This window comes from Xiphophorus couchianus, chromosome 18, assembly GCF_001444195.1.
Source record: "Xiphophorus couchianus chromosome 18, X_couchianus-1.0, whole genome shotgun sequence".
Lineage (NCBI taxonomy): Eukaryota > Metazoa > Chordata > Actinopteri > Cyprinodontiformes > Poeciliidae > Xiphophorus > Xiphophorus couchianus.
Window position 1 is genome coordinate 27,364,153 of NC_040245.1, and position 286,011 is coordinate 27,650,163.

At 40.4% G+C, this 286,011-nt stretch overlaps 12 protein-coding genes and 1 long non-coding RNA gene across 36 annotated transcripts in view; 10 read left to right on the forward strand and 3 right to left on the reverse strand.

Annotated features, from left to right (window-relative positions):
• Window positions 1-342: 342 nt before the first annotated feature.
• kiaa0753 (KIAA0753 ortholog) lies at window positions 343-26,876 on the reverse strand. Of its 7 annotated transcripts, none has more exons than XR_003593158.1 (19): window positions 26,454-26,876; window positions 25,734-26,027; window positions 25,379-25,640; window positions 25,043-25,164; window positions 24,903-24,965; window positions 23,994-24,215; window positions 22,164-22,344; window positions 19,964-20,124; window positions 19,728-19,849; window positions 18,837-18,977; window positions 18,170-18,238; window positions 15,145-15,232; window positions 14,938-15,006; window positions 14,221-14,385; window positions 12,916-12,997; window positions 12,276-12,396; window positions 4,565-4,789; window positions 978-2,137; window positions 343-884 (listed from the first exon to the last, which is right to left on the reverse strand). XR_003593158.1 is itself a non-coding variant. In XM_027999111.1 (19 exons), exons 3-19 carry the CDS (start codon window positions 25,923-25,925, stop codon window positions 1,978-1,980), a joined length of 2,445 nt encoding a protein of 814 aa, XP_027854912.1. In that variant the 5' UTR covers window positions 25,926-26,027; window positions 26,454-26,557; window positions 26,672-26,876; the 3' UTR covers window positions 343-1,977. The 7 variants fall into 7 exon arrangements, 6 of the variants coding, with proteins under 6 accessions (XP_027854912.1, XP_027854913.1, XP_027854911.1 ...); XM_027999111.1 differs by having other exon boundaries at window positions 343-2,137; window positions 26,454-26,557; window positions 26,672-26,876; XM_027999112.1 differs by having other exon boundaries at window positions 343-2,137; window positions 25,734-26,097; window positions 26,454-26,557; window positions 26,672-26,876.
• Window positions 26,877-27,855: 979 nt separating this feature from the next.
• On the forward strand, window positions 27,856-29,640 carry txndc17 (thioredoxin domain containing 17). Its single transcript, XM_028045517.1, has 4 exons — window positions 27,856-28,100; window positions 28,251-28,332; window positions 28,949-29,024; window positions 29,209-29,640. Exons 1-4 carry the CDS (start codon window positions 27,956-27,958, stop codon window positions 29,275-29,277), a joined length of 372 nt encoding a protein of 123 aa, XP_027901318.1. The 5' UTR covers window positions 27,856-27,955; the 3' UTR covers window positions 29,278-29,640.
• Window positions 29,641-30,750: 1,110 nt separating this feature from the next.
• Window positions 30,751-100,146, forward strand: nxn (nucleoredoxin). The gene is made up of 8 exons (XM_028045516.1): window positions 30,751-31,408; window positions 84,587-84,704; window positions 88,572-88,705; window positions 90,993-91,093; window positions 91,213-91,319; window positions 93,093-93,272; window positions 94,079-94,203; window positions 98,761-100,146. The coding sequence occupies exons 1-8, from the start codon at window positions 31,100-31,102 to the stop codon at window positions 98,941-98,943; spliced, it is 1,257 nt and encodes a 418-aa protein (XP_027901317.1). The 5' UTR covers window positions 30,751-31,099; the 3' UTR covers window positions 98,944-100,146.
• Window positions 100,147-101,028: 882 nt separating this feature from the next.
• mrm3a (mitochondrial rRNA methyltransferase 3a) lies at window positions 101,029-106,594 on the reverse strand. The gene is made up of 4 exons (XM_028045515.1): window positions 106,198-106,594; window positions 102,736-102,980; window positions 102,495-102,656; window positions 101,029-101,727 (listed from the first exon to the last, which is right to left on the reverse strand). The coding sequence occupies exons 1-4, from the start codon at window positions 106,563-106,565 to the stop codon at window positions 101,159-101,161; spliced, it is 1,344 nt and encodes a 447-aa protein (XP_027901316.1). The 5' UTR covers window positions 106,566-106,594; the 3' UTR covers window positions 101,029-101,158.
• A 934-nt stretch (window positions 106,595-107,528) lies between these two features.
• Window positions 107,529-110,482, forward strand: glod4 (glyoxalase domain containing 4). Its single transcript, XM_028045111.1, has 9 exons — window positions 107,529-107,690; window positions 107,893-107,942; window positions 108,016-108,136; window positions 108,225-108,369; window positions 109,388-109,524; window positions 109,603-109,689; window positions 109,766-109,879; window positions 110,013-110,099; window positions 110,199-110,482. The coding sequence occupies exons 1-9, from the start codon at window positions 107,601-107,603 to the stop codon at window positions 110,262-110,264; spliced, it is 897 nt and encodes a 298-aa protein (XP_027900912.1). The 5' UTR covers window positions 107,529-107,600; the 3' UTR covers window positions 110,265-110,482.
• A 479-nt stretch (window positions 110,483-110,961) lies between these two features.
• On the forward strand, window positions 110,962-136,342 carry LOC114161654 (protein KIAA0100). 8 transcript variants are annotated; one of them, XM_028045102.1, is made up of 41 exons: window positions 110,962-111,095; window positions 111,607-111,732; window positions 111,813-111,939; window positions 113,041-113,090; window positions 113,198-113,339; window positions 113,445-113,563; window positions 113,661-113,721; window positions 113,803-113,998; window positions 114,653-114,776; window positions 114,883-115,007; window positions 115,102-115,169; window positions 115,248-115,384; window positions 115,549-115,703; window positions 116,219-116,412; window positions 117,522-117,822; window positions 118,977-119,182; window positions 119,736-120,765; window positions 120,843-121,034; window positions 122,267-122,469; window positions 122,612-122,730; window positions 122,815-123,038; window positions 123,114-123,304; window positions 124,569-124,668; window positions 124,799-124,998; window positions 125,533-125,830; window positions 125,920-126,077; window positions 126,548-126,754; window positions 126,913-127,012; window positions 127,626-127,808; window positions 128,390-128,511; window positions 128,602-128,757; window positions 129,528-129,649; window positions 129,730-129,910; window positions 129,985-130,071; window positions 131,280-131,288; window positions 131,535-131,645; window positions 131,733-131,868; window positions 132,678-132,802; window positions 132,883-132,984; window positions 134,381-134,515; window positions 134,800-136,342. In XM_028045102.1, the coding sequence occupies exons 2-41, from the start codon at window positions 111,662-111,664 to the stop codon at window positions 134,983-134,985; spliced, it is 6,753 nt and encodes a 2,250-aa protein (XP_027900903.1). In that variant the 5' UTR covers window positions 110,962-111,095; window positions 111,607-111,661; the 3' UTR covers window positions 134,986-136,342. The 8 variants fall into 8 exon arrangements, with proteins under 8 accessions (XP_027900903.1, XP_027900909.1, XP_027900908.1 ...); XM_028045108.1 differs by having other exon boundaries at window positions 115,585-115,703; XM_028045107.1 differs by having other exon boundaries at window positions 113,803-113,989.
• Window positions 136,343-137,948: 1,606 nt separating this feature from the next.
• rskra (ribosomal protein S6 kinase related a) lies at window positions 137,949-143,750 on the forward strand. The gene is made up of 12 exons (XM_028044717.1): window positions 137,949-138,120; window positions 138,953-139,195; window positions 139,263-139,346; window positions 140,069-140,137; window positions 140,349-140,418; window positions 140,774-140,881; window positions 141,233-141,273; window positions 141,357-141,384; window positions 142,158-142,247; window positions 142,524-142,612; window positions 142,680-142,790; window positions 142,887-143,750. The coding sequence occupies exons 1-12, from the start codon at window positions 138,091-138,093 to the stop codon at window positions 143,175-143,177; spliced, it is 1,254 nt and encodes a 417-aa protein (XP_027900518.1). The 5' UTR covers window positions 137,949-138,090; the 3' UTR covers window positions 143,178-143,750.
• Window positions 143,751-150,968: 7,218 nt separating this feature from the next.
• Window positions 150,969-155,437, forward strand: aldoca (aldolase C, fructose-bisphosphate, a). The gene is made up of 9 exons (XM_028044889.1): window positions 150,969-151,096; window positions 152,108-152,261; window positions 152,363-152,574; window positions 152,647-152,701; window positions 152,781-152,941; window positions 153,026-153,109; window positions 154,154-154,328; window positions 154,482-154,681; window positions 154,783-155,437. Exons 2-9 carry the CDS (start codon window positions 152,150-152,152, stop codon window positions 154,873-154,875), a joined length of 1,092 nt encoding a protein of 363 aa, XP_027900690.1. The 5' UTR covers window positions 150,969-151,096; window positions 152,108-152,149; the 3' UTR covers window positions 154,876-155,437.
• Window positions 155,438-158,261: 2,824 nt separating this feature from the next.
• Window positions 158,262-164,816, forward strand: srsf1a (serine and arginine rich splicing factor 1a). 2 transcript variants are annotated; one of them, XM_028044891.1, is made up of 4 exons: window positions 158,264-158,700; window positions 159,176-159,354; window positions 164,077-164,249; window positions 164,438-164,816. In XM_028044891.1, the coding sequence occupies exons 1-4, from the start codon at window positions 158,513-158,515 to the stop codon at window positions 164,633-164,635; spliced, it is 738 nt and encodes a 245-aa protein (XP_027900692.1). In that variant the 5' UTR covers window positions 158,264-158,512; the 3' UTR covers window positions 164,636-164,816. The 2 variants fall into 2 exon arrangements, with proteins under 2 accessions (XP_027900691.1, XP_027900692.1); XM_028044890.1 differs by having other exon boundaries at window positions 158,262-158,700; window positions 164,077-164,636.
• Window positions 164,817-167,971: 3,155 nt separating this feature from the next.
• Window positions 167,972-174,076, forward strand: dynll2a (dynein, light chain, LC8-type 2a). Of its 2 annotated transcripts, none has more exons than XM_028044892.1 (3): window positions 167,972-168,165; window positions 168,708-168,854; window positions 172,209-174,076. In XM_028044892.1, exons 2-3 carry the CDS (start codon window positions 168,723-168,725, stop codon window positions 172,344-172,346), a joined length of 270 nt encoding a protein of 89 aa, XP_027900693.1. In that variant the 5' UTR covers window positions 167,972-168,165; window positions 168,708-168,722; the 3' UTR covers window positions 172,347-174,076. The 2 variants fall into 2 exon arrangements, with proteins under 2 accessions (XP_027900693.1, XP_027900694.1); XM_028044893.1 differs by having other exon boundaries at window positions 167,975-168,209.
• A 33,850-nt stretch (window positions 174,077-207,926) lies between these two features.
• hnf1ba (HNF1 homeobox Ba) lies at window positions 207,927-235,060 on the forward strand. Of its 2 annotated transcripts, XM_027999696.1 has the most exons (10): window positions 207,928-208,600; window positions 210,547-210,746; window positions 214,645-214,912; window positions 214,985-215,208; window positions 224,806-224,948; window positions 226,913-227,039; window positions 227,113-227,295; window positions 228,435-228,550; window positions 228,789-228,833; window positions 233,656-235,060. In XM_027999696.1, exons 1-10 carry the CDS (start codon window positions 208,230-208,232, stop codon window positions 233,674-233,676), a joined length of 1,698 nt encoding a protein of 565 aa, XP_027855497.1. In that variant the 5' UTR covers window positions 207,928-208,229; the 3' UTR covers window positions 233,677-235,060. The 2 variants fall into 2 exon arrangements, with proteins under 2 accessions (XP_027855498.1, XP_027855497.1); XM_027999697.1 differs by lacking the exon at window positions 228,789-228,833 and having other exon boundaries at window positions 207,927-208,600.
• Window positions 230,709-233,749, reverse strand: LOC114133647 (uncharacterized). 2 transcript variants are annotated; one of them, XR_003593225.1, is made up of 2 exons: window positions 233,622-233,749; window positions 230,709-231,007 (listed from the first exon to the last, which is right to left on the reverse strand). It is a non-coding gene; the product is annotated as an uncharacterized LOC114133647 (long non-coding RNA). The 2 variants fall into 2 exon arrangements; XR_003593224.1 differs by lacking the exon at window positions 233,622-233,749 and adding an exon at window positions 232,921-233,080.
• Window positions 235,061-245,650: 10,590 nt separating the features above from the next.
• Window positions 245,651-286,011, forward strand: part of synrg (synergin, gamma) — a 53,893-nt gene continuing 13,532 nt past the window's right edge. For 2 of the 7 annotated variants that reach the window (XM_028044881.1, XM_028044882.1), the window contains exons 1-16: window positions 245,651-245,758; window positions 250,470-250,510; window positions 251,489-251,625; window positions 252,435-252,562; window positions 253,305-253,410; window positions 253,501-253,612; window positions 254,859-255,263; window positions 256,850-257,119; window positions 259,249-259,326; window positions 260,030-260,226; window positions 261,271-261,537; window positions 267,680-267,834; window positions 269,387-269,511; window positions 270,818-270,880; window positions 272,761-273,684; window positions 283,580-284,125. In XM_028044881.1, coding sequence (XP_027900682.1) covers window positions 245,724-245,758; window positions 250,470-250,510; window positions 251,489-251,625; window positions 252,435-252,562; window positions 253,305-253,410; window positions 253,501-253,612; window positions 254,859-255,263; window positions 256,850-257,119; window positions 259,249-259,326; window positions 260,030-260,226; window positions 261,271-261,537; window positions 267,680-267,834; window positions 269,387-269,511; window positions 270,818-270,880; window positions 272,761-273,684; window positions 283,580-284,125 — 3,589 coding nt within the window. In that variant the 5' untranslated portion in view covers window positions 245,651-245,723. Of the gene's footprint in view, window positions 245,759-250,469; window positions 250,511-251,488; window positions 251,626-252,434; window positions 252,563-253,304; window positions 253,411-253,500; window positions 253,613-254,858; window positions 255,264-256,849; window positions 257,120-259,245; window positions 259,327-260,029; window positions 260,227-261,270; window positions 261,538-267,679; window positions 267,835-269,386; window positions 269,512-270,817; window positions 270,881-272,760; window positions 273,685-283,579; window positions 284,126-286,011 lie in introns of all 7 variants that reach the window. The other 5 variants (XM_028044883.1, XM_028044885.1, XM_028044886.1 and 2 more) reach the window with 5 other exon arrangements.

The following is a 286,011-nucleotide window of genomic DNA, read 5'->3' on the forward strand; positions in this document are numbered from 1 at the left end:
CCTGAGTATTAACAAAATTATTCAAAGAAGTCAGAAGTTTAGTGGTACATCAAACTTGAATAACAAAAAAATATCGGTAGAAGTATCGGCGATACTTCCCCTGTATTTACTTGGTGTCAGATCGATACAAAAATATGAAGTACCGCACACCTCTAATTACAACAACATTCAATTTTCCTCTGGGATTAATAAAGTTTTCTTGAATTGAACCGAACTGTATAGCCAATTCTTTTGGAGTATGCCTCTACCAGCTTAGTTTATTTAAAAACAAGCTCTAGTGATTATTTTAGTAATTAATTATTCTGATGATTAATCGATTTATCAGGTGAGGAAAAAATTGGGCACGTTCTACACTTAAGCCTTTATTATTCAATAGTAAAAACACATAAAAAGATCAAAATAATTCAATTCCATTTTTAAATTACAAAATAAAAATGTTATTGAATAAGATGCAATAACAAAGCATTCCTTTAGTGTACGTTTCTGTTTTATTAAATCTTAAAATCCAAACTGCGTATGTTTTTTGCACAGTTTTGGCTTTATTAGTGCTCCAAGTATGTTGTTTTAATCATCAAATGTTTTTTTGTTTTTTTCAGTCTTTATACTCCAGTTAACGATTAAGCAAATGCTAAATTAGTTGACGATTATTTCAATAATCGATTCATTACGATTAATCGTTTCAGCCCTAATATAAAGCAAAACGTTATATTAGTTTATCACCTGATGGAATGCGTTACATCACATTAGCTGCATATTCCGATTTGTCCTCTACGTTTCTGACCCGTAGCAGTGAAGCACAATTAGCTTCTGTCATCAGAGAACCGGCATTATTTCCTGACGATTCCAGCTGACTGGCCTCCATTTGTCGAAGCTCATGACGAAGCCTGTGTGGAACAATCAAATCCAGCCAAGATAAAAGACGGAGCTTACTAATTTTGCTGTCTAATATATAAATAATGCTGCAAGCCGGTCCCCACCGTCCAGAGCAACATCTGCATGTGTTCCTCCCCCGTTCCGGATGGATGACTTTCATGTTTCCGTCCATGGACTCAGGCGTTTTCTAAATTTGCCAATCATGTCTTGTTTTCTTTGATGTCAAAATTGACACTTTTCTCTATAATTACGGTTTGTTCAAGTCGTAATTATCTGTAGTGTACTTTATAATCTACTGGTTGCATTTTGCACAGCTAAAATGCACCATGGGAAGTGGAATTACATCAATTTACATGTCCCCACAAGGAAAGCTTTTATGACAAAAAAAAACAAAACATATATATATATATATATCAATTTCCCTCTGCTGAAACATACTGTCATATTGTAGTAAACTTTGATAGAAAGCAAAAAAGAAAAACAGAAAACAAAAAACCTAACTCTGAAGCATTTATTTAGAGAATAAAGCAAAAGGAGAGTCTGAGCGGCCGTGGAAATAAACAGAAGATGCAATTTGGCTTTCAGACATTTCTAAGTGGAGGCCATATGGAATAATTCATTTCTGTATTCCACTGTGAAAATAGAACGTGTGAGTAATCCTCGGGGAGATTTAAACCAAGTGCAAAGGGAGGGCAGTAATCTTCTAATCCTCTGTAATGTTGTAATGGTCTCTCCAAGCTTATCTACCCTAAACTAACTTTCCCCGAGGAATACTTCCACAGATACAAATGGACCGGAAAGAGCGATGAGACCATTGCTTCCCTGTGTAATTCACTCATTATCTGCAGCAGCTTCTTAAAAAAAAAAAGAGGAAGAAGAATCTAAAATCTCAGTAAAGAAAAACGTGATTTCACTCGAAATAATAATATATATTTTTTAAAAACGTCGAAAAAATAAAAACATCCATTTTCAAAATGTACAAAATGCTTTAAAAAAATAAATATTTGTGTCTGAAATTGCAGATTTAATCCAACTCGAACACGTAACGCGTTTGTACGGTACAGTTTTTAAGGAAGCCGGAGCAGACGCAGCGCTGGGGACTCCCTACTGGTTTCTCCCGGCTACAGCCTCAGCTGATGCAGGAACTGAGTGGACGGGCCGCAGGAACTCGGAGGTGAACACGGCCTCGGCGTACTCCTCCACCACGTCCTGGAACTCCTTCGCCACGTCCGCCAGCGCCTCCGACAGCAACTCCGCCGCCACGCTGCAGCAACGGAAACAAGCACGAACGTCAGACCAAGCAGTCGAATACATGTCAATAACGCTATTAGTAATAATAATCGTTTATTGCAGAAGTAATGGAGGACGTCTATTACTTCTGGAATTGTTAGCAACCCTTTGAATATCTCAGAGTTAAGGTAAAGATCTACATCTTAAAGGGAATGCACACAGATTGCTAAGTAATGCTAACTCCGCTAGCTGCTAATAGAAGATACGAAAGAGTTTTAATGTCATATAGGACTGCACCTAACAACTATTTTCAACATTAATTATTCTCACAATTAATCAATTAATATGATAAAAATAAATTTGGCACATTTTGCAGATTTTTAAATAAACCACGTAAGCCTTTTTTGAACCAGAGTTTGCTCTTTTTGTACGCGTCAGAATTTGACTGCACATTCGCTCTTCCCCACACAAACTGGACTTTCTAGACCAGTGGTGCCCAAAGTGGGTCCTTGAGGGCCGGCATCCTGCACGTTTTAGTTCTCTCCCTGGTGGTAGTAACAACCTTTTCATCATGTCAATGTTCTTCTTAGGCCTTCTAACGAGTTGTCATTGGATCCAGGTGCGTTAAACCAGGGAGAGAACTAAAACATGCAGGATGCCGGTCCTCGAGGACCCACTTTGTACACCCCTGTTCTAGACACACAAACTAGATTCGGTTAAAGCGGAGCAAACAGGGCTGGTGTGAAAGCATCCTAATCCTTGGAGAACCCGAAGTCTCATTCATGGTTCCATGATCCAGTCACAGTTGAGTCCAACAAGCTCAACCTTATGCTGAGAATGCACACAGCTTTTGCTCTGGTTACTATTGACTACATGTTTTTTTATTAAATTTTTTGCTCCCGTCAAGAACAAAGTACACCAACTGGGCGCAATATATATATGATGCAACACAGAATCTATTGGGGGAATCCTCTGTAAATTTTACACTTATAAAATGCGCTTTCATTGGGTCTAGAAGACGACTCCCGCAGGCCAAAGTTAGAACATTATCTGGGTCAACACACATATAAACATCACAGCAGGGACGGGTGAGACTGCACTCGAGAAGTCCAAAACACCCCCACCAAATCTTTCAGATGTCACAGAATCCAAAAAGTAGAGTCAGAGTAATTGTGTGTTGGTGAAGATTTAAAGGCTAAAAACAAGAACTAATGATTCTCCGCCGCAGATGCAGACCAAGAGAAAAGACTGAACTGTTATGGATTGGACTCGCCATGATGAGGCATCACAGTTAATACGCTTTGAGCCGTGCTGAACAAGTCCCTGCGCTTTTACATATTTACCGCACCACTAATCGAGTTGGCCGATATTAATGTAATTTGGGCCTCAAAATGAGGAAGTTCGTCTAAACACTGAGTTATTATCCACCTCGGGTTTAGCCAAGTGTTGGAAGCGGGGCTTAAAATAGCTCCGAGGATGTATGTTTTCTCTGTTCTGGCAGTGCTTAAGATTCTATGTAGCAATCAGTCTGTCAGCAGACAGATTAAATGAGATCCTCCAGGTGGTGTGGCTGCACACCAGCACACGGCTGCTCATTACCATCTCGTCACTCAGGAAGGATGCTGCTGCTGCTGCTGCACTGTGTCAGGGTTGAGGGAGGGGGTGTAAAACAAACGTGTGCCAGGTATCGCTCTTCAAAAAAAAAAAAAAAAAGGATATCCTAACAAAATATTCTTTGTCTAGCTAGTTAGTTCACTGATGTTTGTGCCTCTGCTGTTTTCATTTTGGTTGTGTGGTTTCTCAAACTGAACCACTTTTTAATGTTTTGTATTTTTGGATATTGGAGTTTTATTATTCTTTTTTTCCCCTCATCATTTGGGCTAACAAAAGAAAACCTTGCCTGGCCTGTATGCCAGAAGACCTGGGAGTGCGTCTCGTGAGTAGCGGACTAAACACATTTAGTTTTGTTGTTGTTTTTGTCTTTTATTGGGCACTTCCTTATATGACACCAGATTATTTACTGCCACGAGCCTGACCCTGCGCATGTGTGGGTGTGTGGTTTGGGAACATGAAGTGTGCAGTTTTACCTGAAGTGTGTTTGCATGTTAAACTTTACTGTTTTTATTGGACTGCAGTTATTGTCCACTCATTTATCTCACCGTCTCCCTTGACTTACAAGTTTAGATGAGTATGGGAGCAGTGCTGGCTACTCATATTTACCCATTAATATGTTTTCTATGAATGGAGTGACATGATTTTTGTCGAACTTGCTGGCAACAGCAGAATGGGACACTGGCTTCAAACTAGAGGCTGAAACATGCCCCAATTAATCCTATACTTTACCACATAGGTATGTGGTAAAGTATTGCAGAAATGGCATCGAACTTGTGGATTTAGACGGTTTACAAAGATGAGAGGGTCTCTGCCAACCTGTCGGAAAAAAGTCCGCACTTTTGTTTACCTGTCCGCAGCGGCCCAGGGGTTGAAGCTGTCGATGGCCCCTCGAGACACAGCACCAAGATAGGCGTTGTAGTCTTCCTTATAATGGCGGATGTTCTTCAGCGTGCTGCCTGGCACCGAGAGAACGGTCCTGCTTCTCTCTGCCCTGTCATTGGGTAAAACTTTGTTTGTGGGTAGGTGTTGGTCCTGGGTTTGGTCCTCCGTTGGGCTGCTCTCAAACAGGAAACTGTGACAGGGGGATCAGAAGAAGAGGCCCATGAAGTTAGTTGTACCATAACTTATATTAGTGTATAAATTTTGTTTTTGTAATCTAAACAAACACCCATTTACAGACTGAGGGTGCTTTCACATAAGCCCTGTTTGGTCCGCTTCAATCGAACTCTAGTTTGTTTGCCCAGAAAGTCAGGTTTGCTTAGGGAGGTGTGAAAGCTCAATTGAACTCTGGTGCAGTCCACCTAAAAGCACTAAATCTCGGTTCGGTTGACGTGAAATCTGATGCCATTTCAATGCAAATGTGATTGGAAGCAGGCCAGAGACCGCTCCAAATGCAGGAAGCGAAGTGTAGTGCAAGGTATTCTGGGTAAATACAATCAAAACCAATGTGTGTGTCAAGCGAGAAATGGCTCCTGGTCTTCTACCAAAGACAAAAGACAAATCCTACAACCGGTAAAATCTGACACCACTCCATATTTGTTTACAGTTTGTGAAGAAGGAAGTCGCGCTCAGTGTCTTCTTCAAATGTTTTTGTGCCGTTTTCTTAAGAAATGTAACAAATGTTGCAACTTTGGTTCCCAATCAAACTGAGTCTACTGGACTAAGAGGTGTGGAAACACTCTAAAATTCTTCCTTTGCCTCATGGAAAGTTGAGGATGATTATGATTATTTTTTAGGAAAGGTATTGCGTGCAGGCCAACTCTCGCGTCTGAACCTCGTTTTGGACGAGGATGGCCTCAGCTGCGCATCTCTGAGTCCTGGCCTTATAATCCTCTCAGTTCAGACGAGTCCGCCTGCCTCTCGAAACATCCCTCGCTGAGCTATATTTAGTGTTGCAGCAGCTCTCAAGCAAACGACTTCTTTCTATTGTGCTCCCCGGACCTCGGCTGAACTTGCCTCAGTATTGACCGGAGGGGCCACGAGCAACACAACAGCCATAAATATGAAAGCGGTGGCACAGTCAACTTTGTTTCCTCTCTCAAGCTGGTTGATCTGCAGTCTTGACAGGCATCAGAGGACCGACGGTACAGCCCACCGCCGGCTCACATATTATTTATAAGAGTCAAGGAGGCACCCAAGCTTTTTCTGACATGGTGGCAAATAAACAAGACCGACCAGCGTTTTTACATTTTGGTCTGACTGCAAAAGCAAAAAGGACATTGTGAGCTGAAGGTGAAAGTAAATAGAGGAATGATGACAGAAAGTTGCAGGAATATGATAAGCTTTGCCTGGCCATTGCCTTGATACACAATTTTGTTCCAATTTTCATCTCCCTTCGGTGCTCTGTTGGGGCTTTCTACCATTGAGCTTGATGTTTCTGGTAGAATTTCAACAGGGCCAATCAGCACACAGGAGAAGACATTGGGAACGATGACATTGATTTTCTGCGCTGTTTTGTTTGTAGTCCAGCCTGTAGTTTAGCAATGGCAGCGGTGGAGGTGAACGAAGCCTTTCAGTCCGCTTTGGCCACGCTTCCAAATATTGAAATAACATTAACCGTCTCGTTTGCATGGCTGAAAAACCTATCATGATATAAGCATCTCCATCCATCCATCCATCCATTTTCTAACACCCTTGTCCCTAGTGGGGTCAGGAGGTGCTGGTGTCTGTCTCCATCTAACGTTCCGGGTGAGAGGCGGGGTCACCCTGGACAGGTCTCCAGTCTGTCGCAGGGCAACACAGAGACAGACGGGACACACAACCATCCACACACACACTCACACCTAGGGAGACTTTAGAGAGACCAATTAACCTGACAGTCATGTTTTTGGACTGAGGGAGGAAGGAGAAAATCTGCTATAAAATACATCTTCCAAACAGGGAAACATTTGAAAGGATTCCAGTATTGCTGAGTGGGGCTCTCATCTCTCTTATTGATTTGTTTGACCTGATGACGGAGCAGCAGCGAGTTGGTCCATATTATCCAGGTTCTGGATCTGGGCCGCTCACCACGGATACGTACAGTAAATCTTATCTTCCTCTTTGCTCGTGAGTGAAAAGATGAAATTGCATGCTGCACTGTCTCAGTGGTCGCTCAGAAGAATTCACACAAAAGCGACGAGAAAGGCGGCCAGAGCGAGAATACTGTAGATGTTTTGGAAAAGAAAAGTAGTCATGAGGGACTAAGTCGGCGCCGGCGCCGGTAAGAGCTGATGGTGGTGAAAAACAGACGCGTAACGTAAACAGCTGCTGGGTCTCTGTTGTTGTTTCACATCAAAATCTAGAAGCAACAGCACTCCGAGGAGAACAAAACTGTCGCTACACCTGTTAAAAAAAACAAACACTTTACATCAATTTTTCATTTTCAACTCCAATTTATTTTTTAAAACACGTTCAGCATTCATATTTCTCCAACAACCATAAAGCATCAAATCAGGAAAAAGCATTCCGAATAGCAGCCTGAGAGCGTCTGTTATCAGACAAGGGAATCGCAAACGCCTCCAGTGATAGGCAAAGCGACAAAAATCTGCGGCTTCGTCTCTCTGTCACATGAACGTCGTCTCGGAACGAGCACGTGTTTCACAAAGCCCGAGGAAGGGGCTGAATGCTTCCTTTCTCTGGGCTGAAGAATGTGAGCTATAAAACAACAAACATGACGATCTCTTCACACACTGTTCTGCTCCAAATCCCAAACATTCAACTTCCTGCGACATACAGTCAACAATGGGAGAGGATTAATTTTCGCAACAAAATTGATGCAAAAATAAACGGCTTTTTTATTGTTGTTGTTGTTGTTGTTGTTGTTGCTGTTCGTTTTACCCCAGGAAGTCGGGAAGAGGGGGCAGAGCTCCTCTAATCAGCTGCTGTATATAAAACAGGAAGTGAGACTTTTTATCAACGCTGTCTCTCCATCCTGTCTTAAATGGGTTTTCTCTCTTGAAACTGTGTTCAGACTCAAACGTTTTAATTAAATGGGCTTTTTTTTTTTGAAGATGTCTGGAAAATCAGTGGCATAAAACCTAAGAAAATGTTCGGGTACAGTCAAGGCTTTTAAAACCTAAAAAGAAAAATGTTGCATAAAAGGATTAAGGAGACTAACTGCTCTGTCAAAGTAAAACATTATGTACTAATCAGAATTTTCTCGACAGTTTCCGTTCAACGGACTTGCAAAGCCGACAGCAAATTTAGCCCAATCGGATTTTCCTTAAGAAAATATTGAAAGTAGCAATAGGAATAGCATTCAAAATATATTCCTTTAGCCTTTCTGCCATGGGCAGTTATTAATTATTCATTTTGAGAGCAGAGGTGCAGCCTGACTGCGTGTCTGAGAGTCAGAGGGGTTTCATTCTTTAGCAATTTATAGGAGCGATTTACACACTTCACACAGCAGCAACGCATCACTAAAACAGACGGCTCTGTGTGTATTACCAAAAACATGGAATTTACGACTTTAACTCCGAGAATTTTAAAAGGAAGAAACAGCCATTTGACTATACTCTGTTCAGCTATTGTCTTATCTTCCTCACTCTCTCTTTCTCTCTTTTGTGGCACATGGAATAAGTTGCCCCGTTCAGCTCATAATAAATTACACACTATTTTGATAAATTGTGGAGAAGTGAGCAGATAATGGAAAAAGAGTTTCTGTTCCTCATCCTCATCCGGTTCCTACACGAGAGAAAAAGAAACATTGGGCCTTAAGCACCACTGACCAATCAAACTGAAGTTTACATCGTCTATTGAGGCTCATTATATTTAAACACGTTCAATAAAAGTTTAGCACCTAAAGTTAGATTCTTCAGGGCAGTATCCGACAAAGATAGCTTATTATGGTTGTAATTTCTCTCTACTTGACTCACGCCATTAAACACGAGCAAATGGATTTTTGTTACACAGACGCTTCTGTGCAAAGTCGAGCTGACCTCTGAGAAATAAGATGTCAACATTGCGTCATTTCATATTTTTAGACATTATCATGAACAATGACGCGTTTAACGATGTGACAAGTGATCTTGACATTTTGACAGTGAAATTAAACAAAACTAATTAGTAGTAACTTGAGTTAATCTTCAAGTGATGTTCTCTAAAAGTGACGGCCCACCTCCAGCTAGTGAATAGTAAACACAGCCTGATAAGAGCTCTTATTTCAGTTGGCGTTTTACTGTTTGAATGGGGTGGCTATTCATTGTGAGCAATCCATTTAAAGAATTAAAATCAATCAGACGTTTTGTTCGTGTTAATGTGAACCATCACTGCACTGCAATCAGGCTTAAAGATGTAAAATATCAGGCAGTCAAGCTCACAAGCTGTGGGTTTGCTATTCTGTAAAAGGGAACATTTGCAAAAAAGCAAATGAATGAAAAATGTTCTCTATGATGGGATGTGTGAGACTGAAGAGATAAAACCTATTATTCACTAGTAAGTAAGAGCTTTTGTTTTTTTACCACTCCAAAAAATATCTGGTTAGTCACGTGTTTCTAGACTCCAAAGTGTTCTGGAGCTCCTGGTGACTGATGAAACGGACCAGCGTAACGGACATAATGCGACCTCAATGGAGATGATCAGGACCAAAACCTGGGAGCACTGATGGACTCAAACCTGAACTTCTACAGACACATAAAGACGATTACAAAGTCAGTCTTCTATCGCCTGAAGAGATGCTGCTCGCGTTCTGACTAAAACCAGAAAGACGGAGCACATCACCCCAGTTCTAAAGTCCTAAAGAAACCTGAATGATATTATAAACATCAAAGTGGGGAATAAGGATTGGGTGATAATCTGTTCATTAAAAAACAACAAAAAACATACACACAAAACCACAATCATAGTTTGTAACTAAAACAAGCATCACCCAATACTCATATTAAGTTAATGATGTTTTAAAAGTACAGCTGACAAGCTACGAGTCTTTGAAGCAGCTGACTCCAGACTGGCTGCCAGAGCAGATAGCCTGACTAATTGCCAAGTTAACATTAATTTATCTATGAAAAGTGAAATTACAAAAACCCTTTTCATACTGTGACTTCTTTGCGTAGACTTTTTGCCAACTTGCATAAGAAGCCAAATTCGAGTTTCTTGCCTTTCATTGTTTAGCATTTTACATGTAAGATCATATTGAATTGTGCGTCCTTAAATCTGATCTGACTATTTGATTGTAATGTTTTGGATGAATTTGGTTGATTGTCCAGTTCTCCAGAGCTGGAACTGAGTTGGACTTATTTGTCCTGTACAGAACCTCATCGTGACATTTGATGTAAATTGTCATTATATACAATAACACACTGCACAACAATATGTTAAACAACCAAAAAATGTGGCTGGAGTTATCAATGTTGCAATATTTTTCTAGGAATACATGAAATTCTTGTACTTATCTATAAATAAAAGCAGTCAGCTAATGGTACACACGTAAAAAAAAAAGGATAACATTTTCTTGTAAACAACATGCATCTGTTGTATTTTTTACTGAAGGTTGTCATAGCATGATAGTCTCATTCCAACTCACATCCTAGTTGGTTTACAAATGTTTTTTTTTAAAATTGCAATTATTTTACATTTCCACCTTTTGGCAATTCATAATTCAGAAAATGTCTTACAGAGTTAAACGTTTAGGTTGGTGGTGGAGACATCTCTACTGTAATAACTTAAACACCAAAATTTAAAGTTCTGCTACAGCTTTGTTAAGATTATCATCAGAAATAAGTTTCACTGTTGGTCCAACATTTCCGTCGCACCGAGATCAAAGAAAACTGTTGATTCTGAGAGTAACTTCTGCACAAAGTCTCATTAAAAAGCAAAACTTATCCTTTTGGAACAAGTCAAAAGAAACAAATTCCCATGTCTGGACATCGTGCATGTTCAGAGAGGAGCTGGTTCTTTTAAAATGCTGCCTTAAATTGAACAGAGGATGCAGGAGGTGAGTATATTTAATGCCACAGGGATTCCAAGGAGTTACAGAACAAATGAGCAGAAATCACCATGTTCTTGTGAAGAGGCTGCAAAGCCAGATACCGCTGAAAACAAATTACGCACATCAAGTACTTGACTTTTTCAAGCAGCTGGGGCATGTTTGGCAAAAAAATAAATACATAAATAAAACCCGACAAATCTATTACTTTATGACTCCTAGAAGATGAGTCACTTTCTCGGCGGAGGTAAGAGCAAAGTCTCCGTAGAGAAATCTGAATCTTAGGCAAGGTATAATTTGCAAATGCTCGCGGCTCAAATTTGTCGGAATTAGCCGATTCAAGGGGTCTGTCTTTGTCGACGGTTTTCATCTCACCCTTTCTCTTTTCCCCGTTCCTCCGAGCTTTTTATTAATTAAAGCAGCCGAGCAGCCAGAGCTCTGGGCCGTGCCAGGGACAGGAATAGACTCTGCCCTGGGTACGGCACCCACCAAGTGAGCTTGGGAGAGGAGCGCGGCCTCCCTGTGGAAATGCGACTGAAAAACATTGGCACACGATGTGGAAAACAACCCCGCACACCGACTGTGCATCGATAGGAAAACGTTAACCGATTCCCGTCCAATCAGAAGTGAATGAGTTCCTGTAAGAGAGATTGCTGCTGCATCCTACAGTCATATACAACCAGAACAATTTTACTACAGACGAGAAAACACTTTCCAAGTAACCGGATCCATTATGTATTTAGATTACTTAGAATCTATGTTCTCTCTTTTTTCTTTTTCACATTTTTTATGTTATTTTATTATTATTATTTATTTTTGCTCCATTATATCAAAGTTTACTGGCAACGGCAATAAAGTGATTCTGATGTCACTTTAATGCAAACAGCTCAACTGCATTGAGTTAGGGCTGAAACAGTTAATCGTGATTGATCCGATTGATTGCAATTAATCTAGATTACTCAACTACTGAAATAATCGTTAACTAATTTGTTAATCGATTTATCGCTAACTTGGAGTATACAGATTGCCCAAAAAGAGACCAACTGCTAAAATAACAACAAACTCTGATCAGTAATTAAGCCAGAACTGTACAAAAAATATATGTAATTTATATATATATAAGTATATATATAAAACCGTTCTTTGTCTTTAAATATTTCCTACACAGAATTCCTCAAGTGGCATTTTCTGGGGGAAAAAAAATCACCTATTACACATCTTATGTTATCCATTTATTAATCGGTTAATCCAAAGAATTATCTTCAGTTTTTCTTGTATTTTATGCAATAATTTATTTCCCATTTAAAAATAAAAGAGTTAAATTACTTACTGCATTTTATTCCCGTGTTTCCAATATTGCATAAAAACACTTACATGACAAATCTGTAGAATGTGGCAATTTGTTTTTTAGATGATTAATCCCTTAATTGTCAGAATAATTTAGCTATTAATCGATAGCTAAAATAGTAGTTAGTTGCAGCCCTATACTGAATCCAAGAGAAAAAATAATGAAAGCTGAGAAGCACAGCCCCAGCTGAAAACATATGCAGCAAAGTTAAATGGGTCAACCCTTCATACAGGCCTCCAGGTGATACTCTTAGAAAAAGACGAGAGATGAATAAAGTTACGGACGAAGAAAGAAAGCACAACCCACCCTGCCTCTATGGGTTTCTCCAGAATAATATCGGCTGCGGCAGTCTGTTTCAGCGCCGGCCTGGTGAGCCTAATGGGTTGAGGAGAGGCCGGCCTGGAGCCTGGAGCGTGAGGCTGGGATCCTGGGAGGAGCAGAGAGACGGGATGAGGAAAATGGTAGAGTGTGACAGAGGTGACAGAGGGACAGACGGATGGAGAGGAAAGTCAAGCACACAGTCTGAGTGACAAATATTCCCGTTCCCATGTCAGCACCAGCTCTGTCTCCATCTACAGGAAGAACCTGGGTCGTGACTCTCTCAGCAACAAGGCTACAGTGCTTTGGAAGAAAATTGTTCAGCTCGTTTTTTTACCTTTAGCGAGTCACAACCACAAACTTTAACCTGCTTCACTGGGATTTTACGTGTGTGGAATGCATGTCACTCTAAAGATTCTTTTTTTTTTTTTGTAGCAAAATTTTTGACACCATCTAACCTTCTCCTTCAGTTTCAAAAATATTCACTTTTTTTGTTGGCCTGTCTCATGAAATCCTGTTAAACTAAATAGAAGATTGTGTTCTTAATGTGATGAAGAGGTATCTGTTATTCCCTGTACAGATAAATATAAATGGAGTACTTTTGTTGGGTCTCTTTTGTTCTTATTACCTGTTGTTTTTGAGCGGTCCCAGTAAAGAGGGTCTGAATAGGCGATGGACGCGAACCGTCTCCTCACTACTTCTTCTTCTCTCTGACCAAACACATAAAAACAGAAGCTTTAAACGCTAAATTTTAAGAGTTTTACGTTCATACCAGAAACTCTCTAAGTCAGGGGCGCCCAAAGTCGGCCCTCGAGGGCCAGCATCCTGCACGTTTTAGTTCTCTCCCTGGTGGTACCAACAACCTTTTCAGCATGTAAATGTTCTTCTTAGGCCTTCTAATGAGCCATCATTTGATCCAGGTGCGTTAAACCAGGGAGAGAACTAAAACATGCAGGATGCCAGACCTCGAGGACCCACTTTGGGCTCTAAGTAACCAAAAATAATCAGTAATTGCAGTTTGAATGTCATTACAATTACACTTCATTTTTCTTAACCTTAAAGCTGCAATATGTAACTTTATAAAAAAATATATATCTTTTTTAAACATATTTAGTCAAATATTCACTAAGTCAGGACAGTATAACATAAGACAGCCAATCAAGATCGTCAGCCTCCTCCCTGTGGTCCCACTGCCATTCCCGATCACAAACAACCAATCAGAGACAGGAGAAGGGTCTTGGCGCTGTCAGTCATGCCTGATTATACGCTGCTCAAAGTACAAATGGCGAAAAAGCAACTTATGATTACGGGACAACTGTTTATCCGCCGTCATTGGTGGCTATGCTAACTAGCCTGAGAAGTCACGACTGGCTCAAATGTAGGGAACTAGCTGTAGCCTAGCATGGAGCAAGGTGTGTACACTGGGTTGATCGACAGCGATAAGCCCCTTCTTCTAGCTCTGATTGCTTGTATCTGACCAAGTGGTGGAGTAGGACCACAAGGAGGATGAAGAGCTCAATTTTTTCACATATTATTTTGTCAGGACATAGTAATACTTTTAACAAATATGGAGAAAAAAAACAAACATATTTTTATAAAAGTTACATAATGCAGCTTTAAGGGGAAATATCAATAATTAAGTACCAAATGCACCATAAATAAAGGTTAATACAAATTTCACTTGAAGTGTTTAAAAAATAACAGTCGAATCCTGGATCCGTTTATTTTTTCCGCCCCACATTACCCAGAAAATCAAAGTCTAATATGCTGATAGCCGGCCTCTAGATGGCAAATCAGTAAGCAGCAACTGTCCCCAACTGTCACAACAGCTCACTATAAATAACAAGCCGATTACAGGTAACCTTTGAGGTTGCACCGTGACCTTTAAATGGTTCCCTCAGCTCCCCTCCCTCCCCGGCAACGCAACTCTCACCTGTATTTCCTCCATCCGAAGCAGCATGCTCTCCAGGGTAGAGGCCTGCAGCCCACGCCAGGTCATGTCCCCCATGCCCGTGTTTACGGCCCACGCATTGGGAGCGGTGTCCTTTAGCAGATCTTCTTCCTGATGCTCAACGATTCGCACGTGATCGCCTGCTGCCTACAAACAACAATTCACGGCAAGGTGACAAAAAGCTGGCAAAATGTCATCATGAGTTCCTGTCGTTTTTGATGCGATACTGACTGGTAACTAAAAAAGAATATCCAAAAGGTCTGTCACGATAACAAATTTTGCTGGATGATAAATTGTCCTTGAAGTTATATCGCTATAAACAATAATACTGTGGTTCTGAGACCATTTTCATGGCATAGTAACGCAAGAACACATCCTCAAAGATCAATAAACTTTACATTCAAGTGAACATTTAACACTGGAACTGGAAAACATCTTAAATATTCAAATTAAATAAACAATGCAACAGAAATAGCAAATAAAATGAATTCTTAAGTCTCTGTAAACAAAATTGTTCTTAAAAGAAAAAGGAGGCTAGTTGAGACAAAAGCAGCAGACTAAAGATTTTTGTCATCAAGTTTTTTGTAGAAAGAGAGAAAAATGATAAAACATGCAAATAGGAATTGAGCTCGTTTTAATTTATAATGCGATTGATTGATTTATTGCGGCAGACCTAATATTCAGCTCTGTGTAACATACCAGCTCATCAGCATGCTCAGGGAGCCGTATCCTCCTAGATCTGTCAGGATTGTTCTTTACCACACCTTCCTGCCAAAAAACCCGAAACAAACAGGATCATTATATACTCTGCAGGATAAGAAGGTGAATGTCTTTCAAAAATGTACATGCAACAGAATGACTGGAAATGTTTGACACCACAGAGGTAACGGATAAAATCCTCCCCACCTGTGTTTCACCAGAGAGCCGATGGCTGCCCTCTCTGGCGCCTTGCTCAGCTTCCTCAGTCCACTGATTCTGGAAAACGACTTCAGACCTGTGAACCAAAACATGCCTACCTCACAAGCTGCTCTGCAGTGGATGAATTACATTCCCTTTAATCAATAAGATAAGGCATATTCTCCAGAAAACGACAAAAAAAATGGCATCAAGAAACTAGGTCGACCTTGGATTCTAAGTAGAAAATTTGTTAGTTTCTTTTCAGAAATACTTGTTCATTTTCCACAGTGGTCTTGTTGTAGGTTAGAATGCCCTAAAGGAATCAAACAACAGTGTTTTGAATGGCTACCGATGTACATATGAAGACGAGGAATAACGGTCAGTTGTAACTCAGATGGTGAAGAAATTTAAAAGGGATATGGGAGCTCAAGTTCGAATTTTAGATTCGTATCTTTGTGTGCAAAGACACATATTATACTCCAAAGGGTTAGCACTATCTGTTAAATGCTAATATAGGTTGCTGAAAACAGCTTAGAGGTTTCACCAACTCAAATTTAAGACTTTTTAAGAGCATTACGAAAAGAATTTAAGAGTTAAATCTCCACAGAAACGTACAAACGTCTTCCAGCCAACTGGTGATAAATTTTCACCAGCCAACTGGTGATAAATTTTCACCAGTGAAAATTTATCACCAGTTGGCTGGAAGACGTTTGTAGACTCAAAAAAAAAAGCTAGCGAGGTAGCTAGCTATCGGTAGCCTCAAATGTCTCGAGTTGCTGAACGCAATGAATATGTTTGAGTGCGACACAAACGTTTACCTAACAGAAAAGTCACAAAAGAAAAAAAATGGAATAAGATTAAATAGTTCTGTTCTAAGATTAAATATTTCTGTCAATACAAAATTTAAGATCCCAGAATAACATGTTAACGGCCAACTTACTTTTTAAAATGAATTTAAGACGTTTTAAGGCCTTAATTTTAGCTACATAAATTTAAGACATTTTAAATATGCATGGGCACCTTTTGCGACAATGCCTCCAGTCTTAATATAAAAATTTAGTCTTTCTTTACTACAGAAAGGCTGCTTATCACCAATTTAATTATCCAACACAGAGCAGTAACTAAGAGCTTGTAGAACAAAAATGAATCATTTACTATGTGAAGCACATTACATGTTTAGGACTAAATAAACAACGAAAAAAAGAGTTTTTAAAGAGAAATTGTATTTGACTGAAAAAATGGTGATCAGACATCGGCGGCAAAATGAAACATTTGCACGCAGCAGGTTTTTAAAACACAAAACCAGCAGCTTCAACTGTTGAGTTGAGTTTAAGTGATATCAACGTTTCCTTCTATGAAATCACAAATTTAGCTGTGACGAAAAAGAAAATTCACTGCGATGACAATTAACACTGTTTGGACAAAGCGCTGACTTCAACTTGTCCTCGGCTCTTGTCAAACTCCCAAGTGACTAATTAGAAATTCTTTATTGGTCAACGAGGCTAAAAACGCTGCTTTCCCTCGTTTCCCTTGTACTTACCACATCGACAGCTTGCTTTAATTTCTAGTCTTTTGTCTGGGGGATAGTTTCGCCGCCGGCATAACTCTCGTTGTAGCCACACATATGATTGCGATGATTAGCTGTTTTTTAGTTGCTCTGGCTGATTGCTGTGTGGATTCCTGCCACGGACTGGCACCGGCGCAGAGATTTAGCAGCAGGATTGTTCCCGAGTGATGTGAGATAATTATTTTTTCTTAATTAATACAATGGTGAATGTTTACAAGAGATAAACCCCCCCCCAAAAAAACACATTGTATTACTTTAATTATTGCGTTTACATATTATATTTGCAATTAGCGTCAAGTAATTATCCTCTCAGACCTTAACCTGTTTTGTTATGTGTGTTGAATTCGAACATTCTGGTTTGAAACGCTGCAGATGATTACATTCACCCTGCATTAACTTTCTCATATTTCAGTCAATATATATATATATATATATATATATATATATATACAGTACAGACCAAAATACAGTACAGACCAAAAGTTTGGACACACCTTTTAATTCAATGAGTTTCCTTTATTTTCATGACTATTGACATTGTAGATTCACACTGAAGGCATCAAAACTATGAATAACACATGTGGAAATATGCACTAAACAAAAAAGTGTAAAACAACTGAAAATAGCCCTTATATTCTAGTTTCTTCAAAGTAGCAACCTTTTGCTGTGATTACTGCTTTGCACACACTCTGCATTTTCTTGATGAGCTTCAAGAGGTCGTCACCTGAAATGGTTTTCACTTCATAGGTCAACCTGCCCTGTCAGGTTAATAAGTGGGATTTCTTGCCTTATGAATAGTCATGAAAATAAAGAAAACCCATTGAATTAGAAAGGTGTGTCCAAACCTTTGGTCTGTACTGTATATTCACATACAGAGAACATATTTAACATCACAGCCACGTAATGTCAAATATGTTGAGTTTAATCTGGATTTTATGCGATACAACACAAAGGAGTGTGTAATTGTGAAAATTACACAACTTTATTTTGTTTTACAAATAAAATTCTACAGTGTGTGAATTCCAAAGTAAAATTTCTTTTAAAGTCATATTTTAATATACGCAGCATTTTTATGACGCCTGAAGGTAACATAGTTACTTGCTATGTGCACTATATGCCTGGAAAATACACAATACTGCCCCTTTAAAACTGCGACTCACACTTTTCATCCACTCTGACTGAATTTGAACTTCACTGCAGAATCGTAGGGACGGCGGTTTCAGTCTGGATGTCCAAAGACGGTACAGACACACCCAAAAATATTTGGATGCAACTGCAGCAGCAGGTGATTCTACAAAGTATTAATGCTGAATTTTATCTGTGAAACTTTTTTTGAAAACCATGTTTCATTTTTCTTCTACTTCACAATTATGATGCCCTTTGTGTTCGTCTGTTAAACGAAATCCCAATAACACACCATGGTGGCTGTAACACAACATGAATAATTTGTGCGTATCAGTGGCATACCTTAATCTCTGAATGAGTGGCACCTCTTCCTCACTGAGCTGCGTAGTCATCTTCTCTTGATAAGACGTCCTGTAAAAAAGTAGCCGGCAATTTTTACATGACGCCAAACAGAAGTTTGATTAAGCCTTCCACATGAATAACTTATAATCCCCATCCTTGAGACCAGCCTGCTAGCTACTGATTAATAGGAATCCACCACTGTAGTAATTAACAGTTGATTAAAAGAGCGCATATGTGCAATACTCTATCAATGCGACGCTTATAAGCACCGGAAACGCACCAATCACTAATCACTCAAAAAGAGGAATGGCCTCAATTGTATCTAGATTAATTTATAGGCAAAAAAAATAATAACTTTGAATCACAATCAGGAGTGTTGCCTGTGGCTTTGCAGCAAGTGGGGTCTGGCATGAAGGTTAGAAATGACTCGGTGAATACCGAGTGAGGGGCTCATTAAAATTCATTTCCACTCCATTTCATCCACTTGGCATTTTTCTCTTCTTGCAGGGTCAGATCTTTTACTGAATGAAGCCGAGATGAGCAGAAATCTTTATTTTTTATCACAAAACAACTAATCTGGGAAATGGCACTGATTCACTCTGAAGCAAATTGCAAAGTGGAAGATGTTAAAAAAAATAATAAATAAAATAAATGAGGTGGTTCTCGCCTCGTTGCTTCTTTTGGAGCGCCACTCACTCTTCGCTCGGCTTCTGACTGATGTCCAGCCTGCTGCTCACCCGGAGGGCTCGGCGGAGGCTTCACCGGGGAGAAGAGGCAGCGGGGCTCAGGCCTCCACCTCTGAGGCGCTCTGTTGGGACGTCAGCACGGGATTAAAAGGCACACGAGCAGAGACGGATGTAAACAAGTGAAATAATCCCGCCAGACAATCAGATGAAGCAATCATGGAAAGGTTTTGATTTATTTTTACTTGATTTCATAGTGTGATGTTGGGCTGAAACGATTAATTGAGTTAATCGTGATTAATCGATCACTGAAATAATCGTGTAATTTAGTAACCGATTAATTGTTCATTTCAGTATACAGACTCAAAAAAAGAAAAACAAACTCCAAACAGTGATTAAACCAAAACTGTACAAAAAAATCTATACTTAAAATAAACACTTCTTTGTCTGTTTCTACTAGTTTTAGTTTTACCTTGTTCAAATTCTGGGGGAAAAAAAATCCTATTAAGCATCTTTTGCTATCCAATTATTATTAAACAGTTAATCCAAAAATATTATCATCAAATTTTCTTGCAATTTAGCCAAGAATGTTTTTTCTTTTCTCATTTAAAAAAAGGAAATTGTTTGTTTTTGTCACCTTTTATTTATGCATTTTAAATTTTTTTTTAAGTCTTGCCTACTTATGGAGAGATAGAAAAGTATTCTGTAGGAAAATAGGCCTTTTGTCATTTTTACAACTACAAATGATTACTTTTTTTGTTGTTTTTTTCTGATACCTGTTAACTTAAAATCAAACATGTTACCAATTTAGCACAGTTACAGTTCTTTTCTTTTTTAAAAAAAAAAAAAAAAAAATCGTTTCCATGAAGATTTACTGCTGTTGAGGAGGAGAGCGGGGCGACGTCGGCATCCAGGGAACAGACTTCTCCCGCTGAGGAAGCTGACTGACTCGGAGCTGCGAGGAAACTGTCGGCTGCCGGAAACCTGCGTCTCTAATCTGGTCGGGATGAGACGCATTTTCAATAAATCAATCAATATTGACCGTGACATATTTTTTACAAATGCAGATGTTTTGAATGTAAATAACTGGCCCAATAAATACGTCAAGCACCTTCATTACGTCAGCTTTTCTCCCCGGGTGCCGCCTGCTCTGGTGGTTCGTGTTTGGCTGAGGAAGTCTCTGCAGCTCCCTCTGCTGGCCGACGTTGTGCACACCGGCCACCAGGGGCAGGTGGGAGGCCGGTTTCAGCTTTTGTAACACAGCTTTTCGCCCTGCGGGGCACAAATGGAAGACAGAAACTTTGATTTGTTCACATCTGAACAGAAACAACAGAAGCAGAAATCAGCAGAGTTCGTATATTTTCCCCCTCCACATTAAAATTCAAGAACTTTTCAAGCATTTTCAAGGCAAGTTTTCAAACTTTTCCAGCGTCACACGTTGGAGATAAAAACAATTCAGTTCACTATTAAATCATGTAATTTATTACAGCCATTAATAATGTCCCGTGATGGTATTTTACATTCTACAGCAGGGAAAAGGCACATTAAAATATAGCAAAATTTTATGTTTTGCCATGTTTTGCTCTCTCTCTCACACACAATAACAATAAAAGTGGCAATAAGAATTATTTATTGCATCATTTTTAGGTAAGTGTTTGACTATGAATGTGTGTCACAGCGAAAAGAGCCCCACAAGCACAAACACAGATCTTTTTTTTTTTTTTCAATTTTTTTCTCCGAAGAGTTTTTGCGGCGCCAGTGGCTCGTATTTTTTAGACAGTAGGCAGACAGGAAGGAGGGTGAGGAGAGGGGGAAGACATGCGGCAAAGGTCGTCGGGACCGGGAGTCGAACCCGCGACGTCCGCGTCGAGGACTAAGGCCTCCAAACGTGGGGCGTGCTAAACCCCTGTGCCACCACAGCACGCCCCTCAACAAACACAGATCTTTAAAAACATTCCCGTTTGTTATATGCTTCTTTAAGACATCAGTCACAGAAAGAAGTGTGTGATTTGTATCGCTGAACTGCACATGGTAACTGTACTTGAAAATGAATTGATGTTTCCACTGAACAAACAGTGGAGGAGATAATAAAAGTATCAATCCTGGCAATAAAGTCAGTGTCAGGGGGTTTTACGTGTCAATAATTGGAATTTATTGTGATAACAAATCAAGATTCTTATAGTAATAAGAAATGTATCATGATAAATGATAAATAGGATAGATGCTCACCCCTACGCCCTCTACACCCGACTGGTTCGAGAACAAAACACTGATTTAACAAAAATAAAAAATACAAATCTGCAAATTTTAATAATATTAATTTTATTAACATTAAAAATATACCAAAAAAAAATCTCAAACAAAATGTTCTCGCTACGTTTTCTGGCATTTAGAAAATGTAAAAAAAAAAATGGGGCCATTTGTTCCTGACCTAAAATGTGAAAAGCATCGTTTGATTTAACTTCACACAGCAAGAAAAAAAAAAAAATCTTTTTTTTATTGGATGCATGACAATATGTGGTTTCAACGGTAATTAACGCTCTCCAAATAAAGGTTTTTAATCAAACATTAGATTACTCTCTATTGCACATCTGTGCAGTTTGAATATCAAACACTTTCCAAACATTGGAAACACCTAAATGGAACTAAAGGATTTCAAGCACCTGTATAAACTCTGAATTAAAGAACGGGCTAAGATTTAAACGGATAATTGTTTGAAACCGTAACAAACAAGAGTTTGCTCTCAACATTTTGGCGACTGCATTACGGCAAAATGTATTAATGGATTCAACGCAATCCTCCCCGACTGCAGGAGTTGCAGATAAAGCTCATTGTGGGCGTTCATGTCATCTCTTGCAGAGGATAGTTTTCAGCTCAATAAAAGCCAGCGGGAGTTAACTGCTCATAAAGCTGAGCAGCAGGGGGGAGCAAAGGCCACCGCTTTGCACTTCAGTTGCTGTTTTCTATCTCTAAATCGAGGCTCCACGTCAATTTTCAGCCTGGGTGCAGCCATTTAACCGCAGAGGGAGGCCAAACACTATCACGCACCAAAAAAACAAACCAAAAAAAAGCTGTATGAGCTGGTGACTTCCACAAACTGAGGGGGGACAACATGTGCTTCATATCAGAGTGACTCTAAGAGCAAAAAAGTAAATAAAAAAAGCTCAGAAACGAAGATAAGAAACCTAAAATACATGTAGCAGATGTAGAAAATAACACAGTTTGATTTGAATCTGTAGTGACTCGCTGAGCATAAATATAAATCCTGAAATGCACTGAGGTGAAAGAAAAAAAAAAAAAAACATGTTTACCACCACGAACAAATCCGCTGGGATTTGCAGGTCTGTGAAGGCCCGGAGCAGCTAGCATGCTGAGACTGTGGGGCCCGGTGGTGGGGGACGCGCAGCGATGAGGAGACCTCCTGCGTGGAGGACGGGTCTGGGCCTGCAGCTTCTCCAGCGTCTCATGTTTGCTGAGGGCTGAGTCTAAAATCTGTAGGGAGTCGGGCAGAGAGGCTTAGGTGCTGGATTAAAGAACCGAAAAACAAAATAACCAACCCTCGTACTATATCATCACCTTCCTAAAAAAACGGCTTACATCATTTTTTTTGCCAATGTTTTTTTTCTTTTTTTGCCTAAATTATTTTTTGCAAAGAGAGAGGTTGGTTTTTATTTTTCGGGCCAAAATTACTTTTGGCAAAAAAAAAGACTTAAGCCATTGTTTTAGGAAGATGAGGATACCCAAATAACTCTCAACTTGTATATATTTTAGCAATAAACTTCTATATGTAATCTCAACTTCTAAAACTAATTATTATAAAATGATGAATATTTATATTAAACTGATACTGTATAAAGTTTGGATCCATTTTTGTGACTATATAAAACATTTTAATCTAGTTAATTGCAGTTATTAACTGTAATTAATCGTATTTCATTTTAATTGTGGAGTAAATAGACATGTGAGCTCAACAACAGAGATATTTGTTGCTCTTAATAATGTTATTTACATGATTCTGCCATCAGATTGGTGCAAAGTGCTATTATACCAATTCAGCTTTTAAGTGTTTCAGGAACATACTGATTGGAGCCAATCAGTTCATTGCTAATAAATCAATAGGCAGAAGTTGACACCACCCCTCCTCATTTGCATAATGAGGCTTATTATTGTGTGTTTGCTTATTTATACTGTATATATTTGACCTTTTGCACGGGAGCTGCAATGGAAATTTCGTTGAATTCTGTTCAATGACAATAAATGCTATCTATCTATCCATCTATCTAAAAATGACCATAAAGTGAAGAGAGGAGACAGGAAAACGTAAAAACGATACATGGAAATAAAGGAAGTTAATCAAATCTAATTCATTATTGATCCCAACAGGGAAATTAAATAATATACAAATAATAATACAAATAATATACAAAAGAATAAACTCTATTCTATAAGTAAAAGAAAAAACAAAAATATATCTATTTTTAAAAGCAGTCAAATTGAAATTATGTGCAAATATAACTTGTTGAAGCGAGGCTGAAAAAAAACATGAACAATGAATGTCAGCTCAATTCTAAAACATGATTTAAAATTCTCAATTTTTTAAAGCAATTGGTACATTTTAAGTGTATTGACTCATTCACTGGGCCATTTGTATATTTATTTTATTTATTTATTTTTCTCCGAAGAGTTTTTGCGGCGCTAGTGGCTCGTTGTTTTTTTTTTTTGACAGTAGGCAGACAGGAAGGAGGGTGAGGAGAGGGGGGAAGACATGCGGCAAAGGTCGCCAGGACCGGGAGTCGAACCCACGACGTCCGCGTCGAGGACTAAGGCCTCCAAACGTGGGGCGTGCTAACCCCCTGCGCCACCACAGCACGCCCCATTTATTTTTTAATTATATCAGAGTTGGTCCTCCATGTCAGCATACACTGAAGTTGTGATGTAATAAACAAAGCTTTTCATCAGGAACTATATTCACTTTACATCTCCGCTGTCATAACAGTTCGTTTTATTATCTGTTCTTCATGAACCTACAATTATTATTCCTCCCCAACCCCCTTATTTTCAAAGCAATTTCAACACTAATTGAGATTTATGGAGTCCATAATGAGCAGCTGTAACATAAAACAACAACATTCATTCCTCACCTCCAGTTTCTGCAGGATATCCAGGGCCGCCTCAGGTACAGCCGACCCCTGGTCCACTTCCAGCTTAGCCGAGCACAGAGACAGCTGCCGGATCAGCTGGCCCAGCGCTTTGTAATGAGGGGGCACCTTGCCGTGAGGTTGATCCGAGAGCTGGTGGATGACGATCTGCAGGGCCCTGAGCGCGCCCCGGTGGGCAGCCGCCAGCCTGCCGACCGCCACGGACTGAAAAGGGAAGAGGAAAGTTCGCTGAGTTTATCGCCGAGACCGACTGGAGCAGCAGAGTGTAGGCTGCTGCTTTAGCAGACTGAAACGTGGAAGTGTGCTTTCAGAATTGTGGGTTTATGACACTTTTGTTTGTGAGGGACAAACGAGTAAAAATAAAAACACAAATTCCTTCAAGGTTGATCACGTTCAGTTATTTAAAATGATGTAGTTCTAAACCTCGTGCAGATAACTACAAAGTGAATATTGTTTGTGTAATATTGTCGTGAATATCGTTGCTCATTATGGACTTGTCGGGGAAAAAACTAATCTCAATTAGTGTTGAGGTTTCTTTGAAAATATTAGAATTGTAGATTCATGAGTAGTAGGGCCAGGCTGAGACGTTTTTCTTTTATTGTGAGAGAGAAATGATAATATTATGACAGCAAAAGTCATAAATTAGAAATAAAAACACCAGATTAAAGTCATAAAATTACAGGAAAAAGTTAGTCTCCTTTATTGTGATGTGACTCTTTTTCTTGTAATATGACTTTATTCTCACACTATTTCAAATTTATTGTCTTACAACATTTTTCAGATTTTGCTACGACTTTATTCCTGCATTATAACTTTATTCTCAGATTATTTTGACTTGCTATGACTTTTTCTAACACTCCGTCATTTAAAAAAAAAAAACAACCCACCTACCTTTTTTGTTTCCCACATTTTCTCTCCTTTGAGTTTTTCAATATCATATTGTATCTCTTTAACCTGAAAGAACAGTATTTACAGCTGAAGGCACATAAAACACACTTCATCACATCACCTGCTATCTAAAACATAAATACCTGTCGCTGCAGAACATAAATGATGCGTGCTGAGCGCAAGGCCTGTTTCTGTCTGCGTACCTCCAGCTTGATTTGCTCCTCCGGTTCCAAAGACTCCTCCAGTATTTCACCTGCAGAAAGCCCTGATCATGATCAACATACAGTAAAAAAATAAAATAAAATCACTGAATGTGGAGGTGACTTTGCCAACTGGGTCTATTTTTTAAAATGCACTGATCTGGTTATTCTTTAATGGAGTAGTCAGTATGAATTAATCGTCTGAAAAAAAATCAACAGGTTAATCGATAACTGTTGTTAGTTCAAAATCAGCTTAATGACAGCCTGCAAAAAAATTACCTCGATTCGCTAGCTCCTCCACTTTCCTAATGTACGTTTCCAGCTCATTCTGCAGTTTGCGGATCTCGTTGCTTAAATGTCCTGGTTTGCCTCCTTCCACCTGCCTTAAACCGGGGTCTCTTGTTGGAGGAGACTGGCCCACACCAGGCATTAAAGAAGAAGGATTTTTTTGGGATACTCGCTGTTTAGCACCGATCGGAGCCTTCCTTTCCTTTGACTTGGCCATGTTAGACTCTTGCTTACCTGGAGCCGCTACTAGCTCCTACAGAGACAAGAAAATAGTTATTTCAGTTTTGTTTGAATAACTATTCAGGAAGTTCTTTTTTTTTTTTTTTTTTAGTTAAGACTAGTTTACCTGAAGCAGCTCCGCATCGCTTGTTTCAAAGACAGAGGCCTCCTGCAAATGTTTCGGTGAGGTCTTTGCAAGTGACCCGAGGTGCCTTCGCCTTAGGTCTCGCCTGGCCAGTCTGACAGCGGCCTGCAGCCTCTCCTCGGAGAGCACGGTGAAGCTGCGGGAGCTGTGGAGGCTGTCCGCATTCTCGCACATCTCCGGACGTGGAAGCAGTCTCTCTATCACAATGGGAGCCGGAGGGCCTGCACGAGTGGCACGGTTGACCACACTCACGGGAATGGCTTCATTAAACAACAGCTGTCAAAGAAATGAGAATCCCAGAAATCCATGTTATATCAGACTAGTGTCTGACAAATGTTTTCGGTGTCTGTAAAACAAGTGAAATTGCTTTGTTATTTCACAAGACACCAAGTGAAGGTAAGCTACAAGTTTACCTTGTAGCTTACAAGTTTATCTTGTAAGCTACAAGGTACAAGTTTACCTTGTAGCTTACAAGGTAAGCTACCTTACCTTCACTTGTAAACTTAAACTTCTTTTCTGTTTAGCTTAGCTGTTTGACATGCTTCCTGGATTTAGGCTATATATAGGTGCCTTGAATAGAACTATATGCAATTCTACATTATTAAGCATCTCTAAAAGGTCTTGGTGGCATAATTAATTTATTAGCTTCAGTGGAATACGAAAGCGGAGCTAAATAACTTGAAAACTTAAACATTTGTTTACCTTAGTTTGGGACGTCCTAGTTGTTGAATTGTTGCTGTTTACGTTTCGGGCTGAGCCTACATAAACCCAGTTTCTTTCCTGGTTTTGACGTCCTGGTAACAGTGCTGGCATTGCGTCGACAGTCGTCACAAAAACAATGTTAACGAATGTTAATAATAATTTAAACCTAATGCTAACACCTATTAGCGCGAGCAAGCTAACGCAACCTTTCAATGTACCGCCGTTTACTTCAGGTTAAACCCAAAACTGACGATTCCACCATTTCGTCGTCGTTTATAGCCAACTGTTTAAGTCTGGAATTAAAGAATATACAGACGGGCAGAATACCAAACTAAAACACACACCGTGAACAAGGTTTTAAAATCCCGTGAAGTCTGGACAACAGTTTGAAACGGCGCCATGACAACAACAAGCGGAAGTAGCTCTTTTTAAAAAAAATAAAAAATAAAAATAACGATATCCTAAGCAATAAATAAATTTGTATTTTTATTATTTAAGCATTTTGTTACTTAAGTAAAAAGTATAATACATATATTAACAATTATATTTAAAAAATTAAATAAAACAAAGACTACGCGACGGGCGAAATGTTATGGCAGGCCGTTTTAACATAAAATCGACTTCGTCTCCCTGTCCGTAATTACATTCTAGATATCTAAAAATGCAATTTCATTATCCCTAATGGTAACTTAAGATATCTGCTATTACATTTTGACTAGTATGAATAATAATTCAAGATATTCTAAAGAACATTTTGATTAGTCTTTTTTTTTTTTTTTTTACAATATATCTCAAAGGCATCTAGAATAAAAAAATCAAAATATCTATTTCAATTTGAGATATTTTTAGAATTTTATAAGGAATTTTGACTTGTCAAAAATATTTAAAAGTTTTGACCTGTCATTATTTGCTTTCAAGATATTTGCAATTTAATTCGGATTAATTTAATCTAATTACCTGATACTTAAAAATACATGTAAGATATTATGAATAATGAGTACAACTAAGACATCTTTAACTGGAAATATAACTAGTCAGAACAAAAAGGCACATATCTAAAACTTACTTAATGGCTAGTGACAATTCTTGCTGATATCTGAAATATATGTTTCAGATAGTCAGCAATTTATTGTAGATATATTCCTACAACTTTATGGTACATTTTATGTCATTTCTACCAGTTAGAATGTAATTCGACATATCGCAAATATATATTTTGTCAAGTCAGAATATAATTAGAGTCCTCTTAATTAACAAACACATCTAGTCATGAACCAATGTCAGATTTTACAAAAAAAAAGTAAGTGTTGTGAAACCGATTTTATGTTAAAACGTCCCGCTACGCATGGCCGAACTCTCGTGCGCGATCGCTTTAAGAACCGCTGCTCAACCCGGAAGTAATTCTTCAGCTTCTGATTCCTTATTTTTGTCGCAACTTCAGTGTTCGAGCGTGTGCTTGTAGCGGCTCAGACTTGAGATTTCACATCTGCTTAGTGGAAAGCATGGCCGGTTATGAGGAAGTGGTCGTGCACGGATACGAGGAGTTCTGTAAGGCGGTGTCTGCGAGAAAAGGGAAGGATATTTTCGCGTATTTTTCAGGTAACAAAGACGCCGAGGGAAAGAGCTGGTGTCCAGATTGTGTGAAAGGTAACTTAAATATAGCTTATGTCGTTGAGCAAGACTGGCTGCATTATGTTTATCATTTGTTGCTCTAAAATATTTTTGATTTTTATTATTTATTTATTTTTGCATTAAAAAAAATGTTCTTGTTTTATTTTTGTTTGTTTGTTTTTTCAGCTGAGCCGATTGTAAGAGGGGAGCTGACTCATCTTCCTGAGGGCTCCGTCTTCATTTATTGTCAAGTTGGAGATAGACCATAGTAAGTTTCTTCTTCTTCATTGTTTTTTTTTTTGTTTGTTTGTTTTCGACCTCATTATGTAACAGTTCATTGTTAAATTATTGCACAATAAATGTTTTGTTAAAAATAAATTTTAAAAAAAACCTTTCTTCTTCTTTTTCCTTCTTTCTTCTTCTCATTTTTAAGAGAAATATTGATGAAATAATAATTATTACCCAACTGAATTACTGACTAGTATGACAAAAGGGCACTAGGTATTAAACATAATAACTACATCAATAAAGTATTTAAATTATGTTGTAGTGAGATTTACTTGATGAGGGTTTATCGTTTCATTTGGAAAAAATGTGATTTCTTTTTTTTTTTCCTTTTTCATACATGTTCATACATTTAGACAATGTCTCTTCAAGTTCATAGTCTACGACTTGTGATAGATCCAGCTTGGTCAGTGCAGAGCTATTTATCTTCAGTTAAAAGTTTATATATATATATATATATACAATTGAGTGAATAATACATCTCCTCCCCAAATTGCATTATTTTTTAGTTTATTTCATAGCCACAGAGCTGATATTGCTGCTGGTTTTGAATACTGTAGAAACCAGTTTGTTGCAGTAATGTCTACCTTGTGCTTTAGTTGGAAGGATCTGAACAATGACTTCAAGAAGACCCTGAAGTTGACTGGAGTTCCCACTCTGCTGCGATACGGCACAGTAAGCAGTTAATCGTTTAATGTTTGAATCTGCAATAATGAGTCCATAGAGCCTGGATGTGAAAGTCGACAGAGATGTTTTGAAAACCCAAATGTTGTTAAAAGCTCTCTTAAATAAATAATTAAAAAAAACCCATCTACCATCAGAGCAGTGCTACAAGCTAACTGTGATCTTTGTGCTGCAGCCTCAGAAGCTGGTGGAGGAAGAGTGCTTCAAGCCAGATCTGGTGAAGATGATGTTCACTGAAGACTGAACGGTCCCCGGCTCATAAAGAGCCAACATTTCTTCACTAATCGACCGTTTACATTGCTTCATTCAAGCACTTAGTAATCACCCAGTTCTGATCTCAATACAAATTGGTGCAACTGAATTGCTAGCTGCGCTTTTACAAAAACAACCAGTCTGTCACATGCAGCTCCATCATTCGTTGTTTAGTGGGGTTGTTTAGAAGGATCTATTTCTCCTTTGATGATGCTGTGCAATCAGTCAATAAATACACACACACACACTAATTGTTGATTCAAAAAACAACTAGAGATTTTTATATTGTGATCATTTTTTCCATTGCCTTGCAATTGAACGTAAATAAAAATAAAAATAAACATTTGATGTTGAATAGTTAAACAATGCGTTATTTGCGATTTGCTACATCTTCCGCTTGTCAACTGTTCTTACAGAGGTCACCAAAAAGTTTCATCTGCCTCTTGCAAAACTTGATGCGTAAAGAACATGTAAAAAGCATCTGCAGTCGTCATGAGATGTTCAGTTATTTCTAAGGATTCTTGTCTCTGATGTTTGGGTTTTCACAAATATTCATCCTCCTCAGACTTTGTCATTTGTCATGTTGCAACCACAAGGCACGCTGCATTTTATTGAGGTTTCTATATGATAGACCAAACATAAAATAAAGCAAATATATGTTTAAAATACATTTGAATAACACAAACTAAATGCTATTGCACATGGGAAACCATTTTTATTATTCTTACAGTGTTGCACAAGTAACAGGTCAATCTATTCCTCATGTTGCCTGCTGCCACTCATGGGGAAATGTAACATGAAATTATTTACTGTAAATTTAGGGTTTTATCAACTGATGTTACTTTCAAGTAATTCAAATAATGTGGAATACTTAAATATCACTCTGCATTTCAAAATCCAAATATATTTCCTTGTTTGCTACTCCTGTAGGGTTAAAATCATTAGCAATAACAACACTGCTATGATGTAAGCTAATTACAGACAGCGCCAATGAGAGCAGACATGTTACATAGAGTAGCTTAGGAACGATAAAGCATTTGGTGTTGGTATGATGGGCCCTAAATGAAAATCTGCATAAGGTCCCAAAAAGTCTCGGACCGGCCCTGAAACACAGCGTAAACCTTTTTTTTTAAAATGTTCTCCAAAAGTATGGACTGAATAAAGAAGGCACGCCCACATGTTGTTTTCTTGTTCTGACCGCTAGGTGGCGGCAGACTCTCAGAAGTTGCTGGGTCGCTCCAGCGTTTACAAAAATCTTGATGAAATTCACTCAGTATATAAAATAAAACTTATTAGATCGATACAGTAATTACCTGTAACAAATATGTGTGTGTTTGTGACGAAACGGAGCAGTCGCGGAAGTGGAAATATCAAAATAAGAGAGTTGAGAATAAAAACAAAATAAAAATCTAATTCAGCCTCGTTTTGAGGCGTTACTGCATTAAAACCCTCGTATGACATGCAGGAGAAGTGAACTCTCATTTAGCAACAGCTGGTGTAAATGAGCGACTCCGTGCTAAATGGGAGTCATCGCGGTTGCAGACAGGGAGATTTAAGCGACGCGCATTCCTGCACAGCGCTCAGAGCGGAGGGACGAGCAAGAGCCGCGGCGAAGCCCTCACCACCGCAACGCCTCTCTCCTTACCTCCGGGGCTCGGAGCTCCCCTCACAAACCCCTCGGTGGAGGCGAAAGGAAGTGCTGGGTGTCGCCCCGAACACACGCCGCGGTTACATGTGCAGCAGCCTCGGCTGAAGAGGGAGCGGGAGGGGGGTTACGGCTGTGGCTGCGTGTTCTCGGACCGTGTCGAGCCGCGATGTCGGAGTTTCTGGTGAGTCTGCTCGGGGAGCGGCTCGTGAACAGCGAGAAAGCCGAGGTGGACGTGCAGTCTCTGGGCGCGAGGCTCTCCCTGGTCGGGCTCTTCTTCGGGTGCAGCCTGAACGCCCCGTGCAAGCAGTTCAACGGAAGCCTGTGCGAGTTTTACAGCCGCTTCAAAAAGGCGTCCGAGCATAAGGACAAGCTGGAAGTCGTCTTCGTGTCGTCCGACCAGGACCAGAAACACTGGCAGGACTTTTTGCAGGAGATGCCGTGGCCTGCGCTACCTTTCAAAGACAGACACAAAAAGGTAAGAGAGAGAGGCCAGGCGGTGATGGAGGGCAGCCCAGTCTGGCGGATCAGTCCCTGGTTACAAGTGACCTGAGAGCCACTGGAAACAAAACACATATATATCTATATATAGATATATATATATATATATATATATATATATATATATATATATTCTCTCTCGTTGTTTTTATGCACTTCTGGAGTTTAGTTTCATTCTTCTAAACAAGTCAATCTGCTTTTAATTAGCCCATAATCTGTCATGATAACTGCAGATTATCAGTAGTAGAGAAGATGAACTGAAATGAGTTAAAAACACCCGAGTCTATTCTGGGTTGAGACTAATTCATTTCACAGGATCTAATCAGGGAATTAAAGTATGATGCCATTGTTAATAACTTTATCTGGATTATGCTCAACGAATCAGTCTGTTGATAATTGCGTCTGCTGAAATAAGCCAGACTTTAATTCGTCCAGTTCTATCTGGACGTAAATGTGCTGCTGCTGACATTCCTGAGTTATTATTAGGAGGGGAAACACATTTGACTTCCTTCTGGCTTTCCGCTTTCCAAACACACTAATGATTTTTACCCAGAGACAGACTGGAGAAACGGCGAATTAGAGAACGATTATGGCAATTTAATGCCTGTTTTTGTTATTTGTCCATTCAGTTTAGGTTGCTGTACAGTCAAAGGCCTAAAATGCTGCCAGTGTAGTATTTTCAGCTTTTTGTGTGTTTCCACAAAAAAACAAAACGTTTGGAGGATTTGAATCAATTTGAAAGCACTTTTTTCTTTTTTAAAAATATGTTTTTTATATATAGATGTTTTTTTTTTTTTTTTTTTAAATACACCAATTTATTTTCCTGGCAGGAAGTCTTTTGTCTGGCTTTATGTGGGGGTGTGACCCACTGATGTCCATTTTGACAAACTCTGATTGTATTATTTATTTCTAATTCCAGGGACAAAAACTTATACAAGCCAAATGTGCTGCATGTTAGAGAGCCGTTTATAGAAATAGAAAATCAGAGTTTATGCATCAAAGCGTATGTTGCTAGCCTTTGTTACTTTTATTAAATTCCCAGAAAACATGCATCATGCTACATGCTGTTTTTAGATGGGAAAAATATTGGAGGAAGTTTCTAGTTATGACCCATGTGAGACAGGAAATGCAGTATTTTATTTTTTATTTTCAGTATTGGACCTGCAGCTCATTAATCTGAGTCGATCAGTTGAAAATCAGATTCTAGCTGATTGCTTGCTGCATCTCTAATCTTGCTTTTATGTATGTATATATATATATATATATATATATATATGTACATTTTATTTTTGTTCAACAACTGGAATTTACAAACTTGCTACAGCTTCTGAAAATGAGCTTAAATTTAGTGGAAATAAGGTTTTGGTTTTCCTCCTTAGCCAAATAATTTCGAACGCAGCTGAATATTTCTTTTTTTTTTTAGATTTGTGTGCATAAATCGTTGTTTTAAAAAAAATAATAATTTCAGCTGTAACAATCCAATGGAAATTTTTTTTTCCCTCCCCTGTCACACATCATGCTGGTGGATTTTTAAGTTTCTGTACAAATGCATTTTTCTGTGTCACTATATCCCGGCCATGTTGGCAGTCTTTGCAAACAATGGAGCGGAGGATTATGTTGCAGGAATTGCGTGTGTGTGCTCCTGGAGGCCAGGCCAGCGTCCTGATTACAGCGTTGGTCTATTGCAATTCTATATGACTAAAAAAAAAAAAAAATCCAGAGTCAGCTGTAATGCATCAGTGTGTGAATTCTGACATTGGCAGAGATTTTCATTGTGATTTATTGCATTTTTCTGCAACGAAATAAACTTCAAAAATGTCTTTCGGATTTGATTACATTAAAATATGAGCTTGAGAGACTGAAAGCCTTCAATATGACTTCCTGTCTCCATTACTTTCCCATAATGGAATCGCCCTCTTGAGTCAAACCAGAGCAGCCTTCCTGACCCTTTGCTATGTTGGCAGGATTTGGATTGAAATGTTGTCCTGTAAATTCTTTCTGATCACCGGTGATTGTTTCCGTTGCACCTTATAATGAACTCCAGGTCTGAATGAGGTTCAGATGATGGAGGAGGAAGCGGGGAGGGGTTGTCCTGGGGAACTGAGCACGTCCACCGTCGCACTGCAGCCTCATTATGTTTTCTGACCCAGAGCGGAAAATATCTGTGGCATCGACATGGGCATTGTTCGTGCTCTTCTTGGTGGTCCGCCTGTCTGTCTGTCTGGGCCTCGTGTTGCAGTGTGCAGCTGTCCAGCTCTGTTTGGCTCCATGTCACGTTTTGAAATATTCCTACTATGTGCTGGGCGACATGGGCTTAAAAGTTTTATCGCAATATTTTGTGGTGCTACGATAAAAGTAAGGATAAAAACTACTTATTGCTACTTTTTCTAGGTAACTGTATGACTCTGTGACCGTGTGTCACGGCAATCAGAGCCCCACGAACACAAATGATGCTCTTGGTGGGGTAAAAAAAAAAAGAAAACATTCCCATTTGTAATGAGTTTCTTTAGGACACCGGCCACGTAAAGAAGGGACTGGTGACCGAGTGCATCGCTAAGCTGCACACGGTGACTGTATTTTCACATTTATTGGGTATTTATTAATGCTTTTATTGAACAAACAGTGGAGAGGGGGGCAAAAGGTAAAACTAACAACCTGAACAGTAAGGACAGTTCTGAGGGAATTTAAACTGCATTCAAATTTATCATACTGTTGCATGAGAAATTTATCCCGATGAATGATAAACGTTACAATAAATACTGCATGTACAGTATCAGTCTAAAATGTGGCGTTACTAACACTCATTTCATCTGCTCGCTAGATTACAAAATTGTAATGTTGAGACTTATGTTTGCTAATTTTATATTGCTCCATCCAGTTGGTTTGCTTGAATATCTAAAAGTGGTGACACTGAATTTATTTTTGTTATTCTCAGCTGGTTGTTGCTCAAAATGAACTCCTCTTTTAGCACTTTCACACGTTCCTCAAACCCAATCTCCAATGTGTTTTATACGACGGACTGCGTTTTCAGCTTCTGTGTCCCAAATGAAAATTTTAAAAGTGGCATGTATTTTTATCCAATACATTTTTATCTTTTAGACCTTGCACCAGCAAAAAAGCCTCCGCTTTTTATCTTTGTTGGTCCGTCGCATGAAACCCCAAATAAATAAAAAAAAAAAGCACACTGAGGCTTGTGGTCGTAACGTGACAAAATGTTGGAAAGCTCCGCAATTAGTTTTAAACTGTTGCTAGTTTTCAACCATTTCTATTTTACTGCGTTTCTTTTTGGCGTAAATGAAATGCGCCGTCCTTCCGAGCTCCAGTCTGAGTAACAGATTTTGTTAATTGTTTCTTGCCAAAACAATTAGCTGACTTACGGGAAAAATAAGCAGCCAATAATTAGCAGACTGAATGATAATGAATGGCGTTATTGGTTGCAGGCGTAATTAGCTGCCTATTGTTTTCGGATTTGTTTGTCTTGAAGACACAGGAAGTGGCTAACTGGGACCAGAGGGGAATTAATTGTTTTGTCGTTGGATTAGTGTGTGCAGTACTCGTCCTGGCAGACCAGGGACTTTAAGTTTAGAGGTAGAGAAAAGCAGAAGCAGCTCTAAAGTTGCTGCTTTTTTTTAAAAAAAATTTATTTTATTTTATTTGACTTAATTTTTTTCTTGGATCAGGGAGAGTTCACCTCTTGGTGAAGGATGCACTTTTTTTTTTTGCTCCACTCTCCTTTGTCCAGAGCTCCAACGCCTCACCGCCCACGTCAGATACTCTGACTTCACTTCCTCCCCTCGCTCTGCTTGCCCACCCATATCCTACAATGACTTACCGAGCCGTCTCACTCTCACTTCATCCTTTTTAGTTTTCACTCTTCTACAGGAGGTATTAATTCAACAAGAAAATAAATCATTGGGTTAAGCAATGGAGTTTGTCGGGTAGGGATGACCGGTGACCAGAAGCAGACCAAGGTTTAGTTTTGATCCAAAACCCAACGTCTTTCCAGTCACGCATCATACCGAGTGCTACCAAGATGTGGTGTCTGTATTCACTGTCAGTAGCCGCGTTAACATTACAAAAGTGCGTAAATCGATTCGGATATTGTGCCAAAAAAAAACACAAATTATGCAATTGTGTTTCCATTGAATAAGAAATGAAATTAAAATCCCATGTAAATAAGTTTGTTCACGTGATGAGCCATTAAAAATCACGGCAGCGATGGATGTAAACATTTACAGGATGTACAGTATATTCACATTCCTGCCACGGTGCTAGCGTGTTAGCCATCAAAGGAGATGGCGACATCTTGTCAAGGCGTTGGAGTGATGATCTTGGTACGTGGGAGCGACTACGCATGCGGTGTCTTGGCAATTTATAGGTCTATGATTTAACAGGAAAGCTTTGGATTCAACACGTTCGAATTACAAACTTTTGATGCTAATAAGTGCGTTGTTGTTGCATACAACCTGCCGTGATACAAAAAAAGTGTTTCTATTGCAGTGCTGTGTGTTTTAATTCAGACTGCATAACGGTGAGAGAGAGCAAGACTTGGAGTACATAAACAGAAGGCTAAAGGAAGCACACTTAATTTCTCTGCTGTTGATTCCAGCGTGTCATGAAACATGCTCAATTTGTAAATGTTGGCCCTCATCACAGATGAAGATGAGGGCTAATCATGCTAACGATGCTACTTGCTTGTATTAGATGCTAAAGGTTTAAATTTCTCATTTTGTCTTAAAATATTAATAAAACCCCGTTTTAAAGCGACTGCTCTCTCACACAGGACTCGACGTCTCCTCAGCCCCCGATGTAAATAATTTATGACCGCTCTTGGCAGGAAGGCCATTTTAATGCTCATTTGTCGTATTAAATGGTGTCGGCAGGTTAAAGCTTCACAAAAATCTGAAATCTGCTCCAACATTCTGAACAGTGCTAGTTATCGGGTCGAAGCTAACCTGGAATCTGTCCAAGTCTGTTGTCGTTTTTTTTTTCTTCATTTGTTTGTTTTGTTTTTCAGAGATACTCGGGTCGGTAACAGAATACATTTTACTTAGAAGCCAGAAAAGACCATGAGATCATATTTCCGTGAAGCACAGAACCCATTTTGTTTGAATATATTACTGCCGACTGGAAGTAGGTGTCCAGATGTCGCCTTGCCGACAATTGCTGGAGTTGTGCAAAACTGAAATCTTGCAAATCTACATCGCATAGAGATTTTTCTGACTGCATTATAATAACGGGGGATCACATCACAAGTAAAAACCCTGTCGGATCCTGCAGCTCGCTCGACTCCCCGCCAGGTGATGACGGTTCTTAGCAGCCTCAGAGCGAGGTTAAGGACGCCTTTCATCAGCACGGCCCTCGTCTGCTGAAATCGTTATTGCGTCGCGCTCATCGGGTGTCGCAGACCTCCTTGTCCTGCGAACACAAGAATAAGTGGCTTCAAAGGAGGCGCTAAATGTTTTATCTGGGGCTTCTTGATCCAGCTGTTGGCTTTTACTAAGGTGTTTTAGGTTTTGTAGAAACCTTAGATTGGGGGGGGAAATGCAGCAAACAAAACATCTTCACCAATTAGTGTTGATATGTTGTGTTGAGGAGAATATAAAGTTTGATTTAAACCTTGAACTGATCGTGGGGCCCACACCGATTTCCTGTGTTTTGGTCAGATTGGCCAATTTAGCTTTAGCAATTCCTCATTGCTTTTGAAGAATTAAATGTGCTAAATATTGACACGGGAGTCAATTTTGTTTTTATCTTTACTCCAATAGCTAAAACAAGTGTGATGTAAAAAATCTTGCATTAAACAAAAACCATGAAAGCCATTGCTAACAGAAGGAAAAATGCTAAATTACGGCATAACGGTGTTTCAGCCAAAGGTGTGAAATAGCACTTTTTTATTTATTTATTTTTTTAGATTTATAGCACGGATTCCTTAACGCCGGTGTCTAATGCCAGGAAATGTGAGCTCTGCAGTCTGAACAGGGAAACCGATCCTCACTGAAAGACATTTGACCCTGAGCAGTAAATCATGGGAACACGTGTTAAGATTTTGCTGGTCATTAAATTGGCCTAAATGTTTTTGGTTAAACTGCTTATGAAATTTTTTTTTTAAACTTTTTTTTGTTTGTTTGTTTTTAGACTTTCAAGAGTAAATGAGATGGTGGAACTGTGGGGGGAAAAAACAACACAATTTTCATTACCCTTTCTTCTAACATTGTATTTGCAATATTTAGAAGATTTTTGAACGTGTCAGACATCTCGACTTAAGTGGAGAAATTTTTTGTTGCAAGACACAAAATTTCCCCAAGTATTTTCTATCTAGTTTCTAATGCAAATATCTTTGTACACTAGAAATAATACAAAAACTATTGGTTCCCATGTTATTTCACTTGTAACATGGGAAAAACACCTTGCATCTGCTCATAAATTCACTCATAACAGACTTTTTTTTTATTAAAGACATTAAAGTTGTCTTTAATGTTGACTTTCATCAATTTAAAGATTTAATTACTTAAAAGAAGCTCCTATATCTTGCTGAAGCGTTTTTTTCTTTTTTCGTCTTATTTCAAGCGTACTAAGATATTTAAACTAGAAAGAGACACTTTAAGATTTTGTGCTTCCAGTTAAATCCATTGCTTTTATTACAGTCCAGAGTCGGGGCATGACGTTTTTTGCACAAGCAAAAAAACAAACATAAAAAAAACAAAACTTTTAAATACCTGTAATTAGTTATTGTGTGCATGCATTCTCCTTTGCAGTTCAGACTTGTGTAGCTGAAATGATAAAATTTGAACAAATAAAAACTTACAAGTGTTTCTCTGTATGTGCAGCTGGTGCTTTCATAACCTATCCTGTGTTAATTAAAATGACCCTATGGGGCTTTAACAGCTGTAAAGTAAAGTGTGCTTGTATCCTGTCACCTCACGATGATCTTGAGACGGCAAATCACAATGTCCATTCACTTTAACTTCTCTAAATCGCTTTTTATAAACTCCGTTTGCTCCGTCTGCTTTCATGTTGAACTAGTTTTGCCTCTGACCTTCCGGGAACCGTTACCTTGACTCTGGCTGCCATAGTTTGACTCCCATTGTTGTGCAGCTGGGATGGCCCCTGCGTCCTACTCGCCATGTTTGACAAGAGCTCCTGTAAAGAATGCGCGGCGCAGACACCTGCTGCAATGAGAGCGCTAGAGGCTGCGGCCGGGACGCTAATGTCCAATCTCGCACCACAGAGCTCAAGTTGCCTTCTGCTCCCACCGGCCACTGTTGCCACTTTACAAGGTGATGTGTAATGTTTCAAGAGGCTGTCATCACAACTGCAGCTTCGGGGGTTTACCCTTTGAGAGTTAACAAGTTCTGTTAACATTTCCCCCTAAAATCAACGGAAACCATTTGCCTTCAGAAGTCACTAATTTGTATGTAACTTAGGCTACGTCCACATAGCAGGTGTTTATGCTCGATTCCAGTATTTATTTTATTGTTTAGCTTGGTTGCTCATATTACTACGACATGAACGCGACCCGCGATGCGCAGGAGAATAACGTTACATCCACCATTTATGGAGCGATGTGTTGTCATAAAATCATTACAAGGAGGCGGCTAATGACAGAAAGCAAAACTAATAGCAACACCTTTTTTGTGTCGCATTATCTGCAATGTCTGTAGGTTAGTCTGGATGCATAGTCAGAGCCAACAGTGGTGGGATTGTGATGTGCTTCACTGACTCAAACTTTTTATAATTTCATGATTTATGATCATTGTGTTTTGTGACTCAAGACAATTGAGGCTTCTGCTAAATAGCTGCTTATTTACCCTTGTTGGCAAGCTAACTTGTTTTTGTTATTATTTGGGTAAATGCAATTTTGTCGCCACTTGGCTAGTCAGTGTTTGTACATTTCTGTGGAGATATAGATCTTAAATTCCTTTCATAATCGTCTTTAAAAGGTCTTTAAAGAGTCTTAAGTTTGAGTTGGTGAAGCCTTTCCTCAGCCCTGGTGCAGGAAAACCGTTTGAAGACGATGAGTGGAGCTAAACACAGGGAATACAACAGATGCACTTGAAGCTTATCTGTCTTTCTGAAAAGTTATTTTTGTCTTAATTCAGGTTTTATAAAATATTTGCACTAGAAACTTGAAAAACCATTTTGGTGGATTGTGGTTTTACAGTGTAGTAGAGGCTTGAAGCCATTATACCTGAGGTGAAAATTAGACTTTGCATTGTCCTGACTAGTGGGGACAAATTGCTAATGAATAGTGCACTTTTTACCATTTTCACTTGTAAAATAACCCACGAAGCTATCCGCTACTGCTTTTGATCACCCAAAATCAGACCAGAATACGTCAAAGTTTTTGTAGCCTCGATACGGACAGAAATGGGGAAACATCCAAGGACTGCGAGTACTTTTTCTAAGACTCCGAGAGTCTCTGTGTGCCTCGTAAAATACTCTCTGCTCCCGTTATCTTGTTGTTAACGCGATATCCGTAAGGCTACAGCCTCCATCTGACTTTACTCCCCGGCCCCAACCTTCCTCCCCTAGTTGGACCGCCGCTGGACGCCGTGTGGTTTCCAGGCAGGACTTTCCACAGCAGAGTGACGTTAAGGATAACGGACACGGCTGATGTATTCGCCACGGTGTCTGCTGGAGCTCGGGATGAGAACAACAGATGATTCATTCGCTTGTCGTCCAACAACCAGACTAACGCATCTGCCAGTGAAAGCATCCAAAACCAGCGCAGAATAAAGTTCAGCGTTACAATAATTTGACATTCTGGTGATGACATACAGGCGGTTTGTTCAGACGAGGTTTCCATGAGGATAAGCGCATGGCGGTCAGTGGACGAAGCAAACCTCGTCCGGCTGAGCTTCATGTTTTTTAATGCTGCCGTGTCTCGATTCGCCTCTACTGCCCCCCCATCCCACCCGTCAGCCGACTCTTTCAGTCTGTAATTGCCCCATACAACAGCTCAGCTGCCCTTCCCACCATAATAACCTCACAGTCGCCCCCAGAGGCATCCTGCCATCCGTAGCCGTCTTTCGTTTGCCCCTTTATCTTTCCTAGATTGAATGTTGCCTCTCGGCGGTTTCCCCAGTTTTCCTCCTCCTCATCATCGCCACTGATCGTGTTTCTTAAGCAAAATGACAACTGACACAATGACGGATGGATGTGCACTCCTCGTGTTGTTTGAGCTCGCTTCATGTTTATTAACCCTGTCGCTAAGGCGGGAGAAAATGCGTGTCGTCCATCGGCGAGTGATGCGACTGATTTTTAAGATGTATTTGTACTTTTATCTTTTTGCTTGTTTTCCATTGAGTCCATCCATGTGACTGAGTGGAAGCAGAGTGGTATATGTGCCAACGGCAACCTCTGCTCCTCCTCCTCAAGCCTCTGTGCCATATTCACCCAAGTGTAAGTGCTCCTGCAGCTCCTGCTTGAAATGGGTTCGCCGTACAAAGAGACCCAGTGTCTCAGCGTGCGGCATGGCACCCTGGCACCAGCCCTGCTGTTTGTGGCACCGGGAGATTAAGCAGGCAACTGACAAGAGCAGGTTTTCACAGAAAAAGGATGGCTTGATGTGGTTGTAAAACAACAAAAATGGGTCGCCATATAAATGTTTCATCTTAGTCGATTGGCTTTTTTTTATGGGTTACCTAGTTAAAATAAGGACCAGATGGGGGGAAAAAAACAGGTTGAATTTAAATATTTGTTTTAATTTTAAATGTAACCTTTTAACCTTTCATAAGAGGTCAGCCATGTTGTCCACACATCCTTAAAAAGTCTTATGAAATCTTAAATTCATGTATTTAAAATTAAGGCCTTAAGTGTCTTAAATTCATTTGAAAAATGTAAGTTGTCCTTGTATACATTAATAACGGGTCATATTTTGTTGCGGCAGGACTATTTAATAAAAAAAATATACGCGTGTGTGTTTCTGTTGAGGAAAGGTTTCAGTGGTATTCTGTTACCCGATGCAGTCGCTTTTTTGTGTGTCTATCATGGTTACGTGAAAATGTCTCACTAGTTGGCTGGATGACGTTCTGTTGTTTTGCCACAAGCTCACTTCTGTTGCCAGCAGCATCCCCTGATAGCCCCCCATAATATTTTTGGCCTTAAATTTAATTCAAATCGGCATTAAAAAGTCTTAAATTTGTCTTGCTGAAATCAATAATGCTCGTGTATGTGCAAACAGCAGAGAAACAACTTACCATTACAGGACATCCTCTGTTGATGGTGGCCTTGCTAACTAGCATTAGCATTCATGGCAGGCTTTGTTGTGTCAGAGTTGCAACATTTAGAAATGATATTTCCCCAACATTCCCAGAAACACAAGCAGGTCCTGCTCACAGCAAACAACTTGAACAGAACTTCACAGGACAGATTGAAGACATTTGCTATGCTGTTGAAATGTCTCACAACCTCTAAAAGGGTCAAAATACAGTTCAAAATTCATCTGCGTTTGTACAGTTTCTTGGCTTTTGTGATCTACACACACAGTTGGGTTCTCCGACAGCAGTCTGTCAGCATGAGTCTCTGCTCAGGCGCTTGTCGGCCCCCCTGCCAGTCAAGAAACTAAACACTATTAAACCCACAGAAACGGCCTGGCCGTGGTGTAAAGATGCCTGTGCTCCTGTGTTCCTCATCCACTGCGACATTAGATCCAGTCTCCCTCTTAATTCTCAACAGCTGCTTCACATGCGACTCATGCTCCGTCATCTGTGTTTCTAGCAGCTTGTGTTCATGTCACGTTTTGATGTGGATCCCTCCATAATGCGGATTAATGGCTCTTTACTGATGGCTGATCCTCGGTTTGCTGTTGGACAGGCGGCACATTTACAGCTAGCCGCTAATTCTCCTGCGGGGACGATGAGGCCGGCCCGCGCATGGCATCCTGGGTTTCTAATGAGGTCGGACGTCACCGCATTTGGCTTCCCCACAAAAACGTGAATCGGCACTTTAAGTCAGTTCTCGTGGAGCGGCTAAAACATTATTTCGTTTTTTGCTTTTTAAAAGCTTCAGCGAGAGCTAAGCGTGTAAGAATTAGTAAATGTAGTTTTTTTGTTGTTGTTGCTGCTCAGCAACTCGACTTGCGTTCTAGCACTAGGAGGATTATTTAAATGCTGGCCTTGCTAAATTGGCACATTGCATTAAGAGAGAGAGTGGAGGAAAATGCAGGGGAGTCCAGTTGAAGCGGAGTTCCTGGCCTGTAGGTGGCTCATTATTTTTCTAATAACCAGAGAGTCAATTGGGATAATTTGCAGGTGCACACGGCTCCCGCTCCTCCAGGAGACGGCGTTCACAAACAAGCACTGTTGAATTTGGCTCATTTAGTGTGTTTTGTTTTCAGTTCTGAATCAAAATGTGCAGAAACATCTGCAGCTGGGTTTGCTGATTTCATTTTAACAATATAGTAGTTTGACATTAAATATAGCAAAGTTAATTATGTTTTATATACTGTGTGTATTTGAGTCACATGACTGTTGGGGTCAAATGTGTGAACTAATAGTCAGGATCGGTGGTGGGCAAGCTAATTAGGACAGTAAACAACAGTGGGGGCCTTGGAATCATTCATAGGGCTTAATTATCAGTTCTGTGGTGGATTTATTTATTTTATTACAGAATATTTGGGTTGTATTTATCAGCTGAGTTTACCTGCCACTACAGAAACCCTAAGGTGTGCGCTATTCTAAATGCTCATTACTACATACATGCGACTTGTGGATAATTTTTAACGTCATCACATGACGGGTCTTGGTTTCAGTGCTACTAGATACACACAAACTGATTTTGTTAAATGTATGTGCTCACGGCACAGAGCCTTTAGAGTAAAAAGGCAATGCAAAAGTTGGCTTGTTACATCAGTTAGCTTCCGCAGTCGCCATCTTGGAGGAGGCCGGTCATTTTACACACTAAGGCTATGTTCACGCAGCCGGTATTGATGCTCAGTTAGGATTTTCTTTTGTTTGCTGAAAAAATTAAGCTAGCTAGCTTAATATAGCTTTTACAAACACATCTGGAGAGCTACTTATTATTTATCCATTTATCTCTCTAGTTCTCTCAATCAAATTGGTAAACTTTTAAGCTGCAGAGGTCTGCTGAAAAAGCCACTTTTTCAAAATCCATTTTACTGGAAGCTAGAAGGACGGCTAAGATTGCGTCTCAAGTTTGAGACTTCAATTCGATTTGCCAAAAGTAAAACTTCAAACTTCACCCACACATGTCCCCTCATGACATAAAATTTGACTTGGACTCCTGGACTGAGACTCGAGTTTGATGAACACAATGGAAGAGCAATAGGAAGCCAGCATGCGAGCTCGAGCCTGTAGCTTCCGCGCAGATTTTACCGAGATAGAATGTGCTTATTTCTTTGCTTGCAACATTAGTGGATTCATAATATTGATATGTCAATATTGGCTGTAGCTATTATAACCATGACTGTCTCTAATTGATTCTCTATGGAAACCAAATAAACATAACTTGCATTTAACATTCTCTGCCAAGCTAGCTGCGGTATGCTAACATACAGCAATCAAGTTCTAGAGTTGTACTTCTTGTCTTTGAGAAGTTGTTTAATTCAGTTGTTAGAAATTTGGCAAAAGACTTGGGGTTTGGCTTGAAACTGGAAAAATCATTTGTAAACATTTCTGAAAAACTGAGAATTTCTCTGCCTAATGTTGGCCCTGTGCATTTGATTCTGAGCATTTAAAGAAAGAGTTAACTGCCAAATTTGCGCAAGATGACGATGTTTTTAGATAGATTGAATTCTGGTTTGTATCCTTCAGCACAGCGAGGAGATGGGTGTTGAATTAGTTTTTTCCATGTTGTGCACACGGTGCAGCTGAGTACGAAGCGCAGAGCCTGACCTTGCTGCCGAGACACCCGTGTATTGTGAAGTATAGCAACAGCAGGTCTGATGGAGGCATCGCCAGAGGATCTGGCTGTAACTGGAAATTAAGAGGAAGACTCATGAGATGAACTAAGAAATGAAATAATTTGTCTTTAAAAGTGGTTGAAGACTGTAACGAGCCTGGAGACCACGATACTCGCTGGTCTATTCCCCTCCTGCTATGTCTTTGTTGGGTAAATTGCGCCACACCACATGCATTCCACACATCTCCCAGCTTATGTTGCTGCACTTCGGGAGACATTTATCAGAAAACTCTCTCTGTTTGGAGTTTAGACCTCCTGCCGAGGCTGCACCGTGGCTTAGCTCTGACTCCACGTTGGAGGCTAATCACTGTTTTGATTAGTCTTTTTTTTTTTTTTTTTTTCTTTGCCCAATCTATTTGCTGGCAGTGCCGATCCCACGGCCATGTTGAATAAGAGGGTTTATCAGCTTAAGCCTGTTGTAGGAGCAGAAGAGGTCTCGTCTTTTCACCGAGGAACGAAAGCAGCCTCTTTGGACACGAGTGTCCAGGCAATTAAAGATGCAGAGGGGCCTCGAAAGAGATTACAGACACATGGAGATGGGGCTGGATTCTTTTTCCTCTGGAAAAATGTTGAGTCTGATCAGAGAACCATTTTCATTTTCTTTTTTTAAAGATTGAGCCTATTGCTTTGGACAAAATCTAAAATGTGTTTTTCTTGTTGTGTGAACATGGATACAGTTTTCTTTTTTTTTTTTTTTTTTTTTTTCTTTACTTTGTTAATCTACTGTAGATGTCTACTAGTGTCTAATCAGGGTTCTTTTTAAAATCAAAGTCCTATCATATATAGAAACACTCAACCATCATACCCCAGAAAGGCTAACACTGACAGCAGTCGCCCTCTCACACTGTCTGTGTTTTGAAGGCCATATGAGTTTTTAATACGCAACATCATCACTGTCAAGTAAGCTACCCGCAATGTACAAGAGATCCAAAATCAATGACAATATTGTGGGTAGATCTGTCTTTAGCAGGAGTTTCGTTTTATCCCAAACACAGATGGAGGTCGTTTACAACATATACATTTGCGAACATCGAATCCAACTCTTCATTATGTCATTAAAATTAATGCCATAAATATGCCTGAAAAATCTGTAGCTTTGCAGTGAATTACATTTTATTGGTACTCCACGGTCTGCGTTGGTATTTTCGCTAACTCGCTAAGAGGACATTCATAATCCTGGAGTCTCCAGTTTTTCTGACAGCAACCGATATTTTGTCTCGACCTGGGCTTCAAAATGGGTCAGCTGTTGGCAGGGTGATGTAGCGCTGTAAGGAGGTCAAAGTTATAAAGATATTTCGATTTGGCCAAAATACGACTTGGGCAATTATGCTATGAGGCATTTTTACGAAACGTTGGCCTCAAGCAAAAATAGAGTGGTGTCAAACTGCAGCAAATTGGTTAAAAACCAGAGGCTTCTTCTCCGCTTCTTCTCTAGACTCTTGGGTTTGTTTTAATTTAATTTACCCACAATACCCTACAGTATTATTCATTTCAACAAAGCCGAGACTTGGGTTTTAGGTGGACCAGGATTTGATTTTTTTTTTTGGTCTTTTATCAGCGTTTGATTGCGCAATCACACCTCCCCAAACCAACCGGACTCTCTAGAGTTCCATTAAAGCGAACTAAACAGAGTTCTGGTGCGAATGCGTCCTAAGATGCTTTGTTTGGGGGATGGGGGGAGCTTATCGCAGCATGGTGCTAATCTCAATCAGGAGAGGGGAGTGCATAAATGTGGACGAAATACTTCTCTCCTACACCTCTCACCTCCATGTCACTCACCACCTGCTCATTTCAGAGCCAGCAGGTGTGCTCTGAAGGTACCTCGTTCCGCTCCAACAGCCCAGCCAACTTGCCTTTTTTTATTTTTTTTTAAAGTTGAAGCACAATACACTGACATCATTAAATATCTTTAGGTGCGGCAGTAATGCATGTGTTTGTGTGCGTAAAATAATTGCCCTCCCCACCCCTCCAACAAAAAGCTGATGAAGTGAAGCAGAAAGAAACCAAATGCTGGTTTCGTTTCAGGAATGTCTTGCCAAAGCCCTATACCTATTCATCTTGTCTTTCTTTTCTATAATTATGTGCTCGCCGAGAGCCAGAGGTATGTACAGCAACCAACGAGGGACAATAAAACTGAAGAATTATTGCATCTGACGAACATTTTGTAAAGTAAATCGGACCTAAACGAAAGAGGTGAAACTGTAGCCTCAAAAACAGCAAAAGGATGTTCGTCGTGGCTGAAAACGAAACGCGTGGGAACGATCCCTCGTCCGTCCACTTCGCCGTGTGGTCGGGGCCCAAAGTGTGGGCGTTTCTCCCCCGGCCGCTGTGTTTCTCCAGGTTCTGGAACCTGGAGAAACACAGCGGCAACGGCACAGCGGCAACAGAGAGAAAACAGAGAAACTTTCTGTAGAGATTAATCTACAACCGAAGGATTTCAGCTGTAATGTCCAAGCTTCAAGTTGTTTTTTTTTTTCGTTTTTTTATCAGAGCAAGTGTGAGGAATCCTCTTGAATTTATTGTGGTGAGAGAAAATCAGCCTGAGGGGTGGAGATACGTTCATATTGTAAGCTGTAATTATTCTTGGAAATGACTGACATCAAAGCGTAATTAGCAGACCTTTGGCATCACTTTCTAGCTTGCGGGCTGTTGTTGGTGACCGTTCTCAGAGCTGTGCGCAGGGCAGAACAATGAGAATGGAGATGGAGGGGGTGAAAGGAGGAAATGGACATAGTCTTGGTTTGTTTTAACAAGTTCTTCCTTTGTCCATTCGCAGCGTCAGAAAGCAGAGCCAAGACAAACATCTGGCATGGCTTCAAAGCTTTGGATATTTCCGTGCAAAACACAGCAGCAGTCTGTGTAGGTTTATGGAAAGAGATAACAAACTGGGAGCCTGTCATGGCGATAGACGTTCCTCTGTGCACAGGGAAGGGCGGAGTATACACTGTAGTCAATTCTCTGACTTTTGTTTAGCTTTTTTTTGTTGTTGGTTTTTGTTTTTTGGCAATTGCTGAACTTCAAACGCGTAAAAAAATCTGATCGCTAACAGCCGACTGCCATAATTACTTAGGTTAGCAGAGGTGATGTCACACTGTGTGTGTGAGAGAATGCCATAGTTGTGACATGGGAATTGACGGTATCATTGTTGCTATCATTACTTTTGAAGTTTAACTTGGTGGACATACAGTAAATCACTTTTGGCGATCTGTGCAAATAGCATAGCCATTGGCTTATTCACAACTCCAGTTCCTAATGGGACTTTTAGATATAAATAAAGAAACAGACAATATAGCAGTAAGAGCATTTCAGTAGTGAATAATGTATATAGCACATGTTCTAGGGCTACACAAGAGCATTCAGCTTCTAGGCACCACAAATCTGGAACAAAGTTTCAGAAAATTGCAAAGATGCAGAAACACAGAGTTTCTTCAAATGGAGGCTAAGATCCCACTTGTTTACAGTTGCTTCGATTAGTAGTAAATAGAACATTGATCAACTCATTTGATTTCTATTTGCTTGAGGATTTTAATGATGGCATTTGAAAAATAATACTTATTGTTTTGTAATTGAAACAAGCAATTACACAATAAAAACACTGTTTTTATGGTGTAAAGCCCTTTGCCTTTTGCTGAACGCTCTACACAAATAAACTTGACAAGATGGCAAAAAAAAAATCTTATGGCAATAACAGTCAAATGCTGCTATGAATAACTTAGTTCTGATGTATTATTTTGTTTTTCCCCCTCTATCTTTTTTTCTTTAGCATTTTGAGGAATGTCGTGTGTTTGCTGAAAGACTCTGTCCTACTGACTAAATATTACGTTAGCATAAAAAATGTAAGTCCCACTTATAATAAACATTTATTGCAAGAGTTGTCCTTTGAATATTGCATATAATAATATTGTAGTGATGATGTATTTGGGATAGTGTGCAGCCGTAACATCAACCTAACATACTCAATAAAATGTGGACATGCATGCATTTATGATCACATTGAAAAAGTCCATCCTTGCTAAAAATGGCTAAAACTTTAAAGTGGGTGTAATTTTGTTTCACTTTCAAACCATTCTTTACTTCAGAGTAAAATTCTTTCCTTCAAAGGTTTTGAAGTCTGTTATCAGTTCTGGGCTTTAAGGATTCCTTTGGAGAATACTGACTTTTAAAAGTGGCTTTGCTTTGCGACAGGCTGTTTTAACAAAGACACAGTAACTACCCTCTGCATTTTACATTTGTGGAAGGTTTGTGCTAGCATTACTATTTGTACCTTCAACTCTAAGATTTATAAACATTTTCAAACCATTAAAGATCCAGTATGCTCCATTCAGCCTTTCTGTTATCTGGTGAAGTTTTGCTCTTACTCGCCCTGTCACAGCCCTCATGGACTGAAAACTGAAAACCGGGTGTCTTGAGTCCTCTTTACGATGTTGCAACTTCCATATCAGTGTTTTGTCAGCGTAGCCTTATAGTGTCAGCTCACAGTGTGCTAATTAGATTAGAGAAAGATCAAAGTTTTTGACCAGCTGGTCACTGCATCAGACAACTTCTCGCTGCAACGCCATACTCGTACTGCACTTATTTTGCGCAGTTTTGTTTTGTTTGTTTTTTTGTCGTCGAACCTTCTCTTGTTTAGTCTGCCTTTGTTTTGTCCCCCTCTGAGAAGAATAATGCAGGCAAGCAAAAACTCCTGCAAGCTGAAATTTGGAGATGAAACAAGCGGAAATAGCCGGTGTGTTTCCAGTGCCATCTTTGATCCTCAAATCGAAGCCATTATGCGTCTCAATACTCCATCTAAAACATCTCGGGTGACTTTTCTCTTCATGTTCAGACTCGTCTTTGAAATCACTCTGCTAATTATAAACGCGACCCCAGCTTTCTTCTACGTAATAACGCCACCACTCATTATAAAAAGACACTAATAACAAGTCTTTAGCTGCGTGATGGAAACCTCTTCCAGCCTGCTTGTTTATATGGAAGCTAGAGGGAAACTTGCCGGTGGTTTCTGGGGGTTTAGCGGTGCAGGCGACGGCTTGTGCGATGTGTGTACTTGGCATCGAGCGAACTGAACGAGAGACGGGGAAACCAGCGGGATCGCATGCCCCCTCCTTTTTTTCTGTGTGTGTGCACAAGTTTGCCAGTGGTGAAGTGTGAGCAGCTGAATGCCAGCTGAATACGGACTGAAATAATTACTGCAGTATGCCTGCACAGTCAACAACGCACAACTGCAGCTGCTTCTCGTTGCTGTTGAAAGAATTTCCCGAAGGGTCTAATGAAGCTCCAAGTTTTTTTTTTTTTTTCTCTTTCTTTTCTTTGTGGGAGTGGATCACAGATTTGGTGGAGTAGGGTGCCAGTTTTTGCATGGAAGAGCTGTAACGTTTTCATGGCCGTGTCCTGTGATACTTGGGAAGGGAACAATTGGTTAAGTGTGGACAGAACTTCACTGAAGATGAAGTAACGGAGGGTTTGGACAGAGTCCATCTCTGCAGCTGGTGATTTGTCAGGTGCTTGATTACCCGCCATGTGTGCGTGCGTGTGACGAGGGATCCGCTAAAACATGCTTTATTATTAGCTGATCTGGCCTAAAAAAAAAAAGAAGAATAAACAAAGATACAGCTCGATCTTTTATAATGAGAATTTCTCTGTTTTTTTTTTGTTTGTTTGTTTTTTTCAAATGTGTAACTGTTGCCTAAATAGTAGTGGCAGAAACAGAAATGGCTTTTAACAGAAATTGCACTGCTAGGTGACTGAAAACTAGGTTTGTCACTTGTTACAATGTTATGTGCCTCGGCAACACTGACTTGTGCAACTTTATTACCAGTAAAGATTTTCCACCAACTTTTAAAATGTTGCAAAAAAGGAAGAAAAGAATGGAGAATGTGAACTAAGTGCATTTACGTCTACTAGTTTGGAGTCGAGGTGTCCCGTATGGTCTCGTTTTCGGTAACACCGGGGGATTTTTTTGACACGGGTGAAAAAATGTGTATTGTCATATCAAATTATGACGTCGTTCAACAACCTGAACTGTTTAGCGTGAGGCGCTATGTGGTAATGCTTCCAATAATTGTTTGCCATCCGCTTTTTAAACAAAGGAGAAGCTTGCCTCCATTGCGGCGCATTTTGAGCGTCTACCACGGCATAATTTGAACCGTTTGGAGCGATTTGGTCGTTTGAAGCGTCTGATTGACTCACCGCCATATAGACTTTGAATGTAAACCAAATGTGCGAAACGCTAGGTGCAGAGCAAAAATGTCCAGCGTCTGCATTCAAAGTGCACACGCGTCGAACTTGAAGCGTCGGACACGTTTTTTTGACCAAATTATTGGTTTGGTGTGAACGCACCATTAGCGCAAGGTTCACCCAGTTACATGAAACAGAACATTGGTATATCATTAGATGTAAGGCATGTTCCTGTAAATTGCGTTATTATGCCAGCATTGCGTTTTTTTGGTACATTTTCAAGTTGCCCAGCAACACACACTTAGCATCCTGTTGAGGTTGTTTCCCTACATGTAGCTCCATTTTGATTATAGCAAATTATTTCACCATTTTCCAGCTGAGCTCAAATGGCAAAATAAACAAATAAATAAAAATCTATTTGGAAGCAACTTCCCCTCTTGTTGCAGGTTTTTAATGTTTGGCAAGCTGAAAGCTCAACGGACAAGTCCTGCACGGTGACAGAAGTGGAGACGGTTCTGTCTCGTCTCTAGTGCGTCGAGAGCAGGACACGCTCATCTGTCATGCCTCCAATTCAAGGTCTTTTTTTTTTTCTTTCTGATTGCGTTTACAGACGTGGTGGGTTTTGTCTCTCAGCAGCATCCTCCTGCTCGCTTATTTCACCGATGAGTAGCACTCCGTCATCTCAGCCTGCCAAGTACAGCTGCCTGGGGATGAAAAAAAGAAAAAAATACTGGATGGACTCCAGCAGGCTTTGGTCCGATTTATGCTAAGCAGGCAGTTCAGTCGAATACTGCATTGCTCAAATATGCATATTTTTATGAGCTTTGAGAGCGCTTTCCTGCGCAGAGTAGTATCTAAGGTTTCTGTTAAGTGTCACACAAAGGTGTGCTCAGAGTTTTGCTTCAGGAGTGTGTGTGTGTGTGTGTCTCACTGGTCCTGCACACATTCTCAGGCTCCAACAAAAGCACCCCTCAATGCTGGCCCCCATAATCCTCTTTACGGCCCCCTGCACAGCCCCGCCAGCCAGCTGTGCAGTCAACATCCGCCAGGCAGAGCCGACTTTAATGATTGCTTTTCTTAAAGCTGCAGTAGGTAACTTATATCATTTTTATTATTATTATTTGTTCAAACTATTACTACGTCCTGACGGTTTAATATGAAATGCGCAATCTGAAAAATTGACCATTGGCTTTTTCCTTTGGTCCTACTGCCATCTGCAGAAATGCATTGCTCAGTGAGAAGCAGCCAATCAGAGACAGGAGGAGGGTCTTGGTTCTCTCCAATTAGTGGATTTTATTGATTAAATTATTGGTTTACGAAGATTTACTTTTTGGAAAATCAAGATTGTTTTTTGCTAAGTCTAGGTATACAGCTAATGGTTGCCACGGGCGATTAAAGGATTTCTCAAACATGCATGAAAGCATCATGGCAATACTCCAGATATGTTCTTGATGAATAAATAACATTATGACATGATGTGTCTGCCTTTCTAGTACATTAAGGAGAAAATTAAATACGGTAGAAATTATTTCATTATGTTGCTCGTTTTCATTTGTTGTTGTAAAAAATTATATCCGTTAAGGTTTATATTTGACTCTTTCTTGTTTTTATGACGTTTCAGTCGAGGTTTCTCTGTTGCGAGTGTTTTTTTTGTTGTTTTGTTTTCAGCTCTAAGGCACTTAAGGTTAAACGTCTCTCTGCAGTCGAAGCTCCTTATCCCACAGGGGGGTCTGCGGCTCTTTTCTTTTCCTTTCAAACATGACGATCCCACTTCCCGTTGTAGCTCTGCCCCATTTCATTGTTTAGGAGATTCTTTCAGCTTGATCAAAAATGTAATTATTCACCCATTTACCCCTTCATGCATTAAAGCACTCCCCCTTTTTTTTCCCTCTTGCTTCAGTGAAATGGCAAGTGACGTGTGGTAATTGCAGATCAAGGCACGAGTGCCGGGGAGCCGGCCGACTCGGGGGAGGCCCCCGGAGCTTTTGGCGACCGCTGATCTGCGAGTGCTGAGAGCTTAAAAGGACGCAGTTTAGAAAGTTGACCCTTGCTTGAGGGCGCTGCAGCGTAGCCCCTCGTGCCAACCGTGCAGCGGCCGGGCTTTGCATTTGAGCCCCGTGGGGGGTGATTCCTGCCCTCTGGCCAGCGTCTGTCACTCAGGCCGAGCGCGCCGGAGCAGTACGCAGGCCTGAAAGGCCCCACCATGCCGGAATCTACTTAAAATGAACAACCAGAGCATGCAGGAAGCCTCCCTTTCGTTGTCAGATGGTCATTAGGTTGGGGGGGTTTGAGCTCATTAATGGGTTCTGATGGAGCGCGGGAGGGATGTTCTGTGTTTTGGATAAAGCGCCGGAACGCAAACCTCAGGGCTGAAGCGAAGCTGCTCAATGTATGCAAAGCCATCTCTTGACGGGGCTTGTTAAGCATCAATGCTACACAGCCGCTCCGGAGATTTATTTCCCTGGGGGTTGTTGGCGTCCATAAAGTGCCCATTTAGCCCTCCGCTTACTCCTTTTTTGACTTTGCTGTCTTTTTAATCTTGCTGACAACTTTCACAGTTCTCTTTATTTTGCAACTTAAAAATCTTCTTTCCCACACGTTTTGTTGCTATGTGAACAGCTTTAGTAAGATTGATGTAATTCAGAATATTCATATTTATCCTATGTTAGAAATATTTTGGGGTTTTTTAGCGCTGTCAATCAACTTCTATATGCGCTGCTCATTGTACTAATGATGGAGAAACAACTTGCAGTTGCAGGAACACTGTTTACCCCCCGTCACCCGTTCCCATGCGAACTAGCCTTAGCAGTCACAGCAGGCTTCAGTGTGGGGGGGAGAGCTGTAGCTAACTTACATGAGCATGATTGACAGCGATTAAGACCCTCCTCCTGGCTCTGATTGGTTGTTTCTGACTGAGCTGTGTATTTCTGCAGATGGCAGTAGGACCACAGGGATATCTGTTTCACATTATACTGTCAGGACAAAGTGACTGTTTTCTATTTAAATTGATACTCATGTCTCAATGAGTTTAGCTGCTAGTGTGTAAAAAGCTTGATCATGTTTTCTATGAAGGTTTTTCTAAACCAGTTTTAGGAAGATAATTAAACTTCTGCCTAATTGCTGATCGTTTTGACATCATTCCTTGATGACTTTTTAATTTAGACATTACATGATTTGACATTTACTTTCATTTATTAAGTCGGTCCAGAATGTTTCCCCTGTAATGAAGCCAACAGGTATGCTTACCCTCAGTCAGACACTGGGCCCTTTAGGCTGAGGTAACATCTTAAAGGAGGGAGCTCCAACAGCAGGATATGTGCTTTATTTTGGATTCTCATCTTAACCTAATGGAATACAGCACTACAGCAATTAAGCAGATGCTTGGGATTAATTCAATAAAGCACCTCCTCTTTGTGACTGTGAGGTATTCTCAGGGAGACGATGAAGAATTTAGTGCACAGTGTACTTTTTAAGATTATTTATTTGAGGGGGAAAGGCAGTGTTCTTTTGGGGGTTTTTTTGGGGTTTTTTTGTTTTAAATTTATGTTTACTGGATGGAAGCTACCAATCTGTTTCTTCTTTCAAATGTATTTGTTCTCCATCCATCCATCCATCCATCCATTTGTTCTCTAACCATCCATCCATCCTCTATCATTCATCTACTTGTTCTCTATCATCTACCCATCCATCCATCCGTCATCTATCCTTCCATCATCCATCCATCCATTTGTTCTCTGTCCATCCATCCATGACGCACCTCATTTCAGATCTGCGTAGCACTATTGAGTAGCCGACATTGAAGACGGCCATGGCCTTAGAGCAGTGGTACCCAAAGTGGGTCTTCGAGAACCAACAACCTGCATGTTTTAGTTCTCTCCCTGGTTTAACGCACCTGGATCCAATGACGGCTCCTTAGAAGGCCTAGAAGACATGTTGAATAGGTTGTTGGTACCACCAGGGAGAGAACTAAAACGTGCAGGATGCCGGCCCTCGAGGACCGACTTTGGGCGCCCTGCCTTAGATGATGGCTGCTCTTTCATTTCCAAATAAATGTCCTTGATGGCACTCTGTCGCAGAAAATCATCCCCAGGCTGCAGATTTCTGTTGCTAAGGGACCAAACTGGTGGGCTTGTGACAACAGAGTGGACTCTGAGCAATCTTAGGTAATTACTTCACTTATCCAAAGATCTAAAGGGAGGGGTGCTGCGCTCTGAATTCATTAAAAGGGTTGAAGTAGTGGTTTTCTAAAGACATACGAAAAAAATGACAAGTGCGTGAAAGACACGGAGCCATTACGAGCCAAGAGCTCATATTTCCAGGAGCAATTAGCATTTATTGTTTTTTTTTTTTGTGGGCCATTAGGGAACGTACTGTGGAATAAAAGAAGAATTGCGTCAAGACCTTTTTTTTTTTTTTCTTCTTTTGTCTTTGTGTTCCGTCGCCGTTCCGTAATGGCCCAAATGTTTTTTTTATGTTGTTTAAAAACTGCTGACCGAGTCTCCTTGTTGAAACGGCGAGGCAGGTTTGTGTTTCGAGCTCATTAGAAATGAAAAGAAGAAACGGCGGCATTGTCCGTTCTGTCTTTTCACTTACTGGGAGAAATGAGTTGGAGGCGGAGGGAAGGGAAATGTCCCACACAAAAAGTCCAGTCTCTGCTGAGCGGGTCCATGGCGGACCGTTTTCTGCTCACTTTCGCCAGACCACCCAGATCCGCCGGGCTGCACAAGTGGACATTGTAGTCCTGCGGGACAGAAAAAGCCCTTTATCCGAACAGCTCGTCAGGTTAATTCCTGGCAACGGACAGCAGGACTGATCAAAGGAAGCTGAATACAAAAGGACTGTACCTCCAGATATGAGCATCAGTTAACGGCCACAAAGTTCTGTAAACCGGGTCCGAAGGCTTCCCGTTTCTCAGTGAGAATATTATCGTTCCCTGATGACTGATTGATTGCTCTCTTGTGCGGCACTGCTGACAAATCACATTTTCCAGATATCCCAAACAAGGAGGCTTTGTTTCCTTGACGTTGGCTGACCAACAGATCTGCCAAAAAGCAGAGTTGATTGTTGCTCAAAGTCTTGCACTTCAAAAATGTAAATCTCCAAGCTTTTTGTCTTATGAAAATGCAGATTTAATTTTGTTGACTCTGTTTTGAGAAGAATTTTAGGATGCAGATAAAATGTAAGACAGAATTTTTCTTAATTTAAATGGTGTTATATGCTCGAACCAAGTCCTTTAAGGCATTTATCTCATGATAATTAATTAAGCTGACTACAATAAGTTTGCAGTTTGGATGGGATACTTTCCATCCTTGTCCATTTATTTAGTTGAAAGCCACCAGCTCCTGATGTATGAAGATGAGCTTTATCAATCGTGCTGATAGGAAAATTGTATAGTTTGTTGAACAGTAAAAGTATGGGAGCGTCACTTTGGGCTCGTTCTGGTCTTACTTAACTATTGTAATATTTTTTTTTGTTTAATAGGGTGATGTAGTAAGTGTTTCAACCAGAAGTGTAACTGTATTGAAAACTCGCAAGATGAGACAAGTTAAGAAGGTCACGAGAACGAGACGGAGCGAAATTTGATATTACTTACAAGAAAACTTCAAAGATCAAATGTATCCTACAGAAACACGGTTCGTCACGCGTGAAGAGGTTTGTCCACGCAATAAGTCATTCAAAAGCATCCTGCGCCATCATCCTCGGACTACTTCCTGTCACCATCTTCTTTGTGGTTTGTGCCAGTGGCAGCATCCGGTTTGTTGATCGTGTGACTCATGTGATGTGGAAAAAAAAAGTGTTTCAATTGCTGTTTTTGTGACATGACCCAATTTTGATACGGCCAAAACCTCTTCCTACGCCAAAACGCCACAGCTTTTTAACGAAAAGAGTTTGTTCAAAATTGTCATGTTTCCATGAAGCGAATTTAGTCAAATTGCCCAATCATGTAGTCAGTGGAAACACAGCTAATGTGATTACTTTAATATCGTGAGATCTTGTCCGGTGAGATCTTATTACACACCCAGCTGAAACTGACCTACTTTCCTCTCAATTATCACTCCACTCTGTGGGATTTAGCAGACCCACTCTGTGGGTTTTTCAACTGGTCTAAGTCAATTGAAAAACCCATGTAATTTCCCCATTAATGGTGTCACACTTGCATGGAGAGTGCATTTGTGGGAGGAGCAGAAGAGGAATTATGTTGGTTGAATCCATGAAATTGTCACCAATTCTTCTTCACGAGACGAGATAGTTCAACCAGTATTTATGCAATTCCTCCACAATCTGGAACCAAACTCTATCCTCAATGCTTGCTTCATAGAGTTGGATTTATCTTGGACTTTTGCCACCAAAAGAACTCTGGATCTCAAACTGATTTGGTTCAGGTGCCTTTGAACTTCAGGGCTTTTTTTTTTTTTTGAGAGAGAGAGCAACACCCGTTTCCACCAGTTTGGGGAACCAAGCATGCTTCCTTAGTCACAACATGGTAGGAGAGGGTAGTAGCAAGATGGCAGAGCTGTGCGTGTTACTAATTTGCTTACATATCTTCTTTGGATTTAACAAGCCACAAGCCCTTCAACTGAGCACCAGAACTGCGTTCAGTCTTACAGCACAAAACGGAGACTAATGACATAAAACGGAGCTGTTGATAACTTCGTACCAGACAATAATTTCTGGAGTTGTCTCTACTTTTCCAGTCCTGAAATAAAGTCAGCTGCTGGCTTTCCTAATCAGACCTCTGCAGATTCTTCAGTGCCATGCTTGTTTGTTGTTTCGTTGTACAGTCGACCGGCCTTTTTGTCCAGCTGTTGACCGGCCCATGGGTGATGTCATGGTTTGCTCAAGAAAAAAACCCTAAAACTTTTCTGCGGTGCCAGAGCTAAACCAGAGTTCGTACTGTGGAGCCTATATTTTATTTTTATTTTTCTGGATGCTTTCTATTTTAATGTGCTAATTTTCGTGACTGTATACCTATTTGAGAACATGTTCTGTTACTATTTGAATGCATAAAAAGCAGAGAAATGTGTTTTTCTAGGCTTGTTTTGTTAACATGACTCGGCCTGGCCTTACAGGTTTTATGGCTTGCAACTGAAACATGCTCAACTGGGGCTTGTCATCTTTCCCATTTTCCAACTTCCAAGGCAAACTGAATGCACCATTATTCACAAAGACTGAATAATTTATCATTAAGCATCACTACATACTGGCAGACCCGAATTTTTTATTTTTTTACTTTGGCTGCATTTTCACGGTTAAAGTCCTGAGGAAAGACCTCAGGGGCCTGGAGAACCATTGATCACACACAATAATAATGTATGCAAAAAATCTGACGGCTTGAAGGGAAATCTTTTTAAAAAATTAGAGGTGGCTTTACATGTAGTTTTCTATAATGCAATGCGTTATGGTAAATCTAATGGGTTTGCTGCTGGATATGAACTTGGAGACATGTTTTACAAGTACATGTTTACCTTTAATTGCATGTTGGTTATTGTAGTACATGTGTAAAGTTTATTTATGTTGGGAGTTGGATAAGTTTTCCCTACATGCCTTTGTTTTATTCCTCCTGCAGGAAAGGCAGTCTGGCCTCATGCTGTTTTTAAAGTGGTGTGTTACAGTGTGGGAGTTAATGAAATGGGAGGAATGTTTTAGCTCCATAAAGCTGCTAGTGAGAGGGGCTGGATGGGTGCGGGGGGCATGGAGCTGAACAGTCTGTTCGTGGTATTTATAAGACATGTTAAACATCGTCTGTTTAAACCCGATTCAGTCGCTACGTTGAAGGTCTTGAGCAGTTGTTCATTTCTCTCAACAAATGTGAGTGCACACATAAACAGAAAGCAAGCAGGGTCTGTTGTCCAGCTGACTCCTCCTCCTCCTCTGTTTCTGAGAACACTGGCCTACTGTTTGGATCTCACAGCTCGGATATAATCATATTTCATGTTTTAGTCACTCAGGCTGTTTAACCCAGCACAGGACGTAAAATCATGGTTGAAAGTGATGCGGTTGGAGTGAGGTCATGTGTGACATACGGCGCCTGATGTTGAGTTCGCAGCTCGCTGAGGCTTCTTTCATTCACAATGAGCAAATCCACCACCGGTGTTCAGATTTAGCTTGTAGCTTCAGAGAGTTTTCACTTCTGATAGTCTGGTAGACTCGGTTCCATTGGGGATCAAAGTATCAACATTTGTTGCATTTTCAGCTGGTGCAGCTCGCTCTCAAGACTGCACTGTTAAACTAACCAAACCCTTTTGAAAAACCTGTTTCCATCCTCACCTGAGGTGGCGCTGCACCAAGAACCATTGAAGGAAACAACAAAAACTTCTGAAGAAGACACTGAGCTCAGCCTCCATCTTCACAAATTGCAAACAAAGATGGAGTGGCGTCAGATTTGAGCAGGTTGTTTAAACCAGTGTTTCCCAACCCTGGTCCTCAAGGCTCACTGCCCTGCTGCATGTTCTAGGTATTTTCTTGCTTCAGTCCAGTTGATTTCAATTGATGACTGATCAACAGGCGTTTGTTGAACTGCAATTAGTGGAATCAGGCACATTAAAGCAGGGAAACCTCTAAAACATGTAGGACAGTGAGCCTTGAGGACCAGGGTTGGGAAACACTGGTTTAAAAGACCATAAGCTATTCCTCCAACAAGCGCTAGACAGCTGTGTTTGTTTTGGTTGTATTTACCCAGAATGCCCTGCGTTTTCCGCTTGCTGCTTTTGGAGTGGTCTCCGGTCCACTTGCTGTTCATATATGCATTTGAACAGCACCAGAGTTCACTTGAGCTGAACAGAGATCTACGCTTATAAGCAGACCAGAGTTTGCTTTTTTTGGTCCGCATCAGAGTTTGGTTGCGCATTCATACCTCCCCAAAAGAAACAGACTTTCTTGGCAAACCTAGAAACCTACAACAAGTGTATTATTAAAGCAGACTAAACAAGTCTGGTGTGAAAGCAACTTTTGTTGAGACAAACCGGCAAGATAGAAAACAATGCAGCCTTTAAGATGCTACTTGTTTCACTGACCAGGTTTCCTGGTTGGAACTTGGCTGCATGTGCAACACAACTGCAGAGTCTTGGGAGGTTTTATGTGTTTTTCTGAATGCATGAAGTCGCATGGAGGACCCCTGTAATTGGACTGAGAGTGACAGGAGAGGCTACACCTCCAGCAATCGCCCACAGCCACATGAACACTCAAGAGTATCACTGTGAAAATCTGCCCACTCGCCCCATTGTAACACCTCGTCGATGTTTCTCCACCCTAAGACACAAAGCGCCCGGGTCTGGCCAAGTGCACGGATGTCGGTTTCGCTTGCGTCTTCGGTGGGATCTGCGCGCATTCTGGGAAGCTCGTCGCCTGCTTGTATGCATTACCGCGAATGCCACTCACAGGCGGAAGGGAGCAGACAGAAATCCGTAGGTTCACTCAATCCTGTTAATGTGGAACAGCATTTAATTAGATCCGCTCGGCGCCGGGCCCGCGGCGTCCGCAACTCGACAACACTCCGTCTGACTTCGAATGCTGCGATTGCTTTGAAAGGTCTTGTACTCGTGAATAAACTCACCTGAAAAATGCAGATGCGCAACAAGCGAACATGAGGAATCTTTGTTTGCTGCTTTGGATGAGATTTCTGCATTCTTCCCACACATGCCTCCCGTTTGACCGTATTTTCTGCACATGACTTTTACTTGGCTCATGAAATCTACAAAATGGCTTTTGACAAGCGTTTTCTGTACTTGGAGGTTGATTCATTTGTTAGTCTCACAATTATGTATCTATGGTTTAGCATATTTCTGTAATTTCTAGTTGTGAAAATGTGAGACTTTAGCAGCTTGATAAGCAGGAGTTAGTTTACATTTTTAGGTCATTTACGCAAGATGTTTATGTAAGAAGGCAATATTTTCACTGCTGCTGCCCAAGTTACATAATAGTTATAGTAATGTTTTTAAGGGTGTGATGGTACACAGAGGAGTACTGAAAACGTCCAGCACAGTGGACACCTGGTTGGGGGAAGCGGCTGCAAATACTTGAGACGTTTTCTACTTTGGAGATATTTGCCAAGTAGTTTTGCGATATGTTATCCTCGTCAAACTCTTTCCATAATCTACACTTGGAAGAAAAAAAATAACGGGCAGATTGGGCACAGATATTTTTATTCTATGGAGAACTTGGTTTTGTTTCCCCGACGTATCGATCGCTGCCCAAAAACTGGACGTCAAGTAAGACTGAGGCAGCAGTGTAGTAGAAATGAGAAATTCTGCCACTTGCAGGCGACCATTATTTTCTGAAAATATGTGGTACAATTATGCATCAGCATGAAAAAAAAAAGGATTAGTTTTTTTGCTCCTTTTTGTATAAATTCTTGTGACCACAGAATCACAAAGAAGCGGATTGGCCAGCTAACAAAAATAAATGTCGCCCCTGGATTGGTTGCTTTATGAACGCTAGCCAACAGTTTCGCTTGGCAATGCACAAATTGCTTGTGAAACTTGATATTTCAGCTTCACAAGCTGCATTTTTACATTATTTGATTTTTAGAATATGAATCTGTAAATACTGAATTATTTGGTCCTGATACCAAAAAAAGCATAAACTGTTCCCCTCCCCCCCATCTTCTCTTTGACAAATGGGGGGAAAAAAGTGAATATTTTTATGAAACATCTACTAATGAACATCTTTGGATATTTCACAACCTTCTCTAAAATTAAACATTTATACTCAATTCAAAAATAAGGTAAATACACAACATCCCCTTCTTTAAATTCTAATCCTACAGGGTTACCTTTAACTTTTTTGCCAAACCTCCATGAACAGAGGCTCTGCTCTGGGGGGGAATATTCTCTCTGATATTTCTAGACACCTACTCTGTTGGGGCGTTAGCAGACATGATAAATTTGACACAGACGTTATTTTTGGACTTGTTCTTTTTCTTCCGTGGTGATGTCTCGGCTCTCTAAAGAGAAAAAGCTTACTCTGTCTAGACATGCTCTTTAACAAATACTCGTGTTTCTGACAAATCACACCGGAGAGCAGAATCGGCTTCGCAGTCCTATTTTCTACCACATAACAAAACAGGACCTACACAAGAATATATCATCCAGCCCTCCTCACTTTCCATTTCCTCTGTGCGTTTGGGAGGGGGGGGCATTTAAATGTGGTGTGACTGCCTATTGTGCTGCCCATCATCTTTTCACACCCCCTCCTCATTCCCTGCCTCTCCAGTCTACTCAGTGCATGCCATTAGCCTTGATTTGGGGAGAAAAGGGAGGCATGGAGGGCTGGAGAGGTGAGGAGAGAGCTGACGGCAAAACACCGGCCTGATTTCTATCTCTGCGAGCTCAGGCGGCGGTGGCGGTGGCAGACTCCTGCTCTCCTGCAGCCAGCAGGGAAAAGGATGAAGGCTGTAATGTGGCAGCACAGACCCGATGCGCGTCATAATCCTCTCCCTATCTGCACAGCTTTGGGGCTTTTCAGACAGAATACCTGCCACTTTTCATTCCGTTACTCCACACGCCCACACGGCCACAGCCACGCTGTCTCATTATTTCCCAGAGTGCCTTGATTCCGTTCGAGCCGATAAGCCGTCCCGGTGATGAGGCCTAAGCAGATGAGGGGCCCGGGGGGAGCCGTATCGCTGCAGTCACCTGTGAATGAGACTGCCATAGTAATGTATGTAGGACAGGTGGAAATGGAGTAGTTACTCTCGGTACCACAGTTTGCAGAGGTTGGTAATGACTTTTTCTTTGTCAAACTTTGTTAATGTGTGCATTCTCTAATCGAAAATTGACTTTGTATGTTTGCGTTTGTATGGTTTGTGGCAGAAAAAATGTAAAGAGCACGCACTGCTTACTAAAGCAACAGTCATGTATTAACCAAAAGTGAAGACGCAAGCAAGATTTCATAACATTTGCCTGTACTCGGTTTGCATTCAGAGTAAACATTTATTTTCTCAAAGTTATGACAAGATGCTTTTTTTTCTCTTACAACTAGTTTTAAAAAAACGTTTTCACAGCAGGAAATCCATTAAAAAAAAGTTTATGAAGGAGTGGGAAGGTCTGTTGAAATTTTTAATGTTTTCTTGGATTTAGTTACGTATCTAATCTTGTTTTCACTCCCGGAAGTCTGGTAGATTTGGTTCGATTGAGCACACCAGCATTTTCGTCTGGTGAGCTTCTCTTTCACTTCCTCTGTGTCAAACAAACTAAATCCTCGGAAAAAAACGTATTCCCCTCCTTGCCTGTGGCACTGCGCCGAGAACCACCGAAGGAAACGACAAAAACCTCTGAGAAAAGGTGATGTGCGCAACTTCCTCCTTCATGAAATGTAAACAAAACACATGGATTCGAACAGCACCAGAGTCCACTTCACCCAAACCGAGACCTAGGTTTTCAGGCGGACCAGAGTTTATTTTTTTTAATTAATTTTTGGTCTGCATCAGAGTTTCACTACACATTCACACCTCCGCAAACCAACCGGACTTTGTAGGCAAGCGGACCAGAGTTCCAATAAACTCTATGACTCACCTGCATTTTCCCCACTAACTCTTTATTTCTCAGTATTCTAAGCTTTCCACCACTTTCCCCCGAGCCTTCTGATGTTTGGCACACAAACTCTGTCATACGGGACAATAAAAGTCCGTTGAAGTGGCCAAATGTATGATTGGAGGCAGAGTTTTAACATTGTGACTGCGCAAATCTTAAATTCTATCGGTTGTTTTCAATAACTGTTGCAGGTTTTGATATTACTATGGGTTTAGATTTTTGCAATCACTGAAAGGTGCAAGACTCTGGCAGGAAAGAAACGAGGAACACCATTCCCAATCGTACGGCAAGGCGTGCAGCAGGGGTGGCAGAGTCCGGTCCCAGAGAGCCACCATCCTGAAACGTTTACGTTCATCTCATCTCCTACATACCTGAATCAAACGACTGGCTTGTTACCAGGCATCTTCAGAGCTGCACGACTCACTGAGGATTCAGGTGTATTGGAGGGAAGATGCAGCTAAACGTTGCAGGTGTCGTAGCTCTACAGATCCGGACTCGGTCACCCCGGCTGTACAGAAGCATCCCTGGAGAATACGGATTTGAGGGAGTTGGGATTGAGGTGGTGGAAAGTAACCGAGCAAAGATCCTGTGGGACTTCCAGATAGACGAAGAGAAAACAGTCGTGGCCAATCAACCGGACATTTTGATTGTTGATGAGCAGCAGAAAGTGAAACACGAGAAAGTGGAGACAGATCGAGGACTCTGAAGAGTCATAGAAAATTCAAAAAGTTAAGTGTTAAAGGTTTATCTAGAAATTTTAGATAGTTTTTTGTCTTTAAACTATTAAACACATTGTATAAAATTGGCTTTAGCAACTTATTTGCTAGATGTCATCAAGCTGGTTGGCTAAAGTTGTCTCACTAATGAGGCAAAGACTGAAGACTAACGAATAAAGTTTTATTTTGGGGTAAAAAGCCATAAGTTAGATTTTTTTTTTTTCTTTTTGTAACCACATCGTTTCCTTTTCGCCTCGGCACTCAGTCTACATAAACACTGGTACCTTGTACAGCCTCAAAGGTTGCTTTGACTGCTCTATTCTACATTCAGACCCTAACCTAACAAATGATTCAGGAGCAGCACGGGTAGTTGGCAGCAGACAGGCTGAGTGGGTCAAGGTCTCCAGTGAGACGCTTGTAGTAATTTTGATGGAGCGATGGGCCTCGGTACAGCAGCACCTTTTGTGTCTGTTTGACAGTAAAGGCACTTTGGACTTCAAGTTTCTCCAGACACAACATCAGCTTGACCTCACTCATTTTTCCCCTTTGAGTTTGATTTTTGCCGTTACTTCCAGGACACATATTGGTCTGTGTTTGCCTACTAAGGACTACTGCAAAAAATAAAATAAAATAGTGATAATAATAATTGAGAGAATAAAAAGGTGGATTTATTGCTGATTAAGCTTCTTTTCATGTCCTAAACCTCCTTTTCTTTTGACTTCAGCCGATCATTTCTTCTGGTTTTTCCATTAATTTTGGCCATTGGTTGTGGTCTTCCATGAGTCATATTGATGCAAGTGTTCAGTTCAGCGTTGGCCTTTTACTGAACTTCACTCTAATAGCACAACCCTTTTTTAGTCCAAATATCTTGGGACTGTGGGGAAAAGGAAAAAAAGATTTCTTCCTGGACATTTTCTTTTTTCAGAACTTGTTTTGTTTAAAAATAATGCTCCAAGGTTTTCTCATCACATTACTTTCTTTTATTTTTTTTCTTGAACTTTCGCAGAGTTCAGAAAAATTGGAAGCAGTTTTTTTTTTTTTTTTTTACCTTCATATTTTTCTTTTTTTATTGACGAGACTTTCAAAAGCTGCCTCGTCGCTGACAGCATTTTATTCTAAATACAAGCACATCTGGGAAGTTGTTTGAAAAAGTCTTAAATCTCAGTTCGTTTCTGCTATATAACCTCTAAGGGAAGCCCAAGTGCTAAACGACTCCAGTCTCTGAAGTGTCGGACTCCGTCCTTCTGAGACTATTAATGTCGCATAAAATATTGGGTCTAAATGTGCAGAACTCAAACAGAAGTCCTACCCTTACAGTCTGCTTTAATGGTTTGATGCACTCAAACAAAAATGCCCTAAAAGATTCGATTGATGTCGACTACAAAGAAATCCGTGGCAGAAAACGACTCTGCTCGTATCAAAGAGCTGAACGGATCATTGGAAGCAAAAGCTGCACAGTGTTCTTTTTTGTCATCCAACTTTCCGACTTCTGGCGAGCTTCAAAAGGGGTTTTTTGCGCTCTCACAAATGTTTGACTTGATTTGTAAATCATTGTAAGGCCCCTTGAAGCAAAAGATCTGCTTTGCTGTGTTGTGTGCAACACTAAATGTGAACTGAAGTGCACCGTACTGAGCCTTTCTTATCCAAATCTTCCCAGTCAAATCAGTCAAGTCTTTTCAAAACTCTAGACATCTAGGCGTTTGTTCCTTGGATTTTGGGCCTGTCCCAATGATCAATAAATCAATTAATCGCATGATAAATTAAAACAAACTAAATCATTTTCACGTGCATTATTTATCGTTTTCCTCTTTCTACCAAAAACTGGATGATGGAAGTCTTCAGTCCAGCCCTTATTTTGAAGGAGACTTTTGTTTACAGAGACTTCATGGTTCATTTTATTTTTTGTTTTTGTTTTGTTTATCTATAGTGGATATTTAAAATATCTTCCAGTTCCAGTGTTAAATGTTAATCAGATTTTAAAGTTTATTGATCTGTAAGAATGTATTGGTCTCAACACAACAATATTATCGTTCATCGCAATAACTTCTAGGACAATTTATCATGCAGAAAAATGTGTAGTGGTCACTGGCCTAATTGTGTTAATAGTTGAGATTGTAACACTGTAACTTCCTGGAGGAACTGGCTCCATATTGCCCAGTGGTGTTCATCGTCTTCCTCTAAATGTTGTTTTAAGCTCCTGTTTCCGATGAGATCAGATGGAGATCATGAAACTTTCACAAATGGTTTTTGTTGCAGATATACCGAGATAAATACTTTGTAGTTAAACCACGTCCACGCACTGTCATCTTCCACAAAGATCCGTAATTCAACATGACCCAATGTCCCAATGGCTCAAACACCAACTAAGGCTTAGCACTGAAACTTCTGTGGTGGCCTCCATATTGTATCCAGGTGATGAGTTGCATCATATCCCCCACTTTATGCTAAATCTGAGCAGTGTTTGAAGTGAGCCGCGTCGCTGATGCAACGTGCTGCAGCCAATACAATTGCTGAGGGGTACATGGGTTCACCTTTCAGCCCTTTGCTGCATCAACCTAAACCAGGCTCATAATTCTCTCACCTTTCGTTTCCGTCTGCAAGGTAGGTTTCACTTTCGCATATAGATAAGATATATTAATTATCATTGTCTTTATGTGTTTTTTTTTTTTTTTTTTTTTTTTTTTGATAAGTGTGCACAAGTAACGAAGAGCTGTTTGACTGATTGGAACGGTTGTGACTGGTCCTTTTATGTTCTTGCCCATAAAAGCTCTAGAATAGCTGAAATAAGATATGAGAGGAGTCTGCTGGAAGCCGGGGCTTGGTGAGGTCCCCTGACCTCTGCCTGCATCAGTGGGTGGCCTCAGATCTGTGCTGTCAGGCATGTGGAGCTGGAATAAAAACGCATCAGAGCGGGATCTTTTCTCTCATCCTGAGACTGTCAGATCTCTATGTACAGAAATACCCAATTCCCTTCTATACTCAGCTTCTATAGTATTTGTATGGATAAGAAGGTAATTCCCACTCAAAGTAGTGAAGTGTAAAAAAAACCCCAAAAAACTAACGGTTGGAAATTGGGCTGTTTTTTTAATGGAAGCACTTAGCTTCCATTAAAATAAAATTAATTTAATGGAAGTTAAGTACATCATATGTTTACAAAGTTAGCAAAAGCGTCAACATTGAAAACGGCTGGAATTTAGCTATGCTAATTTTTTAGCATAGCTAAATTCAAGACAAACCTTAAATTTATCTTGACTAGCGTATTTAGGGGAAGCTACGCGGACTAAATGTTTTCATAGTTAGCGAAAGCTTTGAAAGAAAAATTAGCTCCACTGTTAGCACATTAGCGTACACATTAGCACATTTCTTTTTTTAGCTGCTAAAAAACCCCCAAGAAAATCAGGATATGTTTTCTCGCAGAGGTTTAGTTTGAAAGCTTAGACGGTGGTGTCAGGCCGGATCAGGAGCCGTGTGGAAGTGAGGCGTGAACGGCTGACATCGAGGTCATGCTGTTCCAGCTGAGCTATTAAAGGCTTGAACTCTGAACCAGAGCAGTGCCCTGTCAGTCAGCCCCTCCACCAGAGTGACATGACCCTGAAAATTGACTCTCATGTCTCTGGGCCTTCTGTGTCTGCATGTCTGTTTTACCACCCTTTGATCTTCTCAGCTGTTTTGCTGACTCTCACTGTTGCAGGTTTCTTTAAAAAAAAAAAAAAAAAATTGTCATAGTATAGTTCTTTGCTATATCTCTACAAAGCGGCACAGGCGATTTCAGACGCTGGATGTCTTTCGTCGGTTCAACAGTCCAACCAAAGCATCTCAGAATTGTGAAGTGGAAGGAAAGTTGTGCATGGTTTACAAAAACATTTCTTTTAAAAAATGAAGTTTTAAATGGATTTCTATTGAACTCCTTTTGGTCGATACTTTGGTGGAACCACATTTTACAGCTGCAGGTGTTTTCGGGTGCGTCTCTGAACTTTGTACTTCTACAAATGGACATCTCTGGCCATTCTTCTAACACACTCTGTTGTAGATGGATGTTTTTGGTTGCTGTTCCAGTGTCTGTTGTTGCATCCAACACGTTTTCTTCCAGTCTATTCTGTCCATCTTATCAACTCTAACACCATGTTTCATATTGGGGATGGTTTAATGTGCAGTGTTTAAGCTCTTTTACACCGGGATAGCCTTGGGGACTCAATTGGATTTGGTAGTCAGTCGTTCATTTAGCCGGCCTCAGTTTTTTGCCAAATACTTTTGAAAGAAACAGTGATGCAAAGCCGATCTTATGCAGGTTTGACGTTTTCTATTTTTACCGTAGTGCTCAAACTAGCCAGTCCAGTTTGAACAACAGATACAGTGGTTCCTTTTATATTTATGAGGTGACTGAACCTATTCTGGAAAAAAAGCTGGAGAAAGCACCGAACCATGACGTCCTTTAGTTATACTCTTACACAAATGCCTCCTTTCTTTTGTTCATTGGATAGTTCGTTCTGATTTCCCGTTTAAAATGAAGCTCACCTTTCTTCAGAAGCGAACAGAGTCCCAGGTTTTTCGAATGAGCGCAGAGTTGACTTGTCTCTAAATTTCAGCCTATTTTATTAATACATTCTCAGACTTAATTGGAAATAAGCGTGTCAGTGATCATTCCTTGTTGCGTGAAGAGTTTCTTCTTCGTCTTCTTCTGTCCGATAGTTTTGAAGCTTCTAAAACTGATGTCTGCCCAACTTTTTAGAGTTGCTTTCGACCCAAAATTACTGGAACATTGACCAACATATTCAATTTGACCATTTTGGTGATGGCACTCGACAAAATGTAATGTTTGTTATTGGTTTCTCAATTGGTGACTGCATAATGTTTTTATTTGTGTATTTTTATGATGTAAGGCACTTTGTACTGTCTTGCTGCTGAAATGTGCAATACAGATAATTAAAATCCCAGTAAAACACATTGAAATTCCAAACTATTAAGTGACAAACTGTGACAAACTTTTTTTTTTTTACAAGGCACCATACGCTCTTCTTTGCTCCTCATGTAGTGTTGGACTCAGCAGTCCTTGCACAGGGTTACACACTAATGTTGTGTGAACAGTGGCACAATAAACCACTGTTGCATATTTGGTTTTGGGTTTTACCACAGCAGAAAACGTTTGTTCTGACAGCAGAGAGCTCTTGTAAGTTGGATCCGGTCCTCATTGTGAAACCACAGAATAAATTCATGTAGCAACATTGTTGGTCATGTTGTGTTTGGGATTTAGCAGGAAATGACAAGATTAACACCCGGCGCTTCGGGTAGAAATGATACAAAAGTCATTTCACTGTACGGCAGCTGTTACCGAGAGGCTCCCGTCTCACTTCTCCTTCTTCTACCTTTCGCTGTTAAATCTGCTGGGTGCTGGGCCGTCTCCAGACTGCTTCAGATTCGAGCACGGACACGTCTTCGAATGCGCCACCACAAACATCAGCCTACCTTTGTCTTGTCTGATTACTGTTTATGGTAATTTAACTGTGGCGTAGGCCAGGTGGTCTTTGGGATTTCACGTGTGCTCTGTAGGATTTCACAGTTAATTTACGCCCAGCCGGTGTTTTTGTTTTTCTCTTTCTGTAGGAGGTGTGGCTTTCTGTTCTAATGGTTGGAAACTAACAGAGAGGAACCTTTTGCATCACAACCTTAAACCAAAAATGGATTCAAGGGGTTCTAAAAAAAACCGAGGTTGATCAGAAAGACCCAACAACTCAGTACATTTTGTAAAGAATATCTTGGTATTGGATTGAAGTTAATAGATTGGCCCTCTTGGTTGACCTTGAGGTCAAACTGTGGCAAGGAAATTTGGAGTTGTATGTCTTTTAATATGTACTTTTTTTTGCTTTCTTTTAGTTTTCGTTTCCAGAACAAAGCTCCAAATTGGTTAAATTTGTGTCCCAGTTAAGCTGAAAGTGGTATGTAATGAAACACAAAAACTGGATGTTTTAAAGTCAACTCTTCCAAGAAAACCCTGGTTTGGCCTTAAAATATGAATTTTTACTGGGTTTTATCATTTCTCCAGAGTAAAGTTGGATGATTTGAGGCTTGTGAAATTTAACTACAGGGAACAATTGGATTTGTAATTTTGCGCCAAGTGTGGTAATGTCAGACCTTTCAGACTTAAGCTTACATTTGGTTATGTAAAAGATAAAAATGTTAGATTTTTTAAAAGTGTTTTTTTGTTTTTGCATGAAAACATTCAAAAAAGATTCACTTCACTGGTTTAGTCCTTTAATTTCCTCTTATATCAGAGTTTAAACGTGGTCTGGTTTTCTATGTCAAACAAGAAAATACTTTTTCCTGAACGGGTCATACATTTTAGAAATGCCTAGAGGCGCCACTGCATCGTACTGTATCTTTTGAAATGGAGAATTGGTTGGACTCTTGTATGTTTTCGGTGCAGTAGTGACCCTCCTTCACTGAACTGAACCGTCTTGAGGTTTTCCACACACCTGAAGGAAATCCTCTCCCCCTCTGCTTACCTCTGGGTTGTCCCGTTGGATCTCTCAGTAAACGCTGGAGGAATCTCTAAGGAGAGAACGGCGTCCCTGTTCCCTCCGTTGTTCTGACCTTATTTTGAGGTTCAGCAGGAGTATCAGAAGTGGCTCTGAGCTTCACATCAGACCCCTCTTTTTTACTTTTCAAGTGAGGTGTAGCCTCGGGTCGTCTGGCAGAGATCTCTACTGTCGAGAAAAGAGGAGCGGGTGTGTTCGGTTGGAGCTCCTGAGGTCTGAAGTCGGTGTCTTTTTGAAGTGTTTCTCAGAGCAGATTGGTTCTTTTTACGCATCATGTTTTTTGTGTGTTTTTTTTCATGCTGGTTTAAGCCAACAACTTCCCAGGCCACCTGGGAAACATAGTCCCTCCAACGTGTCCTGGGTCTTCCCCGGTCTTCCCTCCCAGTGGGACGTGCCTGGAACACCTCACCAGGGAGGCGTCCAGGAGGCATCCTGACCAGATGCCCGAGCCACCTCAACTGGCTCCTCTCGATGTGAAGGAGCAGCGGCTCTACTCTGAGTCCCTCCCACATGACTGAGCTTCTCACGCTATCGCTAAGGGAGAGCCCAGACACCCTACGGAGAAAACTAATTTCGGCCGCTTCTATCTGTGACTTCATTCTTTCAGACATGACCCACAGCTCATGACCATAGATGAGGGTGGGAACGTAGATCGACCAGTAAATCAAGAGCTTTGCTCTTTGACTCGGCTCTCTCTTCACCACAACAGACCGGTACAGCGGCCGCTTCACTGCAGATTCTGCATCAATCCGCCTGTCGATCCCCTGCTTCATTTTTCCCTCATTAGTGAACAAGATCCTGAGATACTCGAACTCCTCCACTTGGGGCAGGACCTCAACCCCCCCTTACCCGGAGACAGCAGTCTACCCTTTTCCAGCTCATTTATTTATATAGCTATGAATTTTTATTTTATTTGAAATGATAAAAGAAAGAACCTTGAACACATTGATCAACAGGTTTTGCATGTCATTCAACACATTTTCTCTCTTGGTTTTCTTATCCAGGGTGTCAGACACACACAGACACTCACACACAGATAATACACATATTACATACACCATAGAGGCAGTAATGTTAACTAGTTGGTTAGATATCTAGTGTTGGATAACTTTGAAGAAGGCTAATATGTTGATTTGTGACAATAACGCTGTCACAGTACACATGATTGACACACACACATTTGTGAGGTAAACAATAAAGGTAATACTTGCATATAAGAGTTCTTGCTGTGTGAAATATAATTACTCAGGGGTGACACATAAGGCTCGGTGTGCGTGGTTCACAAAAAAATGTTTCCCTGACGGTCACAGTTGGTAAGAAACACAGATTCCCATTAAAATCCATAGGAAATGACTGCGGGTCATTTCTGACCCACTCATGGAAGAATGGGGTAGTAATATAAAACATGCTATTTCTTAAAATGTATGAAAGGTCAATAAAAAATTTTAATTGCATGATATCAGTAACAAATTTTTTAAGGAATACCTGGAATATGAAGTGATGAAAACTTTTCATAACAAAGATATTGCAAAAAGATGACTTCACCGGGTCAAGAAGGACCCACTTATGCATCAGAGGGGATTCTTAATTTCCAAGCCAATTTGTGCAATTCTGTACATGGATTAAACCAGTTTGAGAGCCAGGCCAATAAGATGGAACTTTTTTTTAAGAGTCAATCTTGTCACTGCTGCAGTGAAACGTACGGTGGGGAGGAGGAACAACCAACAGGCTGAAACATGCTGGCAGCAAGGAAGGGAGGGAGGGGAAGCTGGGAGAGATGCAAGGGAGGTCCAGATGCAGAGCCGGGCTGTAAAAATGCATAGAGCCCGTCTGCAGCTGGAGCCAAACAGATGTGACTTTTAGTGAGCGTTTGACTGGAAAAGGAAACTGGTTAATGGGTGGATGTAAAGTGTCTCCCTGTGTGAGCAGAAACTGCATGACTGAATATCACTCGTCGTAATGAGCAGCTTTTAGCTTTAGCTTAGCGCTGTTGATCTTGAAGCTGGTCCTTCTTTCTTTATTTACTTTTTTTTTTATTTTGCATTGACAATAAACAATTCATAAGACTATAAATAATGGAGTACGTGGACCACATCCGGCTTTCGGAGCTCAGATAGGGCGTGTGTGTATGAGACTCTGTCCACAGGCATGTTGTCTGCTGCTTCACGAGGTAAAGTGGATGCAGTGTGTCACTGAGATTTATGAGGTTTCTACCCGATAGTGTTGGGCACAATGGAGTTAAAAATAACCGTCCACTTTATTAGACGTGCCCTAAAAAGCCAAACTAGAGGGGCTGAAGTTAAGTTTCTTTCTCTTGGAGATTCTCCTCCTGGAACTCCAGCTGAAAATACAGTTGGAGTTGGAGTACAGACAAGTTTTTTATACATTTACACTTTTTTTTTAATTAGGTGCCTTCTTAATTATGTCTTCCTTATACCTTCAAATCTGCTCTTTGTTCTTCATGGCATCAATTCAACAAGGTGTTAGAAACTCTGTTGAGATCTAGTAACCATGGAGACCATTAAAGTACAATAAACTCAAACAAAAAAAATAACAAGACTGTGTTATTATGGTTCTATATATATATATATATATATATATATATATATATACTGTGTATATATATATAATTTTCAGTCAGTGTCATTAAGAGCCACAGTGGAAAAACCAAAGAGCCACCCGAGGGCCCGGAGCCGCACGTTGCAGACCCCTGAGTTACAAAATACTCGGTTTATGCTAAAGGATCCTTTTGATGCTTAGTTTGAACTTTAGGAAGTCATCTTGATCATGATGATGAAATTGAATGACCCATGTCTAAGGCATCAATAAAGTGCCAGAAAATAATCCTATAAATAGTTCAAAAATAGAGTAAAAATAAATATTCAAGGTCAGTCTTGAGTTAGCTAGTTTAACCAGGAAGAGATTTAAAATCTCTTTTACAAGGATGACCTGGGCAAGACTTAATCACCCAGGAGAAGCATCGGTTTGAATCCCCATCTAGCGACTTGCTCCTCATAAACCATTGTAATGCTTCATATGGTCTCCATTTCAATCTGCTGACAAATTGGCTTAAATTTTTAACTGTGTTTGCCGTAGCTTAGCCAAAACTGCTGCCTCACGGTTCATTAGCTGGAATATAAAACCTACGGGATCCGGAGCGATCGTAATTTATGCCGAACACGCTGATAATGTGTCTGAAATGCTTCCTTCAAATTTCCATAAATATTAATGTGTTGTTGTGATGGGATCGGGGATTGGGCTCCGGCTGACTGGCTGACTTTCCAGGGCTCCGATGTGGAGGGAGGCAGAGCGGGAGGGAGGAGCGGTGGGTGCTTAAATGCAGGGGGCAAACAGAGGTCACAACAGGGATGCTGTCGAAATCACCAAACACCTCCCCCACTCCACACACACACACACACACGCCAACAAACATCTCCTCCCCAGCCATCAGCACTTCAGGAAATCGGGGAACCAGAGACACAGTAATGACTGGATCTGATTCACAGCTGCACAGGGCCTGTTAGCAGAGTGTAGCTAATTTAACTGCAAGCATTAAAAAGAAAACGCATGCAAACTGACTGGTTTCCTGTTTTAAAGTCTGTTTTTTTTTTGTTTTGTTTTTTTTTTGGTTTGTCATTAATGTGGATGGTTACTGAGCTGATAAAATATATATGTAACAAGGTAGCTGTTCGCGGTAGGATTTTACAGTGACGATGAAGCGTTGAGGCAGAGTCAGGTGGAAAATAGCAGTGGTTTTATTCTTCACACAACATCAACCAACACTTCACAGGTGAAAACTGCAGTCTTAAATAGTCCCAGCTGTGATGGATCAAACCACCTTTAATTCACAGGGGAATCTCAATTCATCAATATCCACTTATTTAATTAAAATACCTTTTACTAAATATAAACATTTCTATTTACTTTTTATAAATATTTTATGTTTTACCATTACACCAAATGAAACACCACAAAACCCATAAACAATTCCCCCCCCCCCACTTTTCAATGGCCTCTCCCGGAGACTATATATGGTGTCTGGACCCCCGGGGCAGTATTTTTCCAAACACCCTGGAGAGGACACAGAAAAGACAGGTGAGTCACTCTACAATTAGCACTCCACACCCAACAGATTATGCACAACACATTTGCTCAGTTTTACCCACTAGTAGCTCATTGCTCCGAGTAACAATTATCCTCCCTCCACAGGCAACCACCTCACTCGTCAATGAGGAGCAGCTGTGCAGAGCCCAGAACAAAAGGCTACATGCTAATCTCTAAAAATACTCAATAAATACAATTAAAACTTCTTGTGTGCAAATTGTTACTGATGTGCAAATCTATGCTTAAAGTGCAGTGCTAAATAAAGTGCTTGTTAATAAAGTGCAAAAATACTTTAAAAATGCAATACAGTGATTTCAGTAAAATAGTCCCAGTAATGAAGATCTCTTCATTACAATATATATATATATATTTTTTCAATTGAAGGCAGAAATTTCATTCATTTCCGATGCTTGGATTAACTTTCCTAAAATGTCTTTGTTTTGATTCTTTTGGCACAAACAAAAGAATCAGTGTTATGCATCTTACAGGCTCTTGGCGTCGTTTTATAGCACAATAAAATGTTACAAAATGACAACTTAAAAGTGTTGTTTTTAAAACAGCTATTTTTAGTTGTTCTAAAAATATTTTATATATCAACTATGACATAAAAGAAATTTGACTTTGTAATTTGAAATTGGGCCTCTGTATCTTTATGAAGCTCCTGCTCTCTCTGAAACCCCGCCTTCAGGAAGTCATAACATGGCTCCTCTGTTAATCCTTTAACAACATTTTTACCACTATTTCACTGAGAAGTAGTTCTTAAAATGAGCTCAGCTGATGTGGATTTCCATCAGGCATTTGCTAATTACTGCTAGCTAGTCTGAAGGAGCTGATTGGTGTAGAGCTGCTCTCTCTGGAAACTGCGGGGCTAAAGCTAGCTTCCCACACCGGAACATGCCGTGCCTGCTCAGGGTAGTTGGATGAGCAGTTTTCCTGGAACAGTAAGTTGTTTCTCCACCGTCAACAGATTGAGCAGCGCATACATATGCCTGATTGACGCAGCTAAGCCCCTCCTCCTGGCTCTGATTAGTTGTTTCTGACCAAGCAGTGCATTTCTGCAGGCAGCAGGCTAATGTTTTTTTTTTTTGTTTTTTTTTACAAATTATCTGCCTCATGTCACAACATGACAGTTTTAGCAAATATGTAAAAATAACATTGTTTATAAAAGGTAAAAACTGCAGCTTTAAAACTTTTTGAGATGTAGAAAACAAATTAGGTTTTTTTTCTCTTTCATACTAGTCACTCTTTCAGTCTTTGCAGTTTCTTGGTTCAATCCTCCTTCCCCTCTTAAATAAGCTATGCAAAGTATTTCTCTTGGCTGCAGAATCTGAATTCCGTACGCGTTTGATTACTGTGGACGGAGCATGTGCAGTCATATTACCTTTTGGCACACGATACGCAAAAGATAAACATAAAAATATTTTTTTAAATGCACCTCTCCTTCCAAGTCATGAGCTGTGAGACTCGAATGCCCATTACAGAGGGGTCACTCTGAGGTGACTGGCTGAGCGGGACCAGGGCCAGACCAGCTCTATATCATCTCTATCTGTGTGTCTGTCAGAGCCTGCAGGCCCTGACCTGATGAAGTGTAAGGTGATAGCAGAGTGTAAGACCAACTTGGAAATCAGGATTCAGGGTTTATGCAGCGGGCTTTAAACACTGCACCAGGAGGTGAATCATTATGCAGACCCAGCTTAATGACTGACCAGCAGAGATCAGAGATTAAAGCTGGATGGATTCCTGACTGGTGCTAGAGAAGATAAAGCAGAATCAGGGCGGGACATTCTGAAAATTGTGTTGCATGATGGAGTAAAAATCCTCCATCATGCCAAAATATTCACTTTGAAATTCTCTCAGGAGACAGCCTGACATGTTTTTGTTTTGTTTGCTGTTTTTTTTTTTTATCAAGATTTTATGTGATGGTCCAACGCAAAGAGTGGTGTAATTCGGGAAAGACAAAGATTCATGTATTTCATAATATGAACCTCCCCAACAGCATGATGCTGCCACCACCCTGCTTCTGAAACCGTGGATGGGGTTTCTAAAGAGATGTCCAGTGTTGGTAGTAGCCCTACAAAATACTAACAATTATGTTAGTAATGGATCATTTGATCAATTATTCTGACGATTAATCGATTAATCTGATTTTTGTTTTTGTTTTTTAATGTCCTGATTTAAAAAATAGGGGAAAAAAAGCTTAAAGTTAAGCTAGAAACAGAAGTGTATCAGAAAATGTTAGTAAAAAAAACAGTTCGGTCCCCTTTTTTAAATAAGAAAACATTTTATTTCTTAAAATGGAATAGGACTCAGACATCACTTTTAGTCTCAAGGCTGAAGTAAGAAAATAACATTTTTTTTAAAGTGCAACAACAGCTGAGAAATAAAACGCTTTTAAAAATTCAAATGCTTCCACCACCCTGCTTCTGCGTGTGAATGGGGTTTTTAAAGTGATGTCCAGAGTTAGCTGTAGCCCTACAAAATACTAACACTTAGTTTAGTAATCGATTATTCCGACGATTAATCGAATGAGGAAACCATTTTTTATAAAATCTAATTTCTTTTAAAAGAAATGCATTAAAAGAAGCAAATAAGCAAGTCTGTTCCTTTTTTTTTTTTTTTTTAAATAAGAAAATTCATTTACTGGACACTCGATCATTTGTAGGAAAGATATCATATGCAGCTAAAAATATCTTCTTTTTTTTTTAAATAACTGATTAATAATCATATAGCGAAAAACATTTTAATTGGAGATACAGAATTTTAACCAGGTGAAGTTAAAACGATCACTTGGGGATTGGGTAGAACATATTTACAGACAAAAGTTTGTTTTTTTTATTATCTTAAATGCATAATGTGCACATTTTTGTACAGTTTTTGCTTAATCACTGCTCCGAGTAGGTTGTTCTTTCAGCAAATGGCCTTTTTTTGAGTCTGTACACTCCAGGTAACGATTACTAAATTAGCTGCTGATTGTTTCAGCATTTGATTCATCGTGATTAATCAGATGAATCGTTTCAGCCCTAGTGTTCTGCAAACACGCTGCCCCCTTCAGTGTTGCTGTCGTCTGTCCAGACCACCAGCTTGTGCTACATTTAAACAAACCCTGTTTTATTTTTTTTGAAACAATGGTTTCTTTCTCTTCTCTCTTCCTTAAATCCATTTTTTAAGTCTTTGTATTGTCTTCCTTCTACTTCACAATGAAGCACAATTAATTCCAATGTTCTTTTGATTTCTCACATAAATATATATTTATTTGCGGTTCTACTGTGCTAAAATGGGGAAGGTTTGGGGGGGGTTAAGGAGGAGGAAATACAATTTGAGGCATTACAAAAAACAATCTCAGTATAACTAGATGTCTAACAGCTGAGCCCCTTCTTTGTACCTCTGAGTAACACGGAGCGGGTTTATCTCAGAAGTAGCTGAGCAGTGGGTTAAACAACATAACAGGCATCTGAAAAATGGATCACATGGGAAACGGATGCCTGGAATCACATGATGATCACACTTGATTCCTACCAGACGTTTTTCTTCCGAAATTTTCTAGTTTTCTTTTCTTCTTCTTTCATTTCGCTCTCCTTGCAAAGCAAATGCTGTTCAAATTAACGCATTCTTGTGGCCGATAAGTCACTGATGTCAGTTTATGATGGATTAAAGTAAAAAAAAAAAAAAAAAAGAAAAAAATTGTCCCACTTTCATGTGGACACGGTGTGTTTGTGTAACAGGTTTACATCTTGTTCTCGTCTAGAAACCGGAGGATTCCAGGAGAGCTAAAGGACTTTTAGTGTATTATGGGGTCAGTGGGGGGGAGGCTGAAAAAAAAACACCACTGGGAGGGAAGTATGCACCCCCTGCTAATCTGACCTTTGTCCTGGCAGAATGTCACCCTCAGGGCCAAACTCACTTCTGTTTAGGGACAATGCTGTGGATTCTCATTGAGCCGTGGCTTTTTACTCCTTTACAAACCCCCTCCCCCATCCCTCTGCATTTTCTTTTTTTTTTTACGTTCCCTCCGTCCCCACATAAAAACTTGTCACGATGCAGGAGGTGGGGGCCTTTGTAGCTCCTTACAAGACTGAATTGGGGAAACATTCACCCTCTTTGCAAACTCTCTCTCTCATTCATTCATTCTTTTATTTATTTATTTTTTTTCTGCTTGGTTAGCCCTCTGACATTCTGGCACCTGTTTCCAGCACAAACCCATGTATTTATCTCTGAATTATTAACTAAGAGCCCACAAAGTGTCTGCCACTCGGTGACATGTCCTGACTTCATGGAGGGGAAGAGGTGAGTGAGGGAGGTGTGTGTGTGTGTGTGTGGGGGGGCTGGTTTCCTTGGCAACAAGGGGGCTCCTTTATTATTAGCCGGTGTCTCCCATCTGTGTTCTGCAGGAGCGAAATATTACAGGATTATTAAATGCATGATTGATGTCGCATTTGGTGCTGGGGATGGACAGACGCTGCAAATCCTGCAGTTTTCACCTTGTTCTTTTTCCCCAAGCTGGCTGGGGCAGGACTTACTTTTTTTTCTTTTTTTTTTGCGTCTTATGAACAAAGCCGTGAGTTTGATGAGGAGAAATCCCAAGGATTAGGAAGTAGTAGCTCACAAACTGAAAAGACGCTTGCGATGTAGCAATCAGATATTTTGAGGGAAACTTCTGATGGCCAGAATCTGTAAACCTTTGACTTGTCAGTTCCAAATTTAGTAAAGTTCAGGTTCTTTCAAAGAATGTGTTAAAGAATATACAGTACAGACCAAAAGTTTGGACACACCTTCTAATTCAATGGGTTTTCTTTATTTTCATGACTATTTATAAGGCAAGAAATCCCACTTATTAACCTGACAGGGCAGGTTGACCTATGGAGTGAAAACCATTTCAGGTGACGACCTCTTGAAGCTCATCAAGAAAATGCAGAGTGTGTGCAAAGCAGTAATCACAGCAAAAGGTTGTTACTTTGAAGAAACTAGAATATAAGGGCTATTTTCAGTTGTTTTACACTTTTTTGTTTAGTGCATATTTCCACATGTGTTATTCATAGTTTTGATGCCTTCAGTGTGAATCTACAATGTCAATAGTCATGAAAATAAAGGAAACTCATTGAATTAAAAGGTGTGTCCAAACCTTTGGTCTGTAATGTACTGTATGTATGTATGGATGGATGGATGGATGGATGGATGGATGGATGGATGGATGGATGTTTTTTTTTGTTGTTTTGTGTTTTCCCCAGTGTGCATTGGAAAATTGAAACGGTTTGGACAAATGTTCATCCGAAGTGCTTCTGTTTTTTAAGCGGACCGTTGTAGAGCTCCCTCTCAGTAAAATCTTCCAGCTGATGGGACGGGGTTATCTTTAGAAATGAAGAACTGGATGTCTCACTTACCGTCGTAGCTCAGTTTCTTCGTTTTTTGCACACCTGAAAATGTTCGTGCATTTTATCAAAATATATTCAGTTACTGTGTTCAAGATCCACTCGACAAAAAAAAGTCTTGTTTTCTGCACTTATGTAGAAAATGCTTTGCTCCCCCCCCTCCCCGAAATCTTATTTGAAAGACTGGTTGAGAAACCTTTATAGTTTTATTGTTGTTGTTGTTGTTTTTTGTTTTCTCTTCGTTAAGAACAGTCCAGAAAACATTGCCACTGCTTCTTTCTTGTCGGCCATGTTTGTTTACTCTGAACTCACGTTTTATCTCGTGAGGTTTTGCGTGATTTCCCGTCTGACATCTGAACGTTGGTGTGTCGGTTTAAGCCGTGCGGTTCACCAAACAGTAGAACCAAACCTGTTGTATCGATATTGTTTTAATCGTGGTGTCGGGTTTGAGGTTTTGAAAATCGTCCAACAATTTCACAATCTTGCCGTGTGAACCAGGCACTGGAGGCTTCTCACCTCTTTTGTTTCTCCTCTCACTTCGTCCTTAAACACGTCAGTGTTGCTGGAAATTGCGACGTTTTTGCTTTCCCTCGGTAACAACATCCACACTTGAAGAGTGTTGTCATTGCAACCTACTAATGCTTTTGAATTGCATTTTTGTGTTTCTGATCGGCAGATCGCCACCAATCGTAGCCATTCGAGCGCAGAACCCGTCAGGTTCCTACAACCTGACGGGTTCGATGGAAACGATGTTGAGGTGGAGTTCAAAGTTCAGAGAAAGTCGTCACCACGTGCTCACAGGAGGAGGGTTCGTCGGCTGTCACGGGCTTTTAGATGTGTACAGCAGGGAGGACTCTCGAACGAGCCAAAGCGACAGTCGGGTCAGACGAGACGGCTCGGTGTGAACCGGAGCGCAGCTGAGAGGTGGGAGGGTAAGGGTCTTTCTTTTGTAGCCATGAAGAGCTGCAGCAGCGTTTTGAAGTGGATACAGGCGCTTACTGAGAGCCTCGGGAGCAGAACGAGCGGAGGCGGGGGGGCAGCCTGGAGGAATGTAATCCGAAGCTAGCGGCAGGGGCCTGGCCAAGAAGGGAGTAACGGCAGCAAAGACGGTTGTTTCTCATCCGTCTGCAAGCTGACAAATGATAAAACGACTCAACGTTTCAGAGTTCAAACCAAGTGTTGACGCCGCCGATGCATCCGCTTGAGTTTCATTGCATTTTCTAAGGAAGCCGTAGCACAGGGCACGGCTTTATTACTCGAGGATCCATCAGAGAGGCGCACAGTCTCTGCCCTCTTTTGCTCTACTGTAAATCTTTACGGTCAGAGATCACAATACGCCTGCAGGCACTTCCAATGAAAAAGTCTCTGAAAAGACAAGTGCTTTTATTGAACATGTCAAAGGGGGGAGGGGATGGCCAGTCCCAACAGATAACTTTCCAGGCAGCCTATCAGTGGCTCACTTGATTAGTGCATTGAAGTTTGATTTATAAGATCTGCAACTGTGTTTAGTCTCCCATGAATCAACATCCTTATTGTATTCTTCACAATTTCCTGAGCATTGTTGGAGTTTCTAAACACTAATGACTTCCTAACCCGTCTAATGTTCTTTCTGTTTTCTTTTCCCCAAGGAGTCTAAAGGGTTATCAGCAATGTTCCTCATTTATAATGCTCAAAGATGAAAAGGACTTATCTGGTATGTGCTACCACAGTAGGATAGCTCTCATGTCCTCAGTTATAAAGGCTTTTGCTCTCCTTTGTAGTGACACTGTTGTTGCGAAGCAGCAATGGAAGCATCTGGCAGACGCCTCGGGCCGCGGCGGTTCAGTGAAAGTAGATCTGTGAGGAGAGGGAGCTCCACCATGGGTTGAGTTGGGGAGGGGGAGGAATCTTCACTTTGTTTTCCTCAACAAAGTGACAACCACTCTGGACCCACTGGTTACAGAACACGTTTGTTTTTTGTTTTGTTTTGTTTTTTTTGCTGGGCAGACTTGAGCCATTCCAGATCGATGACCGAGCCGAAGCTTGAAGGAGGTGGGTCTGTTTTAAAGTCTGTGGCCACGGAGCGTTGAGGGTTCACCGCCAGAGCTAACCTACTTTTTAAAAGTGGAGAAGCGTCAGGCACAAAAACTAGTGCCTGCAAAGACGCGTGAAACTGACGTGCAACATTTAAATGCGGATACGCTGGGAATTCACACCCCGGCAGGCGGTTAGTGGTCCCGTCAAGGGAACCTCTGAAGAGAATCACCATGATCTTTGATTATCGAGGATTGTAAACCTCAGTATCTCCACGCGCAGCGGCCCCACAGCGGGTATACGATGTTCTCAGCCGAGCGTGATCCCATTAGCGCTATGGGCATCGAGTGGAGAGCGACTCTAATGCTCGCACCTCTTGGAGAGTATGGATCTTGAGTATGGATTAGGAATTCCCTGGAGTTTCAACTGTCTGTGACCTCTTTGCCAAGGGTTATTGGCGTAGTTAAACCAGAGTGTTGTTATGTACTCAAGCCTGGTGCTCATCAGTCATTTCTGCAGTTTCACAAGGAAAATCAGAAGTACATTATTTCTCTTTTTTTTTTTATTCTGGACTAATTGGCTTCATGTGTTTTCTGACCGCTGGCCTCGCCAGGACAGTCTTTTGTTTTGGTTTTGCAATAATTGGTTATTTTGAAATATGTTAGAACCATATTTCTAAGTTTATGTTTTGAAATGCAATTTTCAGCCTCCTTGAGAGAACACAATGTTTCCCCAGCCACTTCTGTTATGCTAACTTTGTTGGCGGTTCACATAATTGACCTGTTTGTTTTTGAGGATTTCGGTTCTTTGGACGTGAAATCGGGAAGTCATTTTAATTAGCGGCTAATTTAGCCGCGTGTTTTTATAGTTATTCCAGATAGTTTGCCTGCTCAAGATTGTGCCCTTTTTTTGCATAGTAAGCTGAATAATAAAGGAATCATAACAACATAGATTGTACTGCATTTTATTTAGGAAAAATGTTGATTCCCTTAAGATATGTTGGCTTAGCTTTGATTAGCATAAAATTGAGACGCAAGAAAATCACTGCAGTGTTTATATTTGGGAGGTGGAGGAGATTTCAAATACTTAAGTGTGCTGTGTGTAATCTTCTCATAGTTTAAGTTTTATATATTTGATGGTTTTAGATTTCTTTGCTGCTTTTTACTGTTTACATTCAACTATTGTGCTTGCTAATATTCAAAGCACTACATTATCAATAAAATGATAGACCCAGATTTAGCAACTTTTTCTGAAGTTATTGCCATTGTGTCATTATTACTATACCATAATGATTAAGATAACAACATGTATCGTTCTTATCTTACTTTTGTCAAAAAGCAGCACATGCATTCCCTCTCTCCAGCAGTGTGTGTTACTTTCCTTCCTTATATTCAGTTCACTTCTCTCATGACTCTGTCGTGCCCCAGCTGTCAATTCTTATCTTAAATCTTCTCTGCGGTGCGTACAGGAGCAGAAACACGTTTATGACACAAATGTTCTTAACACCTCCTCATTAACGCTGAAGCAGTTAATCAAAAAAGGACTGAGGGCTGGTTTGACAGCATGATTTATGGAATTTTCTTCACTTTTTTATGTCTAGTAATCCATGCCCTTTTAAAGTTACTGTCTGTGCTAAATCACTTTTGAGATTCCTGAACACTCATTATGTGGAAGAGGAAGAGGTTAGGACTGCTGTACCAGACTTGTACTTTGAGCTGTATTACATATTTATATTACAGAAAGCAAACAGGGAAACTAACAAAATGGAAAACGTATATTCCATTTTGTCTTATTTCCAGACCTGGACTATGCTAAAGGACAAAGGGGTGATTGACAGCACTAAGACCCACCCCCTGGCTCTGATTGGCTGTGTCTAGATGGCACTGGGAGAAGGCAAACAGCTTGATTTCTTTTTTCACAGAATACCAGTCTCATACCATACGACATGACAGTTTCAATAAATGTAAACTTTTCACTTTTTCATAAAAGTAAAAGTCACATATTGCGTCTTTAACTATGTTATTTTAAAAGACATTCAAAAAGGGTGAAACTAATGTAAACCATTTCTTCTGTTTACATTTTTAAATCACGTGACTGAAATCCACAAGAAGCGTCGGCCTCTTGAAGCCGCCGCTTCAAGAGACATTTTGCTGTTTTGTTGTTTTTTTATTCCCAGTTTGAGTCTCTTGTCTGCGATGTGGAAAGTGAGCCTCCGAAAAGGTTTACCTCCTCTGTGATGCCAAGATCTGCACCGATTCCTGAACCCGTGTGGATAGTTCACGCTCATATTTCTGTCTCTACAGCGTCCTTACTGGCTTTACGAGGCCCTCTTGGCGTCATCGTGTCATATAGAAGGCATTACTGAACGCGACGCCCGCAGATGTTTTTTCAAGACGCACGAATCCCTCTAAGCTACGTTTGTGTGTCGAGCTGTCTTCGCGTTATGGCAGGGACGCCGTGAGCCCCGTTCGACTGACCCGTCCTTTCTTTCCCACCCTTTGTTATTAGCTCGCCCTCGGGGCTGCTTTTCTTCTCCCTCGGCCCCGTCCTCCTCCTTTAAACAACAGAGAGCATGGTTGTTCTCTAAAATACTTGTCATACTCTGGTGACATTTGTTTACACTCTGGTACTTCTGGTGAACACCCACCGAGCCAGGAGGTGTAATTTTAGCCCAGGTAAATTGTTTCCCATCTACCACTAAAATAAACCAAAGTCTGCTCCCTGGAGGTGTTTTCCGTCCACTTACTTTAAGCTCTCTTCTTATCTCCCTCCCACCCCCTCACCTTTCTCTGCAGATGAAACTATGGAACAAGTACAAAGTAACCAGCATCCCTTCGCTGGTGTTCGTGGATGCAGCGACAGGAAAGGTGGTGTGTCGAAACGGCCTGCTGGTGGTGAGAGACGACCCTAAAGGTGAGAACAATGACCTGCACGCGCACTGTGTTGTGACAGACATCTTCACACTTTTTTTTTTAATCTTCTTGACTCGAAGCTCTGACCTTATTTCACTTCTCTGAATGGTTTTGGAGATTGTGGTTAATTTTAACCATTCAGCCCTTCAGGAAACCACTGTTTATAAGGCCAACCGAACGCATAATGGGGTAAAAAGGACAGTAGAACATATAAATTTTCCATGTCATGGTTTTATTACCCTGAAATCTCGGTGGGAAGCATTAGTCATTCGCTCTGGCTTGTGGGTAACGCCCAGCATTTCTGTGGCTGCGTAGGAGACAATCTGGTGTTACAGTATGTCATTACACAAAAACTGTTATTGTATGCTGAGGGAATTAATGTTATGTTAAAAAAAAAAAACACAACCAAATAAATCGTTCAAAATGGACAATTTATGGCGAATTATACTTAAGAGTTTATATACGCAATGTAGTTGTAATGCGTAATCCAGTTTCACCTCCGAAGTTGTAACTGTATTCACCGTGTCAGTGTCAGAAACAGTTGAGTTAAGTATGTTTGTAGCAAACATTTCCTTTCTGGATTAATAATTTCTGCTCTTTTTGGCCCAAAATAGTAATAAAGTGTGTTGAAGCACAAAGTCTGAATGTATAAGTGAGGTTATGATGTCAGAAAATGATTTCAAGAATGAATATTGGTGCAAATATTTTACCTGGAATACAAAGACAAATTTATTACAATGCAGCCAAAGTAGGCTCAGATCCCTGAGGATTAAGAGAAGCTACTGTCTCACAAATGGCAAACATGGCGCCGTTCATCAACACTAAAACTTGCTTCTACGCCTGAACGCCAGATGTGTGTCTCCCAGCACAGCACAGACTCTCCAGTCGGCAACCACTGAAAGGACGGAAAATCATTCTGGAAAATATGATGGAAGTTGTGTTGCAGCTCTGGGGTGACATAAGACTTTAAAATTCATTTTCTGGGATTTTTTTTGTCTCGTTTTCTAATAACCTTCGGTATGGCTTTTATGGCACATGGAACGTTTTTTTTTGTTTTCTTTTTACTAATTTCCTGAAAATGCCAGGAATAAAACCAACTGTAAGGAAAGTGAATAAGAATTAGCGTTCCCACCATTTAAACAGGCTTAGCAATTAAATTAAATTCAAATTCAGTTCAAAAATACTTTATTGATCCCAAAAGGAAATTAAGTGTTGTAACTCTTGTCAACTCATTTTCCCTTAGAAGTAGTCAAATATTGAAGTACAATTATTCAAAAATAATAAACTTTTAGCTTGTAAGTGCAAAATAGATATGGACAAAATGTAATAATGTCAATATTACGTGCATGCATGCTAATAGTGCTGTAATAACAATACGAGTAAAAACCCTGTACTTGTATAAGCTCTAGAGTTATAACTTTTCCTCCTTGTATGAGTTGATGCAACTATAATTTTAGTTCTTTAATTCTGTGATTCTTACAGTGTGACCATTTCACAGCGACTTGTCTGGAAAAACCTGTAATCCATGCACTTTGAAATGAAGTTGGATAATTGAGGCTGCATTTATTTCGTCCTCTGCGGCTGAAGAAATCAAAAATCTTCCAAAGCCCCTCATCTCTGTCTCATGTGGGGGTTCAGGGGGAAGAAAACATGTTGTTGGTGATGGCAGGAAAACGGAAAAGACGAGGGAACAAGAGTATCTCGGGATTTTTATTAAACCCTCCTCAGAGAAAAGATGGATCTCTGCAAATGAGGATTTGTCAGTGAGTGAAATCTTTGACTTTTCTGTCATTTCATCGATTTAATCAGGTGTGACAAATCGATTCCTCTCCTGCGGTCCTATGTTTTGGTGTTTGGATTGGAAAAGGGCAGTAAAAGTGTTTTTTTTGTTTTTTTCTGCACACTGAAACTGGGAGGGGTGTGTGAGAAAGGACCCTCAGCAATGTTCCCTCTGCCTTTCACTCTCTGTGAAAAGGCCAGACTTGAGTGGCTGCAGATTGGCCTGCAGCGTAAAGATGGAGTGCACGTTTACAATCAGGACAACAATGAAGGGGAACGCCAGTGCAGCGCAGACGTGTCCTTCCTGCCTAATGAAGCACTAGACAACCGCGCTCACATAAAGAGGCTATTATGATCAGCCATACAGGATTTTATTTATTATTACCCCTCGGACCCCCACCATTTTTTTTTCTTTTCTTTTTTTTTATTCGGCTGTACCAAATACATCTCCGGAGCAGGACAATGAGAGCATGCTGAAAAGGAAATGGAAAAGTGTCAAAAAGAGCTGGAGGGCAGAATTACAGGCAGCAATGATTTGCTTGAGAGGCTTGGCTTTTCATGTTCATTAAAACCGTTTTTTATATGCGTGTGTGTGTTTCAAAAAGTAGATATCACACAAAAATATTTTTTTTGCAGATTGGTGTCTGAAATCAGACAGTTTGCTGCTTTTTTTTTTTTTTTGTTAAACTTTATTTCTGGTCATTCTGGATGCACATCAAGTTAGCACCCAGGTTTTCGTGTGCCGAGTCATAATCATGGATGTATACAGTAGATAAAGATTTGCACAAACCCGTTCAAGATTTACAATTTTAGTCAAACAAAACTAAAAACACTCTACAAACAGTTTTCAACAACTTTTATTGGTCATTAGAGCTAATAGTTAGCATTAACAGAGCCTGCTGTTGTCAGGATGCTAACAGGAGTTTGTAGTGGCTATTTTAGTCAAACAAAACTAAGAACAAAAGATGGTGACCTTTATCAAACCAGTTTTCAGCATTTTTTTCTTTGCCATTAGTGCATTTCAGGCTAACTTTTAGCACTGTGAGCCTGCTGTCGTTGGCATGCTACCAGCAGTTTGTAGTTGCTTTCTGAACGAGCTTCCAAACAAATAATGAACCGACAGTCTCTGCTCCACCTGCCTGCTGTTAAACACTTAGGGAATTAAGCATATCTTTTGTCAAACAAGACTAAAAGTAAAGACAGTAGGGCGTGCCGTGGTGGCGTAGGGGATAGCGCAACCCATGCTTGGAGGCCTTGAGTCCTCAATGCGGCCGTCGCGGGTTCAACTCCCAGACCCGGCGACATCTGCCGCATGTCTTCCCTCCTCTCCTTCCCCCCGTTTCCTGTCAGCCTACTTTCAAAAAATAAGGGACACTAGAGCCCACAAAAATACCCCCAGGTGGGGTACAAAAAAAAATACATAAAAGTAAAGACGGTGACCTTTCTTCAAACTGTTTCCAACCGCTTTTATTACCTATGAGTGCTATCGGCGCTAATAGTTAGCACGCCAACAGCAGTTTGTCGTTCGGTTATGGACAAGCTTCCACACAAATGATGAATCTGCGATCTCCGGTCCACCTGCCTGCTGTGAAGAATTTTGGATTTTCTAATTTAGTCAAACCAGACTAAAAGTGAAGATCGGTGACCTTTCTTCAAAGCGCTTTCAACGACTTTGATTAGCTATGAGTGCTGTTGGTGCTAATAGTTGGCACCGTGAGCCTGCTGTTGTTAGCATGCTGTTTGTAGTGTCGTTATGGACAAGCTTCCTGGCAAATAATGAACCAGCGATCTCTGTTCCACCTGCCTGCTGTTAAACATTTAGGGGACTTTACTGTTTTCATCAAACAAAACAAAAAAAAACACAAAAAAAGATGGTGACCTTTCTGTTTTCAACTACTTTTATTAGCTAATGATTAGCACTGTGAGCTTGCTGTTGTTGGGATGCCAGCAGCATTTTGTAGTCGAATTGTGGACAAGCTTCCCAACAAATAATGAACCAATTATCTCTGTTCCACCTGGACATTTATACCTTCAGCTGTGAATTTAGCAGTAATCTCTTCCCATGTTTCCCCTCCACCCTTCCTCTCAGGTCTGGAGTTCCCCTGGGGGCCGAAGCCCTTCGCAGAGGTGGTGGCGGGGCCTCTGCTCCGGAACAACAGGCAGACGGCAGACAGCAGCTGTCTGGAGGGACACTATGTGGGAGTGTATTTCTCAGCACACTGGGTGAGTGAAGGGAGAGAAGACAAAGAGGAGCCTGTTTTTTTGTGTTGTTTTTTGTGTTTTTTTTACTTTCCAGACTTCTGAATTCTTAAAAACTGACAGCAGTTCAGAGCAGGAAGAGGCGACTCCGCTGTTTGTCTGTTTACATTAGAAGTAGTCGGCCATCTTTGAGCCCTTTCTCCATCTCTGGACCCGTCACCACACCTCAGTGGGCTGCAGGCATTTGTCCGTCTGCGCGCCGGACCTGCCTATAGCCGGCCGAGGGTTCACAACTGGGCGATGAGACGCAGCAACGTCGGGTCTCCCAACTCAAGTCAGCAGAGCCGCAGCCTGTTCAGAGCGGTGACGCCCCAATGCAAGCACATTAAAAACTGGAACAGAGCAGAGTCACAAAAATGCCATGAGAGCAGCACATTTCCACACCACATTTCTACCCAGTCGTTTGATGAAACCAGGAACACCAGCACCTCAGTATGGAGCTTTCTTTGCTGTGGTTTTCTCCTCCTTTTTGTTCTTTGTTGTTTTTGGAGAAATTTCTAGATTCCCTATCCCACGCTCTAAACATGTGTCTGTCTGTCCGTTCGTCTGTCCGTCAATCCATCATTTTGTCTAGATGTCCATTTAACTTTCTGCCCTTTTGTCCACACATGCAGCCGTCCATTCATGCTTGCTTATAAATGTTTGTATTTTTGTCCATCCCTCTATGCATTTGTCCATCCAGTCATTGTTTTGTTCATCCGTAGTTTTGTCCGTCTCTGTCCTTTTGTCTATCCATCCATTGAGTCCGTCTCTGTGCGGGTTCTTTAGTTTTTTGTGTCCATCGATCCATTGAAGCTCCAACCCCTTCATTAAAAAAAAAAAACCTGACAAGGATGCATTTATTAAGATAAGACATGACCATATTCAGTGATTTATACTTTTTAAAAATTATTTACTAACTTTCTATTTATTTATCTCTGTTTATACGATTAATTTTTTTCCATGTATATGTGACAAAATCACACTAAAACTAAAGAGTATCTCCTGTGGTTGATGCTTTTAGATTTTCAACTTCTAAGTTGTCAAAGGGTCCCTTTCTGGGCCCCCAAATACGAATTAACTGGAACTGTTTCCATCAACGTTGGCGTTATTGCGCCAGATGGACGATGGAAACACATTTTTCTGAATAAGTTCTGACGTAGCTTCTTTCTTTCATGCGACATTTAATTAAAAAAAAAAAACACTCGGTGGAAACGGATCAACTGTCGGTGTGTTAAGAAAAGTTTTAGCTTTATGTTCAGAAAAGAGCGGCAAACGGAGCCTGGGAACGGCGGGGAATCTAGGCCGCTCTGTTTTCCCTCCTGACTCTCTGATGTCATCCTAATGCCAGCCATACCAGCGCTCCCTCCTCCTGGTTGGACTGGGATCTGCTGTGTGTGCACACACACACACACAGCAGAGCAAACATTTTCCTGATCTGCAGTAATGCATCAGGATTAGGAGCTGGCGTGTGTGTTTGGGGGAAAAAAAAAAAAAGCTGGATACAGAACTGGAGATAATTACCAGTTTGTTGGGAAGGTGTTTGGTGACAAACGTGTGAGAGTCATCCAGCGACGTAAGAAACCGCTTCGGCTCGGTTTTCTTTTAAAGGTTCTTAGAAAAATGGGAAAGTATGACATTTTCTTTTAATATTTTCCGGATTGAGATAACTATGTTAACAAAACAGTGGTTTCGGGGAAAAAACTTTTTTTCTTTCCCCAGACTATGATTTACAAGAATCAGACTTGTCCTAATTTACAATTCATTCAGATTCTGGAAAGTTTCCAATTATTTGGAACCCCCCACCCCCCCAAAAAAACAAACAAATATATATATTCATCTATCCATCTATCATCTATCTGTCTATCCATCTATCTAAAAAGTGTGTCTTATGATGCAGGAGTTTAGGGGTCTTTGCAAGTTAGCATGAAGCCACTTAATAAAAAGAAAGATTCCCAAGGAAAAAATAGTTTGCTATAGGACAGAAAATGTTAGAAAAAGGAGACAAATTCCCCCAAAAATCTAAGCTGTGAAAACAATTGATCAAATCCACTTTTAAGATCAGATCCTTACCAATTCATGCCTCGTGTCACACCTAGACCCTTCGAAAGCAAGTAGTCTTAAGAAAATGTTCAAATCTCGTTCATTATTTCAAAGGTTTTTACTTTTTTTTACTGTCTCTTTAGATCCTCTCCAGTGGAAACAATTTAAAGTTTTTTTTGGGGTGCTCTTTTGGCTCCGGTGAAATGAAATGCTCCCGTGTGTCTCTTAGTGTCCGCCGTGTCGCAGCCTGACCCGAGTCCTGGTGGAGTCCTACCGAGTCGTCAAAGAGTCGGGTCACAAGTTTGAGATCGTCTTCGTCAGCGCCGACAGGTGAGCGTCGCTGCCGATTCATTCGTCTCGTCGAGCGTCACATCTGCGTCCGTCTTCTCAAACGAGCACAGGAGTAAAAAAGCAGAGCTTCGTCTGAATGTTGTCCGTTTCCACTTTAGGTCAGAAGAGTCTTTTAAGCAGTATTTCAGCGAGATGCCGTGGCTGGCCGTCCCGTACTCGGACGAGGCGCGGAGATCTCGACTCAACAGGCTGTACGGGATACAAGGTATTTTAATTTTGCATCTACAAATTTCAAATAGAAGTAGGGAAAAGAGATACAAGTTTTCTATTAATCTGTTATTCTAAAGTTGATTGATTTTTACAGATTCACTAAGCATTTATTTATAAGCGGCCATATTTTTAAAAGCTGAGTTTTCTCTTGTATCAAGAGGGTCAACCGTGTTTCCATAACTTGAAAGGCTCGATTTTTTTCATAATATGTAAACTTAATAAAAGCACATAATTCAGTTTTTTTTACCCCTCCAGGGGGTCTTTTGTGGGCTCTAGTGTCCCTTATATGAAAGTAGGCTGACAGGAAGGGGGAAGAAGAGGGGGGAAGACATGCGGCAAATGTCACCGGGTCCGGGAGTCGAAAACCGCGCCGGCCGCGTCGAGGACTCAAGGCCTCCAAATATGGGTCGCGCTAACCACTACGCCACCACGGCACGCCCCCATAATTCAGTTTTAATGTTTTATTCCGTCAGCTGTAGTAAAAACTGACGATTAACAGAAAATTGTGGTTTTCTCACGTTATTAAACTTGTTTGTAAAATCTAACAAAAGAGGAGCCTATTGGGTTGCTGAATGGAAAACAGAAGATGAAAATGGTCAAATATGTGAATCACTTAATTCCACATGAACAGAGAGCTGTTCATACAGAAGCAGACTCCTCTATGAAGTAGTCTGCTTGAATCTTAAAACATGAGGTGAAATAACTCACGACAGCCTTCAAAATCCACCGTGCTTTTTATCATCATGTTTTGCAACATGTTTTTCATCATGTTGCAATTTTTCTCGCCTTCCCCCTCTGCTTGGATGGAGTGGTTTAAAAAAAAAAAACACAGAAATTTTGAGATTCATCTCAGAAATCATCTAGAAAAGATCATAGAGATTTCAAAGTTTCAAACATTGCTTATTTTCACTATTTTGTTTTACCTCAAAATTTCGCATCCAGCACCAGACTCTGTTTGGATGATGACCGGTGGTGGCCTCTGCTGGACGGAAGACAAACTACAACACTCAAAGCCAGTCCAAGCGGACGTTATCAGTTAATCGATTGGAACTGATTTTCAATCTAATAAACTTACGATCGACAATTAATCACAAGTCGTCTGCATTCCTAGAAGCTGATTTATAACACCTGCCATGCCGGGTTATATCAGAGAGCTGACAGCTCACTGCGACCAGCACGGATTCGCCCTGAGGAATGTGGACCGGTTATCGAGTTAACCGTCTCTCTGACCGCAGAAGTGAAGCGTCTCTCCTTCGCTTTTCCCCCAATTGCCTCGTCTGTGCTGTGGAGGATGATGTGAGCTGGAGCTGGCTCTGTCCTGTGAAGAATGTCAGGAATGCCCAGAGGACGAGTCAACAGCCCCCCCCCCCCAAATCCAGATTAAACTCCTGCACTCCACGATTGCCTCCTTTTCTGCAAACCTCAGTCCACATGTGCAGCTCCCTGACTCATGAACCGTTTGCTGTCTAACGGCGCCCGTTTCTGATAAGAAACAGACACTCTTTTCTTTTTTTTGAAAAGTAAGGGGAATGTGTTTGTAACAAGTTAAAGCAAACGTACTTTCCAATAAAATCTATTAAAAGGGGGGAAGAAAAATCTTCACGAAGCAAAGAGAACCTCAGCGGGAGAGTGAGGCAGGGAGGGGGAAGCGTCCCGCTCCACGGAGCGATAATTGACGGAAATGACCCGCGCTCTTGCCCGTTTCCTTCCCCTCCTCTGTTGGTCTGCCTCTTATGTCACCCTCTTTCCGCCCTGCCCTCCCTTCCAGGTATTCCCACGCTGATCCTGCTGGACGCCGAGGGCCGTGTGATCACGCGACAGGGCCGCGTGGAGGTGCTGAACGACCCGGAGTGCCGGCTCTTCCCGTGGCACCCGCGGCCCGTGCTGGAGCTGAGCGAGGCCAACGCCGTGCAGCTCCACGAGGGGCCCTGCCTCGTCCTGTTTGTGGGTGAGCTGACCGGGTGTCTGGAGCGAAACACGAAGAAGGGCGTTAAATGTGAAGCGGAAAGTTGGTCGATTTTATGCATTTAAAAGAAAAAAAAAGCTGAGTTCTCTCTTGTACCAAGAGGGTCAACCGTCTTTTCATAACCCATTTTGTATCTTCTACGGATATAAAATGGGTTTCTGTCTTGATTTCAGAGTTATTTGAGACACAATATCACGCATAATTTTTTATTCCGATAAGAATCAAGCTGCACTACTTTGTGTTGGTTTGTTGCAGACAATCTAAAAAAAGTATTCAAGTTGTGTGAATAAGTGTATAGTGTGGGAAATTCTTCCAGAGTGTAAAAAAAAAAACCTTTCTCTTCTGCTTGAAATCCTTAAAAAGTGCTTGAACGTTTGAAAAGTGCTTCACTTCTGATTCAGACTGCACAGTTTTGTAATAAAGTTCAAGCTAGCGTTGATGAAAAGCTCAAATTCGGGGGGAAAAATGCAAGTTGGAATCAGCTATTTACACTTGTTGCTGGAATAGTTTGAATATTTATTTAGAAAATGCTTGAAAAGTGTACAAACCAAGTTTCTGTATTGGCTTAGTAGATTTTCTTTTAATCTGTATGGAAAACAAATTTGATGACTTCTTATCAAACTGAGGAAAGAAAAGAATGATGCACAATGATGACTCTTGAATTTGTTTCAGTCTTCTATCCTCTTCGGTAGCTTCTGCTTTGTAGCCTCTGTTTCCTTTCCCTCTTTTAAACAGGCGTTTCTTTCTGTGTCAAGCTTTTGACTGTGACTCTGTGCGACCTTATTCAGACGCTGAAGAGGAAGGTGAACTGGAGCCAGCCAAGGAGTTGATTCAGCCAATAGCAGAGAAGCTCATGGCCAAATATAAAGCCAAGGAGGAAGAGACGCCGCTGCTGTTCTTTGTTGCCGGAGAGGTGAGAGGAAGCGCACAAAACGGGACGCTAAAATCGATTTTAAAGTGAACGAGCACCTCTGACTAATTTTGAAAGATTCTAGCAAAGTGGGCAGAGCCAAGAAACTTGGCGTGTAGCCAGGTGAGCAGAGGCTGTAAGGGGGTAAGCAGGCTGTGGTCAGGATGAAAATGTTTTAGCGTCTTTCTAATTCTAGATCAGGTTGTAGAATCACCCCTGCTCTCCTCTCCATCATGTTGTGTCTCGACCTTTCCGGAGCAATTTAAGCTAGCAGCAGCAGACTTAATCACCATGTAAGTCGGCCTCCCATATCGCCTGTCGCCCTGTTTGCGTTTTTCATTGCGTTCGTCGTCTGAGTGCCTCCGTCTTTATTAGACCCAACACAAAGAGACATTGTCTCTCCGAAGCTTGCGATAATTCACAAGCTTCAGAACTTCTATATGCACAGAGTTTGTTTCCATGAAGGCGTATATTTTTACATTCGTCCCCCCGCCTGTAGCTGAGCTGGGGATAAAAACCACCAGGTTAGATTTGCAGATTGGGTTCACAGTCGGATATCGGTCCTCGCTCCAAACTTTGAGCGGAGCTTCCGGCGCTGTGGGCCCACAGTCCTTCACTCAGGCCTGGGATCGCCCGGGTCGTCGCCAGGTCGTTTGCCAAGCTGCTGGGAATCGATCTCAATAAGAAGGCATTATGGTGGCAGTTCTTCAGAGAAGAGGCCAGGCAGAAGCAAACGATCCAGAACATTTTTTTTTACTAGTGCTGTCAACCGATTTAAAATAATCAGACTGATCACCTTTTAGCTCTGTGATTAATAATGATTAATAACTATGCTTAACTTTTTAAGCTTGAAATTGTGGTTCTCATAGGAATGGTTCCCTGGGAAGGCGCCGTATCTGATTGTTTTGGGTTTTTTTAGTTTGTTTAGTTTGTTTAGTTTTTTTTCGCACCAAAAAGCAGGTAATGTAGTCTACCAGTACTAAACAGCATCTAAGGAAAGCTTACTCCACTACAAATGCATACATGGGGGCGTGCCGTGGTGGCGTAGTGGTTAGCGCCACCCATTTTTGGAGGCCTTGAGTCCTCGACGCGGCCGTCGCGGGTTCGACTCCCGGACCCGGCGACATTTGCCGCGTGTCTTCCCTCCTCTCCTTCCCCATTTCCTGTCAGCCTACTTTCAAAAAATAAGGGACACTAGAGCCCACAAAAATACCCCCTGGCGGGCTACAAAAAACCCCCCAAAAAGCAAATGCATACATGTAGTGGCAAACTTGTCTAAGGGACAATTGACAGATAAGAATTTAAGAATTATTTTCTACTTCATGAGTGTGTCACCCCTTTCTGACGCCACCCTGGGCAATTGCCTATATCAAAAACTGAATGAAATTCTTTAATAAAGTTCATTTCAGGGTCTGTATTGCATTTAAATCAAAAACTATATCAACAAAATAAGCATTGCTTTAAGTTCAAAACCCTTTTTTTGCTGCCAAATTGTTGCATAAACAGACATATGAGCTCCATGACAAAGATTTTTAGTGTTCTTAATCTGTGAGGTTATTCGAGCTCAGTTCACATCTTTGAAAAAATCCATCTTTAGAAATATGGACACCGACATTAGCGTCAGTGCTGCTGCTACATGTTTAGCTGTGAGGTGCTATTTTAGCTTTTGGGAGGCTAACTCATTTTAGCACAACTTGTATACAACAATGTCCAACCATATAATTTTTTGAAGCAAGATTTAACCCCAGGGGGCCAAGAGGAGCAGCTTTATCCTCCATTGCGGTTGTATGCGGATGTCGCTTGTGTGTCAGATTTGCGGATGTACCAGAAACGCATTAACGGAAAGGTTCTGGCTGGAACTTGTACATTAAAAACAAATTGAATAATCGTGCTAAAAATTGTAACGCATTACAACCTAAATGAATGTGTTAAACTCCTGACCGTACAAAAACAACCACACACAAATTTTCTTAGTTTTTGTCGTAAGTTTATGAATTGTGACCATAACAGATGGCTGCCGTTGTCTGCATTTGCATGTTGCAGGCGATGATGATGTCGGACATCACAGTACATTGTGCAGCTAAATTTAATTTAGGCTTTAATGTGTCATTTGTGAGTTGTAAAAGACCAAAGTCTGTCTCTCGGGACATTAGAGTGTTGTAAAAGACAGATGTTTGAGTCGTCAGCTGAGGTTTCATCGCGTGGCAGTCATGTGTGAAACATCGCGGTTCATCAGTGATCCGAATATTTCTGCTGCGGTCCTCCACGGCCAAACGCATGCTGAGTCACATCACAGCTGTGAGTGTGGTCGGCCCTTTGTCTCTTCAAAAAAAAAAAGTCTCTTTTAGCTTTCGAGCTGCGCAGACCGAGCAGACAAGGTAGCCAAACAAAAGAATAGATCCTCGACTTCCTATGGAGGAAATCGCCTGACGTGAAGATTAGATCCCCTCGGATCAGAGAGACCGGAGGGGCCGCAGTGACAGATTGCGGTTCCTTCACGCTGCTTGCCTCGCATGATCCGTCATCCATGCTCCATGTGGCTGTAAGAGAGCCTGAAAGGGAAGTAAAGCTACTTGTAGCGGCGAGGATCTCGCAGTATTTCACCGGGGGGGAAACGTTGCCGGTCTTCGGTGACGGCTTCCATATGCGAGGATTAAGTGTTCACCGTTTTTGAATGGAGCCGGTTTTTATTGCCAGTCACCAGAGGAAGAAACCACACAGCTGCTCTTTTGTTTGTAGTTTTACAAAGCAGAAGGTCACCAGCTTTGCTTGGCCTTTTTAGGTAGCGGCACAGCAAATATATTCAGTGAAAAGTCTCTGAGCTTGATTGCTTGCTTTGATCACGTTTAGCTGGGATAGCGGAGGATTCTCTGATAACAGAACATCAGAGAGCGGAAGGGCTTGCGGAAGGTTGGAGTGAGTGTTAAACGCAGCAGGAAGTACATCTGAAGTCGGCTTCCTGAAGAGAAAGTCAATAATAAACTCAAAAATGGCACATAAATCAGAAACCTTAGCTGGAACCACACAGGAAAGGCTTCTGTCACTAGATTAGCTCTTTGCTGCAGTGCCACCTTCTGGTCTCTTCCTGTAACTTCAAATTTAATCTTTCCCATATGAAAGTGATTTTTTTTTATGAGTCTACCTTTGAGCCAACAAGTTAAGGTGAGGGGAATTCAGGTCAGGAAACATCCATCAACAGTGTAACTGAACTCTTGGCCAGGTAGGCAACTCTGATTATTAAAGGTGCACTATGTAACTTTTATATATATTAAAAAAAGGTTTTTTACAAATTTGTTAAAACTATTACCATGTCGTGATAGCTTGTTATGAGACAGATGATCTGTGAAAAGACAGATTCTGATCTCCACGCTACTATTGCCGCCTGAAGAAATGCACCAACCAAAAACAACCAATCAGAGCCAAGAGAAAGGTCTTAGCGCTGTCAATCAACCTCATGCACTTTAGGGTTGTATTTGAAATGTAATCAATTACAAATTTATTGATGGAACTTGACTTAATGTCGTGTTTTGATTGTTGATTCTATGTTGCATTGTGTTTCTGTGTTTGATGATGTAAAGCACTTTGAAATGCCTTGCTGCTGAAATGTGCTATACAAATAAAATTTGATTGATTGATTGATGCACTCTCTGTTCAGTGTGCTAATGGAGGACAAACATCATAGTAGGAAAACTATTTATGCACTGTAATCAGGGGCTATGCTAACTTGTCTGGGCATTCCCAACTGGCTCTGCTAGCTGAAGCTTAGCCGCGTGGAGGGTGATTGACAACGCTAAGACCCGGCTCCTGGCTTTGATTGGTTTGTTTCTTGTAAGCACTTGGAGAAGAAATGTTATTTTATTTTTGTATTGCAGTTTCTCAGCTCCACCATAAACAAGATTTTGCTTTGATTTGCTCTCAGATTATATATTTGCTCACTTGTTTCTGTTTTGTCATGTAAATAAGACACTAAAGTATTTTGTAGACACCTATAAACTTAACCTAAATTCTATCTTAGGTTTTAACAAAATAAATCAAAAGAAGAGCCACAAAAATGCCTAACAATCAGAAGTTTGATGATACATCAAACTTAACCGATACGGTGTCAATATTGATATCGGCGATACTGACCCTGTGTCTACTTGGTATCGGATCGATACTAAAGTGTGCAGTATCGGACACCTCTAATAGAAACATGTCTCGGCCCTTATGCGTAAAATAATTTTAACCAAGCATAAAAAGCATTTGTTTATTATTAGTGTAAGCAACATTGCTCTGATATAGTTGATGAGGTCTAGTTCCTATGGCAGATAATCAAATATGTGAACCAAATATAAACACTGTGTACATCTACTGTATTTCATGAGACAGGTTGCTTTTCAAAGAGTCAGTCATCTAACACTTCCACTACTCTGAGTTTTGACAATGACTAGCATAAGAATCCTCTACTGTCAAGTAGAAATATCTAAAAAAGTTGGGGGTTTTTTAAATTACAATTGCTCTGCGTCTTCACATCTGGAATGTTTCCCTGCGACGTGACGCAACATTGTTTCCTTCTTCCAGGACGACATGAGCGACTCGCTGCGGGACTACACCAACCTCCCAGAGGCGGCGCCCCTGCTCACCATCCTGGACATGTCGGCTCGTGCCAAGTACGTCCGCGACGTGGAGGAGATCACGCCGGCCGTGGTGGAGCAGTTCGTCAACGAGTTCCTGGCTGAAAAGCTCAAACCAGAGCCCATCTAAAAGAGAGGCTTTGAGCAGGAAATGGACATGCAGAATGAGACTGTCGCTCAACCCAGATCCGTTCTCTCTCTCTCACACATACACACACACTCGCCTCCTCTCTCCGTCTCCCCTGCTCTCATTCACCTCCACTCCTGACTGTTAGAAACAAATGTCTCCTTACGGACATTTTGACCATGTTTTTTTTAAAAGTCCTTTTCCTCTCTTTATGGAGTCCTCTCTTTCTCCCGTGGTGCCTTGCATAGTCCATACAGTACGACGGCGTGTTGGGGCCATTGCAGATAGAGGGGAGGGGGGGGAGAAGAGTACATTTCTGCCCAAAATCTCAAAAATTTTGAGATTAATTCCTGAAATCTTCTAGAAAAAATATGGAAATTTCTGAGTTTGAAAAGTGTAAAATTTTCCACTTTCAAAATGAGTTTGAAGAGTTGAAAATCTTCTACATTGAAAGTTTTTCTACCAATTTTTTTGACTTTTCAAACTCAAATTTCTTTGGGGGTTTTTTTCTAGAAAACTTTTCCGATTAATCTCAAAATTTGAGTTTTTCTACCAAATTTTCAACTTTGGACCTCAGAAATGTCCTTGTTTTTTTTTGGTTTTTTTAGATATTTTCAGATGTTTTGGTGGAAATGTACTCCTTTTTTTCTGTCTACAATGGCCCTACTACACCATCATAATACAGTAATATATAAGGATATTCTGTTTTTGTCTTTTTTATATATATATACACACATTAGCATTTTTTTGAGACGTGGAGACAACCTGAGAATCGATACAGTGGACCTACTTATTGAAGCTGATGCTTTGCTTTCTAATCTCACTGCAAGATCTGTGTTGCTTTTGGTTTCTGTATGATGCTGAGAAAGAATAAAAATGCAGTCATGTGGTAATTCACCTGTATAACAGAGGATCGGATGGATGTAGCTGTAGGCCTATTTAAACAAAACCGTGATGGGTGCTCACTGTAATCGGCGTGCAGCTCACTGCCAAACGACTCGCCGGGTGTTCATGCTGGTTTCATCTCAAAGTCGTTTTGAGGATTTTCTGTGAAGGTCCCCGAATGGGGAAAAAAAAAATGGACGGGATATTTCTACGATCACAAAAAGACAAGAGGCAGTTTTGAGAAGCGTCGAATGTATAAACTCTTATATTCTGTTACTCCAGTCATGACTTCTCTAACACATTAAAACTCACTGGCAAGTATAAAGTTTGTTTTTGGGATTTTTTTTTTTTTTTAAATCAACTTTTGACAGCTAGCTTGCTGAGTGCCAAGGCTATAAGCATGGCTGCCAATGATGATAAAGTTATTCTCTAACGGTAGATTGTTTCTCTGCCATTAGCACTTAGCCTAGCTAGTTTGGACCAATAGTTTACCTTTACAGTCCAAACAGCCACATTTGGCCTTAGTTCAGCTAAACAAAACAAATTTAAAGTTACAAATATGACATCAGCTTTTGAGGAAAAAAAGCCAAAATGTCTACCATGGGGAAATTATTTTTTCTAAGCACAATTTTATTTATTTTAGGTTGAAAAATAAAGAAAAACAAAACTTCTGCATTTCCTTTCATGGAATGTTAACATGCCACACAGTTTCCAACCTAAAGACACAAATTGGATCTAAAAATATTGATATTAAGTTTCAAATTCAATAGTGGCATTGCAGTTAAATTATTCCAAGGATTCCTGCATTTTCTCTATATTTAAAACAGTTGGTTCTTATTGTTAGCTAAAGTTATTAATAGCCAATGCGGAGGGTCTAAGAGCCAAGAAATAATTGGAAAACCGCTAATAGAGCAACAGATTTTTTGTAGGATAAAAGGTGCTTCACAGACACTGGGCAGAATAATACCATTGTTAAATTTTCTAAATGACTTGTTCATACCAAATCGTTTTGTCCTGATGCAAAACCCCCTCAAATTAAGAGTATACTTTCTTTTTACCGACACAGCAAAAATTTGGTTGTCTGAACAAACACATTTTGTCTTTATCATAGAAATTTCTGAAGAGCTGCAGACGAAGTTTGACCTTTGAACCGGCCTTGAGAGTAGTTGCTTCTGTTTTCAAAAGGATTCCAGGATTCTGAGGTCAGGAAAAGGTGAACTTTTATTGAAACACTATTTTTTTTTAAAATAGGAGAAAGTAGATCTTCAGTTTAAATTTATGGGTTTATTACAGGACTCATAATTATACAGTTTACACACTCTATTCAGCTTATTCATGAGAACTTCCTCTCAGCCTTAGACTGCCTCTTCTTCCCAGCAGTCTGTAGAAGCATGGACAGCTGCTTCCTGCCCTCAAACAGAAGGATGCTGGCGGCCATGGCTGAATTCAGACTGTCCACGCCTGAGACGATGGGAATAAAGAGTCTGGAGCCGTCGGTTTTCTCAGCTAGCTGCACCGCCTCTGTGCTCAGGCCGCGTGTCTCTCCGCCTATCACCAGAGCCGTGGGACTCTGGGCCCAGTTCTCGTGGTACAGTTTGGTTTCCACTCTGGGGAGGGAAAGACCCTCGTCCTCCGAGTCGGAATCGGAGTCCGAATCGTATTCCTCGTACTCGATAGTTTTCCTTCTAGGTGACGTGCTGACCCAACCGTAATCTCCCGGCTTGGACAGCTTGTTGGTACCGTCTTCGTCGTCAGTGTCTCTTATGTCAGCCACGTGCGCAGTCACCGATTTAGGGAGATGGTTTCTGATCTCGTCCCAGTCCAGATTGGGATAAACCGGGAGTCGGAAATGGGCGCCCATTCCTGCACGCAGGACTTTGGGCTCCCAAACGTCAACACAACCTGTTAACAAGTCAATGAAACGATTAGAATTCCTATATTGAAAAGAAAAAAAACGATGTGAAAATTGAGAAATATTTGCATTTTTTAGATTTATAGATGGTTATAACTTGTATAAAATCATCACGTCGTTTGTCCGACTGTGGTTGTTAGACTTTCTTCTCTCTGACAGTCTCTAAAAGTCATGTAGAACTTTTAAACAATGCGCAAATTTTATGTGAGAGTTTGGGCTGATATCGATATCTGACATAAATATTGCTCTTATGGTGAATCAAAATGTACCCATATATATTAAATGTCTACGCATTTAATGTCGTGGCTCTTTGGACCTTCCATAATGCCTCTTAACTTTGACTCAAAAAACTAAAAACGGTTATTTTCTACATACAGATATGTTAGCAAATTCTAACATGTGGTTTTTAGCCATTTTTCAATTCATTCCTGAACTAAATTTCCACAAAGAATGACAATTAAATGGTACCAGTAATATGTTTTTAGATCTGTTTGCCTTTAGTTTAAATCCTAAAAGAAGAAATAAAACGCTGATTCTATGAAAATGACAAATCTCTTACAGTAGATAAAACGTTGTGACAATTGTATCCCTAAATGAGTTTTATTGGCTCTTAGGTTGTAAAGGATACAAAACTCACCAGCTTCCTACCATATGTGTTCTTTCATGTCGAAATCTGATCACTGTGGAAATATTTCCTATAGATTTAAGATTAATTTTTCTATTTACACTATAAATGGACTTTACGGAAGAAATCTACCTTTGGTAAGGAGGACGTCATGACAGCCAGCAGCAGCTGCACATCTCAGCATGGTCCCAAGGTTACCAGGATCACGGACGTTGTCGCATATCAGCGACAACGGCAGCGACAGACCTCTCTGTGAAAAACTGAGCCGAGCAGGATCAGGCCGGGCAAAGATGGCTGCAGAAAAACAACAAAATCAAATTAAGAACTTTTTAAACACATCTGCATCTTCATAAACTGGACGAACGATCCTTACCGATCACTCCCTGTGGGGCAACGACGTCGGACCAGATCTTGATATCCTCAAACTTGACCTTGACTACCGTCGCCCCCCTCAGCTTGTCCAGCGGCAGCTCTCGGAGCCGATCCGCCATGCTGAAGAACACCATCTGAGGGCGGGCGCCGGCCTCCAGGGCGTCGCAGATCAGTCGCCTGCCCTCCAGGAGGATTTTACCCTGCTGCTCCCGAAACTTCCTGGATCGAGCAACGCTGACCAGCCGCCTGCAGAGAAGCAGAGCGAGCACAGCGAGGTAATAAAAAAAAATCTAAATCAAGCTATATCCAGAGTGTTGGTTTGCGATCAGAAATCAGAGAGAATCCAGAAATTGTAGAGCTATGAATTTTTTTCCTTCATGCAGTTCTTCAAACATTTAATTCCAGTTCATAGCATGACATGCATTCAAACAACAGGAGGGAGAATCTCCCTCTGATCTAAACCACCTGACTTTTAAAGCACTGCCTCCTACAAGGACTAATTAAGGGGCAGAGACAACATTTACATTTCCAGACAGGAAAAACATTTGTACTAAACTATATCCCTAGAAAAATATTTACATAATTCCAACTAACAACTTCAACACTAAAACAAAAACAATCTGGGCCCAAACAAAATCCAAAAACATCTCCACTCCCTCTCATGTAATGTCCCATCACACAACCAAAACGGTAAAAAGATGGAAAACGGACTTTCATTGTACTGTTTTCCTGCCTGTAAACAACGCGAGGAGGCTAAGCTATTGGAGCTAATGAAAAGGAGACAAATGTCCCAGGTCAGCGGTGAGACGTCCTGATATTACGTCCTCCAACATCCCAAGATATCTACGAGTTTGCTCCAGACATGTCCATTCTGGTGAGTGTCTAAATTCACTTTGTTGGTGGTGTGTCATAATTTTTTGCTATGATTTTGTCCGGGTGACTCATGTTCAGTTTATGTTGAGTTAATTTAAGTGGGTCAACCTTGTTTAAGTTGGGCTTATATTTTTTTTAGTCCGAGTTTTGTCAGTGGACATCGAGGTTATTCCATTATTGTGTAGTAAACTATTTTACTAGTGTTATCAAATTTACAGTATTAATACTGATGTGTGTTCCAATATGTCCTCTTCAAGGCAAACCGACGTATGAAATGGATTAGCTCAATCCAGACTGAATCTGGGTCACTGCGAGGTAAACGCCGCAACATCGGCCCGACCTGCGCGTCAATTAAAGAGGCGATACAGCAAAACCATGGTGGATCAACAAGTTACAGAGACTGTGTTTTCATTATTTCCACCAGAAGATGTAAGTAATGAAAACACAGCCTTGCTGAGAGGAGCTCAGCAAGGCTGTAGAGCAGGGGTCTCAAACTCTAGGCCTCGAGGGCAGCAGTCCTGTAGTTTTTAGATGTGCCACAGGTACTGGAATGAAATGACTTAATTACCTTCTGCTTGTGTAGATCAGTTCTCCAGAGCCTTAATGACCTAATTATTCTATTCAGGTGTGGTGCAGCAAAGGCACATCTAAAAGTTGCAGGACTGCGGCCCTCGAGGACTGGAGTTTGAGACCCCTGTTGTAGAGGAACAGGAACCATTTGTGTTGGAAAATGTGTTCAGTTGGAAGTGGCTGTTTTCTCTCATTTCATAATTTAATGTGGTAAACATTCATAAAATGTTTGATTCAAGCTCTTCAAGTTGCATGTAAACAGATGAGATGAATCACATTTTAAGTAAAAAATTTGATATTTAAAATATTTCAAGTAATAAACATACATGTAATGAAAGATTATATTTTTAAATCAATATTTTATGTGACTAAAGTAAACAATTATATAATCAGACATTTGCAGTAAACATTTAATGTAAACAATCAAACCAGATGAAAGAGCCCATCTTTAAACGTTTAATGTGTAATTAAACAGGTCAGAGTAAACAATAAAGGTGACAAGTAAATGTTATGAAATAGATCACACTTAAAGGAAATATTTGTTGTATTTAACATATTTCTGTAAGAAGTGAACATGTAATGAAATAGAGCCTGTCCTAGAATTTTATGCAATTGAACATTACAGGTAACAAATGTGATGATCATCTGAGCTAATACATTTTATGAACATTTAAAAAATAAAAATGTTAAAATATAGAATTAGTTAAATAAAGGGGTCAAAATGTAATAAAGATACACAGTCTAGTAGAATAATTTCACACAGATTTTGAGTTAATGGGACACGATTTGGAAGCTATTGAAGAAAACATATTTAATATTAAAATTATTTAAAATATTGAATATGACTTAAAATTTTAATGGAGGATAGTGTGCCTCGTGTTATAGCATGAATTACCACTTTTTTGTACCCGTTTGTCACAAGGCATTTATTTACAGGAGTGTTTGGTTCGGAAATGGACGGTCCCCAAGTGAACCTCCGAACGCGGTAGAGAACAGCTGGCCGGAATTAGCGTTCATAAATCGGATCAACCTTGAGCTAAACGCCCCTTACTCCGCGGAGCGCGAATATCCAATATCCAACTTGAAACAACTTCACTGCGGTCGGTAACACAATGAAAACGCCGGAATAAAGTTTGTTTTGCTCTGTGGCCTTTAAAGATGGCGCAGAGCGACTGCGCGAGACGTAAACGTCATGCGCAGTGACGTCAGTTTCAAAGCTCTGTAGAGCTGTTGTAACCACACTGTTACTTACAGAAAAACATTAAATACTTGAGCAGTATAATTCATTATTTTTACTATCGTGTGGTCACAATATCTGATAAGGGCTCTCATATTCCGTGCCGTGTATATGTACACAAAAGTTATAGTATTAGTTTTAAATTCTTTGTTCGGCTTTTTCTTCTTCCTTTTGCGGTTTTATTTACCATCTCTTGTAAAGCTTACGTCTTTGGCGTAGCACAGTGTTAACACGCAACAGCGCCTCCTTGCGGTCACAGAAAATATTGTAACAGATGAATGAGGAGTTGACGTAGAGATAAATGGAATCATGAATCATTTTTCTTCCATTTCACAATTATGCAAAACTTTGTAAGATAAAAGTCATTTTGTGGTTCTAATGTAACAGAAAGTTTAAAAAAATAAATAAAGAAAGAAAAATTCAGTTATTCAATATAATAACTAAAGTGTCTATAGGAAATCCACAGAACAAACGGCATGAATAAACGAGAATTAGTGATGTTTCTCCCCAAAAATACAGTTATGGGACATGAAAAAAGGAAAAACAGTTGGATTTTTTTATTTTATTTTTCGGCACTAGTCAATCCGTCAGGATGTCCGGAGAAAGACATGCCGCAAAGGAATAGAGGAAGGGGGTCCAACTCGGGAAAGCCGAGTTGAGGTATGTAGCCCCGGGGAGCAACACCTGTTAACCACTGTGCCACTCCAATAATAATAATAATAATAATAATAATAATAATAATAATAATAAACAAAACAAAGCTAAAGTAGAGAAACTGCTTACGATAATCTTTTATCTCCTGGTAAAGCCCTCTCATAGCGCAGTCCGTCTACTGAATCCTTTGTAATGTTAGCATGGGGTTGCTTTGCTGTCTCACTCCTCATGTTAACAGCGTCGCTCCTGTCGGGTTGTTCTCCAGCTCCAGCTGTAGGTCTGGTCCCAGCCTTCTTCTTCTCTGCTGCCTGTGGATGATGCTGCTGCTGCTTTACAACTTTACCCGTGTCATTGTCAGGAAACAGGACCCTGACTGGTTTCCTCCTCAGGCCGCGAACAAAGCGCTTCGATTCCACTATAATGTCGCTTCTGGTGGAAAGAAAAACATTTTTCTCTACGGGCAAAAGACGTATCACGCCTCTTATGAGCGCAGCCATTTTTTTTTAAATTTCTTCTTCCCTTGTCTGGAGGAACTTTTTATTACAACAAAAAGGCTGGGTGCCGCCACCTACCGTAAGTTACCTGCATTTCTACGTCTATTATTACTCTTTCTTTCCCAGTAAGTTACTAACCCGCTCTTCTTTCAAATGATCCATAATGTGTAACTGTTTAATTAATATCTCAATTTAGTTGGATATAATTGTTTGTTAAAGTTGCGATTAAACCTACAGGTGCTCTGTCAGCCACGGTCTCTAACCACATGGTGCATTCAAGTACACGTCGTAAACTACATTTTTATATTATCAAAGGTATTAACGGTTTTAGCATTTCATAAATGGCAACCTTGATCAACCCTCAGCTCATTTTACTGTAAATAAATTAACTCTCGACAAAACATACCGCAGCTCTAGTCACTTTTGCAATTGTGCAAAGAGCACGAATTCTCTTTGATGATTTGCAACCGAATTTGAGCAGGATGTCTTTGGTATTTCGCTCATTTTATTGACATTTGCAGTGTTCTTGGAATGTTTGTGACGCTTTTGTCCATTGCACCTCTGATAAGAACTTCTGGGTGTGCAAGATTCCCAATCGGTGCTAATTTAAAGAACTGGTTTTATAAGGAATCTAGACTGCATGTCTAGATGTCTTCTAGCTTAAAACCTCCACCAAGTTATACGGAATTATTATACACTGAAAACGGAATCTTCACAAATTACAGTGTCTATACCCAGGTGCCATCGTGTACATACATAATCGAAGCTTCTAGTATTTTAATAAACTATTAATTTATATTTTGTCTCATTAAATTAATAAACGATCAGGTCAAAAGATAATTTTATTGTAATAATACATTGCATTATAGTTCAAATGTTCCAACATTGTTTTTCTCTCCTTTTTGGTCAGGCGGCATTGCTAACAGTTGGTGAAAAATCCGAGGTAATTGGAACGCAACACTTCCATTTAGCGCTCGACGACGGAGAAATCGATCGTTCAGGAAGCTTAATCGAGCTCTGCGTAAAGGAACAGCAATCATGGCTTTGAGGCGAGCTTTACATTTTGTTTTTAAAGTCGGCGACCGAACTAAAAGTGCCACGTTCTACCGGGACGTCCTGGGCATGAAGGTAGTCGACCTGAACCGAACATAGCGTCCAAGTTTAACGTCAGTTGTTCAGTGTTCTCTTCAGGTTTTATGACGATTAGGATTTTTTTTTTTTTTTTGCACAATCCCTACAGAATTCCTCTTTAGTTGAGGATGTGAAATTGCTGGTTTTTTGGTTATGAATCCTCTTCAGTTACATTCGCATTTCTCCTATTTCCCTTCAGATTTTGCGACACGAAGAGTTCGAGGAAGGATGCAAAGCAACTTGCAACGGGTAGATAATGACACCAGTCTGCGTGCACTTCGCACCCACAGGGCTAATAATTCTTCACATTTAAATCTTTCAGCCCCTATGACGGAAAATGGAGCAAGACAATGGTTGGCTTTGGTCCGGAGGACGACCACTTTGTGGCGGAGCTCACGTACAACTACGGGGTGGGAGAGTATCGGCTGGGCAACGACTTTTTGGTGGGTGAAGGTGGATTTTGGACACATCGTGAAGGGCAATCTGTGTTGTGGAATGAAGCAGCAGCGGTGAAGACATTTCTGTGTTTAGGGCCTCACCCTGCAATCCAGCCAAGCAGTGAGCAACGCCAAGCGCCTTGGGTGGCCCCTGACTCAGGTGGAGGAAGCTGTGTATTTAATCCAGGCTCCTGGAGGATATCCTTTCTACATTCTAGACAAACAGCAGCCTTCCCACGGTGACCGTCTCCTGCTTCTGCTTTAAAATGATTCTCCCCCATTGTGGCTCTTTGTTTATCCATAGTTTCTGATCACATTCTTTAAAAAGTTGCATGTTTTTCTTTCTTTCTCTCTGCCTACCTATCAGGCTTTTAGAAGTAACTAGCTTCACTCTATGCTGCCTATCTTTTTACGTTTTCCACAGTTATGGAAAGAACTCGCCCCATTCTACAAAAGCTTTTTTTTCTTTATTAGAATAGACAATTCATTTTGTTCTAAAATCTGAAAATGGAAAGAAATTTTAGCTTAAATTTCTTAGTTTACATAAAACATTTTATGTATTATATATTTATTTTTTAAAAACATTTGTTGCTCTAGTGAGTGTTTATTTTGCAGCAGCAATAGTATGGAAAAGGTTGCTGACGCCTGACCAATACTACTAATAATAATAAATTTAATTTGTGTACAGCTTTTCTAAAAACTCAAATGCATTTTACAGGAATCAAGCAAAATTACAGAACACAAACATAAAGATAAAAAAACATTTAAATATGGAGCACTGGACATAAAAGCAACATCATAAGTTCAAAACAGGACATTAATCCTACATTATGAGCTCTGTTATCCATCCTTACAGTCCGTACTTTCTAAAGGTTCCATATATATAAAGCCTGACCTCTTTAGCAAAAGGTCTTCATAAAGTCATGTTGCATTTTTAATAATTACATATTTTCTTTTCTGGTGAAACACCTGTAAATTGGGGGTGTTTGAAAGTGGGTAACATGTGGAAAAAGTTAAAAATATGTATCACAACCGCCTCCATGAAATGCTTTCCAATGAGAATTAAGCTGAATTGATTTATCAGATTTTAGAGCAATATGAATCGTCTTGGCACTCAAGTTTCTGGAAGGAGACGGCGGCGCCTGAATAACGAAATTAGCAAATTAGTCAGATTGTGTCTGTCCACCGTCAGACCTGTGCCCTGTGTGATCACTTTCAATAGGCCAACATCTATAATCACTGATCGTCTGTCTGCAGACCCTGTCCAGAAGGTTTGCCTTGGCGTGTCGGACCTCCAGAGATCCACCCGCTACTGGGCCACTCTGTTGGGAATGACGGTGATGGACGAGAGTCAGGACGAAAACACTGTGCTGTTGGGTTACTCTGACTCTCAGGTGAGTTACCAATGAATAATAAAGACATAAACATTACTAGTTTGGCCTGGTATATTTCCATGTTTTGTATTTGTTCAGTGTAAGCTCGAGCTTCGGGACACTGGCGGGAAGGTCGATCACGGAACGGCGTTTGGGAGGATGGCGTTTTCGTGTCCACGCGGGCAGGCAAGCTGCGCTTCCTTGGACCGTCTCCGGACTGGTTCTTTTGAAGAAACGTGACAGACGTTTTCCGTTTTTGTAGTTGCCCGATATTGAAGCCTTGATGAAAAAGGAAAAAGAAAAAATTCTCAACCCACTGGTCAGCCTGGACACCCCTGGGAAAGCCACGGTCGAAGTTGTTATTTTAGCCGACCCCGTAAGTGGTTTTTTTAAATTTTTTTATTTATTCAAATAATGTTGCAATCTTTTTCAAAATAATCAAAGTGGAAATAGTAAGCGTGTTTTTATTGTTGTTATTATTATTATTATTATTATTATTATTATTTTAGGACGGGCATGAAATTTGTTTTGTGGGAGATGAGGCGTTCAGGCAGCTGTCTGCTGTGGATCCCAGAGGAAACGAACTGCTTGATAAGGTTGGAATTATTTCAAATTTCTCTCTTTAGGCTAAGCAGTCTACATTTTTGGTTGTATACTGTGATTTTTCTGTTTTTCCACTTGTGTTTTTTTTTTAGGCTATAGCGGAAGATAAAAGCAATGAGTGGTTCGCCAAAAACAAAATGCAAAAGCCCGCAGCCTGAGACGGAGCCGTTCTGGGGCAATAACTGCGGACCAGCAGCGATGAGATTCCGAATACGGCACCTGTAGAGAAAAATGTTTCATAATGTCATTTCAGTTCCGCTTTCACAGAAAGTCAATTTCCCAAAAGGGAAGATATGAATAAAAATATGAAAAAGTGTGGTGTACATTTGTAATTATCTTGTCGTCAGTTTGATATCCCAAAAATAAAATAAGACTATTTTTTTATAACCCATATATAAATATTATAAATTAATATGTATGAGATTTAAAATTTTATTTAAAAAAACATTTTCTGGCGTGGTTTCGCCACCCCTATAAAAATTCTCTGGCGTCGACCCTGGAAACCGGAAGAGAAATTCCCCAAAGAACTCAAGATAGTTTGTCATTTGATTTGCGCTGTTACGGTGATTCTGTAAATGACTAACCTGTCATACGAAGTGTGGCTGAAGGGCGAAAAGTAACTTTGTACAGTTTTCTGAGTGGAATTCAATGCAGTCTATAATAAAAGTCTGAGTTGCCCTGAACAAATGCTTTGTTCAAAATTAAAACTCTTTTTGTAACTAACCCCCCTTTTTTTGATTGTTCTTTTTTTAATAGGCTAAAAAGGACTAATTGAATAGAATATGGCTGAATAGCATAAAATAAAGAAAATAAACATATTATCAGTGAGAAAGTTCCTGCATCGTGTCAAGTGACCTGCCAGCTGAGCAGAGCAGAACCGTGCTGACCCTGCCTGCCTGCCTGCCTGCCTGCGCAGTCATCCGTCAGTAAACCCGCTCTCTCTGCGGCATTATGCAGGGGCAGCCCGCCGCTTCAACGTGTCGGGCTGGGTAAGCACGCCAATCAAAGACTTTCAACCAGAGCAGACCACAAACGCATCCAGCGGCTCCTAAAAGCGACGCTAATTTGTTGTTTTCCAGCATCGCAGCTGTTCTGTTACTGTTAGCGGTAGCGTTAGCACGCTAACTTGTTAGCTCTGATTTGCTATTGATTTTACTTTGGGGTGACGCGGCGAGAAAAGTGGGTTTAACTGTTGCCTGTGCCGATGGTATGTTTCAAAGCTGTCCCCTCGCCTTACTGACTCGCGTTTCTTCATGTTACTAACAAGCGTACAGGCAGCAGGTTTCGGTAAATGCTTCCCCATCATTAGCTAACTTCTCAAAGTTTACGTGCTATGTGGCATTCCTCTCTAGAACTACTTTAGCGATATTAGCGCAGTGGGGCTTTTCCTCAACGCAAACCTGCCGCTAAACCTTTGGAGAAGGTGTCGCGGTGACGACTCGTGTGTCCCACTTTGCGGACTTTCGGCTAATGACACCGTTATGTCTTCCTCTTTGACAGCAGCTGGTAGATAAGCGGGCAGCCGCACTCAATGTCCAACATTTGGGTGTGAACAATGTCTCTCCTCCTAGTATCCTTTCTTCTAGTCCTCCTGTCGGGGGTTGTGCTGTTACGTTTCCTGTTCAGGTGAGCCCTGCCATGTTTTCACTGTTACAACTTGAAAGAACTGGCTCTAACTGTGTGGCTGTTGATATATATTTTTTTAGATGGCTGTTCTGCACCTTGGCGGTCCGATTCTTCCGGGCTGCGCTGAACGCAGAGCTGAAGATCAAATCAGTAGGGCTGTTTTCCGTCAAAGGAGTCAGTATCCAGTTTCACCCCCAGCACACTCTGGTAAGAAAAACATGACATTCAAATCATGAATTCCTGTCAGGAATGCAGGTGAATCTCATTAAGTTATAGCAATTACTGAAAAGTTTGTTTATTTCACTTATAAATTCAAAAAGGTTATGCTCTGTCCTACAGATATATTATTACATACAACTTGCTATTGTTAATTCTAGGGCTGAAACGATTAATCGTAATAAGTTGATGATTTAAATAATCATCAACTAATTTAGCAATGAATTAATCGTTAGCTGGAGTGTACAGACTCAAAAACAGCCAATTTGCTAAAAGAACGACTTACTCTGACCTGTAATTAAGCCAAATCTGCACAAAAATATATACATTTTCCACTTAAGATGGGGGAGGGGGGAAATTAAAAAAGGAATTTAATTATTTGTTTGTTTGTATCTTTTACTGTATTTCTAATATTGTGTAAAATCTACAGAATGTGCCAAATGTTTAATCCGGTTAATCAATGACCAAAAATGGTTCGTTGCAGCTCTGGTTAATTTTACTCATTATATCTTACATCCAATGAGTTTTTTCAGAAAATTAGTTAATGCTAGCTCATCTTCATTTTGTCTGCCGTTTCTGTTGACTGACCTCACAGATAGAAACACAAATTAGTCTGTGATTTTAGGCTCTTCAAGCCTTTAGTCGTTGTCCAGACAGTTATTTTTCAATAGTTTATTTTATTCTATTACAGCATAAAATGAAAATGTTTTCTTTTTTCCTTTTCATTTTTTCCTTCCACATAGTTTCCATGCTTGGCAGGGGAATATATTTTGCAGAGACCATTTGTGACTGACTTAATTGTAAAATGTGCTAATGGCTCTCTTTGCAAGTTAGCTGTTAGCTATAGTCAGGAAAAATAAACAAAAATTAATGTTTGAATATCCATTCTGTGTGTGATGAATTGATGTGTTCCACTTTTCAAACTAAATCACTCAAACCTTTCTGACTTTTCTGTTATTTTCTAATTACTTGAGCTGCACCAGTGTAGTAAATACCAAGTTAAGTTATCGCAACATGCTACAGAATAAAATAGAAAATGCTTTCTTGGGAAATTGCTGAACTTTTATTGCGATTCTCATTTTCTCTGGTCAGGAAATCGACAGGATTTGGTTGTCGAGTAGACTTCTGAACCAGGACTTACCGTAAGTTGGCCTGCTCTGTTTTTGTAACTTTACAGCAAAAAAATAATAATAATAATTTAACTACTAAATAATAACTGCATCAGATTGAGATCAGTGTTTGTCTACAGGCGATACCTAGCGCTATGCGTCGGTGACACCCGAGTCAGGTTCGACCTTCAAGTACCGCTGGGCCCACTGCTGAAGACCGGTCATGGAAAAAAGACAAAGAAGACTTCAGTCAACCCCAAAACACTCCGCTTTCTATCCCAGGTATCCTACGTCCATCTGACTTCTTCTCCGTCTTCTTTTGGCTTTTTCCCTTCAGGGGTCGCCGCCACTTAGCTTTGTCGTTTCCTCCATGTTTTTTCCTTCCAGCTGCTGTCCTTCCACATCAGCTCAGTCAACGTGATGGTGCTGAACCTGGCTCTCTCCGAGTCGCTGTGGCACATGACGGTCACAGGCATCACCTTATTACTTGACCATCAAAGTAAAAGGTGAGAATTTTCCCCATTTCTTTTACTAATAAGATTCAAAACAGAGAGGGGGGTAGAAAGTAAAAATACAAAACAAATTTTATTTGTTTGCTAAAAGGTTGGCGTGGGACTTCTCAGTGGGGCAACTAAGTAGTAAAGTTCTCAAAAGCAGCCAGTTGGTGAGTTTTTATTTATTTCTTTATGCTGGTTTTTTTAAGGGTTTAATTGAGTGAGTGTTTGTGATGATCTGTTTCCTGTAGGATATATGTTTGGCTGAGCTGGCCCTCAGCCTGCTGCTGTCAGGGGACGTGGCTCTACCAGAGATGAGGCCAGGCTGCCTGTCCCTCAATGTGAGGACGCTCACAGCAGAGCTGCATGAGGGCTTGTTCCTCAGCCAGCTCCTGATGTCGCCCAAGTCCCAGAAAAAAAAAGACCCTGCTGTATCTGGTGAGCAAGGTGTGTGTGGTTTTTATTTTTTTTAAATGCTAAATTGACTTGTATTGGCGGACGTCACAGTGGGTTCAATTTATTACATTTTATACTTCTGTGTTGCATCCAGCAGAAATGGCTCAACTTTACAGCTAGAGTTTGGAGAAAAACCCAAATAACATACATTAAGTTTATCTATTTGATTAGCAAAAGCAGAAGCTAGAAAATTCTAGTGGTGATCAAACCTTTGACTGTATCTAATCTAAAGGCTTTTGTTTACCTTTACTAAAGGAAACTAACTGCATGTGTACTTTACTTGTTTCACAGTTTTATTTGTTAAAATAAATTCTCCTACTTCACAGTAATGCAGTACTTTCTGTTCTGAAAAGAAAAAATACCAAACAAATACAGTAAAGCTACCGGTTGTAATGTGACTAAATGTAAGTCTGTTTAAACAGCACGAATACTTTTTAACTCACTCCCTATGATATGCACAATTTAACATCTTGCAGCTCTAGCCAACATTCAGCTGATTAGTAATCTAGTTCATGTATCGCACGGTTTAATATTTCACCGCATATTTTCTGCTGCTACATTTGCTTAGCAGACGTTCTGTCCAGATGCTCCTCGCGGTTCTTTTGTTTTTTGGATTTATTTAAACCCGATCCCGTTTCCTGTCAGAGTGCGACGACGCCGAATTCATCCGCACCGAGACGGTGGAAAAGTTTCACCAGCTGCTCCCCCACAACGTCAACGTGGAGTTCGACAACACAAACGTGACGCTGTCCATGCACAGCCAGAAGAGGCGAGTCGGCGTCAAATTACAGGAGCTTACACCTCGGTATTATTTATCAGAATCTAAATCAGTTTTCTCGTCAATAAAACTTTTTTTTTTTTTCGGGACTATACAGACACCTGAATTGGACTCTGAAATCTTTGAAGATGAGTTACGGACGTGACGACGAGCAGCATCCCCTGAAGAGCTTCACTCCTGAGCTGAGCTTTCCTCAGAGCAGCCTGGAGCTCATCCTGGAGGGTCAGCTGGCCTTCCAGCGCTCTAAATAAGTTGTAAAAGAAAAAAAAGAAAAAGCAATAAGTAACATGTTTATTTTTTTGTTGTTTACTGTCAGATGGACTTCTTCTTTCTCAGAGCAGGCAGAGGATCCTTTGCGTGAACACGCTGAAGACGTTCCTGCAGGTGACCAGACGTCCGGCTCTCCATGTTCGTCTTGATCGTTGGGTTGCTCTGCCTTTTAAACGGCTTTTGTCCCAACAGGTTACGTCCATTGACATCTCAGGGTCGTTCACAGTCAACACCTGCATCGTGCACTATCGCCACCAAGAGTTCTCCCATTGGTTGAATCTGTTTCCCTGGCAACAGCTGCTCCACAGGAAGGAAGCCCACAGAAAGAGGCAAGCTGCCAAACGATAATGAACAATCCCGGGTTTTTATTAGATCTCTTGACATTTATTAAACTCTTTGTTCTACCTTGTTTTTCCTTAACAATGTGTATTTTTTATTTTTTTTTGCATCATTCGCTCTGTTGTTTATCCCATTACCCTTCCGTTTTGCACAGTCCGTTAGATTATTTTCCCACCCTGGTCTTCCTCAGGCGTCTCCCCCACTTGGACGCTCCTGTGATGATCTCGTCCTCAGTGTCCAACGTCAACGTGTCCGTGCAGCTGGGGGACACCACGCCCTTCGCTCTGGGCTTCATCGCCGCTAACGCAGGTCCGTCCGCAGCACAGCATGTGATTGTTATATGGCTTTCATTTTCACTGCTGAGTCAGTATATTGCTGCTATTAACACTGTTTTTTATAACCCCAAACAACCTCCTGTAAAGGGACTTGTGAAATTTTCATACACTTTGAACTTTTTCACGTTTTGCCACTTTACACCAACAGACCTTTATGCCTTAAACAGGAATTTTGTAGTAGACTGACATTTTTCCTGTGAAGTGGAGGAAAAATGATGCATGGTTTAGCTTTTCTACTGGCTTTACATCTTTAGAGACTGAAAGGTTTTTCATATTTCTTTTTGCAAAAAAGCCGAAACACTGCCTGATAAAGAACATCTGAGATCAGAAATAAAAAAAAAAAAATCTTTTCACGTTGGACTAAAGTCATTTATGTACAACAGAGGACCAAGAACTGTTCCCTGTGGTACACCATTGTTCTGCACACAGTAACTTGAAGTTCCTAGCATTCTGATAGACCTGCTCTCACTTGTGTATTTATTTTTATAGAAGTGCAGCATCTTCTCGACCTCAAGGTCGACAACGGCAGCTCGGATTCTCAGAACCTGCACCGGCGGGCCTCACTGACCCTGGACAGCTTCTGGTGGAGAGTGGGTCAAGGCTCTCACATCCAGCAGGCTCCTCACCCGCCGGGTAAACACGTGTGGGGCGAAGCGCTAATTCTAGACACCTTAAGTCTCCAGGTAGGAAAACATAAATCATCACTTCTCATCAGTGCTTGTGCTTTGTAACTATTCAGACCTTTGTAATTGGAGTTGTTTACTTCTTTGCGTTTCCCATATATTTTTTTTCTTGTCTTGTCCTTGTGTTTACTTTGCTTTTTGGAGACATGTTTAGGCTTTTCTCTTTAGGTTAAAAAGCATAATGATACAACTTAATAAACACTCGCAAGATGGTAGTTTAATTTTTCAGTCCCTCCAGGAAGTAATGATATTCTACTAATACAAATTCACTCGTCACTTGCTAATTTTGCACAGACTTGCAATTTTCATCGCAACTTATCTGCAAACTTGAACATTTTCTGTATGTCCAGTCGTTGCACTTGGCTGAATGTTGACCCGTACCTTTGTCCCCTTCTAATTTAACTTCCTGTTTCAAAAGTCTCTTGAAAGCCAAACCTGTAGTATGAAAGCATACGAGACCCTAAACGATACATTTGTCTTTAATTTTTTATTATTATTTTTTAAACCATTTTGAGATATTTTGTAAGTTTTGCTTATACTATGTATGCAATTTGTTAACTTGAATGACCAATATGAAATTCTCCTTTTGCACTTTGATGATTTTATTTGTATTAAGGGATTTTAAGAAGGTATTTGAAAATGTTCTTTGGAGTTTTAACTATAAATATTAACCATGTTAAACTAAACTTGTTAACATGGCAACACTTTTGGGGACGATTGCGACTTTTTTGTAAGACCGGCATAAATAAAGCTTAAATTTGAAAAAGGTGCCGCAAAATCAGTAATTTTCAGGCCACAACAGTCAAAACAAATATCGCAACAGTCTGGAAGGATGGATTTTTCTGACTTTTTTCCTGGAAGCATTAGCAGCAGCCTTGGTGTTTTTAGAGGTTTCTCAAAAAGTCTGCTGAAATTGAGTTAATTTCCAAAATTGAGCATTAACCTACAGTAAAAGTGATGAAAGGCTGAATTTGAACAATTATTGTTATGCGAAGTTAATTTCAAACAGAAAATTTGTTTAAAAAAAAAAAAAATATATATATATAGCTTTTGTCTGAGTAGAAATAGTCTGGTTTTAGTCATGAATATTCTCCCTTTCTTTGCTCCAGGGGAGTTTGAACAGACCCCAGTCCGCCTGCAGCAGCCAGCCTCCCAGCCTGAACGTGGAGTCCAGTCTGAAGGGTCTCCAGGTGGAGCTGTCGGAGACCTGCACGCTGTGCCTCTCTCGCCTCCTGTCCCTCCTGCGGGTTTCCGCTGACCCTCAGCCTCACTTGCCAGACATGACGCCCGACTCGCCCTCTGGAGACGAAGCCGTCAAGTCAGGCCACTCCTCCTCACAGCCCGGCCTGCTTTTTAAACTGGACTGCTGTCTGGACGATGTCAATGTGTTCACAGTCTCCAATGTGGCGGGTAAGAAGATGCTTCTTTGAGAAAAACAGTCATGAGTCAGACGTTTAACGTTACTCAGGTAGGATTCTTTAAGTACTTGGAAAAAAAGTGTGACTTCCTTTCATTTTAAAACTATAAACCAGATAAAAGTTGATTCCAATTTGCTTTGTTAAGGTGGGAGAGGCAACATTTCTAGCTTTTGATCCCTTTTCTGTCACTATGAAACTTAAATTACTCACTATGTAGGAATAATATTAGATTATCTACCTTTCTTCTGCTGAGGAGGTAAATGCTGGAATAATGTGAAATAAACCCAACACCTGATTTCTTCATCACTGTTGGTCTCATGGGCAAAACCTAAAAAAATACTTTAGGGATAGATTTAAAAACACAACTTATTTTAGAAAAATGTAATTTCAATTAATGCTACATGTTTTTTGTTTTTTTTACCCTATTACTTCTTTTGAAAATGCATAAATGATCTCAAGATGTAGGTTTTATTTATTTGTATTTTCAACATTTATTTAACCAGTAGATTAAATAGTTACGTTTTTTCCCCCCATTTAAATCTTTTTTTGCAATGTTATCCTGGTCATTACAAACGGCACCTTAAAAATAATAAAAGAGCAAAGTTAGGAAAAATATGAGTGTGAAATTATTACATCTGCTTGCAGCAGCTGCTTCAGACAAAAGCATTTACAAAGAGACGTTTGTATATTTAAATGAATAATAATAGTTCAAATTCAGACGATTATGTAGCTGATTCCACAGGCAGATTATTTGAATACTTTCCTGCCACCTGAGTAGAAGCTTTTGTTGCATTCAGGAAGAACAAGTCTCGTAAATAAACACAAGAATTTCTCGTTCTTTTATTTTTGTAAAGGGATGTACATTTGTGGATGTGAAAAAGTAAACATGCATGTTTGCTCTCAACTAAAAGACGATCAAGCAGCAGAATATCATGCAAAGTTGTCTATTAGAGTTTGAAGGATTGATGCTCCAAAGGGTAGATTCCATCAAGGACATGTTGGAGTTAACCAGTTGTGGACAAATTTGTCAAATCCAGCAAGCAGTAAACAGGAAAACTCGTTTATTGCTTGGATGTCATCGTTTGACTCAAATTTCAACCGTTTTCCCAGACTGATCTCATCTCACCAGAGTGTGTTGTGTTTCAGGAGCCGTGTCCCTGCGCATGGACACCGTCAGCATGCTGAACTCTGCAGAGAGCTCCAGAGTGTCTCTCCAGGAGATGAGCTTGTCTCTGGTGAAAACGCTCACTGAGAACATGGAAGCGTGCTGCCCCGCCTCCCAGGTCCTCAACCCCATACTCAAACTCACCGCAATAACCGTCTGGTACCACGTCACCACACCCAGCTTACAGGTAGCCGCAGGTTTCTAACGATGCGTTTTCCACACCATTTTCCAGAAACAAGGCTAGTTTTCTGAGGCTAATTTATTTCAATTTATGGAAACCAAACTGGGGGAAGTCAGTATTTTTTCCTCTACTTGTGAGTTTTATATGTCAGTATACCATTACTTGCCATGTATTATAAGGCCCAGTCGCTGTGACAGAATCATTGATTTTTTTTGTGACTGGAACTCTTTGTCTCTTTTCTCCCACACACTAAACAGCTGAATAAATAATCCTTTATTATTATCCTTTATTGCATGAATTTAACTCAGTTAAATTCATGCAAAACAGATTCCAGTTACACATATCCACATGACTTGACCTAGTTTTAAGCTGTTATTCTTAGACAATCTGGAAATAAAGCTATGTTGGATGTCATTGTTACATTTTGGACTCGTTGGGCGCTGTGGATTGCAATTCTTCTTTTAAATCACAGAAGCCTCATGAATTACTCAAGTTTGTTACGGTTAAATACAGCTAGAACGAACAGAGTACGAATGGTTGTACTTCCATGTCTGTACAGGTTCAGTGTGAAGACGAGCTGGCTGTAGACTGGGCTCCACAGGACCACATGGTCTTGTTCCAGCACATGACCGAAGCTCAGGCCTGTTGGCGTATGCTCCGTGGCGAACAGGAAGAGAACAGAGACGCCATGCTGGGTCAGACCAGAAGCTTCTCCATACGCCTGGAAATGGGTTCGACCCATTTGACGGCCCACGTCAGCGAGAAGAACTACATCCTCCTGCACACCAAGGCCTTCTCCCTTTCAAAGCACGTCGGCTCCATACACATACGCTCCCCTCTGCTCATCTTCAACTTCGATGGCAACAACATCGTCTCATTCAACGAGCTGGACGTGGAGACTCACGACGAGCTCACCGAGATGCAGCTGCACAGGGACGCCTTCCCGTTCCTAGCCACTCCCCACAACCGAGTCTGGGTCCTCACCTGCCCATCTCTGTCCGTGGAGTTCCCCTACCAGTACAACTTCTCCAAGACCTTCGACATGGCCATCGGCGTGCAGAAGTGGCTGAAGACTCTCCACCTCCCTCGGAATCCGCCGCCGTCCGAGCAACGGCTGCCTCCCGACCTTGTGTTCAAAATCAGCCAGTTCTCCTTCGTCTTCCTGGACGACGTCTTCGAAATCAAGCTGAGAGACAACTACGAGCTGATGAAGGACGAGAGTAAAGAGAGCGCCAAGCGCCTGCAGCTCCTGGACAAGAAGGTGGCAGAACTCAGGAAGCAGCACGGAGAACTTCTGCCTGCCAGAAAGATAGAGGAGCTGTACAGCTCGCTGGAGAAGAAGCACATAGAGATCTACATCCAGCGCTCGCGCCGACTCTACGCCAACACTCCCATGAGGAAGTCTCTGCTGACCTGGAACGTGTCGGACCTGGAGCTCGTCGCCCTGGCCGATCAGTGTTTTCACGGTCCGGAGAAAGTCAGAGAGCAGCTGAGAGACATCGACAGGATCAGTCCCTTCCCCCGAGACGGGCTACCTCTGGTGGTTCAGTGGTGTCGTGCTGTCAAGTTTAAGCTAGGCGCTTTTTTGGGTAAGTCTATCATTTAAAAAAAATAACATTTAAATCAAAAAATTGAAAAACAAATTTCAGACGTGTTATGTTGTCAGTGAGAATTCGAGATTATCCCCGCTACCTGTTTGAGATCCGGGACTGGGAGCTGTCGGGACGTCTGATCGGGACGGAGCAGGACGGTCAGGCGAGGGCTCATCGCAAGCAGACCGTCCCGCTCGGAGCGCCGTGGGGAGATGTGACGGTCCACAGAAACATGCCTCCACTCAAGTTCTACTATGATTTCAAATGTAAGTCCTGCACATTTTTGTAGATCCTGTGAAAATTATTCAATTATTTTTAGGTCAAAGAGAAAGTATAGTTTTGTTTTCCTATAGCAAAATTAATTCTCACTGTCCAAACTTTGACAGTATTGTTTTAATTTATTCGGTTGTAGGCATAAACTAATTACATTCTCACTGTATAATGATAATAAAACTAACAGGTTCTTTTTCTCTGCAAGAATTTTAATCTAAATGCAACAATGCGCGCCACTAAGTAAAAAGATAGTTACGCTAACCATAAACCACTAATCATGAACAGTAGATCCAATAGCACTAATCAACATGGTATTCAGTGGACGCTAATGCTAAGCCACTAAATTCAACAATGTTGGTTGGTATTTAGCGGGAGCTATTGCTGTAGCGCTAAATTCAACCATGTGTTGATAGCTTGTGTTACATACGTAGTACATCGCCCTCAGGAGGGTCAAATTGGTCATTGCACACCTCACTGTGTGGTTGCATCTCAGAAAGTGACACTTTGTAACAGACTTTTTCCCTCAAGGTTTCAGTTACTAACTCTGTTGCTAATTTTGGCTAATTGACCATAAATGTCTAACAACCTGAAGAGTTCTCAACTGTCAGTAACCAAAACTTCAACACAGACATCAAACTCCTTTTCAATGGAAAGTTTTCATAACAGTCAAGTAATTTAGTGCTTTAGAATTTATTAAGAAAAATTAATTTAGCAGAAGAGAAGTGTGCTAAATGTTTTCAAAGTTAGCAAAAATGTTAAAGCGCTAAACAAAAGAATTAGCTGTGCTATTAGCGCATCGGTGCATCACTGCTAAAATGTATAATCTAATTCCTTTTATTTAAAGCAGAGCAACATTTATTACTAATATTACTAAAGCCAATGAAACACTGTAAAACATTGATTAAGAAAGTTATTAGATTTAGTTGTTTAATATTTGATGCGTAGAGTTCATCAAAAGCTAAATAAACACCATGAGTTATACTGTGACAATATTAGTCATTTTTACACTTCTGTTTGTCAATCCCATATGTAAAATGGGACTGATATTAACAACCAGTATAATTTCCTTGTTTTTGCTGGTCTTGTTTTTTTTTCAGTGTTGAAAGGGTAACAAGATATATGTAATATACATAATTATTAAATATAATACAAGGAAATTCGTCACCAGCACAGAATGATGCCATGACATTTTCTTCCGGTTCTGATGAAATCGCTCTCTCTGCAGCCAGCATCTCTCTGTATACCATCGTGTGGGGGCCATGTTGGGACCCTGCCTGGACGCTGATTGGGCAGTCGGTAGACCTGCTGACCAAACCCACAGCCGATCCGTCTCCCCCTCTGGCCTGGTGGGACAAAAGCCGTCTGCTCCTGCACGGACACTGGCTCATGAACATCGAGCACGCCAACCTGCATCAGCTGGCTACCGAGGTGAAGCAACTTCTTCTTTATGTCTTTGCTTGACTCTACTCATGTCATTGAGATTATTTATATGTTTTTGAATATTTCCTCAATTCTTTCTATTGTTTTGAGTGTTTCTGTTTTAACAAAATCGGTGTTTGGGCTTTCCCAGGATCCGTACAACACAACCGAGAACTTGCACTGGGAATGGACCAAGCTGAACTTCGACTGGAATCCTGGGGAGTTCGTGTTTAAAGGGAATTTGGATGTAAATGTCCGGACGGCATCAAAGTAAGCAGCAACACTTGGAATGAAATCTTTTCCCACATTCATAGATTATATTTTAACAAATAAAATCCCCGCTTTCCATTCCAGGTACGACGACATCTGTTTCCTGCATTTGCCCAACCTCTGCATGACCCTTGATCTTCAGTGGCTTTGCCACGGCAACCCCCACGACCACCACGCGGTCATGGTCTGCTGCGCCGAGAACATCGCGGACGTGACCTCGGGACAGCCTCACGACTCCTACCGAGCTTTTCGCTCTGAAAACCTCAACCTCTCCATCACAATGGACCTCAATCAGAACTGCTCCACTGGTGTGTGTGAGAGCCGTCGAACCTCAAAGATGAACCCACGGCATGTTTAAAGACGGCATTCATCTTGTCTTCTAGAACCTCCCGAGCCTCGAATCTTGCTGTACAGCAGCACCCTGCGCTGGATGCAGAACTTCTGGGCCACCTGGACCAGCGTTTCTCGACCGATCTGCAGAGGCAAGCTCTTCCACAGCCTCAGGCCGGTCCGCAAAAAGCTGGGTCAGCACTACAAGCAGATGTCCTACACAGCCGCCTTCCCTCAGCTGCAAGTGAGGTTTTGATTATTTCCCTAAAGCTGCCCGACGACAACGGTGTTTTATCGGTCAAGAGGCCGAATTGATATCCGCTTGGGTGATAGTCGCCATAACGATTCTTGTTGTTCAGTGATGACGTTATTATTGTTTTTCAGAAATACTCATTTAGCTTGAAACAAAATTGATTCATTGTGCTTAACATTTCAAAGTGCTTAAAAATTTTCTTTAGATACAAAGTCTTCAAGGCCCAAAGTGCCATAATTCAAAGTTTTAATTAGCGCCACATATAAATGCATCAAATAAGTACTTGTATGTTTTAAACATTTTAAATTAAATTAGAAATAAACACACTGCATAATGTGACTTATCTTTACACCTGTACCAGCTCTCACATGGGTTTAAAGCTTTTATATGCATGTAACTTTTATAAACAGTTTTTTTTTTCTTTACATATTTGTTAGAACTGTCATCATGTCATGAGAGTATAGTATGAAACAGATATGTGAAAAAATGTAGCTCTTCTACCTCCTCTTGATAGCACCACTTGATCAGAAACAACCAATCAAAGCCAGGAGGAAGGTCTCAGCGCTGTCAGTCACCCTCGTCTACATGCTGCTCACACCCTCCCCCTCTCTGCTTGGCAGAAGCCTATTGTAAATGCTAAGGCTAGCTGATAAACAGATGCAAACCTCTTTGGAAATGTGTCAGGACTGTTAGCGGAGGTGTTTGGGATCATAAACACCACCTGGAACAGAAAGTTTTTTCTTTGTCATTTACACATTAAGCAGTACGTACTGGAGCACTAAGACCCTCCTCCTGGCTCTGATTGGTTGTTTCTGACCAAGTGGTGTATTTCTGAAGATGGCAGTAGGACAACAGGGAGGAAGAAGGAATAACTTTTTTCACAATTGATCTGTCTCATGGTGACAGAAATATGTACGAAAACATATATTTTTTAATGAAAGCTACCTAGTGCATCTTTACCTGGGTTCAGAAAACGTCCAGTCTTCTTACACTTCATCTAAAAAACTCAGAGTTTCATAATTCATTTCTTGCCGACCATCCAAACAAAGGAACCTGCATCTTTCTTCTTTGTTCTGCAGACAAGCTTTTTGTTATAAGGAGTTAGCTGTAGAACCAGAATATTCTTAACTTCTGTTCCGTGTGACTTCGAGACAGTTGAGCCCATAACTAGTTTTTTTTTAGAGGCTTAAACCCACAAAAAGGTTTCAAACATCTGTATTTAATGGGGTTCATGCATGTATTGTTTATTCCTCAGGTGCATTACTGGGCTTCCTTTGCGCAGCAGAGAGGAGTCCAAGTGGAGTGCAACAAAGGTCACGTCTTCACTCGTGGGACTCAGAGACTCATCCCTCAGGGTAAAAAGCATCATGGGATTTAAAACAAAAAAGCTTTTCTGTTTTTTTTTCTCAGACTCTGCACACAAAGCTACCTTATTTGTATATTTTCATTTTTTTTAAAGCCAACTCTCGTGTGTTGCTCTTGCAGCTGGCACTGTGATGAGGAGGCTGATCTCTGAGTGGAACGTGACACAGATGGTGAGTGAGCTGTCTCAGGTGACGGTTCACCTGATGGCCTCCACCTGGGACGAGACGGCCGACCACCAGATGAACGCTCAGGTGAAGAAGACTCACCTGCTCAGCCTGTCGTCGCTTAGCTACCAGCGGCAGAGCAACCGCATGGAGGAGGTAACGGCTGGAGCCCATTTTCGGTTTTTCATGGGCGGGCGATATAGGCTTAAAATTTTATCACGATATTTTGTCAAACTGTTGTGACACCAGTAAAGGTGATGATGAGAACTGCTTATTTAGTCTTTTGTAGGAAATTGTATGACTGTGATTGTGTGTCACAACAATTATAGCCCCTCAAACAGACACACAGCTCTTGAAAAACATTCCCATTTTGTAATTTTGCTTTTTTAGGACACCGGTCACATAACGAAGTATGATTTGTATCACTAAACTGTACAGGATATTTTCAGATTTATTGGTATTTACTGGTGTTTCAATAAACAAACAGTGGAGAAAATAGTAAAACTGACGATACAGACAATGCGGACAATTTTTTTTTTTTTACTTCATTACTTGGAATTTATTGTGACAGCGATAAACCAGGATTCTTACCATGACAAATATCACGATAAACGTTAAACAATACGATAAGTACCCATTCTTGTTCAAAAAGTCAAACCATAATGTTTGTTTGTGTGTAATTTTCGACAGGAAGTGAACACAACAGATGAAACAAATGCCTCTTACACTCACAAACTGCGCCTGGTGGACCTCCGTGCGTCCTGGACGACCATAAACAGAAACATCGCCTTCGGGCTGTACGACGGTTATAAAAAGGCGTCCGTGTTGAAGAGGAATCTCTCCACCGAAGCTCTGAAGGGTCTGAAGATCGACACACACCTGCAGACGAAGAAACTCAAGCGTTCCCCCTCCAACTACTCCCCGACCGCGGCTCTCGTCACTCCGGTCGTTCCCGCCGCCAATCGAGTAGAGAAAAGTCAAAACGAAGGTGAGCGTTCCCAGCCGCTGTGACGGCGACGATCTCCGTCGGGGGATCGGGAATGGCTCACCCGGATCTGTTTCTTCGGTGTTTTGCAGGAACGTCGATGTTGCAGAAGCTGATCGAGGAGACGGACAAGTTTGTGGTGTTTTCCGAGGAGGACTCTGGAGTGAGCGACCAGCTGTGTGGCATCGCTGCCTGTCAGACCGACGACGTGTTCAACCGTAACTGGTTCATAGAGCTGGTCAACTGTCAGGTAATCGCTCTGACGCTGCGTTCAGGAACCATCACGGTTCTAACAGGTCTCTGATGTGACCAAAGTGTTTTCCAGGTTTGATAAAGCATGGAATAACAATAAAAGATGAAATAAATAAATGTTTTATTTAATTTAACCACAAGCTGCCATATAGCAGACTGGTATCAATTACAGTATTTCCACCATGTAGGCCTAGTGAACCAGGGCTTATGATCTTTTAAGTTTATCAGAACTGATCGAACTGCTTTTATGACCACATGTCAGAAGATTACAAGATTTCTGTTCATCCAGGTTTTGGGCAGCCAAACCACAGAAACTTCAGCACTCAGTTAGGAAATATTCTGGGTAGGGGTTCTCCGATTGCAGTTTTCTGGCCGATATTTATTTCATCTAGTCCAGCTCTTGTCCAGCTCAGAGACAGTCTTGGGCGTTACCACAACATCAGTCTGAATGCGATTATCTTCACCTAGATGATGCTGCGCGGCACAGAAACAGCCGGCTGTGTGCTGGTGTCTGCAGCCAAGGCCCAGCTGCTGCAGTGCGAGCACCACCCAACCTGGTACAGCGACACGCTGAAGCAGAAGACCACCTGGACCTGCCTGCTAGACGGCATGCAGTACTTTGCCACCATGGAGCTGAATCCCTCTGAGCAGGAGGACCGGCAGCTGTGGCTGGAGGTAGGCTCTGCTCTCAAGAGCAAAAGTAAACGGTGTGTGGCCGAAGGGCGTCATTTGAGTGGCTATGCATATTCTGCTAAACACTGCTTCCAAAAATGCTGGGATTGCAAATTTTTGGACAGCATCTTTAATCTGTGGGGGTTTTTTTTCTTGTTTAGGTGAAAAACATTGAGGAGCACAGGCAGCGTAACCTGGACTCAGTGCAGGAGCTGATGGAGAGCGGCCAGGCGGTGGGAGGGATGGTCAGCACCACTACAGGTACGGAAAGACTTGATTGTGCTTCGAGTTATTAATATCTGTATCAGTCCCAATATTGAAAAATAAAAACCTATTCAGGCTAATTCTTTGTGGTCTGAGCGATGTCAGGCTTGTCTATTTATTTTACATTATATTTAGAATTCATAATTGCACTTTCTGAACCATTTAATGCAGTGTATTTTTTGCATGTTTGACCCAGATGGTCAGCCTGTTGTTTCAGTTTCTCTGCTATTTATTTTTCATTGTCTGTTACGCTCCATACTGCACTGATTGAAAAAGTTAAAGTTGTGTTGTTGTGGTTCAGAGTTATCAAATAAATTAGTAATTTAGTAAATTTATGCCTGTTTAAATGAAAGAAAAAAAATTAATTTTAAGTCAATACAGCACTATTCTGTTTTGTTCAGTATCGCCCGATAATAAACTTTAGATATTAGTACTGGTAGTAAACAAAGGAAAAGAAAAGTGGATGGGTGCTTTCGTAACCATGCTACTAAAGTGTCTTCCAAATTCAGCAAATAATAGGAGTGAGAAAAGGAGCACATTTTTGGCTCCGGTATTCTCTGATTAGATTTAATTATGCTCGTATCAGACTGTTGAATTTTGCGTTTGGCAGACTGGAACCAGCCCGCGCAGGTGAACGAGTCGCAGCAGGTGCAGCGTATCATCTCGCGCTGCAGCTGCAGGATGCACTACATCAGCTACAGCCACGACATCAACCCAGAGCTGGCCACGCAGATCAAGCCTCCCGAGATGAGGAACAACCACGAGAAAGAGGACCTGCTGAAAAAACAGGCGGGTGTGTGTGATCACAGGAGCGGCACTGAAATCCAGCTTTATTATTTTCCAAATTCGACGTTGGTAATTTTATTGTATTTTTATTTTTGCACTTTTTTATTAACCCAAAAAGTGCATAAAATATGACAGACCAATAGCAGTTTGTTTCACAAATGAAACAAACTGCTGCGGTTCAACAGAACATTATTTTTACCAGATTGTAAAACATGTTTCCTTCTCGTTTCTTTGAAGAACTCAAACATTATGTGCAAAAACTAGAATCCCATTTTTAACATAAAAGAAAATGTCCCTGTTAAAAAAGCTTTAGAGTAAAACACAATAAAAATACTTCTCGCATAAAAACAAACTATAAATAGTAGAAGCTTGTGCAGACTTCCATAATGATCAGGACGCTAAACACCACAGAAACTACTGTCTATCCTTCCTTTATCGCACATATCAGCTAATTCTGTGAAATTCCACATTTCATTGTGAATTTTATTTTGCACATTACATTCTGTGATTCCGTCAGCGTTTTAAGCATAATGGAAATCATGAGCACTGAAGGGAAAAAAAAAAATCTGTTAAATTATTTCTTTTCAGGTGCCGTGGAAACGTTCACTCTCATTCACCACGACCTGGAGATTTCCACGAACCCGGTTCAGTACGCCATGATCCTGGACATCGTCAACAACCTGCTGCTTCACGTGGAGCCCAGGCGCAAGGTGGGCAGGGACGTCAGCCGGCCGGGAATCTTTTTTTCTTCTTCTTCTCCTTTCTCCGGCATCCTTTGACGGTTTACGGTTGTTCTCCAGGAGCACAGCGAGAAGAAGCAGCGGGTTCGCTTCCAGCTGGAGATCTCCAGCAACCCAGAGGAGCAGCGCAGCAGCATCCTGCACCTGCAGGAGGCGGTGAGGCAGCACCTCGCTCAGATCAGACGCCTCGAGAAGCAGATCTACTCCAACATCAGGGTGAGCCGCCTCGCCGCCTCGCTTTTGAGCCCCCACAAAGATCAACAGTCTTATGGTTTGACGTAGAAGTTCAACAGAAAATGAAGAGGGCATGGTAGAAGTGGGATAACTTCATTAGTAGAAAGCAATTAACTGTATTCATGTATTTAAATGGAGCTAATTTGGGTTCTGACATCTCCCAACATATTTTTTGCTTATTTACCTGGTCTGTTTTTGTATTTCTTAATGATAGTTGTTCAGTAAATTTAAAGTTGATTTGCTGTAAAAAGGGGGAAAATGTATTTATACAACCCTTTTCACAGGTAGAGACCACACAGTGGAACTAAAAGCATTAAAATGTGTGGAAAAAGTTCAACAAACATGAGTTTAGCTTTAGCATCATCACTGCTACTGTTCTGACAATGGAGTATTAGGGCCAAGCTAAGAAAAAAACAATCTTCCACAATCGTTTCAGCGTCCTGCTATTGATAATAATCTTATGCTGATGTTTTAATAGATGAATTACTTCCTTATTTGTAAAACCAGTACTATAGTATAACTTCACAAAATGCTCAGTGTTCCTCATTTTATTTCAGTTATAAGACTGCTTTTGTGTGATATTATTTTGGTAATATTCCGACTTTATTTTGGTAATGTTGTTGCGAGTTTATTTTGGTAATGTTGCAACTTTATTTTGGTAATGTTGCAACTTTGTTTTGGTAGTGCTATAAATAGAAAGGAGAAATTCAATTGAACCAATGTGAATTATTTTAAATTCCACCTCCCTTTAGGCTCAAACCGACGAAGCGAACAGCGACGAACTGATGGACATCAACATGCGGCTGCAGAACCAGCTGAACCAGGAGAAGAATGACATGCAGATGAAGAGCGAGGAGCTCAACATCCTCATCAGGTCTCTCGTCAAGACCGACGGACCTTTCTAGCAACGAGCGGGAAACGGCTCGAAGTAAAAAAAATCTCTGTCGTTTTTAGGTGTTTTAAAGATTTCCAGCTGCAGCGGGCAAACAAGCTGGAGCTGCGAAAGCCGCCAGAAGACGTGGGTGTGGTGCGCAGGACGGAGATCTACTTCGCTCAGGCTCGTTGGTGTCTAACCGAAGAGGATGGGCAGCTGGGCATCGCAGAGCTGGAGCTGCAGAGGTTCATGTACAGCAAGGCGAGTAAAATTCACCATCTCCAGCGCTCGAGACGTCACAGAGGAACTAAATATCCACTTCTGGTTCTTTGTAGCTGAACAAGTCCGATGACACGGCCGAACATCTGCTGGAGCTCGGGTGGTTCACGATGAACAACCTGCTCCCAAACGCAGCTTACAAGGTAAATATGATCTTATAATTTCAGTAAAGGTAGTGAGAAGATATGAATAATTTACAGCTCTGTTAGAAGGTTAAATGCACTCATCATCTGCATAAATTAATGTCAAGTTTAAGGCTCTTATTAATTTTTCTAAGATATATGCTTTTTTTTTTCCTGGACGCACAGATTATCATCTTGCAATCCAAAAGTCGTGGGTTCGACTCTGCGTGTGACGAGTGAATGTGGCCTGTAGTTTGGAGCACTTTGCGTCACACAACAGTATGACTAGAACAGTGCTGGAAAAACTCAGCCTATTTTATATTAGACATTTTTAGAAACTCGCGATATATTGGCACTAACATCGGTATCAGATTTTTGAATTTATTGGCCTGATCTATACTGATATGTTTAAAAAGTGACTAATATCGGCCAATACTGATCGTAGTGCAGATATATTGTGCATACCTGCTAAATATTAGTGGTAGGAATGCATGATATGTCGGCGCTAACATCGATATCGGCCGATATTAGTCATTTTTTATTATTATCGATCAGATAAATAAAACCGGGGCCGATTAAAAACAACCGATATTTATTGGCATCTTGTTGCCATTTGTTTCTGGACGGGAGAAGGTTGGCCATGTGGTGTTTATTTTGTCATGTGACAGAGTGATAGTGATGCAGCAAAGGATTGTGGGAGGTTTAACAGAAACAGAGAACCATTAGCAAAGGCCATGATGTGGTTAACATTTAACGGCCATTTGGGATCAATAAGGTATTTTTGACTTTTTTTTTTTTCTTTCAAGAAGTTGAAAGTAAAATATATAAATGTATAATATCTGTAAGTATTATACATTTACAGATATTATATTATACTATCTGTAAATTGCTGACCAACTGCAGCAATTTTAAACATATTTAAAATGTTTTTATCAGATATTGATATCGGTCCCAATTTTTTGATCGGCGCTTTCCTAATAAGTTGAGAAGAGCCGTATGAATACATTTGAGCCACATTTGAAAGTCGCACCATTCGAACTAACTCTCCACTGTTGTGTGTCGCAGACGTCCTTCCACCCAGAAGTAAGAGATTAAATAAAGCTTTAAATGAACAGCATTCATGCCAGTGATGAGTGCATGTAAACGTCTGACTGGAACATGTTGTACTGTTTGTTTTTTTTTACTTTTGCTGTTTTCTCATGTATTTCTGCCTGGTTTCCTCCGTGCAGCGTGTGAGGGTACGTACTGAGGACAGACATGTCTGTGTTTGAACCCACCTTGTTTGTCTGGATGGGATCACTCCGCAGCTCCTCTGAGAGTTTTTACTGTGTCGCATGTTGAAAGCAACTAGCCGCATGTGTTCCTGATGTCTCATGACCACGTTCACGTCATCATTCCCCCCACGCCCCCCGTTTCCGTGGCGCACCTTTCCGACCCCGTCCGAGCCGCGTCTCATCGCCGCTGACCTCGTCTCGTTTTTCCAGGTTGTGCTTCGACCTCAGAGCAACTGCCAGTCTGGGCGACAGTTTGCCCTGCGAATCTTCAGCAAAGTGCGCCCCCCGGTGGGAGGAATCTCCGTGAAGGAGCACTTTGAGGTCAGAATCGCGTCACACTGCTGCTGCTGTTGTTGAAGCACATTTTCCTGCGGTTTTGCTTTGATTGAGCCTCTCTGCTGTGTTCAGGTGAACGTGGTGCCGCTCACCATCCAGCTCATGTACCAGTTCTTCAAACGGATGATGGGGTTCTTCTTCCCGGGCCGAAACGTTGAAGAGGAAGACGTCACGGATGAGGAAGACAAGTCCAGAATGGTCACTACTGGTACGTTGCTTTGTGATGAAGGCAGTTTTTGTCTCTGTACAGAGTTTGTACGGCTACTTGAAGTCCTTGAAAATGCCTGAATTTTAAGGCTTGGAAAGAGCGTTATTCATGTATCAAGACCTTGAAAGTGCTTGATGTTCAGAACGGCATAGTTTTGTAATAAAGTGCATTCTAACATCCGTTTAAAAGCCTAAATTAATAAATTAGGTAAAGCCAGATATTTTCATCCACCTAATTAAAAGGCACATTTTTTTTCTAATGTTTTTTTGAAGGGCAGTTTTGTTTACGGAGACTTCATGATCCATTTTATTCATGGTTTTGTTTTTAAGTTGTTTTTATTTTTGTTGTGTTGTTTTTAGTTGTCATTTTATTTTGGATAATTCAGATATATTCAATTTTGTGTTCTTTGCAAAATGAAAGTTTATTGATCTTTGAGAGCGCGAACTTGCACATATGTACCATTATCTATATATAGAAAATGCTGTCAAAACAACAATATTATCATTAATTGTGATAATTATTAGGACGATTTATTGTCCAGCAAAAATGATCCTGACTGTGTGGATCCTGCAGCAGACCGATCAATACCAGCTTCTATTTTCTCCATGCGCAGTGTTGAATTACTCGTGTGTTTTTGAGAACTGTGGTCTCGTGTGTGTGTGTGTGTGTGTGTGTGTGTGTGTGTGTGTGTGTGTGTGTGTGTGTGTGAGAGTGGCTCTGTGGTGGTGTTAGGTGTAGCCTTCAGTGTCAGGCAGAGGGCATGGTGCTGACACTAATACAGTGTGTGTGTGTCTGTGTGTGTGTCGCAGCTATCCCAGTCAAACCCCGGCCGCTGTCGGAGGACACCATGGGCGCCATGGGCCCCAGTAAGAGCATCACCCAGGGACTGAACCGCACGGCAGGGGTCAGGAGGTCGTTCAGGAAGCCTCCAGAGGTGGGATTGTGAATTTAAGCTGTTCAGGAAGGAGAGAAAGAAACAAACTGATGGTGTGTGTGTGTGTGTTCTCCCCTCAGCATCCTGTGGATGACATCGATAAGATGAAGGAGAGAGCTGCTATGAACAATTCCTTCATCTACATCAAGATTCCCCAAGTGCCTCTGTGTGTCAGCTACAAGGTGGGTTTCACCTTTAACACTGAATCCACCTCAACTTCTCACATCAATCCGTTTATTTATTTTTAGTAGTTCTGTCGATTTTCAGATGCTGTCATGTTCTTAGCGCACAACGGTATCAGTTTGGATGTTGACCCGTTGTCACTAGATTCCTCCATCCACAACTCCAACATCTAAACCAATGACTTCAAGTTTTGTCCCCCTTTTGCCTTTCCATTTTCATCTGCTCCCTTTCGAAGGTTCTCCTTCATTTTTAATGTCTAAAGCCTTTTTGCACTGCAGGGTCTGGCCTGGCCCAGCCTGGCTCCGTTCGACCCGGTCCTATTGGCACTATGGCCCTGGTCGTTTTGCATTGGGCGGTATACAATGTGTGGGGGGTGCGGTGGGGAGGCTGTCACATAAATTGAATTCTTGCTAAAGCTACCGAGGCGATCTCCCCAGTGACAGCAGAACAGTTTCCTTCTTGGGTCTCCCGTCCAGCTCCTTCTGCATGCTCTTCGCTCGTCAGCGAGGAAGCTGAGGGAAACATTCACCCTTCAGGTCTTTCCCTCATCGAAGTTATGTTCTCTGAGCTGGACTCGGAGCCAGCTGAACTTCCGCTGCGGATTGCGGGATTTCCCCGCTTTAGCGGCGCCAAATGCGAAAATCCCCTCGTTCACAGCCTTACCGACTTCTGATCGGTTCAGTTGGAGAAATGTTATTTCCATTTACCATTGATATCTATGGCAGACGAGGCGATTGTAATCCCAGTGTAGCACAGAGCGCAGATTCATCATTCAGATCAACTTCAAAACCCTGAGATTATGATTATGTACAACTGATGCAGACCACAAAGTTGAGATATTCATTCTGCATACCGCCGATGAATAGCTCATAATTTAGATGCAGACATCACATTTTATTATTTATATCCAGACTGTGGTGGGACCACAGTCTGTGTAGATTTTTTGTTTTGTTTTGTTTCAATGCGAGAAAAAGTTGCATATTTATCTGTTTAATCTGGTGACATGATGCGGATCGTTCCTTCCGCTTGTTTAAAATGATTTTAACCGAAAGAAACTAAAATGCAATTGAATATTCTGTCATTATCATTTAAAACCTTACAGGTAGGAATAAATTATGACAGGAATTTTATGACACCACATGTTAAAATGACAGACGCTCCTCTGACCCAGAGATCTAGGCTAACCAATTAACAGCTAACTCCAAACCAGCCCGGTCGGGCCGGCCCGATTAGAACCGCAGCTTTTAGCGCTCCAGCGAGCGGGGCGGTACCGGGCTGGAAGTGCTAATGCAAAAACGATCAGCCCTGCTTTGAAGCCAGAACCCGGGTCGGTCCGGGTCTGGCTGTGCGGTGCAAAAGGGGCTTAAATGTGTTGGATTTGTTTTTCCCCCTCAGGGAGAGAAGAGCAGTGTGGACTGGAAAGACCTGAACCTGGTTCTTCCGTGTTTGGAGTACCACAACAACACGTGGACGTGGCTGGACTTCGCCATGGCAGTGAAACGGGACAGCCGGAAGGCCCTCGTAGCGCAGGTGTCAACACTTGCAAAAAATATTCACACCCTGTCTTCAACATTTCACAAACCTTAGTGTATTTTATTAGTTACTTTCTGCCAGTTTAGAACATAAAATGCTAAGATAGTTATAAAGTTGAAGGAAAATCAAACATTTTTGAATTTTACAATTTCAAATGTATTAAAAAAAGTTAAATCATTAGGTTTTTGTTTTTTTTCTTATTTAACATTTTTTGAAAGGTGCATGTTTGTTTGTTTTTGCTGCTTATCGTTCTTCATAAATGGCTCCATGTTGCTGCCTAGATGATAAAGGAGAAGCTGCGGCTGAAGCCGGCCTCCGTGGCGGAGCTGCGCGGGAAGGCGTCCGACGCCAAGACGGACAACAACCAGCAGCAGCAGGAGGAAGACGAGAAGGCCCGGCTCCTCATCGGCCTCAGCACCGCGGACAAAAGCTCCAGCAAGAAGAGCATCTTCAGCCGACGCAAGTGAAGAAAAAAAAAACCCCACACCCCTCACTGTCGCAGCTCCCTCCGAGGGACACCCCAACGTCACTCCAGCTTCTGGAACCACGTTGGAAGAGCGGGCAAAGCTTCTCCTGCAGTTTCACGGCATCACATGAGCCTGCTGAACTTGTTTTCGAAGGATCTCCATGGATATCTGGATGTCAAAATGACCAAATATGTGGTTTTGTGTTTTTTTTTTTGTTTTGTTTATCTGTGTGCCAATTATAGCATTTCATACACTGGGCAGCTCTGATTTACGAAAGCATTTAACTGATGGAGCTCAGAAATAAATTGAGGAGCAGTAAATTGGTAAAGCGAGAAAATGTAAAGCTTATCTCATTAAAATGAAACTTTGTCATTATAACGACACAAGTTTTATGTGAAGCGAGAAACCTTCTCATCTTAATATACTCGTTTTAGCGAGTTTGCATCTAGTTATAACATTCTCGTTTTAATGAGAAACTCAAGAAAGTCGTTCTTATTAGCAATAAATGTTCTCGTTTGGCATCTCATTACAACTAGAAAGGTTCATGTCTTACTTAACGAGATATTTTCTTGTTCTAACAAGAAACGTTCTCATTTTAACGTGAAGCGTTTTCCTGTAACAGGAAACATTCTCTCAACAACGTCTAAAAATCCCAAGAGGTTTTGCTGTTTTACCATTACAACTTTTCTTGTTAAAGGAGAAAATATTTTGGTTTATATATATATATATATATATATATATATATATATATATATACATGTATGTATGTATGTATAAAAAAAACCGATGCTGCTCCTTAATTTCTCTCCCAGCTCCGTCAGACTGATGAACCGGATGTAATAAGTGTTTTGTTGCATTGAACGTAGCGAGGCAGATTCCTGCTCCTCTCCTGCTGGCTCAGGAACACCGCTGCAGATCCACCACACACACACACACACACACACACACACACACACACACACACACACACACACACACCGCTTTCACTACTAACAGCTGGGATTCCATTCATTTCTTGCTAAACCTAAATTTATCAGTGTATGTTTTACCATGTATGGAAGAAGCTGATCTGGGCTGCATGACTGTCACTGACATGAAGGCCGACATGTTTTCGATTTTTACTGCATCACTCAGCCTGCTGTTTTACTTTGACTTACCTCATTGCAATTAATCAAGAAGAAAAACATCTTCGAGTACTTGATGGTTATGTTGAAAAAAAAAAAAAGAAGAGTCTTCTGTAATTTTAACACTAAAGCACTTTTCATGCAAAGTATTTGATATTTTTGTAACCACGGTTGTTCTGTCACTTGTCTTGAACGTTTCGATTAAAGAGTAACGCAACAGCAGCTGTGCTCGCTTCCGTCCTGCCGGCTCCTTTTGTTTACATCGCGGTTAAAGTCGCTCGCCTCTCTGAGGGCTGATTGATCATCGACCTGACGCCGGCCAAACCCTCCATGGGGCCCTAGGCAAAATTTGGGTTTGGGGCCAACTAGTTCTGTTAACAATGTGGACTGGCTGCAATCAGCAGTCCGATCATTCACACACCTGCTATAAATTTATTGCATCTCTGTTGGCAGTGCTGTTTACATTATATACATGTATAATATGGTACATTTACTGGCCAACTGATTTATCGACCAGTTGGTTTCTGGGTGTCGATTTGCTAAATTTTGGGGGATCGTGATCTGCTGATACTTCCATGTGAAAATCAGTCTCTGTCCTCTTCTGCTCTACAGTGAGAGGTTTGACTGACAGACCAGGTCAGGTCTGAACGTTTGCAGTCAACAATATTCACCCCACTGTTGCCAACTCAGCGACTTTCTTGCTACATTTAGCCACTTTTCAGACAAAAAAAATGGATATCAGCCAAAATCTTAATTGGCAGGTCAGTCTTTTTAAAGATCGGTAACCAGGGATTGGTCAGAAAACTACAATCTGTGCAGCCCTACACACTTATTCATGACATTCTTTGGTTAAATAAATTTCTCTTAAGCGTTACTCCAATAGCTAAACATGTAATGTATATCAGGTGAGTTTTTCATCCCTGAGAATGTGGACCGGTACCGGTCCTGGACTGATTCTGAGCCTTCAAATGATTTTAACAAAACTTTCACATAACTTAGAAGTTGATGTAAAAAATATTGTTTGTTTTGGCCACAAAATGATTTTGCTCAGCAGCAAACAGCAAATCCCCAACTACAGCTTAGAGCAGCTCATCGATGTAGCAGCTAATTAGCCTGACGTAAAAACATTTTGCTAGACAATGTCAACCATTGAGAAGTTTTAATTATCAAACTTTATCAAGCGCTGCGTTTTGAAGCCAAAATACCTCAGAAATATACAGAACCAACCATGAGAATCAACTCATTTAAAGTTTAAACTCAGTTTCACACAAAGACTCTAGCATAAATGTTTGGCTGTTGAACTGGACCGCTCCAGGTCGCTATCAAGCTAATTTTCTATTAGTAGCTTTACAAATCTTTTACATTTCATTACATTACCAAGGCTCATTAAAACAAACCTTTATCTTGGCTTTTTTATATTCTTCCTCTTTTCTCCCTCCCCAAAGGACAAGTCCTTTTTGAGACATTGTTTTGCTAACTTATCTTCTGACCGGAGCTTTGGACGTTCAGATGCTTTCTGCTCACCACATGGCAGCTCGTTACTGGCGAAGCGTGCGGTACCTACCGCGGCCTCCAGAGGCCTCCAAAAGCAATTTATTTTTTTCTTTTTGTCCATAAAATAATGATTTCTACATACATTACCAGATATATGTTATTGTGAAAACAAATCACTTCATAGTGAAATTGTGTTTTTTATAATATAATGACATAGAAATTATTACTAAAATAAATAAAAAAATCCACTCCACTCAGGGTGGCCCTTGGTGGTCCTGGGGCCCTAAGCGGCTGCTTAGTTTGCTAATGCCTTGGGCCGGCCCTGATCTGACGGCTTCAACTGGAGCGGAATCTCCCCGTAAATCAGGTGCGTCACATCCATCCATCCGCGGGACGCAGCTCCAGTCACAGAGACGCGTGGATTTACGAGACCAAAACACGAAGACTTTTTTTAAAAATCTTTGTGAGTGAAAGTCTTGAAGGTGCGATGGGATGCGAAGTCGGTAAAAACAGGAAGGTGAGTGAGTGATTCAGATGCGCGCGCGTTGGAGGTGGTTACGTATTTGTACGCAGAGTTTGTGCAGTGATTCTTGTGCAACTAGAAGTGAAACGTGTTTTCTTTGCTCAGCAACAAGAACAACAAAAAAAGAAAACAAATTAATCCAGGTCCAGTTTTTACTTTGCTCCACAAATGGGCATCGGTGAAAGTCAAAAATAGATTATAGATTGGATAAGTGCTTACTGACCTTCATTGTGATCATTGCACGCGCGGTTTTGTCGCAGACGTGGCTCGAGCCTTCAGTTATGTGGAAAATAAAATGTATACAGTTGAATTGATGCTGTTCTTTAAAAGTATTTGCCCACTTTTTCTTTTTTTTTTTTGCGCATTTCAAAAACAAAAATCAGCTTTGAAATCATTTATTAAAGGAAGAACGTTGACCGAACTTGGCTATAAGAAAATATACTGTAGAGCCAAATTAAACGTATATTAAACACGTTTCCTACATTTTTAAACGTAATATTGTTAGAAAAATTATTACGTAACCCGTATGACAAAATGAAGTAGGCATGAAAATCCCAAACAATATTGACAACTATCAAATGTTGATAAGAAGAGCAGGCCAAAATGACCAAACAGTGAAAAACTTCAGTAAATCATTTCTGAGTCCAAAGCCATAACAAACATAATCTGATAGTTAAGCCCAAATACTGTAGATGTTGTTTAATTTACAAATTGAATAAATAATCTCAGAAATTTGATCTGGACAAGTTTGTAGTTATGACAGGGCAAATTAAGAATCCTGTTGATTCCACCTGACGAAAGCGATTTGATTTTCGGTTTTCATCAGACAGAGGATCCAGCAGCTCCATGTCGCTTCAGTCGTGGCTTCCTATCAAACGTCCGGGTCTCCATCCCTCGCAGACCCGGACACTCTGCTGCATTTCCCCGGGCTGTGGGAGTGGACCTAGAGCTGCTTCCCCCGGGTGACAGGGAAGGAACGTCTGAGAAAGAGAAACCTCCTCCAGCCCTCGTTTCGCTCTTCCTGCCCGAGTTTCCGCAACGTAGATCTCCATCAGAGGACTGTTTTCAGGTGGGGAGTTGGTATTTAAACCAAACTAGCTGGCGTGTGAAAGTGACCTCAACTTTTCTGCTTTCAGGTTCTCGATGTCATCGCTAAAGGCTCTCTTGGACCGGTCCTAAAAGTCAGGTTTTTTCGTCAGGCGAAGGTTTGGGCTGCTAAGGTTGGTTGACAATGCAACTCTAAAAGAGGAAAGTGTGTTTGAGGCATTACAGGAAAACAAAGGAGAAAGAAAATGACATTAAATTATGAAATGCATTAGACGGTAATAGTAAAATTAGGCATCACCAAGAAAAACCTTTAAAATGCAACCTTAAAAGAAACAAGTAGCTAAGAAATTATTTTAAAAAATGTATATATATTTATGAAAATGTGATAGACAAAAAGATTTTCAGTAATGATTTAAAAAAGACAATAGTTTCTGCACAGCTCAGATGTCCGTGAAGGTGATTTCAAAGTTGAAGAGCACAGAAAATAACGACTTTTGTCTTTTCTGCTCGAGGCTGAAGGAAATTCAGACTCATTCGTGGATAATTTGAACAAAACAAATCAATGATTATTATGTACTATGTTATGTTCATGTACTCAGAGCTTTTTGGACATCACATAGATTATGAATGAAAGTGGGCCAAAATTGGAGCCTTGAGGAATCCCACAAGTGATTATTGTTTTTATTATTATTATTATTATTATTAGTAGTAGTAGTAGTAGTATATTTTCAGCAGTCCCTCTGTGTCAGCTCTGAAAGGTGTTGGCACACAACACCAGAGATTCAGTAAAACCAAGGCAGAAGTTTTTTTATGCACCAATTTGAAATAATACAATATAAAGCACTAATTTCTCAAGTTTTATTGCTTTTAATAACGGATATGTGTTGTCACATAGGTTCTACCAAAGTCAGAGATCTTAAGACAGGGAGTGCTGGAGCAAACGAAAGAAGAAGTAATAATTCAGGTAATTTTACTCCATTTTTTAGAAAAGTAATGGCTCTCAAAAATTATGCTAACCTTATTAATTGTTGTAGATCAGAGCTTTCTTACGGTTTAAAGGGGGGATGCATTGTTTTGCATTTAATCCTAAAACAAAGCCAGTTTAAATACTACTTCCACGTTTAGCTGTTTAGTCTCATTTGTCCACTTCCTGCTCGTTTGCCTCTACTTTGCAGAGACAGCTCAGACATCCGTTTATTCACCGTGTGCAGGACTGCTGGCAGACACAGCACCACCTCTTCATCAGTGAGTCAAAGCTGCAAAGATTCCTGCTACATCCAAATCCCAGGCCTCCGTTTTAAGGAAGTACTCTGAGATCCAGTAACGGCTAGTAGCAAAATTAGACATTTGACAGAAAATAACAACAAGAAAAAAAAAATCTAGAATGTGACCAACTGTGGAAAACATTCATGTCAGGTTCATGACTGTGTTTTTGACCTTTCACCTTCCTCACCAACATTAGGTGGGGGGAAAAAAAATCTCATTTTCTGTGGTTCCTTTTGCAATCTTCCAATTTCACATATTCACTGTGCTGACCTGATTGAACTCGTCAGCGGAGACCTAATAAGTATCTGTGCTAATCTGTGTTATCCCCCTGCAGTGTTCGAATACTGCAGCGCTGGAGACTTGTACACGTACTGGTTACTGAAGGGCCAGTTTGACCAGGACCAGGTTCGACTCCTTGCTGCAGAGCTGGGCAGTGCCTTGGGTATATATGTGTGTGTGTGGGTTTGTTTCTAATACCTTGTGGGGACCATTTTCCTGCCACATACTATGTTGTGGGGACCCACTGCTCCTTGTGGGGACTGAAGCCTGGTCCCCACAAGGGGAAACACTGTTTTTGGGTCAGGGGTTAGATTTAGGACTAAGGTGTGAATTGAGTTTTGGTTAGGGTTAGAATAAGGGTAAGGTTTAGGCTGTAGAAATGAATGGAAGTCAATGGAAAGTCCCCACAAATATACCATGCAAGTGTGTGTGTGTGTGTGTGTGTTCAACAATGTTCATCAGAACAAATTTTTATTTTTGTGTAAAGTTTACTGGATTCATTTCTCTTTTAAAGGTTTCCTACACGATCTGGGAATCGTCCATAGAGACGTAAAGGTATGATTTTATTTGAAGAGTGTAGTTTATTTTTCTTGGGTATAACCTGAGTTATGTTCATACATTTTTCCATTATTTTTCAGATGGAAAACATTCTGTTGAGTGATCAAGGTAAGGCTCATCTCTTTTTATACATGTAGCCGGATATCTGTGAAAACAAATACATTTTTATGCCTTTTTTGGCCCTTAATCCACATGAAAACTTTGTTTAGTATCACTACAAATGCTTATTAAAAAAATTATATTTGTATTTGTGTACACACAAATACAAATCGGAAAATGAAGATTTAGTGCTTCACACATTAGTCTGTGACAAATAATGTACCAATATATCCATATACTTGATTTGACGTGATTCCGTCGACATTCTTGTGTTTTAATAACTTTATATTGTAATAAGCTATTTTAAAGTAGTTCAGCCTACATATCTGTACATACAAATGAACCTCCTGCTGCCATGCTTAATTCCTAACAGGAAGTTGTGGTTGTTTTGAAGCAATATGATTGGTTGACAGGTTTTAGCTTTGCACTACACTGCCCCCTATGGGTTTGGGATGTTTAAAACGACACTCGAGGGCGGATTTGTGCGGGTTTGTCTGGATGAAAACCTTTCTGAAACCGATCCCGTCTGCAAGGTTATTGTTTTAATAATATTATCCATGTGGTGGAGATATTCTCTTTTAAAAAGACCCAGCTACATGTGTACTCGTTAGACGAACCCTAAACAGAGAGCAAAGAGGAAATAAAATTTAAAAAAACAATAGCAAAATGCCCAGAAATGCTCAGATCAAGAACTCATTGCTGATCAGTCACTAAGCTGGATAGAAAAATCAAATGTTACTGCAGATATTGCTCAAAAGTTGCTGTGTTTTGTCTCGATTCAGGTCACCTCCGCCTGTCTGATTTTGGCCTGTCACGCCGACTGACTCAAGGAGGACGAGCGTTCACTGTATGCGGAACGATTCAGTACATGGGTGAGATTTCCTAAGCTTCTTAAGAGAACGTTCCAGTTTTCCAGCTCTTTTAAGTTATATGTTGGCTTTGCTTTTGACTCTGTGAATGAGTGAAACCCCCCGTTTTCATCATTACAGCCACATCGGTTTCTTTGCCGCTCCGGATTCAATTTGACCCGGTTAGAAAACCGAAACATTTGTGACGTTTTGTCTTTGGGATCTATTAGAACTTCTTTCTATGTGTTGTTTTTCATTTTCATTCCTTTGAGTCATGCTCATCTTGTGTTTTTCAAACAGCTCCTGAGGTTTTGAGTGGGGGTCCGTACAGCCACGCCGCAGACTGGTGGTCTCTCGGGGTTTTGTTGTTCTCGCTGGTTACAGGAGAGGTAACTTTCTTTTGATTCCCTCGTAACAAACGCCGCATTTTATTGGTTTTTGCTTCTCCTTTTGCAGTTTCCACTAGCTGCGGAGTCGAACCACATCAACATGTTGAAGAAAATCACAGACTGCCCTTATGTTCCACCAAAGACCCTCAGCTCTGACCTCACCCTACTGCTCAGTGAGGTCAGTCGGCTTCAGTGACATCCTAAGTTCACCTCTGGGCTAGAAAATCTCACACCTAAGTCTCTTTCTTTTCCTTTCCTCTCCTCACCGCTTCAGCTTTTGTGCAAGAGTCCAGGGAGCCGCCTCCGTGACCTGCAGCGCTTCAAGACTCAGGCCTTCTTCAGGGGCGCCTCCTTCGACTCGTACATTCTCCAGAAAGCGCCGGTCCAATTCCTCCTGGAGCTCAGAAGCCACCCTGACTGGGCAGCCACGTCGAGGAGAGGCTCCGTGGCGGACTGGCTCGAGAACTTTGACTTTAATAACACCTTGAGCGCTCCTTTAACTCTCACTGAACTGCCTCCTGCTTCGCCCGGCCAAGACGTGACGTTGACTGCAGAGCAGGACTAGAAACCATGCGACTCATTCTAGGTTTGAATTCAGTCACTAGGCGACTGACGAACATCTTCATTTTTTTAACATGTTTTTACCTTTCAGTCTTTTCTCTTTATTTACAGATATGTTGCAACTTTATTGCATTTTGTACCTTTGTGTTTCTGGATGCGCTTTTATTAAACTTTACATGCTTGAAGCTGTTAAACACTTTATTAAAAGGCTAGAGCTGAAGAGGCTTTTGTAACTTCCAGAATATTTTGAAAAAACAAGTTCTTTGAGCTTTATTTCATGTTGTAATGTTATTCCCTCATCAAAAACACACCTGGAGTATTGCCTTGATTTTTTTTATACATGTTTGAGAAATCCTTGAATCTCCCGTAGCAACGTAGAACTTTGTGTTTTCTGCTCTCACAAAGTTCCACCTTTTTCCACAAAGTTTCTCCTTGGAGCTGCAATCTGTAGTTGAGCTTCCGCCACTTTCCCTACTCAGCTCCTCCAGACTAGCGGCAGCAGCAATTAGCAAACACCAGGTGGAACTGCTGGTCTGATGAGCTCATCATGCGAGCTACTTCTCAGTCCGACGCTTCTAAGAACGCTGCTAAACGCTTAATGTTGTTGTGATGACTTCCTGGAGGCAGGATGTCAGAAAGAGTAGGACCCTCTTAAAGAGACAGAAGCCCAATTTCAAGGCGTTAAATTGTATAAGTCAAATTTCTTTTAAGCCATGTTTGATATACACTGCTCAAAAAAATAAAGGGAACACTTAAACAACACAATATAACTCGAAGTAAATCACACTTCTGTGAAATCAAACTGTCCACTTAGGAAGCAACACTGATTGACAATCAATTTCACCTGCTGTTGTGCAAATGGAATAGACAACAGGTGGAAATTATTGGCAATTAGCAAGACACACTCAATAAAGGAGTGGTTCTGCAGTTGGGACCACAGACCACTTCTTAGTAGCTGTGCTGTCTGGCTGATGTTTTGGTCAGTTTTGAATGTTGGTGGTGCTTTCACACTCGTGGTAGCATGAGACGGACTCCACAACCCACACAAGTGGCTCAGGTAGTGCAGCTCATCCAGGATGGCACATCAATGCGAGCTGTGGCAAGAAGGTTTGCTGTGTCTGTCAGCGTAGTGTCCAGAGGCTGGAGGTGCTACCAGGAGACAGGCCAGTACACCAGGAGACGTGGAGGAGGCCGTAGGAGGGCAACAACCCAGCAGCAGGACCGCTACCTCCGCCTTTGTGCAAGAAGGAACAGGAGGAGCACTGCCAGAGCCCTGCAAAATGACCTCCAGCAGGCCACAAATGTGCATGTGTCTGCACAAACGGTTAGAAACCGACTCCATGAGGATGGTATGAGGGCCCGACGTCCAGAGATGGGGGTTGTGCTCACAGCCCAACACCGTGCAGGACGCTTGGCATTTGCCAGAGAACACCAGGATTGGCAAATTCGCCACTGGCGCCTTGTGCTCTTCACAGATGAAAGCAGGTTCACACTGAGCACACGTGACAGACGTGACAGAGTCTGGAGACGCCGTGGAGAGCGGTCTGCTGCCTGCAACATCCTTCAGCATGACTGGTTTGGCAGTGGGTCAGTAATGGTGTGGGGTGGCATTTCTTTGGAGGGCCGCACAGCCCTCCATGTGCTCACCTGAGGTAGTCTGACTGCCATTAGGTACCGAGATGAGATCCTCAGACCCCTTGTGAGACCATATGCTGGTGCGGTTGGCCCTGGGTTCCTCCTAATGCAGGACAATGCTAGACCTCATGTGGCTGGAGTGTGTCAGCAGTTCCTGCAAGATGAAGGCATTGAAGCTATGGACTGGCCAGCCCGTTCCCCAGACCTGAATCCGATTGAGCACATCTGGGACATCATGTCTCGCTCCATTCACCAACGTCACGTTGCACCACAGACTGTCCAGGAGTTGGCGGATGCTTTAGTCCAGGTCTGGGAGGAGATCCCTCAGGAGACCATCCGCCACCTCATCAGGAGCATGCCCAGGCGTTGTAGGGAGGTCATACAGGCACGTGGAGGCCACACACAATACTGAGCCTCATTTTGACTTGTTTTAAGGACATTACATTAAAGTTGGATCAGCGTGTAGTGTTATTTCACTTTAATTTTGTGTGTGGCTCCAAATCCAGGCCTCCATTGGTTAATAAATTTGATTTCCATTGATGATTTTTGTGTGATTTTGTTGTCAGCACATTCAACTTTGTACAGAACAAAGTATTCAATGAGAATATTTCTTTCATTCAGATCTAGGATGTGTTATTTGAGTGTTCCCTTTATTTTTTTGAGCAGTGTATTTAGCTTTATTTTATAACAACTGAAAATAAAATAAATACTTGATTGTACTATAAAATGGCACTATATGCTGGAAAATACATAATACTGCCCCTTTTTTTTATTACCCCTGCAGGGGGTCTTTTTGTGGGCTCTAGTGTCCCTTAAATGACAGTAGGCTGACAGGAAACGGGGAAGGAGAGGAGGGAAGACATGCGGCAAATGTCGTCGGGTCCGGGAGTGGAACCCGCGACAGCCGCGTCGAGGACTGAAGGCCTCCAAATATGGGTCGCACTAACCACTACACCACCACGGCACGCCCCGTAATACTGCCCCTTTAAACCATATTTAGTGCAGACTCAAATGTATCTTAATCATAGGTGTTACGTTACAGAAATAGTTTTCTGTAACCATGCTGTCAATCCACAGCATGAATTTCAATCCAGACTTTGACTAGGTCACTCCAGAATATTTCATATTTATTTTGCTATTATGAGGTGTAGTTGCTGGTGGGCTTTGAATCATTGCCATCACTTCATAGCCCCACTGTGTTTGAACTGAAGGTGACAGACTGACGGCTGGATGTTCTGCCATAAAGCAGAATTCATGGTTCTGGTTCTATCCAAGTTCTGAAGAACTAAAGTATTCTAATACCATCATACTATCACCACCATGTTTGACAGTAGGTATTATGTTGTTGTTTTTTCTTTTCTTGAAATGCTGTATTTTCTTTAGATGTAACAAAACATTCAGCTTTGAAAAAGTTAGAATATTTTCCCCACAGCGTTGGGAGCCGTGGGTTCACTTGACGTTTGGTGGCCAACTTTAAGCCTCCGCACGACCTACTTACAGGATCCCTCCAAAACCCATTTAGGACATCCATAATAGGATGGAAAATGGAGCACCAGATAAAGTATCATCATTAAACGACTTTAATTAGTTAGCGTGGGGGAAAAAAAATAACCCCTAAGGTTCCCACGGGAGATAGCCGAGTATAATTGCTGAACTTCGCAGAGCCGTGGGTCTATTTCAGAACCGTGTCTGCTGAATGGGAGAGCGTCGGCTCCTCCCTGACACTGAATTCCCTCTCAGGCCTTTGTCTTAGACAGGTCCGCCAAGTCTGTGTTGTGGCTGTGCGGGTGGTACGCAGTCCAGTGACCCACATCTGCCTTCGCCGGCACACTGACCCAAAATAGAGGAGAGAGGAGAGAGGAGTCCCCCGGAAAAGACGGATGAGTCGACTCACCTGAGGGTTGGTAAATAGCGCCATTACGTAACTGAGCGCGCGACATAAGCAGTTTTATTAACCGAGGACAGGAAGTAAACAGTTCGGGCTCGGACTGGGGGTGGAGGATGTGTTAAAGAGCAACATTTAAGCAAAATCACTGATTACACAATTGATTTTACCCTTTATTATCTTCCTATAGCAGTATATGTAAGTTTAACTTTCCAGGAACGTTTAATTAGAAACCTCCGACTTTCTGTTTCCCTGGAGTATAACTGTGACACAGCAGGGGACAATTTCAGTTTAACCCCTGAGTGTTAGGCTGAGGAGAGACGCCAGGAAAAAATATGTTGGCTCTTATGATTATACTTTTAAATGTGTACTGCGTTGGAATTTTATCTAAAATTTGGTTAGAAACTAAGTTTCTTGTTGTTTATGTACAACAATCTGATATTAATATCTTTATCGTCCCTGATATCAAAAAATATTCTAGATCGGATATTGGTGACAACGTGCCTGATCCATAATGACGGGGCCGTGCAGAGACCTTTGGAGGGGCAGGGGCTCAAAGTTAAAAAATGGCACATTGAACAAGATCTTAAAACTCCGTACAACAACATAGCAAGAACCATATTGATCAAGAATCTAATTGGATCCTACTATATCATTGCCATCATGTGGGGACAATGCAAAGCAAATCTAGTCTATATTTTCCCCAACAGGTATAAAGTTTCTGTTTCTGCTGCTGACAGTCCTGGAGGTCTGAGCTGATCTGAGACTGTAGCTGGTAAACAGACCAGAGGAGAGAAGGTCAAAGGTTATGAAGTTATGAAATAAGCTAATTTGCTGCTATTTTACTAATGAAGCCCTAATAATATCTATTTAACCTCTAGAACAACTTGGCTGCAGACTGATTTATAGATCCAAAAAGCTCAAAGGGGTTAAAACTATATAATAGTTTGATGTTAAACCTCTGAAGACTGAGATATCAAGGCAAAGAAAACTCAGTAGCTGCTGGTAGGGGCCATTCAGGGGCCTCCAGACACTCAGGGGCCTCCAGACACTCAGGGGCCTCCAGACATTCAGTGGCCCCTAGAAATGGTTTAATTGTAACACAGACCATAGATCTAAACCTGTAGCATCATTTATAGAGAATTACAATGTTATTAAATTTTATTTAATACATTCAGCTGAGAAAAATAAATACATTTAGGATTTAATTAGGACGTTTACTTTGTAAAAGTTTAAAGAATCATCTTGATAGTTTGATTGTTGTGTTACCATGGCTACAATATGGTGTAATCTTTGTGTTTGAATTGGGTTTGTTCACAAATACATCACAGCCAATAACCAATAATCAGTGACTGATTTTAGATTCAGCCAATAAACCTGGTCTCCCTCTCACAGATTCACCTGATCTAGATTTAAACATGTTAGTGATGCTAGGAAGGGTTTCGGGGGGAGAGGGGTTCTGTCTAAGGCCCCATGTTACCTTGGGCCGGCCCTGGAGGGACAACTGCTGCAATGAGCATCTCTGGAATCCACCTGGAATCTACCTGGAATCCACCTGGAATCTACCTGGAATCCACCTGGAATCCCCCGGTGGCCTCTATGTCAGTCCTCCGATGCTTTGGAGACATTTTGATTCATGTTTGGCTTTTTGCTGCGGTTCTAATTATTGCTTCAATATTTTCTCTGATGTTTATTTTGTGACTCTAATTGGGTCGAATCTTCCTTTAACACTTGAGGTTCTGCAGTAACTTCTATTTACAGCCCAGAACCTCCAGCCCAGATCCTGTCAGCAGCGGCTTTAACCCGCCTGGTAGAAACGTTAAGGAGAAGCAGAGAGAACAGAGAGCAGGTGGTATCAGGTGGTACCAGGTGGTACCAGGTGGTATCAGGTGGTACCAGGTGATACCGGGGCTTTGAGCTGCGTTGCGACTCGCGGTGACAGTCGGTACCGTGTCTTTATATCAGGATGTCTGATATAAATCAGATATTCTTTCTATCTGTCGGTGGAACCGACTCAAGCTGCCTGTAGTGAACCGGGCCTTTAGCAGAATGATGAAGTTAAAGTCAGAAGTTTCTCTGCAGCCGAAGCATTTCTGAGTTTATGGGTGAGGCGGGTTTTGTCCCGCTATTGCGAGGACGATTATGAAAATATAAATAGAAACAGTTTTTCTAACGTCAACATCAGACCTACTAAGTTTTTATTCACAAACCAGAGTATGAAAAAATATTCTTGCCCATAATTTAATAGTTAGAGGACACAGATCCGCCCCCCTCCTCACCTTGGACCCGGAGTCTGAACAACATGGAGGCTCTGAGAGTCATTATTGGACTGAGGGCAGCCAGACTTTTGCTAAATTATTATATTTGGCTAAATATTATTGCTGAGGGGCAAAAGCAGGCCTTCTGATATACATATATATAAAAAAGACACTCAAAAAGGGCACTAGGGGCATCAAGAATAAAAGGGGCAGGGGCTCAAGCCCCCTTCGCCCCCCTCTCTGCACGTGCCTGCATAATGGCACATTTATTCAGTCTAGTTCTATGCTGTGTGCTCTGAGTGACATCATGCTTTATTATTTGTTCTACATTATATTTAGAATTCCTAATTGCTCTTTCTGAACCATTTCAAAGATAGCATGTTGCTGTTTATTTTTACATGTTTGACCAAGATAGTCGGACTATTGTTTCAGTTTATCATTTGTTTTACATTGGCTGTTTTACTCCTAACTGCACTGATCGGCCAATGCTAAACCTTAGATATCGGCATCGGAAGTGAAAAAAGTGGACCGGTGCGTCCCAGTCACGCTGCGGGCCTGTTTCTCCGACAGAGAATCTTGTTGGCGTCTGGCATCATGACTCTGAAACACCAGAACACTTTTAGAAAAACAATATTAATGAACTGTAAATAGGCCATCACTGGATCTTTCTGTAGAATAATGATCCAAGACAAATGACAGAGACATGTACCCTAGACTTCACATAAGCCTTGTCCCACGTTGATCATGACGTTTTGTGCAGGTGTGAATAAACTCAAGCCAACTCTCCTATTGACCAAACAACCGGACCGAGACCCACTTTTTGAGGTTGTTCTGGTCCACTTCCACATGAACTCTGGTGCGGTTCGCTTCTGGTGTGAATACTGACCGGTCTCAATCTGAACAAACTACAGGGAATGTAAGTCTTTTTGGACTTCATGAGGCACCACTGCTGGGCTTTGTGGTACAATGAGCCTTTCTGTGATGCTACTGGCTGAATGTAGTGACTGTACTGTTTTCTGATAGCGATGCTGCTGCCAGCGTGTTGTGCATCGGGACAGGCAAAGATCTGGTCTAATTGCTGCCAAAATTAATATTCCATCTCAAAACTTTTTTTTTTTTTACAAAGTACAGTCCACTTGCAAAAAAGCACAATGTGAAACCGTTCCAAACAAGAAAAATAAAGACTGCTTTTGGTCCGGCCTAAACAAGCGGACCGAAAGACTTTCCTGGCATGAATGCACTCTAAAATAATCTAAATCCTACAAACATCGCTCTCTCTCTCTCTCTCTCTCTATATATATATATATATATACACATATATATAATGCCCAGCTTCATCATATGTTGTAAAAGTATGCAGTTGTAATAATAAGAAAAGGGCGGGCAAAAAAATTGTGCCGCTAAAAGCCCTTTTTTCACATCTTTGTGGCTAAAGTCAAAGCTTTGTGTAGGAAATCAACCCTTCAAATTGAAAACAAATTGACATTTAAAGCCTCGTTAACACAGGAGTGACCAAAACCTGGAATTAACCATTACTATTTCCATGTACATACGATCTCCTCGTAATCAAAGTGAGAGGACGTATAGGCCTGAGTGTGAAACCCTCTGAGATTCTGAGGGTGTGAGTACCAAATTATCAGGAGACCAGAAACTTTCCTTTGGGCACTTTTTTTTTTCTCCCTTTACTAATTAAGATAAAAATAAAACCCCTCAGGGGAGAGGTTAAATAAATCTGCAACAGGGGCAGAGATTATGGATATATGATGTAGGTTTTTGAGACGTAGCCTGAGTCCTAATGGCTGCTGTCAGCACAGTGATAGGAACTGGCATTTAGGGAGAAAAAGAAGGATTCCTCTCATTAAAAGCTGCTTGTGAGCTTCAGATTTAGGTGGGCTTCTGCGATTTTCTATAAGAAATATAGGAATTATTTCACTTGTGTAAAAGGAAGTCGGAAGTGGACCTGAAAATGTTGGCAAATCGTACTAGAACAATGATTCATCAAAATTTCTAACTTATGTAGGGCAGAGGTGGGAGTGTAAGCTCCGCCCAGGGGTGTATTCATGTAAGGTGTGACACACTTTGAGTTGGATACAAACCAGAGCTGACAGAGAGACACTATCACTGCTCATCACCTCATCAGGGGAGGTAAGATGGTTTATCTCTCCTTCCTTTTGATAGCATGATATTTGGCTGACTGTGTTTGCAGTCTGGTAACAGATTTTACCTAAACTGTTTTTTTTAAATTTTTTATTGTGCATGGAGAACATTTTTTAAACCTTCATTCCACCTTTTATTAGCATCAGAAATATTTATTTGAACATTTACATGAACGTTCATTAATTTTATGCATCTTTTCCATTAAGTTTAAAATATGAATGTCACTAAGTTTGAAATAAAAATGAAAGAATATTAAACGATACAAAAATATTTGTTTTGTTTTGTACTTTGAAACACAAATATGAAAAAAATTATTTTGTATAGTTCAATTTTCCTTCTTTTTATTGTTATTTTAGACATATTTTAGAATTATTGACTTAAAACAAGCTCTTGCTGAAAAGTTAGATGTAAGTCAAGTCAGTTTTGTCTTATTTCAAATGTGCTAAGATATTTTTGTACCATTTAATTTCCCTTGATATTTTTATTATTTTTTATTTTAGACTCAGTGACCATTCATATTTTAAATTGAATGGAAAAGATGCATAAAATTAATTGACTTACATGTAAATGTTCAAATAATTATTTCTGATACTAATAAAAGCTAGAACTATATTTTTAGTCTAGTTACTAGACCAAAAATACTTGGTAAGATTTTTATGTTTTTTGAAGTGAAAAACATAAAACATTAGATAGAATCAGGAGAGCAAATATGTATTGTCTGATGTGTATGGAGACACAGTATAGGTACCCCCCCCCCCCCCTTCTTATTTACCTACACATTCACAAGCAGCTAAATGCTGAAAATGCCACAAAAATTTTTTTTCCACCATCATTTTGGCGCCCCCTCTAGCAGCGCCCACTTTTTGCGCCACTGTATAGAATTAAATTTCTACATACAAAAAGGCTCCAGCTAAGAACCTTTTTTTTCCCCTTTCTTGTAAATATACAACTGACTGTGCTTTGCCAATGCCATGGCGGCCGCCCTTCTCCTGCCGCCAGCAACCGGATAATCAGAAGGTCAACTCTTCCACCAGTCCCAGGATGACGCACCAGTTCCCAACTCTCTCCGAGGCCCAGAAGAGGGAGCTCCATGAGACGGCTCTACGCATAGTTTCTCCAGGGAAGGGCATCCTGGCTGCAGATGAGTCTGTGGGTCTGTAGCACTCTGATTACCTCTGATTCCTGGTTAAAACCACATTGTCTGAACTCCAAAGAGATTATCCTGATGGATAAATCTGGACGTTTTCTCTGCAGGCAGCATGGCCAAGCGGCTGGCCCAGGTCGGGGTGGAGAACACAGAGGAAAACCGCAGGCAGTTCCGTCAAATCCTCTTCAGTGCGGATGATCGCATCAACAGCTGCATTGGGGGAGTCATCTTCTTCCATGAGACCCTCTACCAGCACTCTGATAATGGCGTTCCCTTTGTGAAAATGATCAGGGACAGGGGGATCCTGGTTGGGGTCAAGGTGCGTCCGCTCTCCAGTGAACGCGCAGCGTGATGCAGGTCAGAACTAATCCAAAGTTTCTTCTCTTCATAGGTTGACAAAGGCGTCGTTCCTCTGGCGGGAACATGCGGGGAAACCACCACGCAAGGTCCGATCAGCTCATCTTTATAGATTGGCTCTATTTTTTTTAAAGGATTTGCAGCTCAGCTTTAAACCTTTCTCTGCAGGTCTGGATGGCTTGGCGGAGCGCTGTGCGCAGTATAAGAAGGATGGAGCGGTGTTTGCAAAGTGGCGTTGCGTGCTCAAAATCAGCGACTCCAATCCATCGAAACTGGCAATCACAGAAAATGCAAATGTGCTGGCGCGCTGCTCGAGCATCTGCCAGCAGGTTAGAGGGATCAGTAGTCTGCACGTTATTTGTGGACTGATACTCCTGTGTAGATTGATTGAGAATCTTTGATGTTTTGGGTAGAATGGCATTGTGCCCGTCATTGAGCCAGAGATTTTACCTGATGGTGACCACGACCTGAAACGCTGCCAGTATGTCACAGAGAAGGTGAGGTTTTTGTATTTTTAATATCAGGCTGTCCGGACACACTTAAAAAGACTTAATATATGTATCCCAAATTAAGGTCTGAAATTAACTTTAAAATGGTGGGGCATATATATATATGGAGGTGGCAATGGTGTCCATCACCGCCATGCGCCGCACCGTTCCCCCGGCCGTACCGGGTGATTAAGCATATATAAAAGACATGGCACATATCTTTTATATATGCCAAAAGATAATGGAGAATCTTTTAGAGCAGTGGTTCTCAAATGGGGGTACGTGTACCCCTGGGGGTACGTGGAGGTACTGCAGGGGGTACGTGAAGCTTTTCAAAATATCTTTAAAAACTCAGTAGGCTCCTCATAATAAGTCTTGGGAAAAATTATTTTGTAAAAAGTTTGATAAAATATAAATGTGTGTTCATGCACTGAATTTTATATTCAGTATTTAGTTTCAATATCCTTTAAAATAAAACGGTTTGACTGGTTTTATACCTTCCTGGTGGTCACCGTCTTCTGTTTTTCTTTTTTGTTTAACCATGCAATGTTTGCAATATGGATGTATTTGTCAGGTTCACTGATATAAGTTGTTTGGCTTTAATAAATCAGACAGTGATTTTACAGCACTGTACCTCTTTTTAATTCCAAAAATGTTTTGCCCGTGTCAGGGGGTACTTGACTAAAAATATATTTTTAAGGGGGTACATCACTGAAAAAAGTTTGAGAACCACTGATTTAGAGTAATGCTCAGGAGGAGCGTGGCAAATGTCACGGTCTGACAATGGAAAGAGGCAGTGTGTCAGACCATCAGTTTCCGAAACCACACACACAAAAAAACCTCATAAAGTGCATGCCACGGTGCTCAGTGCGACCCGACAGACCACACACAGGATAAAAAGCCTTTTTCCTCAGATCCGCTGGAGAGTTAAAAGAGCCTCAGGAATGTGGGGGAAAAAAATTTACTTGGAAAGAACATCACAGAAAAATATGGAATTATTTAAGACTTTAGCAAAAAAAACAACATTCAGTTCAAACTTTTTGTGTGCTGCAGGTCCTGGCTGCAGTGTACAAGGCCATGTCAGACCACCATGTCTATCTGGAAGGCAGTCTGCTCAAACCCAACATGGTCACTCCTGGACACAGCTGCCCCACCAAGTACAGCGCAGAGGAGGTGGCAATGGCGTCCGTCACCGCCATGCGCCGCACCGTTCCCCCGGCCGTACCGGGTCAGTCACACTACACCCACTGCCGACCAGAAACACTCACACACTTTTGAAAACACTCCATTCTACCCCTGGTTTTATGTAAAATCCCCGTTTGCAAAGAACTGTATTTACCTAACAGAAAGATGCCAAACACTGATGGTTTACTCCCTGCAGGGATTTGCTTCCTGTCTGGAGGTCAGAGTGAAGAAGAGGCCTCCGTCCACTTGAACGCCATCAACAACTGCCCCCTGGCCAAGCCCTGGGTCCTGACGTTCTCGTTCGGCCGGGCCCTGCAGGTGTCTGCCCTCAGAGCCTGGAGAGGGCACAAGGAGAACGAAAAAACCGCCACGGAGCAGTTTGTTAAGCGAGCAGAGGTACTTTTTCCTGACATGTGCTGCACATAAAAATAACTATGATGCCAGGTTTAAGTAGCTGCCTGCTTTTGTGTCACGTTTATTTATTTTATTCCTCTCAGGTGAACAGTCTGGCATGTCAGGGGAAATACAGCGGTGGTGATAACTATGGCGAGGCTGGACATCGCACCTTTGGCTCCTGCCATGCTTACTGAACAAAGACATAATTATTAAGCATTATGTTGTATTTCTTATGCTATATCCCCGGTGAGTAGCACAATAAACCCTTAGACTAGATAAAAATAGGTGACGTGTGAATATATTGAATGACAACAGCTGACAGTGTTTTATTGCAATGTTTAATGAAGACAATCAGGAATGTAATCAGGACTTCTCATGTCTGAAAGAAATGTCTACTTCCTCTGCATAATGTAATGCAGTGCTCAGTCAATTCTTTAATCCTATGAGAATACTGATCTCATAGCACGGACTACAGTTGACATCTAGTAGTGTCAATTGCTAATTATGTGATCAAACGAATGATGCTCTTCATCCCCTTGTCTGAAAATCTCTATTGCTTCTCTGAGTGGAATGAATGTGCTTAGCTTAGCGTTTAGCACTGGTTGTTCAGAGGTATAAACAATAACGCCTGGCATTAGCTTTGAGCTAACGAGCCCCTGCGCTCCCTGCTGACCTCTGAATGCATCATGCTGTCAGTCGCAGGAATATTCTCTGTACAATAAACATCAAATGCAATAAAAATGCTTGTCGGTTGAAGTCTGGTTTGTTTATGGAACGGCACGCTTTTGTTGTGAAAGAATAACTAGGTGTAATAAGAACGTATTAAACAGGATAATTATCAGTATGAGTCCTTAAATAGTTAGTATTTTAAATGTTTTTAGTAGCTCTCAAATTACATTTGTGAACAGGGCTGTTCCTAACCTGTTTGGTGCTCTGAGCAAACAACACACTCAGTCCCCCCTGCAGGATTTTGGGGTGTCTAACTTAAGGAGAGAAGCAATTAAGGTGGTGAGATCATTTAATAGTGTCATAAGTGTAAGGACAATATATATTCTATATAACGTTGGTAAATATTGGTTATAACATCGGCCCAAATTTTCAGATAGGTGCATTCCCAATTTATCTGTAATAAAATCGATAAAAATAGCACAATGCAACAGAGTGATTACAGCAGGCTAACACCACTTTCCCAAATTAAAGTGACGTGATTATGGGGCACTTATTCTGACATAGCAAACAGCTAATAATTAACAAACAAATGGGCCTACATATACTTCCAGTTTGTGAAATACTCAGAATAGCAATCCTAGCAACACCTCATCCTATTTAATATAGTCCACATTACATCACAAGATCACTGTCGTTGGTATGTATGCAATTACTCATTTAAAACTAAACTACAATATACAATATATAAATATATTCAGGTATATACTTATACTTTTACTTATTCATTTTATAGACTTAATTTGATCATAAAGTTTCTCATTTAACATTTTGAAAAACTAATTTTAGTATATTTACAAATAATGCCGTATTAATAACCTATTTTGACTGTACACTAAAATGAAATTTCTGCAAAATAGATTTTAATTCCGATTAAACAGTGAAGAATCCTGGCTAAAATCCTACTGGAACGGAGGAGTTTTCTGTTTGTGACAATCTTTCTCGCTGCCTGTTAGCATAACTGATCAACTGGGAGTGAGCGCCCTCTTGTGTTGAGCAGTGGAACCACAGCAAGAACATATTTGTCAGATGTGAAGGGGTTTATTGTAGCGTAAATAGAGAATCTTTAAAACACAGTTAAACATTCATGATATCTTTATCCTATGTGTAAAAACATAGGAAGACAACATTTGTTAAAAGTCAAACCACCTCACTGCATCTTCTCAGGTTTGTGGAATCAGAGTTTATTGAGTGTTGGCAGAAATGTGTTGAATGCAACTCTAAAAGCTCAGAAAACTTCAAGTTATATAAGCCATAACTTGAAGTGTTATCTACTGCTAAACAGACCAGACCTCTGTGGTTGACATGTTTGAATTTAATTTAAAGAGTAAGTAGTTGTTGCATATTAAAACATGACATTATGCATTTTTGTAAGATAAATAAATTAGTACTAAATTATCTGGACATACTAAAGAAAGAAAACATCTCCAGCTTACTTGTAAAAGTTAAGATGTGTTTTTGGAACAACACCTGAAATAAATATAATCAGACCAAAAAAAAAAAAAATGCTTGAATTTACTATCTACTGAACAAATGAGGCAGAAAGGACAACCCTGTCTGATCCCTTTCAGCTTCACCCTTTGTTATCTGCTGAGATGGGTTGCTATAATTACTATAGAAATCAAATGTACTATAGAATCAAATGTGTATGTTGTCAAACAGGTATGTTTGACAACATACCTAATAATAAGTATGTTATTAGGTAACCTATTACCTATTGGTAATATAGGTTACTAACTACTGAACAAATGAGTAACATACCTAATACCAACAGGTATTTCGCTCCATATAACACAGTAGGAGTGTAACCGGTAAACCTTTTATGGATGCAAAAGCAAGAACCCCCTACTTGATGACATTGTGTTTCTGTGTTTGGTATGATGTAAAGCACTTAGAAATGCCTTGCTGCTGAAATGTTCTATACAAATAAAATTGTATTTGATTTTGATTTAAAACAAGTTGTGTTAAATTAAATAATGTAAAAATTTATGAAACGTGTTTAACATAAAAGTAAGGTCAGTAATGATGTGGTGGTTGGAGAACTACCTAACTAGCTAATTTGGGGACTTCATATATTGAACCAGTTCTGTTGGTAAGACTTGTTGAATTAATATTGTTTTTCAATATTTGATAATTTTGTGTTAATTGTTGGATTACACTTAGTAGCTTTAATTTGTTTTGCCTTAGACAATAAAGAAAAGTGCACACAGTTTGTGATTTTCTTAGTTAACTCCATCAATGCAATTGCTGTTGACCTGTTTGCCCAAAGCCTTATTGTCTGTCTATAAACAGATTCTGCTAATGCACACATTTATAGGTCAGCAACAGTATTTAACCGTTTTTCTAAGTCCATATTATCCAAGTGTAGTATGGGTTACGGTAACATTTAGATTCCCCTTAGGAGAAGGAGAGCATTTTTGTATTAAATTGAATGTCAAAATGCCCACATTCTTTCTATGGTTACAGTATTTTAAAGTTTTTGAAAATCGTTCATCATTTTCCTGCTCTGTCACATAAAATCTGGGAAATAAAATACATCACAGTTTGCGGTGATAGTATGAAAACCTGTGAAAAAATTCAAAGAGTTAGAATGCTTGTGTAAGATGCTGTAAGTCCACTGCAGGATCGTCCAAGACTTCATATTTTATCAATTAGATCAATGCCTTTTTATGCATTGAACACAATACGTTTAAGCCAGTGACGAATTAATTATCAATTATAATTAATTATATTATTATTATCGTTATTATTATATTCACTTAAATTTAAATCCATCAGACCGGTGACTTTTGTTGCATTTATTTTCTCTGGACTAGTTTCTATGGCGGATGTGTCAGGTCTGGCAGAAGTGTGTTTTAATGGGCGTATCACTAAAGAAGAACTGAGAAGTGATCCTGACTTTTTAAGACATTTGTCTGTTCTAGAGACATTAGTCGCGATATTAGGTTTTTCTACACATTTTTCTGATTAGTTTCTCTTTCCATATCCTTGATTTTTAGAGTCACTTGGTTTTCTAGGTGTTTCTGGACGCCATAGTTTTGAAGCTTGCAAACAACCCGCCGTCCTCAGTCATTTTTTTTTTTCTTTCCCAAGTTAGCAGCAGCCATGTCGGGTGTTGTGCGAGGCCCCGCTGGGAACAATGATTGCCGAATTTACGTGGGGAATCTCCCACCGGATATTCGCACCAAAGACGTGGAGGACGTGTTCTACAAGTACGGGACGATCCGAGATATCGACCTGAAGAACCGCAGAGGAGGTCCGCCGTTCGCCTTTATCGAGTTCGAAGACCCGAGGTGAGGCGCTAGCAGCGGCTAGCCCACCGAGCCGTAACCGATGCCATTGTGTTGTTAACGCGTTGCTCGGGGATCCGGCTATTTCCTGGACGTGCATTGTTCTCTTTACCAAACGTGGTTTCGCCTTTCATGTGTTTTCACTTGTTCCTAAAATCACAAAGTACGCGGCTGTCCGGTCGCATCACATGCTGCACTCTGTTATAAATGTTGAAATCGCAACACTTTTCCACACATTCACAGCCTCTCCTGATGCACATCCATACATTTAATTGCGCCATTTTGGCGGCAGTGTTATTTCTGCCCAGCCTCGAGTCGATTTCTTATATTGAATTTCATAATGTGATTTGCGAGAGTCTCCAACGTGGATTGAGATGCATTAATATGGCGACGACCCGTCTCAGTATTTACCATGCAATGCTGTCGGCATCAACGCTCTCAATGGGTTTCATGACATGGTCCTGTTTTCTAACAACAGGGACGCCGACGATGCGGTCTACGGACGTGATGGGTACGACTACGACGGCTACAGACTGCGGGTGGAGTTCCCACGGAGCGGCAGAGGCTCCAGAGGCGGGTATGGGGGCATCGGTGGAGCACCGAGGGGGAGATATGGACCTCCGTCCAGACGCTCAGAGTACCGGGTCGTTGTGTCAGGTAAATAAATGAACGATCCGCTTTGTTGCTTATTGTCTCTTGACTCAGTAAAACACCACGTTAATAATACACTCTCACTCTGTGGTTGAATTGTGGCATTCTGTAACTGGTATAATAAGACTTCCCAGTGAAAATTACAATTTTGATGAAGTAATGTTTAGTTGGGATACTATTTACAAAAGTGCTGTAGTTCAAAATCCAATATGGGTGTCTCACATTTAAAAAAAAAACATCAGAAAACTAGCCAAGTATAACAGCAAGTCTAATTTCTGTAAGTTCAATGATGCACATGGTATTGGACATCCTCATCTCCAAAAAGTGTTCCTCAATACTTGAAAGTGTAAAATTAAGAGAAATACAATGGTTCCTACTTGTCTGGCAGCTAGCATTAAATGCTGCTATGCAATAATTAACATTACATAACATTGGTTTCATATTGTTATAGTCAGATAAAGCAGGACTTAAATGCATGCAGAGGTAAACGTTTTAAATTAAGCTTTTTAAAAACACTTTTTGTGTGTTAAATGAAACCTACTAATATAATTATTACATATATACAATGAAGTAATTAAAACGGTCAAATAAACACTAACATGTGATTGGCTAACCTGCCCAGCTGTACATTTCAGACCAGCTTTATGTACTAAAACAGCTGTCCTGCCCACAAACCTTGAATAAGATTGAATTATTAATGAATTATTAAACAAACAGTGAAATGTTACCATATAATTAGGCCTGTCACGATAGCAAATTTTGCTGAGCGATTAATTGTCTCAAAAATTATTGCGATAAACGATAATATTGTTTGAAGACCTTTTTACACTGATGTAATGGAAATGACGTAATAATGCATGCGATTTCTTGCCAAAGATAGATACACTTTATTTTCAAAAGAATATTTAACACTGGAACTGATAAACAAAACAAAATAAACAAAACAACCAAAAACGAAAATAAAATGGTCTCCATTAACAAAAAACGCACTTGAAAAAAAAAACTAAACAACATAAAGTAAAAGTGGAAATAAATCGTGCATTCAACCAAAAGAGGGCAGATTATGAAGTCTGTATATTATGTTGCCCTTCAGTAATAATTAGATTTAAATAGAGAAGATGGTCACATCCACTACCTGATGCAATAATTCACACTACATGATTTTTTGCTCCTATTTTTCCCCTTATGACAATCTTAGAAAGTTGGTCTTTCTAAGAGTGTGTGGTGTGTTACGGTAGATCGTCGTTGCCGCTCCGATCCAAATCAGGGGTTTTCCCCGACTGGGAGCTTTAACTACACCTGTTCAATGTGACAGGCAGCCAATCAGAAAGCGTGGATTCTCCTCTGTGTTTTCTGAGGGGACATTGTCGGGGAATCCCAAACAGCTGACACGGCGCAACCCGAAGTCCAGCGGACATTGGAGATGATATGTGGAAACAACATTAATGTTTATTCAACATGCAAAGAATATAGAAATGACAAGAGGAGGAGTTGGAGCGAAATTGCTACCGCAGTTGATAAACCCGGTAACTTTTCAGCTGTTCTTCGTTAACGTGACATAAATACTATAGGTTCTAATGATTTTCATTCAGTCAGGACTTTACGCTGACACTAGCCACATGCATTGCAGGTAGATTGTAGTAAAGCATTGATTAATGTCTGGTTTTAAAATTAGTTCACTGAACTTGTAGCCATTATTTTGTGCCCATTGTTGGACACCACACGGCAGGAACGAACCCGATCGAACCGTTATACCTAGGATTTCTGTCAGCTAATGTTTGGTCTGTCAGGTTTTAAAAATGGGCCGACAGCTGTAAGATCGTGTCCTGTGCTGCTGGGCTTTACACTAAGGAAATGAGGAAGGGAGGGTCAGTGGAGAGCACCGGAGTTGAGCCTTTTTTTCATTCAGTGTCATTAACAGAAAGAGAAAAAGGCTGGAAGAGACGATAATGCCGATAATTGAAATGACCTCGATAGTTTTAATTTATCGTACGATTAATCGATTTATCGTTTATTGCGACAGGCCTACATGTAATCTCAACCCTTGTTTATCTTTTCAGTTTATTTAAATCCATGTTTAAGTAAATTGTTTTAATTATTGTATAAGGAGTGCTTTGGATGCTAGTAGTTGGCGTCACGGCGAGTGACAAATCCAACTGAATGCAGCTCAAAGCCATTGGGACTGGCTAATTGTTGGGATCATTGGCCAAACTGCTTATTGATGGTAATCCAAGCTGACAGCTGCATATTTCTCTACATTCTACATATGCAAATGATAAAGAAATGTGTTCAGCATGGTCTTCCACCGCCTCTGGTTTGATTCCACACAGCTCACCGGAAGTGCAAATTAGCAGTTTAGTTTTTACATTTTCATAATGTTTAATAACCAAACTAAATTAAATCCGAGTTTATGGTAGGCAATAAATCCTCAGCTTTCCAAATTAGTGTTGTGTCCCAGATTGTTTTTTTTATTAGAAACTACATGATTCTAACACCTGAATGCGTCACAGGAACCGTGAAAGAGTCCTTTACCTCGCTGCTGGAAGTTGGTAAATAGAACCGATTAAAGTGATTTATGTTGAATATCTATGAAAATTGTACATATTGAGTTAAAAGAGAGCAGTAACATAATATTAGATCATTTTATTTATTTTAAATATTGATTTGGCTTTTCTAAAGTCCATATTCAATAGCGGAAACGTGTTTCTTTGTAAGGTTGAGTTCTGGTCCAATACCTTCACCAAACTAAGTCACAAGAATTCGAACATTGTTTTCGGGAGTTCTTGCATTTTCTTTGATCACAAATGTAAGCTGGACCCTATACCAAACAATGTGCATGTGTGGGGTTTTTCCAACTTTCTGCCGCAGTCCATAAACGTGACAGGAGAATTTTCTCTCCAGGTTTCTGTGTGCATGATTGGTCCTGTGTGTCTCTGTTATGGACCGGCCTTTAAATGTGAGGCTCAAAATAATCTGTCGCACTTAGTGCTTCAAGTCTAGACGCGTGTTGGCAAGGGCTGCATAATTTACTGCAGCTTTATCATCCTCACTACATCGGTGTGTGCAGTATCAAATAGAGCAGCCTGGACTGTAATAAATATGATGACCTGTACCTGCACTGTGTCATATGAAAAGGAGACTTTCTCTGTAGTAGGGCTGTTGTAAACGAATATTTTAGTAATCGAGTAATCTATTGATTATTCTTACAATTAATTGAGTAATCGGATAAAAAAATTTTAAAATAAAATATCGGTAAATCTGGCATAACACCAGTGTTACTATCAGATATCAGCATCAGTCAAATTTTTCATATTTGAGCTTCCCTAACAGTTAGGGATGCTCAGTTTAGAAAATTAACCTGTAACAATAATAGCTCACTTTCCAAGTTAACCAGAAGAAAAATTATACAAAAATCTAAAATTATATTCAATTTAATAATAAAGAGGCAAGCTCACAAATACGCTTATAAAAAAAATGTCTATGCTCCTGCTTTTGGTTTATGTATTCATCTTCAGTCAGTTTAATAGACGAACTCTCACCTTTCCCCATACCTGTCAAGCTTTGGGTTTGAGTGTCGCCTGGAGTGGGGGGCTTGGGGTGGGGGGCGGGCGAACGAACAAACCTAATGTGTGTGTGGGGGGGGGCACGACCAGGGGACAAACATAAGAAAGAGGGTGGGGGAGCAATACGGGATATTTACGGCACCTTCGTTTGTCACACTCAGAATCTCATCTACCGCTACGATGCGCTCCGCCACCCGTTTGTTCAGACCGGGATGATATAAAATTCATTGTGCGGTTCGTCCGTAAACTTGCACTGTAAGCATCAACTACTCGGCCGCCCGCCGTGTTCAGTCTATCCGCTCATCTGTATAAATACTCCCGCAGCGCTCGCTCTTCACGTCGTTCACTTTCAACCAGCAGCTCCCGGAGGAAAAAGCATATTAAGGATGCTTAATATAACGAGTTTTCAGTGATTTCGATGAAAGGAATTGTTTTAGCCCTACTCTGTAGTGTTTAGTATTTTTTCTTCAAATCACATTGTTTCGTGTGTGTGTTCGCTATTCACTTTTGTCTGATATTGTGTAGCTCTAATACTGACAGTGAAATTAAACTTTTAGCTTTAAAAATACCTGAACAGAGACAAGCATCACGTTTATCCCATCACCCGTCATTAAAGCTCTGTCCTTCCCCATGAATTATAAACAAAGTCTGATCTTTGTTTTCTTCATACCAGATCCAGTTTCTGATTTTAATCTTTAAAAATGCTTTACTTTTCCAAAAACAAAATTAAAAATAATAAAAAATATATATATAAAAAAAGGCTTTTATTTCTGTTGACAGAGTATTAGGGCCAGGGTATGAGAAGTTTTGTTTAATTATAAGAAAAAAGTCATATCAGCAGAATAAAGACACAATTTTACCAGAGGAATATCTTGAAATTAAGTTCAGACGTAATTTTTTTTGTTTGTTTTATGTTCATAAAATTTACTGCTGGATTTTCCTGCTACTGTGACTGTATTATACTGAACGTATTGGTGGGGGAATAATCCAGATTTTCCGAAAATTCAATATTCATAAACCAAATATGTGTTTTTGATTATTGAACAGGCCCCTTGTGCAGGTGCACTAACTTCTGAGAAATATGTTTTATCACAATAAAAGTATTCCACTTTTCCCTGTTGTGCCTTTTCATAGTTGGACCCTTGCGTGTCGTCCTTGTGTCCAGGTCTTCCTCAGAGCGGCAGCTGGCAGGACCTGAAGGACCACATGCGCGAGGCGGGCGACGTCTGCTACGCCGACGTTTACAGGGACGGAACCGGAGTTGTAGAGTTTGTGCGCAAAGAGGACATGACCTATGCCGTCCGAAAGCTGGACAACACCAAATTCCGCTCCCACGAGGTATGTGTACGGGGTTTTGATGATCTGTCATGGATAGTGATGATTCTTTGCCGCGTCGCGGTGAGTATCGTAACGAAGTGTTCCTTTAGTCGCACGCCGACACCCAGCCCTTATCGTTGCCCGTCTGTAACTTCGGCCAGAGGCAGGAATGTTGCCTTTTCAATGTCAAGTTCTCTTGTGTCCGCCAGGGAGAGACTGCTTACATTCGTGTGAAATTAGACGGTCCCCGCAGCCCGAGTTACGGACGATCACGCTCCCGCAGCCGTGGCAGCAGAAGCCGGAGCCGCAGTCGCAGCGCCAGCCGCAGCCGCAGCAATTCCCGAGGCCGTGGCCGAGGATCTCCCCGCTACTCGCCCCGTCACAGCCGCTCTCGTTCCCGCTCTTAAACCTTTGCCGCCATCAATGGTTTATTTTTTTTGTTTTGTTTTCCTCCCTTCCCTCCTCCACCTTCTGATGTATTCCCTCCTGTTTTTTACCTCCAAGTTTCTCCAGATGTCAGCTATTGGTTTTTGGTTTTTGCATTTCTTGTCCTGGTGTCCTTGTGGATGATCTTGGTGTGTACGTGTACTCTCCTCTCTCCGCTTTTTCCCCTTTCGTTTTCTCCTTCTCTCCCCTTCTTTACGTCATCTCAGATTTTGAACGTTACAAGTTGTGCTGTGGTGAAACTTCAAAAATGTTGAGTTGTGAGAGCTGCACTCAATGTTTTTGGAAGTGTTAATCTGAAGGATTTTTTTGTCTTTTAAAATTTTTTAGTAGCTTCTCTTTGGATAAATGTGGGGTGGGCTGTATTTTTGGGGTTTTTTTGGAAGCCCGATACTTAACTGTATTTTACCCTTGTGTCTTCCTTTAGACATCTGAGGAGAAGGATTAAAGTGATTTGGAATAAAACCATTGTGGAGCACATTTCATTTGTATGGTCAGGATACAAATAGGACATCTAGGAGGAGGATAGGACATCTAGGACCAATCAGGTCGAGGCAATGGTATGCTTCATATTCCATAAACTGAACATTTTGACAGGTTGCCATGTTATGCATGTTATTTAACAAAGATATGTGTTACTGTACTTTGTTAAGACAGTCTGTAACATGCTACTCTGGTTTCTGACAGAATAAGCAGTCCTAAATCAAGTGTTGCGATGTAAGTGTAATCCTTGCTGTCAAATGTAAAGAAAAAAAAACAACTGCTTTGTATTAAAAGCGTCCCAGTTTTGAGCATCCTCATTGGTTAAAAAAAATGCTTTGAAGTCAGGAATTTTGAACGTTTTTTTTCTTCTTTAGTGTCTTTTGAGTGTTCAGTGGAAAAAAAAAAAAAGGCCCAAAACTCTTGACATTTTATTCTAACGGTCTGCCTCTGATTTTCTTCCTGGTATTTCAAGGTTTTGATTGGAGGAGTGGCTCAATGGATCCCAATCCTTGGAGCTGGATGAGTGGATCGATTAGGGAAGGGATAGGCAAGGATGGATGCTCGGGAAACGGGAGCAGAGTTTCCAGGATTCAAATTTATCAGAACAAAAATAATGGGAGTCCCAGAGCACCTTTCTTTTTTTTTTTTTTTTGCCCCTTTTTGGTTTAGGCCCCAATGGCTTTATTATAGAAGAAAACGAAACAGAGGACCAGGAAGTTGGATCAAAGGATGGAGTCGTAGATGTCCGGTATGAGGGAATTAAAAAAGAAAATATGGGGAGGTTGGGAGAGGGTTAAAATCTGGGAATAGTTTGTAATTTTTTTGCTTTGCATAATCTTTCTTTTAGCATTTTCAATAAACACACTTTCAAACATATTTACGGAGTTTGTTTTTATTTGCAGTTTGGGCTAGCCAACCAACCACAAAAAAAAAGCTAATTTTCAAATTGGAGCCATTTTGAATTCTCAAACTTATTTAGCTTGGGAAAACAACCATTCGTGTAAAATGTGATTTATTGTATATTTTTTATTTTTCACAACACACTAATTTAACGATTTCTTAATTTTTTGCCATACTATGGTCACAATAAAAAAAGTGATGAGACTGTATTGTTTGCTGCACCTTGCTGATCTAATATCTTTGGCGTCTTTCTGTGAAAGTGAAGCGATTATTATTTTAAGTAAAATGGTGGAAAATTCAGCCTGAAAGCCCATATAGTCAGAAACAGCATCTTTCAGTGATTCTAAATGGCTGGTTGAAGTAAATGCATAAAACAACCTTAAAACAATAAGTGAAGGTTTTATTTGTGTTTTATTTTACTTGAAGTGACGCTAAACGTAGCCTACACTGTGTTCCTGGGGTGTTTTAAAACTTTACGTTGGGGTTTGGTGGCTTAACCAAAATACAGAAGCACATGTTGAGGGAAGCTGTCACTACTGCAAGTGAACCGCTGGGTGTCAATCTGCCTAATAATAAACTTTATTGTTAAAGCTGCTATATGTACAGGACAAACAACTGAAAAAGATAATTTCTTTATATCTGGTGCAAACAGCAGTTCACAAAATATATAAAGAAAAAAAACCTCTAAAAGATATAAATATAGTAAATAATGTATAAATGGGAGACTAGTATATAAACTTTACTAGTGTTATGTAATGTGTGAGGGGAGGAAGGGTTGAATTTGTTACCTTGACAAATTGTTGTCAAGGTAACAACAATTTGTAATTGTTGTTACCTTGACAATTCTTGACGGAATTGTCAAGGTAACAATTGAGAACCATTTTATACATAAAGATCTTTCAATATTAGTGAGTTCTTGAATGACTATGCAAGTTCAGTTTATCCAATGAACAGATTTTTAGCCGATTAAAAGTATATTTTCTTTATTTATTAAACTACTACTCCCAGGTAAGAGTCATTACTTCCCAGCCCTTTCAAAAATAAACCAAAACAGTAAATTTTGTTTTATAGCAAACGCAATTAATTTCCTATGCATTAAAGCAACATATTGAAATAGTTTGTCAGGCCAGAACTGTAAAACATCTCATTTAGTTGTAAGGTTTTCCCCTGGAGTTTGATGACATATTACTGAAGGATTGTATTCTTGCCCAGACACATTCATGGTGTGTGTGAAAGTTTTTATTCTGCTGGTGACACGCCTTTGCGAATTTCAAAATAAAAAACAAAACAAAACAGGATGTCAGTCACAGCCCTACTGCCATGACTAGTATATTCAATAAGCCTGTCGCAATAAGAAATTAATCGCATCATAAATTAAAATGAGCTCGATAATCTACATTCAAGCGATAAGTAATGTTTATTTATGGTTTCTGCTTGTGTCGTTCTTATTTCCGTTTCTTTTTGTCGTTTTCTGTTGTGCTTTATTTTTGGGCTAATTAAAATGTCTTCCAGTTCCAGCCACAAAATTAAAGTTCATTGGTTTTGGAGTGGGCGAACTTCCATTATTACGCAATGACCAATACATTGCTTTAAAACAGTGTCGAAAACAAAACAATTACTATTGTTTGTTTCTGGGACAATTTATCGTCCAGCAAAAAAAAAAAAAAAAAAAAAAAAGGTCTTTTGGTTACCGTGACGTTTTCAAAGAGCCCCGGCTGTGACTCTGCTGTCAAAAGCCAAACGACACCTTCCAGCAAGCGGAGGTCCGGTTTCCACTTCATCCTCCAGTCGGTGGCGTATGCTGTGAATGATGCATTGTGGGACGAAATAAGATGCCGGCAGAGAGGAGCTGGAGAAAAACGCTCGCGCCGCGCGAGGAGGCAGCGCCGCAACCAATGGCGGGGCGCGGCATGCAGCAGAGAGGGGAGGGGGAGGGGCGAGCCGCCGCGGACAGCAGCGCAGCGCAGAGCCAACCTACCTTCATGCTTATTGTGTAAATCTTTAAAAAGCAATTAGCCGCAGCATCATCTTCACCTTCCTTCGCCGGCTCGTTTAAAATCCACATTTCTGAACGGAGGGCCCTCCTTCCACCTCACAGGCGCAGGAAAAGGTGAGTTGCACCGCCCTGATCTAGAAGATTCATTCACTCTCAAGGTTTGGCATATTTAGGATTCTTGTTGTGATGATGTGCTTATTTTTTATTTATTTTTTTTTTTTAGCTGTACGCGTTCATGCATGCTTGAGGGCTTATTCTACTTGGACTGGTTTATTTTCTAAACTGTCTGCTACGCTGGGGTATAAAAAGAAACCTTTTCATAATTGTTGCGGTTCTGATGCAAATGCATTTATAGGAAAGTAATTTAACTCCGCCTGTATCAAGTTTCACTGTAAATTAATGCTAAACTAAACCCCCTGTTTGGTAAAAAGAAAAAAAAAAAAAGAAAAAACCTCCAGAAACCCCAAGTAGAAAATTGAAACGAAACGATCAGCTGGAAAAGCCGCTGTGCAGAATGGCTTTTACGTTCTGCGTGTGACTGGAGAAATTGCGATGATCTGGCTGGCCTGCAAGCCGTCCTCGAGCCCTCATCTCCACCACGTGCAGTGACATTATTATTTTTTATTTTATTTAACTCTTTCTGTTTCCCTCCTCAGCACGCAGCCTGAACCATGACCGACAGGAAAGCGGTGATCAAGAACGCGGACATGTCCGAGGACATGCAGCAGGACGCCGTGGACTGTGCCACCCAGGCCATGGAGAAGTACAACATAGAGAAGGACATTGCTGCCTACATCAAGAAGGTGAGCCGTGTTTTACATCAAATGGAGTCATCAGAAGTGTTTCCCTGCAACACACTGGAAATGAATACCAAGAACTTGGGAATTTTTCCCATATTTTACAATCTGCCATGTTGAATGTTTCCAATATTCCAATTACAAAAGTTTAAACCTGTCCTCATTGGGCAAAAAAGGTAGAACTCCCTAAGGGGATGGTCCAATTTGGACATAATTTGGTCCACATTCAGATCAGCAGAGTATTTGGCTGATTCAATTTGCAAAGCGATGGCTGAAGAGTAGAGTAAGCACCAGAGGGGATAAGTGTTGGCATTGAGCTTAGCGCTACTGTGCTATCAGGCGGTTGCTGGAGCATCTAACAATCGGTGAGTCAAATAAGTGAGTGAAAGTCTTCAGACACTAGCTTACTAGCTGCGATTCCATTTCAAACATCTGTAAAATTTGTCGATATTCCGCTAGTGTGGAAAAAACTGCACAATTTCGCAATTACGTTTTTGTTGTGTTAAAAAAAAACGCGATAAGAAACACATGTGAATAAGTTTGTTCACGCGATGTCACCCTCCTTCCACTTCCTGTCGTCTTCTTCGTCATTTCTGCCAGTAGTGTAGATCTGGTGTGGTGCGAAAAAAATGTTTCCATCGCAGTTTTGCTGAAATGCGCTAATTCCGATGTGGCAGAAAAACCACTTCATCTTAGCGCAAAAAACCTTGAATCAAAAAATGTATTGTTTTTTTTTCTTTTTTTTCTCCAAAACTGCCGTGTTTCCATTGAGCAAATGTGTTTTTTAATTGCAATTTGCGCAATTATACGGGCGATGGAAGCGCAGCTACTGACGCAGCTGGCAGAATTACCAGGCGTGGGGCGGTTTAGTAACCTCGTGTGGGAAACAGCATTTTTTTATGTCTAACTATTAAAACAAGGATATATCACACGAGCTCAACCTTGTAGCACTCCTTGTTGCTGTCCTGCTTTTCATAGTGTAACTCTGGGAGCAACGTGCAGCAACAGGTAGAGGAGGAACCGCATTGCACAAGGCGCTGGTAGAACCTCTCGTCGTCAAAGAACCGTCGCGTTCTTCCATCTGTAACCCTTCAAACTCTTGGTATAACTAATGAATTTTCACGCTTGAGTTTCCAATGAGTAGCAGTTTGGGTATGTGGGATGGGTACAGATGGCAATGGCCACATCAGCACACCCAAAACTTTGACGAGTCCGCTCTCTGTTCAGGATAGCCTCATGATTTAATGATCTGTTCAGACAGACCTAAATTTTGATTTGAGCAAGTGCTGCCTTCATTTGATCCGTCTCAGGCAGCCTGTGTGTCTGCTGACCTTCATCACCGTCTCGTCTCGTGTTGGATGCTCTGCTGTAAGCATGTAGCAGTAACGCGCCGCTCCTTATGCCTGACATTTTGGCCCTTTCCATATTCAATCATGATTGTCCGCGTGGGTGCCACGTTATGTTCAGACTGGGCCTTCCGGGTGCTTTAACTTTATTTTTTTTTAATTTTTTTTTTTACTTTTTGAGTTTTAGGGTAAAGTTAGGAAAACAGTGGAAAGTGGACAGAAAAGCCCAAAGTTAAAAGAAAAGCGTAACTTGTGAAATCTGTTTTGAAAACGGCGGCGGCAATAACGAGTGAACCGGAAGGAATGTGATACGCCTGAGTTTAGCTGTAATTGAGATACATTTTTATGTCTGGTTACACTTTTGTATGTGCAGCGCACACAAAAGTGTTTTGTTTTTGTTTTTACACTGCAAAGGTCTGCAGCCTTTGCACTTCAAGTGAATTTAGGTAAAGGGATTTGTTTAGAACATTAAAACGTCCTTTACTCTTTACAGATGGAATCAATTTTATCTCAATTTGAAGTCGGGGGGAAAAAGTATTTAACCCTTTAAAAAACTGTTCTTGTTTTCTTGTTTCAGATCAAACAAAGTTTTAAATTAGATTTTTTTTTTAAAAAACTGTCATTGGAAAATGCTGCTTCAAATAAGAACTTTATATAATTTTTTGGTTTAATTTTACTTTTCATAGCCAGGCGTAATTGCTGCCTGGCCTGTAAAATCAGCTACAAAAATGACTCCAAAAGTGCATCGACTGCTCGTCCAGGAGGTCAGAAAAGAATGCAGAGCAACATCTAGATCACTGTAGGCCTCACTCTTCTTAGTTAAAGTCAAAGTTCATGAAAGTAGGGTATTACATCTGGGATAAAATATCTGGTGAAAGCCGGATGAAATACTTCAATGGACACAATCATGAGGCGTCCAGTCAAAGTCTGAGTTTACATGCAGTGTGTGTCTGTGCTGGAACAGAATCCCCAGCCAGTTATCAGAAATGGTTGCTGCCGTCAAAAGTGGCAGGTTGAAGGGGCAATTACTTTTTCACATAGGGCCACGTTGGTTTCCTTAGCTTTTTTTTTTAACCCTTTATAAATAAAATGATCATTTTGAAGTTGCGATTAGTTTTGCCAGTAAAGTTTCTCTGATGTAAACGCAAAATTTTAAGTGTGACAAAAAAAAAAAAAAACAGGAAATCTGTAAGAACTAAAATACTTATTTTAAATATTAAATTAGTTCATTGACTACCTGCTTTTGTAACATTTTACTTTGGAAAGCAAGATGTTTTAAAGTTGCAGGATGGAACTTTTCCAAACTAGTTTTTTCCATATTTGTTAAACCCGTCACCAAGTCATGACAGTTTAATTTAAGATGGATAATCTGTGAAAAAAAATGGAGCTCCTCCACCACCACCTCCGTGAGCTACTACTGCCATCTGAAGATATACAGTCAAAATCAACCAATCAGAGTCAGGAGGAGGGTCTTGTTGCTGTCAATCAATGATGATTAGCGTGCTAATGGTAGAGAAGCAACTTACCATTCAGGAAATCTTTATCCACCATCATCGGTGGCTATGCTAACTAGCTTTAGCTAAGTTGTGTGAGTAAAGGGGGGGTGAGTACAAATGATTGGCAACGCCAAAACCCTCCTCCTGACTCTGATTGGTTGTTTCCGACTGAGTGGCATATTTCTCCAGTCAGCATTGGGAAAAGGCAGAGGTACTCTGTTTTTATTCTTCAGGCTATCTGTTTTTTGTGATACTGTCACAACACAATGATCATTTTAACAAATATATATAAACACATTATTTAATAAAAGTTACATACTTCAGCTTTAATGTAAAATGTTGTCAAAAAAAGAAGGTTCCTTCCTCCACTTCAATGCAATCTTGTGTGTGTGTGTGTATAAATTAAAATCTGCTAATGCTAAAAACTAGCTTTCCCCTGTATCTTCTATGGCCGCCACATTCTTGGCCGTGAACATCTACAACCCAGCCGTTAATCCTCTCCCCTCGTCTCTTTTTAGGAGTTTGACAAGAAGTACAACCCCACCTGGCACTGCATCGTTGGGAGGAACTTTGGTAGCTATGTCACCCACGAGACGAAGCATTTTATTTACTTCTACCTGGGCCAGGTGGCCATCTTGCTCTTCAAGTCCGGCTGAGTTTCTGATGTGTGTCGAGGAGTTTTTCTCCCTGAACCTACATCGGAAATGCACTGGTGGCTGATGTCTCCCATAACACTTATGACATACCATAACGATGCAAAATTTGCCGTGCGCAAACTGCATGGACTATAACACTTATATAATATGTATGTTACAGTAAGTTTACTTTTCGATAGTTGCCATTCGAAGGCAACTTGAAGTAGTTTTTGTTGATTCTAGGTTGTGAGAGATTTCAATGTGGCCCTTGATTGTACTATACAGGAAAGCTGTAGAATGTAGTGGTTCATCTGCTTTCCTTCATCACGTGGCGTCGCCAGAACCCCATTATGACAAACTCGTGTTTTAAATCGTGACGTTAAACCTCGTGCACGACGATTCATCTTAAAAAAAAAAAAAAGTAAGTTTGATCATGGAAAAATTTGAACAAGGTAAAGAGAAAAAAAAAAGGTAAAATGTAGGAAATTATGTCATCCCTACCGCACGGGAAACAAGATCTGTTTTTTTTTTTGTTTTTTTGAGGGTTCGGAGGGTTTGATTTCATTTCAATATTCGATCAATCTCCAGCCGAGGGTGGAACTTTAGCAGCCGCGTTCAGAAAAGATGTCACATTGCCGAACACACGTCACACTCTGGAGGAGGCACTGGAGCGAGTGCAGGCATTTCCAGAGAGGTTTTAAGTTTGTCAAAATCGTAAACTTTCACTGTGAAGGATGGAGCGTTTAGGGCTTGCACAAGCAGACCTTAGCCTGTAACGTCCGCGTTCTGAGACTACAGACTGGTTACCAGAATTCACCTACCTAGATCTTATTCATGATCCTGCGTCACTGCATGTTTGGGAGGTTTTTACTGCTTCAAAAACTCTACGTAAATATGTTCTCGGAGGCAAACAATAAGCTTTTTTCTTTTTTTGTTTCTTCTCTACAGTACGTGGATGTTGGACGTCGCTAACATGCGTCTTGTCCCAGTTATTGCGATATAGCCGGGTGAGATGAACAGATGAGGTTCAGTTTTAATGAGGCTACCACCACCCATGCGTTTCAGATAGTTGTGTTGTCTCATGTGGCTTGTGATGCCTTTAAAGTTGCAGCACCTTAAGTTTTAGTTTTAGTGGCCAGTGTCTTGCCGGACAAATCATTTTAAATGTCAACTCCTTAAAAAAAAAATAAAAATTGCCAGATAGGTTAATCTGTTACCCTTTCCGTTACAGCGTTTAGGTTTTTAGTTTTGTAATGTCAATATAATCAATTTTTAAAAGAAAAAAAAAAAGCTATAGTTTTTGAATTGAGGACTTTTGGACTGGACAGGTTGAAGGGATTTTAGTTTGTGGGGGCGGATAACACGCATTTCTCGCTGTGCATAACGACTGAATGTTTACTAAGTTATCGTTCCCCATTTGTCAGTTGTGGGTGAAATGTTTAATCAAAGTCTTAACCTTGGATTGATTTTTAATTCTTATTCTTTTTGTCATGGAACGTCTTCCTAACTGTTGTGAAAGTAAACTGATTTAGCGCTGTTTTTCCTCTGGCATGTATTCTTTGCGGTGTATGTGTAGGAGCCGTTCCGATGCTGTTAAATTTGCACAAAACTTGTGCCTGTCATTGCTCTCAACTGTAACTGGCTTGAGTACAATTGCACTTCATTAGATTTATCCAGTAGGTTGCTACAGAACCAAAACTGTATAAACCGGATAAAATAAAATAAAATAAAAAAATCATTGTTGACTTTTAGTTTGTCATTGCCTTTCTTTGTGCGAAAGCTAATTACCATGGTTAATAACATAAAACAAAAACACTTTTTAGAAGATAACTCTTCTATTGTTACATTTGTAAACTGGCTAATTAGATGAGCGTTTCAGAAAGTCCAACTTTTTCGACAAACATTTCCCGGTGGTGCCAGATATTCCGATTAGTTACTGCTTCTTAGTACAAGCAAGATAATATGTTTGTGTCAATGTAATATTTGTGAAAAAAAAATCAAGTATTTTGAAGGAGGAATTTATATGAAGGTAATCTGCACTAACCTGGGAGAACGAAATAGCTAAAATAATAGCTAAAATGCTTATTTTATGGAATAAACTAAGCATTTGTTTATTGCTTCTTTCCATGTTTTATGGAAAGAAGTAGGGATATTTACGGAAGAGGATTAGGGCCACCGAAAAAAAAAAAAGTTCTGAGATTAAAGCCAGAATTCTGACTTTAAAGTCAGAATTCTTTTTTTTTTTTTTTTCGGTGGCCCTAATCCTCTTCCGTAGATATTGATGCTTTTATTTTGAAATTTTCAGTAAGCTTCATTTTAAAGGGCCACACTAATCCCATGTATAGCAGCGTTTGGGTGTCACCAGCTATATAATACTCAAAACAGCAGTTACCTGCTGTGAAAAATGTGAAGGATTTTATTTTGTAGGGTATGTGTTGCTCTTATTTTGATAGTCCAAAGTGATTGTCAGTTTAGGACTATTTTTTACATCTTTATTGAGAACCAGATTACATAACAGTACAAACGCAGTGTGGTATAATGCCCGCGAGGGGGTTCCAAACATTGAGACAAAACATTACATAAACACATTAAAGAGAGCATAAAGAGCATCTTTTAATAGGTTTGGTATTGGAGGGATTTCCAATAGTTTTGATGTTTTGTTTGACCTCATGTTCAAAAATGGAAAGAAGTGGTTTTTGATTAGTGTAATGGCATTTGTGAATGTGCCATTTGGCTAAGAATAAAATATGATTAATAATAGAATAAAATAGAATAGAATTACTTTATTCATCCCAGCAGGGAAATTATTTTGCAGTTACAGCAGCATAGAGACAAGACACACAGCATCCACCACTGAGTAGCAATTGTAGACAAGATAAAATAAGAATAAAATATGACATGCTGTCAATATAAAAAGCAGCTTAGAGCAGACCTTGCAAGGATTCAAAATGCAGAACAATATAAAAATGTTGTTTTTTTTTTAGATTTTGGGTAGACAAAGGGAGACATCCGGTTCAGTTCGGTGCATTTTGTGTCTCACAGGTTTATCTCAAATATTTTCATATAATGCAAACCACAATTTTTTGTTGTTGTTAGAAAATCAGGAATTGGAAATATCCATGTGTCTTGGTAATATGACATGCAAAGATATTTTAAAAAATTCTGTTTTGAAAAATGTTATGGGTTGCTGAAGCGTAGAGGTCAGCCAAATGAGCATGCCCCCACTGACCAATGTTCATTTTTCACTGAATGTAAAACAAATAAAAATAGCCAGTAACTGCACGTTATTTGTACCATTATAAAAATTTTTTTGGTATACTTTAACCTAAATAAGAGAAATATGAGAAAAATACATAAATTATTTATAAAATAGCACTTTTTAATCATGTCCCTCCAGTTTTGTTCAACCCCTCCTTTTTATAAATAATGGTTCAGTCCAATTTCCTCAGCACCCTGGAAGTGACATCACTTAAGTCTTTTCTCGCTCACACTGTAAAAGAGATTGAAGTGTTAGGAAAGTTTCTCACCTATATTTGATTATTTTTATCCATAGATCGTCTTCGTCAAGCTCGACCTTTCAACATTGTTACGCATGTAAATGATATTCATTGTTGTTTGGGAAAAAGTAAAGAATGGTCTTTGAAACATATACTAATTTCTTTTTTTCATTATAACCTCCGTGCAAAAAACATAAAATTATGTTTTTCAAAACATCATTTTAAAAATATATTTGCATGTTGTATTACCAAGACGCATGGATGTTCCCATTTCTTGTTACAAACATAGTGGTTTTGTTACGGGGTCGAATTTAAAGCAACATAAGCAACAATGAAATTTGTAATACTGTGTGGGATTTCATGCATAAGATGGGGAGACATATTTTCCTGGCAGTTCAAAGAGTCCTTCAATAGATGCAGTGTTCAAAAACACAATTTTTTGTGGTATATTTTTAAGTAACCCGAGACCCCAAAATGTACCAAATCCAGAGAATCACCGAGATACGAAGGTGAGTTTCACTTTCTTTAAACGTTGTGGCTAACATTAACTTCAGTTTTTGCTAGTAGGCAACATTCTCTGACATTTTTCTTATAAAAATTTGCTATTTCAGTATTTGTTATTTAATTGTTCAAATTGTTTGAATAATTGATGCAGCAATGTCATTATTGTTTTTTCATGCTTATCCCGGGGCATGTACAGTAAGTCATCTACTGAGATCAAACTAATGGCAGTTTAAGGGCAGTTTCTGGAATTAGGAATATTCAAACACGCTTTTGTTGAACGTTGTTGTTTAAGCTGCGAGAAAATTCAGAAAACCAAGAGACGTCGAGCAAAGCAATGAAAGCAACAGAAGGAAACAACAGGGCACATCACGCAGTGTTAGCTAACTGGATCACAAAACAACGCTCTATTTACGGCTTTAGCGTTCATCTGTGAAAGCTGCAGGGCTCAACAGCGTGTCAGCAGCAACTGGTTATTGTGTTTACTGTGAATAAATGGGAAAAGCTCCATAGCTTTGTTGCTATGGACCTTTGTGTCGGATGTCCACTCTGAGATGAGGAGCATGAGCCATGAGACTGTGACACCAGGGGCCATAGAGTTGTACTGTTAACCCGTATGGCTGACAAAATGGGAACATTTAGCCGATTTTTCACTCACTTTTGTGAAGAACTGGTGCTTGAGGCACGACTCAAAGTCAAAGCTGCAGTATGTAACGTCTATAGAAATGTTTTTTCCCCCTTATTTGTTGAAACTGTCTCTATGTTGTGACAGTATGGCATGGGACAGGTAATCTGTGAAAAAAAATCACAGTGAAAAAAAATCACAGTGCTACCAGTGCCAACTTGGAAAAAAAGAAAAATCAGCTAGGAGGCGGGTCTTAGCGCTGTCAATCACAATCTCGTGTGGCGCTGCAGCTAGCATAGCCTGTTATGAATGCTCAGTCTAGTTAGCATGGCCAGATAAACGTTTTTCCTGTAAAGGTAAGTTGTTTCTCCACCATTAGCACGTTTAGCAGCGAGTTCATGAGGCCTACTGGCAGCGCTAAGACCCTCCTCCTGACTCTGATTGGTTGCTTTCGATTGGGGCGTGGCGCATTTCTTCAGACATCAGTAGCAGAACAGGGAGGAGGTGGAGGAGATTGAACTTTTCACAGATTATCGATCTCATATTTTACTATCACAATAAAGTGACAGTTTTACCAAAAATGTAACAAACATATTTATTATAAAAGTTACATACTGCAGGTCTAATTCAACTGCCAAATATATTTAAAATTAATATAAAGTATTTATAAGAATTTCTGGTTTAATGGAGGTTGCAGTATTGATAATAGAAGATTTACTTTTGCAAAATCTGTAAAAACATATATTTTTCTAAACTAATCCTGAGTTTATTTAAAGAATTACATAATCTACCAGTCAGCAGTGATTATACGCCGAGATGTCGTATTGAGTCATTTTGTTCTTCATATAATCGTTTTGCTCCCCAACTAATGCGACACAAATTACATTTGTTTATGTTTACTTCACTACACCGGCTAATTGCGCTGATGTGCACGCCTACGTTCAGTGGCGGAGCTTCGGGTTGGCGTGGAAACGTGCGTACGCATGATTCGTGTTTGCACACAAACCGTGTCGGAGTTTTAGCCGATGAAACTAAGCCCTGGAGCGGTCAGGTCATGTGTCAGTGTCGAGGCGCACGTGACGGCATGAGTAAACTGTGCATGCACAGAAAAATAATCAAATGGAAAGAGTCATATTCAGTCGTTGAGCATAATTCAACCTACCATAACACATCCAGGAGAAAAAAAAAAAGACATTTTATTTGCACTCTGAATACTTTTTACTGACACAGGGACGACAGGCATGCTGGTACTTTTCTATTAGTTTCGATACATTTACTTGCTGCCCAGCTGGGAATCTGTGGAAACAATAGTTCACAGAGTCAACAGAGCTGAGAAAGCAGATAAATTAAAGGGGATTAATGAATAATTTGTAGACACAGACTGAGGTCAAAGTGGATGAAATGAGATACTCTGGGGGTTAACCGAAGTACTTAGCCTCTTGCACTGCCATGATTTTCTCCTGTTACAAAGTTTGAAACCAGAGACGTTGGCAGACATGAAGCCACACTGGGGAACACGATCTTAATACACCCACACCCACACCCACACCCACACACACACACACACACACACACACACACACACACACACACAGAGCCGGTTGTGTTTTTGCTGTTTTCTCACACATTTCCTATTGTAAGCACAAGGCTAGATACTAGATACTATCGAAGAAAAAAAAAAGAAAATCATTGTGACCTTCTGTAAATCATTATTGAGTGCCAGCCTTTGCCGCGACGACTGTCGCCAAGCATTTATGATACATTTTTATAAACGTCATTGCCAGGAATATTTTCAAACAGAAAATTGGTTTAATTCATCCACACCAAACGGTTTTCCATCATGAACTTCCTGTATAAAGTCATGCAGCAGCCGCTCCATCAGATTTAAAGGGGCGGTGTTATGTGTTTTCCAGGCTCTTAGTGCCATTTCATAGCACAATAAAGTAAGTATGTTACCTTCAGTGGCTGTATGTATCAAACATGACTTAAAAGAAATTTGACTTTGGAATTTGCCACCTTAAAATTAGGCCTCTGTCTCTTTAAGAAGCGCCTACTCCAGTGCTCCTCATTATGCCGTCCACAACCTTTCTGAGAAGCGTCGGACTGAGGAGTAGTTCGTATGACGAGCTCAGCATACGCAAAGTTCCACCCGGTGCTAATTGCTGCTGCCGCTAGTCTGGAGGAGCTCAGTGGAAAATGTTCAGTGCAAAACAGTTGCACTGGGTTTTTTCCACATTCAGAAGTGAACTGCGCTGTTGTGCTTTAGATCTTCGTCCAATTACAGATCACAGTTGTGTTTGAGCTTCACGTCACAAACAGACTGACTTTAGGATTTACAATCTGAGACCAGAATTCATGGCTACAGCAAGTCGGCAGCAAACATCTATACGCCACACCGACATGTTTGACTTAATAAATCATGCAACTTTGATTTAAAAATATACAAATTTCTGGAAAAAATGTATAATCCCTCCTCGCATTACTTTGCTATCTTTTTGAGAGATTCTACGCAGTTGCTCCAAATAGAAACGAGAACACCGGTTATTAAAAGAAAAGCTCAGTTTGTGTTTTTCCCAAGTGCTCAGGAGGTTTTCCCATTTAGAATTGTGCAGAACGTTCTGCACTTCTAATTTGAACATGTTTGTTCAAAACATCTGATTTGCAAAAAAAAAAAACTTTGCATAAGTCTTTAGTCTTTGTTACGTATTTTCCCTCTGATCAGACTCTAATCATCTTTTAAAGTGGACACTTTGGTGTTTCACAATCAGAATAAAAATTAAAAAAAAAATAAAAAAATGCAATCAGGACTGAATCATGAATCAAAGCTCGTCTGCCTCACAGACAAGTCGCACCCTGCTGGCCTCACGTTACCTCAGACTTGAATGCGTCAGAAGCCTGTCTGCTTCTCTGCCAAACTCGCAGCGCTGCATTGAGCTCTTTAGTTTTATTTTCCTCTTTTTTTTTTTTTCCATTAGCACCTCCGTCCCCCACATACCTGCCTGCGTTCTCTTTCATAGCCTCTGGCCGCCTTCGCCCATCTTCCCACACGTCGCTGTAATTTATGGCCAGAACACGTTCACATGTAGACCGCACAGATAATTGACTAGGAGGCGATGACAGACCCGACCTGCTGTCAAATTAAAGACACATTCACGCAAAAAAAAAAAAAAAAAACACCCTCTTGAGGTGGGTTAAAAAAAAAAAAAAATCTTAATCATTTAATTGACAATTGTTTAACTTGTTACATCTGAGGAAACAGCAACTCTAAATGCCACATAGAGATTCTGTTTTTGTGACTAATCTATTCATGAAACCCTCCATGTGACGCTTCTCTCTCGTTTGATTTACCAAAACATTTGAAACCCAAACAGTTCGAAGCCTTAAAATCCCATCCTCCCTGAAGCTCCCATTGATGCGGTGGATGTTTGCGCTCTGCTGATGACCAGTGGGCGGACATAACACCGACATAACAGGGAGGCACATGACTCAGGCTCAAACATGAGGGAAAAAATAAAAAAATAAATAAAAGAAGCGCAGTGCTCGTGTACTGATCGCACCAACTGGGCGCATTGGGCCGTGATTTCGTGTGTATAGGTTGAAGTGTGTATGTGATTTTTATTTATTTATTTCATTTTATTTTATTTTTTTGTGATAATTCATTGCACAAAAAATGTTTGGAAGCGGAAATATGACCTTGTAGGCTGGCAAAATCTGCCTGTGAATCGTTCATTTTCCACAGGATTTATTCTATTTTTAAAGCAAGTTAAAAAAAACAAACAAACAAGTAAACAATATTTCTAACAATCTTCACACGCAGAGGGATAGATTACCAGCCCGGATTTTTTCTGTAATTTTTACTTGTATGGCTTACAGATAGAGAAAACCCAAAATTTAGCGGGTCGGAAAATTTTAATACTGAAGAAGGTTGTTAATGGAAACTCATGACGTCATAATCAGCTAATTAACTCAAAACACCTGCAAAGACTTCAAGCTGTCTTTATCTCTGGACCACCCGGGTAGAAAAGTGGGGAGACTTTTCTTCGTTAACCGGGGTTCCCACTGACACTAACAATTGAAATTACGAAAATAAATTGCTTAATGGAAACAGGCTAATTTTGAAAAAATAAAATAAAATTCTAGCGTTTCAATAAAAAAAAATTCACTAGGATGAGGTGGGTTTTATGACCGTGTGGAAATTGGTTTATTTTGTAAAACTGCAAAGGAAACACTTTATTTCACATCACCCAAGTCACCGGATGTTGCCACTGGCGCAAACCACGAAGAAGAAGTGGACAGGAAGTACTTGAAAGACAATGGCGTAGCATGTTTTTAATGACTTATCGTGTGAACAAACTTATTCACATTTGATTTTATTGAATATCTAATTTAATGTAGACACCCTAATTGCAAAATGACGTTGTTTTGACGACATTAGCCGAATTATGGAGAAGGTTTTGCGCACATTTCTAATGGGAACGCAGCTATTGACAACGTTCATGAGGAAGGAAAGCCACAAAACTCATTGCTGGAGAAGCTGGTTGTTTCGTTGTTCTGAATCTCAGCACACAGTCAACTGAGTGTAAGGAAGAAGGAACAGGGAAACCCGCGGTCTTCAGAGGATTGTCAAGTGAAATCCATCCACACAGAGGAAAAATAGACATTGGCTACAAATATCGCATTCTCGGTCTGTTTTTGATTGGACTTACGTAATATTCTAATTTTCTGTGGTTTTCTTTACCTATAAGCCATAATCATTAAAACTGCTTGAAATATTTGACTGTGTGTGTAATGAATCTCTACCAAATGACCGTTCCACTTTCTGATGTGACTGGCAAGACATATTGCAATTTTTAAGGAATGGTAAAAATGTTCTTTTAGATGGTTCTAGTTCAGAATTAAAATGGCTGAAGGTCATACAAAGGCACATTAAATCCCGTCTGGAGAGTAAAACCGCGTTGCGCCTGAGCTGCTGATGCAGAAACACATTCAAAGAAAAGAAAGAAACGCTGGAAGCTGCACAGGACTTTCCTCAAAGCGGACGATTTACGTCCTCACAGCAGGAAATTCCTGTCGGAAACCGACGGCGGCTCAGATGCGCCTCGCTGTGCGCCTGTGTGCACGAAACGCGACCCATCTAGTATATATGAAACCTAAACATCGTGAGGAATCCCTCTGCAGGAAGCCGCACCGTGCAATCACGTTGCGGGAATGTTGCACAGCTGTTACTCACACAGATTCACATAAATGTAAATGTGATTACATATCCGCTGGGCTGAAAATTGCCTTAGTTTATGCCTCCAGTTGTTCTGGAAACTGCACAGTTGAATATGAACGGCAGTTTTATTTGCGGCCGTAAGGAGATGCTTGGCCTAAAACAGAACACAGGACACAGGCAGAGGTAAAGGATAAACTTTTAATATGAACAACTTAAAAAAAACAAAACAAACAAGAATGTCAGACAAACTAGACGTCATAAAGGATGTTTCCTAGCTTGCTAAGATGTTAGCATTAGTGGCAGTATTGACTTTGAACAGCACAGAACTACATGCTACGGAAGAGGATCGTGTCCAATGAAAATATAAAGAATCCTCACTTATTTTATGGGTTAAATGTTCTTGTCAAACTCCACAGCCGTGAAAAATGGAAGCATCGACAATACAATTTTATCCCCTTTTTCTGCTTTGACCACAAAGAATGACGAAGACGTTACAAAGACGACACAAAGTGACATAAATGAACAAGAACGTTCCCATGGCTCACCCGGCTCCCTTTAAATTTGAACTTTAATCTCAGAATTCCTCCCCCCTCCCGGGGCTCTAATCCTAATCTTCTTCCATAATATGTAGCCGCACAGCACGCAGCTGCAGAGATGATAGACAGACAAAACACAGACATGCTAACAAACATCCCAACAACATGGTGATACAGCAAAAGCTACAAAGAATCGGTTTAGTCGTACAATATTTCTGTGTTCGAAAGGCTGAATGAAGAAATATGAATTGCTGTGGCTCCACAATGAAATATGAAAACGCTCAAATACGTCAAAGTTCTTTAGATTGTTTTCAGCTCTGCTATTCCACATTTAGACCACAAGAGGGCGACCACACCCCTTATATGTTTGACCTTTCATCCCACTGACAGTAATCCATTCCAACAAGGAATTTCAATCCAAGATCCACAAGATTTCAGGTTAAGGGTGGGGGGCGGGGGGGTGATTTTAAGTGAACTGAATGTCAAAAGAATGGATATTTTATTTACAGTTTACTTCCTTGTAAATTAAAAAGCACTAAAAGGCAAAAAAAGAAAACAGGTTTCTCTTTCTATTTTGAAATGTCCTATGTGGATGAAGAATGTGCGTCCACTCTCCATTTTGTCCTTGCGCTGCAGGACACCTAGAGGTGATGTGGGTCATAAACGCCCACGGCCCCCCGGGTCTGCTTTGCTGCACCCGAGAGCAGTTTGTTCTAATGGCTTCCTCCACATAGACGGTGACCGTTGAAAGTTTGCTTTGCGTTACGGGAAGTTGCCGAAGCGGTCACCCTCTCCACCCCCCCCCCCCCCCCCCCCCACACACACACACACACACACGATTTCACTCAGGTGTGGTATCACTCATATGCCATTAGGCTCAGTAACAGGGTCATTCCGAAGATTAAGAAGGCGGAGGAATTTCACCGTGACTGCAGGCGTTGAGTCAGGAGCTTAAAACGGGAATCGTCGCTTGTTTTTTTTTCCCGGAACGTCACGATTTTAATGTTTTCATGTACAAAGCAGATATCAAACATACTTTTTTTTCAAAATGGATACATAATGCATAGGCTGAAAGGGATTTGGCGGTCATCCCTGCGTGACTAAGGAGCAAGGTCAAAGGTCGGAAATGGTTGCCTTTCATGGGCCGCGACACTTTTATGACCTTGGACTCGGACACAGCAGTGAGCAGAAAATGAAGTTTGCTTCTGATTAAATCCTACTTTGTAATATGAAAAAAAAAGAAAAATAAAAGGTGAATACGAACTCGGAGGTTCTCCTAAACGTGTTGAGCTTCAGGAGAAAAGAAAATAAAAAAGAACAGATTTCCACTATTCCTCACACAGAGCGTCTTATCTGAGCCAAACCCTTTATGGACCATCACCTCGTAATCCGCTCCTTTACTGCCTTCGCTTTGCGCTGCTGTCAAGGGTAAGGTAATCAGCTTATCGTGAAAATATGATTTATAAAAGCTGCGTATGTGAGGGGCCTCTTGATGATTCAGAGTGACTTTGATATCTTCCAAGGAAAAAAAAAAAAAAAAAAGGAAACGCACGTCGCCTCCAAATATGCAGAGAAAGTAAGGACACAGACTCGTCCATGATAATCCAGAGTAGATTAGGGTTGTTTTTGTCCACAACTCAGGGAGTTTTCAACACATTCTGAATGTTTTAGTTGGGACAGGTAGCAGGGGGAAGCATGCTATGTTTCAGTACTTTGTTGCCTCATCCCGGATCATATCCCAGTACTGAAGGCATGTGACATTGGGCAACGGGTTCAACTCTTGTTTTGTTCAGCGGTGGTTCCAGATCCACCACTGCTGGTTTTTCATGGCAGCTCAGAACAAAAGACGCTTCGTGTGTTTTTCTAATAATAATAGACGCCGACGTCTTCTCTGCGATTGATAATAAGCGCTAGCTTGTTATGAATGTATCTCAGAAAACCGTTATAATTTTGAAATACTCATCGCGTGAACAAGCCTATTTACATGATTTTCATTTCATTCCTTACTTAATGGAATCACCGCAGTTGTGAAATTGTGTTATTGAGCAGAACATAGACAAGGATTTGCGCAGATTTGTAGTTGAAACGAAGCTCACGTGTTTTAGAAAGGAGAAATAAAACAACACAAAACCCAAGCGAGGGTCTTTCAAAGAGTAACAGCAGTAATTCTCATAATTTTTTTTTATTTTTATGTTTGTCCAAAGTTGTTAAACAATTTATGGGCGTGTGTTTGTGCAATCATAAAAAAATTTAAAACTTTATTTTTTTTCCATGACATGTATGCAAATTGATAGATCAGATCCTTTGTGTCAAAAAAACCAAAACAATTTATTTTATTTTACTTTATTTTGTCACTTTTTACTAGAAAACAGTAAAAAAATAATTTTGGAGGGACTTTAACCAAATAATAATAATAATAAAAAGATTTAAATTAAAATCTCAATGATAGTGTAAATTGGCTTTTTAAAAGACAACCAGTGGCACAGAAAACTTTGAAGGAGCACAGCCAAATTACACAGCCTGGCTGATTTACTCCATGTGAATCAACACAGCCGACACGACGCTAAAAATACAATAATTTTTTTTTTTCAGAGACCCAGGAAGGTTAAAGTTGTTATAAAGTATCCTGAGCCGGTGATAAGGCAGCTTTAATTGAAGGAGAATATGAGCAAATTCTGACTGGCAACAAGGAGGCACAGGTCAGCAAGTTAAGTGATGGGCTTTAGATTGCTCTGACAGAGTTTTAAAGATGTTATAAAAGAGACTTTTTTATGTGATTGCAGTCGTGTTGGCCCTGACTCAAGGTTTGTGGACAGGGCAGAAACCAAAGATGACGGTGGTGCCAGCCTTTGTGTGTGTGTTGGTGAGAGGAGTAGTGAAACAGGGTGGGGGGGTCCAGCGATGTCCCGCAGAGGTTGGGTGATGAAGGTCAGGCAGGTTGAGGGGGTGAGGAAGTCAGACAGGTAGGGGACGCTGATCCAGGTGGTGGGACTGTTCAGTCACCATGTCTCAATCTGCAAACCGTCCCTGCTTGACCGGCCGAGGGCAACCACTAACGGCCCCCAATTACACTTCCTCTGTCCTCCAGAAAGCAGCCAATGTGGCGTGTCCCTTTAAAAATACGTCCTGACCACAACTGCATAGCGATGGCTCCGACGTTTATGGTGGGATACGACCAACTTATAGCAGCACAGCAGTACCTTGTGCAAGTTTTTTGAGTTTTAAGGTTTTAAGAGATGGTGTAAAACCTGGGAGGGGACTTGACATCTAGGGATCGGAGGGGAGGGGGGAGAAGAAAATAGAGATTATGAGGTGGAAAGGTCAACCTGATGTTTCAGAGAGGGACATTTTTTCCATCAGGATGCCTCCTGTGGTCAGGGTTAATGTGGTGTTCTTGGGACAGAGATGTGCGGATGAATTAATTTTAGGGATGAGCAGAGGAGCGTGGAAACAGCCGGCCAGAGTCCACCACAGGTGGGGAGAGAGGGAGAGGAGGGGAGGAGATTTGGAACTTTTTTTTTTTTTCTTACTGCACCGTCTGGGAAATCCTGAAAAATCCTCGTAACGACCATTGTTTTAAATTTCGGTGACTGAGAACACAACTTATCCGTTCAGGTTTCCCAACCACAAAATGTTCAAACATCACTTCAGTGTCTCGTCAGTCACACTGCTCACGGTAATTAATACAAAAGAATACAATCGGGTCTCTACAGCTATTGGTGGTTTTAAACCAAAATTTAAATAAGTGCATTATCAGTGTCCTAATTACGGCTTTCGTTACCCATTCTGAGATGAGACATTGTTGTTAAATGTTTTACACTCTTACAAAGTTTACTAACTCACTAGCTGTGTTTCCATTAGCCGTAAAATTTGGCAAATTGAAATTACGACAATAAATTTGATTAATGGAAACACGGCAATTTCGAAAAAAAACTCAAGTTTTTTTCAAAAAAGTTTTTTGAGCTAGGATGAGGTGGGTTTTTTTTGTGGCCGTATAGAAATAGATGGATTTCCTAAAACTGCAATGGAGACACTTTTTTCACATCACGTGAGTCACGTGATCAACAACTGGATGTTGCTACTGGAGAAAACGACAAAGACGACGACAGGAAGCAGTAGGAGGATGAAGGTTTGTTTTTCTTTTTTACGGATAAAGTGGAGCTATCACAGCCTCACGCAGTTCATAAAAAAAAGTTGTGTCATTCGAACATGTTGCATCCAGAACTCTTCTGTAAAATTCCCTGACTACAATTCCCCCAAAACGCTGCATAAGTAGCCGCTCCCAGGTACAAGGCGTTTGTCGTTCCAACGCCTGGATGAGACGCTAATGTCTCCTCTGATATATGTAACATTCGTTGCTTCCAGGATTTTAATGACTTTTAAAACATGTGATTTTAGCTTAATTTCTTATTTAATGGAAACGCCGCAACTGCAAAATTGTGTTTTTCGACATTAGCAGAATAGCGACAGATTTGAGCACATTAGTAATGGAAACAGCTTTTTTTTTTAAAATTAAAGCATTAAAGGAGCTGTTGTACTTTTCCTTATTTTAAATAAGGAAAAGGAAAATACCAGGACACACTCACATCCTCTGTCTTGGCGAAGAAGGAAACTGTTAAACCTTCGAGTATGCACAGGGTAACAAGGCCGAAGTTACGGTCAACTGACTGTGAAGTTTATTCTCTTTACTCATGAAATAATAGATAACTCTGGTTTCGCATTAGGTGGCGTGGATCCAGACTCTTAATTGTTCAAAAGCTGACTTAAACAAGAACGGTGGATTCAGAGGAGCTCCCGCAAAGCCCTCTGATGTCAAAGTTCATGTTTAGAGTAAAAACAGGCTATTCACTCGTGGAAACGTTGGAGTTTATCATTAAAGTGTGACAGCTGTGGCTGCGGAGGAGCAATGGGACGACTGTATCACAGGGGTTTCGTAATTTCAAGCCCTTTTGGGACAAACCCCCCCCCCCGGCAAAGCGAAGGGCAACTTTAATAAAGTACGACTCCATTAGTAGTTTCAGCTCTTCGTTTCTGCTCCACTTTGCATGAGATCCGTCGCTCTCCTGACAAAGATCCCATTTAGCGAAACCACGCCAACATCGATCCGTACACGAGGTAAAAGGAAACGATTCCCCCCTCGCACTCCGGTTACACATTAACTGTTAACAAAAAAAAGAAATAAAAAGAGCTTATAGACTTGGACAGATAACCTGCTACTGCGTCTGACAGACCAGGCAAATAAATTTGCTGACTGAAAAAATAATCTTGACACTAAAGGTCATTGTTGCTACTGTCACATTTTTCTCGGGTGTCGCTGTTGCGTTTATGGCCGGCATAAAAAATCTACGGGTGTCCGACTGTTGTCAGAAGAGAGAAAAGATTTTGCTTGTGAAAGATTTTCTTATCTGTCATAAGGAGGTAAAAATACAGGAAAAACAGCTTTATAACGGCACACACTATCCACTGGTACAGATTTTCACTATGCTTTCAGCGAAGTCTGTAAAAGACGTAACACGTTATAAAAGTACTTCACTGAGAATAACCTCTGTGCTGTAATGCTTTTTACACTTTATTAAACGTAGTAGACATGGGCCTTTTACAGTCGTCAATATTTCTAATTACTATTTGTGGATTCAAGAAACATATCTAATCTAGATTTTAAAAAATCCTATAATGCATTTGTTCATCCAACCATGCAAATTTCCAGATGTGGTCATATTTATGTTCATGTTCAGATGTTTCAGCTTTCAACAAAACCAGCGGCTTTACCGTTCATCTCTGCTACGTCACTAAACAGTTGTTAAATACTTCAGTTTTATTTAGCAGGATTCCTGTCCTTTAGTTGTATGTCCACCAGCATTCGACTATCCTGTCACTCTTTAGAGTCACTGAATTTTAGTGGATTCCCTTTCACTTCATTTGAGTGGCTGATTCTACCACAACGGGTGGGTCATAAAATAAAAAAAATCCAAACAAAATCACACAAGAATCCAGATTATCATTTACTGTGATTCAGAATCAATGTTAAATGTTCTAAAATCGATTTTTTTTTTTTTTAATTAAACGAATCCGCTGTCAGTTGGCCTCCATTTTGTAGCTACGTCAGACGTTCTGACGCCAAAACGCAGCCGGTACTGGATCATACGCATATGGGGATGCAATAAAGAGGAAACTAAAATGGAGGTAAGAGATATTCAACTGACCTTAACTTCTTTGTAGGCAACATTTTGGACTCATTTTGCTTTTTTACTGAATGTCAGGGTCAGGGAAGACACTGAGCTTTCCTGTGCGCAGCGCTTGCACAAATGAAAATGGAGTACTTCCGGAACACCGAAAATGGGCGGAGCCAAGCGACAACTGAGGTACATCATACGCTGCATTATGGAGCTTAGTGAGGTGTGATGTGCGATTGATCAGCAGTTTGTGGTCGTGTTTTATTCAGAAATGCATATGAACAGCAGTGTCTATATATTGCCCCTGCTACTCCACTTCCACTGTTCAGTTTGTTTTTTTTATCCGGAGGCGACATGAAAGTTTTTCCGCCAACTACAAACACTGTCAAGTGGCTAAAAACTCTCGGATAGAAATCGCGACGCCGTCGTCCACAGAGCATCTCTGTGACGCTTCGTAGAAGAATAGAGGGATGGAGTCGTTTCATCTAAGCGTGGATTAAATATATAAAATCTAAAAAGTAGTAACAGCCGCTTGCTGGTCCCTGTGTCTCGTGTGATGCGGAAAGTCTTTCCATACAAACCGAAAAAATCCCCTCCTTCTAACACCAAAACTTTATATTCAAATGTATTTTTCTAATTCCAATTTGTGCAATTTTAAGTTCAATATAAATGTGATTGGATGAAAACAATCATTTGCTAGTGTCGTGGTTTATTGACATGTGCTTTAAATTGCATATTGACGCACTTTGCGTATGAAAGACACATGAAATCCTGCTCCGTTTTGGCCTTCTTGGTGTTTCATACACGAGGAGAAGAAACGCCGGAGCGAATTTAGAGTCCGATTGTGACATATAAACACTCAACCCCACAAATTGTTTGTTTGCCGAGATACATATAAAGACGGCATGTCAAATGTCCTCCACTGTGATGTAACAAACATTACGTAGTGTGAAATTAGATTGGACAGATTTTTTTTCCCACCCCCTTAATAGATAAAAATACTATCCTAAAGGGCTTTGTGCATTTGTGCAGGCAAACTGAACCTGCTTTTAAATTAGTACAATAATCTGAAACAGAAGAAAAGACAACATCTGTAAGAGGGCAACCTTTTTTTTTTTTTTATGCAATGCGTGTGTACGTGACGCACAAGAGCAGCGCGTGCTGTTGTGCAAGCGCAGCCAGAGTAAAAGTTTAACTTCATCCACCAAACTTTTGGTGAAACTAAAGAATTATTGAGTGACTGTTGGCCATCTGCTCCAAGCGTTCTCCGCTTAATTGTGCGGTTTTTTAAAAATGTAATACATTTGGATAAATCTTTCCTTGACGCTCCTAAACTTGCCAAGAAGCTGTCAAGATGTTTACTTTGATGCAGACGTTGTTCAAATTGCAAACAGCTGGAGATAAAATGGATCTTTGTGGTATATCTTCAGGCTAGTTAACGACCAGTGAAGATCTAGTTTGTTTTGGGTAATGTTGTGTTTCTTTGTTCCAACCCCTCACATGTCAGTGGCAAACGCCACACACACACACACACACACACACACACACACACACACACACACACACACACACACACACACACACACACACACACGGCTCCTCATATGTTCAAAGTACCAAGCTGGCTGTGACTGCAGGTAAGATGCTGCCTATTGACAAGTTCTCCAACGTTCCCCAATATTTAGCATATTTGAAATCTGTACAAAAATGAGAGAGAATATTGTGGCATTTGACTGGAAACTAAAGTTAAAGCTTTAATGTTAATATCATTCGTGATTTGATCATTTGGGAGAGAGTTCTGCAAAGAGATATTAGAGACAAGTGATCTTCAGATCCAGCTACTACTTGCTGGAAGTCTCCAGAGACTTGTTGGAAGGTGGCGATCTTAATGTTTTTTGTATAAACATCATAAAATAAAGGCAAAACTCCCCAAACGGAGTAACTGAAAACAACCGAATCCTCATAAACAATCGATAATCCAAAACATTGTCTGTTTGTGTTTTGGATCTTTAGTGATATACAGATTTCATAAATGTTTTGGTTATTGCTGAGTAGCAAAAACAAAAAAACAACAACAAAAAAAATAAATAAATAAATGCTTGCATTTGTTTTTTGTTTAATACACGTTTTGGGACACCAGTAGTTAAAATTTGTCCGTTTTGGCAAATTTGGACGCTACTGGAATAGACATATTCAGGATTTATTTACTGTGATTTTCTACTGTACAAATTAGTTTCATGTTGACTTGTTCTCTGAAATCTACCAAAATGAAACTCATTTTCTTATCAGCTGAATAAAATTTTTTCTGTTTATAACAAAAGGACGATTTTTTTAAAATAGAGCTTATACAGCTAAAGCCAGATATTTGCATAAGAAGACATAAGCTTTACCTAAATACTCCCTGACAGTCAGAGTAAACGTTTCCTGCTTTGTCGGATAAAATCATTCTGTGTGCTGACTGTCAAAATAATGCATTTATTTTTAATTTCTTCTAATTTAGATTGTTCAGGTAGAAGAAAGAATAAAGCTTTAATTTCCTGGCTGACATCTTGAGACGTTGCTTCAATATTTCCACATAAGGCTTTTTTCCTCATGATGGAATCTGAAGTGCACCAGTCCCTCTTCCTGCAAAATGCAGACATACCATGATGCTGCCACTGCCGTGCTTCCCGGCTGGGGCCCTGAACATTCTTAACCCGGAAGGAAAAGTTGTCAAAAATGTCTTTTATTTTTCTGGGATTTATGTATTTATTTATTTTCAACAGACAAAAGGTAGAAACACACAAAAAAAATAAAATAAAACAAATTTTCATGCCCAATTTGACATGTAATTTTACATTATCTGTTCAAAAGGAAGCAGGCAGAAAATACAAGATCTTATGATTTCCTGCCTCTCTGATACTCATCAACTTATAAACATTTAAATCTCCAAACACCAGATATACTCCAATATTTTCACTTTACATGACACTTAAATGTCACGTTCTCATCCTTAAATGGGCAATTAATTATACATTTTTAATATCCCCAATAGCATTTTTGTCTTTAAAACGCTCATCTTATACAACATATTTCCCAACAAGCTCCTTTTTAAACACTTTTTTTTAAGCTGGTTTACATTTGTTTAAAACTCATCATTCAATCCATTCCATAAATCTGAGAAAAACTATTTTTTGTTGTTCTAATACATTATTTATTTAGCAAATGAAGACAATTTTGTTGAGCCTAGCTGACCCTAAGGCACAAAAACTGGACCATTTTTAATGTCTGACATAAAAAAAAAAAAACAGATTAATGTCACATATCTGGTTTAAACTGTACATATTGCTGAAATGAAAAAAAAACATTGATTATTATTATTATTTTTTTTCATCTTAATTTGTTCAAATGTGTAATTCTGTGTTACACGAGCCGCAGCAGAGGTATGTTTGTCCTGCCCGGTTTCGGCCAGAATATTCCGCCCTGCATGGCCGCTAACGGCGGCTGAGCGTGGCCCTGCATTAATCAGGGGGCTGTGAACCCGCCGTTTAATTGCAGAGGAAGCCGAGCAGGTAATTACTTTTGAATCTCGCGAATGAGCGGACAAGGAAAGAAAACAAACAAAAAGAAAAACAAGACACAGGACATCCATGCGTGGCGTTCTCGGACCCACCTCTGTTTATGTTTTATTTAGTTTATTCTGCTGAGTGAGTTATATATCTATATCTATATCTATCTATCTATATATATATATATATATATCCATCCATCCATCCAGTTTCTGTTCACCCTTGTCCCTAATGGGGTCGGGAGGGTTGCTGGTGCCCATCTCCAGCTACGTTCCGGGCGAGAGGCGGGGTACACCCTGGACAGGTCGCCAGTCTGTCGCAGGGCATATATATATATATATATATATATATATAGATATATATATATAGATATATATGTATATATCTATATATATATATCTATATATATATATATATATGTATATATATAATATACATATCTATCTATCTATCTATCTATCTATCTATAGTTTAAATCATGAAGGAGAAAAGTTAGTGCCATGCCAAAACTGTTAATTTCCTTTTGAATATTTTGACAAAATGAAGCACAAACATAAAGATTAAGAAAAATGACAGAGTTGTGAAAAAGGTTTAAAACAAAATCTGGAAAGTGCGGCAGGCATTTGGTTTTTGTTCCCTTTTTTTTAATGATGCCTCTAAACACAAACCACTGCAGAAATCTCCTAATAATTACACTGAATCCACTTGTGTAGTAAAGCCAGCTGTTCCGTGAAGGCGAATGGTTTAAAAAAAAAAAAAAAAAAAAGTTATATTTAGGCCTATTTAAATGACTTGAATTTATATTTTTATAAATGTTATATTACTGATGGTCATATTTGTACTTGCTAATAGTTTAACACTTTCAATGGAGTAGATTGTCAACAAATAAGCAATTTGTCCTCGGGATCAATAAAGTATAAAGTAAATAAAGTGTTAACGAACAAACAGCGGCGTGAAGAGAGCAGACAGGCCAGGGAGAGCGTTGAGGAAAGGTTTAGTCAGTGAAGTTTATTTATGAAGCGCCTTTCACAGACATGAATCACAGTAAAGATTGCGTAATATGAGAGCAAGCATAAAAGCACAATAAAATCCTGACATAAAATGCTGGGAGAACAAAACTTTTTTTTTTTTTTTTTTCTTAAGACAAATCACCATAGAGTCTGAAAAACGAACCTGCTAGGACAAACTATTCCACAGTTTACTAGCCACAGACTCACAGGTCCCGTCTGCCTTAGATTTTAGCCAAATACGTGGAACAACCAGGAGATTCTGGGATTGGACACAAGCGTTTAATAAAAATTGATCCACATAATTACTAGCGTGGCCATTAAGGGGCCCCATAGATGAGAACAAAAGCTTTAAAGGGGCAGTATTATGTATTTTCCAGGCACATAGTGCCATTTTATAGCACAATCAAGTAACTATGTTACATTCAGTCGTTATAACAATGCTCTATATATCAAAAAGGACTTAAAAGAAATTTGATCTAGCAATTTGATGCCGTGAAATTGACGTCTGTCTCTTTAAGAAGCTCATCCATCAGTGCTTCTCATTATGCCGTTTAGAGCTGGAGTGTTGGACTGAAAACGACATGCTCACTCCACCAAATCTTTGCTAACTGCTGTTGTCACTAGTCTGGAGGAGCTGAGTGGGTGGAGTCAGATGGAGAGTGTTCTCTGTGAGGCGGAAGCTCGACTACAAACTGCAACTCCTGGGAGGAGCTTTGTGAAAATAGGTGGGGTTTTGAGGAAAGAGGCGGAGCTTTGTGAGAGTAAGCCGCTGAACTCTTGCGACGAGAGTTTAAGGAATTTCTCAAACATACATGAAAGAATCAAAGCAGCCCTCCAATTATGTTTTTGATGAGGGAATAATGTTGACATTATGTAAAGCTCAAAAAGTCTATTTTACATAACTGCCCCTCTTTAAAACTAATTGTAAAGTCCACTGGGAGTCAGTATAGAAATGATGAAACTGGGGCAATATCAACTTATTTACAAGATGTGGTGAGACGTCCCGCTCTTGAATTCTAAATACTTTTCAAATGTGAATCTTGACGATCCGTCTGGAGTCGAGACCATCAAAAAGAGCTTTACAGCGGTCCAAACGCGATGACACGAAGGGGGAATTTAGCAAGACACTGCAAGTGAAGTGTTAGGTTCTGCTCTTACCTCACTTAGCTTTATTAGTGCAAACAAATTCCAGAACTGCGCTGATTGAGCTTTGGTGGATAAACTACAGCAGACGGCACAGAGAAAGCTCAGCAGAACACACTCATGTTAACGAGAGCAGAGCAAACATCTGATAACGGCATTCCTGCCTCGTTTCTAATGCTCTGCTGGATAAAGAGATGTCTTATCGCACCATTGTTGGCCACAAACTCTTCCTCGTAGGCGTGTGTTTGACTTCTCGCTGAGAACGGAGCAAGCTAACGGCTTGGATCCGATTCCTTCTTGTTCGTTTCCTCTGGAGATTTATGGCACCCTGACACGCCTCGGATGGAGCTGGCACAGTTTGTCTCATCAAAGAATGGCAAAAAAAAGGGTCAGAGGTGAGGCTGTGCCAAGATGTGCACTGTTGTCTTTATTATTGTTTATTGTAGTTACACAGAGCGAGGATATCGCAATAAAATTCTCGTCTGTAGACAGAAAAATCAATCTGAGATGAACAATAGAAAGTATGAGGAAGGTGAATGCAGAATAAAGAGAGGGCTGTTGTAAATAGAAAAAAGAGGAGTAAATTTCAAATAATCAGAAATTTTCTTGAAAAGAAAAACAATTTCTGAGTTTCAAAAGTCCGATTTTTTTTAACTTCTGAAGTTGAAAATCACAAAAGAAATTTCTAGAAAATTTCTGATTTGTTTTGGACGAAATTTATTCTGCTTCAAGTTCCCCCCCCATCACCACCATGACCATTATATGATGGTGAATTGACAGGAAAATGGGTAATGAGAGAAGGGGAAAGACAAGCGGCAAAAGCCACCAGGCCGAGAGTCGAACAGCCGCGTCGAGGACGAAGGCACAGCCTCACCGCTGACGGGTTGTGCTCAAGCCCTGCGCCACCAGAGCACTCCTGCTCCTAGTTTTTACCTGCAAATATTCAACCTTCGACCTTTGAAACTCAAATTTGAGACTAAGGTCAGAGAATTTCTAGAAAACACTTGGACATTTCTGAGCTTGAAAAGTCATAAATTTGCTAGAAAAGCCTCAGAACTTTTCTAAAAAAAATCTTGAAAATTTCTGAGTTTTTTCTTGCAAATTTTCAACTCAGAAATTTCCAAGTGTTTTATAGAAAAGGTATGAGATTAAACTTAAGATGTCAAACTTCTTTCTAGCAGCTTTTTGACTTTTTAAACTCAGAAATGTCCAAGTCCTTTTCTAGAAGAAAAGATGAAATCTCAAAATTTCCAAATTTCTTTGGGTGGAAATGCATTCTCTTTTTTTTTTTAACTCTAATATGCCGTCAGAGCGAACCATGTTCTGCAGGACATATTTGGAGCTGTTTTCCTGGATCTTCACTAGGTGACAGCAGTGGATTCAACCAGATTACAGCCAACCTTCTGCTGTCAACACAAAAGAGCTCCTATGTTTTCATGCCCACAGCTCAGTACTATGCAAAATGAAGCACTGGCATGGAACTGGACCTCACAAGCTGGTCCCAGTCATGCAAATGTGTCCAGAGTCAACGAATCCAACAGTCACTAATGGCTAACTTGCAGACAAATACGGTCTTATATGTGAAAGTTTGATATAGACGGAACATCTTCGTACTTTGCACAAAATATTTGGCTACAGCAGGAAGGATGCTGTAGGTATCTGATGAAAACTGTTGGCTCGTCGTTTGCTCAAGCAGCTCTGCTTTTGTCAGCCACGTGGAGGGCAAGTTTCATCAGTTGGCACGTAATCAAATGCGGAAAAGCTCAAGAGTTGTGAATGCTAACCTCTGTGTGGATGTGGAGCGTAGAGATGTCAGTGCACCGTTACTGCTTTTCTTGTCTTGGAGTCGGCTAACTTCGGTCCCTACGATGACCCGTCTTGTTGTGTCTTCACCTGACTCTATGGAGATAGCCATTCAGCCCACCTTTCCCCACTATCCCTCCATGTACCTGACAAAGAGGATGTTGCTTTGAGTCCCGAGTCAATATTGACCTGGAACCAGGAGGAGAGAAGCAGCAGCATCAGCAGCAACACAAGCACATGTACGCTTTACCTGAAGAACACTGGAAACCACCTGTGAAGACGAGACGCTAATTTAGCGTCTTGTCAAGAGTTGGAGGCTTAAATGCAGGAGGTGAAGTGAAGCAAACTTTTCGGTGTCGATAATTTGAACAAACAATATAAATGGGAAATGGCAAAGGAAACACAAATGAATGACAACATAATGGACTACATGGTTGATGCTGTTACCATCTTTATGTTGGTCTTGTGTCTAAGTTTCACCCAAAGTGGATCGGTACAACGTCGGTCGCACCTGAGCTCTGGATCTCCAGAGTTACTAGCTTTGTCTCAACTTTCCCTCTGAGATGCTGTGGTGGGTTTTTTTTTTTGTGTGATTGTTTCAGCCTAAAATAACTGATTTTGTGGCATCTTTTTCAAAACGTTGCGCTCAAATCCACATCTTTTATTTTTAAGCTTTATTTTTGACCCTTTGTTCTTGCTATTTTGGCAATAAACATTTTTTTAAATATGTGGAAATCAACAGTGAGCAAAACTTGTGGGCAGAAACTGCAGAAGATTGTGTTTATGACCAGCATTAACTAACCAGCAAGGGATGTAAAATAGGCAATAGGCAACAACAACAGAGTTGCGGTGATTGGTCAGAAACAAAGGAAATACAGAAAATATTGGACTTCCATACAAATTTACGAATGATGAAGAAATTTGCATTAATAGCTGCAGTCGATTCTGTCAAGTTTATTTGTGTAGAATATTTCAACAACAAGGCAAAGTGCTTCACAACATAAAAACCCAAGACAGCAACCAATTATGGAATGGCAATAAACATGACATTTTGCCTAATGCCCTCATCAAATGTTTTGATTAATGTTCCACTTACCAACAAGCAAAGGCTACTCTGAACAGGTGGGCTTTTAGTCTCGATTTAAAGCAGGTGTGCTCAAGTCCAGTCCTGGAGAGCCACCATCCTGCAACGTTCAGAAGCTTCCCTGCTCCAACACACCTGACTCGAATGAATGGCTCGTTAGCTGGTCTGTTCAGAGCTGATCCCGGTCCGTCAGGGTAAGGATCCTTCTAAAAGTCGCAGGATGGTAGCTCTCGAGGACTGGACATGATTTAATAGAACTCGGTGTTTCAGCAGTTTTGCAGTTTTCTGGAAGTTTGTTCCAGATTTGTGGTGCATAGAAGCTGAATGCTACTTCTCCTCGTCTGGTTCTGGAGATGCAGAATAGACCAGAACCAGAAAACCTTAAAGATCTGGAAGGTTGATTGAACGACTTCAAATCTTTAATGTATTGTGGTGCTAAGCTGTTCAGTGATTTATAAACTAAAGTCTACTCTCTGAGCTCCAGGGATCCAGTGGAAGGACTTCAGATCTGAGGTGATGTTCTCTATCTTCCTGGTTTTAGTGAGAACATCAGCAGCAGCGTTCTGGATCAGCTACAGCTGAAGGGCTGATTTTTTTGGCAGACCGGCGAAGACGCTGTTGCAGTAATCAACACGACTAAAGATACATGCATGGATCAACATGAACGGATGAGTTTCTCTAGATCTTGCTGAGGTGTTAGTCCTTTAATCCTGGAGATGTTGTTCAGGTGATGGAAGTCCGACTTTGTAACTGTCTTTATGTGACTCCGAAGGTTAAGGTCAGAGTTCATCAGATTTCAGGCCTGATCTCTAGTTTCTGACTGTAATAACTGAACTTCACGCTGATTCTAGAGCGTTCTTCTTTTGTTCCAAAGATAATACTTTCAGTTTTAGCTTCTGTTTATCTGGAGAAATGCTTTTAACATGCAGTAGACTGAGCTCAAATGTTTGGAGTACCAGTCTCTTGCTGTCTAAGCGGAGCACACAATGTAATCGTTGAAGCTGCCCCCGGTTATAAAACTCTGAATTACATTTATGAAATAAAAAAGACATTCCCGCTTGGAACTTTATCAGCTACTTCTTCCCTGCCCACCATACTATAAAAAAAAAAAGGTGCCGCGCATTAGAGACCTTAAGACATAACCAAACAGCAGCCATGACAAACAGCGAAACCTCAAAGCTGCTCTGATCTGACTTGATTTAGCCTAAGAAAAGAAGAGGAAAACGCTCAATCCCTGACTACACACACACGCACACACGCCCACACACACACACACACACACACACACCTTGCGCGACCTTTCGAGCAAACATGACTCGGAGACTTTCAAGTCCAACGAGGAAACACGCGCATAAGTACACACCCTGTGTCATGGATTATGTTGACTCTGTTGCTGTACCTCCCCCGTCCCACACTCAGCCATCCCGGCATTAGGATCATCCACAGGTCATGTTTATGAACTGGGAGGAGTGGAAGGATGCCAGCATCTTCGTCACTTTCCTCTCCTTCTTTATCTGCGGATGTATCATCTGTGGAGTAAGCCGAGCGCCGCTCGTCGACTGTCTCTCTCTGATTTGTGGGTGTGGTAAGGAGAAATCTTGCTCCACTGACAGAGATCAAAGCTGCTGCTTCGCCTGACGAAGAGAAACTGAAACTGATGAAATCAGACTGAACTCTGGTGGATTCATAAGCTCTAGCCGTCCAGGGGGTTACGAGGTGTGAGCATGAAAACGGATGGATGTTAGCGTGATGGATGGCCGAAGAAATGTGGTGTGGTCTACAGAATTAGGCAACAATCCATGTTGTGGATTGCTGGCATTATTAGCTATATTAGCTCTATCAGCTTCATTAGCTTTATTAGCGCTATCAGCTTTATTAGCTCTGAGTTTTATCAGCCTTGCACTCTGCACAGACACCTCTCTGATAATTGGCAAGCAGGCAGAAACGGAAAGATATGGAAAAACATGTTTAAAAATGATTTGGCTACAGTTCAGCAGTTACATTCAATAAATCAGAATATTCTTGAAAAGTTCATTGATCTCAGGTAATCGTGTTCACTAAATGAAGCACCAACATTGGCTTAATAACGGGAGGGGGTTTTGAAGCCTTTATATTCTGATAATTATGATGATTTTTCTGCTTACAGTTAATGAAAGCACAACATTAAATATTAGAATATTACATCAGACCAATGAAAAGACATTTTTAGTACAGAAATATGGGCTTACTGGAAAGTATGCTTAATGCTGGCTTAAAGATAGATTTTTAAAATATGTTTTAAAATATGATTTCTCAAAAATATGATTTAAAATATGCTTTTTTAAATATGATTTTTAAACATGATTTTTAAAAATATGATTTAAATATGATTTAAAATATGATTTTTAAAATATGATTTTTAAAATATGATTTAAATATGATTAAAAATATGATTTTTTAAAATATGATTTAAATATGATTTAAAATATGATTTTTTTAAAATATGATTGAAGCATTTGAAACCAAATGCTTCAATGAGTTGCAACATTTACTCGTCTCTGTGTGTCTTTCTTTTTTTGTTCTTCAGACTGTCATGTTTAAATGCACATCATTCATTCACTTCAGATTTGGATAAACAAAACAAATAAAGGTTGGTTGGATTTCTTTGCTTTATCTGCCTAAAATTCTTACAGGTGTTTAAACGATTAAATTGCAGAACATGGCATCCTGATCATGGTCTTGGTTGTTATACATTTAGTGCTAAGAAAAAAACCCCCACAGCATTGCTTCTTGATTTGTGCTGTTCATCCTGAGGTTGGGTGTCTTTATCCAAACTTTGGGTAAAACATCTCAAAGAAGAGGTCATTAGTAATAGCCTCGTGAATTGGTCCTTTGACAGAATAAACATTCAGGTTATTCTGTTTATAACCTTACTGGACAGAAATGCTAGGCACAGTCAAAGTGTCGAAGGAATCCATTTCGGTGTCCTAAGGATCACGTCTCTCGTCTTTGCAGACTAACTTATCTTGGTTCTGTCGGCTTCATCGGATCATGATCTACAGCTTTCGCTGGAGTGGTTTGCGGTTGGTGATGAGGCCATCGGCTTGAGCTGGAAAAGGGTGGAGCGCGTTCTCCAGATCGGTGAGAGGTTCTGGTCCAAGTGGAGGAGTTTGAGTGTCTTTAGATCTTTGTTTGTGACTGAGGGAGAAATGGAGCTGGAGAAGAGAAAGCCACAACATTCCGCCAAAGCTCTCGATTTACTGGTCCATCTACGTTCTTGCCTTCGTCGGTGGTCACGAGCTTTGGCTGCTGACCAAAAGAACAACATCCTGGATACAAGCGGCCAAAATGGGTTTCCTCTGCAGGGTTGTCTGGGCTCTTCCTTAGAGATAGTGTGAGATACTCAGCCACCTGGAAGGGACTCGGAGTCTTCATGTCGAGAATAGCCAGTCTCCGTTGCTGCTCCTATTCTCTGGAATAATCTACCTTTCCAGATTAGATCTGCCCACAGCCTGGATCATTTTAAATCGCTTCTTAAAACTCACTTTTATTCTTTGGCATTCAATTGAGACCTGATACCGTAGCTCTTCTGTTTTGATTTTTTTTTATTACTATTCTTGTTATTACTTATATTATTGTAACAATAGGAATTTTTTGCTCTTCTTGTAATATATCTCTTTTCTTTTCATCAACTTATTTTATTATCATTTTTGTGCAGCACTTTGGTGCAGTTTAAAACCTGTTTTTAAAGTGCTATGTAAATAAATTTGACATTGACGTTTGATTGGGGCGATGGTTCTGGGCTGCCAGGATTGCCAATCAATAGATACCTCTGTACTGGATTAGTATTGTAGAGGTAGATCGAAGTTGTACGTACACCTCAACTAGCTTCGTTAAATAGGAGACATGTTTTTCACACAATAACTGGGGAAAAAATATCAACTGTTTGACCCGTCAAAATAACAGCCCATGAATATCACCACGGCAATCTTCAGAAGGACAAACAAAGTGTTCAAGTCAGAATACAGTCACATGACACTAATTTAGCCGTGCACATGAAATTTCAGCTGACATTCAACTCCGGGAAAAACCGACGGTGACATGACTTTTGAGACTTCAGATGTTTAGTCTTGAGTCTTTCAAGGACCATAGAGTGAAAACCTCAGATCTTGTGGGTTGCTTTGTTGCAATAGGCCTTAACACAGCTTTTATGTGCTATGTTATTAAGAAATTATTTTCTTTTAGACATAGCAGCTTTTGACACTGTTGACCATGACATATTACTGAATCGACTGGAGAGTTGGGTCGGACTCTCCGGTCCAGTGCTAAACTGGTTTGAATCCTACATAAAAAAAAAGGGATTTCTTTGTTTCAATTGGAAACTTCTCATCAAAGAGATCAAAGGTCACATGTGGGGTACCCTAAAGTTCAATCCTAGGACCCCTCTTATTCAATATTTATATGCTCCCACTAGCTCAGGTTATAACAGGAAATAATATTAGCTACCATAACTATGCAGATGACACACAGCTCTACATTACGATGTCACCAGGTGACTCAGAGCCCATCCAATCACTGAACAGATGCTTAGAGCAGATAAATGTGTGGATGTGCCAAAACTTTCTCCAGCTGAACAGAAACAAAACTGAAGTTATTATTTTTGGACATAAAGAGGAACGATCTAGAGTTATAGATCTAGAGCTATAGACCTAGAGTTATAGATCTAGAGTCAATGCACAGCTTCAGTTATTACAACTAAAACCAGCGATCAGGCCTGAAACCTGGGAGTAGTGATGGACTCTGACCTGAACCTCCAGAGCCACATAAAGACAGTTACAAAGTCGGCCTTCTATCACCTGAAGAACATTTCCAGGATTAAAGGACTAATGTCTCAGCCAGATCTAGAGAAACTCATCCATGCCTTCATCTTCAGTCGTATTGATTATTGCAACAGCGTCTTCACAGGTCTGTCCAACAAATCAATCAAACAGCTGCAGCTGATCCAGAATGCTGCTGCTCGTGTTCTCACTAAAACCAGGAAGATAGAGCACATAACACCAGTTTTAAAGTCCCTCCACTGGCATCAGTTAGTTATGTGCAGTTACGTGCTTTGTCTACGCCTTAGACACAGTTTCCTTTACCTCAGACCGTTCTCTATCATCTTACAGGACAGTGTTAAAGGACGATCATTTATATTTACTTGTCCTGAACCAAGATGTTATCTGTGACCCTTTTTTTATGAAGGATTCAAATCTCTCTCTCTCTCTCTCTCTCTCTCTCTCTCTCTCTCTCTCTCTCTCTCTCTCTCTCTCTCTCTATATATATATATATATATATATATATATATATATATATATATATATATAAAAGCTTTGAATGATTGAAAGCAAGTTTCCCTGAATGTAAACCTCTGCTCCCTTTCAGAACGTCGTCTGAGGTGAGGGGAGGAGCGGTCGGCAGGTTCAGGTTCAGGGTAAGGTCCGGATCAGTCTGCGGAACGGTACCGGACCGCTGCTTTCATCCAGCTCATGCACGCACAGTCCGGCCCGTTTCCAAATCTTCCGTTTCTTGCGCTGAGCGGGCCAAAGAACGATGGGTCCCGAGAGGTCAAAGGTCAGAGGAGACACTGGATGGCACATTCTGGGCCTACACCTGTTCTAAACACCAGGGCTCCGATCCTTAACCAGAAGTCCAGCTCAATTCGACTCAGGCTGTGATTGTAAATTGATTATATAGTATATTTTTAAAAAATAGAGTAAAAATTCACCAGGACATGAGCTGATTTAGTCTTTTAGTATCTTGTCTACTAACCTTACCCAAATAGCATTTAAGTTTCATAATTTTCCAAGTCGCTGAACAAGGAGTTTAAAAATAATTCAGAAGTCAAACAAACACACGGCTACAGTCTCTCCCACACATAACCATCCTTCAACCGTTTCAACAGACCAGCCTGGACACATATTTGTCAGACTGAACTGTCATCATTGCTGATTGTTATTATAATAATAATAATAATAATTTACTCTCTTTACTCTCTTATCCAAAACCGTGTCTAGGTTTTAGATTAGGTTCAAATTGAGAGTCAAAATTAGTGTCACTGAAACACATGTTTTTGTTGGTTTACTTAAGATAGTGGCTTTTAAAAATAGTTGCAACTTTAATCCAAAATCTGAGTTTTTAAACTCCTGACTATGACATGGTGTTCTGACGCACACAAAAATGATTCTTTAAGTCTGAAGTAATTTAAGAGAAATACGTTCTGTACGTCTAAAATTTAACAATAGTAGAGATTTTACGACTCTCATATCTCCTAGCAGTAAGTTTGATGAGAGATCATCAAATAAAAAAAATCAATCAGGTTTGTTTGGTTATTTTTCTGTAAGGTGTTTATGTAGCACTCATGTATTTCACAAAGTAGATTGTGAGGTGTTGATTCTAATTCAGTGTTTTGACAAACATAATTTATTCACAATAATTCACATTTTAGTTTGTATAGTTCTGAAATTATTGCATTACTGTGTGCTTTTCTGTATGTTATAAACTCATTTACTCTGGATGGAGAACTAACCTCTGCTTTTAAGTCTTGCTACAGATTCAAAATTGCATTTTGTTCCGGTCTTTGACTAGACCATTCCAAAACTTCAACAAAGCTCTGGTTATGCATTCAGGGGGTCACACTTTCAGGTTCTCTGACGTGTTTACTTCCTGGATGTCAATATTCCCATGAAATTCGTTTTTAGTTTTGGCCCAGTAGTTTCTCAACTCGACCTCAAAAAGAAGATTTCGTCTTGAATTTGTTCTAAAATAACATATTTTTTTGTTCTTCGTTTTTGCAGGAAAAGATGCACACAAATATGTTTTTTGCTTTTCTATTGTTTCTGTTTATCATGTTAGTTTGCTGATCATGTATTTTGTTGACACCTTTGAATTCTGGCCTACGTTTTAGCAAAAACATTTTAAAGGAAGAAGCACAAAAATTTGATGATAAATCAAGCTTGAATGAAAAGTATCGGTATTGTTGATAGTGGTATCGGATTGATACCAAAATATTCAGTATCGTGTCAAAATAAAGAAGCTGAAGGCAAATCCACATCTTTTTCCTTCCTCTACACAAAATTCACTACTTTGTGCTGCTATTTCACCTTGCTCCTCAGAATGCTTCACACCGCCCGGCTTCTGGTGCTGTGGGCTCTCTTACAGGAAGCGTGGGGCCCATCCGGGACCCGGGCTGGTCCCCTCGTTGCTCAACCTCTGCGAAACCCTTTCGGACGGACCGGGTTCCTCTCCCCGCTTCGCCACACACTGGCTTCTTTCACAACAGGCGCCTTGTACCGGATTAAAATGTTTTCTGCAGTTTGTTATTATTTATTGTTAATGGTTGACAGATTCTAAACCAGAGACATGAGAAAGTGGCAGAAAACCTAACAAACAAAACAGTATGAGTTTTCATTTACAGGATCCGTCACGTTATTCCATCTGCATGGAAGCATGGCTTCCACATCTGTTTCAAAAACAGAAATATTAGTCACTTTCATAAAACTATGGTCATTTATATATATATATAAACTATCCCTGATAATAAATTGCCCTCCTGTTCAGATCAGTGGTGTCCAAAGTGTGGCGCGGGGGCCATTTGAAGTCCTTGAAATGTTTCTGATGGGCCACCCGACCAAAAGTCAGAAAGGGTCAAAGTTTTTCTTTTGATAAGGCAACAGTCTGGAACCTTTCTTATGTTTTGGATCTTTATAGATTTATAGTTAAAAAAAAAAAAAAGTTGTTTATTATAACAGGTAAAATAATAATAATAATAACAACAACAACAACAACAACAACAATAATAATAATAATAATAACAATGAAAATAAACTAAGTTTTGCATTTTTAGCTTAATGGTTTTTATGGCTTACCAGGAGTTTAAATGTGCCAGTTTTGGGGGGAAACATTTAGTTTTCAAGCCCCCCCCCAGAAAAGCCGACAGGTGAATCATTAAGGTGTCTCCGGAGGGGACAGAGCTGCAGACGGACTGTAATTTATCTGGGTTATTAAGCTCCAGCGGAGCGAAGGGCACCCGAGGTGCGCGGCTCATGACGGAAACATCAGTATGGTAGCCGGTGATAAGCCTGCCTGTAATCTGTGTAATGACACAGCAGCTGCAGGCGAGAGAAGTCACACAAGAACAAAAAGTTCCATTAATAAAACATTACTGTAATAAAATGAAACAATTAACACTCCAGCAGAGAGGCCTTGACTGTGTCCGCCGCTGAACCCTTAAAGGAATGTTTTTGCTTTTGCTGCACCTCTTCTTCTTTTTCAGCTCCTTTTAGTTTTATTCTCCCACTGTGCTTCATCGACGTTCTGCTACTTTTTAGCTGAAGGGAAACACTCTCTGCATCATTATAGCTAATAAGTATAAGGTGATCCTGCATATTACTAATGATCAACCACATTGATACTACACTGAAAGCTTGTCTGACCAATAACCAGCCCAGACTCTGGTTCACAGAGGAGGACTGCAGCTTCTGAGATGATGCTCCAAGCCTGCAGCTGAAGGAGTTTACAGCTGGAGATGCCACAGTTTCCAACATGTCACCTGCTGAAGGAGAGAGAAACAAAAGTTTGCTTTGTCAGAAAGAAGAAAGGAAGGAACTGCTGACACGAATCGGTTCCCATGTCAATTTGAATTCATAAAAAATAGCTGCTGGAGGATCAGAGAGAATATGATGAGAGAAATCAATTGGACTGAATTGTGAGATAATTTCCCATCTCCCCCCCCCACACACACACCTACACACACTCACACACAAACATTACAGTTAAACTTTTAAACCAACAGTATATCAAAACAGAACTGCTTTAATTTGCACTTTACCAAACTTAATCTCTTTTTCAGCCTCATAGTTTTAGTCTTTTAGGAAAATATTGCCATTAACAAAGGCTTTAACCCTCATTTCCAGTAATAATGACTGGTGTTTTGGCAGGTAGACCAAAACTAAAAGGATATTATCTTTCTTTTGGATAATAACAATGACAAATAATGGAGATTTGATCTGAATCTGAGAAATGAACACAGATAAAACAAAACAAGAAGACATAATAATAATAATAATAATAATAATAATAATAATAATAATAATAATAATAATAATAATTAAAGAGGAGGAAGAAGAAGAATTAAACATTTTAAGTTGATAGATGTATGAATCTAAAAACATTAATTTGAACTTTGGCAAAAACAAAAAGTTAATCCTAAAAAAATGAAAACAAAACAACAAGCACATAACCTCCATTTAATTTCTGGCGCAGCTTTGATTTCTGTAACAGAAAAAAGTACCGATGTCTGGTATCAGTATTGTCATATTTTTACAGTCTATTGGGATTTATTAGAACAAACCCATTTAAACACAAAAATTCGTGTTTTCATGCTGCATCAGTCGCTCTTTGCGAACTGAAATCCGCAAAAGTTCATGTTTAATCTCTAAGACTGATTCAGGGAAGAAAGCAGTGCGCTTTTCTAAATCATTTGCAGTAAAATGCGGGCGTTCTTCGACGCATGTAAAAGTGATTGCAAGCTTAAAAGGCTCCTATGAAACATTACAGGTGTGAAATTGAAAACTATGTTGACTTGATGTCATTTCACAAATCAAATGTCTTCATTTGAACTTTTTCTCCATCAGTAACCTGTGAATAACACGAGCGGCGCGGAGTGATCTGACCGTGATGAAGCCCCACAGTGAGTAAAATCCTGATGTCCGCAGCTTATGATTCATTTCCGACTCCATCGATTTCAGTGGTGTCATTTTTGCAGAGTCTTAATATTTCATCTTTTTGTGTGTGTGTGTATTGAATGGACATTTAAATTAAAACCCGTCCACTGTAGCGTCGTCACTGCTGAGAATAATCTCATGGAGAAATTAAATAGGCAAATCCACATTTATTTACAGTTATTACTTTAAATATTTCAATGCAAAGTAGAAAAGAAAAAAAAAATGTGATCGGGCTCCTAATCTTTACTGGCCTCGTTCTGCTCTTATCATTTATTGTTTTGCTGACTGAAGACACCCTGACATTGCCTATAAATAACCGGGCTGAGCGTGCTCTCTGGGTCAGTCCAGGTGGACGGGCAGTCTCCGATTCGCTTCAAGAAAAATATTCAAATCGTGGTTGGAAAGCGAAGCAGAGCGCAATAAAAAATAAAGACCCAAATTGGGGACGTTTTCTTCAAATAAATTGGGTCAATTTAAACCCTATCTGATTGTCAAACATATAACAATATATATAGGCCCATAAAAGAATCTTCTAAAAGTGTGAACGCTGGCCTCTCACCGGCGCTTATGTGGAATAAAACCGTGTATACGCGCAGGTCGCCCTTACTTTAAACCACTTTATGGCGCAGAGGCTACAACAGGGTCCGAAGTCCATGAAAGTTTTGCCGATAAGGGGAGCCAATAAAAGCAGCAGAGCAGCAGTGTAAACACGTCTACCTCTGTCCGGAGCGGCGGATTTACATCAGCCGGCCCACTCATTACCATGTTTTATATCCCCCCGCGCTCAGAAAGCATCATGGCAAAGCGGCTCCATCCTCCCCTCCAACAGGGAAGTGAGTGAAGCAGCCTCGCGGAGCAGGTGTCGCGCGGACAGAAACTCCCCCTCCCTCCGACAGCTCCGGACTCCTGGAACTTTATTTATTTATTTAAAAGTTTTCGTTTTTACTCTTTCTCCCTCTCTCTCTCTCTTCCCCCGTCGTTTAATTGCCCTCCATCCTTCCTCGCGGTGCTTATGTCGTGTTTTTAATGTTCTCCAAAATGGTCTCGAAGCTGACGTCCCTACAGCAGGAGCTCCTCAGCGCCCTGCTGGACTCAGGCGTCACCAAAGACGTCCTGATCCAGGCCCTGGACGACATGGACCCCAGTCCGCCGCCGCAGGGCTTCGGGGTGAAAATGGAGAGCCTGCCCGTGTCGCCCGGCAAGCTGAACGGCGCCGACGCGGACTCCAAGCCCGTCTTCCACACGCTCACCAACGGACACGGCAAGGGCAAGCTGTCCGGGGACGAGGGCTCCGAGGACGGGGACGACTACGACACGCCGCCGATCCTCAAGGAGCTCCAGTCGCTCAACACGGAGGAGGCCGCGGAGCAGCGGGCAGAGGTGGACCGCATGTTGGCGTGAGTTTTATTTATTTATTTATTTTAAGTTTTTAAGGTTCGTTTTTTTAAATGACACTATACGGATAAAATGGCGACGAAACAAAAATCTCACTTTTTTTTTTTTTTTTTTTAAGTTATAGGTTAATTTTGAGGGGTTGAAAACTTAAAATAAACAGAAAAGCAGGCCCCCCGTTCTCCTGAAAGAAATTTCTTTCTTTGTTTACACATTTAAAACAACCCGCCACGCTTTTTTGGTTACTAATTATCCAAATAGATTATTTCTTTACCTTTGGAAAATATCAGCTGAACTAAGATCTATTTATAATTAACTATACTCCACCTCTCGGCGATAAAAAAAAAAGCTGGCAACAAACAGGAGAAAGCAAACAAGTACTTTCAAGTATAATAATGAATTATTATCATTATTATTATTACTTCCAATTTTTTTTTACTTTATTTTATTTATAAAGTGCCGTCAAGCCACGAATGTTACCTAAAGAGACGCACGATAAAAAAAATCTTTACGATAAAACACAAATAAAAATTAATAAATAAAGCAATTCAATAAATCTTTCAGTTTTGACTGAAAGAGCGGAATCACACATGAATAAAACCAAACATAACAATAAAAGAGAAAAAGTTGGAACAATTTTTCAAAAGTTTCAAACCGAGAATCAACACAGCGTTTAAAAAGCTAATCCATTTCAATCAAAGAAATCTCTCACTTTTGTAAAGCTAATATTTGATGATTTGATCCTTATGTAGACATAACTCATTTTATTTCTTTCTTTTTTTTTTTTTTTTTACCAATTGGTATCATATAATTAGCTGAATTCGACCGCATTATAAAAAAAATGCTGAAATTGCTGCGTACAGCTGAATCTGGTTTTATAATTACAGTATATTGATACGAATTATATCGCTTTACTTGTAAATCTTTATGTAGCTTAACGCAAATAAATGGCGCGTTCAAGTACCTTCAGATGACTGGGTTTTTTTTGTGTGTTTTTTTATTTTTGCTTATTGCTACAACACAAACAAACGTGTTTGAAACGAGCAGGATTCGTGGGACAAACATCACAACCAAACCCACGTGTAGTTAAGTTGTTATTAATTTTATTCTATAAATCATCAACTGGAAGACACACAGTGGCGTGTGATTAGAGTGAATGGAGAGATTCTGGTTATTCATTGTCAAAAGTTATAAACTAACATCTCCCCACTTCACCCGCTACACTTTAAGCGCCAGACCTCCACATTCTCCAAAACAAACAGTGGAGAGCAGATCTGCTTTACAGTCGCTGATGTCCGTCTGTCTGTCTGTCTGTCTGCCGCGGTTACTGTTTGATTACCGGGCGACTATTCCTTACAGAGAGTGTCTGGGAAATCTGAGTCTATACCGGGGCTAATCCGCAGGTGAGAAGATACGATTTAATGTTAAATTAGAAACTTTTTTAAGCAAAACATTATTTTTTCCCCCCCGTCTAGATTGAACATATGGGAATTGAATGTGATCTCAGGCTAATATAAAATTGTTGTTTCATGTTATGTCAAGGAATTCTGACAAATATCTGAATTATTTGTGAAGTTATGCCTGATTTTTTGACTCAAAATGTATGTCATAAAGACAGAAAAAATGTGCTTAGGTTCTGTTAGAATATACGTTTAAACCTTACAGTGGTATAAGGCAAATTGTCCTAGTTTCTCAACCTCTGTGAATCCACTTGAACTAACCTTTGAAAATATTTACAGCCACTGGAATGTGTGCTTCAGCGATAGACTGACTCATAATGGCTGCAAACTCCTTTCATCATTCTTGCAAAACAAGGAAGCTGTGTTCTTGCAATAATCAAAATGGATGCGTTTTCGAATGTTTTTATTTTGGATCTTTTTCTTTTTTTTATAACAAAAACCTGCGTTTCCACCTTCAATGCCTGAACCGAAGTTTGCTTTCTGCTTGCCAGCGAGGACCCATGGCGGGCGGCTCGTATGATCAAAGGTTACATGCAGCAGCACAACATCCCCCAGCGGGAGGTGGTGGACATCACGGGGCTCAACCAGTCTCACCTCTCCCAGCACCTCAACAAAGGGACGCCCATGAAGACGCAGAAGCGAGCGGCCCTCTACACCTGGTACGTCAGGAAGCAGCGGGAAATTCTTCGACGTAAGTTAATATTTGAGTTTCTCACCGCTTCCAGTTTTAGATCCGTGGCCATGCGGCCGTGCGGCTCACATTTAGGCCTGCCACCACCACAAGTTTTGCTGGGCGATAAATTGTCCCGGGGAATTATTTCGGTAAACGATAATATTGTCATTTTGAGACCGTTTTCAACTGATGTAACAATGCGATATTAACACAAGTATTCAACATCGAAGATCAGAAAAGCTTTCGTTTTTTTTAACAAACATTTCAACACTGCACCTGGGAAACATTTTAGATGTCTAAAATAAAAAGCAAAACAACAATAATGAAAATGGATTATGGAGTCTCTGGGACCAAATTTGTATTTCATAAAATTTTACTCGTTAAGCGTGACAAGGGAAAACAGGCAAAAGTGGAAGGTGCTGTTAAAGAATAGTTAAAACTAAATATTTTTTGCCAGGTGTCAGATATTGGCAGTGTTTTTTCAAAATGGCGGCTTTGCAACTATATTAAAGGGGAGTGTCTCTTTAACGTCTCCAACTAGATTATAATCTATCATGCTATTAATTGATTTAATGCTTGTTGTGACAGGCCTACTCACCTTAATCCTGCTGGTGTCCAATGAGCTCAAGGTTGCATGAGGTTGTAATAAACACTTGTGCATTCTGGGTAAAAAAAATCTACTTCTATTATAATCAACAAAATATGACATGAAGATTAACTGAAGTGATTACAAAGGTGTTATTTGTTTATTAAATGTAAACGAGCATGAATAACATGGGGCAATTCTTCTAATTTATCACTACCTTGGAAGAAAATGTGAAAATATGTAATACTCTGGGATTTTAATAGATAATATTAGCTGGTCAATTAGTTGGGCTACCTGCTCTGGCACAGTCTGCAGTCAGTATCTTAGCAGACATCTTAAACTGCTGCCTTAATAAGATTGATAAATTTTGTTCTTTCTATTGTTCCAAATAATGGCTGTCTTTGATTTTTATGAGAGTAAACATTTATAAACAGTCAGTTCGAGTAAGCACGGGTCAGCCATCAGTGGCAACAACAGGCAGGGGAGGGGCAGTGCTGTGTTAAACGTCAAATACCTGGAGAAAGCTGGTTCTCGTAGACTTTGAAACTTTTTGAAACCCTGATTTATCTTAATAGAGTTCCTTCAAATCATTGAATTGAATTGAATTTATTTAGGGACGACACATCATGTCTTCCTTGCTTCTATTATGAATAGTGACTTTAAGCATATTGATGTTTGGTGGTATTGAAATACCGTATGTAAAGGAAAGTGCACAGATGTAAATATAAATTTACACTGATGTCTTTCAAAGTAGCATGTGGAGTATAACATCCTGTTGTTTAGTTTAATATATACTCCGGTAGCTAGGCAGACTAGTTGGATGCTAACTTCAGTGAGGAAGTGGCAGCGCTCCTTTAATTCCCATGCATTACTGGCCTTGTTGTTTGTATAGCTGTTGTAAATATATCTGAACGGACAACTCTGTATTTCAGCTAACCTTAGTGAAAGCAGAGGTGCTAATATGTATATTTTGATATCAATCTCATTCCAAGTAAACATAGGACCAGTATCACAGATACTGATTTCTAATACTGATAACTGATACTGATATTTTTGAAGTTTCACATATCAAAATTCTGACATTTAGATTTTTTTTGGTCTTTTTTGTATTTTGTTCAAACCTATAACAGAATTTGGATAAAGTTTACAGGTGTCTACAAAATGCTTTACATATCATCACCTTCCTAAAATAGTGGCCTTAGTATTTATTTATTTATTTTTTGCCAAAATCACTTTTGGCAAAATATAATTTAGGTCATTATTTTAGAACGTTGACAATATAACAAGTTAATTTGACAAACATTATCAATAGACAAACGACAACATGAAACTGTATAGTGCAAAAGACAAAAGATATTTTGAAAGCAAATGAATACAAAATAATTTTTTATCCGGAGTTGAGAGGCTACAAATCAAAAATAAAACTAAAGTATTGATCCAATACTGATACTGACTTGGCATCAATATTTCCAATTACCCGCTATCCGTTAATGACTAAAAATAAAAATAATATATATAAAAAACAAAACTGGCTTGTAATCAAAACCCGTGGCGTTGCATCAACTGGGAAACAGAGATGAAGAGAAGAGAAAAGCACAGAGTAGCTTCATAGATGTAATGAAAGATGCTGAGACTCAGAGAACCCAGCAGCTGACAGAAGAGGTTCAGAGGTTCACATCGTACCTCTCAAATAGTCACAATATCATCTGCTCATGTTACAGTTTTATTTATAAAGATTTGTCTTTAATTAAAACCAGTTTTGAATCGATACATTTTCTTTTTCTTTGTGAAACTCAAGAACAGAACTTTATTCTGCTCAAGACTCATTTTTAATGAACTAATGCAGAGTTCACTAAGAGTTTTTTTAATGTCTTCAGTGAAGATGAATAGAAAGGTGTGTAAAGGTGAAAGCCTTGTTTATCCTCTCCAGAATGGGAGGCCAACAACTAGTTATTTTAAACGGGGCTTAAGTGTGACCTAGTTAAGTGTGACCTAGTTCAGATGCACTAAATGATTAAATTAGGTGTAATTAACACTGTTGACAACTTCATGAAGGTTGTACTTAGCATTCATCAGGAATGGGCTCCTGGTCATACCATTAAGTTGAAAGTGCTTTTGAGAGAAAATGTCTGGACAACAAATTTTTCTTCTCGCTGCCTGTCAGCTGGCTGAAAGAAGATTCCTACACTTTTTAGTGTGCAAAAGCTGCACATTGACTTGTTCTTATTTCAAAAAGTCATGCTGTGGAAATTTAATGCACGCCACCTATTAATCTTACTAGCATAACGGCAATTTAATGCTGGGATTGAAAGCTACCACTGTGTGCGGCACATATCTTCTACTTGTGTTTATGTCTATATATCAAAACCATATAAAAGAAAATGAATGCTACATGTAATATTATTATGCATCCATTTTGCTGTACTCTGCTTCTGATTTTAATGTTTTTTCTGTGTTGATACTGTAAAACCATGAAACAGTGGCATTTCTTAACACAAAGCAGTGACACTATGAGCTTCTCGTACTGGATTATGTTTAGTATATGCTTACCTTCTGCTATGGACGCTACTATGTATTTTCTCAGGTGGATACAGACACATAGCAGGTGCCATTTCTCACCAGATAACCCGACTCAAATGAAGCAATCACACCTCAGCTCGTTCTCAAAGGGGTGCGCACTGGAGGGGCATGCCTCTGTTATTGATTTTATCATTTACTAATTCACAAACATCTCTTTAATGCAGAAAATAGTGACTAGAGATATGTTTTCCGCCATTGATTTGGCGCCCGTTCTAGGGTGACGCCCCATTTGCAGCATAAAGTTCTGTTTGTGGCAGCAGCTGCGTTTCAGTTATAAATGTGCGTAAAACTTGGTTGATATTCTGCTAATGTAAAAAAAAAAGGTGTTCCCGTTATTAAGTTTGTTCGTATGATAAGTCATTAAAAAACATTCGGCAACATGATCCTCCAACTACTGCATGTCGCCTTCTTTGTCTTTTTGTCATGACCTGGTGCAAAAAAGTGTTTCCTTTCCAGCTTTACAAAATACACATGTTTTGATACAGCCGAAAAACCACCTCATCCTAGCGCAAAAACGTTTTAGCAAAAAATTTGATTTTTTTTCCCCCAAAATCTGCGTGTTTCCATAAAGCAAGGGTATTTCCGTAATTCCTATTTGGGTAATTATACTGTCAATCCAGCTACATCTCGTTGCCCTCTGGTAGTTGAAAAGTCTGCTTATACCCTGGATCGATCATGGCAACAAGTACAATAAAAAGCAATAAAATGCTTAAAAAATGTGTTTTGAATGATTTCTCATTATTTTTGCAGAGTTCAACCAGGCCACTCAAGCTTCTATTGGCAGCATGTCAGACAAAGGCAGCCAGGATCCGGCCTTTTTCTACCCGGAGTTCAACATGTCCGGCCCGGGAATGGGTCAGTCGAGCGAAGAGGTTGGCACTGAGCCGCTGAGTAAGAAAATGAGGCGTAACCGTTTCAAATGGGGGCCTGCATCTCAGCAAATCCTGTACCAGGCTTACGAGCGGCAGAAGAACCCCAGCAAGGAGGAGAGGGAGGCTCTGGTGGAGGAGTGCAACAGGTAGAAAAACACAACTCTCCGACGAAAGACTCTGCGGTGTGGCTTTAACATCTTCTACCTCGTTTCCCGCAGAGCCGAGTGTCTTCAGAGAGGCGTCTCCCCTTCCAAAGCTCAGGGACTCGGCTCTAACCTGGTCACCGAAGTGAGAGTTTATAACTGGTTTGCCAACAGACGTAAGGAGGAGGCCTTCAGGCAAAAGCTGGCTATGGACGCCATCACTGCACCGCCGCACGGTATCAACCCACTGCTGTCACACAGCTCGCCGCATCATCCCCAGACCAGCGTGTCCCCTCCAAGTAAGAGTCCACCCCGGAGATCAGAAACATCTGCTGAAACGGTCAATGCAAACGATTTTTATATTTCATGACAGAGCAGTCACAAAGGTTTGAAGATGTATTTTATGTGATGGACCAGCACAACCTTGGTCTATCGTTGTAAAGTGAGGAGAAAAGCATGGTTTTCAACCATTTCTGCTTGTAAACGTAGTCTACATGTGTTCATCCCCCTTTATTCTGATACACCTAAATGAAATCTAGAGGAATCTATTCTGTGAAGCTCTGAACTTTTCACGGAGTTTTGGTCCCCCCCAAAAAGAGGATGGAGTAACAGAGCTGTCCATCCAAACTGACAGGTAGGAGAAGCAGAAAAGAAGTCTACAGGTAGACACAAAAACACTCTTAAAATCTGGCCTTTATGGAAAAGTCTAAGAAGTCCAGTCTAATGTTTGCCACAAGTCATGTAGGCGACAAGTGGATGAAAGTTGACACCAAACCTTTGGCCAGAAAAACTTAACATTTGAAGTAAACACACCATCCCCCTGGTGTAACATGGTGGTGAGAGCATCATGTTGTGTATGGGGAGGCTTTTCTTCAGCAGGAGCATGTAAGGATGGATAGAGTTAAAAATAAGAGAGTCCTTCAAAAAAATCTGTTGGTCTACAAAAGATATGAGACTAATTTGGAAAAGTTATATCTCCTTCCAGTTCACAAATCTGTCATAACAGATTAATAAGAATGCTAAAATTCACATAAAATACATCAAAGTTTGTGACAAAATGCAAGGCGACGTATTTGTCCATGTGACATTTTAGTTTCAGTTTCCCTTAGAGCAAAACTTGCCAGAAAAAAAAAAAAGGTTTCCAAGGCAGAGTTGATGTGATCAGGGAGCCAGAGAAAGAGAGGCCTGGATGATCAATGACAGCGAGTGAGCTGAGTAAATGCCATTGTTATTCTGATCTTTGAAAACACACTGAGAACAATCCACATTGTACCTGCAATCTCCACTCCAAAGTCAGCATGGAGAGGCATGACACAAAGGGCAGCAATCCTGCGACAGGCCAGGGTCAGGCCAGGGTCAGGGAGGAGTGGGTTGGGGGCAGTTGGGGCGAACCGACAGATCCAGAACACCTCGACGTTGCGCTGCTGTTTCCGTGGCTTCTCCTCTTGCTCCCAGGTTGCTGAACGGGGAGATGCTGCGCGTCGTTGCTCTGACCATTTCACCCCAACCAGATGTTTGCTTTCAGAGTAATTAGTATTGACCAAGCCCACCTTTACGGTATAAAACCAACCTGATAGGGCCGCGCGGAGCTTTATGCCCCCTGCGCCATCACTCACCCACCATAAAAGTGAGATTTGAGAGCCGCACTCAGAGCCCATTGTTGTCTTCTCGTGTTCGAACACGAGGCCACCTTTGAAGGGAACACAAACTGTTTGCCTTGGCTTGCTCTTTTACCTTTGGATAAACTGGTCCCACTTGTGGACCGTCTGTTTGCGTTTGTCTTTTTTTTTCTTCTTTTTTCTTGTTGTGGCTCACTTGAACACCTGACCAGGCAATGACCTGAGGCTGCGTCGCGGTGGAAGGGGTCGACAGCGAGGCTGTCCAGCAGAAGGGGAAAGGTTGGTGGTAGACCCATAAAGAGTTGCTTACAAGGTGTCCCGCTGGCATCCCGCCGACACCATCAGCTGTTTTTCAGCATCAGCTCCAAACTGACAATAGGGTCCCGGCAGGCGGTCTCATTGCGTTGCCAGGGCACGGCCTGTATAATGCGCGCTTAATGGACAATTAAAATCCTTTGCTGCTACATCTCCCGGGCCCTTGATAAGGGGGCTCCTCTGACTTCAACCCTCTATACTCTGCCTCAGCAGGGGCCTCCATTGTCTGTGGTGTATTAGAGGACTGCAGTGACTGTAACATAGGGTTCATTTATCTCAGCCGGGCCTTGCTGTTGAGGCTGGTCGCAGACTCTGAGCAGCAGGAGCTGTCTGCCGAGGTATTGGCTCCTTTCTGGCCAGACAGGACTGATCACCACTTCTTCTTTGCCTGTAGAGAAAGCTAGCTCACCCCTCCACCCTCCTCACCACCACCCCCCACCACTCTTTCCTCCTATGCTCACCTTCAGTCATATGTGAGAGGTCACTCCTGGGTCATTTCAGGCATACTCCTCTCACTCTGGGAGTTTTTATTGATTCTGTTTTGCTTCATTGATCAGTCGGTCACAACTGGATGGACGGTCAAACAGTGTGACGTGCATTTTTAGCGGTGAACTTTTTTTCCCTTGCTATAGCAACAGAAACTGATCCTACGGACAGATTAGCTCGTAGCATTCGGCTCCTGTGTGGGATTTACCCTTACTTTTATTCTCCAAATAACATCTACTTCTACTATTATAAGTCTACTACTAAGTCCCATCTTCACACACATTCAGCTGTGAGGCTAAGTTAAGCTATCAACCAGTGTTTTTACTTTCGCCCTACAAAAAGTGCAACAACGTCAATGTCTTTTGATGGCCTTGAAAGGACAACCAACATTTGTTTCTGCCAGTTTAGCAGAAAGTATGTGCATCAGTTTGAAGTCCCTTGAAACACTGTTTTGTATTCATGTGCAACTATTTTCTGTAAATACTTTTTGGGTTTTTATAAATTTTAGATCCACTTGGCTCCATTAGAATCCACTTTTGACCGTTTTTTTGTGTATGAGAATTTACAGTGAGGTTGTCCAGCAGCTTTGAAGGCACGCAATAGTCAATGAGAAGTTTTTTAAGGTACAAAAAGAAGCTTTCAGTTTCCAGTTTTGCATCACATCTTTTTGTCCAGAGGTGTTTCCGTAGATCTTTGTCCCTTTATGTAACTTTATGTGGAGTAAAGTACAGCTCCAGGGCAAGTATGAATTAATGTTTGGTCCTTTTTTTTGCTAGGTTTGGGCTTTTGGGCAGATTCCACTTTTTTTTGTAAGAATTAAAATTCAATTTAATTCAATTCAATTTGGTTTGGTTCAGTTTGGTTGTGCTTGGCTTGATTCTATTATATTGTATGTATTCTGTTCTGTTGCAACAATTTATAACAAAGGTAATCACAATGCGATAAAGGACAGAAACAGGCCTAATTTGTACTCAACCAACTCCAAGTTGGTGCAAATTAACTTTAAATAAATCTTTTCTTTTCTTGAGAAATCCAAACATATATTCAGGTTCATATCCAGCTACATATAATCCAGCTCACATCTAATTATGGTACAACATAATCAGCTCAGTTGACCATATAATGTGGATAGGTGAGATGCTGTCAGAACAAGGAGGTCCAGCTGATTTCATTGAGTGTTTCACAATTTCTATAGAGAAAAAATGTGCTGTAGAGCTGCGTCTAACAGAAAATAAGGACATTTTAATATTGTCCCTATTTATTCATACCAGTTCTTTTTGTTGTGCTTTTAAAAACAGTTTTAAGAATACTTTGTTGGATGATATGTTTAGAAATGGAAAAAAGTGAGAATTTTCAGCTTTTACGCATTTAATGAGCAAAGAGTAAGTAAATGTATTTGTTTTAAACCTAAGGTTTAAAAAACACCTTTTACTGACAGTCAATTATATTTATTTTTCACTTAAGATTATCAGAAAAGTGAAGCTGTGCTGTGGCTTTTTTACGTGTCGTTCTGCTCTTTAGAAAAGCAGCAGGACTCAGAAGTTCCAGATCGGATACAGTAGTGAGTGGGTGAGTGGGTGAGTGGGCTGCCCAGCTTTCTGCCGTCACCTCAGGCTGGCTGAAAACACACATACACACTCAGAAAAGATTGCCCGGCTTTGCACTTTCCTGTGTCGGCTCTCCCAGAGAGCCACAAAGAGGAGACCGGATACGTCCTGCAAAGACCCAGGAGGTCCGTCGTATGCAGCGCCTCCACAATGGCCACAGCCTGGGGTTGGGGACGCAGGCTTTGATATTACACGGGTCACACAGAGAGTGCGGGCCTTTTAAACCGGTCGAAGATCCCGAGCCGCCACTCCCCTTGTGGGATTCTCGCCCTCCCCTTGCTCTCAGCGAGCTAGCACAAGTTTTTATTTCTTGTTTGCGCAACTGCACCAAAAACGTAAGATTTTTACAACCCTCAAAGCCACTCGGGAACCTCCGAACAAGATGAGCTTTTCGTTTTTCTTTTTTTAGAAAACTAGCAAGTTTTCACTAGTTGTGAAAACTCAATCTGTGGTTCTCTGCCGCTCAAATTCCTGCCAAATCCAAAGAAACAAAACCGCCCTGAACAGCATCCTTTACTCCCTCTGACACTTAAAGAGGTCGCCCAGCTCCGAGATAACTGACTTTTTATGAGTCCTCCTCCATTGTGTCGCAATGGGGGTCACGAGTCCAATGGACTGCTTTATTGTTCCACGGCGGTGTTTACAAGGCACGGCGGGTTGTTGTGGGGTTGATAGTATGTCGCAGGAGACAATATGAAGTCTGTCGGCTGAACAAAATGGAGGATAGGTACTTAAGCCCTTGAAATATGGTGCAGCGGCCGTATCTATATTCAAAGTAAGAGCCGGGCACTATCAAAGGCATGGTTGGTTTAAATGTGTTTACTTTTGCTCTGATAGTGAAATGATATGTTTGATACCCTTGGGATGTTTATTTCCCTTTTAAACAGAAACCCTAAGGAGGTTCGGGTTGAGACAGGACGACGTGATGCAGGACAGATTTTAATTATCAAAACTTGATGGTTTTTATGAATAAAAGCTGCCTAAACTGCATCTAACATCAAATCCACAAGCTTTTTCTATCTCAGATCTGTGCAGGCTTGTTTCCATAAGAGAAATCAAGAAATGCGTCAGGATAAAAAAGTGTTCAGAAGCCATGATGATGTTACATGTTAAGTTACCAAACTTGGGCGTCAATTCTCAGCCCAATGTCTACTCCAGCGAAGTCTCGCACTTGAATTTGAAGCCTTGAACTGAAGATTTATTTACAGATTTCTCCACTAAGAAGGAGTAAAGGAGAAAGGTTGTCTGAGAGTAGTAGCCTTGAGAGCCACCCATAAATCTAAAAGCTCTTTGTCGCAAGCTCATTTGTCTGAATTTACACAATAATTAATGGCTTTTAATAATAATAGAAAATTACAATTCTGAAAATATTCATAAATATGAAATTTTTGTTCCATTCCGGCCCAACGTTATTTCTCTGAAGCGGACAGAGACAGCACATCACTGATAAATCCGCACATAGGTTTCCTACAACATGCTGTTTGGCATTAAAAGCTAATGCTACTCATGTCAGAGCTGAAAGGAAGCCAAAACAAGCCACCTAAATGATATCACTAGACAGCAATAGTCGTTTTGTACAGACAAAACATTCAGAAAAAGAAAAAATCAAACAAGAATGCACATATCTGAACTGATAAACTTTATGCTCACAAACAACCATGTTCTTTGCTAAGGTTGTTTAAGCTACATCTTTACCTTCTCATTTTCCACCGTCTAAATGAGTCAATATTATTGGTGTCAAACACATTATTTATTTCATTACATAGAGACCTGTGTAATGGTCTCTATGGTCTCTATGTAATGAAATAAATACTGTACTATTCTAATTTGAAATTAGAATAGTACAGACCAATAAAAAAAAAACATTTTTAATATAGAAATATAGCCTTAGTGAAAAGTATATTTAGTACCTGCTGTAAGGTTTTCAATTTTCAAATTTATTCTGACTAATGAGCTTCATTAAACTCTTATTCAGATGTATTAAATATGACTGAATATCCTGGATTTGAACAATAATATGGCAAACTACACACACCGTTGCTCACATCCTGTTCCAATTTCCAGCAGCCTTCATTAGGAAATCAATGCCTCCCTCATTGCTCACCTTTCGTGTCAGTGCCTCTCCCTGTTTTCTTTTCTTGCTTTCTTTTTTTTTTTAATCTCAAAACCCGCTGTATATCAATACCTGCTGTCATGTCAGACCGACTTCGACTGGGCGCTGCGGCTGTCACACCCGGGTCAGGGACGGAGGGCGCTGTGGGGGAAGATGGGAGATCTGAGTGCAAACAGAGTCTGTCTCTGGATTGTCACTGAGGGAGGGGACGCTCTCCCTGTCCGTGTGAGGCTGAGACCACAGGATAAGAATGTGTTTGACATTGCTTGTAATTGTGTAATGTTTGCTCTGTTGGTATCAGGGGGTGGAGGGCTGGGGGGCTGCATCAGCAAACAGGTATTAGATTGTCAGTTGTGTGTGTGCATGTGGGTGTGTGCATGTGGGTGGGTGTGTGTGTGTGTATGTGCGTGTGTGTGTTGGGGGGTGTAGTGGGGTTGGGTTAGCATTTTTTGAGAGACAGCTAGAAGTCCAGACTTTGGCTTTAGTGTTCGTCTTACACGTTGTTTCTTTGCAGCGTTGTAAATATGTGAATTCAGTTAATGGTGCAAGTTATCCTTATTTTTACTAGTTTGTGCGACAAGCTTTATTTTTCTTCTTCCAACTTGTCTTAATAACCCCAGAAGCGATCATATTTAACTTCCACATACATTACCTTGCAAAGGTTTTCATAGCTCTTGAACTAGGGCTGGACGATATGGCTGAAAACTTATCACGATATAATCATTTGATATCAGTCGATGTTAATAATTGTCAGTATCAATAATTATTGATTAGTTTTGTGTTTTAAATATCTCAAATACTGCCAAACTGGTAATGTGACCTTTCTTGTTTAACCCAGTTTTCTTTCAATGCTGTGGTTTTAATTTCTGAGCAGCTGTGAGACACGGTGGGAAAACCTGAAACTGCTGCTGCTCAAGTTACTCAACAGGCAGTTGCTAGGTAACCAAAAAGTGAATGAGTTAGTCGATGTCACCGACGTTGAGTAGCTAGCCGTGAGAGGTTGAGCGGCTAAAGCATTTCCTCTGCCTACATCACCCAGAATGCTGTGCAATTCTGGATCAGGGTTCAGTGACTATTCTACATACTGAATATTGATCACATGTCTATCGCAATATATATTGTTGTTGATTTATTGTCCAGCCCTACCTTGAACTGTTCTACATTTTGACACATTATAAATGTATTTTATGTGAAATCATCACAAAATGGTGTATAATTAAAACCTGGAAGGAGAATGATGCTTTCAACATGCCATGTTTTTGTGTTCAACCTCCATGAGGCAAAACTTTGTTGAGCCACCTTTAATGCAAATTAGATTAAATCAGATATATCAAGTCTTACCTCATATTCACAGCTAGATTTAGGGCTGTACTTTGACTAGGGCATTCTAGCACATGAGTATAGTTTGATCTAAATCTGCTTGTAGGGTCATTGTCCTGCCAGAAGGTGAACTCTGCCCCAGTCTCACAGCTGGCCCACCGTAACCTTTTATGCAGCCCTTTAGACTCCAGAGAGCCGCATAAATAAAACCTTCAAGATAACAGTTGTGTTCTTAGATTTTATTTTATCAGTCAAATCAGAGCAGCTTTTTATCGATCTACTGCCAAATTACATCACTACGTTCAATATTATTTAATAAAAATAAAAATAAAAATTCAGCTTCACATTGAATTATAATGTTATTCCCTCCTCAAAAGCATAGTTCAGCTTCCGCCTCACCCCTCCACCACTCCTTCCCCACTCAGCTCCTCCAGAATAGCGGCAGCAGCAATTAGCAAGCATCTGGTGGAACTGAGCATCGGCTGAGCTTATCATGCGGACTACCTCTCAAAAAAATGTGCCTTTAATTTAAAAAAATTTAAAGGCTTGATGGATGAAAACTGTTGTGGTGAGGTGCTGAAGGCGGAGTGTTGGATAGAGCAGGAGCTTCTTAAAGAGACAGAGCCCAATTTCAAGGTGTTAAATTGCAACATCAGATTTCTTTTAAGTCATGTTTAACGTGTTTATAACAACTGGAGGTAACATAGTCACGTGACTGTGCTATAAAATGGCACAATGTTCCTGGAAAGCACACAATACTGCCCCTTTCAGAAGAACTCATCGAACGGAGAGACAGCTATTTATTAATAGAGTACTTTTATCAGTACATAGGGTACTTTTATTAATATATACTTCCTCAATTGGCTTTTTAAAGGACATTCATAATCCAGATGTGGCTTAAAATATAAAAAGTGTTTAGAGAAAAGTGTAAATTGGACTTTGGATGCATCTTTTCCAACAATGGCTTCTTTTAGCCCAGATTTAACAAGAGTGTGATTAGTAGTTGCCATGTCAACAGCGTCTCCCCCCCACCCGAGTTATTCCTGACCTGTCTGTTGATCTTCATGATGCTGTTTGTTCACTAATGTTTTCTGGCTAAACAACACAGCTGGATTTGCACCAGGATATAATGACACACAAATTGACAGATTTTTATTTCAATGATTCCTGCTAACGTTTGGTTGTTCTGGGAGTGAACAAATGGAAGTGAATACAAATGTATGGCAAACTTTTCAGATCCTTTCTGTGGAAAAAATTGAAAATGACGTTCACGTATCTTTCTGCTTCACAATTCTGCCTTAATTTGTGTCGCTCCAAATCCATAACAAATCACAATTTTTTTTTACTGTTTGTTGTTGTAAAATGAGAAAACGTGAAATACTTAGAGGGCTTGGGAACACTTAGCAACCTTTACACTGAATGTTAGCATTTCCTAAACCGCAGGTGAACCTTTGAACTGACGTAATGAAGCACATCATCATCAGCAGCAGCAGCGATTGTGTGCTAATCATGGAGTCTACTGGAAGTTGTGGTCTTGTGAGTGCATGCGCACAGAGAATGGCCTTGGCTTAGCTGCGTAGATAGCAGCAGTGGACAGGTCAGTCAGTGTGCGTGTGTGTGTGGGTGTGGGGGCGTGCGCGTGTGTGTGTGTTTGTTTGCTTTGACCTACCCGGTCTGAGTCAAAGAGCAACACAGCATGGCTGCAGCTGTAACCCTCTTTCTTCCATCACATGATCCACGCATCATGAGAGTATCCTGCAGGGTGCGTGTAGCTGTGTTTCCATCAACCATAAAATTGCATAAATTGAAATTATGAAAATAAATTTTCTTAATGGAAATACACCAATAAAAAAAGAAAAAAACTCGATAAGTTTTTGCACCAGGATGCCCTGGTTTTTCAGTCATATGGAAACACTTTTTTGTTTTACATTACACGAGTCACGTGATCAACTACTACTGGCAAAAACGACAAAGAGGACGACAGGACGTAGGAGGATGATGGTTTGTTTTTGTTGAGGGTTTTTTCCGGTCAATGTGCCGCTTGCGCCACCATGAAAAGTTGTTTGTCATTCAAATGTGTTGGATCCATAGCTCTTCTGTGAAAATGCAGCGTTCTTAGCTGCTCTCAGGGTTGTTGTCGCTCCAACACCTGAATAAGACGCCGATGTCTCCTCTGAAAGAAGATGAGCTCTAACGCCAAGACTAAGTTATGAATATATCTCATGTAACTGTTTACATCCATCGCTGGCACAATTTTTATTGACTCAGTGCATGAACAAGCTTATTCACATGTGATTTTAATTCCATTTCTTACTTAATGGAAATATTGCAAATGAGAATTTGTGGGGGGTTTTGACACTAGCAGAATATCAGCAAAGATTTCCACACATTTGTAATGGATTTTGTGTGTGTGTGTGTGTTTCTCTCTCCTGCCAGTGCGTTACAGCCAAGGCCCCGGCGAAGTCTCCTCCTCCACCGCCATCAGTCACCACAGCAGCAGCAGCCAGTCGGTGCTGCAGCAGGTGTCCCCGGGAGGACTGGACCACAGCCACAGCCTGCTGTCGCCCGACGCCAAGATGGTGAGTGAGCACACCTGGACCCTCCCTCCGTGGCCGCAGATTAGATAAGGCATGGCGTGCGTTCAGCGGAAACCCTGAGTCCTGCTCTCCCATGGACCCTGCGCCAACAATTCTCACATTGTGCAGCTCTGTTTGAGCGGCAGCGTCCTAGCAGGCAGCCTTCACCTGAGCAGACAGGCAGGCACGCTGGTCACTCTGCCAACAAACCTCACAATGAAACGTTCTGTTCTTATTGATTAAACGGCAAGCAAAGAGAAGCCAAAGGTGGAGGAATGACAGCACCATTTGATCGTGCCCGATAATCTGCCGTCGTATGTTTTCTTTTGTAATAACATGCTTTAAAAACATCCCTAATTTTATTTTACCTTGCTCATGAGAAGGCAAACTTTTTAATGACCTTTCAAAGTGGTCTTGACCAACAAGTGGTTCAGGATTTCTGAAGCGCTTCCAGACTTTTCCTGTGGACTTTAGTAGCTTTTTTACACATTTAGATCCAGTCTTTCATCTGACCGTGACAGTGTGCTTACAAAAAAAAAGAATAAAAACTGACCCAGAAACGGAGAAGAAGGAGTTTCAGGTGAAGACTAATATCTGCAAGCATTGGTTGATGTAATATCCATAAGGTAGATGTAGGTGTGCTGTGATTCAAAGTCATGAAGGAGTTCAACTCAGAGTCCACAGCAAAATTTGCCAAGGGAGAAAATAAGGAATATTCTATTCTATTCATGATAACTCTGAGTAAAATGTAATATTTTTTTGTGTTCGGTGGCTATGCTAACTGACCTTAGCATCCACTGTGTGGAAGGAGCTGCAGTGTAGCAGAGAGAAAGGAAGCAAGTGTGAACAGCATGTACATGAGATTGATTGACAGCGCTAAGCTCCTCCTCGTGACTCTGATTGAATGTTTCTGACCAGGAGTGGTGTATTTCTGCAGATGGCAGTGGCACCACATTGAGCTAATTTCTTTTTGTTTTTTACAGATTATCTGTCTCATGTTATATCGTCAGAACAGTGACAGTTTTAACTGTAAAAAACTTATTGATTATAAAAGTTACTGCAACTTTAAGAAAGATGGAAGATCTGAGGTAACATCTGAGAAACCCAGCATCTTTATCGTTTTCCAAAACTTCAGTCCTTGGGAATAACTTTGTTCCTAGAATACTTTAACCTAAAGTCTGAAACAGTTTTTGTACTCTTCAAAAACTGTCTCTAAAAGAGAGCAAATTGTGTCTTAGTGACACGCCTAGAGTTAATCTTAAAACCGATCAACTGTGTAAGTGTAGACATTTCTTCATTTCTTGTGATTTGGAGCCACTTCTTGCCGGAATGATTCATGGATCGACGTCAGGCTGCAAACAAATAATCGCACCCGGAAAAACAAAGCAAAAAAAACCCAAAACAAGCATTCCTCTGTCACTTTTCAGATATCGAGTGGAAAAGCTGAAAAAATCCAATCCATCAGACCCAAACAAGTCTATCTCAGACTTTAAATTGTTGGCCTGTGTTTGAGATGACCTAACTTCCCTGTTAGGACACTTCCGCCTTTCCGACTCGGTTTCTGTGAAACGAGTGCCAACATTGTGCCGTGATGGTCTGTCGGTTTGGGTTTTTTTGTCCCCTTGTGGTTGTGAAATGAGCCATATTCAAATGAATGAAACCCCAGTGCAGAGGAGGATCCAGTAAGCCCACTGAACCGTTTGCTCTCATATCTGATTCTTTACAGTTTTTCTTTTTTGTTTATGACGTCCTCTCGTGCGTCGCGTTTGAGCGGTTTACACGAGAGAAATGTTGGACAAAAGAATCCAAACTGAGTCAACATTCTGAACCCGCTGTTTGCTCAGCAGGCAACATCTGGCTCGCTTTGAACATGGATTTACACAAGAAGACGCTCAGCCTCTCTTCGCTGAAAGTAAATAACGCAGCAGTAAAAGCTTGATTTCATTTCCCTCGTCTCCCCTCCGCAGATTTCAGGCTCGGGCGGAGGACTTCCTCCGGTCAGCACGCTGACCAACATCCACAGTTCCCACCACAGCCACCAGCAGCCGCAGAACCTCCTAATGCCTCTGACAGGAGTCATGGCGATAGCACAGAGTAAGTCTCGCAGAAAAAGAGCCGTCCGTCCGGAAACGGTCTCCTGGATCTAACGGCAGGTTTTTCTGGTCAGGTTTGAGCACGTCGCAGGCCCAGACGGTGCCGGTGATCAACAGCGTGGCTGGGAGCCTCGCCGCTCTCCAGCCAGTGCAGTTCTCCCAGCAGCTCCACAGCCCCCACCAGTCGAGCCTGATGCAGCAGTCGCCCAGCCACATGAGCCAGCAGCCCTTCATGGCCACCGTCACACACTCTCACAGTCAGTAACTCTGCTCTCTAAATGCCTACCTGTTAAATCATCCGTGCTAATTCATTGTTGTTGTTTTTTTTTTTGTTTTTTTGTTTTTTACGGCAGGTGACTTCTAGCACTATTAGCTTGTGCTGAGTTGGTTGAAATTCAAAGCAGAACCCATAAAATTGTATCAATGGTGACTTCCGCTCTGGGCTTTATAGTTCATAAAGTTGTAGCTTCTCCTTTTCACTCCAGGTTGCTACGGCGGTGTGTAGATGGTAGATAGAAAAAGTAGAGGCGTAAATTTCCACCCAAAAATGTTTTTTACCTCTAACTTAAAAATGTTCTTGAACAAACAAGGAAAAATGCTCAGCTTTACAAACAAGGAGTTTGAAAAGTTGAAAATTTGGTACAAAACAATTCAGATAATCGACTTTCTGAAATTTTCTGAATTTAGGAAGTTGAAAATATTTCTAGTGCTGGCAATCACGAGGATGATTGACAACGGTAAAACCCCTCCCCCTGGCTCTGATTGGTTGTTTCTGACGGAGCGTTGTATTTGTTCAGATGACATCAAGACCACATGGAGGAAGGCAGAGGAGCTCAAGTTTTTCACAGATGATCTATATATTGACATTAGTACTGTTACAACATAATGACAATTTTAACAAATATGTAAAAACCATATAAAAGTTGCATACCGTTGCTTTATCAAGAACAATTGAAACAAACTGTAAAGGGGAAAGCATCTGCTGTACATTCAGGCCCATTTTATTGTGTAAGACTGTGGTGTAAGGAGCCAAATATGGCACCGGAGCCACAGGTTGAAGACCCCTGATGGTTTGACACTGATACTGAATATGTTAAAGGGATAGTTCAGATTTTTTTGGGCCAAAAATGTACTTTTCTCAACAGCTAATCTCTTTTTCATTAAGGTCAAGACGCCAAGAAATGTCGATAACATTTTGATTGGCAATAACCTCCAAAATAAATTTTAAAAATCTTACGAGACCATATATTTAAAAACAAATCCTACAAATTACATAGTTCTGGTATGGCTCTGTCAAAGAAAGTGTAAATATTTCTGCAAATAGAAGCTGGATTTCACACATTTCATGGGTTAAAACTGACATTTTCTTCTTCTTTCTTTTTTCTCTCTCATGCAGTGTATTCGCACAAACAAGAGCCCCCGCAGTACTCTCACCCGTCCCGTTTCCCCTCATCCATGGTCACAGACGCCAACAGCATCAGCACCCTCAGCTCCATGTCCTCCAGCAAGACGGTGAGTCCCCCAAACCTCCCATCACGCCTCTCAGACCGCAGTTATCTCTCTGATTCTCATTCTGATTGCATTAGAATCAGAGCTAAATTTGCTGCATATTCCTTTTAAAAACATCATCCTTAAATACACCCCACAGCAGGAAGTAGACACAGCCAGGTAGAAAGAGAGAGAGAGAGAGAGAGACTGTGTGTGTGTGTCATGATTTTCTGTTGACTTGTTTAATTCCTTGTCGTGTTAGGACGCTCCTGTAAACAAGATGGTGCAACTCGGGGGTATCTCCTGGGTAAATACTTTACTTTATCAGTTCAGCTTTAATGAGTGAAATCCAACTCAAAGCCAATCACTTTTCAGCCCAGGGTGTGTAGCTGTGCACACTAACCCTTTCCGCTTCCTGTTCGGGGCTGATGCTCAGACAGTCCCAGACCAAACAGACTAGATGGATGCATGGGTGGGACACTCTCATCACCATTCCCGTTTCCTCTCAAACAGCTGTCTAATCAGTCTCTGCCTCTCCTCCACTTTCATCTTCACCACTGCTGCCATCAGGAAATGAAGAGCTGTTAATCACGGCTCTGCTTCCCTGCGTGCTTACAGTGTGGCTGCAGGTGAAATGAAGTGAGTGGAGGAGGGCGGCGGTGAAGTTTTTCTTCTTCTTCTTGTTCCTTTTGGTAATTACGCCGCTTCCTCTTTCCTACTTCTCCCTGCTCTCTTGTGATCGCTCTAGCCTGAAATGTTGTCCACGGTGTGTTAACATGCTCAATTTCCCACGCTGAAGCAGAGCGCTCGCTCTCCACTGACTGATGATGATGATGATGAGGATGATGATGGCAGCACGGAGAGTTGGTGCTGTTCTTCTTTTTTGTGGAAGATTCATAAAACGTGATGTGTCGCTCAGAGCATTTTTGGAAGGACAGTAAACAGAGACCAGAACGTTTAGTTAAAATCAAATGACCCAAAATGTAATTTAACTTATTTTTTAAAGTTGTGAATAAAAACCTCACATATACTAAAAAAAAAGAAAATGGAGCTCCAAATTAAAAAATTGTGCTGATTTGTGACAATTCATTGAATGAATTTTGATTCTTACGTTGGTTTAACTTGACAACTTGATAAATAAACTTAGATCAACTTAATTTGATTACTTATGACCAAGTAACACAATGTATTTAAGTTGGATCACCTGTTCTCTTTTTGTAGTGTGCCTGAAGTGACCTTTAGTGTTATTCTGCTGTTTTATTGAAATCTCCAAAATCACAAATTTCAAATATTTCATTAGACTTTTAAAATTTTAAGTTTAACACTGTATATTGTTATCAGAAATACCTCCAAACTGTGATGCCGTACTTTCAAATATCACACAAAAAATTATAAAACTATTTAAAAAATGCCTTTGATACACACTATAAAAAACAACATTGGAAAAAAACCATTACGAACAATTATATCTAGTAAGTACAACACATGCAGTACAGTACTGTTGTCTTGTACTGAATTATTGTCATACTATTACTATAAAACAGTACAGTGCAATGTTGTATTACGTTGTAGTGTACTTTTTTGTATTGTATGTTGAGTGTACTGCACTGACATACTGAACTGTATTATATTCTAGAGTATAATACTATGCAGTATTTTAAAATATAACATGTTGACAGGATAACACTATAGCATAGGAACTATACCTTTATACCATCCTATAAAGTATTGTCGATATTGTATTATATCACATAGCACAGTATAGTTTTACAATATAAAAAATATGTAAGCAAATTTTTTTCCTTTTCCAGTGATGTGGCCATGGTCTCCCCTTGACGCCCTTTGGGTCCATCACTGACTATTGTGCAAAAGTCACAAGAAATAATACAAATAGTATAAAGATGTATCTAAAAATAAACTAATTAAATAACTAATAAGTACCTCGAACTGGTTAAAATATTTGTTACAGAATTAAAATTCTATTAAATTTGTAAATTAAAAAAATGACCCTGTGAGATTAGATGCTTAATTCAGTCATTTAAAAAAAAAGTATTGTATGCGAAACATTTTCAGACGACAATTGAAATTAGCTTAAAATCTACGTAAGTAGCAATTTTTACACTTTTCTTTAGCAAACTAGAACCAAAAAGACCATTAAAAAAAAAAAAGAGCTTCAGAAATCTTTGCTCCCTGCTTTCAGCATTATTGCATGTTATTTATTGAACAAGCACCAGAAAAGTCAGGGATTTACTTATCAGGAAGTGATTTGGGCCGAACCTCCTTTTCATTAAACGAGCCGGGCTTTATAGCACCCAGTATTTACCCGCAGCCCTCCGCTTGGAGTGCACGCCGCGTCTAATGACTCAGGTGTTGGCTGCAGGTCAGCTTTTATCAGGTGAGGCTGTTTGCCGGCCGCGGGGTCACGCCGGGGTCAGCCGTCTCCATGGAGAGGCAGGTGAAAAGTAAATCCCTCAAACAGTCCTGAAGGGGGAGAGAGAGTGGAAACAGGCTTGTCAGAGCCAAGGGGAAGAGGAATGGGGAATGTATTTGGTCAGGTGTGGCAGGCTCAGGTGGGAGGGCTGTTTAAGGTAAAAGTAGGAAAACTCAACGGCATGTCAGAATTATGACTTTTTCCAATAATGAAAAACATGATGAAAAATGGAAAAACTCTCACAGTTTACCAAACAGATTTTTGATGAGTAAAGCTAACTTTTTTGGTTGATGTGTATGTAAACGTCGCCTTCAGCTATGATTATCTCTTTCACTTCTTCGTCCTCTTCAGGTTTAACATAATAAAAATAATACTTTTCTAACAACACAGTCAAGTTTTTAGCTAAATAAACTGAAACATGAATCCTCTTGAAATCCATTTTAAAAAGCTTTGTTTGGCTAACATAGACAGTACGATGCCATGAAACGATGAGCAACAGATGTTCTCTGCTTATGCTTAAGATTCAATGAGAAAACTGATGCTAAACTGTTGATGAAGAAAAAGTGCAGCATCAAATAAATTATGATTTTCCCTGTTCTTCCATCTTTCTCCCTTTTTATAGTGGCAAGATCAACTTTGGTCCTCGTTTAGTCATAATTCTCACACTTATGATTGTTCTTAACGTAGTGACTTTGTACATTATCAAGTTTAATTGAACAGCACTTTTGCTGATCCCCAACCTAAACGACAGGATCTCCTGTCTTTCCTATTTTGAAGAGTTAGACCAAGAAGAATGGGCCATATTTACAGCTGGAGCATAAATATGATAGTGTCACATCATTTTAATGCTCCAGCTAAACAGGAAGCATGGAGTACTTATTAACCTACAGTCTCTGGTTAACTTAAAAAAACATTACAGATGCTTTTATCATGTTTACGTTAACCTTTAACCGCACGACTACGGCTGTGAATTACAGGGAATTTTATGAAAACATTTGCTCTCAATGCATTTTTTTTGTGCAAAACAAACATGTTGTGTGTCTGAGTTTATGCTGCTTAAATGAAAGTTGGCTTTATTTTTAAAGGGCTTTTCATACACTTTTATCAGGTGTGCTAATACATGTAGAGGATGCTGTTTATTCCAGCTTTTAACTCTTAACGCCAAATATATTTGAGACATATGATATAAATTCAGTCATATTTTACAGAAATTAAAAGTCTTTCAAAGGACAGAAACAAGTGAGGAGGATAATTATCCTTTACTTCATTCTTATTCAATTAACTGCAATATTGTTATTATTATTATTGAGAATAAGACAGTTTATAACACGATGCATCTCGTAAAACTTCAAGGAATCAAATAACTTTATTGTTATACCAGCTCCCATTTATGTTTATGGTATGGAACTCAGACTCAGGTCACAGTTTAAGAAGCCTAATAAATAACTGAATTAATCAATCACCATCATCATCATCGTCATCATCACTATCGTCATTGTTGTCATCAACTTTATTTATAAAACACTTTTGAAACACCAGCCACAGTTGAAACAAGTGCTGAACATTAGCGATAAATCAGACAAATTAAAGCATAAAAATAAAAGAACAAAGCTGTAATAAATTACAAACTAAGTTCAAAACACAATAAAACAACACAGTTACACAAATAAGATCAATACAAATAAAAGTTAAGTAAAAGCGAGTCTCATTTGGGTTGAAAGCCAATGAGTAAATTTAAGATTTCAGAGGGATTTTAAAATTGGACAGTGAAGCGACAGTGAATACATAAATATAAAGTGAAATGAAGCTCAAATTGGCTTTGCTAAATGCTACAAACGCAAGACATAGTCCATAATATTGCACAAATAAATAAATAAATAAAATATTACATTTCAAATAAAACTTGAACCACTAATCACAAAAAAAACAACTGAATAATGATAATCATCCTCATGTTTCTCACCATGTTTGCTGCCATCTTGTGGGCATGTGTGGATGCGGCGGAACGAGAAGCGCAGCTGAAACTCATTATTTCTGCCTTATTTAGTTATTATTTCTCCACTCTGTTTATGCTGTACTTCTAAATTGTGGGTTATAATTGAGCTGATTTTATTTGACTGTTTGGTTTGTTCGTGGGCTGCACAGTGGCGCAGTTGGTAGCCCTGTTGCCTTGCAGCAAGAAGGTCCTGGGTTCGATTCCCGGCCGGGGTCTTTCTGCATGGAGTTTGCATGTTCTCCCTGTGCATGCGTGGGTTCTCTCCGGGTTCTCCGGCTTCCTCCCACAGTCCAAAAACATGACTGTCAGGTCAATTGGTTTCTCTAAATTCTCCCTAGGTGTAAGTGTGTGTGTGCATGGTTGTTTGTCCTGTATGTCTCTGTGTTGCCCTGCGACAGACTGGCGACCTGTCCAGGGTGTACCCCGCCTCTCGCCCGGAACGTAGCTGGAGATGGACACCAGCAACCCTCCCGACCCCATTAGGGACAAGGGTGAACAGAAAATGGATGGATGGAATGGATGGTTTGTTCGTGGAGCTGGAAATAACGGAGTGACGTGACCTCGTGAAACAATGACAAGACCGTAGTAAACCCCCGACAGCCAAACTGATCGCCTACTATGGCATATACCCAGAATGCACCTGTGTTGTATGTAACGCAGGTTTTTACTTTGCCTGACTTCTTCTCTGCTTTTCTTTCCCAGTGTCCTCTTCCGGCTTGGTGAGAGCGGCCAACCGACCTCCCCGCTGCCCAGCAACCGGAGCGCATTTTTCCACCCTCTCGCCGAGGTTAGCATGACAACCGCTAATGGCCCGCAGGCGCGCGCGCGCTGGACAACAAGCTGGTCAACAAACACGGAGGGGAGGGAGGGGGGCCGAGTCTGGCGCGCATGAATGATCAACAAGGATGTTAATGATTCAAACTCAAATCTTAGAAAACAGTATTCGGTTTAAAGAAGAAAAGAAAAAAGTCATCCCAAGTTGTCACGTAAAGAAACAAAAGCACCAGAGTGAACTATTTTGAGGACCTTAATGGAGGGATTTGGGGTGACGTCAAGACATTAAAGACAGAGAGGACGAGGGGGACACCTTGTCTGCACGTGTGACAATCACAACGACCGCTGTTGATCTCGTGCATACATTTCTTACTGTTTTTTTTTTTTAAAGGAGTCTTCCATGTTTTTATCTGTCCACATTCAGTTTACTGTACCGCAAATGATCGCCTGAAGTCGTCCCTTGTGTATACTGTGATTTGAAAAGACTTTGACAATCTCAAAAGGACTATGCAATGCTTTGTATAACTGGATTCTGCACAAAACTCCACACACTTGAGGCCGGAAAAGGAATATGCACTATACAGCTGTTGTAAACTGTTGATAAAATAACAAAAAAAAAAAAGTAGATTTGTAACGAATTAGCCAAACTGATTTAGGGTTGTTGTTTTTTTTTTGTTTTGAGGGAAATGACTCTTTTTTTTATCCTTTGAACGCGGGCGCGCAGCCCTTCCCTTTCCACGGAAACGTCCGGCTCTTGTTTGCTCCCAGGCTCAGGTGAATTTAAGGAATGGGACTCGCCCCTCCACTCGGACTTTTATCTCCTCTCCCACTTCCTGCTAGCGATGTAAAACAGGACAAATATTGTTAATAACTCCTCGTCATGAATCACGGCTCACCGTTAAGTAGCCCCTCCCCCTCCCGCCGGGGAAGAATGACAAACATCGACAGGTATTCATAAACATGAAAAGAGCGGCGGTGTTGTGACAGCCGCGGCGCAAAGATCGCGCGGGAATGCGGGGAATCTGCGAGGCGCGCGCAAATGAACGCCTAGAATGACAGTATTAAGGCGTGTTCAGCGTTCATATCCAGACCAACATTGATCAAGTGCGACTCGTCGCGCGTGGACCCACCCAGTCTCCAGCTCATATTATTAGGTCATCGTGTAGTCGTTTTATGTGACTGTTATCGGCATACAAGACATGATTCCTCTTTCTCTCTCTCTCCTCTTATTGTATTATTTTTGTACAAAATTGAAATCAATTGTAAATCATTATTTATACTTCCTGAGAAAATATTGGTATTTGAAGTAAAAAGTTTTTTTTTCTAAAAATAATACGTGTGTGGTTATTGTTTTGCAATGTTTAGTGAGCGTATTTTATGTTTTTTGGTGTGTGATTAAATGTCTTTGATCGTAATATTTTTTTTATTATATTTGTAAAAAAAAAAAAAAAAAAAACAAACAAAAAAAACATCAGTAGAAGATCAATATTGTCCAAACTTTGTTTCTCACCTGAGCCCCAAAACTGGCAAATCTAAACTAGTGGCCACAAAATTAATTTATTTAAAAAGTCAAATGAAATTTTTTGCGACCTTTTTGTTTAATATTTACTTGTACCATAATATCCTTAAAGAGGCTTGGGACTGCTGCCTCATTTAAAGGAAAGCAGACAACTTCCAGATTTTGGAGGTTATTACTTTTCTATTTTGTTGGCCAAAGTTTTACCGTTCAAAATAATTTCAAGGGCCGCAAATGGCCCCTGAGCCCCACTTTGAACACCCATGTTCCTCAAACATGCATGAAAGAATGAAGTCAACACTCCAGGTATGTCTATACTCAGGGAGTAACTTTATAACATGATTATAAATCTCAAAAAGTTGATTTTAGATTATACAGCTCCTTTAACAAATACGTAAAGAAACAAAACTATTTTTATAAAAATGACCTATTGCAGCTTTAAGCTGCATTTGTCTTATTATTGATTTATTGCTCTAATTCAGACACTTTTTGTTGTCAGTTTCTTATGTGTGATTATTGTTTTTGCATGTTTAGTGAGCACTACGGTGACCTACAGAATCGGTTCTCACGTGTAAAAACTACAGAAGCGAAGAAGTGCCAATATTGTCCTCCTGAATCATTTTAAGACTCGTTTCTGCTTCACTTTAAGCAAAATATTTTATGCATAGAGTGGTCTGTTTTCAGATCCTGCAGTGTTGTGATTCAGATTACCCACATTTGGTGGAGCCGGACCCTGCAGCGTGGCTCCCCGCTGACGAAAGCCTTGTAATCCTCTGACGTTGCTCCATTTGCTTTTCAATGAGGCCTTTGATTTCGAGTCCCGGGAAGCCAGTAAAGTTCTGACTTAGACTCTTTCATTTCAAGAGACACTAAAATACAAGAGGGTTTGTTTGCATCTGTTGAATTTCTAAACACTCCACCTGATCCATCATTAAGGCCTGAATACAAACTTAATTCATTAGCAGACTGGATGTTAGACCTGCATAAAAGACTATTTTGGCTGCTGTTTTTATGTGTTTAACAATTAGCAATAATAATATGTCTTTTGCACTTATTTGGGTTTGCTCTCTAGAGACATTGCTTCTTTTATTGAGTGACGTGTTATGAGGCTTTCATTTTCCCCTTAAACCATATATCTACAATAATCACAACAAACGGAATGATACATCTTTAACAGCAAGAAATGTTTACATTTAGATAAATCCAAAAATTGCTTATGGATGTGATGTTGGTCAGTTGTGTTGTTTTAAATAAAGGGGTGATAGAGCATAACAAGTAACGTCAGATGAATTTAAGTCCTAATAGTGACTGTCAAAGTTTTAACAGAAATGAGTTAATCAAGAGTGCATGCATCATGAAGACTGGTTAATCATCATTTTAAAAGAGATTTTTCACTTATTAAAGTATCTTAAAGCATAAAGAATCTGAAAAGTTTATTCAATGCTGATGAAGCAAACAAACTATATTTTAAGCTATTCATATAAACAACAATTCCATACTGACAATTAATCTAATGGTCGTTAGATTAACTTGTATCAGGTTTTTAACTGTCTGCTTTGTGGAAGAAGCTTCAATTAGCATATCAGAAACATGCTGTTTGCGCTCACAATGTTTGCTCCCTCGCAAACAGCACTTACTCGCTGCGTTTCCATCATAAATGTGTGTAAAACTTTGTCAATATTCTGCTAATGATGAAAAAAAAAACATTTTCAAAATTGCAGTGTTTCCATTAAGCAAATTTATTCAAATTGCACAATACTGTGGTTTAAATACACTCAATGTGAGCAAGAATTTCCACACCATCTGGGACTTTTAAGCCATTATTTAATCTATGCTGTTTACAGCATGGAATAATTTTAAAATATAAGAGGGTGTGGGGTATAATGTAAAATCAACTTTGTGGAGCTTTGTCATTTGTCATTTTATGACCATGAAAACATGATTCTTATGTTTGAGAAAACCTTTAATCTCCCATGGGAACCATTCTGGAGTTGTTCTCACAAAGCCCCGCCTACTTCCACAAAGCTCCGCCCATTTCTACAAAGTTTCTCTTTAGAGCTGCAGTCTCCGCACCTGTCTCCAATAATTTCATCTCCTCCTGAGGATTTAAGGAGCGGTTAGATGACCTCACTTTGGCTTTGTGCCTCAGCCATTCGGGGTGGAGTCAAGTCACAGCGATACCTCTTTCAGTCATTTTCCTCATCATTATTGAACGCTGTTTTATGCTTCCTGTTGTCCCGTTCCACTTTACTCCATGCGGTTTTTTAGCGTTGAAGACGCCTCGTTGGTTCCCACATCAACCCTTCCTCCTCCAAGCCTCTGCTTGTCAGATCTCCTCTGGACGCTCGGCCACTCCATGGCCATCTGCCACATCTGCGTCATTCTCATTTATCACATAACGCTGTCTGTTCAGCTCCATTAAGAGATCCCAAGCCATCTACAGAGCTCTGATTTGAAATCCAAACCTGCCAGGATGTGGAGTTGCCCAGAAGGGGCATAAACAGATGCTTTTTGCACCTTGACAGACTTAACAGGCACAAACAATAGATATTTTTACGTGTTGTTGACATTCAATTAACACATACTGTACTTCACGTGTTGTTTACGGGTTAATGACGAGCAACATTTTTGACGGATAATTGAAATGCTTACACACATAGTTTACGCGATGTTGAGATGCCGGCAACACGTACTTTACACTTTTTTTTATACGTTAATGACATTTTTACGGTCGTTCAGCATGAAAACATCATGTACTTTACACGTTGTTTGCGTGTTGTCTGCTCGTCAAAGTTACTTGAAAATAACATGAAATGCTTGCACATGTATGACCCCGGAGGCAGCGCCACCGATTGGCCCGGCATGCCAACTACATCACTTTCAGTAGTATCGTGTCGACGCACATTTTTCTTAACCGTTTACAAAAATATACCATATACAGGAGACCGGCAAGATCTCCATAGCAACATTTGAAATCCAGCTATTTTAGTAAAACCTGCACAACCCTCAAATTAAAGACAGTTTTTCTAGTTTAGTGAAAAATTTCATATTTCTTAGTGTTTTATAAGGAACAAACTTTTACTAAAGGGAACTGAAAATGTTGTAGCAAACCTTCAAAAATCAAACAAATTCAATGCAGATATTAATTGTTGCAGACTCCTGTATGAGAGGATCAAGCATTTGACTGCTATGCCGGAAGCCAGCCAGCTGATTCAGTTCGTCCGAGACTCCGGAGGTCAACGCGAGAACCGAGGAGTCACCTGGGAAACAGAGGGACGAGGACAAAGGGACAGAAAGTGGAAGCTGCAGGCTGAATGTTGCCATGTGTTTAGCAGCGCCAGAAGAAAGGATGTTACATCAACTCCAGCTGAGCCCCAAAGGGTTAATGGATAGGACTGCCCAGCGGGGGTCAGGGGTCGAGAGGCAGCTCAAATTGGTCACTGTGACCCGAGTTTACGCCGACCTCTCTCCGCAGAGAAACACATACACATGTATGGAGCCGCAGTCCTCCATCAAGAAGGGCTCTGTTGTGTTCCTGCAGCAGTCGGGGAATCAGTCAGCCGCCTCCGCCGTACATCCACCGCAGAACCACCTACAGAGACAGCTGGGTGGCTTCTGAGCTTTAGCATCAGCTAGAAAAGATGAATAATAGTGAGGATGATATTCACGGGGTTGTGTAAAAGTATTTGCCTCCTTACAGATTTTCTTGATTTTGCTCGTTTTAAAAAATGTTTCTTATTATCTGTCTGACTCGTTTTTAATCTGGACAAAGATTCCCTGAATAAATGCAAAAACCAATTTTCAGAAACGATCTGGTCTTATGTGCAACTGGAATTACCCTGCGACACTAATCACTGGTAATGTCCTCCATCAACTGCCGTCCAGCATTTATGATAACCAGCAATAAATGTGTGTAGCATTTCTAAAGAAAATATGTTTTTTTTTCCATATTTGTTAAAACTACCAATATGTCTTGACAGTATAACATGAACCAGATAATCTGTGAATATATCACTCTCCTCCACCACCTCCTGGAGCTACATTACTGTCTAAAGAAACAACCAATCAGAGCCAGGGGAGGGTCTTAGCGCCTTCAATCATCCTTGTGAACGCTCTGCTAACTGTTCTAACGGGGAACAAACAACTCACTCTTACAAGAAAACTGTTAATCTTCCGTCATAGGTAGCCATGCTAACTAGCATTAGAATTCACAAAAGCAACACAGGCATGATTGACAGCATTAAGACCCGCCTCCTGGCTCTGATTGATTGTTTTTAGTTATTACTGGGAGCACCAACTAAAGAGCAGGCAGATTAGCTTTTTTCATAGATTATTTGTCTCATATTGTACTGATATTGAGAGCTTAAACAAATATGTCAAAAATAAAGTTACATACTGCAAATTTAAGTCGCTGGGAAATAATGTTAGCCCAGCTCTTCTTTGCAGAATGTTTTGATTCAACCACATTCTGTTTTTTTAACCCAGTGCATTTTTAATGACTTTACAGTAATTTATTAACAATAAATAAAAATTAGAAATACATGGATTATGAGTTTCAGCTAATCAGCTTATTGTCACATTTATTTAATTCCAAATCCCAAAACAATATCTGCAGAAATGTTCTGTTTCTTCTTTGAATTTGTGTCGAGCGTCACTCTTTTGGGAAGGAAAATAATAAATCATTAGAGTTGATCTATGACTGATATAAATTCAATTTTACCACAGCAACAACATTTTACTGACTTTGAAAGAAATGCAGACATTAATACGTCATTAAAAATGTTTCATTTTTGTTTCAGCTCTTGTTCGTCGTCTTGCAGGACACAATCCGTCGTCGCTGGACTTTTTCAAACAGAGCCCATTTGCATCTGAGGTTAAGAGTCAGATGGGAGTCACGGGAGTCCTGATGGATGGACGACGTCATGCTGGTGCCTTTGCAGGCCTGACGCTGGACAGGTTAATGATTTATGGGGAATAGTGGGATACCTGGAAAAAAAAAAAGAAAAGTGAAATAAAAAAAAATGTAAAAAAGACGGGTTAATGTTCACCTTCTGGACGGACCTCCTCTTGTGGGTGGTGGTGGTGGGGTGGAGGCTGCCCACATTCAGTCCAGACTAACAGTCGAGTCGATGATGATGGACTGAACTGACCGGCCTCCGGCTAAACCCAGAACTCACAGCGGGGAGGGAAGGAGACCTCAGAGAAGCAATAAAAAAAAGAAAGAAAAAGAAAAGAGTCCAAGCAGCTGGAGTCAGCTCCCCGTCCTGAGCGATGCCTCCTGATGTGGATGTTCAGCTCGTGTTTTGGATGCATGTATAGGAATGAAGACGTTTTTTTTGGGTGGGGTTAATTCACGAATTTCAGTGTCCATATTTATAAAAATGTGTATTTTTTTTAGACAAACACAAAATGAAAGGTACAGCGCTTCACCTTTTCCACATTTTGTTGCGTTACAACCTTAAAAAGGCTCAACAATCTGGTGAAGGAGGTTCTGTTCTGGGGACAACTCTGGAACCTCTGCAAGAAAATGATGGACGACCCCGACCATCCTCGTCATCAGACTGCCTTAGAAAAACAAATGAGAAGAGCCTCTTCAAAGTCGCTGTGACACAGACTGCTACAGGAGGGTCTTTTCTGCCAACAACCATCACCATCTGCAGTAACTCTGAAGAATTTTCTGAGTTAATATAAGTTACAACGTTTAATATCCCTTTGGGATCAATAAAGTATTGTTGAATTTGAACTGAACTGAATTAAATTAATCTTTTTCCTCAAATTTCAACACACACATGTCCCATTATGACGATGTGGAACATTTTCTTTCAGATTTTTGTAAATTTAATAAAAATAGAAATCCAAGAATCCACATTTAATTACGTGTTCACAGTCTTTGCTTAACACTTTGTTGATTTCAGCCTCCAGTCATTTTGAATCTGGTTCCTCCAGCTCAGCTTGTCTATCTTCATCCAGTTTGCCCTGTTCTTCTCTCCAGTTCTTCTCCATCTGATTGTGTGGAGACGTTTGTCGGCCATTTTCTGATCTCTCCACAGATGTTCAGTCAGCTTAAAGTCTGGACTCTGGCCTGTCCACTCCAGGACCATCACACAGTCATTCTGAAGCCTTTCAGACATTGGCCACATGTTTTGGATTCGTCTGGAAGCTTCTCTTCTATCCACAGCTGGCGTTCTGACAGAGTGACCATCCGGCTCTTGGTCACCTCCCTGACTAAGACCCTTCTCCTCCAATCGCTCCGGCTGCCAACTCTAGGAAGAGCCGTGCTGGGTCCGAACTTCCTCCATCGACCAACGTCGGAGTCCGCTGAGCTCACTTTAACCTTCGAACCAGCAGAAATGTTTCCGGATCCTCACCCAGACAATCCCATCTCGGAGGTCCACAGACGAATTCCTTTGATTTCATGCTTGGTGTTTGACCCCTGACCCGATGTCAGCTCCGGGACCTTACATAGACGGCTGTGTGTCCTTTCAAGTCCATTCAGCTTAATTTTACCACAGGTGGAAACGGGTCCATTTTCAACGTCACAGCAAAGGCGGTGACGCCTTTTGAGCACATTAACATAATGGGGCACGTGTGTGTGTATAATACTGACCAATGGGACTAATTTAATACAATCCAGAATACGGCTGTAACATGATAAAATGTGAATACTTTCCTGATGAACTGTAGAAACAGACACTGCTGAACCTTTGGCTTCCAGGAAAGAGCTTTAGTTACTTTTATGCTCACGAAGTTATCGCTGCTGCTGAAAACATCTAAGATGCTCAGATGGGCGTGTGCTCACTGGAGCTCGGCAGTAATCTCCTTTGTTTTCCAGAGAGAGCCAGATGAGTCACCGGCCTTCTGTAGTTTCTGCGTTTCCAGCAGCGAGTCGATAAGAAACAACCACAGCGGTGTTGGAGTCTTTACAACAGTGTTCAAACACTTTCAACGTCAATGTGTTTTAATCTGACAGATTGAGGCTGAATGCAGAATAATCCCAATGAAAACCTTTCAAGAAAGTCAAGTTTATGTGAACTGCTCATTTCAGCAAGCAGGCAGTTCAAAGTGCTTTACATCATGGAAACTTAAAAACATCATAAACGCGTCACGTCAAAAACCAGCAACAGACACTACATTTAATCAAATGCGTTTGTTAAAAATCATCAATACACATCAGATATGTTGGTCAATGTTCAATTTATTACAGTTCAAAAGCAACTTTGATCAGGTGGGTTTTTAGTCTGTTTAAAGGAACTCAGTGTTTCGGCTGTTTTGCTGTTTTCTGGAAGTTTGTCCCAGATTTGCGGTGGATAGAAGCTGAATGCCAACAAACTTAGACATTAAATAAGTCAGTAGAAAGGGGTCAAGGTTCACCGACCAGCAGCATTCACACTCTTTCAAACTTAGTGACGTTTCATGTCATTATCTCCTGTGCCATTAATTATGTTTGATTTTATTGATATCTGCCCTCATTCATTGTTTTGTAGTTTCTGTTCTACACTTCTTGTTCTGTGACTTGGTTTGACTTGAAAGGTGCCTTCCATTTAAATATATTATTATTTCTATTATCATTATTGAGTTTAATTTTGAATTCAGTGAATTCACTGTTCCTAAACAGTTCCTAAAATAATGTCTTTTTTTGTTGTTGTTGTTATTATGTAAGTTAAAGCTAAAAGCTAAATTCTCACGCATTGGTTACATGCTAATTTGGCTTAATTGTCACATTAAAGTCTTAATGTCTTCCTATGTGATGCATATGAACTTTGAAAGTCCGAGGGCCGATGATGTGATGGATTAAGCTGTAAATCTTCCTCCCACCAAGACAAAGCCGGAAAGGCTTTGCCCTTGTTGCTCCGCCTCGTCAGCAACGTGACAAAGAAACCGAATCACTTCATCATGACCCACAAAGACCCAAAACACTCTGAGCTGCAGGGCTGTGGAAGACAAATGCAAAAGCCAATCTTTAATAAAGAAATTCCTATATATAATTAAAGAGACTTAATGGGTTGAAGTACAAGACATAAAAAGTGTTTTGATGTCATTTTATTAAAAGAATAAAAATATTCATTTTGATATTGTGTTGTTGTTTTTTGATGTTGTGCTGTTTGTTTCGTTTGACCATGAATGGAAATGAGCATTCCACAAAATCTGGTGTATTTATGGCAATATTGCACTCTCTATAAAGGGCCAGTGTTATGTATTTTCCAGGCATGTAGAGCTATTTTATTACACAATCAAGTAACTGTTACCATCAGTTGTTATAAAAAACATACTTATCAAATAAGGCATAGAAGAAATTTGACTTCATAATTTAATCCCTTGAAATTGAGCCTCTGACCCTTTAAAAACTCCTGCTCTTTCTGAGACTCCGCCTTCAGGAAGTCATTCACAACATGGCTCCGCTACTCACCCTTTAACAACGTTTTTACCAGCGTTGCACTGAGAAGTAGCTTGTAAAATGAGCTACGAGTGGAACAAGCAATTCCACCAGATGTTTGCTAGTTGCTGCTGGCTAGTCTGAAGGAGCTGAATGGGGGAGTCGTGGGAGAGGATTGCTCTGTAATGCAGAAGTTCAGAACCTTGCAGACTGCTGCTCAGAGGAGGAGCTTCGTCCATGAAGGCGGGGCTAGGTCTACCCAGCTGAATGGTTGCCACGGGAGATTAAAGGATTTCTCAAACACACCAGATAGAACCAGCGCAAAACTCCAGGTATGTTTTTAATGAGAGAATAACATTATAACGTGATGTAAAGCCCAAAAAAGTCGATTTTACTCAATACTCCTTCTTTAAACAAGCGAAAATATATTGAGGTTAGGACTTCAGGAAGATTATTTTATCAAATTCTTTTTTGTCTGCTTGTTTTGTTTTGTAGAGACTATATTTACTGACAGAGTTTGGTCCCTGAAAGTGGAGACATGATCTCATGAGGATATCTGTATGCGTTGCCTTTTACTAATCACACAATGCTTCTACCTATACTTTTGTTTTGAAATTAGAAGAGATTTTTAATTGCTGGTGTTCAACCCACAAATGCAGAAAAAATCAACTTTCCAACATCCATGCAAAAATACTCGTTCCAAAAAAAAATAAAAAATAAAATAAAATAAAATAAAATAAATCACCAGTCAAAGAAATGTAAAGTGCGAGATCATTAGCAAATGAGCTGTGGACAGTTTTGTGCTCATAACGTACCGCCTAACCAGCAAACGGAGCTGAACATCGACATCTGCTGGTCAAATCATGTACTGAAATATTCTTGGGTCGGACGCGCCGTTTGATTGTCCCTGTTTACGTCGTTCAGTGATCTCTGTACACAGGGTAGCAGTTTGAGAAAAACCAAAACTGACATAATTAAGAATAAAAGCAGAAATTACTAAATGTCCCAATAAACAAACTGATACACTTAAAATGCACCAATTAATTTAAAAAGGGAGAACTATACATCATGTTTTACAATTTGATTAACATTGTTTCTTTTTTAACTTAATTCCAACAAGTTATATTTTTAAGCACATAATTAAAATTTTACAGAAAGATATATTTCTTTGTTGTTACTTTACTTTTAGATGGATTTGCGTCTCTTTCATTTTTTATTTATTTAACTTTTATTTACGTACGTCAGTTTCTGTCCTCCATGTAATAGGAAGAAGCTCTCTTATTAATATATATATTTTTTATTTGCTGCTGAAGCTTTGAGAGTTTCAGACATCAACCTTTTTTCCCATCCTGTCAATGATGGAAATAAGTAGAATATTTTAAATCTAATAAAAAGAGACCGCCAGTTAATATTTTTCAGCAAATGTATACTGAGCTCAAACAGGTTTTGTGCCTGAGATCGTGCTTCGACCACACAAAGTTTGATTCTCGTCAAAGATGTGCATTTATTTGTGTAGTCTTAAAAACGTATCTTGAAAAAAATAATGCAATTGATTACAGTTAAAATATTTTCAATCATTGTTTTAATTTGGGCAGCATGGTGGCAAAAATTGGTACTGCTGTCATGTAAGCAAGAAGGCCATCGGCTTCAATCTTGGCTGGAACTATTTTGTTTGGTAATATTTTCTCCAGGAAATCGTGATTCCTCCCACAGTTCAAAAAATATGCACGTTAGATTAAGTGATCTCTCCAAAGTAGAATTGCTGTTTGTCACGTTTTTGCGTCTGTTGCCAGAAAAAAAAAAAAAAAAAAAAAACTATTCTGAGAATTTTACCAGCATACCTAGTGGAAGATGATGGATGGGTTGATTATATGTCCAATTCTGGATGCTTCGTTAATATTCGTATTATTCTTAACAATGAAAGTAGCGCAGATCTCGTCGGGTTCATCCAAGCTGACCTCGCCTGTCAGCCTTAGTTTGGGGGCCACATCCGCCCTCTTTCTCTGTCGTCAGCTGTGCCTGTCAGACTAAACTCAGGGCAAAATCAGTGTTCCTTTTGTCGTCAGCGCTGACGTCATCTTCTTACTAGTGACTGCTGTTATCAAGATGGCGCTGCGGCCAGGATCTGGGGGAGGCAGCAGGTATTTTAGCCTTTTTGAAGCAGAACTTATCGCACGGAATAATAACTTTATGAAATACGCACTTCTATATGTCGCCCAGCTTTACATTTAGAGGGCTTCAAAATGCTTACGACGAAAGGCCGGGTTTTTATTGTCGACACAGAGTGATGAGACGAGACGGCTGGCTGGCTGTCAGCTGTCACAGCTAACGTTAGCCCTCTGCCTCTGTCTGGTTGTGGTCAAAGATAAACAGAATGACATCACGAAGCTAACATTTTTACACATTTGATGTTGTCCGTATTGGCTGTTCGCCTTGTTGTGATAGTATCCAGACGTTTGACGCCATATTTCTTCGAGATAAGCTCATTAATCCCCTGTAGCCTCTGGCTACCTGCAGGTATGTTGACAGGCCTGTTTGCATTCATTGTCAGATTTCACAAAGCCCTCCATTGAAACAGTGTTTTTGCTAATGTAGCATGTAGCATTTGAATTTCGACTGTTTCTCCTCACATAGAACAGGACAAATTGTTATGTGTCGAGGCTTCTCTTTAAGAGTCAAATATATCTGCTTTAAAGTTGACGGATAGCTAGCATGTTCCTCCAAGTAGCTGGAAATATTAAAGTGTATTAGAATGGGTGGTAATTATGATGTTCTGTGGAGGAGATGAAAAAGGGCACTCTCATGATTTATTCATAAGAAGCAGCCTGAATAATAAATACTCTCTGGCTACAAGTATCTCAACTAGCCAGGTGACACTGATCCAACCTGTGAAACCGAAGACTTCAACACTGGGACCAAGGCGGGTCACGAATGACGGAAAAACACGACTACCCTGTGGGTTAAGGCCTTTAAATCTATAAATAATCATTCAATAAGCGCTTATTTGTTCATCTCAGAGAATAGAGAAATTGTATCTTCCTTTTGCATCACCTTACAACAAAAACACCACTGGAAATCACATGAAAAGCCCCTCAGTGGGGCGCTGGGTGGTAGAGCACGCGCACCGTGGGTAGAGGCCACAGTCTTCCACGCGCTTGTCCTGGGATCGATTCCCACTTGCTGCATGTCTTCCCCGCAGCATCTCAGTTGGGAATACGCAATATATCACACATATAAATTGCTTGGTCTTTAATAAAGACTGACGTAAAATATTCTGGTGAAATTCACCAGGATGTTTTAATCTTATTTTTGTTTACATACAGTATGACTCTATTTTATTTCACTTATGGTTTCACAAAATTAAAGTTTCTGTCTTTGGGAGGGCGAATTGCACTATTATGCCCTGGAAATGGGCTAAAAACGAACCGTGTTGTTTATCGTGATAATTACTGGAGCAAAAAATTCAGTGTATTCGTTCACACACAATCCAACGAATTCCTTGGTGAACGCACAACACACTGCTCCTCCAGATAACACAGATCGCAACTACAAAGTACAAAATCTTGGTGTGTGAATCAGGTCTCAAGGAAGCTGTTTAAAAGCTTACGGGGGAAGTCTGGAAGCACAAGTTAAATATATTTTTTAATATGTTAATATTACAATAAAAATGGTAATTGGGGAACCCCTATTAGTTGCACACCTCTCTTTTTGTAGACGCTAATCAATGGAAAATAATCTATTGACTATAATTGGCTGTCATTCTTTATAAAACATTTCTGTTTTAAAAAAAAAAAAAATTATTAACTAAAGCGGAACAAACGTTTCGATTGTTTCAGCCTTAGCTACATCTAAGTCCATTTGCAAAGACTTCCTTATAAATATGTAGTAAAAACTCTGCGTGTTGCATCCTGTCATGTAAGGAGTGATGACAGATTCATGCATAGCGCCTCGCTGTTAACTGTCCTCCACCACCTACTCTTCTAAATGCAGCCTCCATTTTCCCTTTATAGATCATATGTACATCTTGAAAACAATAGAAAGCGTTTGCAAACCAAATGCGTTTTATTAAAGCCTTTCTTTCACCACACTTTTTTTTTTTTCTGCGATCCATGAGTCTGCTCAGTGCCACAGCTGCTGTAGCTGCTTATCCTTCACCATGTTAATCTCCTCGGCCGTGGCCTGTTATTTGCTGTTGTGCTCTTAGAAAAAGCCTCCTCAAGCTGCAGCTCTTCCAGGGAACAGGTTGACCCTGAAAACCCGTCAGAGTGAGGCATCCTCTCACTGACATTTTCACCTCCTGCTCTTAGTTTACCTCTAAATGTTTCAGGGCTGAAACGAATAATCGTTGAGTAATTTAGTAATAAATTATTAACTACAGCAAAATGACTTTAAAGAAAAGTCATTTTTTTAATGACTTTTTTCATTAAAAACAGTCACATTTCTGGAAGAACAACATAGTCAGAAGAGCAATTAAGCCAAAAAAAATATATAAAATTAGCATTTCAGATAATCTTTACAATCCAATTACTTATCGATTAATCTAAAAAAAAGTCAACAGTGTACTGATGTTAAGTCAAGCTCATGTTGTTAGTGTCGTTTTAGCTGCAGTTGTTGTAATTTGATACAAATGATAAAACGTACACTAAAACAATGCTATATCATATGCATTTTATGTTGCAATAAAATGTTTTGTTTCTTATTTAAAAAAGTATTGAATTATTTGTTTGCATCTTTTAAAGTATTTCTAATATTTCATAAAAAAGGTTTGCATGGTAAAAGAAAAATAGGCAGAATGTGCCATTTTTGTAATCCGATTAATTGATTAATCATCAGAATAACTGATTGAATGGTCTATGACTAAAGTAACATTTGATGGCCTGCGTCGTTTCTCATTCTTCGTCAGCTCTAGTTTATGTAAGTGGGGCTGCTTAGCCAGGAATCCTCACAGCCTTACTGAATGTAACCTAATTTTTTTGGCCCTTTTGGTAATAAAGTTATGAACACAATCACAGCGAATATCAGTTTCTGATGCAAATTGTTTCTTATTGTTTCTCCTATTAGATGCACATATATATAAAAGAATGTAGACCCTTTTAATACTCATTTAATGTGATTTGATTCTACTTGATATTGTTTAGCTCTGCTGATCTAAAGTAAATGTTGGTTGGCTCAGGTGGAGCGCCTCCTGGCTGTCTTTTTGTGTTCCTGCCTGGTTGCTTTCAGCCTGAAGAAGAAAAGAGAGGCAAGAAGTTGTTTGACAAATAGCTGAAGGCTTGTTTAGTTTGGCTCTGGTAAAGTGGGAGGCTTAGCCGACTTGGAGAGATTTTCTCCTATTATTTTTTTAAGGGCTTGTTTGTCGGTCCAAAAGCCCAGTGACGGACTCCAAAACGCCCGGGGACGCTAAGCTGACTCCAGGCTGCTGCGTTCCCTCATTGCTTTTGTTACTCTGCTGTATGTTCTGGTGCAGCTATTTACAGTTTAAAAGGCTTCATAATGGAAAACTTAACCCTGAGGTCCGGTGTTAAAAGGATCACTTTGTCATTTTTGTTTTTAGCTCTTTTGGGTTTGTATAACAAGCTAGCAGTTGGTCTTGGAGCACATGGTGGTTCCAGTTAATCCTGTCTGGACCCTTGATGACAAAGATTCTTCTCTAGCTTCATAAACTCAGCATTTCACTTTGAACGACATCTGATTTATTGACCTGTCTCTCAGCGGCTCTCGTCACACCGTTCCCCCTGCAGGGATGCCTGTCTTTGCGACTAAGTTGCGATTAAGTTGACCACATAATTGCGAAAATTGGAATAATGAAAAAAATTCATTTAAAAACTGCAATAAAAAACCCCCAAAACAACAACCCATGTTTTTCAATATAAAGTTTTAGCAACAGGATGAGGGTTTTTTTCGGCAGTATTTAAACGAGTGTATGTTGCCTAACTGCAATAAAAACACTTTATTGTTTTAACAATAACAACCGGATGCTACTACTGGCGGAAATGATGAACAAGACGACAGGAAGTGGTAGGAAGGGGATGGTGGTGATGTGTTTTTTTTATTATTACTTATTGCGAGAGCAACTTATTCACGTGTGATTTTAATTGCGTTTTCTATTGAACGGAAACACTGCAATTACAAAATTGTGTTTTTTCGGCATTAAAAGCATGTCGACAAAGTTTTGCTCACGTTTGTAATGGAGGCGCAGCTTGTGATGTTGAGGAAGAGCAGCAGCCAGTCTTTCCTTTACTGTGACAATCCTGGTGATGTGTGAGAAATACTTAGATTTTAAAAATATTTTTTTGTAGTTTTTTCCAGATCGGATCTGATTTCCAATTTTAATCTATTTTTTTCTCACTTTCTAAACAATAAATCACAAATGTCCGTATTTTTTTATTTTTTTAAAGTGGATTTTATTTTATTCATTCCTTCTGCGAGTTGCATGTCGGAGTATTAGGTTCAGGCTGTGAGAAGTTTTATTTAATTACGAATCATTAGCCATACTATTAGCAGAATTAAAATCAAAATTTTACCAGAAGAACGTTTTAAAATCATGAGAAAAGAGTCTTGATTTGTCAGGATGTGACGTGTTCATCTCAGTTTGTGTGGCTCCTTCTTTGAAATAGACAAAATATAAAATCAGAAACTTGCTACAAGCTTGCTTAAAAATTACCTATGATGCTAACAAATGTATTGGGGAAATAAATGTAGAAATGGACCCCGATTCCAATAATAATAATGTCAACACAAATTTGTAGGAAGCCCATTTCTCTGCTGCCGCAGTCTCTGTGTCCAACATTATTTTTATCTAAGAGATGCTTAAAATCTCCTAATCTCTGTTTTTCTTCTTTGTTTCTCAAGCTTTATGTATCCTGTCGGTGGGGGCCTGGGACCACCGCAAGGTATGTTATTCTAAAGGCATCAATATATGAATGTTTATAACCTGATAACTTTCTAAAAGATACACAAGTCTTGCATCCTTTGTTACAAATGACGAAGCATTCACTAAAAGAATACTGTTTTTGCATTTGAGGTGATAAAATGTTTCTTTTCTTATTTAAAAAAGGAATTGAATCATTTCTTTTTAATGTGTATTTATTTGCATCTTTTAAAATTCTTTCTAATATTGCATAAAAAAATCTGCCGGATACACCGACGTTTGATCTGATTAATCGTCAGAATAATCGATGGCTGAATTAATGGTCTGTTGTGGGTGTGTTTCTGCTTCGCCGCTTTTCGTTCTTGTCTTTCCTCCTAACAAGAGTTTATTGTCACCACAGAACGTTAATCTTGCCACTTATCTGCGAACAATCAGACGTGCTGTCACCTAACAGCACATACTCGTGTCATTTGGGTTTACGTCAAAATCGACGTAAACCCCCTGATAAGCCGTTGGCGCGCCACCGGGACAGGCGTCCCTCCTGCTCCCTTCATCCATGTCATTTCATCAGACAAATTAGAATGTGAGGGGCCTCTTCAACAACCATTTATTCGGCCCAGTTGAGTCTTAACATGGTGACTCATCTTTGTGGATTCGGGGGAGAGCCCCTGCTCAGTAATGTTTGTCAGCTTGTACAGCATCTGTGAACTTGAACACACACTTTCCCAAATCCCTCCCTCACTCCCCCACCTACGTCCAACTCTTCTTGTTTTGCTCCAAGCTGTCGCTGTAGCCTGTAGAAACACTGATTCGGTTGTTCTAGTGTTTCTTTGTGTGTTCTCAGCTGTTCTCAAAAACGTGGTTTTGTTAGCGAGATCAAATCATCTTCGAACATGGCAGACTGTTATTTCTGTGACCCGTTGTGTTCTTTGAACCGGACCCTAGTTGTCTACGTTGACACATCCAGCAGCTTGGAACGTTGTTTGTCTGTCTCCCAAAGGAATGGTCCCGATGCCACAGCAGCAGCCGCAGCCACAGCAGGGTTTCCCCATGGTTCCTGTCATGCAGCCCAACATGCAGGGAATGATGGGGGTGAACTTTGGGGGGCAGATGCCCCCCGGTGCCATTCCAATGCAGGTCAGCCTCCCTTTATTTCGTACTTGAGCTCCTGATTTTTGTTATTCAAAGGGGCAGTATTATGTGTTTTCCAGGTGTAGAGTGTTGTTTTTAAGCACAATGAAGTAACTATGTTACCTTCAGTTGTAATAAAAATGCTACATATATCAAAAACGACTTAAAAGAAATATAACGCCTTCAAGTTGGGCCTCTGTCTCTTTAAGAAGCTCTTGCTCTCTCTGAACCTCTGCCTTCAGGAAGTGATGGCATCACTCTTCTATTACCTATTTAATGTTTTTACCAGCGTTTCACTGAGAAGTAGCTCATAATGAGCTCAGCAGATGTGTAGTTCCAATTAGTTTGCTGATTGATGTTGGCTAGTCTGAAGGAGCTGAGTGTAGTAGGAGTAGCGGGGAAGGGGAAACTCCGAAGCTTGGAAACTGCGCCTCCGATGCGCCACTAAGTTCACCTAGCTGAATGGTTGCCATGGAGATTACAGGGATTTCTCAGACATCCATGAAAGAACCAAAGCAACACTCCAGGTATGTTTTAATGAGGGAATAAAATTATAACATTATGTCATAAAAGTCGGTTTTACATAATACTGCCCCTTTAAGGAAAGGTATTTTTAATAGACTAATATTCTATAAGCAGATTTCTTTTCAATAACATCTTCCAAAGATGTTATTGAGAAGATGTTACATTGGTAAGAATGTATGAATTACATTTTTTCCTTTCCCTTTATGAAACCATTTAATGTCAAGTAAAAAGACCGTGACAGAAGGAAAGCTAATGTAATTTTGTGTGTGTTTGTGTGTGTTTTTGTTCAGGGTGGGATTGCAATCGGGATGCAGACCCCCGGGATGCCATTTTTAGGTCAGCCCCAGTTCATGGGCATGAGACCAGCTGGACCCCAGTACACAGCTGACATGCAGAAACAGATGGCCGAGGAGCATCAGTAAGCTACATGCTAGCATGTTGTTTCGGCTTCCTCATTACTGCATCAGCGTTCATATGTTCTGTTTTTATTGCATGTATGGGGCTGAAGCAATGATGTTTTAAAATATAATCGAAAAGAAAAATATAACTGCAACTTAAAATGTTAACACTCACTCTGAAATGAATGTGCTGTAAACATTTTTATTAAAAGTGAAACAAAAAATGTTAGCGAAAAGGGAGTCATTGAAACTCTGAATATGTACATTAAAACAAATGACTCTTTTGCAACTAAACTGTCACGCTGGATGTTCCATGTACAGGCAGACAAAAATGTAAAATCTAAACAATTGTACACGAAAAAATGTTTTAATCACACCTGAATTGTGAGCTTTTGTCAAGACTGCAGAGTCCAAATTAAGACATCTAAACTAGGGATGAACGGTATATCAGCATTAGCATCAGTATCAGCTGATTTTTAGTCATTTTGTTTAACAAATTGGTATTGGTCCTATTACATAAAATTGGGCTGAGATGAACAACCAATATTTATTTCCATCTTGTTGCCGATTGGTTCTGGATGGGGAGGGTAAGAGGTTGTTCATGTGTAGACCTGTCGCCATAACAAATGTTTGGAACCGATACAGATATTAATATCGGATCGGTATATCTCTAAAAGTAACGTCTTATGACGTTCCCCTTTTCAACAGTGTTGTACCTTTAAGGTTCAGCGTTCCTATAAACTTCCTATGTTTTTGTTTCAGAAAACGTCTGGAGCAGCAGCAGAAGATGCTGGAGGAGGACAGAAAGAGAAGACAGTTTGAGGAGCAAAAGCAGAAGCTGAGGCTGCTTAGCAGCGTCAAGCCCAAGGTGATTCCCTCCCAGTGTCACCTTTTGTTTTTATACAGTTTCCAGGCCTCAGATTTTCTTTGTGTAACTCTCTGCTTGTTTTGCGCTCAGACAGGGGAGAAGAGTCGGGACGACGCCTTGGAAGCCATCAAAGGCAACTTGGACGGGTTCAGCAGGGACGCTAAAATGCACCCGACTCCTTCGTCACAGACCAAGAAGCCAGGTAGCTTCACCATCAATCTGTTAATGGAGTTCCTGACACTTTACTCCCATTTTACTTCAGAGCTTAAAGAAACTGTGGTTTGTGGGAGTCAGGGATGTTGCTTTCAGTCTGAAAATTGATCCATGATTGCACCGTATTCGACCCATAATATACAACTTATTTTTTCAGAATTTCTGTCAGTCTTATTGTCGTCGTGTTTTTAATTCAGACTTCTGTTTTTTGATCTCACTTCCACTCTTCTTAAGTAAATAAATTTTTTGTTAACAGTTATGTTACTTTGGGGCATTTAATGATATAATTTAACTTTTGTTTGTGAATTATACATTAACATCCAATTATACTCCAGATACGATTTTAACCATTAGCAAATTGCTCGCGCAATTCTTGCTGTCAGTAAGAATTGAGCCACTTTCTGCTGCGTTTATGGAGCATATTCCATATATTTTCATTTGTGTGACCAGTTGTTGGTGGAAGAATCTTTGAAGTTGTTTTTATTACAAGATGATTTGAAAAAATCATCAAAAGACTATAAATAAATACAAGAGTCAGTGTGAAGCTGAAGTTGGCCAGTCTGTGCGTTTAAAGCTGCGTTATGTCACTTTTATAGAAAAAATATTTTGTTACGCATTTGTTGAAACTGTCATTATGTCGTGACAGTATGTTATAAAATGAATAATCTGCAAAAAAAATTTAACTCGTCTGCCTTCTCCCAGTTCTCCCAGTGCTAACTAGAAACAACCAATCATAGCCAGAAGGTGGGTCTAAGCTAAGGCTAATTGGCATGGCCACTCATGATGATGTATAAACAGTTTTCCTGTAACGCTAATGTTTCTCTGTCATTAGCGTATCATGTACATGTACAGTGAGAACATGAGGGTGATTGACGGCACTAAGACCCTCCTCCTTGGTCAACAGTGTGTTGTGCGTTGTTTCAGATGAGCAGGCAGCTCAGGAGGAGCTCAACATACTGTCACAACATAGGGACAGTTTTAACAAAAACATATATTTTATGAAAGTTACAGAGTGCAACTTAAGATGCTGTTAAGGCACACACGTAATATCCTTATATGGTTAAGCAAAATCTAAAAATGTATAATAAAATATTGACTATTTTTTGGTTACATTTTGCTTCATTTTTTTTTTTCACATAACATTGACTCCCACCTTCACAGCCCCTTTAATTCATTCTCCATCGTTGTGTGTGTGTGTGTTTTTTTGCTGTCTTCATTATGTCCCCGTTTTGCAGAGTCATCGCCATCACACCCGCCTGTCACCACTCATTCCCTCCCCCCAGCTTTCTCCGAGGACAGTGATGAGTTTAGTGACTTTCAGGGGCCCGTAGACACCCCCGCCTCCTTCCCTCCGTCCTCCTCTTCCTTCTCTTCCACCGCCGCCTTTGGGCTCTCCTCTCAGGTCCTCGCCCACCCTCCGTCCTCTGTCGCCGCTCAGGACGTCGTCGAGGACGACGAGGAGTTTAGTGACTTTGTTCAGGGCCCTGTAAACACTTTCCCTTCCTCCAGTTTGCACTTCACTTCTCAAGCCCCGGTTCAGCCATCATTCACTTCCTCACCACCCCTCCCCGCCTCTGTGTCCATTCCCACTGCCTTCCAGCACTCTGCTGTCAACACCACTTCACAACCTTCATTTCAAGGTAACTCTTCTTTGTCTTGGTTCACACCCTGTTTCCACCACCCTGTAATTCACACTCAATTGTTTCCTCACAACCCTACTAGTTCTGTTGGTTTTTTTTTGTTTATTTTGTTGTTTTTTTGTTTTGTTTTCTTTGGATGCTTTAGGTTTGCAAAAATATTGGAATCCTTTGAGGTTATATCCATTTTGTCATGCTACAAACAAAAGCTGGAATATATTTTAAAGGGGCAGTATTATGTAAAATCAACCTTTTGATGTTTTATGTCATGTTATAATCATCAAAAACATATCTGGAGTGTTGGCTTGATTCTGCATATTTGAGAAATCCTTTAATCTCCCGTGGCAACCATTCAGGTGTTCAAAACGCCTGAGGGAACCTAGCTACACCTTCGAGACAAAGCTCCTCCTCTGAGCTGCAGTTTACAAGCTTCTAAGCTTCCGCCTCACAGAGCAGCGTTACTCCGCGACCTCCCCACTCAGCTCCTTCAGACTAGCCAGCGACAATTAGCAAACACCTGGTGGAACTGTACATCTGCCTAGCTCCTTATAAGAGCTACTTCTCAGTGAAACGCTGATAAGAATGTTGTTAAAGGGTTAATAGAGGAGCCATGCTGTGAGGACTTCCTGAGGGCCGAGTTTCAGAAAGAGCAGGAGTTTTTCAAGGGACAGAGACAAAACAGAGGAAGTCAAATTTCTTTTAGGTCATATTTGATGTATCATTCTTATAACCACCAAAGTTAACATAGTTACTTGATTATGCTATAAAATGGCACTATGTGCCAAAAATACATAATACTGCCCCTTTAATGGGACTTTATGTGGTAAACCACTACAAAATAAAGCAGAATTAGGAAGAGAAAGTATAAAGATGGTCAGTTTTTCAACTTTTTCTTTTCCATAAATAAGTCGTGAGATTATCTAAAATTCTAATTCTAAAATTAGTTTCATATGGCCTGTTAACTAATTGTTTCATACACCAGGTGAGGAGACTGTAACTGTCATTTATCAGTCGTAGTTTCTCTGCTGAGCGGCAGCGGACCCTTGGCAACGCCTTGTGCTGTGAATGTCAGGACAGACAGCTGCCCTCCTGTTCAGGGGACTGAAGCGGCCAACTCTCTGTCCAGTCAAATCGCTGGTCCCTGAGTCACTTCTGACTTCAGTTGTTAGTCAACACTTGAGATCAGGAAGAGAAGCTACTGACAGACGAGCCAGGCGATGAAAAATTTCAGATTTCGGGGCTTTTTTGGTGATTTTTAGTGTAAACTGTAACTAGAATAAAAAAGGTCAAATGAAGCACATAAGTAGGACTCCTAGAGTCTTAAAACGTCTTAAAATGTGTGAAATTCACTTAAATTATATTTCAAGTTTTGGAAAAAAACATTATGTGTGACATTATTAACTCCCAGACTTCCAGAATGAAATTTAAATTTCTAAATGTTAAATTATTTTATAGATGATCATGAAAAATTTGATTTTTATTTTTGATATGCAATATATGCACTATTTCACAATTTCTTTAACCTCCTACAAAATCCCCGCACAGTCTGGACGCTACTAAAGGAGCTTCTTCCTCGTTCACCCCTCCAGGCCCCTCGCTGGAAGAGAAGCTCTTCTCCTCCTGTGATCTTACCGCCGATAAATCCGCCCAAGTTAGCTTTAAGTCCAAGCAGAGTTTGGCTCAGATGGCTCCGAGAGCCAGGGTTTCGTCCCAGTTCTCGGCCAGCCCCAAGGCCAGGAACTGGGCCAGCGCCACCGAGGACTTGAGCTCCGTCTTCGTCACGGAGAAGACGCAAGAAGCCGCGGCTTCTCCGCCCGACCCCCAGCTGTCGTCAGCTGCTCAGAGCGGTAGTGAGAGCGGTGAGAGAAGCGCCCGTTTACTGGACTTTACTGCTGCTTCTACTGCACCTTGCTTTGCTTCAGCGTTAACGAATAACAATAAATACCTTCATTCTAACTGGTCATAGTTTCCAGTCTTTTTTGTTGCTCAATCAGTTTGTATGAAATTCAGGGAGTAATCAAATCAAGCTGACTGATTCTCTGGAATTCTCTAGGACGGCGTATTTGGTCATCGCTTATAGGGGAAAAAAATTAAAAATTACATTTTTGCCAAAAATTTCATAAATTTTGAAATTAATCTCAGAAATTTTCTAGAAAAAAATGTGGACATTTCCAAACTCAAAGTAAAAATAAATTGCTTGAAAAAAACCAACATTTTTGAGATACATTTCAGGAATTTTCTTGAAAAAAACAGTGGAAACTTCTTAACTCTGCAAGTTGAAAATTTGCGAGAAAAATATTCACAAATTTAAAGGTCGGTCTCAGAAATGTTCTAGAAAAAATTTTGAAAATTTCTGAGTGTCAAAAGTGGAAATATTTCATCTATAAATTTCCTAGAATCAAAGGTTTTCGACTTTACGAGCTCAAAAAATTTCCAAACTTTTCCTAGAAAATTTCCAAGATTGATCTCAAATGACCAGAGTACACCTGAGTGAAGTTGGCCCCCCCACCTTCTTCAAATTAGACAAAATTGGTGTCAATCAACTCGGCTACGTTTGTGCTGGTTTGTGCAGCAAAAATTTTCGTTTGTGCCGCTATCATTTTAAAGATATAAAGAAATGTTTTTAGAGGTCATCAAAGGTCAACCAGCCCCCCACCTTCTTCAAATCAGACGAAATGGGTGTCAATCAACTCGGCTACGTTTGTGCTGGTTTGTGCAGCAAAGATTTTCATTTGTGCTGCTATCATTTTAAAGATATTAAGAAATGTTTTAGAGGTCATCAAAGGTCAACCAGCCCTCTTAATATCTTTAAAATGATAGCTGCACAAATGAAAATCTTTGCTGCACAATCCAGCACAAATGTAGCCGAGTTGATTGACACCCATTTCGTCTGATTTGAAGAAGGTGGGGGGGCTGGTTGACCTTTTGACCTTTACCCTTTCCTTAATATCTTCAAAACCGAAGCAGCACAAACGAAAATTTTTGCTGCACAAACCAGCACAAACGTAGCCAAGTTGATTGACACCAATTTTGTCTAATTTGAAGAAGGTGGGGGGGCCAACTTCACTCAGGTCCAGAGTACTTATGACGGCAACTTTTCAAAAGTCGAACAATTTTGACTTTGGATGTCCAGAAATTTCCAAGTTTACAAGAGGTCAAATACAAAATTTGAAGTTGTTTTTTTTTCCTGCAAATTTTCGACTTTGGGAGTTCAGAAAATGTCCACAATTTTTTCTAGAAGATTCCTGAGATTAATCTCAAAATTTCAGAGTTTTTTTGGTGGAAATGTACTCTTTAACTTTTTTTTGACTTTCTATCTACGATGTCCGTCGTACCGTCCTGCTGTCTGTAAATCCTCCGCTACGTTTCTGCTTACTTTCCGCCTTTGTCAGAGCCTCTCTCTCTGCTCCTGGAAATGAACCGTGTCTGTCGGGGTCTCTGGGTGATTCCTGCTGACTAATAAACCGCCATCTGTCTCTCTTTCACTGTGGATTTGAAACCCAGACAGCAACCTCTGGCTCATGGCTGCTGCCTCGGTTTTAACAGGGATGCGCATGGATTGGTAGATTCCTCTTGGGAGGCCATCTGATCTGATTGTGCATGCTACTTTGCTATTTCTGGTTGGTTTTTTTTCTGTCCTTGTTATTGAGAGAAATAAAACGCCAGATAATCTTTCTTTAAAGACTTCATCACTACCAGAAAAAAGTTGGGGGGTTTTTTGTGGTCTTTCTTTGGAAAGAAGTTTTCTGATCACTGTTGGTGTGGAAATTGTATTCTTTAACTTTTATTTTCTCATTGAAGATGCGATTTATGGCCTGATTTAGAGAAACGCTTGTGATTTATCTGCAGCGAGCCCGGCAGATGTCAAGCTCTTTTTTTTCCGCCTCTGTTGAGTTTAACGCCAGCAGGGCTCAGGTGTCGGCAGGCCCAGACGAGACGCTCATCGTAACGACTAACTGAGTGTCTCCTGGTCTGCTTGTGAAAGCAGGTGTTGCTGTGTATCCACAACAAGAGCACATTCAGTCCATCCCGCCTGCCTGGGTTTACAACGACAGCCTCGTCCCAGGTAAGCGTTTCCGCTCAAGGACGGGATCAGTGTTTAAGTTTTGGATTATTTATTTTCTGCTGAGTTTACTGGTACGTAATTTTGGTGTTTGTGTTTTTTACAAATATCTGGAAAGTGTGACATGCATTTCTATTCAATTCAATGCCAAAAAAAAAGAAGTACATTTCTACTGGAAAAAAAATATTCTGAAATTTTTAGATTAATCTCCGAGGTTTTCTAGTAACAACGTGAACATTTCTGACGTCCAAAAGTCAAAAGTTCGCGAGAAAAATATTACAATAATTTTGAGATTAAACTCCGAAATTATCTAGAAAAAAAACAAAAACCTTGGACACTTCTGAGTGTCACAAGTCAAATATTTGAGAATTTTGAAAATTGGAATTTCTATGTATTTTCTAGGTTAATTTTTGCTTCAAAAAAAGTATGGTTAAGATTTAAAATAATGCCAGAAGCTTTGAAAATGTTATGTTGCGCTGACCTACCCTTCATATGAAGGTGGAAATATTAGGGAACATCTACAAATTTACCAAGGCGTGGATTTAGTCAGATTTAAATTTTCTTTAAGTGATGAAAACCAATTCTGTATTACTTTGTGTAACTATATAAAATAACTCAGAAAAAATGCATTAAAGGTCGAAGTCAGAAAATGTATATTGTGAAAGATGTTCAATAAACATGAATCTCTGGTTGTTCTTCCTGGCAGACATGTTTAAGAAGGTTTTGGACCTGACGATGACTCCGGCGGGGATAGACACAGCGAAGCTCTACCCCATTCTGATGTCGTCGGGGCTTCCCCGGGAGGCGCTGGGGCAAATCTGGGCATCAGCCAACCGCACAACCCCCGGCATGCTGACCAAGGAGGAGCTCTATACCGTACTGGCACTAATCGGTGTGGCACAGGTAACAACAGCAACAAACAAACAAATAAATAACCCCCATTCCAACAACTCCAGGAATAATCCTCAACACATTTCTCTGTCAAACTTTAGTTAGATGTAAAAAAAAAAAAAGCAGCATTCTTAGTAAGTTCCAGGCTCATGAAGCACGGCGAGCCCGACGTCTCCTGCCGTCATACGAGTTCAGCATGAGACTTCTTATCAGCCCCAGCCTGTCGCATAACGTGCTTCCCCCTCGGCTGGGGGGTTGCAAATCTGCAGGCGGCTCACGAAACGCGGCGTGCCACCGCTTCCATCCCTGGAATAATAAAACACCGGCAGTGATGTAAATCTCCCACGGCCTTAAAAAAACAACGAACCCAAGCAAGGTGCTTACTGCCACAGCAAATCCGCTCTGAAACAGAGAGGAAAGCAACAGTTTACTGCCAGAGGGCCCCATAAGTCTCACAGAGTCTGTTAAAGACGCTTTTTTCACCACTTTAATCAGTAAATGTACATTAAAATTGTGTAAAATTGACTCTTTTGAGCTTTACATCATGTTGTAATGGTATTCCCTCATCAAAAACATACATGGAATGTTGCTTTGATTCTTTCATGCATATTTGAGAAATCCTTTAATCTCCACGGCAACCATTGAGCTTTGCAAAAACGTCTGGGTGGACCTAGCACCGCCTTTCAGATAAAACTCCTCCTCGGAGCTGCAGTTTTCAAGCTTCCCCTCCCTCCCGTCTCCTCCAGTCGTGAGGGAGGGGCAAATCGGGAGGCGCTGGGGCAAATCTGGGCATCGGCCAACCGCACAACTTCAGACTAGCCAGCAGAAATGACCAAGCACCTGGTAGAAGCGAGTTAAATTACAAAGTCAAATTTCTGATGTACATAGATTTTTTTTTTACCGAATGTAGGATATTTACTTGATTATGCTATATAATGGCACTATGTGCCTGGAAAACACATAATACCGCTCCTTTAAATAAGTATTTAGCATTTTTTGGACCTAATAAAGTATTTTTAACTTGAATTTAGTGAAAACTATCTTTCTACATTCTAGACTGGCCTCCCAGTGTTGAACGTGGAAATACTGAGTCAGTTTCCGTCCCCGCCCCTGCCCAACCTGCCGGGCCTGGCCATGGCCCTGGCCCCCGTCATCCCTCCGCACCAGCAGCCCATGATGACCCACCCGCCCGTCTCCATGTCCATGGCAACACCAGCAGCGCCGGTACCGGTACCAGTCATGGCTATGGCACCCACCGTGCACGCTCCACCGCCCACGAACCCAGGTTTCATCGCCACTTTCCCACCCGGACCAGCAGCACAGGTACAGACCCTGGTTAAAGTGTCGGAGCTTCTCATATTGTCACATTATAGACCAACATTTTAATGTTATTTTTTTTTTTTTTTATATTAACATTTTTATTGAGAAGGCACATTACAATACAATTATATAATTGCGCCGATTACATTCACATTGTTACATGCTTTCTCTATTTTCTAAGTTTAGATAAGAGAGAGAGAAAGAAAAAAGGAAAAAAAAAAAACTTAAATGGGAGCGGCGGGGCGACCCGAGTACCGACCAATAATTGACATGTCAAATTAGAGCATAAATCCGAATGACAGCAAGGTTTACGAAAAATCAGACACAACAGGTTTAACATATTCTGTCCACTTTGACCATATCTTGTAGAAAGCATCTCTCCGCACATTAATGGAAAAAGATAGTCTCTCCAGTATATAGATCTCTTTCACTACATTTATCCAGTCATTAGTTGTTGGAGGTTCCCGTTTAAGCCATTTTCTTGTGAGGGCCTTTTTGCTCCCGGCCAGTAAAATGAACAGAAGTTTTTGATCGTTGTAGTTCAGTTTGTCAACCGGTATGTTACATAAAAATATGCATTCAAAAGTTAAAGGAAAATTAGCCGTGAAGATGTTCTGTAAATGGTTATGGATTTGAGACCAATATTGCTGAATGGTTTGGCAGTCCCAGAAAATATGGAAATGATTGGCGTCATCCCTTCCACATCTCCAGCAGGTAAAACCCCTTCCCTGGTATCGTTTCTGCTTTGGGGTTATAAAAAATCTTATAATATTTTTCCAGCAGAATTCACGCCAAACCTTCGATCTTGTTGTTGTCCATGGAATCTTACAGATGTGGCCCCAATCTTCTTCTGAAATTGTCAGGCTGGCTTCTTTTTCCCACTTCATTTTAATATAAACAGTGCTGTCCTTCTTACACCGCAGGATGGCGTCATATAACCTGGAAATTGTTTTACCTGGTTTTGATTTAGTTAGTAATATAAACGTTTCCACAAATCTCAAATTATGTAAATGTACTTTTAGCTCTTTATTAAAATAATTTCTGACCTGTAAAAATCTAAAAAAGTCATCTGCACATAAATCATGTTTTCTTTTCAGGGTCTCAAAACATTGGAACGTCCCTTTATGGACAAAGGAATAGTAATTAGTTAGGCCTTTTGAAATCCACTTCTTGAATCTATCGTCCTGTTGATTTGGGGGGAAATCCGAATCATAAGCGCACCATCTTAAGAGTTTAGAGGCATTTTCTAAATCACAGATTCTAATTGCTTCGTTCCATGCAGATATCATTACTTGTGATATTGGTTCATCTGCCAAATTAATTTTACTCTGTAATTTTGTGTCAGCTATTATGGCTTTAATCGGCATTGTTTTGACCGTTTCCCCTTCCACATTTTTCCATCCTGCAGTGTAATCCGGACAGCACAAACATATCAAAGGTCTCAACTGAGCTGCACAAAAATATTCTCGTAAACATGGAAGCCCACAACCCCCTTTTTCCTTTTTTAATTGTAGAGTTTTGTATTTGACTCTGGCTTTTTTCCCTGTATTTGGACAGCATCTTATCCCATTCTACAAATTGTTTTGACGGTACGGGAACTGGTAGGGATTGAAATAAATACAAAAATCGGGGGAGAATGTTTAATTTAACTGACTCAATCCTGGAGTGTAGGTCTAAAAAAGGTATGGCGTTCCATCTTTGGATATCTGACTTTATGGCTATGTTCAAGGGGGCATAATTGGCTTCAAACATTTCATTAGGGTCACGATGGATCACCACCCCCAGGTACCTAATACTATCTGCCTCCCATTTCCATTTATAGCAATTTTTAATTTCAGCTGGTGGGTCATAATTCACCGCTAGAACCTGTGTTTTGTTCACATTAACCTTGTATCCTGAGTATAGACCGAAATCTGATAAGATTTTCATTAACTTGGGGAGAGCCTGAGTAGGATGAGATATAACAAGCAACAAGTCATCAGCAAATAATGCCAATTTTTGCTCCCCTCCTATGGTCCTTATTCCAATTATATCCCGTCTTTGTCTGATCCACTGGCTCAATGGTTCTATAAACAAGGCGAAGAGGAGTGGCGACAAACAGCAGCCCTGTCGAGTCCCTCGCTCGAGTATGAGTGATTCAGTAAGGTCTCCATTAATTTTAATTTTGGCTGTTGGTTTATCATACAACCCAGATATAGTATCTATTATAGATTTATCAAATCCAAATCTCTCAAGAACCTGGTATAAAAAGGACCACCTCACAGAATCAAATGCCTTTTCGGCGTCTAAACTAAACACTAAAGTCTCTATTTTTTGTCTGTGAACCTGGTTCATAATATGTAAAACTTTCCTAATGTTATCTTGAGTTTGTCGATGTTTAATAAAGCCTGTTTGATCATTATGTATTAGTCCTGGTAGGATAGTTTCAAGTCTCTTAGAGATGATGGAAGTGAACAACTTATAATCAATATTTAATACACTGATTGGGCGGTAGTTACTACAATTTAGGTTGTCTTTTCCTTCTTTCTTAATTATAGAGATTATTGCTTCTTTCCATGATGGGGGTACAATTTTTCCCTTCATTACCCAATTAAATGTTTTCTGCAAGATGGGAGTCAAATGGTCCTGCATTATTTTATACCATTCTGGGCCAAATCCATCTGATCCTGCCATTTTACCCCCTTTTAATCTTTTAATTGCCGAGTGAATTTCTTCTCTGGTTATTGTGGATACTAACAATTTATTTTGTTCCTCCGTCACTGTTGGTAACTCCAAATTAGACAGAAAAGTATTAACATCTTGATTATTATCTACATGGGTTTGGGAGTAAAGTTTTCTGTAATAGTTCTGAAAACATTGTTGAATTTTCTCCTCTTCGGTTTCTAATTGGCCATCTAAAGGATTTCTTATTTTGTGTATAGTCCTCTCTGCTTGCTGCTTTCTGAGTTTATATGAAAGAAGTTTTAATGATTTCCCGCCTACATCACAGTACTGCTGTTTGTTAAAAATTATTTTTCTCTGTACTTCAACCATGCTTAAGTCGTCTAATTCTTTTTTAAATTTTGCTATATCCGATTTAATGCTGTCGTTCATAGTCACAGAGTGTTCGTGTTGCAGTTTTAACAATTTATCTTCCAGGTATTTACGTTTTTGTATGTTTTCCTTTTTTAGGTGGGTGGATATACTAATTATTTTCCCTCTAATCACTGCCTTCATTGCATCCCATAATATTCCTGGTGACACCTCCTCATTATCATTTTGAGCTAAATAATTTTCTATTTCTTTTTTTAACTTCTCTTTAATGTTTGGGTAGTTTAAAATATTTGTGTTCATCCTCCATAATGTAGATCTCTTTTTCCCATTCAGACAAATATCAGCGTAAACTGGATTATGGTCAGAGATTGTACATGGACCGATTTCACAGGTTTTAATTTTAAACAAATCATTCTTGAACGTAAGAATGTAATCTAACCTAGAATATAAGTTATGAGGGTGAGAGAAGTGGGTGTATTCTCTATTAGTTGGGTGATGTTCTCGCCATACATCAACTAATCCTAAATCGTCCATGAGGTGTCCCATCCTCTTACCAATATTTCGTCCATCGCCTTTCCCACTAGAAGAATCAAATTTGGTGTTTAATAAAATATTGAAGTCACCCCCGCATATTAAAGTTCCCTGACTCCTCGTTGTTGCAATTTCGAGAACCTGTCTATACAGGGACCAATCACTGCCCGGTGGAATGTATATATTCAGGATGGTGGTCATGATACCATCAATCCTGCCCGTAATCATTATGTAGCGACCTTCTTTATCTTTGTACTCTGATATGTGTTGATAGTTAAGAATTCCAGATAACAAAATTGCCACTCCCCTTCGCCTCCCAGAATTGTGGGACGAAAAAAACACATGTTTAAAACCAATCTTGTTTAACTTAACATGCTCGCTATCCGGTAGATGTGTTTCCTGCAATAAAACAATTTGGGCTTTATCTCTCTTAAATTTAGATAGGACTTTCTGCCTTTTTACTGGACTATGTAAGCCATTAATGTTGTTTGACACCAATTTTATCAACCTGCTACTCATCTAACTTATATTTCTTAATTATATCACAAAGATTATTGGGCTCCCCGCTCACTCTAAAAAACACTGAACATAAAACATATAAAAAAGTCAACATTAAGAACAAACAGAACTCAAACTGAACTCTTGACTTCCAAGGTGGGGGTCTCAGATGAGAACCCTGCTTCACCTCCAGAGGCAGCTTCTTCATCGGTTGATGAAGGGGCCCTTGGTGGCTATGGCCTCAGTGTAGAGAGCACCGTGAGAAACCTGCCTTATTTACTTATTGTACTTCATAAACCAAATACAAGTCTTGATTGTTAGTAACTGAGTGAATAAACCTTAATTTTCCTTGTGCGCGGGGGAAGACCTCTTGAAGGCTCTGAGTTTTTCTTTGTAGCCGGCTGCGGGGTCCCGCCTCTTGTTTGCTGGCCCACTCCCCGGTCCGCCGCGTACTCTGCTCCAGGTCAGCTGCTTCAGATGCTCCAGGGCCGTTTCTGGTGACTTAACGACCCGCACAGCGTAGCCTCTACTGGACATGTCTTCAGTAGCTTCCACCACTGTATTGTAGATCTTCGTTTCATCTCCATATTTCACCCTCAGCCGGGCAGGAAAGAGAGTCTGAAAGGGGATTTGCTGCTCCTTCAGAATCTTGCGCACGTCTGCGTATTCTCTTCGTTTTTTCAAAATCAGAGGGGGATAGTCATGGTCCAAATTCACTTGCTTGCCGTTCCAGGTAAATCCTCTTTTCTGCCATGCTTTGCGAAGGAGAAGTTCTTTGGTTTTAAAACTGAGGAATTTCACAACAATAGATCGCGGGGGAGCGTCGCTTGGAGGCGGAGGGCCTAGAGAGCGGTGGGCCCGTTCAATGTGTATGTCGAGCTCGTCTTGGGACAGCGCCAAGCCCTCACGGAGCAACTTCTCCACAAAGTCACCCATTGACGCCGAGTCCCGTTCTGCCGCCTCGGGTACGCCATAAATGCGTATGTTCTCTCTTCGTGTACGGCTTTCTAGGTCCATTAGTTTATCCTCCAGCTTTATCTGTAGCTTTATTATTTCAGTGACGGCGTCCTCCGTGGTTAAAATCCTCTCCTCCGCTTTTTCAATCCGATCCTCAGCCTCATCTAGTCTGGTGTTCATCTTTCGAATTTCTTCTTTTATTTCCCCCAGATGCGCATTATTTTCCTGTCGGAAGCCTCTTAATTCCTGCAATACCGTCTCCCATTCAGCCATAGTATCACTGTTGTTTGTTTAGTTCAAGTCAAAAAGTGCAGCGGTAATTTTTCAGACCGGAGGTTCGAGATGAATAGCAGTTGGCATTAGCTAAAATGCTAGCAATATTTTCTCGACTTTAAACGTCCGCTTATTGGCGTTACAAAGCATCAGTTTTGAAGTATTTCGCTCACCCCAGTTCTTTTTCACCTTTATAGGTATGTTTTCGTCGTTTAAGTGGGGTTGGGATTTCAATTTCTTAGGTTCTCTAGGGAGCCCGTTCACAGCGCGGCCATCACGATGACGTTCAAACCGGAAGTCCATTTTAATGTTATTTTATGACAATGTCATGTTGGTGCCAAACGAAGTAGAGCTTCAATGTGAAATGGAAGGAAAATTATACAAGGTGCGCTCTATAGTCCGGAAAATACGGTATAAAGTCTTAAAAAGTTAAACAATAAAAATTGTAAAATCAGTAAACAGTGGGTTTAACAGCCTGGTGGGGGTGCAAGTAAAGCCTGGTGGCCCGGCAGGCTTATAATATACTGCGGGAAACTGTGAGCAACTGTTCACTTTGTAGCTATATTTTCTGACTTTTCAGACAAAAAAAAAATGGAAATCAGGCAGAATTGGATTAGTAAAGTCAGGCTTTTTAAAGATTGTGATTGACCAGAAAACTGCAATCTGTGATATTCTGTAACTGCGGAAAAAGGTGGTTCTTCAACGTATTCACTCATTTGGGTTGAATACAAATGCACACCGCATTTATTTTTATTAAGCATTTATTAAACCATGTCTCAATTACCTTCTACTCTACAAATATGGACTTTTTTATGCTGGTCTGTTATAAAATCCTCCGCACACGTTCTCGTAGGGGAGCAAAGCCGACGACGATGACTTCCAGGACTTCCAGGGTGCGCCGAAGGCCGGAGCCGGAGACCAGGCCTTCGCTGACTTCCAGGGTGAATCCGGAGGAAGTTTTCCCACCGCTGCTGCTGCTCCTGCTGCCACACACCAACATCCAAACAGGTGAGGATGAGACTCCACCAAGGAAAATATTTTCCATGAGTTGAAATGTTCCAATTTTAAGTGTTTTTAAAAAGTCACATGAATAAAGTGGAGTTTACCTCTATAATGCCGATATACTTCATAGTTGGCGTTCCTTCTGCATGCAGACTACCTTCTCTGAAGAAGAGCTGTGATTATATGCAGAGACAAGTGTCAAATATTCAGCTGCCGTTGGTTATTTATAGCCCAGTTATTTAGCATAATAATTGCGCAGCTCATTGTCTGTCTTACACCGACCGCCTTAATGTCTTGCAATAACCTCCTCTGAATAGCAATGAGCTCGGGTCATGTCTTAATGAATTGATTTCAGTGGACAGTAGAGCCTCATTTCTCTATATTACTTTCTAGGCTCCTTTCCCACAGACTGCTCTTTCAGTGAGACGGATCTGCAAGGCAATTATCTACACAGAGATAAAGAGAGTAGCAGGAAAGAAAAAACATCTAAGTCAAAGGAGTCTTTATAGTTCTAGCTTTTTAGGTTTTGAAAGAAATCCTCGCAGTTAGCGATAGCTGTTCAGATAAATCATATGCGAGAGTCGAACCGGTAGCCATAACTACACTTACGTCCTGAATATGGGAGATAATTTACCAGTAGTCTAGTTAGTTATTTTAAATGTCGTTTTTTGGGGTGTTTGGTTGAGATTTCATTATTAATTAGTAATTATTAAATTTCGTTTTAGCATTAATAAAGTATTTTTGAATTGAATTTAATTAAAATTTGCAAATTTGAAGCTGGTAAGGTTTGGATTAGAACGTGACAATGGAGCAAATCTTGGCTGCTATTTTTTTATTGATTCATGATATATTGGCACTAACATCAGTATCAGCTTATATCAGTCATTTTTTACCATATCAGTAAAAATGCTTTGGAAGGGTTGTAAATATTTTTCACTTCCGATCTGATACCAATATCGCAGCGTTGGGTTGGCTGATATCGATACTGACTCAATAGAATATACGCAGGAATAATGTACACTTTTATTATTTATTTTGTTGTGTGGAATGTTAGAGAAAAACTTGATCAAGTGATATTTCTCAGAGAACAATAATCAGTAATAATTGGTATGAAAACAACTGACCCATTTGTTAACCAGTGGGTCTGCGTGTGGGATACAATCACTGGTGGATAGAAATTCTGGCCGGACTAAATGCTGCAGCAGATTCTTCTGTTGGGGATTTTTAATTGCAGATACACAATATTAGAAAATCTTTCCAATTTTCTTATTTTCTCTCTTCATAACATGTGGAATATACTAACCACCAATTATTACACCCCAAACATCCTTTTGTGATATCGATATTGCACAGACTGATATTACGTTGACGACATATTCACAAGATATCCTGTCTTTTATACCACTTATTGCGATGTAAGATGTATTTCTTTTGCAGCCTTTTTTTCTGAAAAAGAAAGAAAGAAAATCTCTTAAACCTAACCAAAAAAACGATGCAAAGTTTTGTTGTTGGTGTTCACACTTCATGGTATCTGAACGAAGCTCGTGCGTCCCTGCAGCACGGCCGCCATGCTGACTCCGGTGTCTGGCTCGTCCTCTTCCTCTGGCACGTCCTCCGATAAGTACGCCGTGTTCAAGCAGCTGTCTGCAGATCAGCCCGCAGAGCCCGCTCCCCCCGTCTCAGGTAGCGCAACATGTTGGCTCTGATGTTTACAGCACCGTCTGTCCTCGCTGACATATTACCGACAAGTACAGCCACGTAGAAAAACAAAGACCGTTCATGCTTAGAAAATATTATCCTGAAGTTAAACACGGCAGTCATTTTGTTTGTTAAAGTATTTTTATATTTTAAATAGGAGTGAGCATGAATCTAGGCTTGTTGCAATAACCAATTAATCAATTAATCGCATGATAAATTAAAATGAGCTAGATCGTTTCTATTCTGATTATTTTTTTTAAGGGCATTTATGCTTGTGTTTTTTTATCTCCATTTTATTTATTGTTTTTATTTTTTATGTTTTATTTGCATATTTATAGTATCTTCCAGTTTCAGTGTTTTTTTACGCTGTGAAAGTATGTTAGTCTTTAAGAGGTCAAAATTGCATTATTTTCCCATTATCAATGTATTACTTGAAAATGGTCTCAAAATAGCAATATTATCATTTATCGCAATAATTTCTGAAACAATTTATTGTCCAGCAAAATTTGTCACTGTGGCAGGCCTACATATATTGCATTGTTTATCATTTATTGTGAAAAAATTTTGCATTAAAAGAAATTTGATTTATTGTGATAAATTTTAGTTACAGATGGTAAATTTGAAAAAAACCCCATCAAAACTGACATTGTGATTGCAAACATTATTTTTGCTTTTTTTCCCCACAGTTTGTTCCACAAGAGCATCAGTGAATATCAGTAAAATCAAAAATAGGATTAAATGCCATCACTGTGCTGATATGAGTCACTCTTTTCTAAAGAAGAAGAATTTTTTCAAATGGAAATGTTTTTCAAGAGCAATATTTGTGTTTGTAGTGCTTTGAAGAATGTTGTGTCATGCAGTCACAGTCATATGTTCATGCAGGTTGCCAACCCCTAATGTTAAATGGTTTGCATGATTAGACAGCAGTGTCCATCACTTGTCCTTAGCGATGCGATGGAAACGGCTTACCTTACTGACCTATTTCCAACTCCAGCACATTCCAAAGCAATTAAAGCCGACAGCAGAGCAACTTTGTTGAGTTCCATTCACCCTTACTGTTATCTTTTGAAATTCTTCAGCTCTTACAGTCTTAATAAATCATAGATATGATTCGTTTGTCATAAAATATACTCTATTTCCTCTTTCTTGTTTTTAAAGACCTCAGTGACACAGAAGATGGCTAACGTTGGGTATTTTTCCTTCAGTTACAACATCCACACTGAAGAGTGTGGTCAGTGCCCCCTGGTAGAGCTCACCTGGTTTTGACTCATTTTTCTGTTTCATTGTTTAGATGCTGGGGACAAATACAGTGTATTCAGACAGCTAGAGCAACCTGCTGACAAGAAAACAGTCGGTAAGAAACTCAACTTCTCTTTGTTTCAAGTCTAATTTCTGTTTTTCCTGCTGTTTAAAGAAGACTTGTTTCACATCTTCCATGAGAAAGAAAAACATATCCATACATGAAAATGGGTTTGGGGTCAGAGCCAGATTATTTCTAGTAAAACATGTAGTTGCAAATTGGGAAAAGCCGTCACGCGCCATGACAGCATTGTTCCGTGTTTACGCTGTCCCATGTTGATCCCAGTGTGTTTCCCACCCGTGCTTCATTAGAACAGCTTCTGATGGGGGCTCCTCTTCCGACTCCAGTAAGTCATGCTTTGCTGTGACCTTTCTTTGGCATTGTCGGGCTCCATCTTCTCTAATGAGCCCATTAGTTTTCCCTCTTCCACCATGCAGCTGCCATGCGGACAGATTCTCTCTTTCAGTCCCTGCATATATTACTGCAACAGTGTGTCAAGATATTTTGAACTTAATATAATCTGAGTTTTGGTTTGTGCCATAATCAACATCTTGTTGTATGATATTTTTTTTGCAACACAAATGAGACATTTTTATAGTGTTTAGTATTTTTTTTATCAGTGCAGAAAATGCTCATCTTGACTATTATTTCTTGTTCATTTGGTAAAAGTAATAAAGATTGTAAGTTTTGCAATTTGAATTTCCCAGTGGCATGATCATGTGGGCGTAGGATGTTTGTCTAAAGTTTACATACGCTCATCATCATCAGAGTCGCATTAATTTGGGGTTTTTAAATGGGGCTGGACGATATGACTGAAAAAGTATCACGATATAATCGTTTCATATCAGTCAATATCAATGATTGTTGATTAGTTTTTTGGTTAAAATATCTTAAACACAGTCAAACTGGTGACTGCGCTTGTTTTATCCAGTTTTCCCTCCAGATCTTTGTGTTTTACTTTTAAACAGTTATGAGACACGGTGGGCAAACCTGAAAGTGCTGCTGCGCAATTTACTCAACGGGTTGTTGCTAGGTAACTAAAGAGTTAACCTGCAGCCAGCTTTAAGGTTTTGTCACTGTGTCTCATAACTGCTTAAAAAAATTAATTGGCGGCACAGAGTCAAAGGAGAAAATGAGTACAACAGCTCGAGAGGAAATTGAGGATAAAAGAGGAATGGTCACGCAACCATTTTGGCTATATTTCAGATATCTAAAACAAAAGTGATCAATAGTTTTTGTTATAAAATGTTTACGTTGTGATAGGTTTTCCATTCCGTTCAGCCCTCGGCATGTTGTGATATGGCAGGCTTTAGGATGGATAGAACAAATTCTGCTGTAAACGACCAAACTGTGTTTACAGGTCAGGCCTGTACTAAAATACCAATATAAATTCATTTTACATTTTCTACTAAGAAGAGTGGTCCAAAAATATGAAGCCAAAGTGCATTAAACCTTTTTAATGTTAAAAAAAAGTATGTAACCCTTATCAATGTTCAAAAATCAGTGGAACTGAATTTGAGTCTATTACTTTTATCTTGTAGAGATCAGAGCAAATACATTTCTGTGGATTGTCTAACCGACTCTTGTTTAATAAACTTGTTTGTTGTAAATAGCATTCCAGCCTGGACAAAAAATATTACAGATGTGTCATTAAAAGCCCCAAAATTAATGACATTCATGCTGATCATGAGTGAGTGGATGTAAACTTGTGACTGGTTGAGCGTTGTTTGATGTGTGCCGTTTCTTTGGACATGTTGCACACAGTTCATCACAAGAACTGGAAGTTTACCATTCTCAGCGGACTGTAGGCGTCCTGCAGCAAACTCACTCTTCCTCTTACAGGATTTTAAATTGAATTGTTGGCTGTTACAGTGAGGATTATGTTTTTTTTTTCTTTTTTGTTGCTGATCTTTTCCTCCGTTCTCTTTTTCAAGGGGAAGGATTCGCAGATTTCAAGTCTGTCAATGCCGACGACAGCTTCACAGACTTTAAAACCGCCGACAGCGTCTCTCCACTAGACCCTTCTGATCAGGCCAAGATCTTTCCGCCCGCTTTCCCCTCTGCTTTTCCCAACTCTCAGACTTTACAGCAGCAGCCAGCAGTGTCTCTCTCCCAGCCCAAAAATCCTCTCAATATGGCCGACCTGGACCTCTTCTCCTCCATTCCCGCATCCACCGAAAAACCCCCTGGCACTTTCCCACCTGTATCGTTAGGCCTCCTCCCCGGCGGAGCCAAACCTCCCTCGGATGACTTTGGTGACTTTGCCCTCTTCGGCTCCTCCTCAGAATCTGCCCCGGCGGCGGTGGCAGCAGGAGGGGCAGCGGCGGCCACTCAGGATGACTTTGCCGACTTCATGGCGTTCGGAAGTTCTGGCGGCGAGCCAAGAGGCGAGGGCGGTGCGGCGAAGAAGCCTCAGCAGGGCTCGGACAAGTACGACGTGTTGAAGCAGCTGTCTCTGGAGGGGGCCGTCTCCTACGACGAAGCCAAAGAGAGCGGCGTAGGCGGCGTAGGCGGCGTAGGCGGCGGCGGCGGCGGCTCCTTCTCCTCCCTCAGGAGCGACGCGGACGACTTCGCTGACTTCCAGTCGTCGAAGTTCTGCACGGCGCTCGGTGCCTCTGAGAAGACTCTGGTGGACAAGGTGGCCGCCTTCAAGCATGGCAAGGAGGACTCTGCATCCATCAAGTCGCTGGACCTGCCATCCATCGGCGGCAGCAGCGCGGGGAAGGACGACTCGGAGGACGCGCTGTCCGTGCAGCTGGACATGAAGCTGTCGGACATGGGCGGGGACCTGAAGCACGTGATGTCAGACAGCTCCCTGGATCTGCCGGGCCTCTCGGCCCACCAGCCCCCCGCCACAGGTGAGGAACTAGTGCGTTTGCTCTGGTGAGGCTCCGCCCAGCCGCACCGCCGTGTTGTTTCAGAGGCCAGCCGGTATCTCCGCTCTCACTCTAGCCACTTACAAAAAAACGCAATCACCAAACATATGGTCAAAAAGCAACTAAATGAGATCTGTGTTGAAGAGAATATGCTCAGATGCTCCTGCATACGGTGGCCCTGAAGCACAAAACACATCGACAAGTCACTAAACACAAATACGTCTTTGAAAACACAACATATTCAAAAACACGACGTCAACAAAGCACAACTACAAATTAAGTAAACAGAAGAGGTCGGTCCTAGGGGGAACCTGCAGACTGATTGGACGCCGCCGCTTTAGAACCGGAAGTCAATCTGGCGTTGGCACGTTTATGCCAACGCCAGATCATTCTAATAATTCTGGTATCATTCTAATGATACCAGTGATTACGGCTGGACGATGTGGCTGAAAAATTTATCATGATATAAGTTTTTCATATCAGTTTATCGATAATTGCCGATATTGATAATTATTTATTAGTTGTGATTTTTTTTTTTTTTCAAATCAAATGCTTTCAAACTTGTGGCGTGACCTTTACTGGCTTATCGACAGCTTTCAGTCAACGCTGTTGTTTATTTTTAAGCAGTTAGGGAACTAATTAAAAAGCTCAACTTGCTGCACAAGTTAGTCAACTGGTTATTGCCAGGTAAACAAAGAGGGAGTTAGTTGATGCTGCCAGCTTACCAATTCTGGTTCTAATGTCAAAATGCCGTTTTCCAATCAGCGATGTCTCCCACTGGGACCTGCCTCTTTCATTTCGTTCTTTTTTTTTTTGTAGTTGTGCTTAGTTAGTGTTGTGCTTTTGAATTTGTTGTCATGTATTTAAATTTGCAGTCGTGTTTAGTGATCCGTTGAAGCAGTTTGCACTTACGGGCCACCGTACCTATAACATATCAGATTAGATGCATCATTTCCTCCATTTGACATTTCATCATACATCTTTCTTTCTTTATTCTCTATTTATTTATTTATTTCATTTATTTATACCTCTCCTCTTTTCACGTCCGCGTTCTTCCTTCTCCTTTGCCCCGTATAAGTCGGTATAAAAGCCCCCACCTCCTCCTCATACCTTATTTAATTTAAACACGAGTGCCTGGGTTCTGATGCATTCGCAGCCGCAGCTCATAGTCGAGGTCCCCGGTCACAGCCTGCCCGACTCCGATAAGCTTCCTGTTGTGTCCCCACCGAGGCGGCGGCACACTCTCGGCGTGCCATTCGTGCGTTGCTGCCGTGTCGAGCGGCGGCGACAGGCGGTCCGGTTGAATACAGATGAGTACAGGAGACGGTGGGGGCAATCATCTGAATTATTCAGCTCACAGGTTTTTCTTTTCTTTTCTCTTTTTTTTGCACAATAGACTAGGAAAAAAATCCCAAATCGTTACCTGAAGGGTATCGTTTTCAGCTGCCGTGTGCCGATGGCGTCCGAGAAAATCTAGTTTGGATTAAGTGGAAACAGAAAATCTCGCCCCCTTTGATAGGAGATTTTGCATGCAGCAACTGGGAGAGAATCTATTTTATTACAGCGACGTTATTGCTGGATGCAATATAAACTTCAGATTTGAGTGCTTGAATGTGAGTGCATGCGGTCCTCTATTTATGTCTGATCAAATATCGTATTACTCTGCAGTATTTTTTTTGTTTTTTTATTTATTTTTTTGATGATCCTCTGGCTTTGAGGCATTTTTCAGTCCCCACCTCATGTCGACAAAGGCAAAGTCCAACTCCACCTCGGTGCTTGTTGTTGTGGTTCATGTATTAAATGGAAATTAACCCAGTTTCCTTAATATTCAGGTTAGGCTACAGGTCAGCACTTCCTGTTCTTCACCCCCCCCCACCACAGCTTATCATTTATTCATCCAGCGTCTCACTTCCACCTCACGGCTCGTGTTTCATTGCGCCTCACCCGATTCAGCTGGGTAATCTGAGATTTTAAGTAATTGTGGTTGGTTGAATGCTCCACAGTGCTCTGCTCAGTCTTTATCTAACATTAGTCATCCAGTTAACAGCCACAAATTTATTTTATATATATATATTCGTTTGAACAACCCCAAGCTTCGCTGGATTTAAATGTAAATTGTTTGGTAGACAAACATAAAGCACCACATAATTGGGAGGTGGAAGGAAATTTTCTTTTTTTAATCTTTTACTTCTAAAAATCAGAAAAGTGTTTTACATTAGGGGTGCACTAATTGCAGTTTTCTGTCGATCTTTATAAAGCCTGACCTGCCGATTCTGATTTTGGCCGAAACTGATTATTTTTCATTGGAAAAGTTGCTAAAAACATTTGGGGTGACTGTTGTTAACCTTCGTCACTGTAGAGAGAAAGACTTTTACAGATTTTTGTGGAGGTGCATAATCATAACCAACCATCTGCCGATTACCAATCTCCCAAAATTGAGAAAATCAAGTTTAGTTTATCGGCACACCCCATGTTTTACCCGTTGTTACAGTGCAGGTTCAAGTCTTTTAGCGATGATTCAGCACCTCTTGGTTTTGCCGATTTTTCTTTGTAAAATAGTTGCAGTTCTGTTGTTTTGGCTGGGAAATGTTTGAATATGAATCTCGAAACTCTGCCGTAGGTTCTCTGTTGGATTCAGGTTTGGATTCTGGCTGAATTAACTCATAAAGGTGCTTTGATCTAAACCACAGTTGGTCGACTGCAAACTCAAAAGCAAATATCTACACCCGTCACAATTGACCAAAAAATAATAATAATCATACGATAAATTTAAATAAACTCAATCATTTCCGTTCCAATGATTCATATATTTTGAATGGCAATTTTGAGTACAGACTTCATAATCCGTTTTATGTAGTTTCAGTTGCATGTGGTTTATATTTTTATTTTATTTATTGTTTTTGGTTGTTTTTATTTTGGATGTTTAAGATATCTTCCATTTCCAGTGTTGACTTTACGAAGTTAAAGTTTATTGGTCTTTCAGAGGGAAAACTTGCATTTAGATGCCATTATCGATATGTTGACTGACAATATTCTCAAAAATATTGTTTATCGCAATAATTCCTGGCACAATTTATCATCCAGCTAAATTTACCTGTGTCCTGCTGCAGCAGTGTCTGATCTAAAGGAAACTATCCCCACAGCATAACCCCTCCACCACCATGCTTCATGTGCCGTTCAGGTTTAGTTTTTCCTCACGCTTTGTGTTTTGCACATAGATTTGACCCTCATCTGACCAGAGCAGCTTCTTCTTCCATCAGAACTAAACATTTCCTTCCACTAAACAATTATGTGCCGATCCATCACGTAAAATCCCGATAAACACCGTGACGTTTGTGGTTGTACTGCGACAAAATGTGGAATAGTTCAAGGGTTGCAAATACATTTGCACAGCAAATCATTTCATCCAGCATGTTTTACTGGAGAAAGTAACAAACAGAAATGTAAACATGCTCTAACATATTCCTTAAAGGTCTTCTCAGCTAACTTAAACAAGCTCAAATATTGCAAAAAAAAAAAGAAAAAAACTGGTCCATGGAAACATCGATACATTCCTAAGAAATAAAATTCTGTAAAATCTTCTTTCTCTACTGTTCTTGAAGAGCAACTAACCTGTTGTTAATGTAGCAGGCTGAGCTGTTTGAGCCCCTCTCTATACGCTTTGCACTGTGTTTTAGCAACTGTTTGTATTCTTAAAGAGACAGTATTTCTTTTGTGAGTTACCAAATGGACTCAGATCCTCGTTTTATTCTCTTTTTTTTTCTTTTTTCGTCCCTTTTTGTTTTACTTCAATGAACGCCGCATGGATTTCTCAGCCGTGGCTCTGCGGTTCTGGCTCTCTGAGAACGTAGTGAAGTTAGCATTACCCTTCCTGCCTTGCTTTTTTGCTGCAGTGTGCCTGCTTTTTTTCAATTTGTGAAATTGACAAGAACATAAAAGATGGTGAGCATTTTATGCATAAAAAAACAACAACGAAAAAACGTATTGCAAGCTGTTTTTATCCAAGAAGAAATGTATACATAAAGATTTTAGTAGTGTATTTTTATTACAGGAATATTAACTGTCTTATTTCGAGGCTAGAGAGAGACTCCTTGGTCTTGCTGTGATGCAAACTGTTAATGTTCAATGTGTCCTGCAGTATTTAGTGATGAATTTTAGTGTTTTCAAACCCAAGAGGGTTATTTCTGACAAACAATCACTGTAGCAAGAGAAAAAAGGATACTGTCTCTTTAAATCTGTCTGATTGGATGTATTTAAGGCCCGTTCTGGGAGGTCAGGTGTAAGATGGCCTGCTTTGTTTTCTGTAACCCTTTGAGTGCTTTAACTTCCTCTCATTTCCATCAAATTAAGGCAGATGTGAAATTATTCTCCTTTCTGTTTTTAGTATCTCGGCTCACATTTGACCAAATGTAAAGATCTTGCTGCTTTTCTCTTTGCTCTCTAAATTCGACTTGTTCTGCCCGTGTTTCTATTTTTCCCCCTGCAGGGCCTCAAAGGGTTACTTCCTCCTTGCCTTGTTCTTTGGGTTATCTTCTCAACCAGGCCTTCCAAATGTTCTGTACTCAAATCCTTTTTCCAAAACCACCTGTTGCTTAACTAACAGTCAAGAGTTTGTCAACTCCCTAAAAACTGCTGATTCTAGTCTGTGAATGTGCCTTCTCTTTCTGGTTTCTGCTTCTTTACCTCCGGATTTTTGTTTGTCCGTTTTCACCTTCTTGTTTGTTCTTTTTCTGCCTCCACTGCTGACTGCATGCTTCTTGTAATCAAAAATGACTTGAGTTTTAATTTTTAATTTTAAAGTGTTAGTTTCACGAAAACCTCTTGTAACAGTAGGCTTCTTTCACACAGTACTTTGTGACCTTTTCTCTCTTTCTCTCTACTGATGTTGTCGTAATAAACTTTGCTGTTGGTATTGCTCAAATGCGTACCGTCTTCTTTTTTCCGTCTTCTTTCCTTCTTTGAGAAGAGTAACCCGGGTCAGTAACAAATAATTAGCCTCCTTGTCAATTTCACAAATTGCTTGGCACATTTCTGGCCCTGTTATGCAAAAATAGGAAGGGTTCAACAAGGTGGAAGTAGGTTTTTGTTCAAATGAGAGGAAAAAGCATGCTGTGCGGGCGTCAGATAATATTAATTTTAAAGGAACGCAGGACAAACAGACAATGTTGTGATTGATGCCCTTTAAATAGAAATCCTTCTGGTGGGAGAAAACACCAGTGATATTAGTTTATTGTAATTTCCCTGCATAGCTGATATACATATACAACAAAAGGAGGGAAATAACAGGGAAAATAAGTAATTAACACAATGTCTTTCTCAATAAATGTATTTCTCAGTGGGATTTTAACATGATGTCAACAATCTAAGGTAGCTACATGCAAAAATAATGCAACTGATAAGTCCATAAATCATAACAGAGAAAAGAAGCAAGGGAAAGAAAGCCAAGGAACCAGCTGAAATCTGTCAGTATTTAGAAAGCAGTCTCAGTTTGTTAATTTACACAGTATTACTGCTTTATACTTCACTGATGAAAGGTTTTTCAGAAGAAGTATATCATGATGGGCAAAAGGTAAACACTTTTTGAAGACCATTGAAACCTTAGTAGCTGCGTTTCCATTAATCATAAAATTGCGCAAATCCTTATGAAAATAACTTTTTTGCTAAAATTTTTTTTTTGTGCATGACATGGGTTTTCAGCCGTATCTGAATTATTTTTGCATCTTACGAGTCACATGATCAAGAGCTGGATGCTACTACTGCCGAAAACGCAGAAGAAGACAACAGGACGTGGTAGGAGGATGATGGTTTGTTTTTGCTGTTTTTCGGACAATGTGAAGCTGGCTCCACCAGAGCTCTCACAGCCTCACAGTTCATAAAAAGTTGTGTGTCATTCAACCGTATTGAATCCATAGCTTTTCTGTAAAATCACCGACTGCAATTTCCCCCAAACATTGCACGCGTAGCCGCATGCAAGCATAAGGGGTTTGTCGCTCCAACGCCTGAATAAGACGCCAACCTGAAGGCTGATAGATGATGAATGCTAGTGTGATTTTAATTTCATTTCTTATTTAATGGGAACATCGCCATTGCGAAATTGTTTTTTGACTGTTTTTTTTTTTTTGCATTAGCGGAACATAGACAAAGATTTGCTTACATTTGTAATGGAAACACAGCTATTGTTAGAAATGCTAATTGCATTGGTTAGGGACATTTTTCAAACGTCTTGGTGATCCACTGAGAACCATTTGAGCGATAATATCCAACAGAGTTTTCACCATCCATGACCGTGAGCTCTTCGCTTCCTTTGCTAGTAATCAAAAATAATTGCCACAATAGTTTACCAGAAACCAAAGACTACTAGCAAAGAGCTTCAGAAAGACTTGGAATAAATGTTTTTATATATATATATATATACATATATAGCACTCCACTGAAGTGGCTCCGACTTACTGCATAGAACTCCTCTGCTGAAGAAAAATCATAGCTCATTTATTCTTTACCACTAAAACCATATAAGAATTTCCTGGTAAGATGAGACCAAAATTGAACTATTCAGAAGCCACACCACTTTCGAGGTAGAAATGCTCCTACACGTCACCACAAAAAACACAATGTAAACAGAGAAATGTGGAGATAAGATTTCTAGAACAGAGGCCGTGTTGCATAATGACCAAGGGAAAATGAAATGGGAAAAAAACAAACATGGATGAATACGGTGGTAGCTACACACACTGTCATCCTGGTAATGATGGATAAAAAGTCAAACAGAGGCTCATTTCTGTTTGCCACTGGTTTGTGGGCTTCATGAGGGCCTGTGCATATTTTGCCACCACACACAGTAAATGCTGTAGTAAGAGAGGTAGAACGGGAAACCTCACAGTTAGAAATTGCAGGAAGGAGTCGAGTCTTAGGGTCAACAAGTCTCCTTGACGACCATTGGATGCTATTTACTTGGTAATGGGTTGTTTGAGTGTGATGCCAGAAATGAGCCTTTTCTGCTACCATGAAAAAGAAACACAGAGTTAATTAGGGTTTTACCTGGAACCCTGTGCTTTTAAGTTTAAGGTTTGCCTTTTTTATTTTTGAGAATAAGTATGTGATAAAGCAAAATTGTATATTTTTATTCATTCTTACCAGGAGTGGCAATAAATGTGGCTGTTACTGTTCAGTTCAGGCATTTAAATGATCAAAATAACATATTGTGTTAAGAATAATCCACTGTGTGGCAGGGAGCATGTCTTTCCCAAATAAAGTGTTATGTGCTGAAATCTAAATTATGCCATTGCCATATTGAGAGTGCCAAATGTTTTAGGATTTTATTGTTACACTCTCAGCTGAAAAGATGTTAAAGTGAAATGTGTCGACAATTTGATTCCGATTTTCACAGTTTGTCTTCTCATCCGGATTTTTGCATGTAAAGGGAAACTGTTAGGTCTAATTTTTCCCTCATTTTTGCTCGGTTTTCAACAACCTAACAGTAGGTGAGGTTTGTTGACAAGCAACGTGGTTTTACCAGTTCCATGGGTAAGACTGAATCAAAATGGAAAAACTCTGCGTTTGGGACTAAAGATGGTAAGTAGCATACAGCTGCTGCTGATCAAATGCAATTGATCACCTCATCAATTGTGTGACAGCTTTGACAGTTTGCTACTATGGAGCATTGAGGTACGTGTCAACACTATGCCAAGAGGGTAAGACATTAATCCAACTCCACTTCATTTACCTAGAAGGTGTGGTTTTTATATTTGGGTAGGTGTGAATGTACAATCAAACTCTGATCCAGACCAAGAAAGCAAACTTTGCTCCGTCTAAACACGTAGGTCTCATCTCGGTTGAAATAAAATCTGGTTTGGTTCGAATGCATATGTGGACGCAAGCAGACTGGAGACCGCACCAAAAGCAGGAAGCGGACTATAGTGCAGGGAATTCTAGGTAAATGCAACCAAAACAAAATCACGAGTCTAGCGATAGCAGGAGAAATGGCTCGTCTTCTCCTGCTAAAGACAAATCCTACAGTCACTAAAACCTGATGCCACTCCATTTTAGTTAACATTCAGTGAAGAAGGAATTTGCATTCAATATCTTCTTCAATGTCGTTTCCTTCAGTGGCTCTTGATGCAGTGCCACCACAGGTGAGGTGGTGAACAAGTTTTTCACAGGGTTTGGATTGTTTGAGACTGTGCCATGTGAAAGCGAACCACACCAGCTGAAAATTTAACAAGTGTTTCTATTTGGTTCCCTGATCGAACCGAGTCTACCAGAATATCCGCTATGAAAACGTCCTTAGTGTTCCTGGAGTCTTCACCGCACCAGAGTGTTGACCCTCTACATGCACATTAGGTTTTAGGTTATTTTTCAGCCATAACACCAGGATGCCTTGCTGGTCACTAAGTTGACCGTGAACTCCTCTGTTTTTTATTGTAGACCCATTGTCCCCCATCTGTCCCCCATCTGAAGTTTAATAGCAGTCAGTTAATTTCTTTATTGAAGCACCATTTCGTGAAAGAATAGGCCAAAATTATTGGTGCTTAAGGTGTTTTTATGTACTTCTGAAGCATGTGGTGGGCATAATTTTTCATCGCATAGCTTTTAAAATTTACTTGGATCTTTATTTCTTAAAGATCGTTGACAGAGGAAAATCTGTTGTTTGGGCACTTGAGATTTTATTAAAAAACATCACAGAATACATGTAAGCCAAAAAGAGAATTAGATCACTAATTTTATCATCTGCTCACCTCACCAGAAAATGTTTTGCCAACTGTTCAGCAGTGTGGCGTCTCACCTCTGATCTTCAAGACATAAAAGGGACGGTGAAAGGAATGACAGCTGGCTTGTAATGGAGACAGTTATACATCCATTTTAACATCACGCTACAGTAAAATACCCTAATTAAATAAATTGCAAAAATTCTTATTTTAGGAGTAAATTTTTCCCATTATTTTGAAATTGAGGTGGACTAACATGTTTTATTTCGAAATGTTTATATATGCATTTTTCAATCTTGAGAGCATCATGGAAACAGCCTTTTGAAAGACGTTACAACTACAGTAGGTAACTTTTATGAACTATGTTTTTTTATATATTTAAAACTCTTGCCATGTTGTCGCTGTTATTACAGGAAAAGACGAGACAGATAATCTGTGAAAAAATTTACCTAAATTTTTTCATCTTGCTTAGTGTTCTAATGGTGGAGAAACAACTCACTGTTTATCCAATGTCATTGGTTGCTATGCTAACTAGCCTGAGCATTCATGGCAGGCTCTGCTGTGGGGAACTAGCTGTAGCGTAGCAGCGAACAAGGGGGAGGATGTGCATACACGAGTGTGATTGACATTGCTAAGACTTTCCAAAAGCAGAAAGCACAATACGATGCAGCAATACAACCAACACTAGCAGGAAAAATGGCTTGTAGTATTTTATGAATGACTAAAGAGAAATCCGACATCCACTAAGATCCGACGCCTCTCCATTTTTATTCACATTTCGTGAAGGACGTTTTGCTTAGTGTCTTCTTCTTCTTCAGAGGTTTTCGTGTCATTTCCCTTAATGGTTCTTGGTGCAGCACCACCACAGGCAAGGGAGGGGGATTAGGTTTTTAGAAGGGTTTGGTTTGTTGGACACAATGTACCGTGAAAGCAAACCGCACCAGCTGAAGATATAACGCATGTTGCAACTTCAGCTGTGAAAACAACCTAAAAGTCACTGAAATAATTTGAGCATCATTCAAAGACAATAATTAATGAAATTTATATCCATGATCAGTGTATTTATACTTCCTAAATTCTTACTGTATGAATAATGCAACAGCTTGTTTTTCATCCTTGTGTCTTCGTGCTATTCCCACGAACCACCCAGTATGTCTGTGTTGTCGTTATAGAAAGAGACGACATGAAGTTTGACCCGTTTGGGACGTCGGCCCTCAGCACACTATCCAGCTACGACTGGTCAGATCGAGATGAAAGTCTGGCCAGCGATCTGAAAAAGCCCCAGGGCATGGAAGGAGCTTCTCTATCATCTTTAGTACCGTCACAGAGGAACGAACTCAGCTTTGGCAGCACTGAAAACATGTCCAACGGCTCCCCGGCAAAGGTCATGACCTCTTTAGCCTCAGAGAACGGATCTTCGGGAGGCGACAAGTTCGAGGCCTTTGCCGACTTCGGTTCCTCGGAGCAGCCCGGCAACGACGATGACTTTGGAGATTTTGCCAGTACTGTTTCTGAAAAGTCGGACTCGCCCGCTGTCACTACGGAGGTGGGTTCGGAGGGAAACCTTGGCGAGTTTCTGGACGAGTTTGGCACGTTCCATGGGGACAAGCCCAAATTCGACAAGTTTGACTTCCTGAAAGCCAGCGCTCAAACCAAAGTCAAATCCAGCGAGGAGATGATCAAGAACGAGCTCGCAACCTTTGACCTGTCTGTTCAAGGTGAGTCTTCATGACCTTTCAACCGCATCTGTACATATGTAATGTAAACATGTTTATGCAGTTTACGTACACCAAATAAAAACACGTTTTTTCTCACTGTCTAAAGTTAAATCTGACTAAAACTTCTCTTGTTTTAGGTAAGTTAGATTTACCAAATCTTAACTTGTGGCTAACTGCCACAATAATAAGAGAATACATCCAGAGATTTGTTACATAATTTTGCTATTATATATTGAATGTAAACAATAGACCATGTGTTATTTTTTTAAATCTGTATCTCAAATCATAATGAAACTCTGCAGTGCCCTCTGGAGGGAAGGAGAGATTTTTTTTCCATTGCATTACTTAGCTAAACTATTGAATTCTCTCACAATAAATTTACAGATACACCCCCGTTTTAGTAAACAGTCACAGTAATAATAAATGTCTATTTAAAATTGCACATATTTACACATCTAAAGAGCCTCGTCACTGAAACCGTGTTTATACATTTGTACCTATTTGGGGCAGAATATGGTGAAGATTGGACTGCGCATGAAAATCAGCCCCTTTATTAACCATTTAGACTACAAACACTAAAAACACACAAGCAAAAGTGTTGGATAAAAAAAAATAACTTTACAATAGTCTAAATAGTTTGGAAGTGTTTTTCTTTGTTTTCTTCTTACAGAAAGTTTCTGTCTTAGAGCAGGTCTAGAAAACCCAAGATTGTCCTGTTTTGCCTCTGGCATTTTGCACATACGTTTGTGCTGCGTTTGCATCCTAAAGAAAAAGATATAAAACTTCAGACAACTCACACATAAGATATCAACATACATGGAAAGGCCTTACAAAACATTCTATAGTAGCAGAAAGACTTTCCGTGTTCAAGATGCCGCATGAACAGATTAGAAATACATGCAAAGCAAAAACGTTCCCACAATGTCCTTAGGGGGCTTTGTACAATGGAACCTACTAACAGTCCTTCTGAAATTGCACCTCTACATTGTAAAGTTCAGTTAAACTTAGCCGGAAGAATAGTCATCCTTTAAACTATCGATTTTCACAGAAATTTTGTGAAAACTCTATGTTCAGACAAAAAGAGCTGACATTTTCTACAGTAAAACACAAAGTACCATCAAATCTACATCCTCTGCTCTCTCAACTGATCTCTTAGTGGACATGTGTTTGTCCATGTGGGAGTGACAGAGAGAAACATATGAAATGAACAGGAACATGGACTTTAAATTATTTCAGTTTGCTGAAATAACTAAAAATTTATCACATTTCCGCAAGACCAAACTGGCTAAAACTGGTGAGTTCTGTCCATCAGTAATATCTAATCTGAGTGATGTTGAAGTGAAATAAAATCAAACAGCAGCAAAGTTTTCAGATTTCCAAGGGGAGCAGCTGAATGTAATCTCCAATCTTTCGGCTCTTTGCCGCTCTACCTCCACCTGATCTGTAATGGAGCCGTCAGACATTAGATGGTGGTGTTGCCATGACAGTCCTTCTCTAATGGCACTGACCGCCGAGATGGATTATCGGAGGCCCGAAAAATCCATGAGCCGAAATTAACCGGAACCGCTTTAAGGCCGTTCGTTCCTTCAACTGCTGTTACGTTCCACAAATAATTAATTACACAGAGATAAAAGCCCCCATGAGACTCCTCCCTCCCCGGGCCGGGTTTAAATCGTCTGAAGTAGAAGGGCCTCGCTATAGTTTCTTCGCCCCGTGTAGAAGTCATCTGATTGCAGTGGGGTTTTGCGGCGGGGTGAGTGGTTGTGGGGCAAGATGACACGTCCCTCTGTTGGGGTTGTGGAGGAGCTGGGGATGGATTACCTGACTCTGGATGAGCTTCTGGTCCTGTTAGAACACCGAGGGCTTCAGTTTGTGGCCGTGTTTGG

What these genes read in the sequence shown, in the direction of transcription:
- kiaa0753 (XM_027999106.1), bottom strand. Translation starts at nt 26,564, where the DNA reads ATGCCAGCACTGTTACCAGGACGTCAAAACCAGGAAAGAAACTGGGTT. An exon ending in CTAGGACGTCCCAAACTAAG is followed by an intron (nt 26,028 to 26,453) that starts GTAAACAAATGT and finishes TTTCTTTGACAG; the next exon opens with CTGTTGTTTAATGAAGCCAT. An exon ending in GAGAAACCCATAGAGGCAGG is followed by an intron (nt 4,790 to 12,275) that starts GTGGGTTGTGCT and finishes CCCCTGTCACAG; the next exon opens with TTTCCTGTTTGAGAGCAGCC.
- txndc17 (XM_028045517.1), top strand. Translation starts at nt 27,956, where the DNA reads ATGGCCGGTTATGAGGAAGTGGTCGTGCACGGATACGAGGAGTTCTGT. An exon ending in GTGTCCAGATTGTGTGAAAG is followed by an intron (nt 28,101 to 28,250) that starts GTAACTTAAATA and finishes TTGTTTTTTCAG; the next exon opens with CTGAGCCGATTGTAAGAGGG. An exon ending in CAAGTTGGAGATAGACCATA is followed by an intron (nt 28,333 to 28,948) that starts GTAAGTTTCTTC and finishes CTTGTGCTTTAG; the next exon opens with TTGGAAGGATCTGAACAATG.
- nxn (XM_028045516.1), top strand. Translation starts at nt 31,100, where the DNA reads ATGTCGGAGTTTCTGGTGAGTCTGCTCGGGGAGCGGCTCGTGAACAGC. An exon ending in TCAAAGACAGACACAAAAAG is followed by an intron (nt 31,409 to 84,586) that starts GTAAGAGAGAGA and finishes CTTTCTCTGCAG; the next exon opens with ATGAAACTATGGAACAAGTA. An exon ending in CTGCCTCGTCCTGTTTGTGG is followed by an intron (nt 93,273 to 94,078) that starts GTGAGCTGACCG and finishes GACCTTATTCAG; the next exon opens with ACGCTGAAGAGGAAGGTGAA.
- mrm3a (XM_028045515.1), bottom strand. Translation starts at nt 106,565, where the DNA reads ATGGCTGCGCTCATAAGAGGCGTGATACGTCTTTTGCCCGTAGAGAAA. An exon ending in CCAGGAGATAAAAGATTATC is followed by an intron (nt 102,981 to 106,197) that starts GTAAGCAGTTTC and finishes GCTTCTCTGCAG; the next exon opens with GCGGCTGGTCAGCGTTGCTC. An exon ending in TGACGTCCTCCTTACCAAAG is followed by an intron (nt 101,728 to 102,494) that starts GTAGATTTCTTC and finishes ACTTGTTAACAG; the next exon opens with GTTGTGTTGACGTTTGGGAG.
- glod4 (XM_028045111.1), top strand. Translation starts at nt 107,601, where the DNA reads ATGGCTTTGAGGCGAGCTTTACATTTTGTTTTTAAAGTCGGCGACCGA. An exon ending in TGCAAAGCAACTTGCAACGG is followed by an intron (nt 107,943 to 108,015) that starts GTAGATAATGAC and finishes TAAATCTTTCAG; the next exon opens with CCCCTATGACGGAAAATGGA. An exon ending in GGCTGGGCAACGACTTTTTG is followed by an intron (nt 108,137 to 108,224) that starts GTGGGTGAAGGT and finishes TTCTGTGTTTAG; the next exon opens with GGCCTCACCCTGCAATCCAG.
- LOC114161654 (XM_028045102.1), top strand. Translation starts at nt 111,662, where the DNA reads ATGTCTCTCCTCCTAGTATCCTTTCTTCTAGTCCTCCTGTCGGGGGTT. An exon ending in TCAGAGACTCATCCCTCAGG is followed by an intron (nt 124,669 to 124,798) that starts GTAAAAAGCATC and finishes TTGCTCTTGCAG; the next exon opens with CTGGCACTGTGATGAGGAGG. An exon ending in ACCGGCAGCTGTGGCTGGAG is followed by an intron (nt 126,755 to 126,912) that starts GTAGGCTCTGCT and finishes TTTCTTGTTTAG; the next exon opens with GTGAAAAACATTGAGGAGCA.
- rskra (XM_028044717.1), top strand. Translation starts at nt 138,091, where the DNA reads ATGGGATGCGAAGTCGGTAAAAACAGGAAG. An exon ending in AAGTCGGTAAAAACAGGAAG is followed by an intron (nt 138,121 to 138,952) that starts GTGAGTGAGTGA and finishes GGTTTTCATCAG; the next exon opens with ACAGAGGATCCAGCAGCTCC. An exon ending in AAGAAGAAGTAATAATTCAG is followed by an intron (nt 140,138 to 140,348) that starts GTAATTTTACTC and finishes TCTACTTTGCAG; the next exon opens with AGACAGCTCAGACATCCGTT.
- aldoca (XM_028044889.1), top strand. Translation starts at nt 152,150, where the DNA reads ATGACGCACCAGTTCCCAACTCTCTCCGAGGCCCAGAAGAGGGAGCTC. An exon ending in GCCAGTATGTCACAGAGAAG is followed by an intron (nt 153,110 to 154,153) that starts GTGAGGTTTTTG and finishes TGTGTGCTGCAG; the next exon opens with GTCCTGGCTGCAGTGTACAA. An exon ending in CGTTCCCCCGGCCGTACCGG is followed by an intron (nt 154,329 to 154,481) that starts GTCAGTCACACT and finishes TACTCCCTGCAG; the next exon opens with GGATTTGCTTCCTGTCTGGA.
- srsf1a (XM_028044890.1), top strand. Translation starts at nt 158,513, where the DNA reads ATGTCGGGTGTTGTGCGAGGCCCCGCTGGGAACAATGATTGCCGAATT. An exon ending in ATCGAGTTCGAAGACCCGAG is followed by an intron (nt 158,701 to 159,175) that starts GTGAGGCGCTAG and finishes TTCTAACAACAG; the next exon opens with GGACGCCGACGATGCGGTCT. An exon ending in GTACCGGGTCGTTGTGTCAG is followed by an intron (nt 159,355 to 164,076) that starts GTAAATAAATGA and finishes CCTTGTGTCCAG; the next exon opens with GTCTTCCTCAGAGCGGCAGC.
- dynll2a (XM_028044892.1), top strand. Translation starts at nt 168,723, where the DNA reads ATGACCGACAGGAAAGCGGTGATCAAGAACGCGGACATGTCCGAGGAC. An exon ending in TTGCTGCCTACATCAAGAAG is followed by an intron (nt 168,855 to 172,208) that starts GTGAGCCGTGTT and finishes GTCTCTTTTTAG; the next exon opens with GAGTTTGACAAGAAGTACAA.
- hnf1ba (XM_027999696.1), top strand. Translation starts at nt 208,230, where the DNA reads ATGTTCTCCAAAATGGTCTCGAAGCTGACGTCCCTACAGCAGGAGCTC. An exon ending in GCAGCGGGAAATTCTTCGAC is followed by an intron (nt 210,747 to 214,644) that starts GTAAGTTAATAT and finishes TTATTTTTGCAG; the next exon opens with AGTTCAACCAGGCCACTCAA. An exon ending in AACTCGGGGGTATCTCCTGG is followed by an intron (nt 228,834 to 233,655) that starts GTAAATACTTTA and finishes TTTCTTTCCCAG; the next exon opens with TGTCCTCTTCCGGCTTGGTG.